General features: G+C 46.5%; 1 protein-coding gene, 1 long non-coding RNA gene and 1 pseudogene across 11 annotated transcripts; all 3 read right to left on the bottom strand.

Moving 5' to 3' along the window:
- Positions 1-37,387: 37,387 nt before the first annotated feature.
- PPP2R5C (protein phosphatase 2 regulatory subunit B'gamma) lies at positions 37,388-206,147 on the bottom strand. Of its 10 annotated transcripts, none has more exons than XM_010353637.2 (16): positions 205,932-206,147; positions 204,895-204,960; positions 181,347-181,512; positions 108,389-108,588; positions 82,249-82,359; positions 81,183-81,275; positions 80,970-81,100; positions 75,427-75,486; positions 72,607-72,715; positions 70,734-70,787; positions 62,717-62,887; positions 58,083-58,210; positions 54,949-55,050; positions 52,919-52,991; positions 47,655-47,771; positions 37,388-40,222 (listed from the first exon to the last, which is right to left on the bottom strand). In XM_010353637.2, exons 1-16 carry the CDS (start codon positions 205,956-205,958, stop codon positions 40,091-40,093), a joined length of 1,740 nt encoding a protein of 579 aa, XP_010351939.1. In that variant the 5' UTR covers positions 205,959-206,147; the 3' UTR covers positions 37,388-40,090. The 10 variants fall into 10 exon arrangements, with proteins under 10 accessions (XP_010351939.1, XP_010351940.1, XP_030787262.1 ...); XM_030931400.1 differs by lacking the exon at positions 37,388-40,222 and adding an exon at positions 43,307-43,378 and having other exon boundaries at positions 205,932-206,086; XM_010353638.2 differs by lacking the exon at positions 47,655-47,771.
- On the bottom strand, positions 163,860-163,960 carry LOC115897783 (annotated as a pseudogene).
- A 30,504-nt stretch (positions 206,148-236,651) lies between the features above and the next one.
- On the bottom strand, positions 236,652-239,036 carry LOC104654441. Its single transcript, XR_746832.2, has 4 exons — positions 238,985-239,036; positions 238,037-238,154; positions 237,524-237,712; positions 236,652-236,952 (listed from the first exon to the last, which is right to left on the bottom strand). It is a non-coding gene; the product is annotated as an uncharacterized LOC104654441 (long non-coding RNA).
- Between the last annotated feature and the right edge of the window lie 22,320 nt (positions 239,037-261,356).

The raw sequence follows: 261,356 nt of genomic DNA, 5'->3' as shown, positions 1-261,356 counted from the left end.
TGTGGACTCAGCGAATAGCACACAACCAGAGAAACTTTATAGTGAATGAGTGATGTTACTGGCGAGAGCTAACGTTTAGTGAGCGCTTAGCCTGTGCCCGGTGTTGTTCTAAGCCCTTAACCTCTCATTAATGTTCTCTCACTGAATGAATGAATGACTACATATCAGGTACCAAAATATAGGCACGACAGATGTATTCTTAGATATAGACAGGGAGATTGAGGATACTTTTCAGAGGGGGAGGAGATGAGGGGCGTGCACAGAGGGTCCCATTGCCAGGCTGGAAAGGGACAAGTGGGGAGGGGGCCTTCAGGGCAGTGTAAGGTTAAGCCAGTAATGACACCTTCACTGGAGGTAAAACCAAGCTGTGATGGGATCTGGTTCCTGATGACAAAAATCACTGTCCCCAAGGTCGCTATGAGGACCAAGAGGGAGACCTACTGAGAACAGCTACCTCCAGCTGTGGTGCTTCTCCAGCCACCTAGACCTGGCACTGTCATTGTGGGCCTCAGTATCTGAGTCCCTGCAAGGCAGGGGCTGGGTTGCCTGCTCGCCAAGTTTCCCCCTAGTTCTGGCCCACCACCACCTCCTCCCCTACACCATGACTACATAAGGGCCAGAATCCAGGCTGCCCAGCTGGGTGCGGTGGCTCACGCCTGTAAACCTAGCATTTTGGGAGGCTGAGATGGGAGGATTGCTTGAGGTCAGAAGTTCAAGACCAGCCTGCTCAACATAGTGAGACCCCCATGTCTGTATATATTTAAAAATTAAAAATTTTGTAAAATAATAAAAAAATAGAATCCATGCTGCCCATATTTGTAGTTTAGAGATGGCAGGTTCTTCTAAGGGGTAGTAATTGGCCTTTGAAAGTTCACATTCATAACTTCTTTCTTAAGTTGGGTGGAGAGAGGGAAGCAATGGCGTTTTTTTTGTTTTGTTTTGTTTTGTTTTTTAACAATAAAGTGCACTGTCAGAGTGCTGAGTCCTGATTGGTGGAATGATGATGGTATGATCTGATTCTCCCAAATCATCTTTGAAAAACTGTGAAACATACAATAAGCTTATTCCTTGCCTAATTACCGGTTGCTGGGTCCCAGGGGGTTGCTGGAACACGGAGACTAATCAGATGATTCTTGTCTTTAAGGAGCATGTGAAAGAGGGGACAGATTAATACCCCATCTTCCTGCTCTCCATCAGTCCACCTGGTGTAATGTGCCCAAGCAATTCTGAATAATCTTCCCGGAAAAAATAAATAGGCGACTGCAATGAATTTGTGCAATGATCCTAATGGTAATGAATAATAATAACACACCACTGACAGCGAACGCTGAGTGCTTGCTGCGTGCTAGGCACTATGCAGAGGGTTTCCCCTCACATGTACTTTAGGGGTAGAAACAGGGGCAAAGAGGAAACTCTATTAGGTGCAGGTCAGTGAACTCTGAATGGGCCATCCACCATCGGAGACTCAGAAACCCGCAGGGACCTAGCTGATGGGCAGGCTGCATGCCGGCTGCACCGTGAGTCAGCACCAGGCTGGCAGACGCAGCCACTCGGGGATCCAAAGGACTCAAACATCTGCAACCTGGCCCCAGGCCAAGAGAACAAACTGCAGGCTCTGGATTTGCCGCCCTGTAGAATAGGCTCAACATGAAACATGTTTGTTATTTCTAACTGGATGGGAACTGAAGGAACCTGAACAATCAGTGTACAAGGATTCATAAATGGACCAAACATGCTTGCTTTTTGTTCTTGAAAGATGTTTGTTGTATTTAATATATAATGAGAAGAGCGGTCAACACTGCCTGGGTGCTGAGCACTTTAAGTGCATTACCTGGGTGGCTGGCTGGGCTGTGCCATGGCTGAAGGGTGTGGGCAGCTTCTTTCGAGGTGCTCCTTCTGCCTCCTGGCGCAGGACTCTGGCTCCAGCACACCCCAAGCTGACCCTGGTGGGGGTAGGGCCCCTCACCCAAACCTGGCCTTTCCCATCTCTTGTTCTGCTGCCTCAGCTTTCTTCTGTCTGTGGTAGAGTCTGCTCGGACAGACTCTGGGCAGGGTAGGGGGCAGGGCGAGCTGGAGAGAGAATTCGTTCTAGGTTGATGTGGGATGATAGTGGCTGGTGGGGCACTTGTATGCTATTGGAAACCAGTGATGAACTGTCTGCATGGATGAGATCCCATCCATTCCCACCTTCTCTTCAAAATACCATACACAGCGTCTCCTCGAGTCCAAGTTTCAAGTCGGGTGCCCAGTTTCATACCATCCTTCCTCTCCCTCTCCCAACCCTCGGGCAGGACCAACGCCCTCAGAGGAACCACTGCTGCCCCAGCCCTTTTGGGCTCTATGCCCAGGATCTCCCCTCCACTCCCTGAAAATTCCACATTGGGCCAGGTGTGGTGGCACACACCCTTGGCCCCAGCTACTCAAAAGGCTGAGGTGGAGGTCAAGGCTGCAGTGAGCTGTGATCTCACTACTGCACTCCAGCCTGCAGGACAGAGTGAGACCCTGTCTCTAATAATAATAATAATAATAAATAATTTAAAGAAAAAGAATTTCCATCTTGGGCTCATTCGTTCATTCATTCATTCATCCCCACTTGTGACAGCAGGGAGGTCTAAGCTTCTAGGGCTTGTTAGCACCAGCAGGGCCTGGACCAAAGTGTGCACTTGGTTGGTGGGTGTGAACTAATGCCTTACCTTGAGGAAGGGGCGCTAGCGGTGGCCGTGAGGACACGGGGTGCACTGTGGATCAGGACCTTCCTGGCCACATCTCTGGGGCTGTCAGGGTGCTGCTGGAGGGCAAGGCTGGCACTTCACAGGGTTCGCAGGGCTACAGGACGCTTTCTGCGGAGGCTCATTCCAGGATCCACCCCCTTTCTGTCTTGATCCCTTGTCAAACGAGCTTCAGGGTGAGACTTGAGCCAGATCTGGTTCCTGGAGGCTTTGACCCCAGCCGGTTGGAGTTTGAAGCGTGTCATGAGAACAGAACGGTCTCTTGGCGCCGTCTAGTGGCAGAGGAAGACGTGTTGCATGGAATTTTCTTCTGCTTGTAGAGGGCCCACCTCCCCAGCCTGCTGCCCATCCATCCTGGTGACCCCAGCAGGCTCACCTTCCCAAGGTCACCTGGCTTGCTTGTCCAGGGTCACAGAACAAGTAAGGACGATGACCAGAAGGAAAATGCCAGCCTGCACCTCACTGCCCACGGGGAAGACGTTAGTGAATCTTGTCTCTACCTGGGCAGACAATTCCCACCTGGCTCTCCTGACCCCTGGATTAACCCAGGCTGCCTGCAGACGCTCAAAACCTCTGACACCGCCCTGAAGTTTCCCTCTGGTGGTGTGTGGCCCCTTCTCTTACCAAAAGCTGTCGGTGTCCCCAGCCAGGACCACTACTCCCTGGGTGTGCTGGGCTCCATCTCCTCTCAGGGTATCACCTCTAAAATTCTTCCCTTGCTCCCAGATGTTCTCTCTCCCCCCTAGATTTTTTCCACTGCTATCGGAGCTATTCTATCCCTTCTTTAAAATGAAAAAAAGGAAGCCCTACCGTAGCCCACTGCCAGCACCTTTCCACTGCCTCGCTGCCCTTTCTAGCAAAACTCCTTGAGAATAAGCATATGTGGGCATTGCCTTTCCCACCCCATCCCCACACTCATGGACAGGCACTCTTGGCAAGGTCGCCAGTGGCTTCCGTGTGGCCAAATCCAGCGACCAGTTCTCAGTCCTCATCTTGCTTGACCCGTGGACACAGTGATGCAGCCGGCACTCCCTCCTTCTCTGAATACCACCTTCACCTGGCTTTTGGTGGCCGCACTCTCCAGATCCTCCTCGTCACCAAGGTTCCTTCTCCAGTCTCCTCTGCTGGATCCCAGTCTTTGCGACCTCTAAAGGTCGGAGGGGCCCAAGCCCCCTGGCTGCTTTGTGTTCTATCAACGCCCTCTTCAGCGCCCCTCTAGCCTTGGATTTCTTTTTTCTCTTTTCTTTTCTTTTTTCTTTTCTTTTCTTTTCTTCTTCTCTCTCTCTCTCTCTCTCCTTCCTCCCTCCCTCCCTTCTCTTTCTTTCTTTCTTTCTTTTTTTTTAGATGGAGTTTCGCTCTTGTTGCTCAGGCTGGAGTGCAATGGCACGATCTCCACTCACCGCAACCTCTGCTTCCCGGGTTTAAGCGATTTTCCTGCCTCAGCCTCCCGAGTAGCTGGAATTATAAGCATGTGCAAAATTAGTACCCGGCTAATTTTGTATTTTTAGTAGAAATGAGGTTTCTCCGTGTTGGTCAGGCTGGTCTCGAACTCCCGACCTCAGGTGATCCATCCTCCTGGGCCTCCCAAAGTGCTGGGATTACAGGCGTGACCCACCGCACCCGGCCCTTTTCTTTTTTTTGAGACAGGATCTCACTCTTGTCAACCTAGCTAGAGTGCAGTGGCACAATCATGGCTCACTGCAACCTCAACCTCCCAGCCTCAAATGATCCTCCCACCCTGAAATGATCCTCCCACCTCAGCCTCCTGAGTAGCTGGGACTACAGGCACATGCCACCATGCCTAGGTAATTTTTGTTTGTTTGTTGTTGTTATTTTTAGTAGAGATGAGGTATTGCCAAGTTGCTCAGGCTGCTCTCAAATTCCTGGGCTCAAGGATCCTCCTGCCTCAGCCTCCCAGAGTGGTGGGATTACAGGCATGAGCCACTATACCCGCCCAAGTCTTCCTTGGATTTTCAATACAGCCATGCGTTGACTCCCAACCTTAGAAGGTGGTGTTCTACTGTTGTTGGGTGGAATGTTCTAAGAAATGTCAATTAGGCCATGTTGGTTGAAAGTGTTCAAGTCTTCAATATCCTTATGGGCTGGGCATGGTGGCTCACGCCGGTAGCCCTAGCACTTTGGGAGGCTGAGGCAGGAGGATTGCTTGAGACTAGGAATTTGAGGTTACAGTGAGTCATGATTGCACCACTACATTCCTGTCTGGGTGAGAGACCCTGTCTCTATTTTTTAAAAAATAGTAAAACAAATATTCATTTAGTACATTCTAACTTAAAACATTAGAAAGACTGATAATTTTTTTTTTTTTTTTTTTTGGACAGGACCTCACTCTGTCACCCAGGCTGAAGTGCACTGGCACAATCTTGGTTTACTGCAACCTCCACCTCCCAGGTTCAAACGATTCTCCTGCCTCAGCCCCCTGAGTAGCTGGGATTACAGAGGCATGCCGCCATGCCTGGCGAAATTTTTTTTTGTTGTTGTTATTTTTAGTAGAGACTGGGTTTTGCCGTGTTGGCCAAGCTGGTCTGGAACTCCTGACCTCAAGTGATCTGCCTGCCTCGGCCACCTAAAGTGCTGGGATTACAGGCATGAGCCACCACGCCGGCCAGGGCCAAGCATCTTCTCTGGGCCCTGGTGAGTTGCCACGCTCCTTTCTAGTTGGATCAGCTTCCCACATTTTATCCTTTGCACTTCCAGAGTTGCAAAATATCTCCCAGAGTTCCTTTTGTGTGAGGTTTTTTTTTTTTTTTTTTTTTTTTTTTTTTTTTTTTTTGCTGGCATCACACTCCCTAGGACATCATCATCCTTCTCATCTCAGCTGTTTCCTTATTTATGTGGACAGGCTGCCCTCACTCCACCCCTCTGGCTGCACTGCTGGAGTCCCCACTCAACCCCTTTGGCTGCACTGCTGGAGCCCCTGGCCGGTGGCAGCGTCCACCTTCACTCCCGCAGCTGTTTCCTCTTATGACCTCACTTATATTTGATTGGAATGTTCGCTCCAGGGCTATCACATTTTATTTCTTTATCACACATTCACCTCTGTGGGTCAGTGATGTAATTGACCATGGATCATAACGTCGTTTATGATGCAGTGATTTGTGGACTGAAGAGCTGGCAGCAAAGCTTGCATTTTATTCAATTACTCACAGGTAATTTACCATGGTAACTGGTACTTGAAGCCTGTTGCTGGGAAACTGGTGTTATTGAACTAAACCGTGATAAGGAAATCTTGTCCATATAGATTGGACCCATACAAAGCTGGGACTGCCTATATTTTTTTTAACTGATTTTCTCCCTCCATCTCATGTTCCTCCTGCCCGTTCACGAAGGAGCCTAGCTTGGTCTGTGGTTCTAGGACTGAAAGTACAAGGTGCCTGTTGGTCTTTCAGGCTTTTGTTTTTTTTTCCCCCCAAAAGTCCAAGCCCTTGAGAGTAAAAGGACAGATGGGGGAGAAAGGAGAAAGTTAGAATCCTCCATGTAGGCAAAGCGTGCTGGAGAAGCAGGAGGTGACAGAGCCACAAGACTCTCCAGGCTGGGGTGAGGAGAGGCAGGTGAGGGGGCCCTGCTGCCCACCGGCCCCTGGAGAGCAATGCTGGCGAAGTGGGAGCTGGCACCCAAGTGACAAGACGCCAGGCAGGCTGGCCAAAGAGGCCCTCCTACCCATTGAGGCCAGGAGCAGCAGGAGAAGTGTGGGACCAGGGGGCCAGGGTAACCGGTGTGAGACAAAGTAGCAAGTGTAAGAAGCCATGTGTGCTCAGTTCTGCTTGCCAACATAATTTCACAAAGCTCTGCCTCTTCAGATTCTCTGAGGACAAAACTGGACAGAGCACACAGCCCACGTGTCTTGCTGGAGTCAATCTATCCTTAAAAGATAAATGGCCCTAGCCTTGCCTTTTCCTGCACATAAGATAATGTGTGACGGGGTTAGTGCTGATTATAACCTGATGTGGTTATAAATCTACAATCTATAACCAGATGTACTCTCTCTCTTTTTTTTTTTTTTTTTTTTTGAGATGGAGTCTCACTTTGTCACTCAGACTGGAGTGCAGTAGCACAACCTCGGCTCACTGCAACTTCCACCTCCCGGGTTCAAGCGATCCTCCTGCCTCAGCCTCCCAAGTAGCTAGGACTATAGGCGTGTGCCACCACACCTGGAGAATTTTTGTATATAATTTTTTTTTTTTTTAGACAGAGTTTCGCTCTTTTGCCCAGGCTGGAGTGCAGGGGCGCAATCTTGGCTCACTGCAGCCTCCGCCTTCTGGGTTTCAAGTGATTCTCCTGCCTCAGCCTCCCAAGTAGCTGGGATTACAGGTACCCGCCACCACGCCCAGCTAATTTTTATATTTTTAGGGGAGATGGGGTTTCACTATGTTGGCCAGGCCGGTCTCGAACTCCTGACCTTGTGATCTGCCTACCTCGGCCTCCCAAAGCGCTGGGATTACAGGCATGAGCCACCGCGCCCAGCCTAATTTTTGTATGTTTAGTAGAGACAGGGTTTCACCATGTTGGCCAAGCTGATCTCAAACTCCTGACCTTGTGATCCGCCTGCCTCAACCTCTCAAAGTACTGGGATTATAGGCGTGAGCCGCTGTGCCCGGCCTATAAACAGATATACTCTTGTACCCAGACTTTGATGTGATTTTGCATGCACTGAACCTCCACTACCTAGATATAAGCTATGATCTGAAATGCTGTTCTGGAGCATTCTGACAGCACCTCTCTCAAAGACTTCTCCTGGCCTGTGCAGCCTCTAGGCTTCAGTAAGCGTTCTGAATAAATTACATTTCTTTAAACGCTTGGGCAGGGACCAGGCACGGTGGCTAATGCCTGTAATCCTAGCACTTAGGGAGGCTGAGGAGGGAAGGTCCCTTGAGACCAGGAGCTTGAGCCCAGCTAGGGCAACAAAGTGAAACCCCGTCTCTACAAAAAATTAGGTGGGCATGGAGGCATGGGCCTGCGGTCCCAGCCACTTGGGAGGCTGAGCTGGGAGGATTGCTTGGGCACTGGGAGGTCGAGGCTGTGGTGAACCCTGATCACACAACACCAGCCCAGGCGAGAGTGAGACGCTGTCTCAAAAAGAGAAAGACAAAAAAGGTTTTGATGCTTTTCTTGCGTCAATAGTGGTGTGACAAATGACAGATGACCTGGGCCAGCACGTTCTCCCCAAACAGAGCCTGTTCCTGCTGCGCTTTAGCTGACTCAGGAAAGGGCAGAACCCTGAAACTGAATCCTGGGATGTGCCGGCCGTGGAATCGCAGAGTCGTGGAACGGGAGCCTGGACAGACACTAGACTGTTGCATACACTGGAGAGGGCGGACTTGCGGGCACGCCCCGCTGCTGGAGGGAGAGGCCTCACCACGCGCCTGGGGCGTCTAACGGCTTCCTCCAGCATCGCCAGATCCACCAGATGGGTTAACTCCGCAATGCAAAGGGCAGGAATAGGTTTGGAAAGGGCAGTAGCTTGCTGAAGTCTCAGAGATAACAGGAGGTGGAGTAGGGGTTCGAACCCGGAGGCCGACCGTGTCTAGAGCCTTCGAGCCACCAAAGGGCATGGGCCGGGTCCTCTCCTTCCATTTACCCCATGCAGAAGAGCTGGGAATCCTCCAATGTTCCCTTCCTCTCCCCCAAATGTCGACGAGCAGCTCTTTGGGCGGCAGCGCCCAGTGCAGAAAGCCGGATGCCAACAGCCCGTCTGGGATGCCCGCGCAGCAGCAGCGGGACCAGCACATCACGACACCTGCAGGCCTCCACCAGCGCACAGCGCCCGCAGCTGCCCGCTGTCCTGGCACGTGGGGCTGGGCCCGGCACCAAGTGGGCGCCAGCAGATATTAATGTAGCCACTTCCCTTAATTCCATGAGACCTTTCCTCCCAGGACTGATGCAGAGGCAGCAGCAGAATCTCCTCCATCCGCCTCGTCAGCTGGTCACACAGGAAGGCCTGGAACCATCTAGAGCAAGCTTGTCTAACCCGTGGCCCGCATGCGGCCCAACACAAATTGTAAACTTTCTTAAAGCATTTTATTTTATTTTGTGTGATTTTGTGTTTCTCCGCTCTTAGCTGTCCTTAGTGTATTTTATATGCCCCAAGACAATTCTTATTCTTCCAGTGTGGCCCAGGGAGGCCAAAAGATTGGACACCCAAATGACCTAGGTCACTTGCCTAGAACAACCGTCACGCCCGGCCAAGTCTTGGTCTTGTTGCTTAGACTGGAGTGCAGTGGCACGATCTCGGCTCACTGCAACCGTTCACCGCCCCCCCCGGACTTCAAGCAATTCTTCAGCCTCAGCCTCCTGAGTAGCTGGGATTACAGGCGCCTGCCACCACACCCAGCTAATTTTTGTCTTTTTAGTAGAGACAGGGTTTCACTGTGTTGCTCAGGCTGATCTCGAACTCCTGACCTCAGGTAATCTGCCCGCCCCGGCCTCCCAAAGTGCTGGGATTACAGGCGTGAGCCACCGTGCCCAGCTTCACTTTGAAGAAATAACTCCCCACTTTACTCCAAAGGACGTGCATATTTCACAGGCAACCCGAAGTTCCCAGAGGCTTGCCTGTGTCTGCAAGACTGGGACTTTGCTCGGCCTCAGGACCGTGGTCGCTTCTCACCATGGCAGTGGGGGGACATGTTGACATTTTTATTCACAAAACAAAACCCTATCTCACCCTTAAAGGTGACAGAACATAAAAGGATTTATCAGAAAATAGCATTACTCTTTCCCTTATCACTGCAGAATCCCCTGGTGCTGCCAGACAGCCTTATTCTAACTGTTATTTCTTTCTCTCTGTCTCTCCTGCTTTTGAGACAAGGTCTCTTTCTGTTGTCCAGGATGGAGTGCAATGGCACTATCATAGCTCACTGCAGCCTTCACCTCCTGGGCTCAAGCGATCCTCCTGCCTCAGCCTCCCCAAATGCTGGCATTACACATGTGAGCCACTGTGCCCAGCCTGTAACTACCTTTTGTGTATATTAAAACTCTTTAGCATTTATTTTCTAAGCGGAGTGAGTAGGGGGCTGTGGATCAGCCACTGACCTCTCTACACTTGACTTCCATTCCTTGAGCATGAGAGGAAGACATAGCAAGACTGTGTTTAGGAGCACTGCTCAGGCTGGGTGCAGTGGCTTACGCCTATAATCCCAGCACTTTGGGAGGCCGAGGCCGGTAAATGGCTTGAGTCCAGGTGTTCAAGACCAGCCTGGGTAACTTGGCAAAATCCTGTCTCTACAAAAAATACGTAAAAAGCAGCTGGTCGTGGTGGCATATACCTGTGGTCCCAGATACTGGGTGGTGATGGGGGACTGAGGTGGGAGGATCGCTTGAGCCTGGGAGGTGGGGGTTGCAGTGAGCTGAGATTGTGCCACTGCACTGCAGGCTGGGTGACAGAATGAGACTCGTCTCAAAAAGAAAAAAACAAAACAAAACAAAACAAAAACTAGCACTGCTCAGACAGCCTGTGAATAGCAACTTGGAGGCCTGAGGCCTGTTGATGGATCTTGCAATGAAAATGGGCTGCTGGGGCCAAAGAGATTTGAGAATCACTGAGTTAGACGAAGCCGAAGGGGTGTCATCACTGCAGCTCCTTTCAAATCCTCTAGGAGGCCCTTCCCAAACTTACTTGGCTATGAGACTATTTTTCTTATTTATTTATTTAACAGGGTCTCACTCTTGCCACCTAGGCTAGAGTGCAGTGGTGTGATCACAGTTCACTGCAGCCTTGACTTCTCAGGCTCAGGTGATTCTCCCACCTTAGCCTCCCAAGTAACTGGGACTGCAGGTGCGCAGAACTGTGCCCAGCTATGAAACAACTTGTCAGTGGAGCATCTGTGGGGCTAGAGATCTATAGGTGACGTCAGCCTGGAGAACACTATCGTAGAACATAGTATGTGTCTAATAAACACCAGTCACTACTGTAATCTTTTTAAAGAAAGCAAACAGCCCTTCCTTTTGCTAGTCCTCATCTGGACCAGAGGACTTATTCCACAGGCAGCTGGCAGCCTCCCTCCTGGGCTTGGCCAAGGACACCTCTCTCCTGTTATTGAGGTGGCTTTGGAGGAGTTTGGGAGGCCTTGCTGGCACTGACATGGGTGGTGAGAAAGAGCTCTGGTTCTGGAAGGATCCTGGTGCTGCCACTCCCAGCTGCATGACCTTGGATGAGTCCCTCAACTACCCTATGCTATGTTCCCATGAGCGTACCTGCCCCAGGGCTGTGTGAAGAACAGATGGCACCACGTGGTAACAGCTGCTAGCACAATGATCGATCAATCACGGCCATTGTTGCTATCGCCATTGTCATTAGCAGTAGCAATGACAGTGGTGCTCTAGCCCCATTGGCACCAATCCCGGAACCCTGTTCTGGGGGTGAACCTTACTTGAGGAATGTAAAAGGCTTCCAAGCAACAGACTAAAAAAAAAATAGTTTCCTTTACTGAAAAGCAAAAAGCAGAAGCCTTAAGTTGCATCTTTATTTCTTGAGATTTTAATTTTAAGTTTTTGAGACGGAGTCTCGCTCTGTCACCCAGGCTGGAGTGCAACGGCACAACCTTGGCTCACTGCAAGCTCCACCTCCCAGGTTCACGCCATTCTCCTGCCTCAGCATCCCGAGTAGCTGGGACTACAGGTGCCTGCCACCATGCGCAGCTAATTTTTTTTTTTTTTTTTTTTTTTAGTAGAGATGGGTTTTCACCGTGTTAGCCAGGATGGTCTCGATCTCCTGACCTCATGATCCATCCACCTTGGCCTCCCAAAGTGCTAGGATTACAGGCGTAAGCCACTGTGCCCGGCCTATATCTTGAGGTTTTAAAAAAATTGTGATAAATGATGAATAAAATTTACCATTTCAATCATTTGAAGTGTATAATTCAGTGGCATTAAGTAAATCTGTAAAGTTGTACAAGCATCACCACCATCCATTTCCAGACATTTTGTCGTCCCAAAGAGAAATTATGTACACATTAAACAGTTAACTCCCCACCCCTCCCAACTCAACGGGCAGTGTGGGAAGGGACACTATGCAAGGTGAAGACCCTCCCCAGCGTCCTGCTAGTGCCTGCTCAGCTGTCACCCGTCAGGCAGAACGCTGAAACTCAGCCACAAGCTGCTGCTGCCATCTGCAGCATATAACGAAGGGAAAATTCAGCAAGTATGTGCTTCTTTAGCCTCCTCTCTTAATACTACACCTTCAGAATTAAAATTGTGGTGGACAACTAAATGCGATGTGGTATCCTGCATGGGATCCTGGAACAGAAAAGAAACATGAAGAAAATTTGAACACACTGGGCGTGGAGGCTCATGCCAGCAACTCCTGGGCCAAGGCAGGAGGATCGCTTGAGCCCAGGAGATCAAGGATGCAGTGAGCCGTGTTCATGCAACTGTACTCAAGCCTGGTGAGAGAACGAGACCCCATCACTTAAAAAAAATTATAGGTGGGCGGACCACTTGAGTACAGGAGTTCAAGACCAGCCTAGCCAACATAGCAAAACCCCATCTCTACTAAAAACACAAAAAATAGCTGAGTGTGGTGGCACATGCCTGTAATCCCAGCTACTTGGGAGGCTGAGGCACAAGAATCGCTTGAACCCAGGGGGTGGAGGTTGCAGTGAGCTGAGGTTGCGCCACTGCACTCCAGCCTGGGCAACAGAGGGAGATTGTGTCTCACAATAAATAAATAAATAAAATCATGACTATAGGCCGGGCGTGGTGGCTCACGCCTGTAATCCCAGTACTTTGGGATGCCGAGGCGGATGGCTCACCTGAGGTCAGGAGTTCGAGACCAGCCTTGCCAACATGGCGAAACCCCGTCTCTACTAAAAACACAAAAATTAGATGGGCCTGGTTGTACGTACCTGTAATCCCAGCTACTCGGGAGGCTGAGGCAGGAGAATTGCTTGAACCCGGGAGGTGGAGGTTGCAGTGAGCCGAGATCGTGCCACTGCACTCCAGTATGGGTGACAGAGTAAGACTCTGTCTCAAAAAAAAAAAAAAAAAAAAAAAAAAATATATATATATATATATAGTAATGTCTATTTAACAAAGAAAGTCAAAATTGTCACTGTTGAGCCTCTTGGGGCCCCCAGGTCATAGGTGCTGGGGTAGGGTACAACATTCCTTCCCTTTCAGAGGGACTTACCAGCAAAGAAAGGGGGTACTATTTTCTTTATGAACCAGTATAATTTCCCCTCCAAACCTCCCCTCATTCAGGCAGCTAGGCCAGAGCTTGCCATGGCTCTTAGCAGGGATTGTTACAACAGAACACAGAAGAGCAAGAGCCAATTCCTTGCTTTTGACCTTCCAGAGGTTTGTGAGCACACGAGGCCCATGGTGGCTCAGAGGTGCCTTTGTGGAAATGAGGAAAAGGCACCTCTCCACTTCTTTGTAGGCAGGTCCAAGCCAGGACAGGCAATGTGCTCACTAAACATCTGCATAACCTTGTGGGGCAGCCTCCGAGCTGAGAGCTGAGCCAAGGATGGTGTGGAGGGAAGTGGATACATCAGAGCCAGAGTTTCTCTGGCAATATCCCACAGGCCAGGGTGAGGTCAGAGATGGGAGAATCAGAGGACAGGCAGGAAGGTGAGGTGCTTGAACAGAGGCAGCTGCCCTGGCCTGGGCAAAGATGATAGAGACACTGAGGGTGGTTTGGGGTTCTGGGAGCAAAGGGCATAGCTTCTTCTTGCTCCTGAGAGGTGTGTAGCTCAGTGAGAACAGCAAGAAAGCTGCTGGGGGCTGCTTGGGAAGGAGGCCTGAGACCACCTGGCAGTTATAAAGCAGCAGGGTGTGGAGGCAGCTGAAGGGAAGCTAGATGTGGAGTAGGACACTCCATCCTGGAGTGAGATGGCCTCCACAGATGCCAGTGGAGATGGACAAGGTGACAGGGGACCAGACTCTCCACCCACACCACCCATGAGTTGGCTGCCACAACCCCCAGAACTGAAGGCTGGGATCCTGAGATTGAGTTTCTGTCCCCCTGTGGAATGGAAACTTGAAGCGAAAGTGAAGGGAAGGTGCCTTCATGAAGAGGAAAAGTTTCCAGGATAGTGGGCCTACGGTTGGTGATCTGGAATGGCATGCATCCAATTCTACCTTTGGAATACCTCCCAAACCCAACTCCTTTCTCCCTGTTTGCACTGATGCCACTGTGGTCCAAGCCACCCACATCTCTGGATTATCTCTGTAGCCCCCCCACCCTCCAAGGGCTCTCTGCCCCTACTCTGGTCTCAAAGGGTTAATTCTCAACAGACCAGCAGAGTGCACCCGCTACAATGCAGAGACCAGGTCAGTCCTTAAAATCCTGCAATGGCTTTATGCCACTGAGTCCTTTCGGTGGCCACGTATTACCTCTCTGACCACCACCTAGTACTCAAACCCACGCTCACACCACTGCGTGATCACTTCCACCCCAGGGCCCTTGCACACAATGAGCCCCTGGCCTGCAATGGCCTTCCTTCACTTCCTTCATAGTCACCTTCCCAGTAAAGCCTTCCCTGCCTCTTTTGTAAATTTCTCCCCAGCCTCTATACCCTTCCCACCTCTCTCCCCATCTTTAGCTTTTCCCTGTATCACTTACTTCAACACAGCGTAGATTCTGTTGAAGGCAGGGATTTCTGCCTCTTGTTTAACGCTAGCTGCCCAGTGCCTAGAAAAGTGCCTGGCATCCAGTAGGTGTTCGATAGATATTTATAGAGCTAAATGAACTAAGCTTAGGAGGGGGCAGTTGTTTTTCTTTGGGCCTTTGCCCATTTCACTCCCTCCTTCTCGTTCCAGCTTCTAGGTTTCTCATTCCCTCTGCTTCTCCTCCTTTGCTGGCTCTGGCCTGCAGCCCTCCTGCCTCTGGTGTAAAGGGCTCAAAACACCAGACAGCTCTGCCGCCGTGGGGAGGAGACCCTGACTGAGAAGCCAAGGCCCCGGCCTGCGGGGTCACCAGTATCTTGGGCAGGCCGGGGTGTCGCTGGGGCTTGGGTGACTCCACCAGGCATGCAGAGGGTGGGTACTCCCAGCTGGCTCGCCAACCCTCGCTTCTTGCCTCGCAAGAGCAAGCCGGCGGAGGGTCTGTGGGTCAAGCAGGGTCCAGCTCTGGTTTCACCACTTCCAGGCTGTGCGCCCTCAGCTAGGCCTCTCCTCGCTTATATGGCTTGCGGACACTTCTGACCCTCACTGAGGTCGTGAAGATGACAAAAGTCAGTGGTCCACAACTGGTGGCGTCGGGCCCGCCGCATACCCACTATGTACGACTGGCCGCTAAGTCAGCCGAGGCCTGGAGCTTGGCTCCACAACCCAGTCCACGGTCAGCTTTCCCGGACTGCTCCGGCCCGCGAGGCCATCGCCCCATTCATATTCGGCAGGGCATTTCCACGCGTCCCAACTCAGGCAAGCAAGCCCCAGAGAACCCTTTTTCGGGCCACACTGTGCCCACTTCACTAGAGAGGGAACCGAGATCCAAGTCACTGGGAGAGGAACACATGACGTATTGAGCTCTTTCCTTAGCAAGTGACCTAACCCGCCTTGCCCAAGGCCGCGAGCAGAGGGCCAGGCCGGAAGTGCGCTAGCTCTGCTGTTCCGAGGCCCGCCAGTCTCCGAACCCTGGTCTCAGAACGAGGTCTCTCTGGCCCTTGCCCGCCGCAGCCAAAGCCTTGTTCCAGGACTACACCAGAGGGCTCACACGACCTCGGTCGGCTCGGTCACGTGTCCCGCAGTCCGGTCATGTGCACCCTCGGACCAATCCCAGCAGCCAGGAAGGAGAGGCATTGTGATTGGTCCATGCCCCCCAGGGGGCGCGACTCTGGCTGAGGAGGGCCCTCCCCATTCTCACCGCTTTGTTCCGCGTGAATCTCACTCTCTCGCGAGATTGGGCGCATGACGGGTGCCGTCAGGTCCCACAATGCACCGGCCGGAGGCGGGGCGGTCCTGCATTGGCGTAGCCTGGCGCGCCGTTTGCGTCATCTCTGGGTGTCGCCCTTGACATTGGGGCACGTTTCGCTGAAATCCTGCACTCGTCTCTGGGTATCCTGGAGAAGAGAACGACTTTGTCCTGGGCCCAGGAGTTTAGGCTCGTCGTCGTCCCCTCCTTGCCTCTAAGGCCGTCTCCTCGCGACAGCCTCTGAAACCGTCGGCTCTTTCCTCGTTTTTGTCACGAGGAATGCAAGCCAGGCACTCATTTCATGTTTATTGTTCCAGATGGACTAGGGGTTCTTAAACCGTGGTCCATGGCTGGGCTTCTGGGGTCGTGACCCCCTTCAAATTATATGCAGTATGTAGGTTGTTGTGGGTGCTGCTTTTGGAGATGGTGCGTGGCTGTTATCACACTTAACTGCTGGATACCATCACAGGACTGGCAGGGCCCTACTGTGGCCGTCAGTGCGTTCTTTGTCAGCACAGAGCCTGACGCAGATGTCCAAAGGTGCTGATTAGACAGAAGCGAATATCCCAACTGTTACCCGCTGCACACACCTCGGTCTACTCTTTTGGGACTACTTGCTGTTACCTGCACACACCTTTTTTTTTTTTTTTTTCTTTTGAGACACGGTCTCGCTCTGTCGCCCAGGCTGGAGTGCAGTGGCGCGATCTCGCTTCTATAGCCTCGACCTCCCGGGCTCAAGCGACACTCCTGCCTCCGCCTACCAAATAGCTGGGACTACAGGCCTGCGTCACCACGCCCGCCTATTTTTTTTTTTTTTTGAGACGGAGTCTTGCTCTGTTGCCCAGACTGGAGTGCAGTGGCGTGATCTCGGCCCACTGCAACCTTTGCTTCCCGGGTTCAAGCGATTTTCCTGCCTCAGCCTCCCTAGTAGTTGGGGTTATAGACGCTCGCCACCACACTTGGCTAATTTTTGTATTTTTAATAGAGACGGGGTTTCACCGTGTTGGCCAGGCTGTTCTCGAACTCCTGACCGCCTCCGCCTCCCAAAAGTGCTGGGATTACAGGCGTGAGCCACTGCGCCCGGCCTAGTTTTTGTATTTTTTGTAGAGACGGTGTTTCGCCATGTTGCCCAGGCTGGTCTTGAACTCCTGAGCTGAAGCCATCTTCCCGCCTAGGCCTTCCAAAGTGCTGGGAATACGTGTGCCACCGCTCCTGGACCTGCACACAGCTTTTGATTGTATGCCTTCTCCTGTGATCATGCTGTTCTCTGACCGAACAAGTCTCTCTTCATCTTTCTATCAAACATGGATTGAGCTTGAGCGAGGGCATGGAGGGGTTGAGCACAGTACCAGATACTGGAGACACGTTGGTGAACAAGACAAGCCTGGGCAGTGTTCCCACAGAGCTCACCAGCTAGCGGGTGAGACAGGTTGGAGATGGGGGAGAGGCTGTGGGCGTCTCAGATCTGGCACTAGAGAGATAGACTCCAGGATAAGCAGTCAATAGCTAGGTCAGGGCCCGGCGCGGTGGCTCATGCCTGTAATCCCAGCACTTTGGGAGGCTGAAGCAGGTGGGTCACGAGGTCTAGAGTTCAAGACCAGCCTGGCCAACATGGTGAAACCCCGTCTCTACTAAAAATACAAAAATTACTCGGGCATCGTGTCCAGTGCCTGTAATCCCAGCTACTTGGGAGGCTGAGGGAGGAGAATCGCTTGAACCCAGGAGGCGGAGGTTGCAGTGAGCGGAGATGGAGCCACTGTACTCCAGCGTGGGCGACAGAGCAAGATCCAACTCAGTCTGGGGGGCGGGGAAGCCAAGTCAGGGCAAAATGTGAAATAGCAGGTTGGAAGGCTCCGGGGTAAGATTTGACCTGTCACAAGAGGAGAGAAGGTGGCTGGGGCAGCGATTTGCTTTCCGGAATGGTGATTGCTAGGTAGGGTTCTGAATGGATCAGATGGGTGTTTTTGGAAGATTACTCTGGCTGTTAATGTTAGGGGTGCAAGGGCAGGAGGGAGTTGGGCAGCCAGAGGCGGAAAGAGAACAGCCAGAACAGAGGCTGGATGTAGAATTCTGAACGTGTGGAACTTTTCTGGGCCTCAATTTGCCCATCTGTAAATTGGGAGGTGGACTCAATCTTTAAGGTCCTCCTGTAGCAGGAGGAGCCGCAGACAAAACTCCTCAGACACCGGATTAAAGAAGGAAGAGGTTTTTTATTCAGCCAGGAGTGTCGGCAGACTCGCATCTTAAGGGCCGAGCTCCCTGAAGAAGAAATACGTGGCCTTTTTAAAGGCTTACAACTTTAAGGGATCCATGTGAAAGGGTCATGATAAATCAAGCAAGCGTGGAAAACGTGACGGGGGGCTACATGCATCAGTTAACAGAACAAAAAGTTTTACAGTGCTTTCTCATACAATGCCTGGAATTTACAGATAACACTAGTCGTTTTGGTCAGGGGTTAATACTGTTATTATTATTTTAACCACCAGGACCAGGTGGTGGCGCCAAGGTCGTCTAGCTATTTATCTTACTTCTGTTTCTTTCCAGCTTTTTGCTTTCTCGCCTTTCTCCTGTCTTATAAACTAGGGAAAAGGGGAGGTGGGGAAAAGCTGGGAAGGACAACAGGAGAAGTGGTGGTCTCATTGTATGCTCCCACCTCTGATTAAAATTTAGCAACACTCAGCCGGGCGCGGTGGTTCACTGCTGTAATCCTGGCACATTGGGAGGCCGAGGTGGCCGGATTGCCTGAGCTCAGGACTTGGAGACCAGCCTGGGCAACACGGTGAAACCCCGTCTCTACTAAAATACAAAAAAATTAGCCAGGCGTGGTGGCATGCGCCTGTAGTCCCAGCTACTCGGGAGGCCGAAGCAGGAGAATTGCTTGAACCCAGGAGGTGAAGGCTGCAGTGAGCCGAGATCGTGCCACTGCACTTCAGCCTAAGTGACAGAGCGAAACTCTGTCTCAAAAAAAAAAAAAAAAAAAAAAAATAGAAAAGAAAATTTACCAACACTTCAGGTAGGTGAGAACTTACAAGTGGTTAAAACAGGGGAGAAAGATAATGGGAAGGAAAGGAGGCAGGAGGGAGGGAGGAAATAAGGAAAGGGGATACCTGCGAAAGAAGGGACTCCAGTGAAAAGTCACAAAAGGTTGGTCAATGTCATGTGATTAGGCCAGCTGTCAATTACAGAGCTTAGGGTTCTGTCTTCCCACAGAGACTGGGAAGTCTAGCCTTCCTCATGAGTACATTTCAGAAGGATGGCTCTCAGGTCCTTAGCAACACTCCAGAGCTGAGGAGATACTACACGTCTCACAGGGATAGAAGCAGGATTCCTATTTGCAAGCCATTTTTAGTAAATGCTCCAAGGGAGGTCCCAGGGGTCTGTCATTAGGTGCTGGCTAAAACATAGTAAATTCTGACGTCATTGAGCTTCTCTGGCAGGCATTGTAATGGGGGTGCTGGGGTCACCCTAGGACCTTGTGCTTCTAGAAGCATGCTACTGTTTTGTCATCTCTTAGTACAGAGGTTAGAATGGAGTTGTCATGTGCTGAGAAGTCTACAGCTCTCGGGGTGCACTTTTTTTTTTTTTTTCCTTTTTTGAGATGGAGTCTCACTCTGTCGCCCAGGCTGGAGTGCCATGGCATGATCTCGGCTCACTGCACCCTCTACCTCCCAGGTTCAACCAGTTCTCCTGCCTCAGCCTCCTGAGCAGCTGGGACTACAGAGTCACACCACCACTCCCGGCTAATTTTTGTATTTTTGTTTTTGGTAGAGATGGGGTTTCACCATGTTGGCCAAGCTGATCTTGAACTCTTGATGCCTGTCTCGGCCTCCCAAAGTGCCGTGATTACAGGTGTGAGCCACCACGCCTGACCAGAATGTACTTTTATTCATTTAGTAATTTCTTCACGGCTTTTTCAATATGGAGAATGATGCTGTTGTGAGCATTCTCGGGCTTGCAGCTGTCATTCTTTTGTGCAAGTGCTGGTTGCTAAATTCCTAGAAGCAGAATTGCAGAGTCAAAAGGTATGACATTTTAAACATTTTAAATGTTTAGCATTTTAAACATTTTAAACATTACCTGATTACCCTTCCAAAGAGTTGTGCAAATCTGCGTAGCCACCAAAATAAACTAAAATGCTGTTTCCTCCCATCTTCCCCACTACCATTGGAATCTCTTGTCCCACCAGGGCTGCTAATTTCTTTTTTTTGTCTTTTTTTTTTTCCCTTTTGTGGAGAACGGGGTCTTGCTATATTGCCCAGGCAGGTCTCGAACTCCTGGCTGGGCTCAAGCTATCCTCCTGCCTCTGCCTCCCTAAGAGCTGGGGTTATAGGTGTGAACCACCACACTCAGCCTCTTTTTTTTTGCTCTGGTTGCCCAGGCTGGAGTGCAATGGCGTGATCTTGGCTCACCACAACCTGCGCTTCCCGGGTTCAAGCAATTCTCCTGCCTCAGCCTCCCAAGTAGCTGGAATTACAGGCATGTGCCACCACACCTGGCTAATTTTTTGTTAGTTTTAGTAGAGACAGGGTTTCTCCATGTTGGTCAGGATGGTGTCGAATTCCTGACCTCAGGTGATCTGCCCTCCTCGGCCTCCCAAAGTGCTGGGATTAGAGGCATGAGCCACCACGCCTGGTCAGGGCTGCTAATTTCAGTGGACCCCTTTCCCTCTCAAAGCCTTTGTTTTCTCAGTGTGAAATGGGGACAATGATAATAATGACAGCAGGTGTCATCTGCTGAGCTTCCTCTGCTTGCTTTACATGATCCTCCCGAAGACATACAGGATAGGAATCATTCTCTCTTTTCCAGGGATGAGAGCACTGAGAGGCAAATGGAGCTGAAATTGCAATTCCACTCTGACATCAAGAAACTTCTTGGCTGGGTGCAGTGGCTCACGTCTGTAATCCCAGCACTTTGGGAGGCCAAGGAAGGCGGACTGCTTGAGCTCAGGAGTTTGAGACCAGCCTGGGCAACATGGCAAAGACCATGTTTCTACAACAAATACAAAAATTAGCTGCACCTGGTGGCGTCTGTCTGTAGTCCCTCAGGACTACCTCAGGGGCCACATACCCCCTTCATCATGTTTGCTCCCTTATCTCCTCTCTCTCTTTTTTTTTTAGATGGAGTCTCGCTCTGTCGCCCAGGCTGGAGTCAGTGGTGTGATCTGGGCTCATTGCAACCTCTGCCTCCTGGGTTCAAGGAATTGTCCTGCCTCAGCCTCCCGAGTAGCTGGGACTACAGGCACACACCACCATACCTGGCTAATTTTTGTATTTTTAGTAGAGATGGGGTTTCACCATATTGGCCAGGCTGGTCTCAAACTCCTGACCTCATGATCTGCCTGCCTTGACCTCCCAAAGTGTTGAGATTACAGGCATAAGCCACCTCGCCCAGCCCACCTTCTCTCTTATAGATGTATAGATATATTGTCTTTATCTGATCTGATGCCCCGGCACCCTTGATTCCCCGAGTATACCTCCACAAACAGGAATCCTCTCCTACTTGACTTTCTTATGGACCTTGTGTCAGGAAATCGACACTGTTAAAAACAATGTGAATTTGGCTGGGCACGGTGGCTCACGCCTGTAATCCCAGCACTTTGGGAGGCCGAAGTGGGCAGGTTGCCTGAGGTCAGGAGTTTCAGACCAGCCTGGCCAACATGGTGAAACCCTGTCTCTACTGAAAATACAAAAATTAGCCGGGCATGGTGGCATGCACCTGTAATCCCAGCTACTCAGGAGGCTGAGGTGGGAGGATCACTTGAACCCAGGAGGTGGAGGTTGCAATGAACTGAGATTGTGCCACTGCGCTCCAGCTTGGTGACAGAGTGAGATTCTGCCAGAGTGACAAAACAAAAGTGAATCAACATCAGACTCCATTCCATTTTACCAGATACCCACAAAGTCTTCTTTGCCTTCTGTCCCATTCTCTATCCAGAGAATTGCATGGTAATTCCTTGCCATGTCTCGTCAGCCTCCTGGCAGGAACAGCCCCTCAGCCTCACTTTGTCTCTTAGTGTCCTTGACAGGCTATCTTAGTCCGTTTGTGCTGCTATAACAAAATATCACAGACAGGGTCATTTATAAAGAAGAGACCTTTGGCCAGGTGTGCTGGCTCATGCCTGTAATCCCAGCACTTTGGGAGGCCGAGGTGGGCAGATCACGAGGTCAAGAGATCAAGACCATCCTGGCCAACGTGGTGAAACCCTATCTCTACTAAAAATGCAAAAATTGGCTGGGCATGGTGGTGCATGCCTGTAGTCCCAGCTACTTGGGAGGCTGAAGCAGGAGAATCATTTGAACCCGGGAGGCAGAGGTTATGGTTAGCACAGATCATACCACTGTAACTCCAGCCTGGGCAACAGAGCAAGTCCCTGTCTCCAAAAAAAAAAAAAAAAAAGAAAGAAAAGAGCAGACCTTTATTGCTCCCAGTTCTGGAGGCTGGAAGTGCAGCATCAGGCCATTGGCAGATTTCTTGTCTGGTGAGGGCCTGGCCCCTGCTTCCAAGATGGTGCCTTGACCGCTGTGCATTCCCACAGGGATGAACTCTGTCCTCACATGGCAAACGGGTGGAAAGGGTCAAACTCTCTCCATCAAGCCCCTTTATAAGGTCATCAAATCCCATTCCTGAGAGCAGAACCCTATGACTCAGTCACCTCCCAGAGGCCACACTTCCCAGTGCTGTTGCCCTAGGGATTATGTTTGTTTTTTTATTGTCCTTTGTTTTAAAAAATATTTTTTCTACTTTGGGAGGCTGAGGTGGGCAGATCACCTGAGGTCAGAAGTTCAAGATCAGCCTGGCCAACATGGTGAAACCCTGTCTCTACTAAAAATACAAAAAATTGGGCGAGCGTGGTGGCGGGTGCCTGTAGTCCCAGCTACTACTCGGGAGGCTGAGGTAGGAGAATGACTTGAGCTAGGGAGGCGGGGCTTACCGTGAGCTGAGATCGCGCCACTGCACCCCAGCCTGGGCAACAGAGCGAAACCCCGTCTCAAAAAAAAAAAAAAAAAAAAAGTCCTGGTGCGGTGGCTTACACCTGTAATCCCAGCACTTTGAGAGGCTGAGGCAGGCGGATCACCTGAGATTGGGAGTTTGAGACCAGCCTGACCAACATGGAGAAACCCTGTCTCTTCTAAAAATACAAAGTTAGCTGACTGTGGTGGCACATGCGTGCAATCCCAGCTACTCGAGAGGCTGAGGCAGAAGAGTTGCTTTAGCTTGGGAGGCAGAGGTTGCAGTGAGTTGAGATTGCGCCATTGCATTCCAGCCTGGGCAACAAGAGTGAAATTCCATCTCAAAAATAAATAAATAAATAAAATAAAATTGTTTTCTTTTAAAGACCAGTGGGATAGTAAGGGATTACATTTCAATATAAAATTTGGAAGGGGCAAAAACATTGAAAGCATGGCATTATCTTACAGAATACAAACCTTTCTTCTGTGGGCTGGCCCCCCACCTGGGTCCAGGCGATGTGTCCTCATGACCCCATTCTTGGCAGGACAACTGCAGATGTATGTTCCTGGTGGTGCAGTGCATTGCATCAGGGGGCTTATGTTCTCCTTGCCCACTGCTGCTGATGTTAGCCTCTGTCACCTGGCCAAGGTGGTGTCTGCCAGGTTTCTCCGATGTGAAGTCACCATTCCCCAATTAATTAAATTAATTTATTTACTGGGATCTCGCTCTGTCTCCCAGGCTGTAGTGCAGTGGTGCAGTCATAGCCCACTGCAGCCTTCAACTCCTGGGCTCAAGCAATCCTCAGCCTCCTGAGTAGCTAGGACTACAGGCACTGACCAGCTAATTTTTTTTAAAAAATTTTTTTGTAGTGATAGGGTCTCACTATGTTGTCCAGGCTGGTCTCAAACACCTGGGCTCAAACAATTTTCCCATCTTGGCCCCTCAAAATGCTGGGATTACAGGCATGAGCCGCCGTGCCTGGCCCCTGCTTTGTGTTTGATTGGCATGTTGCGGAGAGAGATTCCACTATTCCACTAATACCTTGTGCCTTATCAGACATCCACCCACCAGCCTTAGCATCTATCGATGAGTCTTGCCTTTATCAACCACCTATGTAGTGGTTGCTATACTATAATGATCTATTTTCATCCTTTTTTTTGATATTTATTAATTGGCATTCTACCATAAGGAAGACCTTTCCCTTCTCCCTCACATAGTTTTTTCATTCCTTTATTTACTAGCATGGACTCATGAATCCTATTTTGTTCAGTGGGTTGTAATCTGATAGTCTCATTATTTGTATTGAAACTCAAATTACCCTAGATTTGAAGAGTGGGAGAACCTGCAAATTGGGCCCCTGTGTCCTTTTAATATGTCTCCATCATTCTTTGAGTACTTCCTTAATTTCTGGTACCAAGAAAAGAAAAAAAAGTTTCAGGGTTAACTTGTAGACTCAGCCATCTCTCCAAGGCACTGTGCTGTGGTTTGAATATTTGTCACTCCAAAACTCGTGTTGCAATTTCATCCCCCATGTGGCAGTGTTGAGAGGTGACTGGGTCATGCAGGCTCTGCCCTCAAGAATGGAGAAATATATTCATGAATTCCTGGGTTATCCTGGGAGTGGGGCAGGGGGCTTTATAAGAAGAGGAAGAGAGAGCTGAGCTGGCATACCCAGCCACCTCGCCGTGTGATGCCCTGTGCCACCTCAGGGCTCTGCAGAGTCCACACTAGTAAGAAGGCCCTCACCAAATGTGGTCCCTTGACCGTGGACTTCTCAGCCCCCAGAGCTGTAGGAAATAAATTCTTTTTCTTTATAAATTACTCAGTTTCAGGTATTCTGCTATAAGCAACAGAAAGGACTAAAACGAACTATGTTTCCTTTTAGTGGAGTACAGAACGGAACAGAATTGAGAGGCGAAGTTCTTGGTGCTCAGTGTGCTCGGAGTTGCCAGGGATTGGTGCTTCTAGACCGTCTTAGAAGAGGGCTAGGAAACATACATATGTACCAACGCTTTACGTATATACACACAATGTATTATTCTTTTGTTATCTTTGTCTGTGTGTGTATGTACATGTCCTGAATTCAACTGATATTTCTGATTCAACATCTCCCCGGGATCTTCCTGGCTTCTTCCTGTGTTTGCAAACCCTGTGTCAGTGAAAGATCCAGCTTTTGTTTTTCTGATATATGTATTTATTTGCTCACTCAGCAGTGTATTAGAGTTTTCTAGAGAAGCAGAAGCAGTAGGTTATATATTGGTGAATATAAACCAACGGAGAGTTGTAACAGGAATTGACTGGTGTGATTATGGAAGCTAAGGAGTCCCACAGTATGGGCATCTGCAAGCTGGAAACCAGGAAAGCCCATGATGTCATTCAGTCTGAGTCTGAAGGCCTGGGAACTAGGTGAGTCAATGCTATAACTTCCAATTGGAAGCTGAAGGCCCGAGAGGTAAGGTGCGGTCACGGGGTGGAGAGAGCGGCCACAGGTATAAATCTCAGAGACTGAAGGTCCAAGAGCCGGGAGCTCCAGCGTCTGCGGGCAGAAGATGGGTGTCCCAGCACCTGGGCCCTCAACGGATTGGATGAGGCCCACCCACATTGCTGAGGGCAGATCTTTACTCAGTCCACTGATTCAAATGCTAATTTCCTCCAGCAATATCTTCACAGACACACCTGGAAACAATGTTTCCCCAACTATGTGGGCATCCCCTGGTCCAGTCAAGTCGACACATAAAAATGAACCATCACAATTAGTTTATAGTCACACTTAGTGCCTATGGGAGAATGAATCCAGGACCTCTGTGGATACCAAAATCACAGCCTACACTTTGTCCTGACCAATGTCTGAAAAAGTTTTCATGTATTTTTCTCTTTTTTTTTTGAGGCAGAATCTCACTCTGTCACCCAGGCTGGAGTACAGCGGCGCAATCTCTGCTCACTGCAACCTCTACCTCCCAGGTTCAATCTATTCTCACGCTTCAGCCTCCCAAGTAGCTGGATTACAGGTACCTGCCACCATGCCCAGCTAATTTTTACATGTTTAGTAGAGATGGGGTTTCCCCATGTTGGCCAGTCTGGTCTTGAACTCCTGGCCTCAAGCCATCTGCCCACCTCAGCCTCCCAAAGTGTGGGATTACAGGCGTGAGCCACTGCGCCCGGCCTTCATGTATTTTTCTAATTCTGTAGTTCTTTATGGTGGGAGGGTAATTCTGGACTCCCTATGGGCAAAAGCAGGATTCGGCCTTCACATTTTAAAGCATCCGTGCCAGTTGTCTTGTTGAATTTTGCACAGTCTGGATTTGTCTGATTGTTTGATCATGGTAAGGTTCAGATTGAACGTTTTTGTTAGGAATAATGTGTAGGCAGTGCTGGGACTCCCCAGTGCATTGCATGAGGAGGAGCTAATGTCAGCTTGTCTCCTTTTTGGCAATGACAAGCCTGCTCACTTGAGTAAGGATATGTTGTATTCCTTTTGTAATATACATTGGATTGTATTTGTTAATTTGCTAAGATTTTGCATCAGTATGCATAAATGAGATTGGTCTGTAGTTTCTTTTTGTGTGCAGTCTTTTTTGGAATTTGGTATCATCATTATATTTGCTTTATTAAAAAAGCAGTTTTCCTTCTTCTTCTATGCTTGGGATCAGTTTGAGGAAAATTCAGATTATCTGATCTTTAAAGGTTGGTTAAGGCTGGGTGCGGTGGCTCACACCAGTAATCTCAGCACTTTGGGAGGCCAAGGCAGGCGGATCACAAGGTCAGGAGATCCAGACCATCCTGGCTAACACAGTGAAACCCCGTCTCCACTAAAAATACAAAACAAATTAGCCAGGCGTGGTGGCGGGCGCCTGTAGCCCCAACTACTCAGGAGGCTGAGGCAAGAGAATGGTGTGATGGTGTGAACCGGGAGGCGGAGGTTGCAGTGAGCCCAGATCATGCCACTGGACTCCAGCCTGGGCGACGGAGGGAGACTCCATCTCTTAAAAAAAAAAAAAAAAAAAGGGGGGGGGTTGGAAAGATTTACCTGTGAAGCCTTTTGTATGTATGTAACTGTCATAAGTAGTTTTTCCTTATTTTGTTTTTCTTTGCCACTCTGTCAGCCAAACCCTGGCAAATCTTCCAGCCTCCTTCATCTTCAGGTCTTTGAATGCATTCTCTTGCTTGGGACATTCTCCACTTTTGTCAGGGGAAGCCCAGTGGGAAGCCTCCCTGCAGTGCCCTAGCCTCTCCCCACTGCGATGCCGGCTTCCTGCCATGGAGCCTGACTCACTGGACTGTTTCAGGACATGGAAACTGGGGCGTCTGCATTGGGTTCACCGCTGTCATTGCTTGGCACGCTCCATAGACATTGGGATAAGCGAATGTCCTCCCACGGTTCTGCCCCCTTCAGACACAGTCACTGCGGGGTGTGCATCCTGCTCTTCACGTCTCATTCACTTCACAAGCTGAGCAAGCTGTCCCGTCTGCACCAGGGATGGAGCTGGGCCCTGGGGCCACCTCCATGAAAAAGCAGAGGAGCTCCCTGCCTCATGGTGGAGGCACTCTACTAAGAAATAAATGAAATTACAAATTGTACCAGGGCTCTGATGAAAATGGGGTGCCCTGATAGAGAGTAAGGGGCTGGGGGATTCCCAATTTCAGGAGGGTGGTCAGAGAAAGCCCCTTTCGAGAGAAACCATTGCATTTTAGACCTGCAGTTGAAAACAGTCAGCCCCGTCACTTTGGGAGCTAGAAGTAGGAAGTGACAGTGACAGCGTGTGCGAAGGCCCTGGGGCAGGAAGGAGGTTGGTGGGTGAGAAGCAGAAATCAGCGATGGACCAGTGGGAGCACGGCTGGCCATGGCTGCAGAGGTCAGCATGGGGAGGGACTCAGGCTTTATCTAAGTGCCATGTGAAGCCACTCGAGGGTTTTAAGCAAGAGGGCGACGTGATCTCTATTTTAACATGTTCTGGAGAGAAAGCTGTCACTGCAGACTAGGGAAGGGGTGGGGCCGGGGCAGGAGAGAAAGGCTAGGCTAAGGCGCAGTCTCTAGGATCTAAGAATCCTAGGAAGGCCAGAATCGTGGCCGACCTCCGGGTTTCTGGCTGAGGAGTCTGCTGGGTGATGGTGTCAGTTCTTGAGGTGAAGATCACAGGGACTGGGCTGGGGCGGGGTGGGCAGGTGTGACCCCTGCTGCTAGCACTGACCCCTCTATGCTGTGGGTGTCCGCTCTGTCTACCAAGAGGGTGATACTGTCCAGGGCATACCGAGTCCCCAGTGCCCACATGTGCCACCCCACAGATACCTGTTGATTGAAATTCTTTTCACTGTCTTCATTTGGGTCAAATCCTCACCCAAGGGGGTTGGATTTGATTTTTTCTTTTTTTTTTTTTTTTTGAGACAAGTTCTCACTCTGTCGCCTAGGCTGGAGTGCAGTGGCGCAATCTTGGCTCGCTGCAGCCTTGATTTCCCAGGCTCAGGTGATCCTCCCACCTCAGCCTCCTGAGTAGCTAGGACTACAGGTATGTGCCACCATGCCTGGCTAATTTTTATATATTTTTTTGTAGACACAGGGTTTTACCATGTTGCCCGAGCTGGTCTCAAATTCCCGGGCTCAAGGGATCTGCCCATCTTGGCCTCCCAAAGTGCTGGGGTTACAGGCATGAACCACCATGTCCAGCTGGATTTGAGTTTTTACACCCTAGTTTTTCAAGGTCAACTGGTGGAAAACATGGGTACTTCTTATTTTTTAAAAAATTATGTATTTTTTTTATTTAAAGAGATAGGGTCTTGCCATGTTGGCCAGGTTGGTCTTGAACTCCTGGCCTCAAGCAATCGACCCACCTTGGCCTCCTTAGGTGTTAGGATTACTAGCTGTGAGCCACCAAGCCTGGCTACTTCTTATTTATTCTAGGGCACTTTTTTAAAAATAGAAAACTTATGACTATAAATGACGAGCATTTCTGGTACATCCTGTATGGCAGACTGAAGATGATTCCAAAGATCTTTTCTCAAGTATTCTGAGAAATTTAGTTTTCTTTTTTTTTTCTTGAGATGGAGTCTTGCTCTGTCGCCCACGCTGGAGTGCAGTGGTGCGATCTTGGCTCACTGAAACCTCCGACTCCCGGGTTCAAGTGATTCTCCTGCCTCAGCCTCCCGAGTAGCTGGGACTACAGGTGTATGCCACCACACCCAGCTAATTTTTGTATTTTTAGTAGAGACGGGGTTTCACCATGTTGGCCAGGATGGTCTCGATCTCTTGACCTTGTGATCTGTCCACCTTGGCCTCCCAAAGTGCTGGGATTATAGGCATGAGGTACCATGCCTGGCCAAAATTTAGCTTTTTAATACGGGAAATATTTTCTATGTAAGAAATATCTGAATTTTTACTTGGTAACATTTCTATATGAGGTCCATTGCCTGTCTCAAATAAATCTTTCAAATGTGCATTTTCCTAGAGACTTTCAAAAAATTCACAGCCTAGAAAGAAACCAAATGGTAGTCAAGATAAAGTACTACCCGCCAACATACAACTTTGTGAGTTTGTTTTTTTGGAGATGGTCTTACTCTGTCACCTAGGCTGCACAATCTCAGCTCACTGAAACCTCTGTCTCCAGTGACTGTCCTGCCTCAGCCTCCCGAGTAGCTGGGACTACCGGGGTGCACCACCATGCCCAGACAATTTTTTATATAGTAGAGACAGGGTTTCACCATGTTGGCCAGGGTGATTTCAAACTCCTGATCTCAAGTGATCCACCTGCCTTGGCCTCCCAAAATGTGGGGATTACAGGCGTAAGCCACCGCGCCCAGCTAACTCTGTGAGATCTTAGCAGATACACAACAGGGGCTGGCTCGACAGTTATGGGGCTTTCCTTTCTCTCTTTCATTTCCTGTAAAACCAGGGTTTGAACTAGACCAGGGGTTCCTAGAAATTGGGATTTCGTAGGTCTGGAGGCTGATGAGCATTATCGTACTATTTAAATTTTAAAATGGTATTGTCAGCTTTTTTCAAGTGGAGAATTATAAAAGAAACTAGTATTTACACTTGCCATTTCCAAAGGTATATTTCCATGCTAAAAGTGGAGAAAGAGCATGTCAGAAAAAGGATCCTTCTTTAAATTGAGTTTCCAGAGGAACCATTCCATTGCTTTTCTCTTGTTTTTGAGTCAGGGTCTTGCTCTGTCATCCAGGCTGAAGTGCGTGGCTCAGTGAAGCCTCAGTGTCCTGGACTCGTGATCCTCCCACCTCAAGCCTCTCATGTAGCTGGGACTACAGGCATGCGCCACCACACCCAGCTAATTTTTTTTTTTTGGTAGTGACAGGGTCAGTGTCACTATGTTGCCTAGGCTGGTCTCAAACCCCTAGGCTCCAGCTATCTTCCCACCTAAGCTTCCCAGAGTGCTGGGATTACAGGCGTGAGCCACCTTACCCAGCCATCTTTTCACTTGTTTTGGTGAGGACATGGACACACTGTTGTGCCCGGGGCAGGTGTGCGACTGGCTGTAGGGACCCTGGCAACCACCAGGTCCTCCTGGTCATCAGAGACCCAACACTGGCTCCAGGGTCAACTTCAGTGGAGCAGATTTAGGGTCTCACCACGGTACCATATTGACACAAGTGCGGGGCCAGGAGTTGAGAGATTGGGGTCTGCCTGACACTGTTGCTGTGCTAACTAGTGTTGAGGGTATTGGGGTTCAGTGGTCCTGGCTGTCCTCACTCGTAAAGCCACGGGTTGCCTAACACGGCCGTGAGGCCTCCTCCCACCCTGAGCTCCTCATGGCGAGATGGAGTCACACCGGTCTCTAGGCTGGAGAAAGAAGCTAGGGAGAGTGGCAGCCATGGTTGCTTTCCTCATCCTCAGCTGGGGCAGTGGGGGCCGTGGGTGTTCTGTTATGAATGAGTGAATGCAGTCACAGAAGTTTCTTCTGCTTGAGATTTTTGCCCTCCAGAGACTCTGCTGGGCTTTCACCTTGCTGGAGAGCTCATTCAGGAAGACTCTTGGGTTCCCTGAAAACTTCCCACTTCCTTACATTTTTTTTTTTTTTTTTTTTTTGAGATGAAGTCTCACTCTGTCACCCAGGCTGGAGTGAAATGGCGCGATCTCGGCTTGCTACAAACTCCACCTCCCGAGTTCAAGTGATTCTCCTGCCTCAGCCTCCCGAGTAGCTGGGATTACAGGCGTGCACCACCACACCTAGCTAAATTTTTATTTTTTGAGATGGACTCTTGCTCTGTCATCCAGGCTGGAGTGCAGTGGTGCGATCTCACCTCACTGCAACCTCTGCCTCCCAGGTTCAAGCAATTCTCCTGCCTCAGCCTCCCGAGTAACTGGGATTACAGGCTCCTGCCACCACACCTGGCTAATTCGTTTGTATTTTTAGTAGAGATGGGGTTTCACTGTGTTGGCCAGGATGGTCTCAAACTCTTAACCCAAAGTGATCCATCCACCTCGGCCTCCCAAAGTGCTGGGATTACAGGCGTGAGCCACGGCGCCTGGCCCCCACTCCCCTACTTATTGCCAATTAGACCATACCAGATGCTTATCCAGCGATGAACACGCTTACCACACATTCACACTCTAAGCTGAGGGAGAGAATAAAGCTAGGTATACCCATATGTATTTAATGTTGATATAAAAGAAAGCTCATCTCCAAGCCACTTCAAGGTATGGGATTGTTTTGTCTCTGAGTTACGGGGAGTGGTCCACATTCTGAAGGCAGGTTCTATTCCTTCTCCTCTGCAAGTTATTCTCATTCTGGAAGCCTCTCCTTTCTCAGATTCACTGGAAAGCAGGCATCGCCATTTAGCTGGGAAGTCCCTTCTTCTTGCTGTGTAGCGGGAAGAGCTTTGGGTTAGGGAGGTCGTGGGTTGACTGTAGGACCCCCACATTGCCCTTACCTACCTTGGCCCAGCTGATGAGGCCCTCTGTGCTCCGGTTCCTCTTGTGGGGAGGACAGCTGTTCAGGAAAGGTTCAACCTTGTCCAGAGAGAGGTCCGGCCTTTTCCCCAGCTTTGCAGCAGCTGAGAGGCCCTTGGCATGCTGTGCCTGGTGAGAGTGCCTTTGTTTAGCCGGGGGCCTTGGGCCCTGCTGGACAGTCTAGGCAAACAACATGATTTATGCTGGGGGTCTCGGGCCACACAGGATGGCTCCACCTCTGGAGGGGCTGGACACTGAGGCCACCATGTACACATGATAAACCCCAGCAAAACTGTGGACGCCAATGCTCAGGCGAGCTTCCCTGGTTGGCGATACTCCACGCGAGCTGGTGCACGCCGTCACCGGGAGAAGCCAGTGCGGCGCAGGGCTCCATGGGGAGAGGACGGCTGGCAGCTCTGACGTCTCCTGGACGGCCCTGCCTTCTGCATCTTGTCCTGTTCCTGATTTTCATCAGTGTCTGCTCACTGGCATAATTGTAGCCATGTGTCCCACAGCTCTACTCACCCCTGTGAGTCCTCAGAGGGAACTCGAGCCTGGGAGTGGTCGGAGACTCCGGGTGGGCCCCATGCCCCTCCTCTGCCCCTCATGCCAGTCTCACACCGACCTCTGGGCCTTTAATTATGATGTCAATTTTCTGTAGCAGGCTTCTTCTTCTAGTCTGTTTGAAACTCACAAAGAAGCAATCCCGAAGGAAGAAACCTCCAGGTTTTCTGGCAAAGCATTTACTAGAGAATCACCTGGGCTCTGACAGCACTGGAAACAAGGTGGCTTCTCACAAGTCGTCTGATAGCAACAGGTGATATAGGTGACTGTTTCCTTTAGCTCAAGCCCTGGGGTCAGCCTCGGTTTTGTGGGCTGTGGGGCCACGTGGGTCTAACGAGGCTCCAGCCTCAGCATGGATTCCTGTTTGAAAGGAGGAGGTGACCCTGCTCCGAGCCTCAGGCATGGCGCTCACTCTAGGTCGCTCCTTGACTGAGGACCCATTTTCTTTCTTTTTTTTTTTTTTTTGAGACAGAGTCTTGTTCTGTCGCCCAGGCTGGAGTGCAGTGGCGGGATCTCGGCTCACTGCAAGCTCGGCCTCCCGGGTTCACGCCATTCTCCTGCCTCAGCCTCCCGAGTAGCTGGGACTACAGGCGGCGGCCACTGCGCCCGGCTAATTTTTTGTATTTTTAGTAGAGACAGAGTTTCACCGTGTTAGCCAGGATGGTCTCGATCTTCTGACTTCGTGATGCACCCGCCTTGGCCTCCCAAAGTGCTGGGATTACAGGCGTGAGCCACCGCGCCCGGCTGATTGAGGACCCGTTTTCAACAGACACCTAAACACCCAAGAAGTACCCGGTGGACGGACTCACCTGCGTTGCATTAGACATGGAAGCTCCGGGTTAGGGCGGCGCACAGAGAGGAACCCAAGGGAGAGTCAGCAGGGGGCTCGCCAGCAGGAAGGGAGCCTTGTTTTGGAGGCAGAAATGAAGACAGATGAGGTCACCACACCTGAGAAAGGGAGGGAGGGAGGAGCCGGGGAGAACGTCAGCCTTTGATTTCTCCACGTTATGCCTCAGCGCCAGGATCCGGCCTAATCCTCCCCCTTGCTTGGCACCCTCTCTGATCCATATTTTGATTCGGGGGTGGCAGGTGTGTGTGAGTGCGTGCGCGACGCTTCTGGGAGGCAGAAGCACCTGAGCAGCGCTGTTGGCTGTAAAGTGCTCATTTAGCATCTCGGGGGCTCCCGGGCACTGGTTCTCCTCATTCCCTCCACTAGTCTTTTTCCATCACAGCTGTGCTGCATGTTCATTCACCAACAGTATCTGTTCCTGGTTGCTTTTATTACAGAAATTAAGAAGATAGGTCAAAAACTCTTGGATTGCCAGGTGTGGTGGCACCGGCCTGTGGTCCCACCTACTTCGGAGGCTGAGGCAGGAGGATCGCTTGAGCCCAGGAGTCTGAGTCCAGCCTGGGCAACAAGACCCCATCTCTAAAAAACACAAAAGGTCCCAAAACATAAAAACCCCTCTTGGATTGGCCAGTAATCAATTTGTTACGTATTATCCTATAAAAATACACAAATCAGCACACCTGGGCCAGCCCCAGCTTATGTTTATTTAGCCGTGTATTTCTAGAAGCCCCTCAAGAGCACCCACCCTACACCAGACACGATCAGGAAGACCTGTAAGTAGGAAAACAGGAATTCTAGAGATTATGGAGTTATGTGGCCCGCGCCCCCACCCCCAAGTTCTGTGGAATTTATATCATGCTTTTTTTTTTTTTTTGAGACGGAGTCTTGCTCTGTGCCCCAGGCTGGAGTGCAGTGGTGCGATCTGGGCTCACTGCAAGCTCCGCCCCCCCCGCCGCTTCCCCCCCCCCGCCGCTTCTCCCCCCCCCCCCCCCCCCCCCCCCCCCCCCCCCCCCGGGTTCACGCCATTCTCCTGCCTCAGCCTCCCAAGTAGCTGGGACTACTGCCACCACGCCCGGCTAATTTTCTTGTATTTTTAGTAGAGACGGGGTTTCACCGCGTTAGCCAGGATGGTCTCGATCTCCTGACCTCGTGATCCGCCCGCCTCAGCCTCCCGAAGTGCTGGGATTACAGGCTTGAGCCACCACGCCTGGCCCCAACATCATGCTTTTTATACGAAGCAGAAAGTCTTATGAGAGTAGGGGACACTTGGCTTCCAGTCAGTGTGGGCCCATCTCTGCACCTGTAGGTCTGTTCCCTTCTCTAAAAAAGGAGCTGAATTAAGCTTAGTACATTTCAAACTTTTTGACAGTGGAATCCATTTTTTTTTCCTCCATATGAAATCTTATATAAAACTACATACTAAATAAAAGCTGAACCTTTGATAATTTTATAGGTTCACATTAGTAATACAATGAGAACAGAGGCTAATGTGTTGGTGGTCTCCAAAGTGCTGAAATTTAGCATGTTTGTTTACAAAAATGCTGACGTTTTATAAAATCTAAACTTACATAAAAACAAAAGCCTCGGACTGGGCACGGTGGCTCATGCCTGTAATCCCAGCACTTTGGGAGGCTGAGGCAGGCGGATCACAAGGTCATGAGTTCGAGACCAGCCTGGCCAACATGGTGAAACCCTGTCTCTACTAAATGTACTAAAATTAGCTGGGTGTGGTGGCGCACATCTGTAATCTCAGCTACCTGGTGGGCTGAGACAGGAGAATTGCTTGAACTCAGGAGGCGGAGGTTGTGGTGAGTCAAGATTGCGCCACTGCACTCCAGCCCGGGTGACAGAGTGAGACTCCGTTTCAAAAAAAAAAAAAAAAAGTTTTATAAAATCTAAACTTACATAAAAACAAAAGCCTCAGGCTGGGCGCGGTGGTTCACACCTGTAATCCCAGCACTTTGGGAGGCCAAGGCGGGCAGATCACCTGAGGTCAGGAGTTCAAGACCAGCCTGGCCAACATGGTGAAACCCGTCTCTACTAAAAATATAAGATTAGCTGGGTGTGGTAGTGGGCGCCTGTAATCCCAGCTACTCTGGAGGCTGAGACAGGAGAATTGCTTAAACCCAGGAGGTGGAGGTTACAGTCAGCTGAGGTCGCGCCACTGCACTCCAGCCTGGGTGACACAGTGAGACTCTGTCTCAAAAACAAAACAAGACAAAACAAAACAAACAAACAAAAAATAGCCTCTGAGGAACGGGAGCCCCTGGACTGGAATCAAGCTCTTCTGGTTCTGGGGTCAAGTACACCGTCAGAGCCCACAGCCGCCACAGCAGTCCCTTACACTGTCTCCATAGGGGCTGCTTCCCCAGTGCAACGTCAGGGCCGAGCACGGGCTCTGGGTGGCCCTGGGTGTCTCCATGGGGCCATGGTTATGAAGGACAGACCCTGGGGTCCATGACCGTGGTCACCCCTCGACCTTGCAGGGCCTGGGGTTCTCCCCAGTGTCAAGTGGTGGTGAATGCAGATGCAAGGGTTTCACCTGGAGTTCAGGATGAGAAAGGAAACACTTTTTACCCGAGGAAGGTGAGCCCCCACGCCCCACTCCCCCTCCTGCCTTGGGAGATCATCTCCTGAAGCTCGCTGTGTGGGCTCCAGACTGGCACCAGTAGCTATGCACGTACCTAACAGTGCCACATGTTGGACACGGTATCTCGCGCCCTGTAGTTCAACAATGTACAGCCAATCACTCATCAAGTGTTTCTGTCAACCAGCGAGAACTCCTGAAAAACAACTTGAGTAACTGCCCCTTTCCTGATCTGTCCTTTCTCTTTTAAATGCTGAAGGCTCTTTTTCTCCCCCAGAGCATTTCTCAAGCAGCTTGCGTTTCCCAGGCTGCAGCTCTCAATCTTGGCCCAAATAAGCTCTCTCCCTGTACCTTCTTTCTGAGACAAGGTCTTGCTCTGTAGCCCAGGCTGGCATGCAGCAGTGAGATGATAACTCACTGCAGTCTCAACCTGTTGGGCTCAAGTGGTCCTCCCACCTCAGCCTCCTGAGTATCTGGGATGACAGACATGAACCGTGGGGCCTGGCCTCTCCCTATATTGTCTCAGTTTCTTCCTTTAGGTTAACAATACCGTAACTTCACACTGTTCACCTGGGGGTGTTCCGATGGGCTGACATGGCGCTGCGAGCATGTCCCGAGGCCCTCACCTGTGTTCACCATCACCCATGACGCTGCCCACCTAGAAGGTATTTCCACCATGTAATGTGATGGTCGGGGCTTGGACCCCAGGCCACACTGCTTGGGTAGCAGCCTGGCTCCACTCAGTATTTGCGTGACCTCGGGCAAGTGACTTCACCTTTGTGTGCCTCAGTTTCCTCATTTGTGAATGAGTATAAGAGTAGCAAATTATTGGGTGGGTCGTGAGAATTAAGTAAACTAACCCAGGGAAATGAGGCACCCACCACAGCTCCTGGCATAAAGGCAGCGGTAAGAAATACGAGTTCTCCTTGTCATTACTGCTGATGGCTGCTGCCAGCCCTCACAGGAGACACGAAGCCCGTAGCTTTGCCTTTATGCTTCTTGCTACCCCAAAATAGCAGCAGCGTGCAGCTGGGCTGAAATCGCAGCATGCCTCCGTGAGTGAGTCCTCTCGAACTCTTGTGCTGCAGGAAGTTACTAAACACCAGGTTTCCTCCAGTTTTAAGATGGGGGATAAGGACCGCAGCGGGCAAACATCCAGTCTGCGGAAACACTGATCTGAGTAGCGGCGCAGGATGTGAAGTCTTCTGGCTGGCGTGCCCACTTTTAGGTGGAAGTGGGGCATGTGTGGTTCCTCAAAACAGCCAGCAAAGTTACTGGACCCTTAGGCCGAAGACCACACTCTGCCTGGGTCTCAGCCTCGTCCATGTGCCCCAGCTGCAGAGAGTGTCGGCGTCTGCACCTCTGTCAGTGCGAAGGGAGCACAGACACCACTGGGTAGAGAAGGAAGCTAAGGACAAAAGCTTGCCCTCCTACGCCAGCCGGCGTGCCGGCCACACGCAGCCATGGAGAGGTGAGGTTATAACCACGACACGAGGAGGTAACACTTTAGTCCTGTTTCCATGGACTTCTCGCAAGAGCATCAGCGAGGATAATGATCTCTCCATTGAGGAGGTGGGTGAACTAGGATCCCAAATTCCTACTTCCAGCAATTCCCTATTTTCAAGACTTTCATTTCTATAAATTGTATTGATTCACCTTTTCCTACTCAAAAAAGCCCCCAAACCCAAACCAAACCAAGAGGTGGTCTATAAAAAGTCACACTGCCTTTTCCACTAAGTAAAAAATCAGCGGATAGACTTAGCTTTGAACAGCTGTGGCTAGCAGCTGGTGCAGTCTGCGCTCCAGGCCGGCTGGATGGAGATGGCCAGCCCCTCCGCAGTCAGTGTCCCTGTGTGTGGGCAGCCCTGACCTAACGGGAACCCGATCACGTCCGAGCCAGCTTGCCCAACACCATGGCTAAATTTAGTTTCATGATGAGCAATAAAATTCACATGTTCTTTATTTAGTCCATATGATACACCGTTTTTTAGTTTTTGAAAATTAGATAAAAGAGCATATTAAATGGCAGGTGTCTGAAGTTTCTCTTCATAAACAAGGTCAAAACAAAAAGTTCCGAATTACAAAATGTTAAAAAATATGTCGGTACTTAACATTTCACTAATGCATAAAGTTACAGGTATTTTCTAAAGAAAAATAATTGTGCCACTTACCTATATTTGCTGTTTCTATGAATTTTTTTATTCTGTACATAGGACATTTTGTACAAAATATGAAGTCTACATTTTTATTACTTATTACCATAAAACAAAGATACAATGTATGTACAATATTAAAAGGAAGCCATACTAAAGCCACACTAAAAAGACACTTGGAATAGTGACATTTCTGATGTACAGATACATTCTGGAAAGAGTGAGGATGCCAAACGCAGAACTTTATGAAGAAAAACAGTCACCAGTTTATTTTCAATGTAATACTTTTGAAATCAGTTTGGTACAGAATAAACAGTCTCTATACAATGATATGTAAGCTGACAATTAGCACAGGAGTCCAAGTACTAACTAGGGAACCTTTAGGAGGCTAAAATATTAAGTAATACTCTTGCCAAAGAAAATTGGTTTCTCTGAAAACTTTTATTTTTCTTTTTGGTGAGTGTTTGTCTTCAATAAAGAGCAGAAAGAAAACCTAGACAAAAAGATGTTCTTACACACTGAGCTTTACACAGTCAACCAAACATTGATATTTTGCTTTTTCCCTAGGGCGGAAAGAGAGTCTTCCCAGCAACCTCTCTCACAAACATACTGAACATCCAAAATCAAGGATATCTGAGAATCTATCAGCTAAAGACGGAAGTTCAAACAATGGTATATCAAAATACATAAGACGCTGCTTTATACAGTAAAAAGCACCCTTTTTCCCTCAAAAGGAGAAGGCATCTAAACTGTTTTTTTTTGAATGATAAGTTTTCAGAATGGTAAAATGGAGAGATACGTGTCAAGTTTCTCAGGAAGTGTTCATCTCACAAAGTGGACTTGTCCACTTTTCGCTGGGGCAGTCTTCGCATTTCATACCTGCACTTGCTCTTAACACAAGAAGTCCCCTCCCCCCAGGTGATTGTCCTCCAAGACACGAGGACAGAAGCATTGCCAGTGGCTTGAAATGACAGCAGTGGGCAGCAGGCACTAGGGCTGCACAAGGAGCAATGTCTGCTTCTCACAATCTTTAAAAGGATACCCGAGACCTCGATGAAAAACCAGATCCTAAAAACAGCCAGATTTTGTCTTTTATGCATCAAGACACTTAACATGAAGTTATATAATCTTATGCCAGAGATGAAAGAAACTAGAATCACATGTTTAGAAGAGCAGTACACATCTCAAGTAGCTTTCAAGCAGGATAAATAAGTCAAAATACTGGCCACCCTGAGAGAAATAAAGAATACACAAAGCACTAAGTTTAAAGGTTTTTCTCCTTGCGCTATTCCATCTAAAAAGCTCAGTACATGCAAGGAAGTCTGTGGAATACATAGCAGCATTTGAAGACCGATGACAACTCAGATACTGTATTTTCCTTACGAGGTGTTGACCATGTGAGCTCTTTTCAACAGAAAGAGCCCCACTGAACATCATCCTCGCTGGTGCCTCCTCCAAGCTCTCAGAACCGCGTTGCAGCCTTCGGGGAAGGCAGCGGCAGTGCCGGTCCCGTGCAACGCTGTTGTGTTACTCTACGCTCAAAGACAGCTGCAGTTTGCATGAGGCTAAGAACTGGCTTAACTCAAAATGATTTGGCTCCAACTTTCCATCAAATGTGGAATTCTTAGAGACTATAATTTTATGAATTCAAGAGCCTTGCTGAAGGGCAACAATGTTTAAGTTGATGGAAATGAAATCTGCAAATAGCAATATGAACACACAATTTTTAAACTCCAATTTCTGTCAAGGTAGACAGAGCAAGCTCTTTTAAGATAGATTTCAGAGCAATCTCTTTTAAAATAAATTTCTTCTACAAGCTTACTCCTGGAATCCTGGAGTACCACAGACTTGGAAATATGGCTTTAGGTACACACAAGAGAAGGAGACGCGGTATTCATGTCACTCATCAAAGTGAAGAGACCCCTTAGAAAATACCAGCGGTTGAGGATTGTCATTTTCCCAGTATGTTGTGTGAGAACTCGAAAGCAAAGAGCCATTTCACTGAGACTGAAAAACAAACAAACGAGAACTGTTGGCGTAACAATCGCGTGGAAACCATTTCAAAGGCTGTAAAGTCTTAAAAAATAGGTCATACTTCTTAAAGTGTTCCTTTGATTTGGAAAACATTGATGTTATCACAGAACCACCTATGTTAAAAGATCCTAAGTTGCATTTGGGAGAACATGAAGATGAAGGGCAGGGTGCTTTCCTATAGCTCTGACTTTGTGAAATAGTCTGACGTGGACTATGCTGGGGTGGCGACGACACTGTGAGGACACCGTCGTCAACCCGCGGCTCTGCCAGCGGGCTCTGGGAAGTCACCATTGTTTGAACTCCTAATCTCGCGCTGAGGCGGACGCACGTTATTGCCTACAGAACGGGGTCCAAGAAAGCTTTGAGTGTAACTGATTGGTATGGCACAGAAAGTATGTATTTTCTACAGAATCCAGAAAAGAACTGGCGGGCCCAGCCCCGATGCGGCACCCCGGAGGCTAGCGGCCGTCCTGGGAGGCCAGCTCATCAGCCCTGCAGTGAGCTTCCAAGGCTTTCTTGGTGTGGGGGTCCTGAGGCAGCTCGGACTTGCGGCGTGCAAGAGGACGGTCCTTCTTCGGATCTTTCTGTGCCTGGAATTAGAAATGCAATGGCGTTGGCTACAAACTAAGCTATCTGAAAAGCAAGCTTACTTCTGAGGTGGAAGTCAAATGATAACCGCGAGGCACGTGTGCCTCACCCACTCACTGTCGGCACCCTGGCCACAGGGAAACGGCCTTATGTCTTATCATGGAAATTCGCCAAAAATGTCTTGCCACTAAAAATCGTGACTTGTGTGAGGGTCTGTGTGTTCAATCCTGGCGTTTGGTCTTCCGAAATGTGCAGTGCTTGTACATAGGACTCAGTACCTCTAATTTGCAGAATTCATGCATTTTAGTAAATCTCATAAGTAACCTCCTATTTCATAAATGTCATTAAAGCCGTTTCATCAGCATGTCCCCTACAGAAGCATTTCAAGAAGTAGAAATTTCCGGCTGGGCGCGGTCACTCACGCCTGTAATCCCAAGCACTTTGGGAGGCCGAAGCGGGTGGACCACGAGGTCAAGAGTTCGAGACCAGCCTGACCAACATAGTGAAACCTCGTCTCTACCAAAAATACAAAAATTAGCTGGGTGTAGTGGTGCGTGCCTGTAATCCCAGCTACTTGAGAGGCTGGGGCAGGAGAACCGCTTGAACCCGGGAGGTGGAGGTTGTAGTGAGCCGAGATTGCACCACTGCGTTCCAGCCTGGGTGACAGGGCGAGACTCCACCTCAAAAAAAAAAAAAAAGAAAAAAAAGAAGTAGAAATTTCCTTGGAGGCAAAGAAAAAAAAATGAATGAAAAACATATTTAAATTGGATTTCAAACATCTATCAAATTGAAAAAAAAATACTCTCTTCTCCAATCCATTGTCTTCGTAAAGTCTAGGAAATTTTGGTTTCACTTAAAAAAAAATTAAGTGAATCCAATTTTTGCATGAGGATTTGGGCAACTGTATCTGCAATAAAAGGGAAACTTAATTTGGAGAGTTTACATATCAAAAGCATCCATTTCCACGAATAAACACATAATCCAGTTTAAAAGTAGAGACAGTGTGTTAATACCAATATTTTGAAACAAAACAATAAACCATCTAAATCACCCAAACATGATGTCTATGCCAGAAGACTTGACTGCCAATTAGTTAGAAACTTCTCAGGACAAAGTTTCTTAACCAGAATTAAGTCTTCCTTTTTGTTCAGTGTATTAAAAGAGACTAAGTTACTTTTGTGGTACATCTAGTAGACAAAATTTAAGTCAATCATTTGACAACAAAAAGAACACAAACCTCACAGATTCCAGATGTCTGATTTTGACATGGATGTAAAATAAGTTTTCCTTTGCTTTAATGAAAAATCCAAGGACCTGCAGAGGTTCTGAATGAAAAGTTCAAAGTTTTGCTGAGTGTTTCCCAGCAGGGTTCTTTGCAAATGTATCGATGAAAACAGCAATAATGTCAAGGTTTAAAAAGAATTTTGTGTCACATCACTTTAGGATGATTTCTAGAAATGTTATTTGAATATTCACATTCACTCATGGTAGGGGCAGGACTTTTGATTTTTTTCCCCCTGGAAACCAGCGTGAGGGCTTTGGGAGAATCTTTCACTTCTGGAGATGGTGAAGGTCACGGTCCCCTTGCCCATCACGGTACTTGTGAGAGCGTGTTCATGTGTGAGGATGCAGAGCATGTCTACCTTCAACCCATGAGAAACTCACAGGTGAAATCCTACCCTGAATTTTATGCCCATTCTATGTTGATCTCTCAAACAAAGTGAAGCAAACAAAACCAAGATTTTTATATACTTAAAATATGTAATTACAGCTGCAATAGGCACTCCAAAGAGAAGAAACATTTTCATAGAAAAAGGCAACAGTAAAAAGCTTGGAGCTGGAACCAGTGAATGCAAACTGAGAACACAAACATGACCCCAGAGCTTCTGAAAGGACAGAAAACCGGTGGACATATCTGGGCCTTTCTGCTTAGACATTTTAAATTGATGTGCAAAGCAGAGAATAATTTTACTATCCACAAGGCAAAACAATGAGGACAGGAGGCAGGGAGAAGACGACAGCATGCAGATGGTGGGCTGATGAAGGGCCCGGCGGAGGGGATGTGCAGGTGAACATGCTGGCAAGGGCGGAGCGGACTGCGGGAGACACAAGTCAGCGAGAGGTGTCCTCTCTTCTGCAGCCCACGGGCAGACCTGGAAGGCTCAGTGTAAACCGTAAGTGCTGAAAGAGCACCAGAGGTCAGGCATACACGGCTGTGCAAGTTTTCTTCCTCTTATAAAGGTGTACATTCAAACTTTACTACTTAATTTGGGATAGAAATAATCAACATCTCTTAAGGGACCAAATTTCTTTAAAAAAAATTTTTTTTTTTAAATTAGAGACAGGGTCTTTGTCACCCAGGCTAGAATGCAGTGGTGTGATTACAGCTCACTGTTGCCTTGAACTCCTGGGCTTAAAGGATCCCCCTGCCTCAGTCTCCTGAGTAGCTAGGACTACAGGCATACACCACATGGTTGGCTAAATTTTTTTTTTTTCTAGAGATGAGGTCTTGCTGTGTTGCCCAGGCTGGTCTCAAACTCCTGGCCTTGAGCAATTCTCCTGCCTCGGCCTTCCAAAGTGTTGGGATTACAGGTGTGAGCCATGGTGCCCAGCCACCAAATTTCTATTTTAAAATTATTTTATTTTTATTTTTGACACGGAGTCTCGCTCTGTCACCCAGGCTGGAGTGCAATGGTGCAACCTCGCCTCACTGCAACCTCTACCTCCCGGGTTCAAGTGATTCTCCTGCCTCAGCCTCCCAAATAGCTGGGATTACAGGTGCCCACCACCACGTCCGGTTAATTTTTTGTTATTTAGTAGAAGCAGGGTTTCACCATGTTGGTCAGGCTAGTCTCGAACTCCTGACCTCAGGTGATCCGCCCACCTCGGCCTCCCAAAGTGCTGGGATTACAGGCGTGAGCCATTGTGCTCGGCCTCCCAGTCGCCACATTTCTTTCTTTGTTTTGACCATCACAAGCTGGAATGACATGGACAAAAGGGAAAATACTTCATGTACATGTTAACTCGTCAGTTCTTTTCCTGGAGAACAGGCCTTCCATGTGCTCTACGCGTTGAATAATGAGTACCTGCACTGACCACCTTCCGTCTCTCTACACCTTCCTTACTTGCATGGTTGGTGATGCTTTTCTCCCGACCAACTGTTAAAAATGAGAATTGCAAACATTTTAAATGTCTGTGATATAAATGTCATTCACATGATATGTGCTAGTTTTCTTTGAATGTTCTGAATAGGGTTATACTAGTTTCTTGAAAGAAATGTAAATAAAGGATAGGTAAATACATGGTTGAATTTCTCCACAAAAATCCAGCCTACTCCATCGGCATCACAGCCTGCTTCCCGCTCTCCAGCTATTCCTTCAACCACCTCTCACACCTGTCCCAATCAACCCTCACATCATCTCAGAGAAATGTGAAATTATTTTGGAAAAATAAAGTTAGCTGAAAGTAAAATTAAAAGGGCATTGAATATCTTCAAATGACTATATATAAAAACCAAAAAAGCTTAATTTTTAGCTGTAATTTCTTATGTCAATTTGGTCACCAAATTGTGCACATCCATTTTTCCTGCATCCTGGTACCTTTTTTTTTTTTTTTTTTTTAAAGTTTTGGGAGTCTGAGTCTGGCTATGTCGCCCAGGCTGGCGGGCAGCGGTGCGATCGCAGCTCACTGCAGCCTTGAACTGGTGCCTTCTTACTTTAACAATAGTGCTTTTCAGAATTTTAGGAAAACCACTCCAAACATCTTTCAACTTAAGAAAAGTTTATTGGCTGGGTGTGGTGGGCTCACGCCTGTAATCCCAGCACTTTGGGAGGCCGAGGCAGGCAGATCACTTGAGACCAGGAGTTTGAGACCAGCCTGGCCAACATGGTAAAACTCTGTCTCTGCTAAAAATACAAAAAAATCAGCTGAATGTGGTGGTGCCGGTAGTCACCGCTACTTGGGAGGCTGAGGTGGGCGGATTGCTTGAGTCCAGGAGGCCGAGGCTGCAGTGAACCAAGACTGCCACTGTATTCCAGCCTGGGTGTCAGAGCAAGACCCTGTCTCTCAGGGGGAAAAAAAAAAAAAAAAAAAAAAAAAAAGAATTTATCATTTCAAATATGATACCTAGACACTGCACTCCATAAATACTTTCATCTGGATATGTTGAATTCAACCGATTCAACTGATCCACAGAAATCTACGAGGAGTCAGGCCAGGCACAGGGCCTCACACCTGTAATCTCAGCACTTCAGGAGGCTGAGGTAGGAGGATCGCTTGAGCCCGGGAGGTTGAGGCTGCAGTGTGCTGTGATCGCTGTGATCGTGCCACTGCACTCCAGCCTGGGTGACACAGTGAGAACCTGTCTCCAAAAACAAACAAACAAAAACTGTAAGAGGTCTTGGAATTGCATAGTGTTATTAGTCTTCCAGCCTCATTCTTTTTCACAGTTGTTCTGGCTATTCTAGATCCTTTGCATTTCCATGTGAATTTTAGAATTAGCTTTCTCAATTTCTTGAGGATAAAAAGCCTGCTGAGATTCGAATGGAGAGTACGTTAATTTGAGGAAAACTGACATCCCAGTGATACTGAGTCTTGACTCAGGAACGTAATTCACAGCGATCTAAGGATGAGGCGAGGGAATCACTGTTGTAAGAATGTCAGTCACACAGGAAACCCGGTGACAGAACACAATTGCAAGAACTGTGAAAACAAGGAAGCAGACGTGCTACAGGAGTTCTCCAAGAACTGTCCTGCCTGTGTGTGTATTTAGAACAAGTGGATGGCCAGCCACAGGACCTGTTCCTTCTTGTCACCGTATAAGGTAACCCTCCCAGGAGGGGACGTGCCCCTTTCCAAGGGCAGTGGACAGACCAAGCACCTGGAAGTTCTGGGGCCCCGGATATCACACAGATACTAGGGCTGACTTTCAAACGCAGTTTTACTCAGGGGAGAATGCTATTTTGGTTTGCATTCTTGATCAAGTTCTTGATCTACTACAGAGCAGGACCTAAATTGCAAATATGTACATACCTTTCAGGTACATTACATTTTGGACATAGTTTATTCTTTGTCTAGCTTTAATTCTGACCTAAGTCAAAGGCTATACCAAAAAGAAAAATTCCCCAACCCTAAGCTATTTAATGTGTAAGAATTTTTTTTTTTTTTTTTAAGATGGAGTTTTGCTTTTGTTGTCCAGGCTGGAGTGCAATGGCGCGATCTTGGCTCATTGCAACCTCCACCTCCCAGGTTCAAGTGATTCTCCTGCCTCAGCCTCCCAAGTAGTTGGGATTACAGGCACCTGCCACCATGCCTGGCTAATTTTTGTATTCTTAGTAGAGACAGGGTTTCACCATGTTGGCCAGGCTTGTTTCGAACTCCTGAGCACAGGTGATCCGCCTGCCTTGGCCTCCCAAAGTGCTGGGATTACAGGGATGAGCCACCGCACCAGGCCAAGAACTGGCTTTTTAACTGTGTATAGCCTCGTGTCTTAACACTAACTGTGATTTCCTTCTGTGTGCAGTAACAATATCAGCTTACAAGTCTTTAGCAAATTTGAAGCCACAAAATCAAAATGGTAAAAAGGCGACCTAAAATCCCTGAGTTAAAAAAAGTATCAAGAAGGGAGAACATTAGCACTCCCACGAAGAGAGAAATATACACAGATTTTCATATTTGTGATGAAACCTATTCCTTGCTAAGAACATTCATTGTGAGGAAACTATGGAATCCAACTGAATTAGAATACTAGTTACTGATGTTCAGAGTGTTCAGTGGGCTTTTCCACTGTATTTCTAGTACTTTCAGGCTTTGATGAGCTAAAAGCAGCATTCAGTCATCTATTCTGCTCTTAACCTGAGTTGAGGAATTAGGGGGGCAGAAGAGACCGATGACCGTGGCTACCATGGCGGCTTGGTGCCACGAGCCCCCTCCTGCGCAACTCCGAGAAAGCAGCCGGGACCAGTGCAGCCCCACTGGGATATGGCGCCAGCCATGTGCTAATTCCCAATCTTCTAGGAGTCACATTCAAAATGTAAAAAAAAAAATGGGGGGCATTCATTTAAATAATATATTTTATTTAATCTAGTAAAGAAGTAAAAGAATGGCCACTCCACAGGCAGGGTGCCTACTTTCACTTTTTACCTCAGAATTTTTTTTTTTTTTTGAGACGGAGTCTCGCTCTGTCGCCCAGGCTGGAGTGCAGTGGCCGGATCTCAGCTCACTGCAAGCTCCGCCTCCCGGGTTTACGCCATTCTCCTGCCTCAGCCTCCCGAGTAGCTGGGACTACAGGCACCCGCCACCTCGCTCGGCTAGTTTTTTGTACTTTTTAGTAGAGACGGGGTTTCACCGTGTTAGCCAGGATGGTCTCGATCTCCTGACCTCGTGATCCGCCCGCCTCGGCCTCCCAAAGTGCTGGGATTACAGGCTTGAGCCACCGCGCCCGGCCTTACCTCAGAATTTTAGAACAGGATGTCTTTAGGAATTATTTCGCTGGTCAAAAAGAGGTTAAAGTTCCTCAGCGAGAAAGGCTAATGTCTCCAGACTATTTGGGACTACTTTTTTAGTTTACAGGCATTTGAAACAGGGAGGGATGCTCAGGGCAACACAGCAGTTGAAAGGCTCCTTGAACTCAAGCAGGAACTGAGTAAGGTGTCCTAAGTGTCTCCAGGCCCAGTTGAGGAATAAGAGTGGTAGGAGGCTCTCTTTGAATCGGGGTGATCTACATGTTTATTCCACAACAAAGGAAAGAAAACCACTGGAGCAGGGCTGTTACCCAAGGTGGCCTGTGACATAAGTACTGAAAGACAGTGCCCAGGAAGGGGCGAGGGGGGCGAGGGGGGCAAGGGGGAGGGGGGCGAGAGGAGCAAGGGGGATGAGGGGGGTGAGGGGGAAGGGGGCAGGAAGGTAAGGGTGGTAAGGGGGCAAGGGGGTGAGGGGGATGAGGGGGGCAAGGGGGCAAGACGGCAAGGGTGGTGAGGGGGCAAACGGGGAGGGGGCAAGGGGCATGAGGGGGGTGAGGTGTCCTGGGGAAAGGGGTTGTTAGCACCTGCTGTGAAGAGCTAAAAGGGAGCATCTCTGGGCCAAAGCAGAAGCCAGAGCGCTGTGAAGAAAAAAGCGAGGGGTGGATATGGCTGTGAAGCTTTCGATTTTGCTGGAGTTAACATTTAAAGAATAGTTAAGAGTTGGGATTACTACTACTGTTAGTAAATGGAGATACACATCTCAGGCACATACTTAATCCTTAAAAACTGTTTCTAGTAATTTGATCACTAAGATCTATAGATACAATGTTTCCTATAAGGCTAGCAAAATTTAATTTTTAATTTCAGCTTAAACAGAAGGCACTGATGCAAATCACATCGCCTACCAAAAGTATGTGCATTTCTTAAGCAATTATCTGTCATGGGCGCCCAGCTGAGCTCAGTGCACTTTTACCTGATGAGCCTCGTCCTTCACTGTCTTTCTCAGCATCTGCACATCTTCAAATAAAGGCCCATCTGTCTCCATTGCAACCGGAATGCTCACGGTGCTGGCTTGACTATACACTGTGTACTGCAATGCAAAGTGTGGAGTCACTCTGTTAGGTGCCCAGGCTCTGAACTCCAGGCTTCTCATCCTGGCCAGGGACGCGTCTCCCCTGCCACCCCCCAGGGCCCTCTCCCGCACGAAGCCCACTCAGTGGGAGACTTGCCTACACTTGCAACACGACGTGCCTTGCTGACTTCTGAAACCAGAAAGCACTCAGTGGAGACAGCAAAGCAGCTGGTCCCCTCCTGGCCCGTCTGCACCTGATGGACAGTGACCCCCACCCTGGCCCACACCCCACAGCCCTCCGCAGTTCTGACTCCATGTGAGCAGCCAAGCGTGAGGGAGCGCCCTGGGCTCGGTGGCGGGAGCTGTCACACCGCTGGAACCCTCACCTCTGGCCATCTATTCTTGGCCAGCGACCTCCAACCTCATGATTCTCTTCCCTTTCCTTTCACGATCATGTCCTCTCATCAAGACAGCCGGCATGGTTCTGTCTCCCCTTTATCCCATCTTCCCGGCTTGCTTATGAAACCCTCTCATCACATCCTGGGCGACTCGCTCTCCACCGACACACACAGCCTGGGGGAGCCTGACGTTCCCTCCCCATTCCCTACGGGTGGCCCTGGGACTTTGTCACTCTCCCTGTGCTCTGGATTGGAATGCAGATGGCTCAGCCCGCAGTCACTGGGCCCGGCTGACTCCATTTCCATGAGTGTAGTGCAGGGGTAAGGTCACCCTGGAGGGCAGCTGTGAAGTTTCTATGAGACAGGGTGCATGGGACAGCATGACTGTGACGAGCGTCTGCTCGCTTTGAGGGCACAGGTGAAGGAAGCGGCACGTGTGTCTGCTGTGAGCGGGGCGCCTGTTTGTCCTGCATGGTCGTGTGTGTGTGCTGCCACCCTCACCTGGCTGATGGGGGAACTGGGACATGGAGGGGCTGGGTAGCTTGCTCAGGGTCTCTGAGCTCAGGAGAGGGGAGCTCAGAGGAGCTGCACCCTTCTGCTGACCTGCTTCACCCCTGCCCCTCACACTCTGCCAGCCCAGAACAGCTAGCTCTGTTCTCAGCCACCGTCCAGTGTTTGCCCTCACCTCTGATGGAGCCTCCTCTGGCATGAGGCCTATGGGTGCCCTCTGGCTGCTAAGCCCTTCCCGGCCTTGCCTCACTGGACCTCTCTGAGGAATGAAGACCGTGAACGCCATTATTCAGCCCTGAACCTGCACCCTCTCTCGGTCTCTGTGACCCCAGCCTCTCCTCCAGGCATCTTGGGCTCCTTCCTCTGTGGGCCTTCTTCAGCCTTTTCCCAACCCCCTGCCCCTCCTCATTCACCCCGGCTTCCATGCCTCCAGGCCCAGGCCCTGCGGCTCAACTCTGGGCCCACCTGGCTTCCCCTTCCTCCCAAAACAGCCGGGGCGCACACCTTCAGCTGGGTTCCTTCCTCTAATGCCAGTCAGACCAGGTCCTCAGCACCCTGTGCCTTCACTCCCACAGCTCCGCCCAGCACCACGATCTCCACACATCTCCACACCCGTCCCCTACCCCGATGGCCCCAGCACTCCGCCCATGCTGCGCCAGAAGAGCTTGCAAAAATGCAAGTCGGGCTGGGCCATGTTGCCCTTATGGCTCTTTAATATCTGCTCACGTTTTGAGGGAATTCTGCTCCCTCTCCACCCTCACCTCTCAGCACATCACACCAGCCCTCCCCATGACTGACACCCCACCAGGGCCAACACTTGCCACCCACCGTGTCCCTGCTTTTCTCTACCTCTGCCGCGGGCACCTTCCCTCAAGTCTGACTGGGTGACCCCCTCAGTCAAACCAAGAGGCCCCTGTACTGTGTGTGTGTTTCTTTGGAGACGGGAACGAACGAGCCGGTCCTGCCATCTCCCGCACACTCCCCCAGGCGTCTTATTAACACAATCTGATCATCTGAGCTGAATTCACCTGCCCCTCCTAATGGACTGTAAGCTCCCTGAGGCTGGGGGCTATGTCTTGTTCTCATCTTTGTATCCTTAGAACCACAATTCAGGACACAGCACCTTGTCCTCGAGGGGGCTCACAGTCAGGTGGGGAGATACAGAAACCGAAGTGGCTGCAAGACTCCTGGGACTTGCAGGGCCTGTTTCACACCAGCACTTCTGCTTCTGACTACTCCGGGCGACAAGCAGTGCTTTCCATGGGACCCACCAACAGCCCTTGCTTGGAGTTCGGTTCACTGGCCCTCGGGGCAAAGGACAGTGTTCCCACACGAGAATGCCACCAGATGTTCACAGCAAAATAAGCCTCACATATCAGGCAGCGGCAGGAGAGGGTTCTGACTAGGAATAAAAGCCTTCACTGAAGGCCGGGCATGATGTCTCACACCTGTAATCCCAGCACTTTGGGAGGCTGAGGTGGGTAGATCACAAGGCCAGGAGTTTGAGACCAGCCCGGTCAACATAGTGAAACCCTGTCTCTACTAAAAATACAAAAATTAGCCAGGCGTGGTGGCGGGCACCTGTAGTCCCAGAATACTTGGGAGGCTGAGGCAGGAGAATGGCTTGAACCCGGGAGGCGGAGGTTGTGGTGAGTTGAGATCACATCACTGCACTCCAGCCTGGGCGACAGAGCAAGACTCCGTCTCAAACAAAACAAAAGAAAAACCTTCACTGAGGTGCGTTCCTCACATGAGCTCCTCTCTCAAAGCAAAGGCAGGCATCCATCCCAACCCTGCCCCAGGCTGCTCACGGCAGTTTTGGTCATTGCAAACACTGAGCCACAGCTACTCTGAGTTCACAGAAGTACCTGACTTCATTTCATACGGTTCTGACAAAAGCTGGGGTGAGTAGTAAAACATTATATAGCCCCTTTTGATGGATTAGGAGAAACACATTTATGTTAAAAACTGCCAATATTTCATGATTTTAGAAAATTAAATCATGTGTGACATTAAAAACCCCAACAAAGCTGCCACAACTGCTCAAACAAGATGCAGTCTTGAGGGCACCGCAGCCTTCCCGGGTGCCCTGCGCCTGCTGGGTACGTGCTGTCACGCGTTTGAGTGGACGGAGTCTCAGTCTGCAAGGACGGGGCGTCGGGGAACCCACAGGGAGTCCCTGGAAACTAAAACAAAGCCCGCAAACCCGCTCTCCACAGGCAGGCCTGAGATGGAAAACCAAACTCTGAAACCCAACTGTTTCACTGCAGAAACAAACAGACTGTATTATCCACAAAATTGGCGACTTTTTGTTGCTGTTATAATGCGAAGCAGTGATCAGAATTTAGAGATGTTCTCCTGAGAATGAGAAGCAAGTACGAGGCCAGAGTTTCCAGCTCTGAGGTATTGACCCATGAAGTATTTTCTGTTTTGGAGACCATGTGCCATGCAACTAGAGCATGTGGATGAGACTCATGGGGACTTTTCACAGATGGTGTCAACACAGAGATGAGGACAAGGCAGGGCTAAGCTCCCAGCATCACAGTTCGTCAAAGCTCCTAGGCAAAACCACGGCATGCCTGCCATCACCACAGACGTTTGTAAAGAGAGCAACCAAAAAGAATACGTAAAGTTACTTGAGAACATTCAGGAAAAGCTGAGAAAAAGAAAAAAGAGAGCGATACGTATTTTGGAAGCAACACTGGTTACGTACAGTACGTACGGTAGTGAAACTGGGCCATGTTTGTCAGTACAAACCAGCTCTTGATTTGTAATGTAACGATTTTGTGCATTTTTTTCAATAAGCTATTTCTATATTCTAGGTACATAAAATCAGACCTTCTGATTCGCGCGCGTGTGTGTGTGTGTGTGTGTGTGTATTCATTTCTTACATGTTTTTGAGGCTACTGATTTCAACTGCGTGTGTGCTGAGGTCCTTGACAATCCTGAGGACTGTCAGCACCCACGTTGCCTGCGGCTCTTCAGAACAAAGCAAGAAGCACACTGTAGCGCCAGGCAGGGCTGGGCCTTACAAACTTGCCCAGGTTTATAGTGTTACCATGTTTTTAAACAAGTATCAGTATTTTAAGCACACTTTCAACATCAATTCATTAGAGTAGACACCTATAGCTATGTATCTCAATTAAGGACTACACAGTTTTAGACAGTAATCTTTAAAACAGCTTTTGTATGTCAGTATGAATAAATACTGCTAGAAAAATGTTGGCTACCTGTTTTAGGTGGACTCAAGGGCTTACGATTAGAAATATTTAGTTTTCCTAATCTGAGTTTCTTGATTGTAGTTTTATCAGAGTTTACAAACCAATATGTTGTTATATAGGTAAATATATACTTTTAACTTTATATTCATGTATAACTTTTTATTAAATGTCAGAGAAACTTAAAAACCAACTTAGATAACTACGCACATCTCTCGCTAAAAGAAACACATTGTCTGGTAAAATCTTTTCTGGAGAGTTGAAGGAAAGCTTGAGAATTCTTAGAGTGGCAAAGATTCAGACAAAAGATTTTCTGAAAAAGATTTTCTTTTTAAGAGGCACTGTTATAATGAGGCACACAGAACATGAAGAAACAACTGTCATAATGCTCTAAGCATTTAGACCAGTGTACATCAAACCCAAAGACCATGACACCAGGAAACCCCTCCCGGATCCCGGCAGCCCTAGCAGCTCCGGGACATCCAGCATCGACGCGGACTCACCAGAGCACACTGGCACCCACTGCTGGGGAGGGAAGGAGGGTTAGCTGCTAACGTGGCAGAATACAGCTAATTTTTAATGATAAAAGACTGGGCTTACAGAAACCTCATACAAAGAAGAAGACATCAAAACGTCATACTTACTCTATTTCCAGTCTAATTTCCTTTCTTTTAGAACTAATTTCATATGCAAAAGAAAGGGAAATGCTGTTTGAGCGAACAGCATCTATGACATTTGAGAGAGGAAGCATAGTCTTGGACTGTATTCGAGTTTTCTTTTTACCACAGTATATTCATCAGATTCAGATCTTATTTAAAAAGCAGAGAAAAAAAGTCAATTCTGTGGTAAAAACGATATGGGGCAAAATAAGTACTTGTACAAGAGGAGGGTTACAAAGTTTAAAAGTACTTTTTATTGCAGACATTTTCATATACAACGTTAGTGAAATCACGTCCCCCCCATGGTGAAGACATATATTCCTATCTTATAAAAACATTCAAGTAACCCTGGGCGTTTTCATGTTACTCTTTTTTAGTACCTGGGGATTGGCTTTGGCTAGATTTTCTATTTTAACCCATGCTTCTTCCCGTTCTTTCATTTTTAGCTTCTCTCTGAAAAACAGTAAAATGTCATCTGTGTTAGAGATGAATCAGACACAAGAACACACTGAAGGGGCGAAGGCACAGGCATGTTGGGCACAGCCAGCAGCTCCTCCCGCAGCCCCTCCGCTCCGTCTCCCCATACTGCACAGTGCTCAGCACAGCATGAAGAATGAACCGAGATGTAAACATGAGAAAATATCAGAACATTTAACATGACCAAGAATTGGAATTCTTAAAAGAAATCTAATCTAAGTAAGTCTTATGTCTCCATCCTTGCCCTTCCCCTGGTCGGTTGTTTCTTCATGGGGCCTATATAATTTGATGAGAAGCTCATATATCCATTGAAGAAACGAGACTGCAGGACAGTGTAAAGCGACCAGTGTCAAAGGAGCCAGCATTCCCATTCCTACAATATTAAAAAGGAAACATCTTAAGAGCCAGGAGACCTGGGTTGTTGACTGACTCCACTGTGAGAGGCACATGACTTTCAGTCAATCACTTAACTTGGATCCAAGTTTTTTCTTTCTTTTTTTTTTTTTTTTTGCGACAGGGCCTTAGTCTGTCGCCCAGACTGGAGTGTAGTAGCGCGATCTCGGCTCACTACAACCTCCACCTCCCAGGCCCAACTGATTCTTCTGCCTCAGCCTCCTGAGTAGCTGGGATTACAGGCGCATGCCACGACCGCCCGGCTATTTTTTGTAGTTTTAGTAGAGACAGGGTTTCACCATGTTGGCCAGGCTGGTCTCGAACTCCTGACCTCAAATGATCCACCTGCCATGACCTCCCAAAGTGCTGGGATTACAGGCGTGAGCCACTGCGCCCAGCCAGGATCCAAGCTTTTTAACCCAGAAAATGTACTACACAACCTTTAAGGTCCTGTTGGGAAAGCTGTGGGATTCCATGGGAGGAGGATCCGCCATCAGAAGGCCCTGCTGCTTGTGTGCTTCCTACCTGCAAACTGCACTGAGCGCTGAGATGAGGACGGACCACGCAGCTGGCAGCTCTAGAGGAATGGCTGGCCTGTCTCTCCGGCCCTTTCCTGAATGACCTGTCATCTCTCATGCTCTATGGTTCACTTTGGTGTATTCTGCATTTTTCTTCCCTCCACACTACCCAGAATATAAACCCCAAAAGGGCAAGGATTTTTGTGGGTTTTATTCATTGCTATATTGCCAGAATCTAAAACAGGGCCTGGTGTATACGTAAATATTCACATATTTGTCTAAGGAATGACTAAATGGCAATATATATACACATATACATGCACACATATATACACAGTGTATTTTGAATTACATTCGTGCAAAGCTTATCTACCTTAGCCAGTTTTAAGTGACAAGCAAAAAATAAAATCTGCCAATAGTCCATACTCAACTTGGAAGAAGACCTCCAACAACTATTTAATCACATTATTACTTGCACAGTCTAGGGACGAAGTACTCTGCCACTTAGATCATCCCTGGACACATGTGGGCTCAAAGACATGAGGGCAGGACCCTGATTTTGCAAAGGACAGACTAGATTCCAGAGAACGCCCACATTATTGAGTTAATTAAATCAGAATAAAGCTACATTGAAACGAAGATTCCTGCTCTCTTGTATAAACCTCACAGGATATAATTCAAATCCCTGCCTTATAAACATGAAAATGGACTACACATTATAGCCTTTAAGCCCAATATAGCCAAGAAAAGAAAAAATTCTGAATGTTAAATTCTTGCCTACATAAGCACTTATTGCAAAGATGATTAATCTGGCAATACAAGGAGGGAGAACTGGTAACTTTAAACACCTGTTCTTTCAAAATACGTTATCATAACACAGTTGTAATTTGCTCGCCAAGTATGAGAGGCCTGGTTTTGCTTTCGAGTGAAGAATAACGTTTTAGGACAAAACAGTGGACGAGGTTTACTTAGGATTAAGAAAAAAATCCTGGAAACAGTAATTTGTGAAAGGAACAACTCACTTTAGTTTCTCTGCTTTGAACTGTTGTGTACAGTCATCAAATAGCTTTTGGTTCATCTCCATGAAGAGCTTCAGGGCGTTGTATATCAAGCCATGTATTGTCCTATAAAGAAAACCGCACGGTGAGCCTGGGAGCACGTGTTCCCGCTGAGCCCTCGCCTCTCCACACTCAGGCTGCTCCATGTTCCAACAGTCCCACATTGCACAGGTTTCCCAAGCTCTAAAATGCAAGGCCTGCTCATTCCGAGTTATTCATTTTCTGACGGTTAGCCACACATCCGGAGACTTTCTTCAGAGCGGCTCTCACACAGCCACGGAGGCCACGCCACTTACTGTCTCCAGCTGACAGCAGCCAAAAACCACCGTGCTCAGAAACTGAATTAAAAACATTAAAACCTGAACAAATATAATGAAGACAAAATTATAAAAAGGACAGTAATGGCAATACTTTATTTCCTATAAATGTCAGTTTCTTTTCACCTTATTCCCTGAGGACAGAAAAATTAATTTTAATAATGCCAACACAGAGCTTTGAAAGAGAAAATAAAATTAGCATAAAACAGCTTAATCAATGCTTAGTTCTCAGGCTCTGACACACATGGAGAGGGAAAGAGGCCAAACTGTCCCAGCTGAGCCTCTAGGTGACTCGAGTCCTAGCTGCCATCGGACTGTAGCCACATAAGAGCCCCGATCCCCCAGCAGACACCAGTGAAAGCCTGCACAGCAGAGCCTGCTCGGCCCATAGGATTGTGAGCAACAATTGCCAGTAGCTAAAAAACAAATACCAAAAAACCTAACCCTCAAATCATAATTACTTCTTAATCCACTTTTTAATAAAACCCAAATCATACTTAGAAAACACTTAAAAGAACATTTTTTTCTTTGCAATGGGCAGGGACTGAAAGTCAGTTATGAATTGTGCTGACTTTCATACCATACTAAATCACACACAAGAAACGTGGTGACGCTCCAGGGGCTTTTGTTGTCATTGTTGCGCTCAATTAAAAAAAAAAAAAAAAATCAATGCAACCCAGGCGCGGTGGCTCATGCCTGTAGTCCCAGCACTGTGGGAGGCTGAGGCTGGTGGATCACTTGAGGTCAGGAGCTCAAGACCGGCCTGGCCAACATGGTGAAACCCCGTCTCGACTACAAATGCAAAAATTAGCCAGGAGTGGTGGCTCGTGTCTGTAGTCTCAGCTACTTGGGAGGCTGAGGCAGGAGAATCACTTGAACCTGGGAGGCAAAGGCTACAGTGAGCTGAGATAGTGCCACTGCACTCCAGCCTGGGCAGCGACGGAGCAAGACTCCATCTCAAAAATAAATAAATAAACAAATTAATGCTACAAAGAACAGGCTGTTGAGGGTGGATGTGCTGTACTAAAAACTACAACCACCACGCTATGGCCATGAGGGTCTTGGCTGCTGCTTCCACTGCTGTCTGCACGGCTGCTGGCCCTACAGCCACTAAGTGACAGCAAATGCTTCCTCAGTGCCTATCATAAGCCAGGTACTTTATGCATATTAACTGTATTGTAACCCTCACAACCAAATGAAGATTGTTGCAAGGCAAAGCACTTTACTTTCTCAGTTTTTCTGGCTGAGAAAGATCTGGTGAGAGCTAACTTCCCTGGGTAGCTGGTCAGGAGGAAGGCAGGAATGTGAACCAAAGTCATCCTCACTCTGATCTGCCTGTCCTTCTTTGTTCAATTCCTGGGCGGCAACCCTCAGAGGACTTGATGCAAGTGGACTGGCTGGATCCTTGCTTGGGGGTCTGGCTCAGAGCTCCAGGGCTAACACCTGTCTGGCTGCTGCCCTGCAGAATTCTGGGAAGGAGGCAGTGCTACCAGCAGCCTCGAGCGGACAAGGAGAGAGGGTACATGGGAGAGGGCTAGTCCGCTGGCAGTAGGGTGACTGTGCAGCACAGCAGGAGGGCTGCCCCAACAGACACTGGGAGTTAGGAGATCGCACGGGGCCACAGTGCGGCTCACCAGCTTTGTGACCGCAGACTGGGCTTTAAATGCCCTCCAAGTCTCACCTTCCTCACCCATAAACTAAGGGAGGAGGGCTGCTCTTCTTTAAGTTCTGAGTTATAATTACAATGTACAATGGAAAGAGATGAAAGAAGGTGGGAAAGAAAAACTCAGATACTCATATTTCTTTAAATAACAGGAGTATTAGATGATACCACATTAATAAATAAGATGGCCTGGGTGCAGGTGGCTCACGTCATCCCAGCACTTTGGGAGGCTGAGGTGGGTGGATCACTTGAGCCCAGGAGTTCGAGACCAGCCTGGGTAACATGGCAAAACCCCATCTCTACAAAAAATACAAAAATTAGCCAGGGGTGGCGGTGGGTGCCTGTAGTCCCAGCTACTCGGGACCCTGAGGTAGGAGGTTTGCTTGAGCCCAGGAGGTCCAGGCTGAAGTGAGCCATGATTGTGACACTACACTCCAGCTGGGGGGACAGAGCAAGACCCTGTCTAAAAAGAAATAAAATACAAAATTTAAAAAAGAAAAATATATAAATAATGTGGCACCCATATCAACAGTTTCCTTTTAAAGTCTCAGAAGACTATTGCTCAGTAAACAGATTTATTCATCCTCTTTAAGTCAAAAGATGAAGGAGCGGAGTAGGAGGAAATGCTTTTTGCTCCTGGGGCAATGCGGCTGTGTTCAGATCACCTGGCTTCCCTCTTCTTCTCCAGGGAGTGACCACTGTGGGGTGGTTCCTGGGTCTCACACAGGGGCTCCTCCAGGATGCACGTCCGCAGAGCTCAGAGACACCCCGAGAGTTCGGCGGCCACTGTGCCCCTACTGGGGCTGAGCTCCATAAGCTCTGCAGAGACCTTCAGCTTCTCTGCAGGGTGCTCAGGAAGAGGCCTAGAAGCTGCTGTCACTGGGAGGTGGCTGCAAACCAATGTGCCTCTATACTGGCTAGGAACAAAGGTAAGCTGGTAAAATCAAAGGCCATAGAAACTACCCACACTGCTACTTAATTTATAAGTCCACAAAACAATTGACATTCTTGTTTCTTAACTGATATTTAAAATTCTGGTATTTATTCTAACTGAAGTAGCAGTAAAACGTGCCACATTTTAAAATGACCGAAGAAGATGGCCGCCAGTTCTTTCTTACTTGTTCCAATGGGTCTTTGAGTTGCGGTACAAGGAAGGAAACATGATGGGCAGAATCTTCGCTGCGTTGTCACTGATTAAACTCATGATGTATTCATTATTCCAGTAATAGAGAGCTCGCTCTGCCACCTGAAAGACACAAGTGGATGGCTTGCTGGAGGTTGTGCCTGAGACATCGGGCAGCTGTCCTTGCTATTAAACCCGTGAGTCGGGTAATGAACTACCTTGGACCAGAAAATTATGATTATTTCTATAAATTCAAAATATTCTAGATTGTGACCTGTAACCCTGAAGAGCCTTCAACAAAGAGGCAGATAATTTCTGTACATCAAGCAATCAAGAACATTGTCACATATTTCTCTACTTATTCAGTAAACATTTATGCTAGATGTTGGTTAGATGCTGAGGAGACAACTCAAAGTAGGCTGCTCCACCTATCCGTCTGCCTCCCCCATCTGTCAGATCCAGCGGGTGCGCTATGTTCTGCTGAGCGTTCAGCACTGAACGCAGCAAGGTAGAAATCCTTGCCTCCATGGAGCTTACATGCTAGAGGGGAGGAGACAGGTGATGGATGATTATTAATTTACTAGAAACGGTAAGTCACACACAAAGGGCAGCAGGGCAGGGGGACAGACAGCGGCGGTGTGTGTGGGGTGGGGTGGCTTCAATGGCGAGGAGGGGACATCTGAGCAAGGACCAGAGGGAGGAGAGGTCCTGAGTTGTCAGCACGGGGCTGGCTGAGGGCCACTGCAGAGGGCAGTGGGGGCATGAACGAGAGGAGGGCAGGGGAACAGGGCCTGAGGGCACTTGTCCTTACTCATGGGAAGCCACTGGAGGGTGGTTCCCCCATTTTTCTTTTCTTTTCTTTTTTGAGACGGATTTTTGCTCTTGTCGCCCAGGCTGGAGTGCAATGGCATGATCTCGGCTCACTGCAACCTCTGCCTCCCGGGTTCAAGCGATTCTCCTGCCTCAGCCTCCCAAGTGGCTGGGATTACAGGCGCCCGCCACCATGCTCGGCTAATTTTTTTGTATTTTTAGTGGAGACGGGGTTTTGCCATGTTGGTCAGGTTGGTCTCGAACTCCTGAGCTCAGGTGATCCACCTGCCTTGGCCTTCCAAAGTGCTGGGATTACAGGCACGAGCTACCTTACCTGGCCCATCCATTTCTGATTTTTAATTTTTTTTTTGTTGAGATGTAGTTTCATTTTGTCGCCCAGGCTGGAGTGCAGTGGGGCCATCTCGACTCACTGCAACCTCTGCCTCCTGGGTTCAAGTGATTCTCCTACCTCAGCCTCCTGAGTGGCTGGGACTACAGGCATGCGCCATCACGCCCGGCTAATTTTTGTATTTTTAGTAGAGACATAGTTTCACCATGTTGGCCAGGCTGGTCTCGAACTTCTGACCTCAGGCGATCCGCCTGCCTTAGCCTCCCAAAGTGCTGGGACTACAAGCATGAGTCACTGCACTCGGCCCCCCATTTTTATTACTAAAACTTTCAAAAACAGACAAAGCTGCAAGACTAATACAATGAGTGCCCCCCACCTCCCTCCACCCAGATTCAACAACTGTTCACACCCTGCCCTATTTGCTTTTTCTCTCCATAGTCAACCAGCACACATGTGCATGTTCCACAGAACTATCTGGGAGTTCGCGGCAGTCACCAGGACACTTGGCCTGTCCCCACCACAGCATGTGTGCCTCTGGGAAGAGGAGCTTCTCCTGTCTTACTACTGTCACCACCTCCATCTGCACACAACTCACAGTAGCATTTGGAGGCTCTGAACAGCGTGGGGCTGATGTTTCTCCTGCCAGAAGCCTACAGCTTAGAGATCCTGAGGTTGCGGTGCAGTGTGTATGGGTGGGATGCTGAGAGAATGGCGGGTGAGCCTGTGCCAGGCTCAGGAATCCTGGGCTGATTCCTCAGAGGCAGTGAGCTGGGATGAACTTTGCAGAACAGCAGGGAGGCAGGTAATGGGGGAGGGGAGGGCACGCATGAGAGTGAGGTGTGGATTCAAAACAAGGCACAATCGTAGCACAGCTCCTGGGCTAGTTCTTACTTAAGAGTTCAATACCTTGTACTTTAAAAAGCATCCATCTAGGCCGGGTGCGGTGGCTCACGCCTGTAATCCTAGCACTTTGGGAGGCCAAGGCAGGTGGATCACTAGAGGTCAGGAGTTCAAAGCCAGCCTGGCCAACATGGTGAAACCCCGTCTCCACTAAAAATACAAAAATCAGCCAGGTGTGGTGGTAGGCACCTGTAGTCCCAGTTACTTGGGAGGCTGAAACAGAAGAATAACTTCAACCTAGGAGGTGGAGGTTGCAGTGAGCTGAGATAATGCCATTGCACTCTAGCTTGGGCAACAAGAGCAAAACTTTGTCTCAAAAGAAAACAAACAAAAAATAAAACCATCCATCCATCCATTCATCCACCCACCCACCCACCACCCACCAATATATGTGGGGGTAATATTTTAAGCCTGATTTAGAAAACAGAAGCTTAAGATGCTTGATGGTTTAAACTTTAACATTTTCCAGTTTTTAAAACGAGTACTTTTTTTGGGTGGGAAAATAACATCTATAAGTTAAGAATGAGCTGGTGTGGTAGCTCACGCCTGTAATCTCAGCACTTTGGGAGGCCGAGGCGGGTGGAGCACGAGGTTGGGAGTTCAAGATCGGCCTGGCCAATGTTGTGAAACCCCGTCTCTACTAAAAATACAAAAATTAGCTGGGTGTGGTGGCGGGCACCTGCAATCCCAGCTACTTGGGAGGCGGAGAATCACTTGAACCTGGGAGGCGGAGCTTGCATGAGCCGAGATGGTGCCACTGCACTCCAGCCTGGGCAACAGAGTGAGACTCCATCTAAAAAACAAAAAATTAAGAATGAGTTGGCCTTATGTATATGTGTCTGGAAAAGATTCTGGGATGCACTCTGTGCTGATCAGGTCCTCTAGGAAGCAGAAGCCAAGATGGGCGCAAGCGTGCATGGGGGACACAGATGAGGGCGAGTGGGGGCGACGGGCCTGCAGCTGAAGGTCCGAGGGGGTCCTGGCGCTCAACTCCCTCATCAGAGGCATGGCAGGCCACCCTGGCAGCCCTCATGCTCTGTTCTTGGCAGGGACATGAAGGCTTCTGTGATATGTGGAGTGGCACCCAAGCCCCTGGCAGCTGCACGGCCACCTTGGCTCTGCTTTCCCCACCTGGACTTCCCTTCCTCCTTGCCCTGTCACATGCTTTTATGCAAAACAGCACATTGTGAGTTCGCTCGTCCCTGTCTTCTCTCGGAAGTCTGACGTTACCTATATGAGTAGCTAATTTTGCATCTAGGGAAGGAGTTCACATTTTCAGGACACTTCCCACGACTGCCAGTCTCTCCTGTACTTCGACCAGGGCTCTGTGGCGCTGGTCTCTCCAGTTTCTAGGAAACCATGCTCCTTTGTGCAAAGTGCTCACACAAGTCTTGAAAAACATTTTCTCTGTAGGCCAGGATTGATGGAAAACAAACAAAACAAACAAAAAACCCAAAACATCATTTTCCTTTCTTAGTTCCTAATGTGAAAACTCACTGAAATTTATAAAATGAAAATAACCTGAATATTTGTAATGGAAGAGACCACGGCAGTTCCCTCCTTTAACCCAGCTTAGCCTGACCTCACTTTACTACGGCTGCCCACGCTCCAGATCTTCTTACTCCTCTATCACTTGCCTTCTTGTCTTAGTTTTGCTGGTTTCAATGACCTCTTTTCAAAACCATCTTGAAAGGCTCAGTTTGGAGGACCCCTCACTCTTGTGGACTTTTTCTAACCGCTTAGACTTATGCTAAGGTAACTGCCCGTGTGTTTCCGAGAGCCTGCTGCACACGCCACCTGGCCTTTCACGTTTGGCTGTAAGGTGGTGGTGTGACATGGTCACCGTCTTCCACTGTGTGGCCTGCTCCCTGGACACCAGGAGGTCGTGCTCATTTTGTGCCTATTTTCACCTTGTTCATGATGAGTGCACAATAAATACCCGCTCAATGATGCAAAAGGACAGGTGGCTAGCACGTCCAACAGAGGCAGGCAGGCCGGGAAGGCGGGTGGGGGTGGCCTTCCAAAGAGGTGATGAGCTGAGGCTGCTTGAAGGGTTAAGGGCATTGGGAAAAGAAAGTAGAAAGTAGCTCTGACCAAGGTCGTCCTCTCGCACAGGAATCTGGCAGTGACAAAAGTCAGAGCTGTCAGCCGTTGTGAAAGGTAAAGGGAGACACATTTACACAATGTCAGGAATGAAGTGCCTCAGCAGCAAGGGCATCTCAGAGCCGAGGCTCTGACCACCTGCTGTCTATCAACATTGATGCTCAGGTGTAGAAAGGAAGGTTTCATGGACGTGGAAGCACACTGAACATGAAGACAAAGACAGCTTTACAGAGAAGCCAGATGATCGCTCTTACTGAGAAAAAGTGCTGCGGCAGAGGGGCAAGACGCTCAAGGGGATTCTATAGAATTCATAGTTGCAGCATCGTATTTGAAGTATAGTATAATTCCAGGAAAAACTTGGATTTTACCTTTAAATTGCATGAGAGGCAAACGATGGCCAGCTACACATGGAACTTTTCCTTTCCCAAATGAACACTGGAACAATGTAATCAGGTCTCCCCACATACCTGGAAGTGTGGGCTGGAGACACATTTGGCCAACTGCCGGAAGAGGGGCTCCATGATCTTCACAAATTCTGATGGTTCAATGACATCTAAAATCTCTTCTAATTCATTTAAGAACATTACTTCTTTTGGACTGTGAGTCTTTGGCCAGTATTTGAGAAGTGCCATCACCACCTACAAAAGAAATGACACATGGGAGTGACGGATGCCCATGAGGCCCCAACACCTGCAGGGGAAGAAGTCTGCAAGGCAACACAGGAAGATGCTGCTATCCTCCTTACAGAGGGGACAGTGACTCAGTCACTGTACGTGAGCTTCTGCATTTGAGAAATCAGTCTGTCTGGTTATCTAACTATCTGATCAATCAATTTATTCAGAGACGGGTCACACCATGTTGTCCAGGCTGGATTCGAACTCCCGGGCTCCAGTGATCCTCCTGCTTCAGCCTCTGAGTAGCTGGGACCACAGGCACGTACCACCTGCCTGGCTTCATTTTATATACTTCAGAAATTACACAATTTTAATTTATATAACCCACTTTCTCTGATCAAACACCATTTAAGAGTCCATTCATTTAAAAGAAGAAAACAAAATAGCAGTTGGGGCAATTTAGAAAGAATAAGATCAACGGAGAAAACACAGAGCATTATCAATTCATATGTTCATTTTAGTGTGGAAGCAGCCGGTACTGAAACTGCTGGCCACGTGTACACAACCCATTTCTTTCTCAAATTTATCAACCATCTATATGTATTTATACACAAACATACATACTTTTGTATGCACAGACAGTGTTTTCAACTGTGTTACAATATGTCAAAAATAGTGATGTGAACTAAGCTGACCTTTTTAACTTGCATCCGCAGGTGCTGTGATGGGACCCCGGGCAGGGCGCACTGTGCTCTCTGTGCTCACACCTGTGGGCGTCAGATGCCAACAGCTTGAGCAGTGCTGGGCCTGCAGTGAGCAGGCTGCAGTGGCAGCTGTAGCTAGGACTGTCACCACCCAGAGGGTCTGTGCCACCAGCTCTCTGCTAGACATAGCCCGTCGGACTGCAGTGGTTTCCCAGGTTGTGGATAGTGGCTGTTTTATGTTCCTTGGCCAAGTCAGACAGCTAGAAAGGATTTCCACTGGACAACCTTTCTTTCTTTATATGTTCCTATAGTCTCCAAATGTCTTACCACAATCATACCAGTACAAAATACTGAATTTGAATCCATGCAGATTTCATATTTTTACAGTGTAGCTATCTTAGTTCTAAAAAAGTACTACAATCCAAAACAGGCATTTATATATGAAGTGGCATGTATGCGCTTACACACATAAATCGTACAAGTGCAGTCCAGCACGTTAGAGCAGCTGTTTGGCTCAGTCACAGCAACATCGTGGGGCTTCTACGGCTCTTGTGCTGTGCAACTGCCACAAATGCTGGCCCCTGGGACCGCCTGGTCATTTTCACTCACTAGTCATTTCCAGCTCAGTAGGTCACACCAACTCATGGCTTAGCAGGCCAGCCTTTTAATCATTACAGTGATTTTTTAAAAAGGTGGACATTTAACATCCATTTAGAAAAATTTTGTTTTGATGCTTTGGCATTTTGGCTCCCAGATAATCTTTTATGATATTACACTTTATAAAACTCCAAAATCCATGAAACAAAGGAAGTGAGGCTAGGGGTGGTGGCTCATGCATGCAATCTCAGGACTTTGGGAGGTGGAGGTGGGAGGAATGCTTGAGCCTAGGAGTCTAACACTGGCCTGGGCACTGTGGTGAGGTCCTGTCTCTACACAAAATTTAAAAATTAGCCTGATGTGATGGGCACCTGTGGTCCTAGTTACTCGAGAGGCTAAGGTGGGAGGATTGCTTGAGCCCAGCAGGTTGAGGCTGCAGTGAGCCATGACTGTGCCACTGTACTCCAAGACTCTAACAAACAAAAACCCCAAAAAAGCCAAATGAAAATAAAAAAGGAAGTGCTGCTAGTTTTGAAGTCTGACATAAAAATCTACCATACAAGTGTCTTTAAAAGGACTTATTTCGGCTGGACACGGTGGCTCACGTCAGTCATCCCAGCACTTTCGGAGGCCGAGGCAGGCGGATCACGAGGTCAAGAGATCAAGACCATCTTGGCTAACACGGTGAAACCCCATCTCTACTAAACAAAAAATGCAAAATATTAGCTGGGCGTAGGTGGTGGGCGCCTGTAGTCCCAGAATGGTGTGAACCCGGGAGGTGGAGCTTGCAGTGAGCTGAGATCGCGCCACTGCACTCCAGCCTGGGTGACAGAGCGAGACTCTGTCTCAAAAAAAAAAAAAACAAAAAAAAAGGGAATTATTTCTAAAAATGCATCATCTAATGGGTCTCCTACCTCAAAACTATTGAATAAATATTTGTTGTCCTCCTACCACACCCGTGTGTACTGGAATCACTCTGAAGGATATAGCAGATGCAAATCACTTCCTACATCTATTTCTCTTCATCTGTCAAATGGAGTTTTATTAGAAGAAATATGTTAATTTGTGAACTATACAACACAACCGATTTAGCTATTCTATTTCTCTGGAAAAGGTATCATTTCTGGGACGGGATTCATACACGGGCCTTCCTGTTCACGCTGTTGGGAACGAGCTGTGATTGGTACCAGCTATTTTGTGGCGTCAGCGCGGCGTGCTCTGTGGAGGAGGGTGTCTGCTCAGGGAAAGCGAATCCGAGGCAACAATGGCTGTGTGCTGCTGGGTGCAGCACGAGGCCCCGAGTTTTCCTTTGGAAGACCAAAGACTGCCCGCTCCCTGCAGAGGGCAGGTGAGCCAGTGGCCCCAGCCTTGAGTCTTGGGGAGCCCCCTTCCTGTCCTGGTAGACTAAGGAGAAAGGAGAGCTGCTACGATGCCATGGAGTAAAACGTGATGAGACTGAAGAGGACAGGTGGGTGAAAATGGAACACAGATTTACTTCTGTAAAATCTCTGATGAGCTTCTGTTCTTCCAACAGAGAAAGTGCTTCATGTGCCCAGAAAGCTTTTCAGCATTGCACACAATCAGCAAATGAAAAACACTAATTACAGTATTTACTACAAATGGGGCAACACATGTCCTTCATATCTCAGTCTTCTAAGTGGATCTGACTTTAAACATTCCTGAGCCTGGACATCTGATGGCTTCAGGAGTCCCTTTGGTGCAGGCCTGTGAGATGGATGTGGACACCAGGTGTCCTTAGTGCTACCAAGAGATGCACACCTGCACAAAAGCCTATACTTTGATCTTATCATTAATAAGCTTTCAATGCTGAAGTAAGACAAAATGGCCTTTGTGTTTTCATAAAATAGGCATTTCAAAAGAGAGAATTTACTGACATGCGGGTCTGAAGGTTCTTAATATGTAGGAAATTAAATCTGCTTTTCTAAAGCCGGGACAGTACTATTACATTATCTGTACAGCAGGAAACTAAGCAGTGAAATGTCCCTGGGTGGGAACATTGGGGCCTGGGTTTGTGGGGTTTGTACCTTCTTTGTGCTGGTGCCAAGTCAGAGTCCTGCATGTAACATTTACGCTGGAAGGACCCAACTGAAGCCGGCACCGGGTCTCTTGCCCTCTTTTAGACGTGACTGCAATTAACAGCTCTCACTCTTGCAAAATGATATTCACTTTATTTACTATATTCATGGGAATTAAAAACATTTACAAACGTTCTCTGCTTTTGTGTTACTTTTCGGTGAAAGAGAGAATAGGGTGGGGATCATTCACTGAGCCCTTGTTGGAGATGGATTAGGGTCAGGCTGACAGACAGTAGATGGGGGAATAGAGATGCTGGGACAGCAGCTTAGGTGGGAGCAGCCTCTGTCTGTGGTAAACGCAATGTGGCATTTGGTGAATTCTTCAGCCACTACAGGAGTATGAGAAATACGCACAAAGAAAATTCATGAAAGAAAACTGCAGACTTTCAAAAAATCTTTCCTTCCATATCTTTCTTTTCCTTCTATTTGTATTTACTTATTTATTTGAAACAGGGTCTTACTCTGTCACTCAGGATGGAGTGCAGTTTGTGCATTCATAGCTCACAGCAGCCTTGACCTCCTGTCCTGGGCTCAAGCCACTATTCCACCTCGGCCTCTCGAGTAGCTGGGACCACAGGTACGTGTCACCATGCCCAGCTAATTATTGTTATTATTTTTTCGGTAGAGAGGAGGTCTCACTATGTTGCCCAGGCTGGTCTCAAACTCCTGGCCTCAAGGGCTCCTCCTGCCTTGGCCTCCCAAAGTGCTGGGATTAGAGGCATGAGCCACTGTGCCCAGCTCTCTTTTTTGAATAGGAAAACGTGGGAGAGGAGGGGAGAGAGAAATTTTTTTTTTTTTTTTTTTACATATTACTTTCTCCAGTAAAATCTCTGTGATAGTTAATACTCAGTGTCAACTTGATTGGATTGAAGGATGCACTGGGTATGTCTGTGAGGGTGATGCAAAAGGAGATTAACATTTGAGTCAGTGGGCTGGGAAAGGCAGACCCACCCTTAATGTGGGTGGGCACCATCTAAGCTGCCAGAGAGGCCAGAATATAAAGCAGGCAGAAGAATGGGAAAAGACTAGACTGGCCTAGCCTCCCAGCCTCCATCTTTCTGCTGTGCTGGATGCTTCCTGCCCTCGAACATCAGACTCCAAGTTCCTCAGCTTTGGAACAGGCCTGGCTTCCCTGCTCCTCAGCTTGCAGATGGCCTGTCGTAGGACCTTGTAATCATGTGAGTTAATACTCCTTAATAAACTCTCCTTTATATGTAATCTATCCTATTAGTTCTGTCCCTCTAGAAAACTCTGAATAATACCACCTCTTGGCCAGGTGCAGTGGCTCATGCCTGCAATCCTAGCACTTTGGGAGGCTGAGGTGCGTGGATCACCTGAGGTCAGGAGTTCGAGACCAGCTTCGCCAGCATGGTGAAACCCCATCTCTACTAAACCTACGAAAATTAGCCAGGCCTGGTGGTGCGCGCCTGTAGTCCCAGCTACTTGGGAGGCTGAGGCAGGAGAATCTCTTGAACCCGGGAGGTGGAGGTTGCAGTGAGCCAAGATCACGCCACTGTACTCCAGCCTGGGTGACAGAGCAAGATCCTGTCTCAAAATAATAATAATAATAATAATAATAATAATAATAATAATAATAATAATAGTAATACAACCTCTCACCCTTCAGTCTGGAGAAGACCTCAAATATAGGCAGAAGAGTTAAGGCATGTAACCACTGGAGAAAATACAGTTAAAAAAAAAATCCCCAATGAGTTTTATTAACACTGTTCATTTTTCTTTTTCCTACCTAAACATGTCTTCAGTTAGTTAAGGAGGATAAAAATAACACCTCCTCACCCTAAGCCTTGACTATGCTTGATGCTGAAGTGTGATGAGATTTGGTACATTTCCTTGGGAGGTCCCCAAAATCTGGGGTGGAGGCATTTAGGGGCGGAGGGAGAGCGTGCAGGGATGTGACCTTCCACGAGGGCCTGGCAGGGCACAGCGGGCCCAGCTCGCGGCTCTGTGGCCCCTGCTACCTCTGCAGTCATAGGACAAGAGCTCTTCTTGAATTTTGTCGGTGAAATGGAGGGAATCTACACATAGAATTTAAAAGCTTAGAAGAAAGCAGAGCCCAAAAGCCAGTTTTGCTCAGAAATTCAATGTTAAGAATTTCTCATGCAATTGCACTATAAAAATTACAATGTCACAAGAGAAATGGGAAAGAGAGAAAGGGCCCAGGAGTGACAAGATCTACCTTTTCTAGTCTAACAGTGACTTTTAAAAGAGCACTCAAATGTCTGAATTGGCTCCTAACATTCCTTACTTTGACAAATAATTAAAAAAAAAAAAACAAAACTCAATTTAAAAAATGGGCAATGGATTTAAATAGACATTTCTGCAAAGAAGATAAACAATTTTTTTTTTTTTTGTTTTTGGAGACAGGGTTTCACTCTGTTGCCCAGGCAAACACCATCATGCCTGGCTAATTTTTGTATTTTTTGTAGAGATGGGGTTTTGCCATATTGCCCAGGCTGGTCTCCAACTCTTGGGCTCAAGTGATTCACCCGCTTCAGCCTCCCAAAGTGTTGGGACTATAGGAGTGAGCCACCGCACCCAGGCCAAGAAGGTACACAGATTTTGGTCAATAAGCACTGAAAAGATGCTTAACATCATCAGTCATTAGGGAACTGCAAATCAAAACCACAACAAGATACTATTTCACACCACTAGGCTGGCTATAATTAAAACAACAGGTCGGGTGCAGTGGCTCATGTCTGTTATCCCAGCACTTTGGGAGGCTGATGTGGGCAGATCACTTGAGGTCAGGAGTTTGAGATCAGCCTGACCAACATGGTGAAACCCTGTCTCTATTAAAAATGCAAAAATTAGCTGGGCGTGGGGGCAGGCACCTGTAATCCCAGCTACTCGGGAGACTGAGATAGGAGAATCGCTTGAACCCAGGAGGCAGAGGTTGCAGTGAGCCAAGATTGCACCATTGCACTCCAGCCTGGGTGACAGAGTGAGACTTTCTCTCCCCCCAAAATAAATAGATAGATAGATAGATAGATAGATAGATAGATAGATAGATAGATAGAAAGAAAGAAAAACAACAGCAGCAGTAGCAGCAGCAGCAGCAGCAAGTATTGGTGAGGATGCGGGGAGACGGGAGCCTTTGTGCATTGCTGCGGGGAATGTAAAACGGGGCAGTCGCTGTGGAAAACAGTATGGTGGTTTGTGCCACAGCTAAACATACAATTACCATATGATTCAGCAATTCCACTTCTGGATATATATCCAAAGGAATTGAAAATGGGGACTAGAGCAAATATCTGTACACCAGTATACAAACAGCAGCATTATTCGCAATAGCTGAAAGGTGGGAATAACCCAAGTGTACACTGAGAAAACAATAAATAAACCCAATGTGTTCTATCCATACAGTGGAACAGCATTCAACCACGATGAGGAATGAAGTTCTGACATGTAACACAAGGATGAACCCTGGAAGACATTACGCTGAGTGAAATAAGCCAGGTGTGAACGGACAAGCATTCTATGATTCTCCTTATATAAAGTACCTAGAACAGTCAAATTCAGAGATAAAGCAGATTACAGGTCAGCAGGGGCCAGAGGGAGGGGAACGGGGAGTTATTGTGTAATGGGTAGAATTTCTGTTTGGGACGATGACAAAGCTTTGGAAATAGTGGTGATGGTTGCGCAACATTACGAATGTAATTAACGCTGGTGAATTGTACATTTAACACAGTTAAAATGACAAATTCTATGTTTTATGTATTTTACCATTATTTAAACAAATTCAAAATGTAACATATCAAAAATTTTTGAATTATACTCTTTAAATGGGTGAATTGTATGGTATGTGAATTATATCTCAATAAAGTTGCGTCAAAAATGTATTTAAATGTTTAAACTGGCACCTGACATGTCTGTTAACCCTGGCTATGACAGCCTTTTACTTTTAATAAACAAGATTACAAATCCTCTGACAAACTGATGGAGGCTGAAAAAAAATTCAAATCCACACACAGAACAGCAGTAATCTAACGTTCACTTGTGATTCAACGATCATAAAACAGTTACAGTGTAACCTGGGAAGTATTTTCAAGACGGTGAAGCCTCTTCAGTACAAGAATTTCAAACCCTAATTATAATTCCTCTCATCATAATCAGTTCAATATGTTGTCAAACCAAGCAGATGTGAAACTACCGAACTGCACACTAAAATTCAGTGGCCACGACCGCTCAGGTGTTTTACGTGCGAAAGAGTAAAGTGCGATGAGGGATAAGGCGGCAATCTCATCACATAAAATAATCGCTGTAATAAAGGAACCTGCAATTAAAATGACTATACTTTGAAAACCTATAACCTATGAACGAAATGAGCCTGTTTATTAGTACTGCCATTTAAGATGAAAAAGTCTCAACGGCAATTTGGTGAAGCAGATGTCATAATATTTGCATTTAGTGAAACACACACATCTTACAAGATGCGCCAGCGACAGTACTTACCGGTTCCGTGAGGGTGCTGTCCTTTTCCAAAAACTGCACTACACAGTACGCCAGCTACAACGTAAAAGGAGCAAGAGTGTTACCATTTCAACATAGAAATGCTGCCGTGCTTCTAGAATTGTCGTTCAACAACTTCCCACAGCAAGACAAGGACCCACAGGATAGACAAAGCCCTCGTGTCATCATGATGCTGCCCCCAGGGTGTGCCACCCCCCGGCAGGCCCCACGGGAGGCTCTGAGTGGGACTTTCAGGGAGGGACCCCAGGAGCAATGCTCAACATTCATGTTAAAGGGCATTACCACTAATGCCCATGAATTGGTGATAGATCAGAAAGCTGACAAATAAAAATAAGAAAAATAAATCAGGAAACAGTCTTCTTAGTCTAACTACCACTAAGTCAATCCAGTATGACGAGATTTTCTTGTGGTCCTTGTGGAGATTAAAATCAACAAGTCACCTAACAGTGGGAAGAACAAATTAAAATCTGGTTCCATCTTAAATCTCTGAACTATTTCTTTTGTACAACAATTAATATGATAATCTGGCTGGATGCAAAGATATTACCAGTTAAGAGCAGTCAGAGAAAATAAATATTTCCTAGGAAGAATCAATTAAAGAATATGCCTTTTGTCATTTAGCTCCTACCACAAGCTCTGAAAGTAGTGTGCACCCTGCACCTGTGCACCCTGTGCACCCTGCGCCTGTGCTGGGGCACGCCTGCTCAGTGCCTGGCCCTGGGACCGCCAAAAGTGAACAAAGACGCTGACGGCAGCCAAAGAGTGAAAGAAAATCAAATCCAGGTAAATGCAGCCCACTAACCACTTACTGACCAATTTTTCAGTACAGCTGTACTTACACTGCTACAATTTTAAAAATTCACAGTTTTGTTTATTAATTTATTTATTTTTGAGACGGAGTTTCACTCTTGTTGCCCAGGCTGGAGTACAATGGCATGATCTCAGCTCACTGCAACCTCCCCTGCCCGGGTTCAAGCGATTCTCCTGCCTCAGCCTCCCGAGTAGCTGGGATTACAGGCACGCGTCACGATGCCCGGCTAGTTTTGTATTTGAAGTAGAGATGGGTTTCTCCATGTTGGTCAGGCTGGTCTTGAACTTCCAACCTTAGGTGATCTGCCCGCCTCAGCCTCCCAAAGTGCTGGGATTACGGGCAGCTTTATTTTTTTAAAAAACGTTTTCGCTGGGCGCGGTGGCTCATGCCTGTAATCCCAGCACTTTGGGAGGCCGAGACGGGCGGATCACGAGGTCAGGAGATCGAGACCATCCTGGCTAACACGGTGAAACCCCGTCTCTACTAAAAATACAAAAAACTAGCCAGGCGTGGTGACAGGCGCCTGTAGTCCCAGCTACTCGGGAGGCTGAGGCAGGAGAATGGCGGGAACCCGGGAGGCGGAGCTTGCAGTGAGCCGAGATTGCGACACTGCACTCCAGCCTGGGTGACAGAGCGAGACTCTGTCTCAAAAAAAAAAAAAAAAAAAAAACAAAAAACGTTTTCACAGGCCATTCATTGGCCATGGACCTATATAGGCTTTTCTCTTAAAGGTGCCGAATTTTAGATTACACTACAAAAAAACTCCACTCGGAAGTCTTCTAGACTCCTTTCAGAGAGTTACTCCTTTCTCTATGCTTAAAACTAATTGAAAAATTCTGTATTACAGAGATTTTTCTGAATTTCTTCAAAGGAATCTCTCTTTATCCCCTTATTCTTTCAATTCTCACCAGAAGTTTGTTACCAAAGTCAGTAGTGTCGCATAAAGAAGAAAGCACTCTCAGTCAAGGCTGGATTCACTATCTTGTATTCAATCCTGATCAAATGCCAACAGCTGTGTTCCTAGAGTTCCCCACTGCCCCTTACCTGGGGATGGTAGACACTCAGAGATTTCACTTTGTGCAAAGGTAGTAACACCTTCAATAAGAAAATCTTGTGCTCTTCTTTGAGTGGTAAGGCAAATCCATTAATTATACTGTAAAAAGAACATTTATTCCGTTTGAACATTTACAAATTCCAGGTTTTAAACAAACATCTTGCTGTTTTTCTTTCAATTTTTGTTGTTTTCACCATCAAAACTCAGCAGGCAAAATATACGTAGCCAAGCATGTTGCCATGCACCTGTGCCCCAGCTAATTTGGGAGGCTGAGGCGGGAGGATCATCTGAGCCCGGAGTTCAAGGCTGTAGTGTGCCATAATCACACCTGTGAAGAGCCACTGTTCCCTAGCCTGGGTAGTATAGTGAGCTCCTATACAGGGGTCTGTGGAACCCTTTATATAGTGCTCCGGTCCCCTCAACAGCCTACGAGGGAAATCCGAGGATTCTTCCTATATATACATATATGTGTGTGTGTATATGTGTATGTATCAGAAAAAAGAGGATATCAGCAAAAAGTTTAAAAATATTAAACGCCTATGAGGAAGCATAGTTATTTTTATCCTTGTAACTACATAATTTAAACACTCTGGGTTTACAGGTGTTACCCAGAACAGCACGAGGCTGGCTCAACAGCAGGAGCCCCTGGTGGCAAAATCTTCCTCTCTAAACAGACCAGGAAGACGGGACAGTTCACGCGGGACCTCCCACCCAGCACCTTCCCTCAGCCTTATCCATCTGTAGGAATTCTTGCTGCCTGGAGTAATTCAGGTACGTTATTCTAATGCTGGTTAACACAGACCCAGCGGATACTGGATGAGGGCTGGTTAAAAACCAGGGCCAGGCGCGCTGGCTCACACCTGTAATCCCAGCATTTTGGGAATCTGAGGTGGGCAGATCACCTGAGGTCAGGAATTCAAGACCAGCCTGGCCAAGATGGTGAAAGCCCGTCTCTACTAAAAACACAAAGCATTAGCCAGGTGTGGTGGCAGGCTCCTGTAATGCCAGCTACTCGGGAGGCTGAGGCAGAGAATTGCTTGAACCTGGGAGGCGGAGTTTGCGGAGAGCTGAGATCCAGCCACTGCACTCCAGCCTGGGCAACAGAGCTAGACTCTGTCTCACACACAAAAAGAAAAACAAAACAACAACAACAAAAACAAAAATCAGTTAGAAAGCTGTTCCCTTGTGCATGAAAAGGGGGTCCTACTTAGAGCCTCCAAAGCAAAGTTTTTGTCTCAAACAACTAGTTTATTGTCTTGGTTTTGTAATTAGGCAAACAGAAGTTACTGTCACTGAGCTGCAGAAGTAGACAGAGCTGTCTCTAACTTGGTCTTCCATTATTCACTCTGCTCAGCATAGCGGGCAATGCGGGAAGGGCGAGCCTGGAGCGGCCCATCAGGGAGGGTGTGCTCACTCACAGGGTCACTCGCAGGCTCAACCTCTTCTGGAAGAAGGATAAAACTAATCAGTCTCTCGGCGGGAGCTGCACGGGGGCCCTACGCACACAGGGGCCCTATGCACGCAGCGTGGCGGGCTGTGTAACACACGTCATACAGCGCTCTGGTCCCTGCAACAACCTAGGAGGGAAATGTGACGATTCTCCCATCTTATAGAAGTACCTGCCCACAGTCACACATCTTGCAAGAGGCATCCTCTTCACCACTCACTGCACTGCACTGAGGAGAAACCCCACCCAAGTTTGTCTAAACTAAAAGTAGAATTGTCAACGGGGACATTTTTTCAAATTACATCTAAAATGGCAAGAATAGCTTTTCTCAGAACTACTGGGCAGGACCTGATCCACTGTGAGAAGAGAGTCTTGTGCTCACGAGCTGCAGGGAGTCACTAGATCCACCCAGAGTGCTAGGCTTCTCCATCACAGACTGCTGAGAACCCTGAACTGCCCATCTACACTACTTCCCTAAAAAGGTGCAGGAAAAAGCACTTGCACACTTACTAGCCATGGGACCCTGAGGAACTCTGGCAAACAGTGGGTTAGAAGGTCTAATAAAAAATCTATGGGTTATCAATTAAATAAAAGTGGCCGGGCCTGGTGGCTCATGCCTGTAATCCCAGCACTTTGGGAGGTGAGGCGGGCAGATCACCTGAGGCCAGGAGTTCGAGACCAGCCTGGGTAACAAGGGAAAACCCCATCTCCACTAAAAATACAAAAATTAGCCAGGCATGGTGGCGGGCACCTGTAGTCCCAGCTACTCGGGAGGCTGAGGCAGCAGAATCGTTTGAACCAGGGAAGCAGAGACTGCAGTGAGCTGAGATTGCACCACTGCACTCGAGCCTGGGTGCCAGAGCAAGAGTCTCAAAAAGAAAAAGAAAAAAAAAAGGCGAGTAAAAACTTTACTTGGATAAAGATGATAAAAGTTTTGAAATGTTAATTATTTTATAAATATACATATAAAAACCCAAAGTAATTGAAAATATTAGCATTTACATGATACCCCAAATGCACAATCTATTCTTCTTCCAAGCTTCTAATATAAACCTTCTTAGGTAACTATTTTTAACATTGCTCTTGAGGAAATAACCGGAACTGTGTTTCCAGAGTAATGATACTGAGGTATACGAAGCACAATCTATGTACAGAACCCATAAAAATGGGAGAGATTTGTCATTTGGCATGTTCTAATCTAAGAGCTCACCAACTCCTGCTTTAAGTGAAATTTTACTTGAATTCTTTTAGAGAATGGTTTAAACTGCCTTGCTTTAAAGGGGGCAGCCGAACTCAATGAAATGGATCACTCTGGTATAAATTCCATCTACAGTCGTCTGCTGCCCATAACACAGAGGCTTACCTTCCCAATATTTCCAGTAGCTCTGCTATGCCATTATGGTGCTCTGTTTCATAAATAAACCTAGAAAAAACAATTTTCCAATTAGAATTGGACACTGAACGTGAATAAGAAAACAATGCCCTAGGGGGAGCCACGGAGCCAGGCAACAAGAAGCGCGTCTATTTGTGCAAACACACAGCCCGTCAGGAACCAAAGAAACTCCTCAAGGCCTGCAGCTGTAAATGCCTCAAGGGCAGGTCTTGCACAAATTTTTTTCTCAATATTTTATTTTGAAAAATTTCAAGCATCTAGGAAAACTGAAAGAGTTCTACAGTGAACACCCATTTCAACACCCAGATTGGACCACGAGCAATGTGCTCCATCTGCTTGATCACATACACAACTGTTCATCCATCTTTTACTCATTCATTAATCCATCTTACGTTTTTGCCGTATTTCAACATAAGCCAATGTCTTAATTTTCAAGCCTGCAATATTTAGCACAGTTCCTGCAAAGGGTAGAAGTGATTCCTGAACACCTCTTATTCTACCTGCCCAGTTTCCCACTGACACCCACGCACATCCTCCGTGCTGCCTCAGGTGCGATCTTTCTGAAGCACTCATCTGCGATAGACCCAGCTCCCTTCCTCTGAGATGTCTCTGTCCACTGCGCCTGCCTCTAGGGGACCCCCGGGACATGCACCCCACCCTCTGTGCCAGCCCGTCTCCCTTCAGATGGGGCCACCGCGAACACAGGGCCAAGGACTTCTCGTGACTATGTTCCCGGGACTAGGAGCAAGTCTGGCATCCGTTTGATGATGAAAACACGTCTGCTGAATAAACTGGGGACAAGGAGAGGGAACAGGGACATGTCAGGAAACAGGAAAATGTCCTCTCCGAAAAGGGGTCCTACAGAAACAAAGAAATCTCTCCCGTCCCAAGCCCTGTGCACCTGGGGTTGGTCTAGAGCAGCCCACTGGGGGTATCCTGCATGAAGTGAGAGGGTCTGAAAGATCCTGCCCATCAGATGAAAACCATTTGATTAGAGACAGCTCTAAGTCAAAAATAAGTTTGAGAAGATTAAAAAATTCAACTCTGAAATTTCCTTCACTTTGTTTGAAACAAATGAAATGTGTGACCGTGATCTTAACATCCACAGGCGTGAAATATTTTTGAAGAATGGGTCTTAACATTTCTATGTTCCCAAACAATCAGAATGCACTGAGAGGTGGTGCTTGAATTGGATCCTGAAGGAGGATTTTAACAGATTTTTTAAAAAAATGGCACTGTGGAGAGGGAGAAGAACTCTGGCTGGAACAAAGGTTTGTGACGTGGAGTGGGGTGGGCAAGATGCGTGGAGAGGGTGGAAGGCCAGCTTAGAAAAACTGAAATCTGGCTGGGCACAGTGGCTCATGCCTATAATCCCAGCACTTTGGGAGGCCGAGGCAGGCAGAACACCTGAGGTCAGGAGTTCGAGACCAGCCTGGCCAACATGGCAAAACTCCATCTCTACTAAATATATAAAAATTAGCCGGGCATAGTGGCATATGCCTGTAATCCCACATATTCGGGAGGCTGAGGTGGGAGGATCACTTGAACCTGGAAGATGGAGGTTGCAGTGAGCTGAGGTGGCACCACTGCACTCCAGCCTGGGCAACAGAGACCCTGTTTCAAAACAAAACAAAACAAAACAAAAAAACCTGAGATCTGCTCTTGCAGGCGCCAGAAAGCAGAACCTTTAGCAGCGAGACGCAGCAGCACAGCAACGCATGTGACCAAAGCCTGAGAGTGAGGGAGAAACGTCACGAGGGCAAACCTTGGTGCCGTGGGTGACAGGAACGACAGTGGTGCCATGACAAGAAACAGAAAATGCTCTCCCCTGGTGTCCCTGAGCCTGCACCTACCCTGAGGTTTGGAAGCTGCGCCCAAGCAGAAGTCAGTGTGTGTGTCTACACTGAGAGGCGCTTTAATTTACCAAACTCACCCTGCAGGCTCCCTTTGCACACACTGCAGCCGTGTGGCTTCAGTTTACTATTCCTCTCGCATGGGCCTTGGAGAGCTGTGCTCTGGGCCCCTCCGAGGCAAAGAGCCCTGAACCCCTTCTGGTCTAGCTCCATCAGCTTTAACATTTACATAAGGGTGGCTTGCTGTTATAAGCCATTTTGTTTTCCTAAATCAACGTTACTACATTCTTACTGATACATTCTTAATTTCTAATTTTTTAAACCTGCTTTGAAGCAGGCAGAAGAAAGAGAAAATAAGGACAGTTCTTTTCCTTCTTCCTTTTCCAGCAGAAGACAAACAGGGACACCATGGGAGGGAAACAGAGATCCCTGGGAGCCAGCAAGAGCGTTTCTCACTCTTTCAGCAGAAAGGGAATCAGACCCCCCAGACACTAAGCTGGGAACCTGCTGGCTATAGAAGTCTCCAGAAGGGATTCTAAATGCCTTTCCTGCCTGTATGATGTGTTCTGGCCTCATGGGAAGAGGTGAGGCCAGAACAAAGGGTAGAAGTGACTCCTGAACACCTCTTATTCTACTTCTTTCTTATTTACTTATTATTCTACTTATTTCTCTGAAGCTGGGCTGTCCTTGTGCCCTGCTTTGACCAATACAAAGGGCAGAAGTCACTCTGCACCAGTTCCAAGCCAAGCTCTTAGGAGGACTGGGGGTCCTGCTTCTCCCCTCTTGGATGTGGCCATGGCTGTAGAAACTCCCACAACCTGGAGGAGCTCAAGGCATCACAGAGGCAGCGTGGGGACCTGCTCAGCAGCCCCTGGGAACCCTCCGGCCCCAGCACACGCCACGGAGCAGAACCGTCTGGATGAGCCCAGCGCAGATGACAGCATCACGAGGAGTGATGGGCCAAGCTGACGGAAGCCACTGAGCTGGGGGCGGGTCCTGACTCCAGGATGGTGTGAGATAGTGACACATCCTGGCGATGACAGGGACAGTTTGATGGCATCTCTCTGCGAGATAAGAGCATGAGCAGGTGCTGCACAGCCTCGCTGCAGGGCCCGGGTGAGGACGGTGCATGACCCATGGCTGGTTATGCAGCAAGAGAAGGAACGGCACACTGCCCTGCCCACCCAGCCTCCAGGTCCCACTGTGTGCCAAAGCAGGTACCACGGGTTATGGACAGCACCGTTTAACTCACACTTAAGCTGACGATAATGAGAAACTATAGAAATAAACAGCAACCTGATATTTACATTTTCAGTTAAGTTGAACCAAATATGTTCAAAATGTTTTTTTCTTAGAAGACACAGCTGTACTATATTGAACTTACATGAGCTGGCTGGGTGTGACGGCTCACACCTGCAATCTCAGTGCTTTGGGAGGCTCAGGCAGGAGGATCACTTGAGGCCAGGAGTTTGAAACCAGCCTGGGCAACACAGTGAGATCCCCATCTCTACAAAAATTAAAAAAATTAGCCAGATGTGGTGGCACACATCTGTAGTCCCAGCTACTTGGGAAGCTGAGGTAGAAGGATCCCTTAAACTCAGGAGTTTAAGGCTGCAGTGAGCTATGGAGTATAGCATCACTGTACTCCAGCCTGGGTGACAGAGTGAGACCCTGCCTTAAAAAAAGAGAAAAGAAAAGGAAAAAAAAAAAAAAAAACTTAGACGAGCTGAATGCATCTCTCAAGATCTTTCTTATTTTTTTCTCACATGAAATGAGGAGGTAGTGGTACTGACAATGAGGACCCAAATCAATGATGGAATCTAGATAGTATGCTTGCTTTTGATTGCATATATCAGGACAATTACAGAAAAGATTATTAAACGCATGCACAAAGACACAAATGCCATACTCTAGCACCAAACCTTTAGTGAGAACTGAACTAAATCATGTGTAATAACTTTTGAATACTAATCTATTTAAGTATTTCGTAAGGTTAAGGTATGACACATTTTCTACTTCTTAAATGCAGGTGTACAGTAGATTTGTGATTCTGCTATCTGAACAAAACCTACTAGGATTAAGAAAACAGAAATAGGTAGAGCTTTAATTTTAGGTCAAGACGACTGAAATTTAAATTATACCTGTTGTATGTTAATTAAATCATGCATATTATGTTTTCATAGATAAGCATACCAGGCAAGTAATGATCTTGTTGAAAAGGAATCATGATACCAAGAAACATAAACTAGAAACATAACATTTTGGAAAGTGACGCCATTCTCTGTTCCAGTTAATGTGTCAGGTCTGGGCTATGCCCAGCACCGGGCTCCATTTTATAAATGAGATGTGGGGAACTTGGAAGGAGTTCAAAGGAAAGTCACACACAGAGTCAAAGGCTCTCATGCCAAAATGCCCTATCAGGTGTGGAGGCCGGGAGGGAATGCGACCCTAATGACCGCAGAGGGGAAGGGCGGGGTGCTCCCGACATGGGATCCCAGCAAGGGACAGGAAGGGCCGGGGCGGTGGGTCTCGGCAGGGGGGTCTCATCTGCGATCTGTCTCAGATGCCCCTGTTCTTTTCCCATGCTTGGTCACGGTGACTAAGAAAGGACCCTGAGGTCTGCGTTGGCCGTGGCTGACACCTGGCCCCTTCTCCAGGCCATGGCCCATGCTCTGTCCACACCCTGGCCCTGCAGTGAGGCTGCGTAGGACCTGCTCATGCTCTTATCTCACAGAAAGACACCGTCATACCGTCCCCATCATCACCAGGATGTGTCACTACCTCGCACTACCTTGCACCATCCTGGAGTCAGGTGCCTTAGAGGCAGACATGAGTGTCAACTTGACTGGATTGAAGGATGCAAAGTATTGTCCCTGGGTATGTCTGTGAGGGTGCTGCCAAAGGAGATTAACATTTGAGTCAGTGGACCCATCCTTAATCTAGGTGGGCACCATCTAATCAGCTGCCAGTGCAGCCAGAATAAAGCAGGCAGAGGAACGTGGAAGGGCTAGACTGGCTGAGTCTTCAGGCCTCCATCTTTCTCCTGTGCTGGACGCTTCCTGCCCTTGAACACTGGACTCTAAGTTCTTCTTGCTTCTGGACTCTTGGACCTATACCAGTTGTTTGCCAGGGACTCCTGTGCTTTCGGTCACAGACTGAAGGTTGCACTGCCCGCCTCCCTACTTTTGAGGTTTTGGGACTCAGCTTGCAGATGGCCTATTGTGGGTCTTCACCTTGTGATCGTGTGAGTCAATTCTCCTAATAACTCCCCTTCATATATTCATCTATCCTATGAGTACTGCCCCTCTCGAGAACCTTCACTAACACAGTTGGGTTGGATGGAACCAATTTATCCCCACTTCTGGGAAACTAGACCTTTCAGTAGAAACAGGAACGATGGAGGGACCCAGGGTGAGGCGCTGGGGAACCTGGTGGCTCAGGAGGGAGCTGTGGGGAGAGGGGAGGGAGGCAGGGAGGATGAGCCCAGCTGGCCCACCGCACAGAGTGCACGAGGGGGTCCACCTGCACGTGACAGACAGGCTTTGAGAAACCCCCTCCACGTGCTGAGTCCTGTCAGAGGAGACGATGGGGTGGGGGAGCACTGAGTGGGGAAGTGAGCATCACCACATCCGAGGACAACGCCATCCACATGTGACTTACCTATAAAATATATTATTTATCTGTTTTCTGATGTAAGCTCTCAAGCCTAGGAATTTCCCATAGATTCTGTGAAGGGTGGTTTTAAGAAAATCTCTCTCCCGAGGATCTTCACTGTCAAAGAGCTCTAAAAGCTTTGAGAAGAAAAAGACACTTAGTGGCTGGCTGTCACCACTCCGTCAGGGCTTTCAGAGTGTCAGCTAATTTGTACCTTACCTGCAATACAAACTTCTGATCAATATATTTCTTCGCTATATTAGGTTGGAAATCTGGAGACTCTAAAAATCTTAAGAAAAATTCATAAACAAGCTAGGAGAAAAAAACAACAACAACGCGTCAAATAACATGAGATTTTATTGAATGGAGATTAAAATATACCAGGAATTGAATCTTTACTGATCTGCAAATATTAGCCTCTTAAAGCCACATATCTACAGAATTAATGCTAAATTACATGGCTTAATTTAATGATAAATGGCGATGTAACTATTTTATTTGGTGAGACCCACAGATGCTTAAACGGCATTTAAACAAAATGATCTCCATGGTTGATGTACACTGTTCAGAGACTACAGGGCACAGATGCCACAAACCAGGCCATGACCCAACTCTGTGGGGGGAGGAGGGGATTTGCAGCCTGTCGCCCAGGAGTGTCCCAAAATGCCAAGGCACAGAGCCAACCAAATGCACAGGAACTCTGGGGCTGGCAGGTAAGAGGGCCCTAAGATGTGGACCCTGAACCGTGACTTCCTGGAGCTGGGACAATTCTTTCCCAGTGCAGACATACTGGGTAGGACAGCGTGGGAGGCCTGTCACGGGTGGATGGCCCTCCCACTCGCATGCCTGGCTCCTGCTCTGCTCTCGCTGACCCTGGTGCCTCCTTGCCAGCCACCCTTCTGCCTTACAAATGCCCTGGGGAAAGGCAGTGGCCAGTGCGGGGCCTGGGGGCCCAGCAGGCACACATTAAATATGAGTACCAAAAACTGGGAGACTGTCGGCTTAGGACCTCTGAGCCTGAATTCAACGGCCATCAACAAAGTGGCCATTTTCACTGAGAGCACACTGACAATTCCACATCTTCACTGGCTGTGTAAAGTGGTCAAACACACATATTAACTTTATTCTGCTGAAATATTCTTCTTGTATGTATGGGTTTGCGAGGACCATCCTACTGAGGAGGAGGGGTCCATCTGCCCAGACCTGTGCGCCTGCTCTGTGGACCCCAGGCTACTCCCATGCATCACTGGTGCCCTCTGATTCTGGTCACCCCAGAGCCCAATACCTGTAGATGAGGCCAGGCTGCTTCTAACGTTGGTTCGTCTTCCTCTGGGTCAAATTCTGCTCCCGTAGGATTGGAGGAAGGTGGTAATGTTCGAAACATGTTAACTGCAAACTAAAATCCACATATTCTATAATTACAACCAGGGCATTTAAAATATTGACAGAGAACATTTTAAAAAGTCTTAGGTAATTCTAACAGTAGCCGCTTCCCATGGTAACTTAGCTCCTCCATATCCTCAAAATGCAGAAGCCCTGTGGGTCCTCAAAGACAGCCTGGATCAAAACTGTAGCAGGAAACGTCACTTTGGACAGGTGAGCATGAAAGTTGACCACCAAAGTCATTTGAACTCTTGACTGTCAAACTTTAAATGACAACCAACACCAACAAAGGCTGATGGCACAGTGATGACTTCTGAGGTCTTATACTATCCAGTGGGTGCAAGAGCAAGGAGAATGTTCAAAATGAGAGTAAGAAAGGGACGAGATGAAGAAGGACACAGCAGAGATTCACAGCTGAAAATGCTGGAAACAGCAAGGGCTGCATGACGCAGGGAGGAACCGTGTGACAATGGCACCAACACCCTCCGCAATCCGCAACGACGAGGAAAGCAACAGGCAGGGTGGGACGACCTCTGAGTCAAAAGCTAGGATCATTTCCAGAGAAAGGACTGCTCGGGGCACAGAGGATTGTTGGGGGCGGCACGGCTGTGCGTCCAGGCATGGGCTGTTCGATTTCTCTCAGTCTGTTTGGACTTGTATAACACAGACTGACAGATCAGTGACAAACAGAAAAGAGTAGTGTTTCCATGTCATACATTTATAACCTATTTTTATTCTGTACTAAGTCTATTTATTTATTTATTTATTTTATTTATTTATTTTTTGAGGCAATGTCTCCCTCTGCGGCCCAGGCTGGAGTGTAGTGGTGCGAACTCAGCTCACTGCAACCTCTGCCTCCTGCGTTCAAGCAATTCTTGTGCCTCACCCTCCTGAGTAGCTAGGATTACAGGTGTGCACCACCATGCATGGTAAATTTTTGTATTTTTAGTAGAAACGGGATTTCACCACTGTTTCACCACGCTGGCCAGGCCAGTTTCGAACTCCTGACCTCAAGTGATCCGCCCCCCCCTCAGCCTCCCAAAGTGCTGGGATTACAGGTGTGAGTCACCGTGCCCAGTCCTCTTTTGTACTAAGCCTAAATATGATTGGTTACCTTATTGAATCTCTGAACGGATCATATGCCAGTTATATAACTGGGCTCTGGTGAATGGCTCTTACAGGTGATCACAAAAAGCCCCAGTTCCACCACTCTCAGAAGCACAAAATTAAAACCTTTGACATAAAAGATTAAAATCTGACTCTACGACAACAATGAGAAGATGTTTCTAGAGAGTCCAGGGCAAACTTGGCTGGCTTTAGATACCCAGTCTTGTAAAGACCAAGTTAATACTCAATGTTACCACTGTTGTTTCTTCCCTTCTTTTTCTTTTTTCCTCTTAAAGACAGGGCGTCGCTCTGCTGCCCAGGCTGGAGTACAGTGGCCATCATTGCTCACTGCAGCCTCCAACTTCTGGGCTCACACGATCCTCCTGCCCCAGCCTCCCAAGTAGTTGGGACTACCAGCATGCACCACCATGCTCTGCTAATTTTATTTATTTTTTGCAGAGACAAGAACTCACTATGTTGCCCATGCTGGTCTCGAACTCCTGGGCTTAAGCAATCCTCCTGCCTTGGCCACCCAAAGTACTGGAATTAGAGGCATGAGCTACCGCACCTGCCTGTTTCTTCCCTTCTTTACTGGTATTGATACTGAACTCCAAACTTTAATATCATTTTTCAGAAAGTCATCAGCGATAAAAGCTCTGAGCATCAAGCATCTGAGCTTGTTCTCTGTGTCATCTCAGAGGGGAGCTGACGTAAAGACCACCTGTAATGGCCTTCACAGATAGTGTAGAAACGCAGGGATGAAAAAAGGGGCTGAAAAGCCAGAAACAACTAATTAAAAAAACTTTTATTAGTAAAAGTATGAGTAATGTTCCTGAGACACAGGTACAAGGAAAAAAGTCTGCAATCTAAAGCCAAGAGTTAGCCTGACTCTCACTGGTGTATGATTTCTGGCAATTTCTACTCTCCAGGGACTGTCCCCTCCTCTGTGAAGCTGATGTGCGTACAGGTCACTGCAAGGAGCCTCCCAAAGAACAGTGATTGCCAGGTGGACGGTCCTGCCTCAGTTGCTGGCCCACAGGAACTCGGTGCAGACAGGGGACTAGTCTGCCGCTCCTGGCACCCTGACCCCAAAGCCCACAGATATGAACAAGGAGATGCTAAGAGCTCAACTACTAAGGAAAGGCCACACACACACTTTGGGTGGGCCGTTGCCTCCTCCCAGGGTGTGTGGAGACGTAACAGAACTGGTCCTGTCAGCAGCAGCCACTGCCGAAGCTCTCCGTATCTTCTAGGGCCATGAAGGGTAGAGAGAGGAAAGTCTGAATTGAGTCTTTAGCCCCTACAGGGAGTGTAGCATTTGTGAACTGGGGTTTTCTATCCTCTCTCTCAAAGCCAAAAGATTGAGGTCAGGGTCCAGCCACCCACAGGACAGGGTCACCTTCAGGAACGGGAGATGGCACTTTGTTATTCGGTGGGTTAGAGCTGTGAGCCCTGCCTGGTGCCGACAGGAGTGGAGCACAGTGTGGGGAGGGCAGAGCCTGGGCATGAACTCTGTGGGTGGCAGAGGAATCTGTGAACAGGACTATGCCTGGCAGGAGACTCTGGGAACAGCCTGTGACATCAGGGCCTGAGGAACCATGGCGCCTGGAAGGAAAGCAGGGCCGCCACTTCCGAGGTTTCTGGGATACAGAGGCCAGAGCAGGAGCTGTAGGGCCACACCACCCAGGAAGCTGCCAAGGGAGAGGGAAGTCAGCTCACCCAGAGAGGAGGCTGTAGGTCTCGGGGGAGAGGAAACAGCTGTCCCTCTGGAAGAGGCCTGCTGCCGCAGAGTCACAGATATGCCACAGAGGAAGAGACCACCATTCTGGCCAAGGCCCCAGGGAGCAAGTGAGCAGAAGAACAGGCAGCTGCCCTTCCCCTCTTCCAGGTTCTGCTCAAAGCCCTGGGGAAGGGCGGGCAAGAAGGGCTCGGAGCCAACCCTGCTTCGTCTCCTCTCCCATGGCACGTCCCTCCCTGGCCAGGCTGCCTGGGGTGCGGTTTAGATGCCATTTGGAGAGGGTCTGAGATGAAAGCTTTAACCTAGATTGGATTTCTGTAACCAGGGATTACTAAAAAGTTAACCAACTTGCCCAAGATGTATTTAGGGTCAGGAAAGTGTGATTGCACCCATCATGGTTAAAGGCGATAACTGAAAAAAAGTAAAATGTCCCCTACTGTGCCAGCTGGCCGTATGTGTCAACCTGGCTAGGTCACAGTGCCCAGCTGTCCAAACACTGCTGTGGGTGTTGCTGTAAAGGCATTTTACAGATGTGGTTAACACCAAGAATCAATGGACTTCAAGTAGCGATCACCCTTGAGAATGTGGGGGCTTCAACTAGTCAGCTGAGAAGCCCGTGAGACCCAAACTGTGGCTTCTTTGAGGAGAGTCCACCTGTGGCCTGCAGTGTCCGCCACGGCCAAGTCTCCTGCCCGCTGCCCGTCCGTGGAGTCCAGACCTGCCCGCTGGACTCACCCACTGCAGAAGGCAAGTCCTTGAGATCTCAATCTGTCTCTCCTGCTGTTTCTCTGGACAGCCCTGACTAAGGCACCCAGTCAGCTGAGACTCCTAAGTAAACTGGTGGTTTCTACGAGCAGGAAAGCTAGTGATTAGGGTTTCCAGTTGAAGCTCTCCCGCACAGTGACAGTCAGCCCAGCAGTCAGGCCCCGTCTCAAACACCTGCACACTCACTGAATGCTTGATGCTGAGCTGAGGGCTCGTAAGGTGGCTCACATAGCTTGCTCTTAACACAATGTCCTCTCTTCAGTATCTGTCACGGACTCAATGGTTGTGGCCTCCCTTCCTCAAATTCATGTTAAAGACCTAAACCCTGGTGTGGCTGGATTTGGAGATGGGTCCTCAAAGAAAACAACGAACGGTGAATGAAGTCATAAGGGGGGGCCCTGGCCCTCCAGGATTAGTGTCTTTGTAAGGAGGGATAGTAGAAGGCTCGCATTCGCCTCCTCTGCACTTGCTCAGAGCAAAGGCCACGGGAGGGCACAGTGGCCGTCTGCAAGCCAGGAAGAGGCCCTCAGCAGGGAACAAACCCTGCTACACCCTGGAGTTTAGACTTTCCAGCCTCCAGAATGGAGAGAAGATACATTTCTGTGGTTTAAGCCACTGAGTCTGTGGCGTTTTCTTATGGCAGCCTGAGCAGACTGATACGACGTCCTTGACTGATGACCAAGCTAGGTCCAGGAAGGCTCATTCCAGCCAATTCTGATCGATTGAAAGTCATTTCTCATGTGTAAGGAAAAAAATCTTGCACTTCTAACTTCTACACACTTTTCTTACCACATTACATTGCATTAATTTAGTACACATCTCTAGAAAAGATTAAATAAAAAGTAGTATTTTGGGGGGAAAAGGAACAGAAAGCATACAGTGTATCACCTCAAATTATTCTCGGGTTTCTAACCTAGCAACATTTCTTAGCACAAAAGCTTCAGGGGCAAATCAGGGGCAGAAGCCTCAGGTACAGAAACCCGGGGTGCTGATGTCCGTGTGCAAATGTCACTGCCATGCTACCTGGATGCATGGATCTGGTCTGAGGAAACAGGGAAGACATCAACGTCATGCAGCGAACACCAAAGAAACTCTGAGGTCTAAGGAGCACTGGGTCTTCTGTGCAGCACACAGGTTCACTGTGACCTCTCAAATGAGACCTACGGATCCAGAGCGCACCCAGAGGTAAGGACGCAGAATCACGCTGCCCAAGAAAGGCAGCACAGCCTCATGCAAACAGTCTCTCTACATCCTCTTCCCACCTAGAAGAAGAACCTCAGAACAAACAGCCTGCCTGAGCCTCAATTTTCTCCTCTGTTGGAAAGGGTAAAGGCCAGGCGTGGTGACTCATGCCTGTAATTCCAGCCTTTGGGAGGCCAAGGTGGGTGGATCACTTGAGGTCAGGAGTTCAAAAGCAGCCTAGCCAACATGGTGAAACCCCATCTTCACTAAAAACAAAAAACTTAGCTGGGTGTGGTGGTGGGTGCCGGGAGTCCCAGCTACTCGGGAGGCTGAGGCAAGGGAATCACTTGAACCCTGGAGGTGGAAGTTGCAGTGAGCCGAGACTGCACCACTGCACTCCAGCCTGGGCAACAGAGTGAGACTCCATCTCAAAAAAAAAAAAAAAAAAAAAAAAAAAAAAGGTAAATCCTTTTTTTTATTTTTTGCATTGGGCTGTAGTGAGAATCACAGAAAACGCATGCAACAGCACTTACTAACTGGGAAAACATTACGCCCGAACAGTTAGCATTACACAGCACTTCCCAAACGTTTGACTGACCCGCACACAAAAATAAAGGCACGCACGTGAGCGCACACGTATGTCTGCATGTGAGTCACACAGCCCCATCTGTGCCAGGACCGACTCTGGTTAATCTCAGGAAGCACCTGCTTCTGCTGCCTCCCTGACACTTCCACTTTCAGTGCTTACATCAGCCCCGCAGATGTTCTCCAAATTGCTAAATTTATTAAATTAGATGTAAACTAGAATGGCCCAAGAAGCAACTTTACGAAAAATTCTTACAATTCAGCAATATCATGCAGCCTTTCTGTATGTGTTATCATTCATTACCAATGAGTGAAGTAATAAAATATTTATGCCATAACATAACTGCAGCAGTGTAACATATAAAAATTTTAAGACATGAAGGGATACATTTCAAAAGAAACAAAACACTGACAGTCTAACTTTAGAGGCAACAGGAAAGAAAGGTTTGATTATTTACAGTTCTCTGTTCAAAACCACAAGGGTTATTGTGTTATTTATTCTCTGTTTTATTCATTTCAACAGGATTTATAACAAATGAATTCATCAAAGATCAAATTACAGTTACTGCAGAACACTTCCTCCCGTGATAGAACTGTTAGGTTCTACAAGTCATATTGCTAAGAGATACATTTCTGGGACGGGCAGAATGTGTAAGCCCCTTCACAATACATGTATTTTTAAACACAAAATTGTCATTTGTTTGCAAATGATATAGCTGGAAAACGGAGGCAACAGACAGACCGTCACAACAAGACTACCACATGCAAATATCAAAAATACGAAACCAACAGCAACCACCTCTCCACTAACAATTAAACAATTACAAAAAAGAAACAGAGACGAAGCCTCCAGCTACCCAGACACCAAAACTATGAAGTGCCTGGGAATTACTGGCCTAGCTATAAGGCCTTGATGGAGAGAGCAGAAAACTCTAATAAAAAGCACTGAAGAATGCCCAAATAAAAGGAGGAACCTTTGATGTGGGATGACATCGTATTATAAAGATGGAACTTCACAAAGCAATGTAAAAAGTAGACACAATCTTAAACTGAACTTTCGATGAACTCAATGAACTTAACTTAAAATTTACGTAGAGGAGTAAAAATTGTGGTAGCATTCTTAAAAGGGAGAAACTACCCCTTTCCCCATTTGTAAAGTGAGTTTGAATCTGCTTTCATGGCGCCAGAACTCAGCTGTCATCTAGAGAACATAAATGTACAGCAATCCCAGCACCTACCACCGTGCCTGGCACCTAGGAGGTCCTCAAACACTTGCTGAGAGTAAATGGATCCTGGGAAAAGCACACATCAGTCACCTTATTAACTGCAACACCAATTAATTACCTGGAAACTGTGAAAAATGTCTCATTAAACCTTTACATCTCAGCTGCAAAGTAATTACAGTCCTAATTGGGCCCCTAATTTTAAGCTCTTCCACGATGCTGTACATTTTCTTTGGAATATTTATCTCAAGTATGACTGGGTGGCTGGGAAGCCCTTGGTTTAAGGTCTCCCTGGCGCACAATGAGTACTCGGCAGCGACGCGAGGCTAAGGGAAAGCCAAGGCCTCTTCCCCCAAATCCACCTCGCGCTTCCTCCACAGCAAGAGCTGCTTTCAGAGAATCGATTTCACCTCCAAATAGATGCCATGATGTGACAGTCAAGAACCACACTGAAAATTCTTACTTTGAATAACTTGCTATTTTTACAATCTATTCAAACATGTTCCTAAATAGCAGTTAAAGATATGGAAATAAAAATTTATGGGCGAGGAGCAGTGGCTCACCCCTGTAATCCCAGCCAGCACTTTGGGAGGCTGAGGTGGGCAGGTCACCTGAGGTTAGGAGCTCAAGACCAGCCTGGCCAACATGATAAAACCCCGTCTCTACTAAAAATACAAAAATTAGCCAAGTAGGGTGGCGCAGGCCTGTAATCCCAGCTACTCTGGAGGCTGGGGCAAGAGAATTGCTTGAACTTGGCAGGCGGAGGTTGCAGTGAGCTGAGATCGTGCCACTGCACTCCAGCCTGGGTGACAGAGCAAGACTCTATCTCAAATTAAAAAAACAAACAAACAAAACGAAACAAAACAAAACACTTACAAACCTTTGTAGAACACTTAATGAAGGAAATTTAGTCTAAACTTTTCAAACAATGAATATTTTAATTTTCTACAATTTCATAACAATATACAGTATCATCTTACTTCAGATAAGCAAGAAAACAAATCATTTATAGTTATGAGCCTGAGTTTAAATTTTTTTGAGTTTAGAATATTTATATGTAAGAAATGACTCATAATATTTATAATTCAATTCAACTAGTATCATTTAAAGATGACAATGGATTTGGAAGTGCTCTTATTTACTCTGGGCCACAGATTAGTTTTGCAGAGATTCTGAATGATGTATTCCCAATGTTTTTATGATGAAAAATTTCAGTGCAATAAAGGTGAAATAATTTTATAGTGAATAGCTGTCATTTAGATTTCACCATTAACATTCAAATATATTTGCTTTATCATGTATTCTGATTTCTTTTTGCAGTAAGGTATGAGAAAGTTTAGTAATGCTTTAGAATAGCAGAACAACATCCTCTGTATCCAACGTGATATAAATCAACTGAGAAGGGAAGTTTCAGAGATAAACTCCTTACACTTCCCAGTCATGTATGCACAGCCATGCCCCTAACCGCCAAATGATGTATGAAATTATGGCATTATAAACTATGCAAACAGTCTTTCATTTTGATAATACTTGCTAGATCCCCTGGGTGGATGGAGTTAAGTGTTTATTGAGTATTTATTATAAATGAAGCCGACTTATGCTTCCAGATGAGATGGAGTAACAAGGATGAGGTTTATGCTACTGCCTGAAACAACCAAATACGTGGGCAAAAAAATATAAAATTATGGTTTTCAAGATACTGGATTTCAAGACAATGAAGGATAAGGACAGTGATCCCTGAGAGATGGGAATAAGTGAGGTGCGTCCCACACTGCCCCAGGCTCCTGCTTTGATAGATTTTTAGGTTGTAGTACAGGGAGAAAGAACCCAGGTGGGATCCAGCAGTCGAATGGGATTCGAATTTGCAAGGCAGAGTTCCACAAAGGAGACAGTTGCACAGAGAGAACTACAGCGATTTGTGGAGGTCGCTGAACTGTTCAGCAGAGTACAGATCAGCATATGTGTGCGAGGAAACTACTACAGGCTGGGAAAAGAAGCACCTGAAAGGATTAGTGAGAACCCAGTAGTTGCTCAGGGCTGGGAACAGTGTCTGTTCCCACCAATCAGATGGGAAAAATTCATGCTTCATGGGGCACTGGCTTCCTAATCAGAAAGGTCTCAGTGGTGGAGAATAATTAGTTCTGGTTTTAATATAACTGTTCCTGCCTAAAACATCTTAAAAGCAAGAACTGAAAGGATCAAACTGTTTCCAAGTAACTTAATTGCATCCCCAAACAAATCTCAAGAACATCAATAGAGCTATGTAAGCATACAGCACTCAACAAACCAAAATTCACAACGTCAGACATCCCATTAAAAATTACCAGACATGCTAAGACGCAGGAAAAGGATTTATAATGAGAAGAAAAACCAATCAATGGAATTAAATGGACACAAATGTTAGAATTAGCAGACAAGGATATTAACACAGCATTCTGTGTCCAAAAAGTTAGGAGGACATGAAAGATATTTTAAAAAGACGCAAATCAAACCACTAGAGATGACAACAACAATATGTACCCATAGATCTCTAGTTGCTTAAGTAAACTTGGTCACTTAATTAAAAAAATAATGTGTGACATGAAAAATTTACTGTAATAAGAATTAACAGGCTGAGCGCGGTGGCTCAAGCCTGTAATCCCAGCACTTTGGGAGGCCGAGACGGGCGGATCACGAGGTCAGGAGATCGAGACCATCCTGGCTAACACGGTGAAACCCCGTCTCTACTAAAAAATACAAAAAAAAAAACTAGCCGGGCGAGGTGGCGGCGCCTGTAGTCCCAGCTACTCGGGAGGCTGAGGCAGGAGAATGGCGTCAACCCGGGAGGCGGAGCTTGCAGTGAGCTGAGATCCGGCCACTGCACTCCAGCCTGGGCGACAGAGCGAGACTCCGTCTCAAAAAAAAAAAAAAAAAAAAAAAAAAAAAGAATTAACAGAAAAGACACGGTGGAAAAGGTTAAAGAACTTGAAGACAGCAAAGGAAACTATCCAAATGTAACATAGAAAAAAAAAAAAGAATTAAGAGAAAGAGAGCATCAGCATCAACTCTACGAAGCCTAATACACGTTATTGGGGTCTCTAAAGGAGAGGAAGGGTCATGGGACAGAAAAAAATATCTGAAGACACGATGGTTAAACAATTTCCCAAACTGATGAAAATTATAAACAAGTTCGAAACACAGGAAACATGAAGTAAACCGTGCCAAGGCCCATCATAATCAAATGGCTTAAAAAGAGCATTAGAAGAGACAATTTTGAAAGCTCCCAGAGCGGGAAAGGGTACATTATGTCCAAAGGAACAAAGAAAAGAATGGCAGGAGACTTCTCGTCAGAAATAATGCAAGCAAGACAAAAGGCGAGCAAAAGTTTTTCAAGGATAAAATGGTTGACATGCAATTCTATACCAGCAAGCAGATCTTTCAAAACTGAAGGCAAGACCAGGCTCATGCCTGTCATCTCAGTACTTTGCGGGGCCAAGATGAAAGGAGTGCTTGAGCCCAGGAGTTTGAGACCAGCTTAGGCAACCTAGTGAGACCCTGTCTCTACAAAATGTAAAAAAATTAGCTGGACATGGTGGCATGTGCCTGTCATCCCAGCTACTGGGGCAGAGTTGGGGGTGGGGGGTGAGGTGGGAGGACTGACTGAAGACGGAAGTCAAGGCTGCAGTGAGCCATGATTGCACCACTACACTCTGGCCTGGGCAACAGAGCAAGACCCTGTCTCAAAAAAAAAAAAAAAAAAAAAAAGGCAAAAGAAAAGACAGGCTTTTTCAGATACACAAAAGCTAAAAGAATTCATCATCAGTAGACCTGTGCTATAAGAAATATTAAGAGAGTCCTTCAAGCAGAAGGTAATTGATATCAGATGGATATCTGAATCTACACAATGGAATGATGAGCACTGAAAATTGTAACTATCTGGGTAAATATAAAAGATTTAAAAAAAATCACTTAAATTTCTTTACAACAAAAACAAGATTGTGAGGTTTATAACATACTAACTAAAATGTATGATAATAGCGGAAAGGCTGGAAGAGGAGCAACAGAAGTATACTGTTGTAAATTTCTTCTATTCTATATGAAATAGTACATTATCGCTTGAAGGCAGAGTGTGATAAGTTAAAGGTGTATTCTAGAAAAGAGTAACAATTAAAATCAAACAATATGGAGTTATCATAAAAAAGCCAACAAATGAGATAGAATGGAATCATAAAAAGTACTCAATTGATCCAAAAAAATGCAGACAAAGAGGAAAGAGAAATGATAAACAGGTGGGACAAATAGAAAAAAAAAAAGGAACATGGTACATTTAAACCCAAGTACATTCATAATCACGTGAAAAATCAATGGTTTGAACACCCCGAAAGACAGGGATTGTCTGATTGAATAAAAAAGCAAGACTCAGCCGGGCATGATGGTTCACGCCTGTAATCCCAGCACTTTGGGAAGTCAACGCGGGCGGATCACAAGGTCAGGAGATTGAGAACATCCTGGCTAACATGGTGAAACCCTGTCTGTACTGAAAATACAAAATTAGCTGGGCATGGTGGCGGGTGCCTGTAGTCCCAGCTACTCGGGGGAGGCTGAGGCAGGAGAATGGCGTGAACCCGGGAGGCGGAGCTTGCAGTGAGTCGAGATTGCACCACTGCACTCCAGCCTGGGCAAGAGAGTGAGAATCCATCTCAAAAAAAAAAAAAAAAAGCAAGACTCAACGATATGCTATCTATCATAAGCCCACTTGATGTATAAAGATACAAACTGATCAAAAGTAAAAGGGAAGAAAAAGACATACCATGCCAACACTAGTCAAAAGAATGCTGGAATGGCTATATTAAGGTCAGAGTAGATTTCAGAGCAAATAATATTACCAGGAATACAGTCATATCTATTGTGGTAAAAGAGTTAATTTACCAAGTGGATATACGCTAAATATTTATATGAATATATAGAACATGAAGCAAAACCTGATAGAATTACAAGAAAAAAGACAATAAACAATTACAAATGGAAAACAAACAGATCTATTTACAACGACAACTAAAAACCAAAATACTAATTGATGAGTCTAAGAAGATATTTATAGCATCTGTTTGCTGACAACTACAAAACAAAAAGACCAAAATGGGGAGACATGCTGTGTACACAGGTTGCAAAGCTCACACTGCTAAGAGGTCAATGGTCTCCAAGTCTACATGTTCACTGCATGTGCGGTAAACCCCTGGAGAATATTTTGTAGATAACAAGCTGATTTTAAAATTTATATGGAAAGGTAAAAGAACTAGAATAGTCAAAACAATTTTGAAAGAGAAGAAAGAGGTTATAGCAGAGTCACACAACCTGATCTCAAAATTTACTGTCAAGTACCATGCTGAAGACAGTGTGAGACTGGCAAAGAGAGACACACAAACATGCAACAGGACAGAGTCCAGAAGACTCACAACATGCTCAACTGATTTTTAACAAAGGCACACAAGCAGTTCAGTGGATGTTCATCAGTCTTTTCAACAAACAGAACAATTGGAAATCCATACGCCAAAGAACGAACTACAGACAAACTAGACCACACAGACCCAAATGTAAAACGTGAAGCCATGAAGAAAATACAGGAGAAAGATCTTTGTGAGCTTAGGTTTGGCAGACTTCTTAGATATGATACCAAAAGCACTACTGATAAAGGACAAATCCTAAGTTGGACTTTATCTAAATTAAACATTTTTGCTCTGTACAAGACACTTAAGAAAAAAAAAGACAAGCTACAGACTGAGAGAAAATACTTGCAAATCATTTATCTCGCAAAAAAATCTGTACCCAGATATATAAAGAAGTCTCAAAACTCAAAAAAAAAAAAAAAAAAAAAAAAAAAAGAAAAAAAAAAGAAAGAAAGCCCAGTTAAAACACAGGCAAACGATTTGAACAGACACTTCATCAACTGAAAACAGACAAATGACAAAAAGCACAGGGAAAAAATGCTTGGGCCAGGTGTGGTGGCTCACACCTGGAATCCCAGCACTTTCATAAGCTGAGGCATGGGGATCACTTGAACTCAGGAATTCGAAACCAGCTTGGACAACACAGGGAGAACTTGTCTCTACTAAAAATACAAAAATGAGGTGGGTGTGGTGGTGGGCGCCTATAGTCCCAGCTACTCAGGAGGCTGAGGTGAGAGGATCACCTGAGCCTGGGAGGTAGAGGCTGAAGTGAGCCATGATCGAGCCACCGCACTCCAGTCTGGCTGACAGAGCGAGATCCTGTCTCCAAAACACAAAGAGACAAACAAAAAAGCTTGGCATCATTAGTCATTAGGGAAATGCAAATTAAAATCAAAATGAGATAAAAGGACCGCTGACACCAAATACTGACAAAGATACAGCAGGCACGAGAACTCCTGCACTGCTGGGGGAATCACGTGGCAGCCACTTTGGAAAACGGTTTGGCACTTCCTTAGAAAGCTCAACACACACTTATCATTCACCTAGCAATTGCATCCCTATGTTTACCCAAGTTAAATAAAAGCTTAAGTCTAAAATCTGTATATAAATATTTATAACAGTTTTATTGCCCCAAACTGGAAACACCTCAAATATCCCTCAACTAGGACATGGATAAACAAACGGTGTTATTTCTATATAATGAGACAACACTGAGAAGGAAAAGGAACAAACTGTGTGACAACATGGATGAATGTCCAATGCATCATGCTAAGCGAAAGAAGCTAGACCCAAAGGCTACACACTGAATCCATTTCCATGGAGTTTCCATTCTGGAAAAGACAAAATGATGTGATGGAGAACAGACTAGTGAGGGGCAGAGATAAAGGACGGGGAAAGCTCTGACTACAAAGTGGGCAGAAAGCCATGTTTCTGGAGGTTAAAGAAACTGTTCTACTCAGGAGGCGGAGGCAGAAGAATCACTTGAACCCGGGAGGCGGAGCTTGCAGTGAGCCGATATTGTGCCACTGCACTCCAGCCTGGGCGACAGAGACTCCGTCTCAAAACAAACAAGCAAAAACAAGAAACTGTTCTATATCCTGACTGTGGTGGGGAAGAAGTGACTATACACATTTACCAAAGTTCTGAGAACTGGCCACAAAAAAGCGTGAATTTCACTATATGTAAATTAAAAATTAATTAAAAAAAAGTTAAGGAAAGATATTCACTAGGTCCTAAGTTCCCAAAACGTCTTGGTTCACAATGCCCTTGGTGTGTTAGTAATTTCTTCACTGCACCCCTAGACCAAAAGAAATACCTAACAACTTTGGACATCTGAAAACACCCAGCTTTATTGAGATATAATTTATATATGATTAACTGTGCATATTTAAAGTGTACAATTTGATATTTAACATATGCATATACCTGTGAAACAATCATATAAATCAGATAATGAACATGCTCATCATCCCAAAAGTTTCTCAGTAGCCTTCTGAAAATACAATAAACATGAATTGGTTGACTGGAGGCAGAGATGGCTAGAACTGGGGAGGGGTGGAGTAAGAAAAAGATTAACTTTTTAAAATGTTTTCGTATTTGTTTCATTTGTTATCACATAAGCATGTATTTCTTTTATAATTTAAAAACGTCAAAGGAAAATCTCAAAATCAAAAGAACAAACAAACCTCTAAAAAACGGCTTACTTTGGGAGGCTGAGGCGGGAGAATCACGAGGTCAGGAGATCGAGACCATCCTGGCTAACATGGTGAAAACCCATCTCTACTAAAAATACAAAAAATTAGCAGGTGTGGTGGCGGGCGCCTGTAGTCCCAGCTACTCGGGAGGCTGAGGCAGGAGAATGGTGTGAACCCGGGAGGTGCAGCTTGCAGAGAGCCGAGATCACGCCACTGCACTCCAGCCTGGGCGACAGAGCGAGATTCCGTCTCAAAAAAGAACAAAAAACAAAACAAAAAACCAAACAAAACAAAAAACAAAAACAGCTTACTGATATTTAAAGTGGAAAAATCATTCTCTGGATTTCAAAAAGTACTTGGGAATGCATGATTTAAAACCTCACTTGAAATAAATTTGTTGACTGAAACTCCATTGGTCAATATACTATCCCTTTTAATTCAACACATTCTTTCCTCTCCCAAACTATCATCACCCTTACAGCAAGTAAAACTTTCCAGAACACACTGTAAATATCAGCTATAAAAATAGAAGAAGGAACGTGCTCTACATCAGTCCCTAAGTGAAGCACAGGACACCCATCTCGGGGTGCAGGGTGTGAGACCTCCCCCAGGACCCGGCCAAGAGATTCTAAGAACACTCTCATGCTCATAAAACGTGTAAGTCAACATCAAATCACTTACAGACAGTGCGGATTAAAATAATATGATGAACTAGTTTTCCCTGGAAACTCACAAGAGTCCTGATAAAAACAGTACTATGATTACATACAGATAGCTTGTTTTTATTTTATGTTTTTAATTAATTAATTATTTTTTTTTGACAGAGTTTCGCTCTGTTGCCCAGGCTGGAGTGCAGTGGTGTGATCTCGGCTCACTGCAACCTCCACCTCCCAGGTTCAAGCAATCCTCCTGCCTCAGCCTCCTGAGTAGCTGGGACTACAGGTGCCCGCCACCATGCCTGGCTGATTTTCATATTTTTAGTAGAGATGAGAGTTCACCATATTGGTCAGGCTGGTCTTGAACTCCTGACCTCAGGCGATCCACCTGCCTTGGCTTCCCAAAGTGCTGGGATTACAGGCGTGAGCCACTGTGCCTGGCCGCTTGTTTTTAAGAAAGAAAAATATCTTTACTGGTTTTTGATGACAAATGTGGTACATAACTCTTAATTTTTTTTTTTTTTTTGAGGCAGAGTCTTGCTCTGTTGTCCAGGTAGGAGTGCAGTGGCACCATCACACCTCATTGCAGCCTTAAGCTCCTGGACTCAAACAAGCCTCCCACCTCAGCCCTGAGTAGCTAGGCATACAGGCGCAGGTATGCCCCACACCCAGCTATTAACAACTTTTCTTTTTTTTTTTTTCAGACAGTCTTGCTCTGTCGGCCAGGCTGGAGTGCAGTGGCATGATCTCAGCTCACTGCAACCTCTGCCTGCCGGGTTCAAGCGATTCTCCTGCCTCAGCCTCCTGAGTAGCTGAGATTACAGGCGTGTGCCACCACGCCTGGCTAATTTTTGTATTTTTAGTAGAGACATAGTTTCACCGTGTTGGCCAGGCTGGTCTCGAACTCCTAACCTCAGATGATCTGTCCGTTTCGGCCTCCCAAAGTGCTGGGATTACAGGTGTGAGACACTGTGCCTGGCCTAAAAATTTTGTTTTGTAGACACAAGATCTTGCTACATTGCCCAGGCTGGTCTCCAACTCCTGACCTCAAGTGATCCTTCTGCCCTGGCCTTCCAAAGTGCTGGGATTATAGGCATGGGCCACTGTGCCTGGCCCATTGAGGATTTTTTTTAAATTGCAAAAGCGTATAGTAAAAGGGAAAAGTTCACATACCACCCAAAGGCACCTACTGTTAACAGTTTGTACTGTATTCCTTCAGCTTTATTATTTATTTATTTTAGATGGAGTCTTGCTCTGTCATCGGGCTGTAGCGTGATCTTGGCTCATTGTGACCTCTGCCTCCAGGGTTCAAGCGATTCTCCTGCCTCAGTCTCCTGAGTAGCTGGGACTACTCGGGTAGTCCCGAGTAGCTGGGCATGGGGTGCACGACCCCATGCCCAGCTAATTTTTGTATTTTAGTAGAGACGGGGTTTCACCATGTTGGCCAGGCCTTCAGCTTTACTTTACAAATCTATTGATAAAATGGAACCAAATTGATCTGCGGTGTGGACGGTGTTGCAGGGCTGGGTCACTGTACTCTGTAGAGTATTTCACAAGTTACTTTCTCTCCCTAAGTTTGATTTTATTTTCATGAATTTATTTATATGTTACAAACATGAAATCATACTTCAGACCATGTATTTTTAATCTTCCAATCACCATTTAAACTAATCTCTCTCTCTTTTTTTTTTTTTTTTTTTGTGAGGTGGAGTCTCGCTCTGTCGCCCAGGCTGGAGAGCAGTGGCCGGATCTCAGCTCACTGCAAGCTCCGCCTCCCGGGCCCACGCCATTCTCCTGCCTCAGCCTCCAGAGTAGCTGGGACCACAGGCGCCCGCCACCGCGCCCGGCTAATTTTTTTGTATTTTTAGTAGAGACGGGGTTTCACCATGTTAGCCAGGATGGTCTCGATCTCCTGACCTTGTGATCCGCCCGCCTCAGCCTCCCAAAGTGCTGGGATTACAGGCGTGAGCCACTGCGCCCGGCTAAACTAATCTAACCTCTCTATGAAGTAGTTCTACAGCATGATAACCTTCTAAATAAGAAAACAGAGGCAAGGCCCAGTGGCTCATGTCTGGAATCCCAGCACGCTGGGAGGCCGAGGTGGGTGGATCACCTGAGATCAGGAGTTTGAGACCATCATAGCCAATGTGGTGAAACCCTGTCTCTACTAAAAATACAAAAATTAGTTGGGTGTGGTGGTGCGTGCCTGTAATCTCAGCTACTTGGGAGGCTGAGGCAGGAGAATTACTTGAACCTGGGAGGTTGCAGTGACCCGAGATTACACCACTGCACTCTAGCCTGGCGGCAGAGCGAGACTCAGTCTCAAAAAAAAAAAAAAAAAAAAAAGGAAAAGTTAAGTAACCTCAAGGTATCAGAGTCTGGAGCAAGAATTAGAAGTAAGTCTCGTACTAATACGAAGAAAGAAGGCTGCATTGAGGCGTCCCCCTGGTAAGCGTTCTGAGAAATCTTGGAGGCTTGTCCCTTTCTGGCCCACTTCCAAAGACACTGCCAACTTTGTCACGGGGGCTACCCAGCTTTCCATGTTGTTTTCCCTTTCATCCTAGCTGCTCTGAAAGGCAGAAGCATTACAGCTATTTGCAGCACTAACTGAAGCTTACAGAACCAAGCCGCTCACCTAAAGTAACACAGTTAGTGGATGAAAGTTGAGTAGACCCGACCGTCTAATCCGCCCAGAGAAGCACACAACTCCCTCCCTTCTGGGGAATTCTTGCTCCTTGACTCTGTCGAGTGGTTTGGTGGGCACATGACGCAGTCTGAGTCACAACCATAGCACCCCACCTCCCTAGCTACAGCAATGGGATCAAGGGCAGGCAGGGGACAGGAGGCATCAGGCCTCTTCTGACAAGCTAGCAAGGGCCATGCTTTCCTCTGTCGTCATAGAGGGATGCCCCAAAGAAGGAAGGTTGCATACAGAGAGCAGGGGACATGGGACATGGAAGGAAAAGCTGTCCCTTAGTCTGTGGACTAAGTGTGAGTGACCCAGTGTCTGCCTGGTAAACTCCCTTGTGAGGGTAAACCACAGTAAATTGGGTGTTGGCCCCTGTTAACCCAAAGAGCTCTAAATAATGTTAACAGATAAGACCCATCTCAGGCCTTTCCTACACCAGGGCCCATGCTCTTTCCTGGAACCAGCATTCCACTTGCTCAAGTCAGAAACCTGCATGTTGGTTCCTCTCTCCAAGTATCTCAACCAAATCCACCCTGAATTGTGTTTCTACCTTCTCAACATCTCTGCATTTGCCCATTTCTCTCCGCCATCAAAGCTGCTTGGCTCATTCCACCACCTCTCCCCTGAAATGCTACAGATGTTGAGCTGGTCCCTTCATGCATTATTTTGACACCCATTCCCATCTATTCTTCACACTGCAGCCAGAGCACACGGGGTGGTCCCAGCTCTCCCAATGACCTCAAGTCCTCAGTTTCCGTCAAGCTCCCCTGGATCTAGACTCCAGCCCCACCCAATCGGGAGCTCCAGGCTTGGCTCAAACCCAAACATGTCTTACTTTCTCTAGTCTTTGGGCCTTGGAGGAGCTGTTTCTTCTGCTGGGAACACACCCCTTCCCTTCCCTCCTCTATATAGCTTTCACTGAGCCAGCTAGTCCTGAATGGTGGGTGGGCCGCTGGTGTACATGCCACTTCTCTGGGGCGCCCTGACAAGGTATTAGGCCTCCTAGGCCTGTGCTCTTACCAGACCTTACACTGACCGCCACTGCAGTCCTTGGCCCTCATATCATAACGTCTGCTGCCTCTTCTTGTCTCCCAGACCAGTAAGGGTGGATATCATACAGGTAGAGACTATATTATTTTTTTCCTTGGGGTAGCCCCAAGTGGTAGCATGGTGCCTGCAATACACATTTCTTGCATGACTGAGTGAGTACAACAGGCTGCCTTCTCAGTGGTCCAGCACAATAGATTTGGGTAATTCTAGAGAGGTCCACCCTAATGCGAAGTACTTCTGAGTCATCCGACTCATTCAACCACCAATCCAAGCAATTCCTTTTCTGATCTTCAGGTTATTTTCATTGATGACTATGAAGACTAGTCTTAATGCCCAAGTCTACGCAGAAAACCTCATATCGAATGAATATTTATTGAGTCTATAAAAGGCAGTGTGCTGAATTCAGTGGAAGAAATGCAAGAGTATAATACGTTGTTCTCTGAGGGAACTGACAATCCAAAGATGGGACCATGCAGGACGTTATTCAAAACAGTTTTTAAAGTTGTGGCTTGCCTGAGGATGACCTGGAGAACAGTGGAAACACACAGCACAGCGACACACCCCCAGAGAGTCCACACGTCTAGGGTGGACCTGAAGAATCTGCATTTCTTTTTTTTTTCTTCAGACGGAGTCTCACTCTGCCGCACCCAGGCTGGAGTGCAGTGGTGCGATCTTGGTTCACTGCAACCTCCCACTGCCGGGTTCAGGTGATTCTTCCACCTCAATCTCCCAAGTAGCTGGGATTACAGGCCCCTGCCACCACACCCGGCTACTTTTTTGTATTTTTAGTAGAAATGGGGTTTCACCATGTTGACCAGGCTGGTTTAGAACTCCCAACCTCAGGTGATCCGCCAGCCTTGGCCTCCCAAAGTGCTGGGATTACAGGTGTGAGCCACCACACCCAGCCAAGAATCTGCATTTCTAACAAGCTTAAAGGCTGTTGAAGCTGCAGCCTTTGAGTAGTACTGTTTTAGAAAAATAGCTCTCAAACTTTTTGGTCTCAGACCCCTACTAAACTCCTCAAAACAGTTACAAATCCTAAAGAACTTTTGTTTACAAGAATTGTATCTATTGATATTGGCCATATTAGAAATTAAACCAGAGAAATTAAAAAGAAAATTCCCAACTTGGGAGGCTGAGGCAGGATGATTACTAGAGGCCAGGAGTTCAAGACCAACTCAGGAAATGTAACCAGACTCCATCTCTTTTTTTTTTGAGACAGAGTCTCACTCTGTTGCCCAGGCTGGAGTGCAGTGGCTCAATCTCAGCTCACTGCAACCTCCGCTTTCCAAGTTCAAGCGATTCTCCTGCCACAGCCCCCCAAGTAGCTGGGATTACAAGTGTGCGCTACCAAACCCAGCTAATTTTTGTATTTTTAGTAGAGACGGGGTTTCACCATGTTGGCCAGGTTGGTCCTGAACTCCTGATCTCAGGTGATCCGCCTGCCTTGGCCTCCCGTGCTGGGATGACAGGCGTGAGCTACTGCGCCTGGCCCAGACTCCATCTCTTAAAAAAAAAATCAGCTAGGTGTAGTGGCACACACTTGTAGTGTAGACTCAGCTACTTGTGAGGCTGAGGCAGGGGGAGGGGGAGGATTGCTTGAGCCCAGGAGTTTGAGTCTGCGGTGAGTAATGACCATGCTGCTGCACTCTAGTCTGGGCAACAGAGCAAGACCTCATCTAAAAAAAAAAAAAAAAAGAAAAAATATCATGTCTTAGTATAAATGACATATATTTATGCATGATAACTGTATTTTCCAAAACAAATAAGTGAGCAAAGTGGCATTGTTTTACATTTCTGTAAATCTCTTTAACATCTGGTTTAATAGAAAAATGCTGGATTATCATATCTGCTTCTGTGTTCAGAATGCTTAGGTTGAAATACAGGATGAAAGTCTGGTCCCACACAGATAATGTAGTTGACAAGGAAGGAGTATCTGTCTAATAGTGTTTTCATCGTCTACATCAAAATTCAACCAGTAGTAGTTTACTAGGGTGAGCTCCTGAAACCCATCAATGAGGGTCTGTACTCTCACATTCAAATCCAGTGCTGGATTGTGCACTCTGAATGGCTCTCTTGCCACAAATGACTCTGTAACCTCTACCAGTCATTTGGAAAATACTTGTTCACTGAGTTATGTGGCTCTTCCAAGTGGTGACTCACTTCATCATATCTGTTAAAAATCCTGCTCATTCCCATCACCACTGAGCTCAGCAGGAGTGTCTGCCGCTTTGGGAGGCTGAAGCTCACCCTGCTGCATATAAATTTTCCAAAATTCAAAATTTCTGGCTGGGTGTGATAGTTCATGCCTATAATCCCAGCACTTTGGGAGGCCGAGGCAGGTGGATTGCTTGAGCACAGGAGATCGAGGCCAGCCTGGTCAATAGAGTGGAGACCCTGTGTCTACAAAAAATAAAAAAAATCAGCTGGGTATGGTGGTGCATGCCTGTGGTTCCAGCTACTTAGGAGGCTGAGGTGGCAGCATCACTTGAGTTCGAGGCTGCAGCGAGCTACGACTATGCCAGTGTACTCCGCTGGGGCGACAGAGCAAGACTGCATCTCTAAAAACAAAATGAAACCAAACTTCCCTAGAAAGCTCAAATTTTATCACTGACGACAAATGCTGTCAGTTATTTTCCTTAAAGTGATTTTCTCATTTTGCTTATTTTTTCAGAAGATGCCCGCCAAATATTCAAAGTCTGAATAACTGGTTTGTCGGTCAGTTTTCAGGTAAAAATGGTGTTCCATGAAAACAGCAGCAAGTTCGGCCGACAGCTCCATTGCACAAGCGCTTTCCCTCCTGACTACTGCACCAGCAGCAGATGAGTTTTATGAAAACTTCACATTTCATCATAGAGTCCTAAGACCATGTGTGCACAAGGGTCATGAAATAATAAAATTAATCTATTCTATTGCTTCATTTAGGCCACTAAGTGAAACTGGCAGTTTTTGTTTCTACCGGGTGTGTGGTTGTCAGCTTGGTGCCACCACTGTGCTTCTTGCTAAGGTGCAAGATGTTGTACCTACTACTGCCTCTGCACCATCGGTGCAAATTTCAACACAGTGAAAAAATCAATGGAAGTCTTAGCAGTATGATGGAAATAGTTCTAACACCACAGACCCTCTGAAAGGCTCTCGAGGAGACCAGGCATCTCTGATTCCCTGACGTGGATGAGAACCCTGATTTAGAAGATAAGAGACTCTACATTTCCTAATCTGGGGTCTACTGTAGGCTCTAGGAGGCTTGCACCCTCTGAAATCATGTAAAAACTGCTAGATATGTCAATTTTTCAGATTTTGAAAGGGTGCAACCCCTAACCTTAACTCTTTAGTTACTGTTAACAAAGCAGCTTTACTTTTACGACACTGAGTTTTTTAAAAGCTACAATTAGTTTTGCTACTGGTGTTTTGACTATCAGAAGAAGGTCCATGCCTGAGAAACAGATTAACTGGATAATTTAATTGAAAAAAACAGGTGGCTGATTATATTTAAACACGGCTGAAATTAATGACAGAGCTGGTGTAACTTAGACCTGGGAAACTGCATGCCAGGAGCTGGCTCCCCTGGGAATTGCTCCCCCCCCCCCCCCCCCCCCGCCCCCGCATCTCTCTGAACCCAATAAGCTTTTTTATCTGGAAAAGAAAAGGGTCAAGCTAGATGATCAGTATGTTTCCATTAATTTCTAGGTCTAAAGTCTATGATGTATAAAAATACACAACACACAAGGAGCTGCTCAGCATAACTGGCTGTCGGGAAACGCACATCAAAACCACAATGAGGTGCACTTCATACCCACTAGGACGGCTGCAATAAAACAGATCATAGCAAGTGTTGAGGAGATGGAGAAACTGGAACCCCCGTACACTGCTGATACGAACATAAAACGGTGCAGCCATTGTGAAAATGGTCTGGTAGTTCTTCAAAATGTTCAAGTTACCACATGACCCAGCGACTCGACTCCTAGGTATATGCCCAAGAGATATGAACACACACGTTCATACAAAAGCTTGTGTATCAGTGTTCAGAGCAGTCATTCCTGACAGCCCCCAAAGAGAAATAATATGGTGTCCATCAACAGATACATGGATAAATAAATGTAGTATATCTGTACAATGGAATATTACGGGGCAATAAAAAGGACGAGGTACTGGCATGTGGATGGACCTTGAAAACATTATGCTAAGTGAAGGAAGGCCGACACCAAAGGGTACATATTCTGTAATTCCACTTACATGAAATGTCCACAACAGGCAAATCCATAGGGACAAAAAGTCAATCAGTGGTTGCTCAGGGCTAGAGGCGGGTGAGGGAGGAGGGAACAATGCAGTGACTATTAATGAGTATAGGATTTCTTTCTGAGGGGATGAAACAGTTCTAAAACCAGATGTGAAAATGGCTGTACAATCCCATACTCATATTAAAAAATCACTGACTCACACACTTTAAATGGGTGAATTCTAAGCTATGTGAATAATATATCAGTAGATCTGTTAAAAAATAAAAAATCTAGCAGTCCAGTCTAGTAAGCAGGATACTTAAAAGTAGCAGCATTAGGAGTACAACTATAAAGCTTTGGATTTTTCAAAAAAAGTGGAAATTAATGTCTCTAAAAATATTATGACCAAAATATACACACTCCCCCCCCCAACAAGAAACAAACAGAACAACAGGCATGGCTAAAGGCTGCTTAAGCGTTGAGCACACAGGGCCTCTAAGCTGCAGAGCTTCTCACCAGACGTGAACCACAAAGAGGCCCAGGCTTTTGCCACCTGCCACACCAGGCCTAGGCACTGTACAAGTCCTCTGTCCTTGTACAGGCTGCTTAAATTCTTGACAAGAGGGTCACGAACCACGGCCAGGCACCACCCCACCGCCTGTGTTCTTCCTTCTTTCACTATACTTCTCATCAACTCTTCTGAACTCAGAGCAGAAAGGAAAGGAAATGAACTGTCCCTTGGTCTCACAGTGACCACAGACAAGCATCTCACGTGCCTCCATCTTCACGGGACGGTCTAATTCATCACCAAGTTTCCACTCCGTGCCTTCTTCCCGCCCACGTGGGCAGAAGGCAGAAATCACATTCCCAGTGTTGCAACTCTGTTTCACCTGGATGACTTTTACTCATGGCATTACCGTAATCTAAAATGATGTATTATTGGTTGGCTTATTTTATGGTTGTCTCCCACACGAAAATGAAAGCTTTAGGAGGGCAGAAGTCTTGTTCGCCATTCTGTTTCCTCACCCCAAAACGTATCTGGCCCACGGTGGATGCTCAGTCTGTGTCTGCTTACTGCTTAGGGAGCCCAGGGGCTGACAACACTCTGGAGCCTGGCATGAGGTTCGGGTGGGAAACAAGTTAAGACAGCAGGAGGAGAATCAAGTTAGGAAACAATTATAAACAGGGAGAGGAGAGGCAATGACGACTTAATCTATAAAAATAGCCTCAAGGGCTTTTAAGTATCCTAAATGGTGCCAGTAACCCACACTGCTACTGTGAAATACAAAGCAGAGGCGGTGGGGAGCACACCTGATTCAAGGGCAGGCATTCGACCTGAACCAGGCCAGCAGGAGTCTTGTCATTCTTTGTAGACTCTTTCCTCTTAGGTTAAAGAGTGGGAATCAGAGACTTTCTCAAACACAGGAAAATCTTCCACACACGTAAACTTAATATAGAATTTATATACTTATAAATCGAACATATAATACAATAAAATGAATACATAATAGGGAAGCATTAAGCAACAGGGGAAATGAAATATTCAATACATGATGTAGGCAGAAATAATTTTTCAATAATTGTAGAAGAAAATAAATTTAAAAGAAAATGAAGTTCTATCCCTAACCCACGTCATAAAAAAAAGACAAAACAAAACCGGAATGTCCTAACACAAAGAAATGATAAACGCTTGAGGTGATGGAAACCCCAATTACCCTGATTGGACCATTACAGATTCTATGCTTCCAACTAAATACCACACACTCCATCAATATGTACAACCATTACATATCCATACTTAAAGAAAAATGATTATAACATGTAATGTGCACAACAAAATTATGAAAGTAATAGGAGAAAATATTAGAGATTTTTATGATTCTGGGGCTAGAGTTGGCTTCCAAAGTAATTGAGAGTTAAAATTAATGAAAGAAAAAGAAAGAAAAAAAGCTATTCCCCAAGTGTCATTAGTCTGAACAGGTAAGGTTTTAGGGTACATATTCTCTGCTCAGTTTATGCCTATAACTATTCTTCAGGCACAAGTCTGGGACAGGAACCCACATGGCTTTTGTAGTCCTTAGGCTGACTACACAGTAGCCATGCCAGTGAATTCTGAACGTTAAGAGTTAACAACAATAAGTTAAAACAATCAAGTTGATCTCAACCTCTGACACAGTAGACTGAACTACGACAAAGAACATTACTTTCATCTTTTTCCAAAGCAAACACACTAAAGAAGGAAATAAAAGTATTTTAGGTCAAGAAGTCTAGTCAATTCTGAAATATATAGCTTTGGAAAAAAAAAAATCAGTAACTTAACAAAGAGCTCAATGAAAATTGGATTTAACATTTTACACTAAGCCACACTGACTCCCCAGTAAGTGTGTGTGGGGGGCACTAGTTTCAAAGGCAGATAAAATATCAACACTTCAAGAAAACTCAACGGAAAACTGGATTTCAGTGTCAAACAATAAATTGTGGTAATGGCACTGAATGAGGTGTTTCCAGGTGGTACTGACTGAGGAATGGGCTGTAAAGTATGACACTTCAGAAGACTGAGATCTGGGGGCTGAAAAAAACCAATAGGGAACTAACTGCAGGATGATAAGACTATCTCAGCCAGTCAGGACACACTGTCATTGATAGAGGAATGACAGAGGAAGCACTGATAGAGGAAGGCCTTCCTAGCCAATCAGCACGGGCTGTCCTGATCCCAGCACCGACAGGCGGAGGCCTTCTTAGCCAATAAGCAAGAACTATTCCGACACCAGTTTGGTTCTGTCAATATTTCAACTCCATCCCACCATGAGAATTTTCCTGCACATGGATGGACAAAATTTTTACTTCTGAACTATAAAAAGGCACTAGTATATTAATGTTAAATACGTTTTTAAAAAATTTAAAGAGGATAAAATAATAAATAGAAATACAAATTCTAACATTTCTACCCCATAGGGTAGTTGTGAGGATTAAATGAGTTAATAAATGCAAAGCAGTTAGACTGGTCCCTAGAAGGCAACTGACTTCCCTTACTATTATTATCATTATAATCCAGGATACAAAGAAAATTTTCATTCTTCAAGTACAACTACAAATTCTGGAACAGGAGGATGCTTCTCCTGGGTAGCACTGTGTTAGGCTCAGATGTCTTGGCCTGTCCTGTTTCTAAATCAGACCCGGGACACACTAGTTAACCTGCAATCACTTACCATATGGACTACTTCTGGGTAAATAGGTTCTGTGATCACATTCCGATTATGGGTGATATATTCCACCATTTCACTTAAAGCAGCTCGTTTTACCTCCTTCCACTTTAGGTCACTTAGTGGATCAGAAACAAAGTCAAAGAGGACGCAACACTGACGTAACTTCTGGATAAAAAGCTTCTCTTGATCAGCAGGAGGAACATCTGAAAAGTAGAAAGCAAAGTATATCGATCACAAAAGTGCTTAACCCAAAGTTATTGTGAAACACATTTAAGCTTTCTTCTATTTTTATTTTGAGTAGAGGTTCAAGAAAAGAGGAGATGGGGTGGGGTATACAAAGGTTAAATATTCCTTAAAGAAAATAAAAAGAAAAAAACCAGCTAGTTGCTGGTCATACTATATGTTTGGTATGATGAAGTTTTTATGCTTTTTAAGTCTTTCAAACCATGTTGAGGGCACTGTTCGAAATAAACTCCATCTACATGTGTTCATTCAACAAATACTATCTGAGCAGCAATCACCACAGGCACCGTGTTGGGCAACGGCATGAGAGGCAACCAGTAAGGTCCATGTCTGGGGAAAGGGCGTGGACACATTCACACCAGGTGATAGCTGCAGGATTTAGGTTCAGGCAGGGTAAAAAAGACCAGAGGGGGAAGGGTGCCTCCTTATGTCTGTCTACAGGCTCTCAGCTTACAACATGGGAAGGGCAGGTGGTTGTCCACGCTTGCTAGATGACAAACAGAGCAACTGGCATCAGTCCGAAGATGTAACAGTCCAAACTGATGTTCCTTCCAAACATTCAAAGAGTTAGCACCTTAGGGCCCCACCAAGCACACTGCATTTCCCTCACCCTTGTCTACAGTCAAGGCTTATCCCACACGATGACTGACGTTAATGATGACGGCAATTTAGAAACAGCAGTAACGATAACGATTACTCAGTGAGTGCTTACCTGGGCCAGATATCATCCTAAAAACTTTACACAGATTGACACTTTCTTGTCATTTAATCTTTATGACTGCACAACAGAGATAAAGAAAGAGGTTTAGAAAAATCACTGCAGGGCTGGCAAGTGGATGAAGCTAAATTCAAACCAAGCTCTGAATGACTGTCCAGTATTCTGGGAAGTCTGGAAAACTATCTGCCACTGGGAGTGTGACAGCTTCCCTGGGCTGAAGAGGAGATCAGTGGTGATATTAATAAATGGGACTGACTGATACACATACTGAAATGTGTCAAAGATTTGCAAAATGATTTAGGAGATTTGCATAACTCGGTGAACAAGTATTTTCCAAATGATGAATAAATAGTGTTAACACCATTCCAGAGCAAAAGAGCCATTCAAAGTACAAAGAGACCACTTGATTTAAAGGAATAAAATTTACAGACAGCTTTCACTGATGTGGTTTCAGATTCCACATTACAGATTCCTTTAAGAAACTACCCATGCTAAGTTCTGGTGTAATATCAAAGCAAATGTCCACAGCTATCTGAAAAGGCTACTCAAATACTCCTCCCTTCCCAACCATGTTTTCCCACACTTCCACCACAGCAATATATGGCAACAGACTGAATGCAGAAGCAGACAGGGGAATCCTTGTCTTAATGTCTCCTATTAAGCCAGACATTACAGAGATTTGCAAAAGTATAAAACTATGCTACTCTTACCACTAAATTAGGTTTTGTTTTGGAAAACATGGGTATTTTCTTTCTTTCTTTTTGAGACAGAGTGTCGCTGTTGCCCAGGCTGGAATGCAGTGGTGTGATCTTGGCTCACTTCAACCTCCGCCTTCTGGGTTCAAATGATTCTTGTGCCTCAGCCTCCCCAGTAATTGTGACTAAAGATGTGTGCCACCACACCCAGCTAATTTTCGTATTTTTAGTAGAGACGGGGTTTCACCATGTTGGCCAGGCTGGTCTTGAACTCCTGGCCTCAAGTGATCCACTGCTCACCAGTGTTAGCCACTGGTCAACGTGGCTAAATCACTAAAAATGTGCTATTTCTGTTAAAATGTAATAGGTTTATTATATTTTAATAAATTAATAAATACATGTTTAAAAATTTTTCCAGTTTAATTTCAAATTGGTCAATAGCAATAGCTAAATTCACATAAAGAGTGCTCTTTCAGGTCCTGCATAGTTTTTTTAGGAGCACTGGGGCCCTGAGACCCACTGCCTCACGCCAGCCTCGCTCCAGGGAGTGTCCTGGGGGTGGCGGGGTTTTCCTGCTTTCCTGCAGCTCCTGCGCTTCCTCTGGTGCCAAGCATTTCCACACTCCTCTTTCCCTTCCCTGCCCCTACTGTCAACTTCCTGTTGAGGTTTCTTCTACAAGGCCTTTCCTTACTGCCTAGGTAAGATGTATGACTCTGAGCAAGTCATTTGGCACTTGTTAGAGCTTTAAACAGTTAGCTCTCTGCTTAGTACCTCTTACTCCCAACTAGATGCTTTTTGAGGGTAGGTGCCATGTGATTACGTCTTCTAGTTCTCTATATGCCCAAATGCCCAACATTGAGCCTTGCAAATAACAGGCACACACACAGACTCTCCTGTCTGAGCAGACCCATTCTGTAGGAAGCTACCGCTTCCGTTTCCTACACTGCATTCAGAGATCAGAAGCACACACGCGAGACCACAGGAGTGGAGTGTACTGCCTGTAGGATCCTAAAACACCATGAGAACAAAAACTTGATTCCTAAACACTCTAAGAACTCAGTGGCTGCGCAACTATTTGAAACGAGTAACCGTCATTATAATGTTTAGGACTCTTCACATTCAGATACCCAGCCTTTTTCGATGAAAAAGGTTCATTTTTGGAATTACCTCTTTGCTTGCCTTCAATTCCCATCAATTCTACACCTTTGTACCCTAATTTGCCAGGATTACCTGAAATGAGCTCACGTGTGTTGTCGCAGCCTGTGTATTTGGAGCTGTTTGGCATTCTCACATTCTTGGCACTACGGAGAGCTGAGAATCCACTGTTCCCCCTAAGAGCCATGCTATGCACAGCTTGGCTCCTAAGGAGTGGTCAATTAAGTTCTTCAAGAACATGTCCTCGCCGAATCCTCCTAACAGCAGTCCAAGCCAGTACCGTTACCCCCATCTGGAGGCAAGGACACTGGTACGAGCGCCAGCATAGCTTGCCTAAGGCCGCGCTGCGATGAAGTGGCAGATACAGACACGAGGGCCAAATGTACCCTTTTCAGGGAACTGAAACTCAAAAGGATGTTGGGATCATTCAGAGTGGAGTTAAATAACTCATATGCCTCAAAATGCCCTAAAAGCATCCTTCGCTTTATAAACACTGCACGGGAACTGATACTCAGAATAAAGACTAAGTTGTCATCCAAACACAAAAGCAAATTTACTACAATTAAGAAGGAAGAGCAGAGTTACACTGTTTTTAATAAAATTTCTATCCAAAATGTTCTACAAGGCAAGTGAATTTCAATTATCCCAGGCTTCCAGACAGGGTGTTTCTGTACTATTTTTGCTTATAGACTATAAGCAGATACGCTTGTGATAATCATCTCATGAGCTCTTTTTTTCATTTAAAAAACCTCATTACTTTTTTTTTTTTTAAGAATTTTAGTTTTTTTTTTTTTTTTTTTTTTTTTTTTTTTTAAAACCTGTAACAATGAGTTGGGTACAAAAGTAAAAAACTGAATCCTTGGGCCTTATCAAATATTTCCATATTTTTTTTTGAATGCAAGTTAATTTAACAACTTATCAACATATTTTAAAAATCTTATTTTCTGCTGTGTTAACAGGACTGTAGCACTGGGAAATAAAAATGGGTGGAGGTGGTGGAAGAATATACTTTATACCATTATGCATTCTGATTTTTAACAGTAAAGTGTTATTACAAACGCCTTATACTTGTATAGATCATTTTAGCTTTTCCCATTATTTTAATTAACATGTTATTGTGAATTTGAGACAATTTCCAAATAGTTCAAGATAAATCCTCAATCATACCCAGGAGTAATATACATGGACATACTCATGCAAAACCTGTAGGGGGAGAGGAGAAAAGACCCAGGGCATCCAAAAACGACAGAAAGAAGGTGGAGATAAGAATGTGCTACTCTGGCTGGGCGTGGTGGCTCACGCCTGTAATCCCAGCACTTTGGGAGGCTGAGGTGGACGGATCATCTGAGGTCAGGAGTTCGAGACTAGCCTAGCCAACATGATGAAACCCCACCGCTACTAAAAATACAAAATAATTAGCTGGGTGTGGTGGCAGGTGCCTGTAATCCCAGCTACTTAGGAGGCTGAGGCAGGAGAATCGCTTGAACCCAGGAGGCAGAGGTTGCAGTGAGCTGAGATCACACCACTGTATTCCCACCTTGGTGACAGAGCGAGACTCTGCCTCAAAAAAAAAAAAAAAAAAAAAGAAAAAAAAAAAAAAAATGTGCTATTCTTTAAAAAACGTATTTACTAAAAGGAAGCCTGTTATTAATCAGTGATAAATAGAGATGCTTAACAAAGGTGTCCTTTAAAGTAGGATGGGAGCACTCCTGTCTAGCTTTCTACATGCCCCTGGCCCCAACAGTCAGGGAGGCACAGGAATTGAATGCATTTCACTGGCCACTGGTCTCCAGAGTGCAGGGTGAGCCTGGGGGTTACTCAAGATTGGGATGTAGGCCGGGCGCGGTGGCTCAAGCCTGTAATCCCAGCACTTTGGGAGGCCGAGACGGGCGGATCACAAGGTCAGGAGATCGAGACCATCCTGGCTAACACGGTGAAACCCCGTCTCTACTAAAAAATACAAAAAACTAGCCGGGCGAGGTGGCGGGCGCCTGTAGTCCCAGCTACTCGGGAGGCTGAGGCAGGAGAATGGCGTGAACCCGGGAGGCAGAGCTTGCAGTGAGCTGAGATCTGGCCAGTGCACTCCAGCTTGGGTGACAGAGCAAGACTCCGTCTCAAAAAAAAAAAAAAAAAAGATTGGGATGTAGAAAGAAAACAGCAGAGTGTCTATTTATACTTTTTTCTTCTACAAAGAACAAGAAATTATGACATACTATACTCAATAGATGAATTTAGACGCAGTGGAGGTGTGTGCTGGAGGTTGTTTTTGCTTCCAGGCAAGCGTGGACAGAAGAGTTTGGAGACCACTACTGGGCAGTGAAGGCTTTTGTAAATGAGTCTTAAATGATGAATACCACAGCCAGCTTCACTGATGTTGCTAGCAACATGTACCTCAATTACAGAAGGGAGTGAGAGCTGTGACATACATGCTTAGCCACCAAATCACAGAATATGAGGAAGTAAGGCTGAATCACTAAATTGTCACTATGCACCAAGAGGCACCATGTAAACTGCTTGTGGATAGGAAACTGAAAAAAAGAAGCCAAGCTCACATTTACATGACAAGTCTTGGTGGTCAAAAGAAATGCTCCAAGAAACCATAAAGGACCAACTTTCAGCACGGCAGCTGCAGGCAGACAGCAGAACCAGGACTTTCTGCTGCACAGATGTTGGGGTCTTCCAAATAAACATTACCCGGATGGAGCAAGGAGACACAGCTGTAAAAACCACCAGCCTAGACAGTGACAACTCAAAAGATACCCCAGGAGGTGCAGGCTCATAAGGGTGGGAAGTACTTCCTGGTCACTCAGGTAGTATTCACTAAGCAGCTGATGCAACCAAGTTTCAAACACAGAGACCACAGTGTGACCAGGTCAAGCACCACCCTCAGCTTCCATGTACATTTTTACTTTTTTAACTAGAGACAGGGTCTCACTACGTTGCCCAGGCTGGAGTACAGTGGTATAATCCTGGCTCACTGCAACCTCGACCTTCCAGGCTCAAGCCATCCTCCTGCCCTCCCTTTGAGTAGCTGGGACTACAGGCATGCACCTCCACACCCAGCTAAATTTTAAATTGTTTATAGAGACACAATCGCACTATGTTGGCTAAGGTTGGTACTGAACTCCTGGGCTCAAGCGATTCTCCTGCCTCAGCCTCCCATAAATGTTGGGATGACAGGTGTGAGCCACCACGCCAGCCGCACACGCATTCTTCCATGCACGGTGCTCCCAGGGTCCTGGGGAGGTCTATGCAAGTGGCGAGTCCACAGACAAGAGATCTCATGCAAAACAGAAAGAAGCGCTCAAGCTCTCAGAAAGGCAGGAGCCAACCTTTAGCGACAGTGCCATCTTGTCTTTCAAATATATTTATTCTTAGTACAAAGCGAGTAGGAACAAAGCTGAACTAACAACTTGAGGCAAATTTGGGATTCGTCATTAATATGTATTAAATTTCATTCCCCTCTATGTCCCAGATGAGGAAACTTAGCAGAGGATGAGTTTCCCCCACCAAGTAAACAAAAGCTCAGCAGTACTATTTTGTTTTTAAAGATAATATTTACATGCCATTTTTTGAAATGACCATTTCTCCATGACTTCTAGTGTCTCCTCTGTCCTAGAGCACGGTCTGTGCAGGCAGGGTTCTCTCTCTTCTTGGCCACTGCCTCATCCTGCACCACCTGGAGTCTGAGTTTCTAGAGCCCTAAAGGACTTGATGTCTGGTTGACTCCTGCGCCTGGTCCTTCCTCATGTTTTCACTGCTTGTGGCCCTTTGTATTTCCCATACAGATCTGGGGAGAACTTAAGAATTTGGCAGGATTGAGTCTTCCAGTGCATGAACATGGACTATTTCACCAATTACTCAAGTTCTCTTTAAATGTCTCCCAATAAAGTCTTCTAATTTTCTTTCAAAAATGTGTGAAACATTAATTTTCAGATTTTATTCTTAGGTATTTGCTATGTTTTGATGTCATCATCAGTGGTATCTTTAAAAACATTTAATGTTCTAACTGCTGTTGCAATAGAGAAAAAATGGTTTTTGAGTATCACTTCTATATGCAGCTATCTTGCTCAACTCTTAGGCGTTCTGATAACATATCTGTAAATCCCTCTGGTTTTCCCTTCATCTGCAAGTCCCCACACTGTTCATCTCTTTCTTATCTACTGGGCTGACCAGAACCTCTGAGCAACGCTGACAGGAGCAGTGAGAACGGCCACGTGCACCCATCTCCGACTCAGAGGGCAGCTTTTACTAGCTAACCACTGATTTGACGCTGCTCTAGCAGCCCGTGGATAACAGTTACCCGAGTAAGAAACTGAACTATGGATTCAATGCTATCCCAATCCATATCCCAATACACACTTCTGTGGAACTGAATACATGGATTCTAAAACATATGTGGAAATGCAAGGCATTAAGACTAACCAAGACACCCCCGAGAAGAACAAAGCTGGAGGACTTGCTGTTCTAGAAATCAAGACTTCCTGTAAAGCTTCATGAATGAAAACAGCCAGGCTCTGTGCTGTCACACAGGCTTGTGCATAAATCGACACCTGACTTGTGACAGCAGCAGGTTGCAGAAGAGTGAGGAAAAGTTGGCCTTTCAACATGTTGTGTTGGGACAACTAGGTACACAGTGACAAAAAAGAAAGGAAAGAAAAGAACAAAGAAAGAAAGGAAGAAACTGGATCAAATTATATACATATATATTAAAAAAACAAACTCCTGGTGGGTTATAGACTTAAATCTGAAAGGCAAAACTCTAATGCTTTTAAAAAATAATAGAGAAGAATGTCTTACATAGGGAAAGAAGTAGAGAAGGACTTCCTTAGACACAAAGCCAGTAATCATTAAAAGACTGGTTGATCTATATTAAAACTAAACATTTTTCTTCACCAAGACACCCACAAGGATGAAAAGGCAAGTCACAGGATAGAACTATCTGAATACATATAACCCACAGACTCATTCCCAGAACACACAAACATGTCCAATAACTCAGTAAGAAAGCTTCAGAGTACAAGCAGAAAAACAGGCAAAAGTCTTAACCAGGTTCTTCACAAAATACATCCAAATGGCTAATCACTATGAAGGGATCGTCACTCTAATCAATAATAACTAGAGAAATGCAAATTAAAACCACTACTGCCAACACCAAATAGTGCCTCAAGGAGCTGCTTTGTGGCTGGAGCCCGAACAGCACCATGGGCGGGGCAGTGCATTATCAGTGGTGTTGAGGATACACGCAGCTGACAGCTAGGACGGCACTCCTGGCATACCACCTCACGACACTCACACATACATGCATCACAACTGAGGTAAAGGAATGTCCACAGCACACCGTCCCAACAGCTCAGAGTAGAAACAACCAAATGCCCATTAGTGGTGGATTAGGTACATGTAAATGCAGTCTATATAACATTCCAAAGCGATAGAGATGAATGAAATACAGCTATACACAATATGGATACGCCTTACCGAATACTGTTGCATCAAAGGGGCCGATAAGGATTTATTCAGTATAACTTCATTTATAGGTAGAAACAAGCATCCCCAAAACTATAAAAGACTTATGGGGGCTTTTTGGGTGCCCAGCCTGAATGGTGGTTATGTGGGAATTTGCTTTATAATTATTCACTACACTTTTGTTTCATATGCTTCTGTATGTAAGTTATATTTCAAATAAAAAAAGGCTAAAGATACATGCATATGGCTAAAAAATGAAAATGGAAAGAACCTAGTGAGATGTGAGTCTCTTTGCCCACACCCACCCTCTGGCCTCCCTCTCTTTTCCCAACTCCCACTGTTGCCAATCGGGGCATCCCTGGGCTGCTCCAGCGGCGCACTCAGGTGCACGATTGTCAGCCGTTTTCTGCGTGGTTTTAGATGTGTTCACACCGACGACCTCTAAACTCACCTGGATCTACCTGAGACTGGAAGCCACACTTGCACATGCGAAATCCCAACAGTTTCTCTCTCTCTCTCTCTTTTTTTTTTTTTTTTGAGACTGAGTCTCGCTCTGTTGCTCAGGCAGGAGAGTAGGGGCATGATCTTGGCCCACTGCAACCTCTGCCTCTTGGGTTCAAGCGATTCTCCTGCCTCAGCCTCCTGATTAGTTGGAACTACAGGGGCCCGCCACCACACCTGGCTAATTTTTGTATTTTTAGTAGAGACGGGGTTTCACCATATTGGTCAAGCTGGTCTCGAACTCCTGACTTTGTGATCCGTCTGCCTCGGCCTCCCAAAGTGCTGGGATTACAGGCAGGAGCCACCACGCCCAGCCCCCCAACACAGTTTCTAACGTTCCTCTACATAGTGTTTCATGTTGAAGAATTAAAGCTTCGAATTTTTTTTTTAATTGAAAAACTTTCCCAATTAAGATAAGGATCTAGGTGATCTCTATTTTTTTCCTATTTATATGAAGATTCTCTCTTAAAAGAAAGATCAGTAATTATGCTTGCAAATGGATAAAATAAAAACTGTGGTATGACATGTTTATCAGATCTAAAGCATGGGTGGGGAACAATTGGGATATAAGAACTAAAGTCTCAAGACCAGGCACGGTGGCTCACGCCTGTAATCCCAGCACTCTGGGAGGCCGAGGCGGGTGGATCACGAGGTCAAGAGATTGAGACCATCCTGGCCAACATGGTGAAACTCCGTCTCTACTAAAAACACAAAAATTAGCTGGGCATGGTGGCGGGCGCCTGTAATCCCAGCTACTCGGGAGGCTAAGGCAGGAGAATCGCTTGAACCCAGGAGGTGGAGGTTGCAGTGAGCTGAGATCACGCCACTGTACTTCACTTCAGATTGGAGACAGAGTGAGACTCTGTCTCAAAATAAAAACAAAAAAAGAAAACTACAGTCTCAGAGCAGCCCCAACCATGAGGACGCAGCCTGCATCACTAGGAAGTCTTTCGCAAATGCATCCCATACATACACGCCAGGCACGGTGCTAGGCACTGACGATACAGAGATACATTAAAACACAGTATCTGACCTAAAACTACCAGAATATGGGAGGTGATGAATTCTGCTGGGAGACATGGAGATGAAGGCTCAGGGAAAACAGGAACCGCAGCTGAGGAGAGGCTGAAGTTGCTGGGAAGGCACTGAAGGCCGCATTACACAGGGGGACTGTCCAGAGGCACTCACTTGTCAATCACGGGGGGCCTGAAGTTACAGGAGAGATTAATCAGGCTGCATTCTCCTGGAAAATCAATTTTCCTCAAAAGACAGCACCTTAAAAACGAGGACAACTGATTATATTTTGCATACCCCACATTAATCACACTGGGTGCTTAATTATACATTTTCTCAGAGGAGGGTCTTTTGTCTTTTCACCGTTTTTATCCTCGGTATCTAAAACTGGCCAGCACGCAGTGGGCCACAGATGTTTGCGGAATGAACAGATCCATCTGAGGAAAACAAATTCAGGTAATTTAAAGGAGAGGTACTGTAATTTGAAATATATTTACATCAAAAGAACACCACCTGTATCAGAGTAGAATGCAACATCTGCATAAACTTTTAAGATAGAACTCAGGTCTTCCGAGAAACTGCTCTCACGCATTTCTCCTCTGTGGAATCTCTGCAGTCAGAGGTGCCCTGATCGAAACGTCTAACAAGTACGGTGGGAAGAGAGATTCGAATCAGAGGATTTTGAAGCAGATGAGTGATCCAACTTGATCTCTGTTCAGGAGAGACACAGGGGAACTGAAACCAAGAAGCCAGAGGCAGGCAGTTCTCCTTCAGAAGAGAGGAGCCTTAGCTACAGCCCACGAACCCAGCCCTCAGCCCTCTTCTAGGCAATCCCGACGTGCTTTCCTGGGTACAGGCCTGCCAGTCCTCATTTTTAGTAACAAGGATCTCTCACTCTATAAATCCAAGCTTCCACCAGTTGAAAGCTCGATAAACACAGCAATGAAATGCGCACTTCTATATATCTACGAAATGTCAAGACTAACTTCTACCCTGACCCTTAGCACCTAAATAACTTCAAAATTGGGTTAATCTTCTCACAGTTTGTAACTCAGTTGATGACTTCTGAAATTTACAATACATCTTTCTTAATTTCAAAGTGCAAGTGTCTTATTTTATCCATTCTAATATATACATTTTCCATATTAATGTTTCTAAAATCAAGTTGCATCTTTCACTTTTTCTTTTTTGGTAATTCTTTAAAAACGGTTTGGGCTACAATTAACAGCGCCTTAGGTGGGATGAGATATGGTATCTTAGCATCCCTACACATGTGACTCTGCTCAGGTTTCTAAACGGATATAATTTCATTCAAATGAAGCCAATGTCCCCGCCTCCCTCCGGGTCTGTCTGTCTGTACCACGCAATGTGAAGGAGTTGAAGCAAACTGGCTGTAGACAGCAGAAGGGATTTTAGAAGAGGCCGTGCCCACCCTAAGTGTTCCCCGTTCTAGCGTGTGGCTGCCTGCAGCTAGGTCTGTTTGGCGGGGCTCCATGAGAAACCAGGAGAGCCAGTGCACAGCCCTTCCTGTCACCAGGGATGCTGAAACCATCTTTCCACTCTGTGTGGGTAGATTTCGGGCAAAAGGAACAGTACCGCCAGGTACACTTCATTTGGGTACAAATTTGGTAACGTGGGGCTGGTCTGCAGTTTCTGCACTGACACTCTTATTTACATGTTTGGATAGAGACAACCTGTGGCTCACAATCCACCATGAACGTTCCAATGCTGTGGTTTATCCAGCTTTGTTGTACACATTTACCAAGGTTACATCATTTTTCCTGGAGAGAAAGATCTGCTGACCACAGGACCAAGCTGGGGTTCCCACAGGACCAAGCTGGGGTTCCCACAGGACCAAGCTGGGGTTCCCGCACAAACCTGAGGGGCTCCTACCTTAAGCCCTTGGGGTTTTTACTTGCATACGAAGAAAGGGGTAATATTCACTTTCCCCACAACTTTCTACCACCAACCCCATCTTTCCTTTCTCACGAAATTAACAGTATAATCTAATAAGGCAGAGATTTTTCATTTCAAAAAGCAGTGGTTGAAGCCAAATTCTAGTTCATTCATGCTTTCTGCCCATGAAGACTGGCAGCCTCTACCAGAGAATAGGTGGGGAAGGGTGGGGTAGGGTGGGGTGGGGTGGGGTGGAGGGGCACCCGGATGGAGAGAGGTCAGGCTGAAACGGGCGAAGGCCAGGAGAGGCTGCTTTCCTCAGAAAAGCTCTTCGGTGAATTTTTCGGTAAAGGGAGTCATGCGGAAGAGCAAACGGACTCCCGGTTCAGACTCCACTAGATCAGAACACGGCAAAGTCATGAAATTATTCTCAGCCTCAGGCTCCTCGTCTGTAAAATCTCCTGTGGACACACGCACATTCAGAATGAACTTTCACCCCAGCTGCGGACAAGAGGAATTCAACGGCGTTAGCTGAACTGGAAGATTCAGCTTTTCTTTTAAACAGGGAAAAGTTAAGACAGGTCAGACAAACTCTTGGGAATAAAGATATAAATCCAGCACAGCATTATGTCCTGATACAGGCCATATTTCCCACTTAGGACTCTAGTTCTAGCAAGCCTTGTGGAGAACAGACACTCAGGGCACTGATTAGTAAATGCTCAACACGCTCTGTGGAGCCCGTATCGCTTCACCTTCCACTCCCACCAGCACGCCTGGTGAAACGCTGAATATTAATACTATTACTGCACCTGGTGACCAGAAGCTCCAGCAATGCAGTAGCTCATTCACCCAAAGAACAACGGCAGGTACCATCTCAGGAAAAGTAACAGCTCTTAACATTTGACAAGAAGATGTAATAGTATCTTTTCAATTCCATCTTGAAATTGATTCCAGAACCTTCAATGTGTTTACCAGCAGACAAAGCAGTGTAGGGTGTGAAAAAGATACACTGAAAATACACATACATTTTTTTCAGTCCCTTTTTATGTTCTCTACTTCCTTTCTCCATGTCTCCAACAGAGGAGGTTCAAGTGCTTCCTTCTAGACAAGAACTCTTGCTGAAGCTTGGCTCTTCCTGCAAATGACGTCCAGCACAGGGATGGCAGCAGGGAGGATCGGTGCAGGACACAACCAAATGAGCATGTGGCCTGTGTGCCAGGACCTACGGGGCCCTGGGCTGCTCCCGGAGCTCCAGTCTCGCAGAGCTGGAGGGATCTGGGCCACAGAGCAACACAGGTACCATGTCACATGCCAGAAACCACGATATCAGGACTGTGTGCATGTACACGTGTGTCCAATCTCTGGGGAGGTGAGACAGAGAGAAACCAGTGCCAGAGCGCTCCGGCCCCTCCCGCAAGCTACCAGCCTCCTCGAACTTGTCACATACCCACCACTCCACTCTCTAAGATTCAAATTAGTTACCTGGTATTGGTATTAACCTGCTTTGTGTTCCAGCCTCCACCTCACCTGCCCATCAACTCAAAAAAAAAAAAAAATATATATATATGATGACCACTTTAAGATGGATGATGATGAAAATGAGTACCAGCTGTCTTTAAGAACAGTCTTTAAGAACAGTAGGGTCTGGCGCAAAGGATGAATTGTGCTTTGTTGAAGCAGAGGCAATGAACGATGAAGGTAGTTGGATTAAGGTAACACGGCTTTGAAAACATCAGTACAGCCAAGGGCTTCCCTTGGGCTCTGAAATACCACCACCTGTGGCCTTGTGGGTGAAGTGTGGTTCAGGGCCCAGGCATATCAATGGATGGCACTTAGTAGCTGGGGAGGAAGATGCAGAGTCAGAGAGACAGGAGGATGTTAAACTCTTCAGAATATCTGGAAAGCGATCTCCCCCTGGAGGTGGTAGCAAGGTTCCGCAGAAAAAAGTAAAGTTTGCTGCTGCTGAAGATGATGATGATGAAGATGAGAAGGAAACTGAGGACAAATCTCCAGTGAAGAAATCTATACGAGATACTCTAGTCAATCATGCACAAAAATCAAACCAGAATGGAAAAGACCCCAAGTCACCAATGTCAAGAAAAGGTCAAGAACCCTTCAAAAAACAGGAAAATACTCCTAAAACACCAGAAGAACCTAGTTCTGCAGAAGACATTAAAGCAAAAATGCAGCCAAGTATAGTAAAAGGTGGTTCTCTTTCAAAGTGGAAGCCAAGATAATCAATTATGTGAATGGCTTCTGGATGACTGACTGGGGGCTACTGAAGATCTCTGGCAGGGCAGGAAGTCTCTTTAAGAAAATAAACAGTTAAAAATGTTCCATCTTATTTCCTATCTCTGACAGTTGATATGTGGCAGTCCTTTTTATAATGCAGAATGAGAACTTCCCCTACCGTGTTTGATAAATGCTGTCCAGGTTCCATTATCAAGAATATATTGTCCAAAATGCCCATTTGTTTTAGACAGGGTCTTGCTCTGTCACCCAGACGGGAGTGCAGTGGTGTGATCACAGCTCACTGTAGCCTCAACTTCCTGGGCTCAAGTGATCCTCCCACCCCAGCCTTCCAAGTAGTTAGAACCACAGGCACATGCCACCACTCCCAGCTAATCTTTTTATTTGTTCTCGTAGAAGACAGAGTCTTGCTATGTTGCCCAGGTTGGTCTTGAACTCCTGGGCTCAATCGATCTTTCCATTCTGGCCTACCAAAGTGCGGGGATTACAGGGGTGAGCCACCACGCCCAGCCCAAAATGCCTGTTTAGTTATTAAAGACAGAACTCCACTCTCTGCTTGGTTTTAAGTACGTATGGAATGTTATGACAGGACATAGTAGTAGCAGTGATCAGACATGGAAACAGTGGGGAGATTAAAAAAAATATGCGAAATAAAACTCAGTATTTTAATAAACAAAAAAGAAAAAAGACACATCACTCCCACCCATGCCCTCCCGAGCTAAGGCTGGTCTATCCATGCCAGGTGTGAGCAGGCACCACAGCCACGCTGCCATCAGGGGACGGACTGCACCTGGGGAGGGCTGGACACAGATCTGTGATCTGGAGGATGATTCGGGGATAGAAGATAAGCAGGCACCCCTCGGGTGGTGACTGTCGGTGACACGCAGCTCCGCAGGACAGTACCCTCATGCCTGTCACCAGCACACATGGGCGGGGACCCTGATGAGTGCACGCAGAGCACCCCGGTCGGGGCCGAACCCCAGCTTGCTCCTCACTCCCCTTTCCCCAGGATGCTCAGTGGCCGCTCACCAGCGGGAAAGCAAACCAACAAGCAAAGTAGCCACTGAGAGCCCACGGGCGCTCCCGCCCTCTCCTCCTGTTTCCATGGGGACTCGAGGGGGCAGGCTGCACCTGGAAACCTTGGCTTTCGACCGCTTTCTCAAAGGGTCCATCGAGTCACACTCCCTAAGTAACACGACTGTAATACAGCTGGCAGGTTATTCAAGACGTTCACCAGCTAAAAGGTTCGTTTTTCCACTGGAAGAATATGTCACCTAAAGATTTGATACGTTTATTATTCATGGAAACGAGGAACATTCTAGTGTTCGGGTAAGTGTTGAAAGACAGTGGACCCTTTTCTACCCATGTCTGTGCTGCCACTGAATTTGTTTTCTTGACACAGCAGGGTTTGGTGTGGGGAACCTGCAGGTATAAGGGGGCCTCTGGGGGACCTCCACGAGCTGGACTCTTCACAGCAGCCGCAAGAGGCGGCACTAGAAATCAGGTGCCAAGAAGCTCCATGGGGAGCTGAGAGCTCAGTGGTCTCTGAAGGAGGAGGTGCTCCTGCCTCCCAGACTAAGCCTGGGTGGCCTGTGAGGGACTGCATGACTCCAGCCTCCTGGCTGTCCACCTGGCTCTGGAGCCCTGCTCCCTGACCTGGTCCCACTGCCCCAGTTGGCCTCAAAGGGCCCCCTTTGACAGGTGCTTCCCTCCCCTGCCTCCCAGAAGCATGGGCGATCCTCTGCCTTACTCTCTACGGCTTTTCGTGTCTGTGGCTGGAAGGTTTCATTTCAAAAAGAACACCACAGTGACCGTGGGCAACCCCCTTCCTCGCCCCACCACAGTGACCGTGGGCACCCCCTTCCCTCGCCCCACCTCAGTGACCGTGGGCAACCCCCTTCCTCGCCCCACCTCCCCAGGTGAGGACTGACCACTCAGCAGGGAGCCTGGTGTCCGGAGGCAGAGGGAAAGTGTCTGTCTGGATACGGAACGAGCCGGCCCCATGTCTTTCAATGTGGAAGCCCAGTTTGGTGACCTGAGAGGTGGTGGCATTTGGGGAAACCTCCACAGGCCGTCCTCTAGATTCTACTTTTCTACATACAGTACTTCCTAAGATTTGCTCTTTATGGTCCAAGTTTTATAGCTAAACTAAAAACTTAACATTCATGGCCATTACTAGGCACAGTTGCCCCTTTCATTTCTAACTTTGAATCCTTCATTTAGCAAGTATCTGTAAAGCCTCGAAGACAGGAAGCAGCATTAAAACAAAGGTGTTAAGAACTTGGGGAGAAAGACGAAACCCGTGGGTTGGAATCCCAGCTCCACCTCTGACTACCTCAGTGACCCTGGGCAGAAAATGATCTCTTTGGGCCTCAGTTTTCTCAACTAGAAAATGGGAATAATTGTCTTTACTGGGGTTGATGTGAATTAAGAGATGTACAGTGCTTAGAAAAATCCCTGAAATATAGCGTGTCCTCAATAAATGTTGTTTTTTGGCTGGGCGCGGTGGCTCAAGCCTGTAATCCCAGCACTTTGGGAGGCCGAGACGGGCGGATCACGAGGTCAGGAGTTCGAGACTATCCTGGCTAACACGGTGAAACCCCGTCTCTACTAAAAAATACAAAAAAAAGCTAGCCGGGCGAGGTGGCTGGCGCCTGTAGTCCCAGCTACTCGGGAGGCTGAGGCAGGAGAATGGCGTGAACCCGGGAGGCAGAGCTTGCAGTGAGCTGAGATCCGGCCACTGCAGTCCAGCCGGGCGACAGAGCGAGACTCCGTCTCAAAAAAAAAAAAAAAAAAAAATGTTGTTTTTGTTTTTTGTTAATCATGTATCAAGTGACTAACTAGCATCTATAACTCAATCTTGTTACCGTCCCGATGGTAACGGAAGCAGCTAACGGAAGCAACATTGTCCCCCTCTCCAGGCATGTCCGAGCAGGCCTCTAATGCACTGCACTCAGCAACTAAATTTGTACCAAATGAAAGGCGGAATCTCAATTTGACAATGTCTGGTTCTGCATAACACAATTATGCATATGCCCTGATAAACAGCACAGCAATAGTGCTTTGCTGTTCTTGATCTTGTAACGGGCAGTGCAATAGGAACTACTTAAATGTTGGTCGAAAGAGGCTGAATGAACCCCAGATCCGATTATTACAGATGTACCCACTAGGTCACAGGGGAGCCAGTCTGTTTGGTGAGTTCACAGACATCTTAGTGAGGCACAGCAGGTGTTGCTGGAAGCTCACATGGGTAAGGGGATAAAAACCAGAAAGTAGCAAGCAGACGAAAAAGGCAAGAGACACGGCTATTAACCAGCTGCGACCAGTTGCTTGACCTTTTTGGGCCTCAGTTTCCACATCTGAAAAACGAGGTTCTTTCTGGTTCTTTTGAGACTATGAATAGAGAAAGCTTCTTTCAGGAACTCGAGTGCCAGCAGCAAATCCCAGAGAGGGGAAAAAATGAAAATACAACAGGGTCTCTAAACAGGAAAAGAGAAGAGAATAATGTGATATATATATTTTTTTAATCCAGGAAAATAATGTACAAGGTGGGCACTACAAGAAGGACCATATAAAAACCTATAAATGAAATCTTTCGCTCTGTGTATAGGTGACCATTGGTCTTTACAGGAAACAACTGAGTATTTGATGGCTAATGTGATATGTAAACATGTGTAACTTATTTTGAAGAATTTTCTTTTCAGAAAAATAATACATGCTCACTGTAAAATAGAAGAAAAAAAAAATCCAAACAACACAGGGAAGGCCAACCCAGAGAGAACACTGCGGACGTCTCCGGGTGTATGCCGACGAGTGCGCCACTGGGAGCCAGGCTTCATGGGCTCCTCTGTTCACTACCCACACCCCCCGGGTCCAGGATGTCTCACACGCCAACAAACAGGTAATGTCATCGTCAACTGTTTGAAATTTCACTTGACCTGTGTGCCACGATTCAATAAATCAAGTCGGGCTTCTCATGGTGTTCTTTAAAAAATATTACATCACAAATAACGCTTTGCTTTATGATTACAGATGGAGGATGGAATACATTTATCTGAGTCTACTCTCTTCTAAAACCGCACTAAAAAGACAAGGAATTTTGTAAAGCGTTTACACTTTCCAGGATGTGGGATCATGGGGCCGGAGGACACGCGGGGAGGCAGCCAGGCGCGCACTGGTGAAGCCTTACAGGCTCGGGTCAGGGTGTCCACAGCTGCCCGGGGAGTAGGGACACAGATGGGCAAGAAGAGGACTGGCAGGAAGTTCTTGCAGGCTGTTCTCACAGGCCCTGTGCCACCTGTGATCACATAACTTGACTCTGGAAATGTGTGTTCTTTTTTTTTTTTGGAGACAGAGTCTTGCTCTGTCGCCCAGGCTGGAGTGCAGAGGGGCGATCTTGGCTTACTGCAACGTCCGCCTTCCGAGTTCAAGCAATTCTCCTGACTCAATCTCCTGAGTAGCTGGATCACAGGTACATGCCACCATGCCCAGTTAATTTTTTGTATTTTTTCAGTAGAGACGGGGTTTCAGCATGTTGGCCAGGCTAGTCTCGAACTCCTGAACTCAGGTAATCCGCCTGTCGTGGCCTCCCAAAGTGCTGGGATTACAGGCATGAGCCACCATGCCCGGCCCTGGAAATGAGTGTTCTGTACTACCAGGGAATCTGCTTTGGTAACGGCTGGATAGGTTACAGTCAACACACACAGTGGGCAACAAGAAAGGCTTGAGAAAATATATTTTAAAAAATCTGTTTAGAGGTATCAACAAGCTCGTCAAACAGTGAAGATTTTTTTCCTTTTTTTTTTTTTTTTGAGATGGAGTTCTGCTCTTGTTGCCTAGGCTGGAGTGCAATGGCGTGATCTTGGCTCACTGCAACCTCCGCCTCCTGGGTTCAAGTGATTCTCCTGCCTCAGCCTCCCAAGGAGCTGCGATTATAGGCATGCGCCACCATGCCCAGCTAATTCTGTACTTTTAGCAGAGATGGGGTTTCACCATGTTGGCCAGGCTGGTCTCGAACTCCTGACCTCAGATGATCCACCTGCCTCAGCCTCCCAAAGTGCTGGGATTTACAGGCATGAGCCACTGAGCCCAGCCAAAATAGTGAAGATTTATACAACCAAGAAGAAAGGACAATGCGACCCTCAAGGGATAGGCTGTGCCAGGGGCTGCCTCCTCCTTCCCTGCGGCTCCTCCTTTCTCAGAAGATCATGTGCCTGGGAGGCGCAGCGCTTTGCTTTTCACAGCCGCCTGGGGCAAGGGGGACAAGAGGTGAGTCCAGGGCCCTGAAGGTAGAGGAGAGGCTGGTAAGACCGCCTGCTCGTTACAACATATAGAATATATGACAGAAGTGTGCAGCAAATGTGGCAAAATATTGACAAATGGGTGAAATTCGGATTAAATTCTTTACATCATTCTTCCAACTTTTCCATGCTTTTGAAATTATTTCAAAAAGTTAACAAATACGCAAACAAACTACAAATCAGGAATGGAAAGTGCATTTTACCAAATGCCATCTTCAGATTCACGAGACGCTTGCATTTACCTTCCTTCGACGATTACTACTTCCTGCACGCTATGATTTCTCACCTTTTTCCACCCCACTGGCTCCAGGTCTACTTGTCTCCACTCTCCCCACTTCAGGGGCTGTCTACCCCCTTCCAAAACCTGCTCTTTGGTTTCATTCTCTCTTTTCCTTAGTTGAATCATTTCTGCTTTTGTCTTTAAAGAACACAGTAATTCTTCAACTTACTTTGGTTCTTTTCTACCTCTTTAGTGTTTAAATCATTTCTTTTCATTCTTATTTAATAACAATCTTTACAGGTTAACTCTGTAAGCCATTATCTTATCTCATTTTTTCATGCATTTGGAGGCAACAGTGGTTCTGCACATGAGAACACAGCCAAGTCTGACAGCCTGGCCTGAATCTCAGTCTCCCACTTGCCAGCTGTCAATTCTGGGGCAAGTGATTGAGCCCACCCTTCCCATTCCCCCACCTGTGAAATGGGGATGAGGACAGCACCTTCTTCAAACAGGGACTGTGAGGAATGAGTGACATAATAAATGTACAATGCTTAGAACAGTGCTTTCAACATATTTATTAGGATTATTAGCTCTTATTCATTTAACAAGATTTGTTGAGTCTACTGAGCGCTAGTGTTCTAGAGGTTGAAGATAAAGCTTCCACGAAGCCTATGGTCCTTGGCTCCATGGACGTTCTGCCCGAGCGACGAAGCTCTTCTCGCCCCAAGGGACTCACAGGGATGCCTGGTTTCTGCCTGTGTGTTTATTTCTATTTTTATTGCATTATAATGTGAGAATATGGTTTCTAATTATTTCAAATTTTTGGAAATCACGTCTATTTCCTCTGTAAACTATTATATATTAAGTTTAAAAACTTATACCATGAGCATTTGTTTTCCAGCCATCACACCTGAAAGTCTCTACCGGCTCACAGTAGTAACAACTCACGTCTACCACACGACCTGTAAAGGGCCAAGAAGTCCAGGCGCGTCTCCCACCCGCACCGCACTCACCAATTTTGTCTTTAACTCCCTACACTTCTTGCTTTATATGTTTCAATGTTCAATCATTTAGGTCACACAAATCCATGGTAGTTACATCATCCCATGCACTGTATGCTTCAGCGTGATGAGTAACCCTGTTTCATTGATTATTGCTTTGTCTTCACAATTTAGCTTTGCCCAGCATTAATGTCACGACCCTTGCTTTTCTTCTGCATCTGCCCGACATATACCTTTACTCTCTATTTCTTTTTAATACTCTTTTATATAGTACCTATCTCTTCTTAGGATTTAAAGCCCAAGTTAGAAGATCCATGTTTGTTTCATTTGTTACTTAGAGTAACGCATATGTAAAGGTAAATATAACTGAAATTATAGAAATCATCTTTAAGCATTGCTAGCCTAGAAAAATGCATGCAACACCCCAGGCATTTAAAGTAGGGATATTATATTTAAAGAAATTTATTTTGTCTAAACAGTATTTTGAAAAAGAACTATCTGCAGATCCTGGCATGAGACGTAAGTTTCCAAAATAACAGAATGACTCATTTACAATACAAAACCAGTTACAACGGTGTGTGTGATTCTAGTAGCTCTGATTTTAGGCTAAGGGTGGCAGGTCGGGAGTAGAGAAAGAAGGGCAAGGGAGAGAAGGCTGGCAGCTCTGTCCATGCTTTGGGGGCTGCTGGGGTCTCGCTTGAGCTTGGGTTTGCTCTCCCTGCTGCTCCGCAGGCGGCCACAGTTGAAGGTCAGGGACTTCCAACCTCAGCTCAGCTGAAACCCTGCCCAGCTTTAGAGCCTCAACTGCAAAAAACCTTTCAGCTGCTAGGAAATCTTTGTTTTGTTTTTTTTTTTTGAGACAGACTCTCGCTCTGTCGCCCAGGCTGGAGTGCAGTGGCCGGATCTCAGCTCACTGCAAGCTCCGCCTCCCGGGTTCACGCCATTCTCCTGCCTCAGCCTCCCGAGTAGCTGGGACTACAGGCGCCGCCACCTCGCCCGGCTAGTTTTTTGTTTTTTTTTTAGTAGAGACGGGGTTTCACCGTGTTAGCCAGGATGGTCTTGATCTCCTGACCTCATGATCCACCCATCTCGGCCTCCCAAAGTGCTGGGATTACAGGCTTGAGCCACTGCGCCCAGCAGAAATCTAACTTTCTTCTTGTTGCTTGTGGATTGAAGAATTTCCTTAAGTAATTAAAAAAAATTAATTTCCCGTTGTATTTTATCTTACTAATGTTTCTTACTATTTTCACTTTTAATTCTTTTAAGGAATACTAATAGTTCATCGTTATTGGGTATTCTCTACATGCTGGTAATATATTACCATGACTTTTCTCAGTCCAGTAATCCTAGTAAGAACACAGAGAGGGGCTACCATCATGCCCATTAGACAGACAAGGACAGAGGTCTACCGAGAGGTTAAGGCGACAGCTCAGATGGGACAGTGCTGATGCCTGAGCCCAGGCAGGGCGGCTAGAGCACCTGGTGACCTGTGTGGGCAAGAGGCACCCCGTGAGGGGACACCTGTGCAGGCAGGGTGGTCCCACACATGCTACTGGTCCCTTACGGGGAGAAGATGGTCTCATCATTCCTGGTCAAGATGAAGACTGTGGCTGTCCCGGGAGACCTCAGATGCCTTAATGAGAATATTACTTCTAAGGCCTTTAAATTCCTCAATGGAAAAAGCCTGTGAATTGAAATCAATGGTTCCTAATACAAATCTGACATGGGCCAGGTTTCCCATTAGCCAGTATTACAGGTGAGAAGTGGGAAGGAGCCCTCTGAACAAACGTCTGGGACGCCACCTTAACTGCAAATCTGACTTGATAACATGATCACCAACCAAATACCTAAATCATCAACATTCCCCTCTACTGAGTTCTCCTGAGCACTTGCTGACTGTAAACTGCGTTCCCAGGTGGAAGTCACTGTGGAGTTTAGGCCACATCAGTTCCTGGGTGTAACTCACCTCCCAGCTCTGGGCCAACACCCTGCCCTGGGCTTCCCTTATCCCAATTCATCCCGCTCCCCCAGCCACAGGACAGCACCACATCTTTGCTTCCTTAGATGGCCCCAGCTGAGCAGCCCATGCTCCCACCACCGTGAGGAGCAGGCCAGTGTCAGGCTACCAGTTCTAGGGTTGCTGGGCAGTTGGCTGTGCTGGAATCAGAGACTCCCAGTCCCTGAAGACACAGGCTGCATTTTTTTTCCTTACTGTGAATATGCTTTGAATACACTCCTAAAAAGTAAACAAAACAAAACACTTCTCCAAGCCCCTGGCAAGTAGGCTTGGCACTGCCAAGCAGGCGGAGCAAAGCAGAACTCTGGCCAGACCTTCTAACCTTCCTCTGAGGCTCTGTAGCCACAGGCCCACCAGCGAGCTGGGTATAATCAAGTACCAAGTCAATCTCTGAGATTTGAGGACTTTTTCTCACAGCTTTTTGGCAAAGTCATCTTGAGAGAGGAAAGAGTAGCAGCAATGAGAGAGCTGATTTCTGATTTTCCCAGCATGTAATAAAGATCCCCTCCTCTCATCCCCATCCAGACTCCTGATAACCAAATTAATATCTTAATAAATCCTCAGTATGAATATCTCCAAGCAACCTGACAGGCCTGGGGCTTTAAGCATGCATTCTATGACCTCATAAATTACAGAGATTTGGAGGACAGGGCTGGCAATAAGCCAGTGAAATTTCACCCCCTAGACACTGAGTCTGGGAGGAGAATTTCTCCTTGAGCCATTTCTGCTGAACAGCCTCCTGATTGCAAGAGGAAAATTCCTCCTCAGATTAACTTGTTGGTGGCCTTGTGAGATACCTCAGCAGCTGTACTGAGACGCCACATCAAGGGACCATCTTTAGTTCCATTTTTTTAGAAGACTTTTTGTTTGGCTTGAAGAGCATCCCCCTGAAGCTGACCCTCAGTGCTGCCGTCACTGCTGCAGCCTCAGCACCTCAATGGCCTGTGTGTGCAGACAGGAGAACCGGACCAGGTCAAGGTCCCACCAGTTCTACAGACAAGGGTCTGGAGTCCAAGTAACCACACAGCATGCCCTGCTCAGATTCTCAGGGTGACTCTTCACATGGGATATAATCTGTCCTGACTGGATCACGTTTGCCACCCAGAGGAAGAGACAATGTTAAAACTTTGATTCAGGCTGGGTGTGGTGGCTGACGCTTATAATCCCAGCACTTTGGGAGGCTGAGTCAGGTGGATCACTTGAGGTCAGGAGTTTTGAGACCAGCCTGACCAACATGGTGAAACCCTGTCTCTACAAAAATACAAAAGTTAGCCGAGCGTGGTGGCGGGTGCCTGTAATCCCAGCTACATGGGAGGCTGTGGCAGGAGAATCACTTGAATCCGGGAGGCGGAGGTTACAGTGAGCTGAGATCCCACCACTACATTCCAGCCTGGACGACAGAGTGAGACTCCGTCTCAAAAACAAAAAATGCCAAAAAAACTCTTTGATTCAATAAAGCTGGGAAGTGAAAACCCCTAGTCATGTTAGGGAATTTCACAGGGCCTGACTGTTACCACAATGCCTTGAAAAAACAGTTTTGGAACAGTGAACTGACTCGGCAATTCACCTGGCTGGGGGTGGTGGAACTGAAGTTTAGGTCCATGTGCTCCCTCAAACTGTGTCCTCTCAAAATGGAACCCAACGAAATGTATCCTTCACAAAATCGCAAGGGGGCGTGTCTTTGGGGCCAGACAACAAGAGCAAAAAATGAAGGGAAAATTAAGAACAATGGTTCACCCAAGGTGGTGGTTTCTGAAGAATGATCAAACCATATAATTAATCCAATCATTTTAGGTAACTGTGTGATCCTCTACCAACTTCTGCCAAACTTGGAGAGTCTAGGAATCTTTGGCAACCCTATCTTCTTCAAACATCTGACCAATCAGAGCTGGCCAAGACATATCAGGCAAGACTCCTCATTACCAGAATGGCCGGGAAGCTCCACCTTGAATTAAAAACCTGACACCGGCCATGTGAACAGCAGCACCGGTGGCCTCTGGCCACGGCTGGCCAGGGGCGGACCTAGGCGCCCATGTTTTTCCTGGACCACACTCCAGGGCAGCTTGGAGCAAGAGTAAACAATTTGATCAAGGACAATGTTTTGACCAAGTCAACGTTTTTCTCCTGAAAACTGAAGCTATCAATGACTTTTCACTAGATGGAACATGGGAAGAATCAGGCAGCTCTAATCACTGCCAGTGTGGACATGACTGATTCCAGCACGTTTCAGATGCTGTGCCAAGTGTTCACACCCCAACCTCCCTGACCATCCACAACTGTCCTGTGAGAGAGAAACTGTTATCACTCCCATTTTACAAATGAAGAACAGCCATTCAACAGTTCAGTACTTGCTGGAGGTCCCACACTGCTAACTGTATTATGTTCCTGAGTAAAAGCAAAAGAGCATGCAGAGAAATTACACGGTAAAGTGTGGGGAAGAAGGGGCATGACACGCAGAGACTGGGAGTGGTGGGGTGGACGAGGACACAGAGGGGTCCCTCACGCTGCTGGAGTCTGGACCCTTCTGGCTCCATAGTCCAGCTCCACCCTGCTCCTCTGTGTGGAGTCCCTCCATGACTGTGCCTTAAAAACACGTGTGTTCATCTAAGCAAGCCCAAGTGCGTCTCCACTGCTTGTAACCCAAGAAAGAGATAGGAAGGTGTGTTCAGAACAGACTCCTCAGGTAGAGCCCAGAGTCGCCCACCCTGAGGTTTCTCGTACTTCAGTCCTGCATGAACACCTTCAAAATCGTCACAAATCTGTGTACAGTCATGCTTTTATTTACTTGGTATTTTGCTTTAAATGGATACACTTTTTTACTAAGACCTGTCCTAAGTAATAGTAATTCAAGAAACCATGGATTTGATGTGCTAATTTTATAGTTTCACATTCATCGATATATAATTATTAAAGTAAAATAATACTCAACTCTGAATCACTTAAAATAACTGGCATAAGTAGTGGTGTGCACTTGCTGCACTTGGAGGAATCCTGGGCTCTCCCACAGCATCAAGAAAGAAGGTAACAAGAAATCCTCTATTTGGCCTAAGCTGTAGATTTCTATGTTGACTATTATTGCTCAACAAATCTCCAATGATTACCTGAATGAGAAGCAAGAGAATCACTTTACCTCTCTTCTGTTCTGCTCCTTTTCATTATGAGGACAGACGGACCACTTGCTCTCAGCCTTTGCTAATCCCCTGCTAGTCTTTGGTTCTATACATGCAATACTATTTAGAAGCTCAGGATTAGAATATTTCCATGGATCCAAGGCTATCTATGCGTTCTTGTAAGTTTTGCCTTCAAAGCTGTATCATAATATTGCTGCTTAAATAAGAATGCCTTTGGACAAGTTAAACTCAACTTTAAAGCCAATGTAAGTTAACAGACCACAGCGGTCCATGTAGGGGATTGGTTCTAGGACCACCACGCTTACCCAAATCCACGCATATTCAAGTCCCACAGTCGGCCCGCAGAACCCGTGCGTATGAAAAGTTGGCCCTCTGTATACACAGGTCTCGAATCTTGTGCATTTGCAATCTGCATTTGGTTGAAAAAAATCCACATATAAGTGGACCTGTGCAGTTCAAACTTGTGACGTTCAGGGGTCAACTGTAATTCTTGTACTTATTTAAGGAATGTACTACGATAAGGAGTAGTACCCCATCTTACAACTAGACAGGATGATAAGCATCTTCCTTTATGCATCTGCAATGGTTTTAGTACCACCAACTGGAAGGAAGCTTAAAAAGATGCTATGCCCACTGGCCCATTAGTAGTGTAAAAAAAATTTCTGAAACTGTTGAATAGCCCCATTCAAAAGTTGAACTGGTCCTCCTAACTGGCTTCTAGTTATTTTGTTTCCTTTAACACACTGTTGCACATGTTTCAATAGTTTAAGCCTTATCAAATTCTTTTCTGGATGTAGCCAAAAATAAACATAATGTCATACATAAATATAAGCATGTTTTATACATTAAGATATCTATGCCAACATATCACAGATAACATATTAAGAAGGCTCATATTTCATTTATGGTAAAACAAGCACGAATAAACAAACAAAACTCAGCACTTTTCTCCCCAGGTGTGGAGTGAGGTGCCCTTCTGCTGGGCTCTGTTAATGTCCCTGCGTAGCTGCCAGCCCTGCACATGACACACGATGTTGTCATTTGCACATGGGTTGTTAGTCTGTAATTTTCCACCAGCTATAACAGGATCAGACACAAAAGTGCTCGGAAGCGTTTGCTGAATGAAGAAACTTACAATAAAGCCCCAATACCTGCAAATGCTGCTGTGATGGTAATGTACTTATCACTCTAACTGAAGACAATCTTTGCATCCTCTTGCCCCCTTAATGACACTTCCATTTTACTTTAAATTATACATATTTATGTTCTCTTAGACTGCAAGCTCCCTGAGGGCAGGCAGGTTCTATTGCTGCTTCTCTGTATTCCTTGCTGGATGAAACTGAATTTTTTCTTCTTTTTTCTGAGACGGAGTCTCACTCTGTCGCCCAGGCTGGAGTGCAGTGGCGCGATCTCCGCTCACTGCAAGCTCTGCCGCCTCCTGGGTTCATGCCATTCTCCTGCCTCAGTCTCCCCAGAAGCTGGGACTACAGGTGCCCACCACCACGCCTGGCTAATTTTTTTGTATTTTTAGTAGAGACAGGGTTTCACTGTGTTAGCCAGGATGGTCTCGATCTCCTGACCTCGTGATCTGCCCGCCTCGGCCTCCCAAAGTGCTAGGATTATAGGCGTGAGCCACCACACCCGGCCGAAACTGAATTTTTAATTCACATCTTTAAACCCCAGTATCTTATATTTGACCCAACTTAACAGAAGCTGCAGGTTTCTTTTAATAGAATGACATGTTTATATTAATTATAACTAAGTACCACTGCTAGAATGGTACTTAAAATGGTCCAGATACACTTCAGGATGAGTGTTTGGAGCAGAGACAGAAGCCTGCCTCAGGATTCATTCAGGTGCAGGCTGTGGACTTGTTGTCCAAAGCACGTCCAATCCGGGGCCCCACCTCGGGTGGATTTTCTGTTGCTCTGATTTATGCTGATTTGGGCCAACACTTGGCTGCCTCAAAGCAGGACTGAATCGGGTCACAACTACCAAGGGTACAATGTAGCATTTGTTTGCAATTCTGAATGGATCATCCTTTGTTAATGTAAGCGAAACCCTGTGTCTTGTCTGGAGACAGCAGTGTAGAGTTCCCAAGTTCTACTTGTGATAACTAAAGGTTTCACTGAAATAAAACTTTACATGGGCTGCAAAATATGAGTTGGTAACAGGAACCCGAATTAATGAACTTGGAAACTCTCATTCTCCTATGGATTAGAACATATTTAAGTCTTGAAAAATGAATGGGAGAACATAATTTTAGGAATTATTTAGATCTATCTTGAATATAGATGCTTTTCTTTACAAAATGGTATTGTACACACTCTGAAGGTTCAGAAAATACCATTCACGTCCTAATCTCGTTTCTGGCTCTTACCAGGAAAGAAAGCTAAGCAACAACTTGTGTCACAGAGGACCAAACAGAAACAAGTTTTGAAAAAAAATTTTTTTTTGTGTTTGTTTTGCCACTATGGACACTAAAACCAGTGTTCGGTCCCTACGAGTAACATTTCAATACTGCAAAAAAGAAAAATACGACAGTAACAGAACAACCAAACTGAGACTAAGCAGCACCTTTGAAGACACTCAATTTGAAGGCACTGCGTAAGGATGACCTGCGGGCAGGAAGGCCACCATGTGGAGCTGGGTGTCTGATGAGGGGCATCTTGCGTTGCCTGCTCTCGTTGTGATCAGGGTCCGTGCATGAAAAACTGTCTAAACACTGACCAAACACACACACACACAGAGGCAAGGTTAAGAGGAAAAATCGTCTTCCTCAAAAAAATATCCAGCCTTATGGAACATTATAAGAGGTCTTCATGCTCAGTTAAAATTAAGCACAATCAGTATTTTAACTGAAATTAAGGCAACACGCTCATTTACTTCAGGAAACTAAGAAATCTGTGTTCAGGCTGCCCAGAACCCCAAGTCCAGGTGGGGCCCCTGGCCCGGCACCTCCCTGATGTAGGTTCCTTCTGCTTGGCCTTCTTGCCTGGCAAGAGCTATAAATGAAATCAGGAAATGAATGGTAGCTGGAGATTGAAGAAGGAAGCAGGAGAGGGAGAGAAAACAGTTAAAAAGATGTTGTACTTGGAACTCATAGTAAGGATTCTTACAAACTTAAAAATAATACAGGGTTGCTTTTTATTTTCCCTTCCTTTCCTTTCTCTTTCTTGGAGGAATGGAGAAGCGGAAGGCAAGTCTCATGCTCCTATTTCAAGGTTAGAACTCCACAGAGAGAACCCCACTGACTAACTTCAGCCTGTGTTGACCTGAGTTCCACTAAATACCAGGAACACATCGACCAGACTCAGCAATAAAAGAAACACAATTCAGATTTATCCTGAAGATATTTTCACAACTTCAACTTTCCAGTGTGAAAGGCTGGAAAACATAGCTTCTGAGGTAAGATAAAGAGTATCTTTTGAGGCCACAGTGGCTCGCGCCTGTACTCCCAGCACTTTGAGAAGCTGAGGTGGGTGGATCACTTGAGGCCAGAATTCGAGAACAGCCTGGCTAGCATAGTGAAACCCCATCTCTACTAAAAATACAAAAAATTAGCCAGGGGTGGTGGCATACGCCTGTAGTCTCAGCTGCTTGGGAGGCTGAGGCAAGAGAATCGCTTGAACCCAGGATGCGGAGGTTGCAGTGAGCCGAGATCGTGTCACTGCACTTCAGCCTGGGAGGCAGAGTGAGACACTGTCTAAAAAAACAACAACAAAAAAATCTGTGAATTTCATTTAAGTGTTAAATCTTTCTGCTTGTCCCAAAGCAGAAAGTTTATTTACCTAATCAGCTTCTAATGATCATACTTAGAAACATAAATTAATAATAGGTGTGCTCTTTGTGTATATGTATTTGTGTGTGTGTACAAGCATACAGAGTATCCTTGCCTTGATGTATATCCTCTGAATACAACACTCCCCCTACACCTTCCAGTCTTCTTATATATCATTATACCACTGAATAAAATGGGCTTTTCAAAAAAATTGAAAATTTAAATAACATATAATGAACCATTTCAAGTACACTTCAGGGGCATTTAGTGTGTTTACAACGTTGTGCGATCAGCCCTTTGTCGAGTTTCAAAACTTTTTCACGATCCCAGAAGAACTCCCCATCCCTGTAGGTAATTACTCCCCCTTCCTCCCTCTCTGCAGCCCCTGGCAACCTCTGATCTGCTTTCTGTTTCTATGGATTTGCCTATTCTGGACATTTCATATGAAAAGAATAAAAAAATGGGCTTTTAGGTTACACAAATCATTTGAAATATGATGTGGTAACTACAAATGTAAATGAGGTACAAATCTGGGATTTGCGGTCTAAACTGAAATTCTAGAGTTAGAATTTCACAGACGGGGAAGATTTCATAAAGAATCCTGAGGACTGATGCTGGGTTGTCATCCTAACCACAACTAAGATCAGTTAAAAAAAAAAAATCCTACAGAAAGGACATTTTAATACCGAAAAAGATAGTATCTTACTTCCAAGGTTATGGGGAACAAGACGACAATTTCAGAATAAAAGATAGTCCTGTACATTGAATACATTTAGCTTAATGGAAAACTCACATGACATCACCCTTACTTTTGCCTTTGACAGGTAAGTCCTGTCACAGAGCACCACAGGTGTCTGGGGTGCCCTCCTCAGTGCACCTGAGCCTGCACTTATGGCCGAGAACTGATTTCCCAAGACAAGGTAATTTAGGAAAATAATGGATTTAATCCTGCAAAAGTTCAATCTTTTTGATGGCCAAAATGGACAAGATCCAACTCTGTTTTAAGAATCAGCAGAAAAAGATAGTGGCTTTGAGAGAGAAAGCAACAGCTGTGAGTCAGGTGAGGCCATCTTGCCCAGTGCAGATGGCAGCAGATCAGTGTTGTCTCTACCCTTTAGTTTGGCTCTGCTCGCTATGGTCTGGAGAGGTCAGAAGGCAGACAGTTAAGGAAACAACTTCTATAAATCCAAGAACTCCAGCAGGCAGGTTTCTCCCTAACTTGGCCTTTTATGCTGGGGTATGCATTCTGGAGGGTGCATAAAGCCACAGGATAAACTCAATATACATCTTAGAATATCAGTTTTCCATGCAGTTGAAAAATGTTAAATAAGGCTGGGTGTGGTGGCTCAAGCCTGTAATCCCAGCACTTTGGGAGGTCAAGGCGGGCAGGTTACTTCAGGTCAGGAGTTCGAGACCAGCCTGGCCAACATGGCAGAACCCTGTGTCTACTAAAAATACAAAAATTAGCAGGGTGTGGTGGCACACACCTGTAATCCTAGATACTAGGGAGGTTGAGACACAAGAATCGCTTGAACCCGGGAGGCAGAGGCTGCAGTGAGCCGAGATCACTCCACTGCACTCCAGCCTGGGTGACAGACCAAGACTCCCTCTCAAACAAACAAACAAAAAACAAAAAGAAAAAAAAAAGTTAAACATTTTTACACTTAACTCTAATAATCATGAAACAGAATACTAAATTCAAATAGCTTTTTACAATAAAACCAGGGATTTCAGAAACTTAAACATTTTAGGGGTTCTTCATGGACCATTTCAGATTAAGTGCCCAGATGGCCCACGGGTTCTCCACTCACAGTCAGAGCAGCTACTGAAAAGTTGGAGAGTTCACACTTCCTGATTTAAACCTTACAACAGAGCTATAGTAATCAAGACAGTGTGGTACAGACATAAGGATAGACATACAGACCAATGGAATAGAGAATCCACAAATAAATCCTATTTATGGTCCACTGATTTTCAACAAGTATGCCAAACCCATTCAATAGGGGAAATAATAGTTTTTTCAACAAACGGTGCTGGGAAAACTGGATATTCACATGCAAATAAATGAAGTTGGACCCTTACCTCACACCCTACATAAAGACTAACATGAAATGGAACAAAGACCAAAATGTGAGAGAGCTAATATTAAAAAACTCTTAGAAGAATGTATAAGAGTAAATCTGGATTCAACAATGGTTTCATAGCTATGACACTGTAAGCACAGGAGACAGAAGACAAACCAAGATAAACTGGTCTTCCTCTAAATTAAAAACGTGTGCTGCAAATGATACCACCAAGACAGTGAAAAAGACAACCCACAGTATGAGAAAAATATCTGCAAAACATATATATGATAAAGACTTGGTTCTCGGAGTAAAGACTTTGCTGTGATAGCCGTGATAGCCACCTCTGACCACACCCTCTGGGGCACCTCCTACTCTCACTGATCCTTGGTCAGTTCCCTCTTCATTCTTCATGCTTGTCACTTATTGTTCCCCCTCAATTCTCCAGAAGCTTCCTCCCTTGGACCACCAGAAAAACCAAAGCCATGAGGCCCTACCTTCCCCAACTTCCTTCTTAAATTTCCCTTCCCGCCCCAGAAGTTTCTGATAATCCCCTCTGCCAAAGATGACACTGAACATTTTGGTTTTTCAGCAGATCTGGTTTTGACAGCTTTACCGTTCACCTATAAAAACTGAACAAGTCTGACCACACAGTGAGAATACCTGAAATACAACAAAACTGGTTCATTCAACTAAATGAAATGCCAACATGAAAGTTCAGTGAAACCTGAATGATGGAATCGGAGTGAGGCCCTGGCTGGGAGGTGGAGTGGTGACTGACCTGCACAGTTCCACCTGCATGCTGTGTTCTGTTGCTCTCACTGATGAGTGTGTGCACCCCAAACAGGGTGGGCAAAAGCTGGGAGCGTGCACTCTACGATAAGGACTAGGAAAGTTACCTCTTGGTCAAGTCTCAAATCTTAAACCCATGATCTTGGCCTTTCAAAACTGTTCTAGCCAGTTAAGTGGCTAAAATCATAGTAGTAACTTCTAAGACACAGAAAGATAGTAATGCCCAGATTCTACTATCAGTATGTGTCTCCCACTTTTAATGCTGTGACTTCTTTATATTTTTTAAATAAGTAATACATTCATCAAGACACACACACACACACACACACACACACACACACACACGGTGAAAACCCTCTTATCCTATTTCTCTGCCAAAAGTATCACTTTCAGTTTCTTCTGTATCTCTTGAGTTTCATCCTGGAACCAAAACAAATTTATTCTTACCCCAACTTCCCCTTGTGTAGTGACGAAGATGGTGGCACGAGACACCGCTGCTGTGTCCTGCCTTCCACTTAACTGCTCTCTGCTGCTCTCCTTTCATCAGTCATAAAGGGATGCTACTTATTTGATAGGCACCCTTTTCCAGGATTTCTCTCACCACAGTGAGACAACCACCCCCTAACACATACCCCAGCAGGCTAAATCATCCCATCTTCCCAACTGCATCCCAGTACCACCAATTAGTAACTTCAGTTAATGCATTGCTTCTCCTGGGAGGCCTTGCTGGGCCCCACAGGGCCTGCTCTCTCCTGAAGCCAGCGCAGACATGCACCCACAGCACCTATAACACGACCAGTTTGTAGCACTAAGCACAGAGCCAACCTGCCAAGTGGGTGATTTCTACATATTAGTGAGTGAATGAAATACAGCTTTAGGTGGACACAGGGCAGAAAGTCAAAACTAAATTTTGTTCTCTTCTGTGTTAGGTATCATGTTGTCCTTCCATTTGAAATGAACTCAGAAATTTTTTTAGGCTTAATTTTAACCTTGTTTGGCACAACAAAGGACACAGGGTCACCAACACTTAAATTAGCAACAGGACATACGCAGAGTCAAAAGCAAAGAATGAGGAAGGAAATCTCTGCAGAGCTTTATTAAAATCAGGAACATGCATGCGGAGGTTTTCTTTTCACTACAATGTAAACATCACTTCAATTGTATACATCAAGAAATATTTCTCGATGCTTTCCTACTGTTTCCCCGTAGACAAATGTTTACACTAAAACACAGCCAGTTTTCAGATGAATGCCTCTCTCCCCCACTCCGCAAGAACTCCACGCTCTATCATTACCAATAAAAAGGATTTATCTAATTTTGTACTGAATCCTAAGAATTACTCATTAAGAATCTTTACCAATAGTAAGTTTATGTTTAGCATGAAAATACCCTTGCCAGCTAGGTCTAAAATGCAGCTTGAACATGAATCTCTCGGGATGTGTGAGCTCCTAAAACCAAGTGGAAAGTCAGTCCTGGAGTCTGTTTCTTCAACAGGAGTTCTGGGGCTGTGCCATGGAACAGGTGGGCACTGTGCCTAGTGAGGCAGTGTAAGGCTCAGGTAAGTTAATTTCACCCATAACCACAAACCCTCAAAGTACAGTCTTACCTTCGTGACCCAGAATCTGCATCTCTTGTTTTTCTAGATGACACCATAAGATCAACTAACCTGGTTTCAGCTGCACTGCACTCTACACCACTGTAAAAAGCTGAGAGCAGAGAGTACCGTGTCGATAGATCCCTGCGATAACGAAACCTGCAAGAGCAGGATCAGTGCATGCTCCGAGAGGGGTGAGCCCAGAACCGTGAGTCAGAAAACCCAAATGCTGGTTCGGTATCTGGTCTCTGTCACCAGCTCCTTCTCGGACCTCAGGCAAGTTGGAGAACCTCTCTGCTTTGGTTTCCACCACTGTCAAAGTAGGACTAATCATACGTGTTTACTGTCTCATAGGAAAGAAGGCGACGGCTAATGAACCCTTTTGCGAGGAGCTTTGAAGATGAAAAAGGTTCCAGGGTGCTAATGACAAACAATAACAGCCTCTCTATTCTCATTTGGGTATCTATCACGCTGTGGGGGAGGGGGTACCGAATTACTCCGAGTAAACTGGTCTTCTAGGATTATTTTTCTTATGGCTAAACTATTTTGAAAAACCCTAGAAGAGATGAATGATGTTGTAACGCTTGGAATACCGGATAATACAAAAGAAATCAAACAGTTGATGGCTGATGCTTTAATTTCACTGGCCTGAACTGCTCTGCCTGGGTTCTGCGGCACTGCTCGCTGGCATAAATCTTGACAATAAATATTTACATCGGCAGCATGTGTTAGTTACTATGGATGCCATAGCTAAGGCTATTAGCTTGGCTGATAAGTCCCCATTTCCTGCCAAAGAACTCTTTACCGAACATGCTTCTTAAACTTTGCTTTATTTTTAAAAAAACATTTAAATGTGAAGTAGTGTTCAAAATTATTTTAGGGGTTCCAAGTTTAGTCTACATTTCACTTAAGGGCTCTCCTCCTTTTTACAAATAAAGGGTGAAAAGGCTCAAATAAGCAAATGTCTCAGCCCGTATGTTACACTAAACAAGACTATAAGACTCAACTGGGCCGAGACGGGCGGATCACGAGGTCAGGAGATCGAGACCATCCTGGCTAACATGGTGAAACCCCGTCTCTACTAAAAAATACAAAAAACTAGCCGGGCGAGGTGGCGGGCGCCTGTAGTCCCAGCTACTCCGGAGGCTGAGGCAGGAGAATGGCGTAAACCTGGGAGGCGGAGCTTGCCGTGAGCTGAGATCCAGCCACTGCACTCCAGCCTGGGCGACAGAGCAAGACTCCGTCTCAAAAAAAAAAAAGACTCAACTGGTTTTTGTAAGTTGATATTTGGTTTTACATAAACACGTGTGCATATACACAGCCCACCAAAAGATATTTTTCCAATCTATGTAGGCAATATAATTTATGTTCATTTAATTGGCTAATGCCAACTCACACAAAAATGTGACAATTCAAGATTAGTATTTTGAAAGTTAACATTTAAATGATGCATAAGATTTAAAAGTAAAAACATGCAGAGTTCATATCCACTGATATTAGACTATTTGAATGAGAACAGTCAGTCCCCAAAAAGTTTACATGTCTTCAAAAGGTCGGTTTCAATATCTGACAGCCGCATCCAGGATGTAAATGAGAAAATAAGAATGGGGTTCTTAAGGGAAGGAAGTAGGGAAGAGAGGAAGGATAAGTAAAAAATTTCCCAAAATCACAACTTTAACGTTGGCTTAAATTTAAATGTTGTTTAAGATAAGTCATAAAAACACTTATCAACATAACGTCATTTGTGACTTTGTGTAAAAAGAAAAAGTATCTGAATTTATTAGATTCTTTAAAACACCCTACCCATTGGACAGTCATTTAAGGTTTCTCCTGGCAGAGCATTTCTCTTAACTAAGAATAACATAAAAGGAGAAATATGTTCATTTTTGTTCGTGTTTTCATCTTCGGGAGATTAGATCGGAACACCAATCACAGTCCCTTTCTTCCAATTCCCTTGAAAATAAGTAATTTAATCAAATGCATTTTTAATGTAATTTATTTGGAGATTCAGGAAAGTATGGTGACTTAATCAAGAACCTCAGTAACTAGTGACACTATTAGGTCTTAACCCTGGCTCTGATAGCGCCAGATTCCTGCATGATTTGATGTAATCATTTAGGAAGGGATGTGGGGGGGGGGGGGCTGGGGGTGGTGGTGGTGGGGTCATTAAATTAATAAGACCTCCATGTTTTCAACATCTAGTAAAATACTTTTAACAGCATCAATGATGTTCTCTAAAGGGAAACATCTCCTCAGGACCAGGTCCAAGAATTGAGAAACAAAATTCCACACTTCCAGCAGCTTGGTGAAGCATAAGTGACCTCTGTTCTAAAATCAGACAACATGGTTTCACTCTGGCCTGGTCATTACACCTGTAAAATTAGCCTAGAGCACCCATGCACAGGCTGTGGGGGCTGAGTGTCTGTGACAGCTCCACGTTCCACTTGCCGCCGCCTCCTAGATGCCTAGCTAGTCTGAAAGTTTAAGCCAAATTCACAGAAAAACATGCAAGACCACATTAAGCATTCATGCAACGTATGTATACACAGTACAATACAGTACACGACATAACACCAGCTCAGAGCATTATGAACCGAGAGGGCTAACAAGACACTAAAAACGTATAAAAGGTTTTTGTTACTCTCATGTAAATTTTTTAAAGAGATGAAACAAAAAATGCTATACACTCTGTGAATAAATATATATTTATATTATTTATGTGGATACACACACACACACACACCCCACCCCACAGGGAGAAAATGGTCTGGAATGACATACAGCAAACCCCAAGTAGCAGTCACTTTGAGATGTGGGGGATGGTAGACCCATCTCAGGGGACAAGGTTAGGGAAAATTTCAGTTTTATTTGCAATGAAGAAAAAATGTAAAGGTGGTTGTATTCACATATTAACTGATGACTTGAAAATGGCTTTAAAAAAAAGATTTGAAGAACACAGAAGGAAACTGACCAAGGCAAGAGGAAGGACCAGGGTTAGGTGGGCTCCGGATGCTCTCGGCTCTCATGGTCCCAGAGAACAATTTAGATGATTCTGCTGACTACTTATTATTTTTTTTGTTTTTCTAGAGAAAAGAGGGAAAAAACCAAGGAGGCTTGGTAAAAACAGGGTAAGGGTCACATCCAGCCCATTCTAGAAAAATTTCCTAGGCCAAGAATTTTCCATTTTTTTGGTGTCAAGACCTATTTACGTTCTTAGAAAGTATGGCGAACCCTAAAGAGCTTTGATTATGGGGGTTATATCCATTGATACTGACCATATTTGAAAATTTTAAAAATATTTACTTATTCATTTAAATTAGCAATAGGTTCACTTCATGTTAAGTAACATTTTATGAAAATAACCTTATTTTCAAAAAGAAACCAGCGAGAAAATGGCCCTGTTGTACATTTTTGCATGGATCTTCAATACTCAACAGAAGACAGGCGGATCTGCCGATGTGCTTCTGTGTTCAATTTGCTGTGATATGCTATTTTGGTTCAAGTGTATGTAAAGAAACACCCCAGGCTCAGACAGACATGTCTGGTGGGAAAAGGGAGGTTTCAATAGCTTCTCAAAAAATTGCCGATGTTCTTCTTTGCCTATGCTAAAATTCAACAAGTGATAGTTCCTTAAAGATTAGTTGCAAAGAGGAATCTGAAACTGTATTGATGAAACCGTCAGTTACATTAACACCCGGCAGTATCTCTTACATTTGGGCAGCTCTTCACCCACGCTTGTTTGTAGCATCGTTTGTTGGTCACTGAGAGCACACTGCTGCACGTATTGTACGGCCTCCCACCGTATACATCAAGAAACTCCACTTGCTAATGTCGCCACCCCTCTCAGCAGAAGAGTCTGTGGCACTGGGAGCTGCCACACTTACACTGGCAGATAAAAGTTCTCCAAAGTTCAAATTTTTCTTGAAAGCTCACATTTTAACATGGGCCAAAAACAGTGGTGCAGTTGTTTTCCCCTGCATTGGTAAGCTCACTTCATAGATTTTCTAGAAAATATCAGCCAAATATTAAGTCTTAATATCTACCGTTTGTCTGCTTTTTGTTCTGCCAAGTAAAAATGATTTTACATCACTGTTCTCATAATTTATAAGTTCCTGGAAAAAGTGGCTATTTTGGCTCATAACTCACACATCAGCACGGGCGCTTTTCTTCGAGACGGCCATCACACTCCAGCAGGCTATAAGGGCTTTATGTGAACTCTGCATTTCATCACGCAAAATCAAAAAGGAGGCTGGCTGCAGTGGCTCACGCCTCTAATCCCAGCACTGTGGGAGGCCAAAGCAGGAGGATCATTTGAGCCCAGGAGTTTGAGACTAGCCTGAGCAACATAGTGAGACCCCAGCTCTACCAAAAAATAAAAAAAAAAATAAAAAAAAAAAGTTGGGTGTGGTGGTGCTTCTTTGTAGTAGCCCTAGTTACTCAGGAGGCTGAGGCAGGAGAAGTGCTTGAGCTGGGGAGGTTGAGGCTGCAGTGAGCTGTGACTGTACCACCGCATTCCAGCCTGGGCAACAAAAAAACCTAACCAAAACAAACCCAAACAAAAACAAAAGTAAAAAGGTATACAAAAGAGTTGAGACTTAAAAAACTAGTAACTTCATGCTTCATCAAGGACATCTTTGGGTCAGACTGGCGTGCTGCTAGCTGAACACCGCTGTCCTGCTTGATGAAAGAAAGGCGCCATGCTACTCGCCATTGCCTTTGCACCACCAGGGCAAACGTCCACACAGCAAAAGAGGTAAATCAGATCTTGGTAATCTTACGAGACAGTTATGGCCTTGCAAACCCCCTGGAAAGCAGCTCTGTGACCCCAGGGGCCACGGGCTGCCTAGGGTGAACACTGCTCCATGCAAAGGCTTCAGAGTTCCAAGAGAATGATTAACCAATGCTACCCGCCTTTGAGAAGTCTGACCAACTACATAAAGCTGGGGAAAAAAAAAAAAACCCAACAACCCACTCCTAATTATACATGGGCAGAAACTGTCTACAAATGTGAACACACATATACAGACACCCTCACCGCCCACCTCCTCCTTGAAGCCCACAAAGAATAAAGAACCAGCAACTTAGGACGAAGTGGAGGTGGTTCTCTAGGGCTTCAGGGTTCTTCGGGACTTGTTCCCTCGCGTGAAACATTACTGTTTTCACAAGTTATACGTTAAACTACCATAATTAGAACACATTGCTCGTGAGCAACACAACCAGCAGACAAAAATCCATGTGTACTATAACGAGGTCACAAACGTCGATGACAAAGAAACTGATAAAACCTAATCAAACACAGTTAACAGTTCGAATTCTACTGAAAACACCAAAATATCAACATTTAAAAACAGTAAGATACAAGGTTATAGTTGGGATCCCACTTATTTCAACTATTACTTAATTAAAGCAACACCTGCACTTAAAAACAACTAAAGGGAAATGACATGTAAAGTCACCCTATTTGAGATTAACCACAGATATCTGTAACTTTTTTTTTTTTTTTTTTTTGAGACAGAGTCTCACTCTGTCACCCAGGCTGGTGTGCAGTGGTGTGATCTCGGCTCAGTGCAATCTCCGCCTCCCAGGTTTAAGTGATTCTCCTGCCTCAACCTCCCGAGTAGCTGGGATTACAGGCACTTGCCACCACGCTGGCTAATTTTTATATTTTTAGTAGAAATGGGGTTTCACCACGTTGGCCAGGCTGGTCTTGAACTCCTTACCTCAGGTGATCTGCCCACCTTGGCCTCCCAAAGTGCAGGTATTACAGGTGTGAGGCACTGCGACTGCAACACTAACTTTTAAATATGAAATTTCTTATGAATGTGATCCTGAAACTCTTTTCTTCTAAAGATGAGGAGGGGAGATGTATATAAATGCCAATTTCTTATTTTACTCTAGACTTCACGGACTGGAGCACAAGAACAGAAAGACTGAATAGGGAGCACTAAGTATACTCTGAGCCGAGGCTGTGGACATGTGCTTAGGACCATCTTAGTAGGTAACTATACACAATCTATAAGCAGAACATAGTGCAAACTCCAGAGGTACTGATGACACTAATTTCTTCCAAATGGTGAAATGCCAAGCAAACTGCAAGAGATGAAAAGGCTGGGTAAAAGCGAGAGCGAGAGAGAGACAGATGAGCTTTGAGATGAACAAATACAGATAATACAGCTGGAGAAAAAGAAAACAGATCGTGGCTAAGTGGCGGGGCTCTGGAGTACCACATACGACCTGCGAAAGAGGTAACCACAGACACCACAAACACTGAGGCTCACGACACTCCAGGCGCCATTTTAAGCTCTTTACGTGCATTCACTTAACTTTCAAAAAACCCCAAAGAGGTAGCTTGTATTATTATTCCCATTTCACGTTCCATTTCTAGAAACAGAGAGTGAGTCACATGCCCTGGACAGCTGAGCTTGCCTGGGGTGGGCGGGGTGGGGGGTGGTGGTGATCTGACCCTGGTATGTGGCTCCAGGTCCTACCCTTAACCACCAAACACCCTGCCTGTTAAAGTGTGGAGGAAACTTTGGTTTTATCTTATCTTCCGGTGTGCCTTAAAGGCAGTTACACTCCAAAAGACCAATAAAAATGGCAATAAACATCAAAAATGGTGATGCGCCCCAAAAACGCTGTTTGGTAAGATGATGTGGTGGTCTGTGCAGCTACCGTGAGTTATAACCAGAGGACCAACACTGGCTGGCAAAGACTCAAACATAAACGGCCACTGCTCACGGCTTAGGAAACAGTAGCTAAGTTATTACATTTCCTTTGTACATTGTTTCCAAAGCAAAATCTTTTTAAAGATGTTTCCTTCACCAGTGAATATTGAAATGATAAGAGAGTGAAACAGCCTTATTTTTAAAAAATATATTTCTCGTCCTGGGGCAGTGGCTCACGCCTGTAAACCCAGCACTTTGGGAGGCCGAGGTGGGTGGAACACGAGGTCAGGAGATCGAGACCATCCTGGCCAACATGGTGAAACCCTGTCTCTATTAAAATACAAAATACTAGCCAGGCATGGTGGTGCACGCCTGTAGTCCTAGCTACTTGGGAGACTGAGGCAGTGGAATCGCTTGAACCCAGGAGGCGGAGGTTGCAGTGAGCTGAGATTGCACCACTACACTCCAGCCTGGCGACAGAGCAAGACTCCATCTCAAAAAATATCTGTATATAATATATATATTTTTATATATAAATTATATATAATATATACTTATATATAATTTATATATAACATATACTTATATATGATTTATATATAAAATATATTTATATACACAATTTATATATTCTTTTTTTTTTTTTTTTTTTTGAGACGGAGTCTTGCTTTGCCGCCCAGGCTGGAGTGCAGTGGCCGGCTCTCAGCTCGCTGCAAGCTCCGCCTCCCGGGTTCACGCCATTCTCCTGTCTCAGCCTCCTGAGTAGCTGGGACTACAGGCGCCCGCCTCGTCGCCCGGCTAGTTTTTTGTATTTTTTTAGTAGAGACGGGGTTTCACCGTATTAGCCAGGATGGTCTCGATCTCCTGACCTCGTGATCCGCCCGTCTCGGCCTCCCAAAGTGCTGGGATTACAGGCTTGAGCCACCGCGCCCGGCCACAATTTATATATTCTATATGAAATATACATTTATATATGTATATATATAAATATATATTTCTATATATTATATATAATTTATATTTATATATTTCTATATATAAAATATATATTTATCTCGAACATTATGAAAAAGTTAAAATCTCCATAGAATTTCAATGAATACTTGTATATTATATATCCACTCGCCTAGATTCAACAACTGTTCATGCTTTGACATATTTGCTTTTTACCCACTTTTCTCTTTATCATTTCAAGTTGCAGAGATCATGATCCTTCACTTATTACTACTTCATTCTGCATTCCCTAAGAATAAAAAAAGTCCCTTACAAAATTCGGACACCTTTTTACACCAAGAAAGTTTGCAGTAATTCCACACATCCAACATCATTCTGTACTCCATTTTCTCCAGCTGCCTTCAAAATGTCTCTAATAGGTTTGATTTTACACTTTTTAGAACAAGGATCTAATCCAGATTCACTCACTGTACCAAACTGTTGTATCTCTTCAGTCTTTTTTTCTTTTTTAAACGAGAAGAGTTTTTTTTTTTTTTGAGATGGAGTTTCGCTCTGCCGCCCAGGCTGGAGTGCAGTGGCCGGATCTCAGCTCACTGCAAGCTCCGCCTCCCGGGGTTCACGCCATTCTCCTGCCTCAGCCTCCCGAGTAGCTGGGACTACAGGCGCCCGCCACCTCGCCCGGCTAGTTTTTTGTATTTTTTAGTAGAGACGGGGTTTCACCGTGTTAGCCAGGATGGTCTCGATCTCCTGACCTCGTGATCCGCCCGTCTCGGCCTCCCAAAGTGCTGGGATTACAGGCTTGAGCCACCGCGCCCGGCCTAGAGAAGAGTTTTTGATTTATGTGTAATTTAAGGGCCTAAAATAAAGCCAGACTTCTACCTGCTGTAGAAGTATTGGTTTGTCCCCATGCATTTTAGCCAGTGTCTTTTTTCCAAGAAGTCAGTGAGAGAAATGATTTACCCCACGTTTAGAAGTTCTCCACTTGGCGGTCCTATTTCCAGTGTGACAGGGAGAGGAAACAGCGCCTGAGCAAGGCCCAGAGTGGAGTGGGCACCTGTGTCTGCTCTTTCAACCAGCCACCTTGTGTAAAGTCTGGCACCTTTTCGGTAGTCAGTCTTACTCTTGAACTTGGGTATAACGTCTGCTCAGCAGGTTTCTGCCTTGCAGCAAAAGCCATCTCCTATACGTTTTTCATTGAAATACATCAACTGTATAGAGGATTGAGAGAAAAATAAAGTACAGCTTTTTATGAGCTTTTCATTCCACTGATCAGGTATTTAGCTAAGAAATATACTAGATAGGCCAGGTGCAGTGGCTCATGCCTGTAATCCCAGAACTTTGGAAGGCCGAGGCGGGCGGATCACCTGAGCTCAGGAGTTCAAGAGCAGCCTGGCCATCATGGTGAAACCCTGTCTCTATTAAAAATACAAAAAATAGCCAGGCGTGGTGGCGGGCACCTGTAACCCCAGTTACTTGGGAGGCTGATGCAGGAGAATGGCTTGAACCTGGGAGGTAGAGGTTGCAGTGAGCCAAGATCACGCCACTGCACCCCAGCCTGGGTGACAAAGCGAGACTCCATGTCAAAAAAGAAATAATAGTAGATAGCTATTTCCTGAGTGATCACTCAGAAATAACTTTTAATTTTCAATCCACTGACACTAACTGATGCTTCCACTCTAGGAATAGTGCTCAGTGTCACCAGAGAACAAGTTCAACAGGACTGTCCTGAGGATACTCCTGATTTTGTGGAGGACATAAGTCAACAATTACTAGCTGGCAGATTTGGTAAGTGAACTGGGACAGCAGGTAAGAAGATTATCAACTTTCTCCCTGCACACCAAGAACATGCGCATGTAAACCTTTAACAAACTCCTATTCAACCCTGAAATGAGTTTTGAACTCCAGACACTCAAATATATTACCACTGTATAGAAAACAGTAAAAATCAAAAAGTACCTAGGAGGTGAGAGCGTCCACCAGCATCTCTCAACACTCTGATGTCTGCAGAGCAAAGAACATGAGCTTTGCTATCACACTGACTGAGGCTCAAATCTTGTTTCACTACATTCTCGGTGGCCCTGGGCAAGAGGCTCCCTTTTTTTCTCCCAGGGGGGGAAAAAAAAACGCAGGGGTGGCAGTGAGTGGGGTAGGATTATAATGCCTCACAGTGCTGGGCAGATTCAGAGAGAGAACAGAGGTACAGGGTTTCAGCCATGACCCAGCACACTGAAGGCACTCAATGCACGCAGCTTCTCTTCTGGGACAGCCACCAGCAGCAGCTTCGGGACTTCATACTTGGTGCTGCCAACAGCCCTGGACTGGGCCATCTAGGCTGGGTGACCTTGGGGAGGAGAAATACTAGGATTGTCCTGCTCACCTGCCAGGCAGGAGTGCTGGGAGGAAGAAGTACATGAGAGTTCATAACAGCTTGTCATAATTGGCAAAGTGCTGTAGGATCCAAAAAGAACCACCTTGCCAATTTTATTTGACATGTGGAACCAAAAGTTAGGATGTATCCCAAACCACTTTGTCTTTGTGTTTCTGTCTATTCTTTTCCTGGGTTTAAAAACACACATCCTATTCTTGACTAATAACCTTAACTTTATTTTTCTTTCATTTCTCTACACAACATACTTTAATGAAAAAATGTTAGAAGATAGCTTTTGCTGCAAGGCAAAACCTCCTGAGCAGACATCAGACCCAAGTTGAATGGTAAGTTTTTGTTTTTGCCTCTGAGATTGAGAGCGTATGGATAAGGGAGGTGGATGAGAGTGTGTTTGAGCATAAATGTGCGTGTGTGTTTAACGAACAAAAAGGTGTACAGACTTTACACAAACATACCCACCCGTTTCCTCAGACAGTTATGTTACTTTGGTTACCTTCCATACCACCAGGAATACAGAAGAAACAACTCTACATATAGGAAACAGGATTGGACACAGGATAAGATATACAGGTTTAAGGTTAAGGCTGTATTTCTATAAGGTCACTTTGCAGAGAGCTACAGTTACATAGTACATAGACGTTTATGAAGCAAAAATCTTGAGCTGAGGCACTGTTCAGAGAACCACCGGTTTAATCATTTGAAGAATCTGTTTAGTCATCATTCAAACATTTTTCCTTCCTAATTTTAGGGAATAAAGATAACGGGGGCACCCATTCTCACTAGGACTTACCGACTTCACACCATGCAGGTGTGTTACTAATTTAGTAACCCATGTGCATTATGTATAATAGCTATTGTTATTATTATTAATGTAGGTTAAGTCACCAGATTTAGTGCAGCAGGAAATGAAAGCCACGGGGGTTTGAGTTCTATGCTTGCTTCTTGCATGTTTTTTAATGAATTTTTATTGGAAAGGTGAAGACCTTCAACAAACTGGTGACTCAGGAAGTACTTGTGAGAAAATAAACTTTTCCATTAGACCTCCACTTCCCAAGAAAAAATGGGTTTCCATCAAAAGAATGATTTATTCTCCAACATCCCACCAGGCTGGAGCTACTCCTGGGTCTTTCAAACACAGACTCATCCACTGGATAAGTTTGCTAACGACTAGAACAAGATGAGAGCAGTTAATAACATTCTTGAAGCCCAGAATAAAGGCCAGCTAGAAAAGGCTCAAAACTGTGTGATTCCTCTCTGGCCATTACCATCTTTCTGGCTTGGCTGTCACCGCCTTAAACCTGGCTCCTGAAGTGAGCATGCGCTGCAGGGTGGGAAGCGGGCCCGCCCACCACGCCTCATAGCATCACAGCTGGCCCAGCTTCCCAGCATAGGGAGGAGGCACTAGACCGAAGGCCTGCAGGAAACATGCTTTCCTATCCTTAACAGGCAATTCCAAAAGTCAAAGAGCAGTCTAGAACAGGGTGGGTGAACTATGGCCCACGGGCCAAATCCTGCCTGTCACCTGTTTGTCAATAAAGCTTTATTGGACCACAGTTATGCCTATTCGTTTACTGTCTATGGCTACTTTCACCCACAAAGTCAAAACTATTTACAATCTGGCCCTTTTCCAAAAAAAGTTGAACAGTTTCAGTCTAGGACTGTGCTGTCCAGTATCGCAGCCACTAGATATGTGTGTCCACTTACATTTACAATAACTACAGTTAAAAATTCACTTTCTCAGCTGTACATGTTAAGTGCTCAGCAGTCGCAGGTGACCAGGGGCTGCTGCAGAGGACAACACAGAACATTTCCACCACAGCAGGCAGGTCTCCTGGACACAGCTGAGAGTAAGGACTGATGTCACCAAGCCACATTCACAGTCATCAAGTTCTAGGTGACTCTCCTTCTACAGACAGAAGGCCTTACACTCACCCTCAAAAATATGTCCCTTTTACACTTGAACTTATTAGGATATGCAAATTTGCCATTTTAATCGCAAACTCCAGACTACTTGGTAGACAGTAACAGTCACAGCCATCGTGACAACAAATCAGGTGATCACTTTACTTGCTTACTTAGTCCCCACTCTGGCGGATGGTAAACTGGGAAAGCTGGGCCATAGTCCCTGCTCATATCCACATTAGAACCCTGACTGGCATGTGGTATGGATCAATCAATATTTGTAAAATGATTAAGAAATGAGCCCAAGGTACAAAACTGTTACACAAAAAGAGGCCACTGAGCCAAGTAAATGATCAGGCACTGGGGAAAATACCACTATTGTATACCACTATTGTAATCCTGTAGCAAAATGTTCTTCAAGCAGCCAACATTCCTATTTTAAAATGATTTTTTAAAAAAGATTCAAAACAAAACAACACAACAATCTGGATTTGGATTCCGGCTCCACCACTTCTAGGCTGTGTAACCTTGGGTAAGTTATTTCTCCTTCAGTGGGAAAGACCCTCCTCCCTAAATAAACGGGAAGGACGGTGCATCCCTACCCCATCTGCGTGAGCAGGGTAGCCCAGGGCACAGCCCTCCTCGGTTCCTTCTGCTCCCGGCATCACGACACCAGCCCCTGCTCTCCCGGGCACCCTGCCGGTGCGTTCTTGCTCTAGCCCTCTCGTGGCAGAGCTCCTAGGCTGGGCCTCTCCATGTAACCATTCGCTCCTTTGGGACAGGGGCTGCGACTTAATCACTTCAATGATCCTCAGCACTTGGCACACAGGAGCTGCTCAATGGATGTTAAGCTAAGACTCTAAGGCCCAATAAATAAATCAAATTTTGCTAACTCTCACATTAACATGCTTGCTCCACAAAGTCTTTATGAGTAAGTCAAGCGCTCTTCAAATTTTGAAGTTAGAAATCACCCCCACTGTTTGAGTCAGAAGTTAGTCTTAAGTCTCCAAAGGTTATCAAAAACGCAAGTCTCTTTCAGGCTAATACATTTCACTACTTTTTCCCTCCACAATTATACAGCAAGCAACAAACCACCCAACCAACAGCACCAAATCCAAACTGGCCATAATAAGGTCTTGGAATTCAAAAAAAAAAAAAAAAAAAGAAAAATCAATGTGGTTCAAGATACAACATGACATGATTCTATTTCAGAATAAGTTCATAATTCAAAAACTGAGTAGTACATTAGGCATCAAATGAAAACCAGAAAACAGAAACCAAAAAGATTTATGTTATTTATAAGTGGATACCTTAAAAGTATAAAAATTTACCTTTTATATGCAGTCAATTTATCTTACTGCTAACTAGTTCGTTTTTAAGAACTAACTTGGCCGGGTACAGTGGCTCTTACCTGTAATCCCAGCACTTTGGGAGGCTGAGGTGGGAGGATCGCTTGAGCCCAGGAATTCAAGACCAACCTGGGCAACATGGCGAAACCCCATCTCTACAAAAAATGTTAAAAAATTAGCTGGGCATGGTGGTGTGTGCCTGAAGTCTCAGCTACTCAGGAAACTGAGGTGGGGGAAATCAGCTGAGCTCAGGAGGTGGAGGCTGCAGTGAGCTGTGATCATACCACTGTACTCCAGCCTGGGTGAGAGTGGGACCCTGTCTCCCAAAAAACAAACAAAAACTATTTAACTTAAATCCAAACAATTACATTTTATTCTTGCCCATTTGGTTCTTGCAGCTAAAATACCTGAATGTTACCTATAGGCAACCTTTGCTTTTTACTGGGTGCACTACAAAAACAATAAATTCACAGCCTGTCCTACAATGTGGTCATTGAATGCTGGTCTCCACCTTCATGAAAGATGGTGTGGAGAGAAAAGCACCACCCATTTTATTCCAGTAGATTGGGTATGCATGTGCCTGGGTACACCCTGCGATCTGAAAAGTCTGGTCTGGCATTTTAGTCACAGAGATTATTAGTCACCTAGAAATCTTGCTCCCACCCTTCCTTAAACATGTCCTTAAAAGAGATTCTGAGAAACAGTTTTGTTGGGGCACAGCTCTGATACTATAAATTCTAAAGTGATCTGATGAAACTTAAAATCATTTTTCTATTTCACCCAATTATGACCAAAAAAAATTCATAGATCTTAAAATACCAAGAATAAGTAGGCTACTATCCTGATGCCTGTGGTTCAGTATAACCACTATTAATTACTAGAATAGCTGTGCTTTTAGGCTCAGTTATGAAACCAAAATATGCATAAAAAGAGGCAAACTATAATTATTAATAGTGATCTCCATATACCTTGAAAACTTGTTGCCATTTGACATTTTAAAAGTCAAATGGCAATACAGAGCCTATTTAAATGCAAAATATTTCCTAATATTCCACAAAAACGCTAACATTTCAAAAATGATGACCCAGGACAGATTTCAGTATTTCCAAGTGGAGCGTATTTCTCTCTCAGGCTCCACGGCAAGAATGAAAACAATCCTTTTAAAGGAAGTTCTTTTCCAATCAATTGTGCATATTTTCTGACTGCAATTCATCTTTAATTCTGAGATGTGTCCTCGACAACACCTTTGCAGCATTAAGCAACACAGATGTAACAGAAACTCTGCGCACGGACAACTTGGCCAGGCGCGACGGGCCCGCCTCTCCTTCCTACCCCCACCCAATACCTTCCCTGGGCAGTGACTTCACATCCTTTGACATCAGCACAGCTTTGAAAGGGGGATGGGAGAGCGAGCAGAAAGCAGAAAAACCAGCTTTGAACTATGCATGCAAGGCCTCTTTCAAGCCTCAAATTCTGTAAGTAGTTCGTAAAATGCCAAACTGCAGTGACACACCCAACCTCCTCTGCTTCAGTCTGCAGCGAAATGGGGTGAATTCTGCTAGAAAGGACTTCCTGCTTTTCTTATCTGAAGCACAATAGCCATTTATTAACTACCCACGGAAGGTTCCGATTCAGTGAAACACACAAGTAACTTACCTCGAATATGGAGAAGGGCCACGGGCTGGAAAGGCCCATTGGAGTTGGCCGCATCCACCACCATCCTGCTGCCCGCTTTATTACATGTCAACATCTAGACTTCAGCGGGAAAGGCAATGGGCTCCTTAAGGCAAGAAACCAGCCTCCATTTTAGTTTAAAAAAAAAAAGGCAAACTGAAGCTCTCTGCAGCTGGAGGGAACTGGCTGGTTCGTGATGTCAGCAGGCATGAAGCGCGCTGATTGGCCGGAAGCTGCAACTTAAAATGACACTAAAAAAAAACTGCAAACGGAAAGAGCGTTCTGTTTGGCTGTCAGTGTGCATTAAAAGCTTGGACATTTTCCGGCTTTTTGCAGCCTTCGTTTCTCAGTAACTTTTAGGCAAAGATCCCATCTCTTAGGGGAAGTACTGGAGGCCACAACCCTGGCCAGACTGTAAACAAATGATTCCGAGGGAGCTACCAAAAAAAAAAAAAAAAAAAAAAAAAAGTGTGTGTATACGTCTGCGTGAACTTCAGCATTTCCCAGTTAGGGATCCCAAATTCATTTTATACCCACCTGTGCAACTTCGACTTGCTAGTTCTAATTAATATCTGCATCTTACGTAGGATTCTGGCAACTCAGCGTTTGTTTTGTTTCGTTTTGTTTTTTAACATGGCTAATCAAATATTACACAATTCTATCCATTAGTTTGGACTCTTATTCAACTTCCTTTACCAATAGGACAAGTTATTAACTTATGATCCCAAACACTTTTGAGATCTATTTTTTCCTGAAAAAATTAAGCTTAAAAACTTACATAGAAAATGAAAGCTGTTTTATAAATTCGATGGCTAGAAAGTGACACAAATTGAAATATTTGTATCACCTGGCCTTGGGAGTAAAAAGGCATAAAACGAAATTCAGTGTGTTTATTTTTGTATTGCAAAGATGCTGACATATTAAATACTTTTTAAGTTTTAGATATTGTTCAAATTTACAATTAAAGATATTTCACTTATTTTTATGGGGCTATTAAAAGCTACTATTCGGATCTTAGTTTTCTATCTTCAAATAAGCTTAATGTAAAAAGCTATTCCAAGGAGAAAAACATTATTTCTGAATTGGAGTATTGCAGGATCCCATGAGGGGGTGAGGTGAGATGATTCCCTACAAAAATCAGTGTTGTTAGTAGTTCCAAATGAAAACAAACTATAAGAAAAGCCTGTTTGGCAGGTAGAACTGAAAAAAATTCCTCCTTTCTTCACACCAACAATAAAGTTTGTCCGAACTATGGCTCCTCATTTTTAATAGTCTCTCACACCACAACTCTGCTCTGTTCCCCCACTTGTGAACGATACAAAAGCCCTTTAGTTCCTAAACATAATTCATAGTAGAGTAAGAAACACCTGAAACACAGCTAGGCTCGCAGTTCCAGCTGAGGGTTTAGCGCCAGGTACATCCAATGAGTAAGGGAACTACCACCACCCTTCAGGGCTGCTAATCAAGTCCTCCCTCACAAGAATGTAGCTTTTATTATGTGTATCAATAGCAATTAAAATAAATAAATAGATAAAAGCAAACCAAATCCCTCTCTTTCCCCTCTTTCCCCAGAGCTGACAAGACACTGCTGGATTCCATAGCTGGCCAGGAGATGATGTGATTTCTGACACATGTGGGCAGTGGGCACGCACCACCTGAGCAGCCTGCTGGCCTCACACCTGCCCTGGCTTCCCTGCTATCTGAACAGCAGAATTAATTTTTTTTTTTAAAGAGCATGTGCTTTCAGTTGGGTAACAGGAATTTAGATCTTAGCTGCTCTTCTGCCTCTGGGCCTTCACTGCTGACCTGTGGGTTGTCTGTCTGGAGGGGACAGCCACCGATCACCAACGACCACTATGAAGCAGTGTTGATGGCTCTCACTGCCACACACCCCAGCCTCCTCCTCCTCCTCCTCCGAGTGATGCCAGATGAACTCAGACACAATTAGGAACGAGGTGTTCAGTGGCTCAGGAAGGAGCCCAGGAGCAGATGCTTATTGAAGATCTGGGCTTTAAAGACACAGAGACCTGCTCTCCAATGATTTAATATTTCATATGAGATAAGATGAAAAAATGTGCCTAGCCTATGACTGCTGATGAGTGGGAATACAGAAATAAGGGGGAAAGGCTCCTAAGAGCTTTATATATAATATACGGAATAGCAGTCAAAGAAACAGCGAAGACACTTTTTGATGTATTTTTCCTAATGATCTCAGATCAAAGGATCTCGCTTTTATTTGTGATTTACCCCATGCTCTTTTGAAACCCTATGCATGTAAGTAGTTCTTTAAAGAACTCCAAGGCTAATCTGGCCATCACTGATAAAACAGACTCTAAGATAGAAATAAATAAACAAATAATATGAGGGAAGAAAAGAAGACTTGAATAAAGGTAAGGTATACTTCTGAATTGGAAATACAAAAATATAAATACTGCAGCTATGCTGATAATTTTCCCCCAAACTGATCTACAGGTTTAAAGTATTTCCAATTAAAATTCTGGTGGGCCTCTATTTTTCCAGGTACTTAGCAAAAGTATTCGAAAGTTCACCTGCAAAAAATAAAAGAACAAGAAGAATGAGAACACTACTAATGAGAAAGGCCAGTCCTACCAACTATAAAGTTGTATGAATTAATGACAGTGTGATGGGGCAAAAGAGGCAGATTAATGGAACAGAAGCCACAGCCCCAAACTGAGAAATATGTTGACACAAATGTAATATAATAAAGAGTGTATCTCAAATCAGTGGAAGGGGAAGAATTAGATAATTGCTTGGCAATCTTGGGGCAGACAACTGATTAACTATATGCAGAAAAAAGTCAATTTAAGTGTTTTCACATCACACCAAAATAAAATTTGAGATGGCTTAAACAGTTAAATAAAAATCAATCAAAACCACCACCCCCAAATCCCTGTAACTTTTAGAAGAAAGGGAAAGTGAATAATCAATTCTCAAGCAAAAAAAGAACATTTAAATACTTCTGAACAAACCCCTCAGGAATAGTGCTCGTATTAAAAATGACAAATTTCTGTGGTTTGTTTTTCTGGAGGCAGGGTCCTGCTCTGTCACCCAGGCTGGAGTGAAGGGGGTATGATCTCTGCTCACTGCAGCCTCGACCTCGTGGGCCCAAGTGATCCTCCTGCCTCAGCCTCCTGCAGAGTTGGGACCACAGGCTTGTGTCACCACACCTGCTCATTTTTTTCATTTTCAATAGAGATGAGGTCTCTACTATGTTGCCCAGAATAGTCTTTAACTCCTGGGCTCAAGTGATCCTCCGGCCTCAGCCTCCCAAAGTGCTGAGATTGCAGGTGTGAGCCACCATGCCCGGCCTTAAAATCACAAATTTCTGTATGTTCTCTCCAAAAGCAAGCAAAAGGAAATAAAATGCTATAAATACAAGGAGTTAATAATATTATAATGGATTAAAAAACAATCATCTAAAAATTGTGCCACTATTTACAACAGCAAAGACTTGGAACCAAGGCAAATGCCCATCAATGATAGACTGGATAAAGAAAATGTGGCACATATACACCATGGAATACTATGCAGCCATAAAAAAGAACGAGTTCATGTCTTTTGTAGAGACATGGATGAAACTGGAAGCCATCATTCTTAGCAAACTAACACAGGAACAGAAAACCAAACACTGCATGTTCTCACTCGTAAGTGGGAGCTGAACAAGGAGAACACATGGACACAGGGAGGGGAACACTACACACCAGGGCCTGTCGGGGGGTGGGGGGCAAGGGATGGGAGAGCATTTGGACAAATATTTAATGCATGCGGGGCTTAAAACCTAGATGACAGATTGATAGGTGCAGCAAACCACCATGGCACATGTATACCTGTGTAACAAACCTACACGTTCTGCACATGTACTCCAGGACTTAAAGTAAAATAAAAACAAAAAAATAAAAAAATTGTGCTAAAATACACATCAACGCAGAATTTACCATCTGAACTGTTTTCAGCATACAGTTCAGTGGCATTAAGCACATTCACAGCGTCTTGCAACCCTCACTACCATGCATCCACATAACTCTTCATCTTGCAAAACGGACACTCTGTCCCCATTAAACAGGAACTTTCCATTCCCCCTCCTTCCAGTGCTGGCAACCATCACTCTATTTTCAGTCTCTATGAACTTGTCTACTCTTGGTACTTCACATAAGGGGATCTCATAGCGTTTGTCCTTTTGGGACTGGCTTACTTCACTTAGCATAATGCCCGCAAGGTTCATCCATGTTGTAGCAAGTGCTAGAATTTCTTTCCCTTACAGGGCTGAGTGACATTCCACTGGCATACACTGAAGTTGTTCATTCACTCTTCTGTTTACGGACATTTAGGTTGCTTCTACCTTTTGTCAACTGTGAATAATGCTGCCATGAACGTGGGGCTACAAGTATCTGCTCATGCCTCTGTTTTCAGTTATTTTGGGTGTATACCCAAGAAGTGAAATTGCTGGATCATATGGCAGTTCTAGTTTTATTTTTTTCCATTCTATTTTTTATTTATTTTTAATTGATGCATAATAGCCATACATAGTTGCAAGGTATATGTGTACTATTTGGAAGAACTGCCATACTGTTTTCCACAGTGGCTGCACCATTTCACATTCCCACTGACAGTGCACAGGGCCGGGCGTGGTGGTTCACACCTGTAATCCCAGCACTTTCTTTGGGAGGCTGAGGCAGGCAGATCGCTTGAGGTCAAGAGTTCGAGACCAGCCTGGCCAACATGGCAAAACCCCATCTCTACTAAAAGTACAAAAATTAGCCGGGCCTGGTGGTGCATGCCTGTAGTCCCAGCTACTCAGGAGGCTGAGGCAGGAGAATGGCGTGAACCCGGGAGGCAGAGCTTGCAGTGAGCCAAGATCATATCACTGCACTCCGGCCTGGGTGACAGAGCCAGACTCTGTCTCAAACAAACAAACAAACCCTAAAAAACAAAAACAGTACACAGCAACAGTTCCAATTTCTCCACGAGGACATTAACACTTACTTTTTAAAACTTATTTTTAATTTCTGTGGGTACATAGTAGGTGTATACATTTAAGAGACACATGAGATGTTTTGATACAGGCATCCAATGTGAAATAAGCACATCATGGAGAATGGGAATGGGATATTCATCCCCTCAAGCATTTATCCTTTGAGTTACAAACAATCCAATTACATTCTTAATATTATTTTAAAATGTACAATTTAAGTTATCGTTGACTATAATCACCCTGTTGTGCTATCAAGTGGGTCTTATTTATTCTAACTTTTTTTGTAACCGTTGACCATCCCCCGCCCCCACTACCCCCCCAGTCTCTGGTAACCATTCTTCTACTGTCTATGTCCGTGAGTTCAATTGTTTTGATGTTTAGATCCCATGAATATGTGAGAACATGTGATGTTTGTCTTTCTGTACTTGGCTTATTTCACTTAACAAAAAGATCTCCAGTTCCATCCATGTTGTTGCAAATGATTGGATCTCATTCTTTTTCATGGCTGAATAGTACTCCATTGTGTATATATACCATATTTTTTTAATTCATTCATCTGTTGATGGACACTTAGGTTGCTTCCAAACCTTAGCTATTGTCAACAGTGGTGTGACAAACATAGGAGTCCAGATATCTCTTTGATATACTGATTTTCTTTCTTTGGGGTATGTGCCCAGCAGTGGGACTGCTGAATATATGATAGCTCAATTTTACTTGTTTAAGCAACATCCAAACTGTTCTTTATAGTGGTTGTACTAATTTACATTCCTAACAACAGTGTACGAGGGTTCCCCTTTCCCCCACATCCTCTCCAGCATTTGTTATTGCTTGTCTTTTGGATAAGCCATTTTAACTGGTATGAGATAGTATCTCATTGTGGTTTTCATTTGCATTTCTCTCATGATCAATGATGTTGAGCACCTTTTCATATGCCTGTTTGCCATTTGTCTGTCTTCTGAGAAATGTCTACTCAAATCTTTTGCCCATCTTTTGATCAGATTATTAATTCTTTTCCTATAGAGTTGTTTGAGCTCCTTATATATTCTAGTTATTAATCCCTTGTCAGATGGGTAGTTTGCAAATATTTTCTCCCATTCTGTAGGTCATCTCTTCACTCTATTGATTGCATCCTTTGCTGTACAGAAGCTTTTTTAGCCTGATGTGATCCCATTTGTCCCTGTTTGCTTTGGTTGCCTGTGCTTGTGGGGTATTGCTCAAGGAATTTTTGGCTAGACCAACGTCCTGCAGATTTTCCCCAATGTTTTCTTGTCGCAGTGTCACAGTCTGAGGTCTCAGATTTTTTTTTTTTTTTTTTTTTTTTTGAGATAGAGTCTTGCTCTTGTCGCCCAGGCTGGAGTGCAATGGTGTGATCTCCGCTCACCTGCAACCTCCACCTCCCAGGTTCAAGCAGTTCTCCTGCCTCAGCCTCCCGAGTAGCTGGGACTACAGGTGCCCGCCACAATGCCCGGCTAATTTTTTTAATTTTTAGTAGGGACGGGGTTTCACCATGTTAGCCAGGATGATCTCAATCTCCTGACCTCATGATCCGCCTGCCTCAGCCTCCCAAAGTGCTGGGATTACAGGTGTGAGCCACCGCACCCGGCCGAGGTCTTAGATTTCTTTAATCCATTTTGATTTGATTTTTGTATACAGTGAGAGAGGGGTCTAGTTTCATTCTGCATATGAATATCCAGTTTTCCCAACACCACTTATTAAAAATATGCAACTGCTTCACGAATTTGCATGTCATCCTTGCGCAGGGGCCATGCTCATCTCTGTATCGTTCCAATTTTAGTTTATACGCTGCTGAAGCGAGCACTAGTTTTATTTTTAGAGACAGGGAGGGTCTTGCTCTGTCACCCAGGCTGGAGTGTAGTGGCATGATCTTGGCTCACTGCAGCCTTGACCCTCTGGGCTCAAGCAATCCTCTCACCTCAGCCTCCCGAGTAGCTGGGACCACAGGCACATGCTACCACACCCGGCTAGTTTTTGTATTTTTAGTAGAGATGGGGTTTCACCATGTTGCCCAGGCTGGTCTCAAACTCTTGAGCTTTTGAGCTGCCTTGGGTCTTTTTTTTTTTTTTTTAAATTAGTAGCCATCCTAGTGGGTGTGAAGTATCTCACTGTAATTTTGATTTTCATTTTCCTAACGACAGAGATGTTGAGGATCTTTTCATGTGCTTATTGGTCATTTGCAGATGTTATATTCTTTGGAGAAATGTCTATTTAAGTATTTCACACATTTAAAAAATCAAGCTGTTTTGCTGAGTTGTAGGAGTTCTTTAGATATTCTGGATATGAACTTCTTATCAGTTATATGATTTTTCGAGTATCTCCCCCATTCTGTGGCCTGCCTGTTCCTGCTGACTGGCCCCTTTAATGCAGAGGCGGTTTACATTTTTATGTAGTCCAATTTATCTATTTTTATTTTTGTCGCCTGAGCCTTTGGTGTCATAGCCAAGAAATCATTCAAGTCCAATGTCATGGAATCTTTCCCTTTGTTTTCTTCTCAAACATTATAGTTTTAACTCTTAGGTTTAGGTGTTTGATCCATTTTGAGCTAATCTTTGTATGTGTTGTGAAGGTAAGGGTCCCACCTCATTCTTTATTTTTATTTTTATTTTTGAGAGGGAGTCTCGCTCTGTCGCCAAGCTGGTGTGCAGTGGCACAATCTCGGCTCACTGCAATCTCCGCCTCCCGGGTTCAAGCGATTCTCCTGCCTCAGCCTCCCAAGTAGCTGGGACTACAGGCGCCCACCACCATGGCCGGCTAGTTTTTGTATTTTTAATACAGACGGGGTTTCACCATGTTGGTCAGCATGGTCTCTATCTCCTGACCTCGTGATCCGCCCACCTCAGCCTCCCAAAGTGCTGGGACTGCAGGCGGGGGCCACCGCGCCCAGCCAGGTCCCACTTCATTCTTTTGCATGTGAGTACCCAGTTTTCCCAATACCATTTGTTGAAAAGACTGTGTTTTCCCCATTGAATGGTCTAGGCAACCTTGTCAAAACTCATTTGACCACTATGTGAGGGTTTGTTTCTAGGCTCATCTTTATGCCAGTACTACACAGTCTTGATTACTGTAGCTTTGCTGTAAGTTTTAAAATCAGGATGTGAGTCCTCCAACTTTGGTCTTCTTTTTCAAGATTGTTTTGGCTATGCTTATCTCTTTGACATTCCCTATGAATCTTAGGATGGACTTTTCTATTTCTGGAAAAGAATGTTGTAAAAGTTTTAATAGGGATTGCACTGAATCTGTAGATTGCTTGGGGTAGTATTGACATCTTAACAACATTAAGTCTTCCAATCTATAAACAAGAGATGTTTTTCCATTGATTGGTGTATTCTTTTGTTTCTTTCAGCAACATTTCATAGTTTGCAGTGTGCACGTCTTTTCTCTCCTTGATAACTTCATTTCTACTATCTGACTGTTTTTGAGGGCATGTTTTATTTATGGTTCTAAAATATTGGAAACTACTTTAATGCCAAAGGGATTGTCCCACGTACCTAGTGAAATATTACACATCCATCAGAAATACTTATAAATGTATAAAATGAAAATATAAGTGAAAGAGGCAGTGTATAATCAGAAATAGTATGATCATAGGAAGAATCACTCCCCAAATATCCACAGTGTCATCGCTGGCTGGTATGGGTACGAGTTTTTCTTTTTTAAAATTGATATATAATAGTTGTGCATATTTGGAGGGAACATGTGATATTTTGATACCTGTTAACAATGTGTAATGACCAGGTCAGGGGAACTGGGATACCTATCGCCTCCAGCATGTATATTTTCTTTGTGTTGGAAACATTACAGTTCTTCTCTTCCAGATACTTTGAAATATATAATAAATTATTGTTAACTACAAATCAACTACTGTACTCTTGAATTCTAGAACTTATTCCTTCTGACTGTATTTTTGTAGCCCTTAACCACCTTCTCTCCCTACCTTCCCTTCCCAGCCTCTGATAACCACCATTCTCCTCTCTACCTCCATGAGATCCACTTTTTTTTCCCACCTCCCACATGAGTAAGATCACATGGTATTTGTCTCTCTGTGCCTGGCTTAGTTCACGTAACACAATCACCTCCAGTTCCATCCATGTTGCTGCAAATGACAGGTTTCTATTCTTTTTTATAGCTGAATACTATTCCATTGTGTATATGTCCTACATTTTGTTTAGTCAATTCATCCACTGATTGACACTTAGGTTGATTCCATTTCTTGGCTATTGCGAGTGGTGCTGCAACAAGCATGGCAGTGCGGTGCCCCCGTGATATACTCATTTTCTTTCTTTTGGATATATACCCACAGCAGTGAGGCTGTAGGATCATATGGATGTTTTTTATTTCTAAAACTTCCCTGTTTTTTTTTTCTTTTTTTCAGTATTGCTAAAACAAGCACATATTACTTTCAGAGTAATTAAAAGTAACAATTTTATTTTATATATTTTTAAAATTTTTATTTCATTTTGAGACACAGTCTTGCTCTGTTGCCCAGGCTGGAGTGCAATGGCACGATCTTGACTCACTGCAACCTCCGCCTCCTAGGTTCAAGTAATTCTTGTGCTTCAGCCTCCTGAGTAGCTGAGATTACAGGCAAGCGTCATCACACGTGGCTAACTTTTTGTACTTTTAGTAGAGACAGGGTTTTGCCATGTTGCCCAGGCTGGTCTCAAACTCCTGAGCTCAGGTGATTCCCCTGTCTCGGCCTCCCAAAGTTCTAGGATTACAGGCATGAGCCACCATGCCTGGCCAAAAGTAACAATTTAAAAAAATACATATATTTTTTGAGACAGGGTCTCACTCTACCACCCTGGAACCTAGTGGCACGATCACAGCTCACTGAAACCTCGACATCCTGAGTTCAAGTGATCCTCCCACCTCAGCCTCCCAAGTAGCTGGGACTACAGGTATATACCAGCATGGCTGGCTAATTTTTAAATTTTTTGTAGGGCCAAGGTTGTCCAGGCTGGTCTCAAACTCCTAGACTCGAGGGATCCACCCGTCTTGGTCTCCCAAATTGCTGGGATTATAGGCGTGAGCCACCACACCTGGCCTAAAAATAATTTTTAAAAACAGATATAGATTAAGTCACTGCAGGGAGAATCCCTTAATGAATACTGTCTCTTAGGCACAGGCTAGGAACAAAGAAAGGGCTGTGATGGGAACCAAGAAAATCCGAACCAAGGAAATCTGGATAAATGAGATCAGGCACGTAAAAAACACAAACAAAAATTAGCTGAAATGAGGCATGAAAAATGGAACCAACATAGATTAGAGGAGGTTGACTCCCTGTCTCAAATCAGTTTTGAACTGCCTGGACCTTCTCCTGTAAGCCTGCCACCTTTGCACTGAGACTGTACACTCACTGAAGCTATCAGGGTTCAACTGGGTCTCCAGAGTACTTTCCTCACTGATGAAACAAACTCTCAATAAATGCAACCCAGAGGAGGCTCATAATGCAACCATGTCACTCGCACTGGGCCATGTTTTTATCACCTGCTGAGGGAGGAGCCAGACAGAGGGAGCTCAGCATGGGGAGCAAGGCTGCCTTCACTAAACCTTTCCTCACCTGTAAACGGGCATATATGTGATCTCCCTACCCCCTCATGTTTAGATAAGCCAGCGTCAGATACGGAGTGCGCTCTCCATGCTGAGTTGAGGTGGACAGCTTGGGAGGGACTGAGGCAGGACACACCTAAATGCAGCTCCGGCCATCAGAGCAAAGTGCAGGAAGCAGTGGGCATTGTCCCACTAGAAAAACACAGGCCATCGGCCAACAGAAAGATCCCTTCAGCTGCCGCAGGGGGATGCAGCAGAGCCACCTGAGGACAATCTCTGCTTAGATGACCCTCATCCAGGCAGGCTTCCTCTTCCCTCCGGGTCTGTGGCTCGGTCCACAAGCTCTTCCTTGGTCCATCTCCTAGAGAATGGCTGGCATGGAGATGTTCCGTCAAATGTACTGAATGAATGAATGAATCAAGCAGTTGCACCCAATTCTGATCTTACAAAACCACCTTGCTACCCTTTATACCTCTTCCAGGTAGCATATAATTAAGAGGGATATGCCGTCAAATCATCTCAAGAACAGCATTTCCCTCTCCCCTGAACATAGACCCCATTCCAGGCTTCCCATGATGCACTTGCTAAGGAGTGGATACCTTCCACTCACCACCTGTGACATGCCTCCCTGCCTTCTATGCTGGCCTCACAGCCATGTTCTGAACCTTTCCTGAAGCTGCAGCTGCCTGTGAAGGGCTTGAGCGAGGACCAAGGAAAGGCGCTTTGCTGGGCCCAGCCCACCTAGCATGCCTTCCATAGCTCAATGGGCCAACAAGCCCACAGTGCTCAATATGGTCTCCCATCAAATGCCGTAACTACAATAATCTATGTACTAGACAATAATGAAGAAATAATTCTTTATTTCATTTTTTTTTTTTTTTGGACACAAGGTCTCCCTATTTTGCCCAGGTTGGGCTTGAACTCATGATTCCCCCCCTCCTCAGCCTAGTCAGTAGCTGAGAAATCAGGCGCACGCCACTGTGCCTGGCTTGAAAAGGAATTATTCTTTATTCTTTGATCCCTCTGTCACTGTTTTATTCTTTACGTAGAAACAAACTGCCTGTAAATACATCCCACTGATTTTATTTCTAGGTAGTATTTCTGAATAAAACTTTCACATTTTCCTTTCTACATCATTCAGCTGAAGGTTTTAGTTTTTAAGTCTCTCCAAGCAATTTTGTAGGCAAATTAAATATGCTTCTATTTTAGTGAAGACGTTTTATCGTAATTAACAGAAGGCTGGTGTTCTGAACCTAGAGAACTGTGGCATCATGAGCACAGTGCACTGACAGTGCGCTGGCCAGCACTATTTTTTTTTTTTAAACTGGAAACTATATGAGCATGGATGATGTATGCTTTGTTGGGTAAGAATCTGACCTAAAAAAATTGGCTTCACTTCACAGTTTAAAATAGACTTTTTCCTTAGACAGATCAAAGATACCTAACATTCAGCTATGTTCAAAGGCTGCCAGGGAACTTCTGCTTGCCAACAGCAAGGACACAGGCACAGGCACTTGTTGCTGTGTGAGCGAGGCCTGGGAGTGATTAAAGAGGACGGACGAGCTTGTCCACAGGGAAGCTCAGCGTAGGTGAGTGGAGTAGATGAAGTGAAATCTACCCAGAGTGCTGGGGCTGTGTGTGAGACCTTGGTTACTTTCATACTTCCTACAGCTAGTCTGGAAAACCTTTCAATCCAAAGCAAGTACTCACACTCCCTCCTTGTTCTAAGAATGTACGGAACCAACGCGAAGTAAAAGTATGCATACATCGGAGTGCTTTCATGCTAATTGTTTTTTTTTTTTTTTTAATTTGCTGACACCCTTAGGAGCCTACACAGTAGGTCAAGTGAGTCAGAAGCCTCATTTTCCAAGAGGAAATCTGAGGCGGAGGGAGGTGAAGGGAGTGGTGGGCCTGGTTGAGGTTTTGGCCACCCTCTGTGAAAATGGAGGGGGCAGAGAAAGAGGGCAGAAGGGTTAGGAGAGCTTTTCATTCCTTCGGGGGACACACTGTGTTTCCTGGGTCCTTGGCAGATGCCCGAATGGACGACACAGGCAGACCAGCGCACAACTATTAACACGTATACTGAGTGAATGTGTGTGGTGTGCTCTGCACCCACGCATCCATCCACTGATGAGGGGATATGCGGAATGGGTCCAACCACACAGTGGGATGGCATCAGCCTTCAACGGGAGCGAGGGTCTGGCACATGCTACAACGTGGGGGAACCTGGAAGATACTATGTTTAGGGAAATAAGCCAGGTACAGAAGGACAGATACGGTACGATTCCACTTATAAGAGGCTGCTACCCTGGGCAAAATCATAGAGACAGAAAGCAGAATGGGGAGGCAACAACTTACTGTTTAATGGAGTTTTTGTTGGGATGATGAAAAGGTTTTGGGTATGGATAGTGGTGGTGATGTACAGCATTTTGAATGTATTTAATACCACCAAGCTGTACACTTATGAATGGTTAAAATAATAAACAGTATGTTTTAACGTGTATTTTACCTCAGGTTTTTAGTTTTTTTTTTTTTTTTAGATAAGGACAGTTTGAGCCAGGACAGTTCAGGAAACACTTGAGGAGCAGAGGCAGCAGGGTTCTGGACCAGACAGAGGATGGGAATGTCCAAGGAGTGGTCTCTGTGTGTGGTAATGAGCTGAGATTACAGCTGGCACCTGGAAACCAAACTCCGTGGGTGCCACCCAGAGAGAGCTGAGACTGACCATGGAGTAACGGTCAAGGTCATGTGGGTGGCCCCTGGGCCATGGAGAATGGGTACCCTGGAGGAGCTGGGCTGGCTGGCTGGGCTCAGGCTGTCTGACAGGCAACGGGCTCCCCAGTGTTCCAAAGAGGGAGTGGCCCTGGTGGTGCCTCTCTGTGGCTTAGAGAGGCTGAAGCTAGAATACCACTGTGACTCTGGGCCCACTGGTTCCCTGAGGGCAAGGGCCACCTTGGGTCATTGCTGTGAACACCTCCCCTTGTTTTGAGCAGCACAGATGGCCTGTGTGCTGCCTCACCAATCCAGGGACTGTGTCCTCTCATCAAGATATTAGGGGTAATCACGAGAAGAAACAAAAATCAAAATATGTGAGAGAAGAAAAGACTAACGAAAGCAGAGGTTCCCTGCTTGGCTCTTTCTAAGCCAACTGGAAGAGCAACAGGCACTCGACAGCTTCCGCACAGTCCATTTTTATTATTCTTCAACTAACAGGCCAGAAGCCAAAGTTCCTGTAAATATATGCATAATCCATTTGTAAGCAGTTAAACCTCTACTTTTATGGTAAAGCTTTCAATTGTATCAGAAAATAGGCAGGGTGCAGTGGCTCACGCCTGTAATCCTAGCACTTTGGAAGGCAGAGGTGGGTGGATCGCTTGAGCCCAGGAGTTCGAGACCAGCCTGGGCAACATGGTGAAACCCCGTCTCTACTAAAAATACAAAAATTAGCTGTGCATGGTGGTGCACACCTGTGGTCCCAGCTACTCGGAAGGCTGAGCTGGGAGGATTGCTTAAGTCTGGGAGGTCCAGGCTGCAGTGAGCTGACATCATGCCATTGCACTCCAGCCTGGGAGACAGAGTGTCTTAAAAAAAAAAAAAAAAAACCAGAAAAGAAAAGAAAATAAACTGCTTTGAATGAGGATGAAGTATTGTATTTGCACAAGAGGAAGGCAAGAGATATAAAATATTTAACTGGTATTCAAAAGCCAATTTTAAACAATTCAAGTAAATTCTAACAGTAATGCAATGACTTCTTTCACAAAAGGCCAAATACTCAGCAACTCTTTTACCCCAGGGTCTCTAATTAGCCAATAATAAGTCTTACATTATTCTGCTATAACTTTGACTTCTCCCAGTCTTGTCTTTTCTAAAAATGGCCTCAAAAAACAAGTCCCTGATTAACTTACTCCTCCTATAAGTATCTTTAAAAAAAGGGTCTCTTTATTTAACATTTAACCCTTCTACCTTCTGGTCCAAAAATGTTAAATGAAGGCATTAATTCAGAATAATATTTCAATGAACAGGTCTGAGTGCTATATTCAACCTCATTGTTAAAAAAAAAATAAAAAAATGAAATACCTTTTTCTACTTATCAAATAACTACAACTTTTACATCATCTCAGCGTTGGAGAGATATGATGGACAGGCAGCTCACACACACTGGGGCAGTGCCACTCTCTGCAAAGTGTGTAGACAATATCTATTAAGGGTTTTTGAAAATCCCTGCTCTTTGATCCAGTACTTCCTTCATCAAGTTTAAGGAAAGGTTCAAAGATGTGAACAACAATGGTAACAAAAGATTAACAGAACAGGATCATTTATAATGGCTGAAAAACGGGGGTATCCACAGAATGAAATAATAAACGGTTGCTAAAAATAATGCCTTACATTCCCACTAAGGTCAGAAACAAGACAAGTATGCCCACTCTCACCACCACTATGTAACATTTTACTGGAATTGTTTTACTGAATTTATTAGTAAATTCAACTGCAGAGAAAGACATATGAGTTTACAATTATAAACAGAGGTGAAATTATCTGCAGATGCTCTAACTAATACCTGAATATTCAAAAGAATCAACTGAAAAACTGATGAAAACAATCAGGTAATTCAGTAAGGAAGCAGGTTATGAAAGCAAGACCCCCAAATTCAATAGCCTTCATATAAACAACTAATAACTAGAAGACACAATGGAAGAAAAGACCTCATTTACAACAGCGATGATAATTGATTATCTAGGCTTTAGCTTAGTAGGAGACATGCAAAACCTACAAGGGAAACTTAAAAACAGCCATAAAGGACATGAAAGTGGCCTTGGAAAATAGTCACAGCAAACTCTTAGAGGAGGCAAACATCACAAGAGGCCAGCCCTGCCTCAGATAGTTGCAAAATGTAACAGGATCTCAACAAAAATGCCAACAGTAGCCAGGCATGGTGGTGCATGCCTGTAATCCCAGGTACTTGGGAGGCTGAGGCAGGAGGATCATTTAAGCCCAGGAGTTCAAGACCAGCTTGGGCCACATCGCATGGCCCTGTCTCTAAAATAAATAAATAAATAAATAAATAAATAAATAAAGTCAACAGCCATTTCTTTCTGCAATGACTATGGGTCAATTCAAAGTTCCAACTGTTTGCAGTAATATCAATATTGTTTTGGGGAACTGTTTAAGAGAATATACCCATAATTATATTAATGATGCTAGAAATCAACATTTTCAGTGTAAGACAGAGATAAAACTATGAAAAGCCAAGAAATGAGTGAAAATGATAAGAACAGGAGGCAGGGAAGTTCTGGGCAGAAGAGGCAGGTCCTCAGTGAGGGCCCCAGCTTCAAGCTGAAAAGCCTGGAACCTTGGCCCAAAGTGAGAACATGCATCCCTGTTTTCTCACTCGAATGTTGCCTTTTCCAAAACCACCAATGGCTTGCCCCGTACCTCCATCCCATGCCCATAAAAACCCCAGGCTCAGCTGGCAGAGAGAAGAGAAGCAACTGGACATTGCAGACTACAGTTGGATGTTGGAAAGAAGTGGCTTGACTTCAGAGGGACAGCTTAATGACGTAACTTCAGAGATGAATCTGGATGGAGACAGCTAGACTTCAGGGGAAGATTACCTTCCCACTCTGTCTCCTTTCTAGCTTCCCTTCCCACTGAGAGCTACTTTCGCTGGCAATAAAATCTCCTTCATTTACTATCTTCAATTCGTTCGTGCAACTTCATTCCTCCTAGATGCTGGACAACAACTCGGGTGCCATGAGTGCGGGTGTAAAAGGTTGTCACACTGACCCTCCACTGAGCTGTTAACACTTAAGTCGTCCACGGATGGCAGAGCTAAAAGAGTATTGCAATACTTTCTCTGGGGCTTCAGGGATCACAGGGACCGAAGATGCTGCCATGCGGCTGGTATGGGGTTTGCTCCTGCTGGTGCCCAAAAGTGCTCACCCTGGCTCCCGCACCAGCTCACCTGCCCTCCCCATCCCATAAGGGATGGAGCAGCGAGTAAGTGGAGTTCGCCCCTGCTGGTGCTGAAGAGGGCAGCTAGTTCCCACACCCATGCACTCCAGTTTCCGCCCGTGAAGTGCTCAGGGAAATAACCTGCTTCAAAAACACTATAATGTTAAAATTAAATTTAAAATATCAATATGAATGTACAATTCAGAAAATTTATATTCTAGCTCCCTCCACTGAAAGCATTTAAAAGTAAGGTCAGACCAGTAGCAATAAACATCCCTCTGACCCAGATTTTGGTTGCTAATATATTTACCACTGAAAGGAACCTGGGCTCTTTGAAAAATGTCTGATTTGGCCAGGTATGGTGGCTCATGCCTGTAGTCTCAGCACTTTGGGAAGCTGAGGTGGGTGAATCACTTGAGGTCAGGAGTTTGAGACCGGCCTGGCCAACATGGTGAAACCCCATATTTATGAAAAATACAAAAATTAGCTGGGCTTGGTGGCACACACCTGTAATTCCAGCGACTTGGGAGGCTGAGGCAGGAGAATCACTTGAACGTGGCAGGTGGAGGCTGCAGTGAGCCAAGATCGCACCACTGTACTCCAGCCTGGATGAGACAGTGAGATTGTCTCAAAAAAAAAAAAAAAAAAAAAAAAGACAAAAAGAAAAAAGAAAAAGAGAAATGGCTGATTTTAAGTCTGGGGAAGAGAAGCTACTAAATGAGCCCAAGGGATATCTCACTGTGTCAGAAATCAAGGAATCAAAAATAAACGAGGCTATGTAAAAAAAACCACAGCAGCACTGTGGCACTCAGTGATTGAAATTATGCCATCTGAACGCCAGAAAGACTAATGATTTTAGCACACAAAAACACACTGAAATCAACAATAATACATTAGTCCACAATGATATTAAAACAAAGAGAAAGCTAGAAAAAAGCTTCAGCTGTCACCATTAGAGGGAACTGGTAATAAAAGACAAAGAATTAAGCTTATCCTCCTTTTTCAGTAGGAGTTCCATTTCAAGATAACCAAGTATCTCTGGTTGATAAGAAAAATCACTGCTTTCAGAAGAATGTTAGAATAAATGTTGAATTCTCTAGTGAAACTACTGACTCAGGAAAGGATTATCAACTGTTGTTCAAGACATTAGTATATGGTTGACAGGGAATACACATTGGCAGGACGCCAAAATATACACTGCAGATTATTACTAGACTTTTTGAGTTGTAATGGGAAATACGTAATTGTTCAATAGAGATATCAATCTATCATCAACTGAATTCACTAGTAAAACTGAAAATTTAGCATCACTTCTGATGATAGGCAACCAGAGGCTATGCATCCCTCACAATAATGACACTATCTCCTAAGTTATAAAGCATTGCCTTTGATGTACTTCAGCCAAAAAAAGATTTCCATTTACAGGAACCACAGGGGGGTAAGTGGGATATATTGCAGAACAACTGGATCAGTTGATTTAACAAACCAATGTTGTGGTTTTAGGCACTCCCAGATTGGCAGTGCCTCCAGGTGTCTGGCAGAGCAAAAACAAATCCCTATTGAACAAGACACTTTGATTCTAGGTTTCAATTTATTTCAAATATCTGAATACAATGACCAATATACAATAAAAAAAAAATCAGGTACACAAGGAAATAAGACATCATGAACAAAATGTGACAAACACCTCAGATACTAGTATGACCTGACACAGGCTATAAAACAGCTGTGTTTACTATTCTTATGACAAGTTTTGATTGTGTGTTCAAGAGAATAGGAAAATATTTTAAAATGACACTGCAGACTGAAAAAAGAACCAAACAGAACTTTCACCAATGAAAAAAAAAAAAAAAACCCTGAAATTAAAAGCTCAAAGGAAGGGTTTAACACATATAGACACATCTGAAGATTTACAATGAGTAACAAAAATTGAGAAGTATGCGTTTCAAAACTCTCATATCAACTTAACAGGGCAATCTTATGTCTACTGACTATAATAATAAAAACATTGTGGGTGTATTTTGTAGTTCACTTCTGTAATAATTTATTTTTATTGTATTTTATTTTCTGATAAAATAAAGGACTCATAGCTGGGATAACATACTGTTACAATTCAACAACAAGAAGACAACCAACTTTTTTTTTTTTTTTTTTTTTTTTTTTTTTTTTGAGACGGAGTCTCGCTCTGTCACCCAGGCTGGAGTGCAGTGGCCGGATCTCAGCTCACTGCAAGCTCCGCCTCCCGGGTATACGCCATTCTCCTGCCTCAGCCTCCTGAGTAGCTGGGACCACAGGCGCCCGCCACCACACCCGGCTCGTTTTTTTTTTTGTATTTTTTAGCAGAGACGGGGTTTCACCGTGTTAGCCAGGATGGTCTCGATCTCCTGACCTCGTGATCCGCCCGTCTCGGCCTCCCAAAGTGCTGGGATTACAGGCTTGAGCCACTGCGCCCGGCCGACACCCAACTTAAAAACAGACAAAAGATACAAGTAGACATCTCATCAAAGAAGGCAGACAAATGACTAACAGGCATATGAAAAGATCCTTAATATTTCCAGTCACTGGGGAAATGCAAATTGAAACCACAGTGAGACACCATTACACACCCACAAGAATTAAGCTATAAGCAAAAAGGCAATAATAATACTGGCAAGAATGTGGACACATCCTCATACATTGCTGGTGGGAATGTAAAATAGCGCAACCACTTTGGAAAACAGTTTGGCAGTTTCTTTTTCTTTTCCTTTTTCTTTTGAGACACAGTCTTGCTCTGTCGCCCTGGCTGGAGCGCAGTGGTGTGATCTCAGCTCACTGCAAGGTGTGATCTCAGCTCACTGCAACTTCTACCTCCCAGGTTCAAGCGATTCTCCTGCCTCAGCCTCCCGAGTAGCTGGGGCTACAGGCGCCCGCCGCCACACTTGGCTAATTTTTTTGTATTTTTAGTAGAGATGGGGTTTCACCAGTGTTAGCCAGGATGGCCTTGATCTCCTGACCTTGTGATCTGCCTGCCTCAGCCTCCCAAAGTGCTGGGATTACAGGCGTGAGCCACGGTGCCCAGCCAGCAGTTCCTTAAAAAGCTAAACATAAACTTGCCATATAAGCCAGGAATTCCACTCCTAGGTATCTACTTAAGAGAAATGAAATATATGCTCACACAGGCCTCTATGCAAATGTTCACAGCAGCAGTTACTCATAGCAGCTAAGAAACAGCCCAAATGTCCATTAACTGGTGAATGGATAAACAAAACGTGGTATATTCATCTGACTGAATATGATGCAGCATTAAAAAGAAACAAACTACTCAACACAGAGGAACCTCAAAAACATGACAGCAGATGTAAAAGACTACCTATGGTATGATTTCGCTTATATGAAGTGTCCGGAAGAAAGTAAGTCTAGAGACAGAAAGCAGATCAGTGGGTGCCTGCATCTGGGGTTGGGCGTGGAAATTAATGGTGAATGGGCACGAGGTAACTTTTGGAGGAAGATGGAAACATTCTAAAATAGAACTGTGGTGATGGTTACACAACTCTATGTATTTGCTAAAATAACTAAATTTTCCAGTTACAATGGGTAAATTTTAGGATATGTAAATTATGCCTCAATTAACTCTAAAAAAGAAAAGCCTATGACTTGAAAAGTTAGGAAAAGAAAATCTAGGGATAGGGCTGAAAGTTCCACTCAGAGTGAATACATGGCTTTAAATTCTTTTATTCTTAAAAAGCAAACTAAACATAAGTGAACTCTCTACTCAACTTAATAAATGACGAAAAGGTTAAAATAAAAGACACAGGATAATTAAAGATAAACGTGCAGATGAATAATATTGAACACAAACAGAGCAGTCAAAAGAAAAATGAACTTACAAGGAGACATAACCACCACAGATGGGGAAGAGATGAAAAGGGTCGTTAAACAATGACCATGTACTAGTGAACAGACCCTCCTTTCTAAATGAACCCACTATGGAAAGAAGCTACAGATGTTTCATAGAGGAAAGCAACAGGCCCACTGAGTTCCAAGTCAACCTTTCAACCCTATTTCATGGACACATTCCACATTGTGTTGTTTCTGAAATCCAGGTCCATCTCATCATCCCTGTCATGAGTTGGCAGTGTGAGGGAGCTGCGGGAAAAGCTTCTGCAGGCCACCCCAGGAACCATCACGAAGTGCTGGTGACAACGAATCTTAGACGGGGCAAAACACAGGTTTATGAAAAAGAAGTAAACCACAGACCAGCTCCATGTAGTAAATATGGAAGCAAACACTCTAAAGAAAATTAGTTCCAAACACTATGAAAACACAGTGACAACACTGACAAAATGCAAAGACACTTCAAAACCAGAAAAAGCTGTCAACACAGCAATTATAATAGTAACATCTTAAGGAGAAAAATCATATGGCATTTGACCAAATTCAGCAGCGGTACCCACCTAGCATGCACTGGCATGGCGCCAACCAGCCTGCATGGGTCCAGGAAGAGTCCTGTGAGCGTGGACTCTGGAGCACCAGCAGCCTTGCAAAGACTGCTTACCAGAAACCAAGAGCCACTGTCCCATCAAATTAGGAAACGCCGAGCCATTTACTGAAACGGGAGAAAACAGGAGTGCCTGCTATCACCTCTGCTCTAGGGTTTGTTGGTCCTTCTTAGTGGCAGAATGAAATTTAAATCGCTGGTGTATGTTGGCACAAATAGTGGAAGAGAGATAAAAGAATCCATTGCAAATAACAGGACTATATATGCAGACTGTAGTGGAAACATTAAGACTAATACGAAAATGTGGTAAGGTGATGGCAAAATATTTAAAAACCAGTAGCTCTAGATGAGATTAGCAAAAACCAATCAGAAGTGGAAATGGGAAAAAATATAACCCAGTCACAAGAGTGACAAGCAAAAGCTATAGAGTATTTAGAAATAAATTTACTGGAAAGTTAGAGATTTACAAGAAAACCATAAAATTTTATAAGTCAGAAAACAAGACCCAGAAAAATGGGGGATATATACCATCCTCCTAGATGGAAAAAAGATATCAATTTTCACCAAATTAATATGTAACTTTAATTCCAATCAATTATTGTTTTTCTGAACTAGATGAAATTATTTTAGTATATATACAGAAACATTAATGTTTTAGAACAGCCAAGAAATAATTATCAAACAAGACCAGTGAGGGGAACTGGCTTGATCCATGTGAAATCCTCCTGGATATGTGGATTTACTATGGAGAATTTACTCTTTTCGGGAACAGTGAAAATGTAAGTGTCAGTGGAAGAACATTGCATGCCATTCTTACTAGGTATAATAAAAAACGAAGGAAATGGAGATTGAGAATAGAAAACAGATGTAGAACAGATGTAGAACAGATGTAGAACAGATGTAGAAAGGGGCTTGTGCAGAGACTCCTCAGAAGAGGTAAAGGAAGTACGCTGGAGGCCGGCATACACCGGTACTTGCATGGGCTGTGCCCCGCACATGGAATAATATACGACGACAAAACTGACAAATGCAAAGCTGGTTCAAAACAGGAAAAACCTATCAACACAGGAATTATAATCTTAACATCTTAAGGAGAAAAATCATATGGCATTTGACCAAACTCAGCAGCAGTACACACCCAGCATGCACTGGCTGAGGTAGGGCATGCATGGAAAGGTGCGGCACATGGCCAACCTTCTGTATCATGGCAGATCCAAGCCCCAGCTGTGATGGGCATTAGGGACAGGGCTTGGGATACGAAGGCCCAACGATGGCTACACAAAGCCTTTTCCCTCCGACTCTCGGCCTCCAGAGGGTACTGGAAGGAGGAGTTGGTACCTATCCCTTTCCTTGCTATCTCACCAACGGGTTGCTCACTCCAGGAGAAGAGGGGCTTGGTTTTGTTTAATTCTGTACCCCTAGTACCTAGAATAGCTTACACAGGCGCTCAACACATATTTGCTGAATGAATGAACAGCATGAGAAACGTATATTCTATTTGGGAAGAGGAAGACTAATCAAAAATGACTTAGCATGCATATTATCTACCACAAAGGTAAACCAATTATAAGCCAAATACAATACAAGCTCTAGAAAATGCAAGCGAGAACCTGGATTTCTTTTTTTGTTTGTTTGAGACGGAGTCTCGCTGTCACCCAGGCTGGAGTGCAGTGGCCAGATCTCGGCTCACTTCAAGCTCCGCCTCCCGGGTTCACGCCATTCTCCCGCCTCAGCCTCCCAAGTAGCTGGTCTACAGGCGCCCGCCACCACGCGCAGCTAATTTTGTTTTTGTATTTTTAGTAGAGATGGGGTTTCACCTTGTTAGTCAGGATGGTCTAGATCTCCTGACCTCATGATCTGCCCTCTTCGGCCTCCCAAAGTGCTGGGATTACAGGCATGAGCCACTGTGCCTGGCCGAGAACCTGAATTTCTAGCAAGTGGGGTACAAGAAAATTCATCAATCCATAAATCCACCCACCCATCCACTCACCCATAAATCTACCATCTACCCACCCTCCCTCCCTCCCTCCTTCCACCTGGCAAATCTGATATCTGCTTCACAGTGTGGAAGGCTTGGGAATACAGCTATAAACATGACAGACTGCTGCTCTCACTGAGTTCATATTTACTTTTTTTTTTCCTAAGACAGGATCTCACTCTGTCATCCAGGTTGAAGTGCAGTGGCACGATCATGGCTCACTGTAGCCTTGGCCTCCCAGGCTCAAGCAATCCTCCCACTTCAGCCTCTCGAGTAGCCGGGACCACAGGTGTGTGCCACCATGCCCAGCAAATTTTATTTTTTTGTAGAGACAGTCTCCCTATGTTGCCTAGGCTGGTCTCGAACTCCTGGGCTCAAGTGGTCCTTCTGCCTCAGTCTCCCAAAGTAATGGGATTATAAGCGAGAGTCACTGGACTGGTTGCTGAATTAATATTCAGTGGAAATTAATTATAAAAGATCCATTATTATAAATTTAAGGTATGAAAAATGATATTTTATTTAGTATATCTGTCTTATATTTTAGTAATTATAAAGGCTTTAAGAAGTTCACATTTGACTTTAGGGTCCTTACTCTGTTTTCCTTGATAAGGTTTTAAGCACCTCAATCTCAAAATCTAAAGGAAGACTTTTAGGGATTAAACAACCTGAGATTGAAAGGGATGGCTGTGTCATTTGGGGAGAAATTCAAAGTAAAGAGTACTTTTTCCTAATTTCATATAAGGAATGCTTGAGGTAATCCCTAATGACTCATAACAAAGCAAGTCCATAATGTACTATCGTCCTCACTTTAGAAACGTAGAGAACTTCAACGATAATTTTGACAATTATTCTACTTGGAGTAATTCCTTTCAGAATTGCTACAGCTCTAAGACAAACAAATGAGAAGTAATTTAAAAGAAAAACTGGCTAGCTTAATACCATAAATAAAAAGATGTTCAGCTTTTCCTGTTTTCTTAGTGTATTATGCCTATACTATGTTGTTAAACTTTTATCTTAAATAGCTCTGGAACTTAAAATGTTAATTGGGTAAACAAGTTAATGACATTCAACCTAACAAAACAAACAAAACAAAAAACACCTCAATAAAGAAAAGACGACCCTGCAAAATACAAACACAGCAAAGGAATAAGTTAGCACACTATCAAAACATCGCTCCTTCACTCCAATAGCCACAATTTAACTTTTAAAAGACAAATAAAAATTACCTTTTAAGGATGGTAGTTTTTGAAGTTCTCTATTATTGCTTGCGCTAAACCTTGAAGAATTTTGCCGTTTGTCTTTCTTCACTATAGGCTGAGAGACTGGTACTTTTATTTTAGCAGATACTGTAGACGGGACAGCAACAAGGCTGTTTTTCCTGATGGAAATTTGCTTCCAAAACAAAAACAAAAACAAATGAATATGTACAATGGTTGTATTTTTTAGCACTATTAAAATATAGAAAAGCATATACACGAGTCTTACTCTGGGGCATTCCCCTTCACTCCATGGAAGACATCATTCCTTAGAATGGCTGGAGTATGGGGCTTATGTCCCACCTTCAGCAATGCTAGACTGAGAGATTCAAAGATACACCTAATTTCTCGTATCTTCCTTCAAACTTTTGATTGCTAAATATTTACCACATAGGGTGATGTGGCAGACTAAATAATGACCCCTAAAGATGTCCACATCCTAATTCCTGGAACCAGTGAATATGGGACCTTGCTTGGCAACAGGGACTCTGCAGATGGGATTCAGTTAAAAATCTTGAAATGGGAAGATGATCCTGGATCATCCAGGTGGGCCCAAGGGAATCACATAGGTCATTACAAGAGGGAGGCAGGAGGGAGACAAGAGAAGGCAATGGGATGACACAAGTAGGGGTCAGAGAGAGATCTGAAGATGCTACATGGCTGGGTTGGAAGATGCAGGGAAGTGGCCACGAGCCAAGGCAGGCAGGCGGCCTCTAGAAGGTGGGAAAAGCTGGAAATAGATTCTCCTCTAGAACCTCCAGAGCCATCACCACCCCGCTGACACCTTCATTTTGGCCTCATTTCAGACCTGCATGCCAGAATTGTAACATAGTAAGTTTATGCTCTTTGGAGCCGCTGCATGTGTAACTTGTACAGTGGTGCAAGGAGATGAATACAGCTGAGTATCTCACAAAATGCTAGATGTTCCCTGCTGGCTCACCACTCAGCCTTGAACATGCGTCTGAGTGCTTTCCCTTGAGCCCCAGGAAAAGGCTCTGCTGGAGCGGTTCTGCTGCCATTGTCCCAGGCTCCCGGTGTGTGTGCCCATTCCCAGGCTGCACCATAGCTCCAGGGCTGGTCAACACCCCTGTGGCCAACCTGCAACGCTGCCATCTGAACTACTCAGTAGAGGCGGAGAGAGTCTGAGGATGCACGAAGCAGAGGAACCAGGGGTCCCTGTCATCCACACAGGCCAAAGGAGCTCACCAAGGGGGTCTGTGGAGCTCAGCTGTCCTCTGGGCCCCCCAGCTGAAGGGGTCTCTGGGTAGCAAGCAGTGATCTGGCCCACAGCTGTTTGCTGCCACCACTGTTCAGCAGTGACAGCCAACAGCTGCTGTGTCGACCGTCAAGATGATTTATACAATGTGCTTAATGCCCACCCTTCTTGTCTGCCCAAAGAAAGGGAGTCTGTGTCTGCCTATGTGCGCTTTAAAAAGGCTGTCCCGCTCCGAGACAGTTTGCTTCTGTGTCCCCACCCAAATCTCATCTCAAATGGTAATCCTCACGAGCTGAGGGAGGGACTTGGTGGGAGGTGACTGGATTGTGGGGGCAGTTTCCCCCATGTTGATCTTGTGATAGTGAGTTCTCATGAGATCTGATGGCTTAAAAGTGTTTGGCAGCTCCCCCCTCCCTTTCTCTCTCTCTCTCTCTCCTGCCACTGTGTAAGAAGTGCCTTGCTTCCCCTTTGCCTTCTGCCATGATGGTAAGTTTCCTGAGGCCTCCCCAGCTATGTGAAACTGTTAGTCAATTACACATCTTTTGTTTATAAATTACCCAATCTCAAGTAGTTTTTTATAGTGAAAATGAACTAATATAGACTCCATCCTGGAGACACAAACCCATCCAGTTTAGGGTCAAGGAGAGTAGTAGACACACCAACTGCAGCCCCAAACATTAATTTGTTCTCATCCTTGAATGAAATTTTCGTAAGCAATAAGAGCTGCTTTACTTTCTACTAAGGTGCTTAGGAATGCCTGCTAAGAGCTGTCTGATGTGACATACTGCCGGAACAGCAGGCAGACTCTGACCTGGGAGGCAGGGGCCTCGGTTCCCTTCCCTTCTCTCCCTTGGTCTGTGGCTTTTTTTCGCAAAAGGTACTTTCTTGGGCTCTGAGCTTGACATCTGTCAATCTTTTATCATGAAAGCCTGGGTCTTTCTTCCCTAAAAGCCCCTCCATAACCAGCTCCTCCGCAGATCCCCCAGTTAGACAGTTTCTACTCCGCCTTCTCTGGGCGCCCCTGGCATTGATTCCACAGTTTGGAGGAGCTGCTCCTAGGAGCTGTCCCGGCTTTAGATGTTCAGTCACATATGTGCGTGTTCCAGTAGATAACCCTCTCCATCTCCTTTTCATTTCACTATAGTGCCAGCCCAGCACTCACAGCGAGGACCTTGGGTAGAGGCCAATGCCAGGGCTCCCCCGTGGCTTCTGACCCCAGCTGGAAGGTCAGCTGCATGGAAGGTGGCCCAGCCTGGGGAGCTCAGAGGCAAGCCCATGGGTCCTGACTGCCATGGGGACACACTGAGGATAGGCTTCTGCCCCTGAGACAATAAGAAGTCAGCCCTCAGGCACAGTCCTGAAGGGGCCCTTGGCCCTTTGGCCACCACGCCCCACTCCTCTCTCTTGTCAGGGCCAAGGCCAGAGAGACGAGCCACTCTGCCGGCCCTGCCCAGACCAGCCACCCGCTGCCTGCCCCACAACACTGTGACCTGATGCTCCCACCAACTCTGAGGGGACATCTTCCTCCCTGATGGGACATCAGCTCAGGAGGGCAGGGTCTGTCTGCATGAGACACTGCCTGTCCCTGGGAAGGTGAGGTGACTTCCCTGAGGAAGGAGCTGCAGAGCTGCCCAAAGCAGATGCCACCAAGAACTTGGGCTCAAAGAGGGGAAGAAGGAGAGAGAGAGGGGGAAAGAGAGCGAGGGGGAGGGGGAGAGAGAGGGGAAGAAAGGGGGGGGAAGGAGAGAAAGAGAGAGGAGGGGAGAGAGGGAGGAGGAGGGAGAGAAAGGAGAGGGGGAGAGAGGGAGGGGACAAAGAGAGAAAAAGGGGGAGAGAGAGGGGGGGACAGGGGAGAAAGGGTGGGGGAGGGGCAGAAAGAGGAGGAGAGAGGAAGGGGGAGGGGGAAAAAGAGAAGGGATAGAGAGGAAAGGGGGAGGGGGAGGGGGAGAAAGAGAGAGGAGGAGAGAGGGAGGGGGAGAGGGAGAAAAGAGAGGGGCAAAGGGGGAGGGGAGAGGGTGAGAAAGACAGAGAGGGGGAGAGAGGGAGGGGAGAAAGAGAGAGGGGGAGGGGGACAGAAGGGGGAGGAGGAAAAAGACAGAGGGAGGGGAAGCCAGGAGGGGGAGAAAGAGAGGGAGGAGAGAGGGAGGGGAAGGGGGAGAAAGAAGAGACGGGGGAGAGAGAGGGAGGTGGAGAAAGAAAAAGCAAGAAAGAGAGGGAGGGGGAGAAAGAGAGAGATGGGGAGAGAGGGGGGAAGGGGGAGAAAGACGGGGGGAGGGAGGAAGGGGGAGAAAGAGGGAGGGGAAAGGGGGGAGGGGGAGAAACAGAGAGGGAGGAGAGAGGGGGGAGGGGAGAAAGGGAGAGAAAGGGGAAAGAGAGGGAGGGGGAGAAAGAGAGGGGAGACGAGGGAGGGGGAGAAAGAGAAAGGGGGAGAGGGGAGAGGGGAGAAAGGGGGAGAGAGGGACGGGGATGGGGAGAAAGAGAAGAGAGGAGAGAGAGGGAGGGGGAGGGGGAGAGAAACGGGGAGAGATGGGGGTAAGAAAGGGCGGGGAGAGAGGGAGTGGCGAGAGGGAGAAAGAAGGGGGAGAGAGGGAGGGAGGGAAGGAGAGAGAGAGGGAAGGAGGAACACAGGGAAGGAGGGAAGGAGAGTGAGCGAGCGAGGGGCTCCCTTGGGAGCAGCTGCCCCGGGCGGGTGGGCGCAGACGAGAGTGGGAGCGGGAGCGGGCGCTGGGGCGGGATCCTGGGTGCCGCTCCGGGACGCCTGGCCACGGCCACGGCGAGAGGACGAAGCCCCCGAGACGGGACCGAAAGGAAATGGGAGAGCGCGGTTTGCGCGAGGCCAAGCAGAGGGTTGGAGGCGCAGCGCAGGAGGCCAGATGCGCATCCTCCGCTTCTTCCCCGGGGGGCCGGCTCCCCTCCTCCGGGCTCTGGGGCGAGGCCAGACCGCGGCCTGGGGCCCATGCCCGAGGCTCTGGAGGCGGCCGGCGGGAGCTGAGGGTCTCCTTGGAAAGCCGCGACAGACGACACTCTTGAGAAAACGTGGTTGGGGCAGAGGGGTGCGTCAGGCGCCCAGGAAGGCGCAGGCTAGCTAGGACAGGGGCGGGGAGGCTGGGGGGCGGCAGGAGGGCCCGGCGGGAGCCCACGCGGGGCCGTGGCGACAACAGAAGTGAGGTCGAGCCTGGCCCCACATGTACAGCGCCCCCGGCAGCCTAGCGGCTCAGGGGCCAAAGTCGCCAAGGTCGCTGTGCCACCGGGAGACGCAGGGCGGGTTGAGGCTTGGGAGGGTGGGGAAGGTCTGAAGGGGTCCCCGGGCAGAGGACACAAGCCAGGGTCCCGGGAAACACGGCGGCTGTAAATAAGCCCTCCTCCTGGGCGCCAGACACCACCAACACCGCTGGTTCGTGGACAGCCCGGAGGGGACCCTGCCGCAGCCCGACACCCGGCTCCCTCCCTGCTCCTCGGATGTCCCGTAAAACTGCAAAGACTCCTCCGGTGGCGGCACTGCAAGGCACCTGTAGCTTGAGGGAGACAGCTAGGGAGGAAGGCTGGGGAGCGGCTGCCCCATGTTACATTCCATGGTTCAGGCCGAGCTGGTGCATCCTTAGCTTACAGAGAGGAAAGCAGGGCTCAGGCTGTGGGGTGAGCGCCTGAAATCACCCAGTCAGTGCTGCAGCCAAGTCCGAGCCTCAGTCCCTGGACTCTGGGTCTGGGGTTGAGCCAAATGCTGGGCCCCAATTCCCCCCTTACACCCCATACCCGAGCAATTCCATGCTCCAGTGCCTCTCAAAATCCTCCCTTTCTGCAATTTTATCATAAACGGAACAAACTGCCACCACTTATGTGCTAAGGACTAAGTGATATGCCACTTAAGAAGTATTTTGAACGCCGGAAAGTCCAGCCTGAATCTGATCAAGCCCTGAGGTCTAACCACCAGTTCTTAGGAAAATACGAGAGAGAGGGGAGTGTGTTAACCAACAGGGATGCGATCTGCACGCAGGGAACGTGGGGGAATGGCAGGAGGTGTCCTCCCCGCAGCACCCGGCAGTCGCGCCACCACACTTTAGCCCAGGTGAGCCTCCGCTGTGGGCCCTGACCGTTACATGCAAGCAGCCCCTCCCCCAAGTGGTGACAACTAAGAACGTCTCCAAACATTGCCAAATGTCGGGGGGGGGGGGGGTACAAAATCACCCTTGGTTGACTATCATATCCCTCAAATGTATGGGAACAGCCTGATTTAACAATTAAATTTCAGGGAGAAGGCCGGGCGCGGTGGCTCAAGCCTGTAATCCCAGCACTTTGGGAGGCCGAGACGGGCGGATCACGAGGTCAGGAGATCGAGACCATCCTGGCTAACATGGTGAAACCCCGTCTCTACTAAAAATACAAAAAACTAGCCGGGCGACCTGGCGGGTGCCTGTAGTCCCAGCTACTCGGGAGGCTGAGGCAGGAGAATGGCGGGAACCCGGGAGGCGGAGCTTGCAGTGAGCTGAGATCCGGCCACTACACTCCAGCCTGGGCGGCAGAGCGAGACTCCGTCTCAAAAAAAAAAAAAAAAAAAAAAAAAAAAAAAAAAAAAAAAAAAAAAATTTCAGGGAGAAAAAGGAGAGGCGGAACCAGCACATATCACAACCTAGTGTAGTGTATGTACCTGATTTGGATCTCAGGACTCAATTCCATTCAGGACCCAAACCAACCAACTGAAAAAGGGAGGAGGGGAGGGGAGATTTAATGCTTACTCCTGAGAGTAAGCAATTGCAGTTAATATTCTTAGGTGTGACAATCACGTTCTGGTTCTTAAGAGTCCTTGCTGTAGGATACCACAGGTGGGACTTACAAATAAAATATGATGACTGAGATTTGCTTCAAAATAATGTAGTGTGGGAAGAGGGCCGTGCCCGTGGAGGAGGAGGCCTGGATAAGACAAGACTGCATGTGGATGACGGCCAAGGCTGGGCAACAGGGACCTGGGGCTTCCCTATACGATTCCCTCGACTACTGTGTATGTGAGAGTAGTCCAAATGAACACGTTATTCCTCCCTGCATTAACCCCAGCTCCTATAGACCAGACAATCAGAACACCTTCCCTCATCTTTCTCCCAATCATATTTTCAGTGTTGGTGGTACAGTGGTGACCACAGCTGCCTCCAATCATATTTTCATACGCTTACCGGACTGACTTTTCCAAAGGTCCATCAGACCACTGCCCTGCTCACAAGATGCCAGTGGCTCCCCACTTGCCTGCAGGAGAAAGTTCAAACTCCATAGCATGGGGTCTGAGCTCAGCCGCTGTCTCCCCTACACTTATTTTTCCAGGACTCACCTCTCCATGTATGGGAGAGATGAGTCTCTCCTTTATATCAGGAATGCTGGGCCACTCTCAGATGCTCAAATGTTTTCTGACCCTGCCCTGTTTCAATGCCTGTTTCTTCAGCGTGAAATGCCCTCTCCCGTTTCCAAACTCTCACCCCCACACAAAGCTTTTGATCTACTCAGCCTTCAGTTCTAGCTCAAACGCCATTCTCTTTAACGTGTTCCCCACTCCTCACACGTGCAGTCAGGCCCCACCATCTCCTCAGTGTTCTTAGGAGGGTTCCCTTACACTTACGTCAGGCTTGGAATCCCATGTCTGCTTCTACAAAGAGATTCTGAGCTTGTTGAGAGCACGGACACATCTCATGTCCCCAGTATCTGGCAACACTCAGGCAGGCTCCAGAGCTTGCTGCATCTCCTTCACACAATCACTGTCTCTCAAGTCCTTAATTCCAGCCTTCACACAACCACTTCCATGCACACTTGATGTTCCAGCAATATACCAAACTACTTGTCCTCCCAGACAAAACCTAGTTTTGCATGTCTTTTCAGATATTTTATTTATGTTTAATTTATTTTTTTTTGAGACAGGGTCTGTCTGTCACTCAGGTTGGGGTGCAGTGGCACAACCATGGCTCACTGCAGCTTCAACCTGCTGGGCTCAAGTGATTCTCCTCCTTCAGCCTCCTGAGTAGCTTAGTCTACAGGCACTCGCCACCACGTCTGGCTAATTTTTGTGTTTTTTGTAGAGACAAGGTCTCACTATGTTGTTCAGGCTGGTCTTGAACTCCTGAGCTCAATCTTCCCACTGTGGCCTTCCAAAGAGCTAGGATTACAGGTGTGGTGAGCCACTGCACCCAGCCTCAGATCTTTTAAAAGTGCATTTGGCTCAAGGTAGTATGATACTGGCATAAGGACAGACATACAGACTGATGGAATACAATTGAGAGCCAAGCCCATTCACTGGGAAAAGAACAGTCTCTTTAACACATGATGCTGGGACAAGTGGAGAGCCACATGGACAAGAATGAAGTTGGATGCCCCCTCACACCACAGGAAAAAATCTAATTCAACATGGATCACAAACCTAAACAGAAGAGCTGAAACCACGCAACTCTTAGAAGAATACAAAGGTAGAGCTTCATGGCCCTGGATTTGACCATGGTTCCTTAGCTATGACACCAAAAGCACGAGCAACTAAAAAGAAAACAGATAAACCAGACTTCATAAAAATTAAACATTTTTGTGCAAAGGACACTATTAAGAAAGTGAAAAGACAACCCACAGAATGGGAGAGCATATTTGCAAATTACGTAAGGGTCTAGTATCCAGAATATGAAAAGAACTCTAACAACTCAATAACAAAAAGAAAACCCGATTAAAAAATAGGCAAAGGACTTGAACAGACATTTCACCAAAAAAGATACACAAATGGCCAAACAAGCATATGAAAAGATGCCCACCACCTTTAGATGTCAGGGAAATGTAAATGAAAATTACAATGACATACCACTTCACACCCGCTGGGATACCTATTCTTTTTCAAATTGAAAAATAACATGTTAGCATGGCCAGGCACTGTGGCTCATGCCTCTAACCCCAGCACTTTGTGAGCATTGCTTGAGCCCACAAGTTCAAGACTAGCCTGGGCAATATAGTGAAACCCCTTTTCTCCATTAAAAAAAAAAAATAGCCAGTTGTGGTGGCATGCACCTGTAGTCCCAGCTACTCAGGAAGCTGAGGCGAGAGGATAGCTTGAGCCCAGGAGTTCAAGGCTGCAGTGAGCTATCATCGTACCATCGCACTCCAGTCTAGGTGACAGAATGAGACCCTGTCTCAACGAAAAGACAAGTGTCATAAAGGACATGGACAACAATTGGAACCCCTGTCTATTGTGGTGAGAATGTAAAATGGGGCAGCTGATATGGAAAACAGTTTGGTGGTTCTTCAGCAAGTTAAACTTAAAATTACCATCCAAAGCCAGGTACGGTGGCTCACGCTTGTAATCCCAACACTTTGGGAGGCCGAGACGGGCGGATCACCTGAGGTCGGAAGTTCAAGACCAGCCTGGCCAACATGGTGAAACCCCATCTCTACTAAGAATACAAAAATTAGCCGGGCGTGTGGTGTTTGCTTGTAATCCCAGCTGCTTGGGAGGCTGAGGCAGGAGAATCGCTTGAACCCAGGAGTCAGTCAGAGGTTGCAGTGAGCTGAGATAGCGCCACTGCACTCCAGCCTGGGCGACAGAGCAAGACTCTATCTCAAACACACACACTAAAATGACCATCCATATGACCCAGCAATCTCACTCCTAGGCATATACCCAAAAGAACTGAAAACAAAGTGTTCAAACAAAAATCTGTACACAATGTTCACAGCAGCATTATTCACAATAGCCAAAAGGTAGAAACAACTCAAATTTCCATCAACTGATGAAACAAAATGTGCTATATTCAAACAATAGAATATTAGCTATAAAAAGAAATGAGGGTTTGGGAGGCCAAGGCACGCGGGTCACGAGGTCAGGAGATGGAGACCATCCTGGTCAACATGGTGAAACCCCTTCTCTACTAAAAACACAAAAATTAGCTGGGCGTGGTGGTGTGCACCTGTAGTCCCAGCTACTCGGGAGGCTGAGGCGGGAGAATCGCTTGAACCTGGGAGGCGGAGGTTGCAGTGAGCTGAGATCACGTCATTGCACTCCAGCCTGACAATAGAGCGAGACTCCATCTCAAAAAAAAAAAAAAAAGGGAATGAGGTATGACACTTGCTACAACACGGATGGACCTTGAAAGCATTCTGCGAAGTAAAAGAAGCCAGACACAGAAGGACAAATATTGCATGATTCCATTTCTATGAACTATTCAGAATCAGCAAATCCATAAGAGAGCAGACTGGTGGTTGCCAGAGGCTGGGGGAAGGGGAGTGAGGAGTGACTGCTAGTGGGAATGGGGTTTCCTTTTGGGGTGAGGAGGGCTTTCTGGAATAGGTGGTGGAGAGGGCTGCACTACCCTCAGCATCCTTGAGTCTTCTGGGCTTATGGTGACAACAGCAAGGGCCCCAGGACGCCAGGGAGACACACACCCTTTGGGAGGATCAGCTGTTCTCGGCACAGAGAAGGCATTAGTGTTGGCTGAACGGGAAGTGAGAAACAACAGGTGTGCTTCTTCAGTTTAAGTGCTTACTCCTGAAATAAAAACTGGATATCTATCTTAAAGCGGTAAGAAATCGCTGTAAAGAAGTATGATACTGTTTAGCGATCCGGCTTGGGCAACATCTAAAAAAAAAGGACTTGATTCTTCCCCGTTCGCCCTCTTCTGGAATGCTGGTTACGGGGAGTTTTATTTTATTCTACCCACTCAGTGAGGGGAGAGATGACCTAGAATTTACTTTAGCCTCTTGACGTCTGGCTTAATGATGGGAAATTATTTTTCGAACTCAGATTATCTGTCAAACCCAAATCAAAATAGCTGGCCTTTCCCTTCAGTAGAAGCCACTGAAAGTCGGTGGTCTCGGGGGGTTCCAAGAGAGCACTGCGGCCCCCACCTGTCTGAACAGTGGCTGCACCCGAGCAGCAGCTGCATTTTCTAGGAGGAAGGCGGGGGTGGAGTGGATGGGGGGGCACAATCTGAAACGCTATTTGAAACACTTGTCGGCCACTCAAATGGAAGCTACGGGAATAAAGAGGAAGTTGTTCCCTCCCCTTCCCAGAGCCTCTCCACTGAAAAGACACGGGGTCCCTGGGGGAGGATGTGTCTATTGCTGTGAGGATCTGGGATTCTGGAGTCTGTGGCTGGGGGGAAGGATGTGGGGAGAGTGTCTGGAGAGGAGGGAAGGTGAGGTGGCCAGTCCACATGGCAAGGCCAGGTGCTGCCCAGATGGGCCTTGAAATGATGCAGGAGCTCAGGTTCCCAGCCAGGGTAGATGAGCTGCTGACCCTGAGCCCAGCCCCGCTGCCAGGCCCAGGGAGGTACGAAGGCAAAGGGCGTTGCCTGCCTCAGTGGTACATGGCCCTCTCCCAAGTCTTCCCAACAAGCATGGCTGCACTTCCTCAGGTAGACGAAACAAGATGCCAGAGGTGTCCCTCACGCTCAGGGACAACGCCCCATTAGTTTCTAACAGAGACACAGCAAGTCCAAGTGTCCAAGTGCCCTCACAGCGCACAACCTTCCATGCAGCCAGGCAACAGCAACCCAATATATTTGGAGTAAAAAGGCAATCTGTGCAGCAGATACATGGATGTCTATTAGTCTCTCTACTTTGAAATATTTCATGGAAACAGCAAAATGGGCAACTGGATTTGTGACAAAGCCTCTCTCCTAGATGTTTTATCATGTAAGGGTTTAACAAATGAAACAAGCTGCTCTTTCCCTTCATTTAAACACTGCAATTCTAAAAATTCACAACTAGATATAAGATATTTATTGTTCAGGTGGGCAGGGCCAAATCACTGATCTCTCAGTATCTCTTAGATGGTGAATAGAGTTAAACACAAAAGATACCTCTTCCACAGACCATAACTAGTACTGGTTTCAGATACAGGCCCAGGGACCCATAGCAGCAGCTTATCCAAGTGCTAAACCTGATTTGGATTCCAGTAGGCCGGGGCTGGGGAAGCCACAGTCCATGAGCCACATCTGGCCTCCTGGTTATTTTTGTAAATAAAGTTTTATTGGCATACAGTCATGTCTATTTATCCACCTACTGTCTACGACTTCTCTCGTGCTGCAACAGCAAGAGTTAAGTAGTTGCAGTAGAGACCACGCGCCCCCTAAAGCCTTGAATATTTACTGTATGGCCCTTTACAGAAAAAGGTTTACTGATTCTTGTGCCAGGACAACAGTATCTGGATGAGAGGAAGAAATAATGGAAAACAGGAGAGATTTCCCTGATCAAGTTCGATGATGCACTCACAAACAGCAAACCTCCTGAGCCTGCCTTACAAGTGAGAGTGAAGGAAGAGGCAAGTTACGGCCTCCAGTAATAAAAAGATCTGCGGAGGCAGTCACTGGTGCATCTCAGCATAGGAATATTCAACAGATGCAACTTCCATCTGGCAACCACAAAGCAGGGTGGGGCTGCAGGGAGAAAGCAGGTGCTCTGTCCCTACAGAACCCCCCTCAGGCCACGCACTCGGAGACTGGGTATAGCAGAGGATAGGAGTGAGATATGCAGCTGAAAAGGAGATTGATGTTAGGTCTGAATACTCATCTGTCCATAGCCACCTTATCCCCACACACCTTCTCTGCAGAACATCAGTAAACTGAGTGGCTGTGACAAGAAAAAGGGATTCTCCAAAGAAACCAGTCTGTCTAGGAAAAACTAAGGCTGCTAATGCAGGAGCCGGCACCTCAAAGCAAATTCTCTGCAGTTTAGTCTCTAGGGGCCAAAAGTCACAAGAGCCAGCTCCCAGCCAAGGCCTCTAAAGGAAGTGGTCAGCTGACAAGCCTGCCCGCGGCCAGCTGTGCCAGTGCCTCATCCTTGCCTGTGTGAACAAAGAAACCCTTCATCTGAGAAGCAGAGTCTTCCAGTTGGTCTCCTTGTTCAGCTCTTGCCCCTTGTTCCCACACAGCAAATAGGAAGATCCTCTTACTTCCCTACTCAAAACACCCCAGTGGCTTCCCTCAGAATAAAAACTCAAAGCCCAACCAGACTCAGTGGTTCATGCCTGTAATCCCCGCACTTTGGAAGGCCGAGGTAGGAGGATCGCTTGAGGCCAGGAGTTTCAGACTAGCCTGGGAGACACAGTGAGATCCCTTCTCTACAAAAAAAATACAAAAATCAGTTGGGCATGGTGGTGCACACCTGTAGTCTCAGCCATTTGGGAGGCTGAGGCGGGAGGATTGCTCGAGCCCAGTAGTTCAAGGCTGCAGTGAGCTATGACTGCACTATGGCACTCCAGCCTGGGCAACAGAGTGAGACCCTGTCTCTAAAAACAAAACAGCAAAACAACTCCCCCTCCTCGCCAAAATCCCAAAACCCTGCGTAGGCAGGCTGTTTATAAGACCCTACCCCACCTTGTCTGTGCCCGGCTCCCTACCTCCATCCCTCCCGCTCTGCCTACCCTCACTTCTCCTTAGCCAACTGAACACCTGGCAGTGGACACGACAAACTCACTTCCTCCATGGGGCCTTTGCACTACCTGCTGCCTCTGGCTGAATGAATATCTTGCACTAGATCTTTGCACTGTGGCCTCCTTCTTGACATTTACATTTCACTTTTCATGTCATCTGCTTGATGAGACCATCCCTGACCACCTGAAGCAGCCTCCCAATCTCCAGCAGAGGAGCCAGAGGGTCCTGTCCACCAGCAGTGTATGGAGCCATGTGAGTGGTTTTGGTTGTCACCATGGTGTTGGGATCCCCAGGGCCATTGCTCTGCAAAGGTGAGATGCTCTCACGCCCAATGTCACTAGTGCCCTGCGGAAAACACCTGCAGCACCGCACTCCGCTTTTGTGCCCTCACTAGAGGCACAGTCCACGAGTGCAGGAACTCTGCACTCTCCATGGTGCTCAGCACATGCCGGATCTCAGAATGAACCCGCTGGATGACTGAGAATGAAGGAATCCCCTGGAGGGAAGCTGCAATGTCAGAGAAAACGGCCAAGATAAACAGGAACACGATACAGAGAGAGGGTATGATCCCTCCAGGGGACAGAAGGGGGACCTGACTCCAGAGCCCAGCCTCTGCCACACTGCACGGCCTCCCTGATCTGGACAGTGGCCCCATTCATAATCAGCAGGACAGTCACAGTGGCTGTGCTCTATGAAGCAGGTCTGAGAATGGGAGGAAGATGAAGGGAGAACCTTGATTTCTGTATTATTTATTTATTTATTTATTTTTTGAGACGGAGTTGCACTCTGTTACCCAGGCTGGAATGCAGTGGTGCAACATCGGCTCACTGCAACCTTTGCCTCCTGGGTTCAAGGGATTCTCCTGCCTCAGCCTGCTGAATAGCTGGGACAGCAGGCACATGCCACCATGCTTGGCTAATTTTATTTTTTATTTTTTTAATAAAATTTTTAGTAGAGACGGGGTTTCACCATGTTGGCCAGGCTGGTGTTGAACTCCTGACCTTAGGTGATCCGCCCGACTCGGCCTCCCAAAGTGCTAGGATTACAGGCGTGAGCCACTGCACCCAGCCGTATTACTTTATTTTTTAACCATGTGTGTTTTGGCCCCAAAATAAATAAATAAATAAATAAATAAGAGAAAATGTCTATAAAGAAAGACTAGGAGGACAAAGGGTCTTGACCGCTCTTGGGTCTGTCCAGGTCCCACTCCTATGGGCAATGGAGTCTTTCTCATATGGGTATCAGGTGTAGGCCAACCACAGACCAAGCAGCAGACAGGGCCTCCCTCCCGTCTCCCCATGCACTCCCTCTTTTTCTTGCTCTTCTCTTTTGCCAATATATGCCTTCTCTTCCTTTAAATTTAACCTTAAATTTGATATTTCATATTAAGAAGAGTGATAGGTAACAAAATAAGTTCAACTAAATTAAATACACTCACATACGAACTATTTTGGAAAATCCTGTTAGGGTCTGAAGTAGCTCTGTCCAATAGAACTTTCTGTGAAGCCGCAAATGTTCCACATCTGCTGGTCCACAGAGTAGCTGCTGGCCACATGTGGTTACTGAGCCTCTGAAATGTGGCCTGTGCAACTGAGGGACTGAATTATTTACATAATTTTAACTTTCATTAATTTAAATTTAAATTTAAAATAGCCATATGCAGCAAACAATGAACATCTTGGCCAGGGTAGGTCTAACCCCTTCAGAGCCCCTTAGTACTTTGATTTTACCACTGGACGATGCCAGCCCTAGGTCAGAGCTAACACCTGCAGGCTGCAGGGTATCTGAAATTAATCTCTTGAGGGCCATTTCTGTTGTTGTTGTTGAGGCGGAGTCTCACTCTGTCACCCAGGCTGGAGTACAGTGGTGCGATCTCAGCTCACTGCAACCTCTGCCTCCCAGGTTCAAGCAATTCTCATGCCTCAGCCTCCCGAGTAGCTGGGATTACAGGTGCCTGCCACTGCACCCGGCTAATTTTTGTAGTTTTAGTAGAGATGGGGTTTCACCATCTTGGCCAGGCTGGTCTTGAACTCCTGACCTCGTGACCCACCCACCTGGGCCTCCCAAATTGCTGGGATTATAGGCATGAGCCACCGCGCCCGGCCGCTCAATCTTATATTAAAAAAATATACACCAGATAGTGTGGTGGCACGCACCTGTAATCCCAGCTACTTGGGAGGCTGGGGCAGGAGAACAGCTTGAATCCAGGAGGCAGACGTTGTAGTGAGCCAAGATCGCACCTCTGCACTCCAGCCTGGGTGACAGTGTGAGACTCCGTCTCAAACACACACACACACACACACACACACAAGATGAAGAAAAAGCCAAATGTCCTTAATAAAGCAATTTTTTCCCCTTCTGGAGAGCTTAATTTCCAGGCTTGTTCTCTCACTCCCCCAGGTGGAGAACATGAAGATGACAATGTTGTCTGGGTTTGGGAAGCAGCACTTGTTTCACTGCAGGAGCACTGGAGAGTCTCTGCTTCACACAACACACTGATAGGAACGTGCGAGATGCTTACATAGGACGTTGTGCTAAACCAGACACCACTGTGCCCTGCCCTTTGGCAGGTAACCAGTGTTTAAGGAAACACTGGACACCTGTCTTCAAATTGAAATATTCCAGATGAATCTTCCCTGTGATTTAGGAAAACATCACCGCATTTCATGTTGGTGGCAGACGGACTCACTCAGCTCCGCTAAGGATGCAGGTGGAAACCCTTCCACCATCATATGGCAGGGCCATAAGTTGCCGTTCATCCTGCTGTTGCTTTAATGTAGGAACTTTGAGCATCTTTCTTGAACTGGAAAACTTCAGATTTCATATCATTTGCTTGATGAGCTCTTTCCAGAATTGCATATACTGTAGTGAAGCTTTTACTGAAGAGGGAGAGGAATGCTGATCTTATCTACCGGCCTTAACCATAATACACACCCTAGGGTCCAATAGCTTTCTGGAGCTCCATAATTTAATGGTGAGCCAGTGTCTGCTTAGATGCTTTAAAGCATCTGATTTTCTCACCCAAAACTCCAGGTGGCTCTTTACATGAAATGGCTTCTATCTTGTCCCATCCACTCAAGGACAACAAGATCTAACTGAACGGGGGCCAAGTTACTCCTAAGTATACTGGCTGTCCAGAAGCAACAGGTGCTACACTTTCAAAAATGATGGGAAGAGCCAATACTTCCGTTCCTAACAGGTCAATACTTCCTTATTCTTTTTCATCTCCTCAATCCTCAACACAGTGCTCGCACAGAACAAGACGTGCTCAAAACAAAACCTATCTTACAAAACATATTAAATAGATATGTAACTATGCTCTACTGAGAAACATTCCAAAATACATTTAAATTAAGATATACAGGCCAGGCGCGGTGGCTCAAGCCTGTAATCCCAGCACTTTGGGAGGCCGAGACGGGCGGATCACGAGGTCAGGAGATCAAGACCATCCTGGCTAACACTGGTGAAACCCCGTCTCTACTAAAAAATACAAAAAAAAAAACTAGCCGGGCGAGGTGGCGGGCGCCTGTAGTCCCAGCTACTCGGGAGGCTGAGGCAGGAGAATGGTGTGAACCCGGGAGGTGGAGCTTGCAGTGAGCCGAGATCCGCCCACTGCACTCCAGCCTGGGCAACAGAGCGAGACTCCGTCCCCCCCCCCAAAAAAAAAAGATATACAAAGCACAAAAGATCACAGGGAAACCTTTACAGTCACTGCCACATACCAACATTTAACAACAGACTGCACAAATGATGCTGGTGCCTTAGATTATAACACCATATTTTTATGGTATCTTTTCTATGTTTAGATACACAAATGCTTGCCATTGTGTTACAGGTGCCTACAGGGTTCAGTACGATGACATGTTGTACAGGTGTGTAGCCTGGAGTGACAGGCTATTTCCTAGGCCCTAGGTGTGTAGCAGACTGTACCACCTGTTTGTGTTAAGCACATGCCATCATGTTTACAAAATGACAACATCGCCTAACAACGCAGCTCTCAGAATGTACCTCCCTCATTAAGCGATGCGTAACTGTATTTAAATGGAAATCCTATTTTGAAATACTTTCATTAAAATAAGATCTTATGAGGTTATACTTTTTACCACTGACCTTTTAACCAAGATCTTATGAGACTACACTTTTTTCCACTAAGTATGTAAAAGAAAACTAAGAAAAAACCAAAATACTCTACTTTTTAAAATTTTCACAAGACATCAGAAAAAGACCTAAATACCATAATCTTCTGCTTTAGAATAATGTTATTTATTTAAAATGAATTACACTGAATAAAAATTCTACATTAAAATTCCCTTATTGGATCAAAAAAGTGATATATAAGCCTCTTAATAAACAAGTTGTTTTATTGTTGTTGCTAATTTACAGTATCAGAAAAATCAGCAACCTAACTGATTTGAAGCTCTCCTTTTCAGTACTTTTAGAACCCACCAACTCAATACTTCTTGACTCTAGGTCCTAATATATACGGCAAGATCAAAGAAGAATCGAACTCAACTGATGCCTTCAAGGACTGAATCTAGCTAGGAAGGCAAGTCACGGGAACAAAGGTCATCTAACACAGTATATGTGGCAGAGAACTACGTACAGCTGGCCACTGGTCTAGTACGTAATTGCTATAAGCATTTAAAAGATGGAAAATGCACAGTCCAAGATGGTGAGAAACAGCTTCACTGACGTTTCTGGATAGATGAGCTTAAGTTGGAGCTACAAAGATGACAGGGGCCAGGCCCGGTGGCTCACGCCTGTAATCCCAGCACTTTGGGAGGCTGAGGAGGGCAGATCACGAGGTCAGGCGATCCAGACCATCCTGGCTAACATGGTGAAACCCCATCTCTACTAAAAATACAAAAAAATGAGCTGGGCGTGGTGGCAGGTGCCTGTAGTCCCAGCTACTCGGGAGGCTGAGGCAGGAGAATGGCATGAACCTGGGAGGCAGAGCTTGCAGTGAGCCCAGAGTGCGCCACTGCACTCCAGCCTGGGCGACACAGCGAGACTCCATCTCCCAAAAAAAAGAAAAAACACACAAAAAAAACGATGAAAGGATTCAGATGGCCAGCAGAGAATGGGGGAAGAGTATTCTAAAACAGTGGTTCTCAAAGTGTGGTCTGGGGACCGGGGGGTGTCCCTTGACCCTTTCAGGGGTCCACAAGGTCAAAACTGCTTTTATGATAACATGAAGACGTGATTTGCCCTTTAAAGCGTCATTATGGGGAGTTTTTCACAGGCTACACATACAAAATCAGAACAGTTTGCGTGCAGGGGCAGACAGCTACCTTCGATAGAGCCAGATGTTAAAGAGATTTGCAAAAACAGAGCCATGCCACTTTTCTCAGCAAATTAAAAAATTCTTTCCACATAAATGTTTTTTATGCTGATATGTGATGGGTGTTATTGTTATTATTAGCTGAACTATTTAAAAACTTTCAGCTTTAATTTCTAAGGAAAAATATCAGTATATATACATAACCCACTAAATAAAAGCTCTTTGGGGTGCTTGATAATTTTGAGGAGTATAAAGGAGTGATCCCCCTTCTGTGTAGGCACTCACTGCTGTTTGAAAGGAACTATAATGCTCAGATGTATATGTGCCAGGCATGGTTTGTAAGCAAATGTACATATTTTGGAAAGGTGTCTCCATAGTGCAGTGGCTCAACAGGGGGCGATTTGATCCTCCAGGAGACGTTAGGCAATGTCTGGAGGCATTTTGGTTGTCACACTTGGTGGGGGCCGTGGGCCACTGGCATCGAGGGGTAAGGCCAGGGACGCTGGTGAATGTCCTACAAAGTACAGGGCCATTGGGCAGCCCCGCAACAAAACATCTGGCCCCACAGTCAAGTATTCCGATTGGAACTCTTGGTCTAGAGCGGTGGAGGTCACAAAGGAGGTACCTGGGGTCTACCGACCTTGCAGCTTGTGATGTAGGACGGGAATGGGGGCTAGAGAAGGGAGCCACTTAAGGAAGAACCCCCCACTCTCTCATGCCCCAAGGGCAGCAAGCTCAGGACAGCTGCCTGCTAACAACCCCAAAGCCCGGGAGCTGCGGCTGCGGCTGCAGCGGTTGCAGGGGATGGATCCGCCCTGCGGCACCTCTTTCCCATGCCCCTGGGCTCTAAGGAAAGACCATGGGGAGGCGCTGGGAAGAGTGAGTCAAGATGTGGCAATTAAAAGCAAATGATTCCATTTGCTCCATAATCATTACATATGAATTTCAAAAAGATTTTTAAAGTATTATTTCTCTTGGTCTTCTCTGGGTTTCACTGAAGTTCAGCTTAGGGTTATATGGAAAAAGTTGGGAAAAGACTGATGGAAGCGAAGGCATGGGAGATTCTAGCGAAAGCCCCAAGCTCAGAAGTGAGCCTACGGGGTGTCAGGAGCCCTCCTTGGAGGGGTCATACCGAACAAAAGGACTGTCCTTGTCTTCCTCCCACTAACAGGTGAAAACTTGCTACAGAGACTGTGAAAAGAAGGAGTATTTCTTGCAAAGATATTTTTCATAAAAATGCTATTTGTTAACATTTAATGGGTGTATTATTAGATAAATATTTTTTAAATTTCAGTTTTAATTTCTAAAAAAATTACTCCTCCGCCTAACGCCTATGCGACCCGAGGCGACTGTCAGTCTCCCTAGGTCTAGACCATCAGGGAGTGGTGGCACTGGAATGTAAAGGGAGAGATTATAACAGGAAAAAAGTTGTTACTAAAGGTAGAAGGTGGCAAAGCTAGCTAACGAGTTGGAGAGAGGATTGTTCTTTCTCTTCAGCAACAGATATTATGTAAGAGTTGCTGTAGAGACTTTCAAACAAAACTCAGCTGAAGCAGGTGTAAAATACATGACAATACTCAAACAACCTTTAATGTGTTTAAAACAAATCACTTTACAAAAAGCACGAACACTTTTAAAAATGTAACATTGGACACAGTACACAAACTTAAAAGACACAACACCCACCTATGGTCTGATCTTACAAAATGGATTTGAGGAATCTCAGAGCAATTTATTAACATTCTAAATAATCAGAAAATATGCCTAGTTATGTTTCCACGGATTTGAATGTTACACTGAGAAGAGAGGCTCAAAAGTGAGTCTCCTTTGTTAATCTCCACAGAATTTTCCAACTTCAGGTGACCCATGAGCCCATTTGTTGCCTCGTTCCTTAGACTTCCTATGAAATAAATCAGCAATAAGGAGTGGGAAGAAACTTTTATTTCCAGGACACATGTACATAAGCAACAAGTCAAAATGAACCATTCTATCTGAAAGAGAAGAAATATGTACCAACACATGTCATTCAAGGAGAAGTTTCTAGAATAAGGCAAAAGTTACAGGGCAGCAGTTATGACCTTTAACAGAATTTTGCTACACTGAAAGATACAGCCTGCCATACTTGCAGGGAAAATGTCTTTCAAGAAGGATAGCACCCGATCTGTCCCACACATTTAAAAAGAGCCTAATCTGAAACTCATCCAATCATTTTAGGGATGAGAAAACAGGGTCACACAAGTTAGGTGACATCATTTATGGCAAAGCAAGAATCGGCAGGTTTATTTTCTAACCCCCAGGCTGAAATATTTTCCACTCTACCACTCTATCCTATACTCCAGGACTTTATCTTTCTTACTGAAAAACCCAAACCATCAAATATCCCCTTGTTCTACCCAAGAATTGTTCTGCAACATATGCCACCTGCTTTCTTGCTTTCTACGAGGCTGAAGAATAGCCAGGCAGGATTTTATTATACGGACCTGCCATATACTTCAAGTAGTGTGTTATGTCAACCAGAGGCCAGGTTCTTGAATGCTTTCTCTGTTGGGATTATTTCCATGTCGTCTGGCTGCTCTGCCCTGGGCAGGTCCCTGCTTTGCACATCTCTTAAGGCTGTGAAGCCCCAAGTAGGGTAACCGTCCCATCAGAAGGTGAGTTCACTGGGTAATGGGAGCAACTGCTCATTGTGAAGGTGACATGACGTTAAAAGGCTTGAAAGGGGCTGGGCGTGGTGACTCACGTCTGTAATCCCAGCACTTCGAGATGCTGAGGTGGGCGGATCACCTGAGGTCACGAGTTTGAGACTAGCCTGGCCAACATGGTAAAACCCCGTTTCTACTAAAAATACACACACACACACACACACACACACACACACACAAATTAGCTGGGCATGGTGGCAGGAGCCTGTAATCCCAGCTACTTGGGAGGCTGAGGCAGGAGGATCACCTGAACCCGGGAGGTGGAGGCTGCAGTGAGCCGAGATCACGCCATTGCACTCCAGCATGGGAACAAGAGCAAAACTCTGTCTCAAAAATAGAATAAAATAAAATAAAATAAAAGGGCTTGAAAGCAGCATGGGAATGTCAAGCCTATTTAAACCGTTCAGGTTAAAATATTTAAGTTAAGAGTAATACTGAAAGAGAGGAGAGGGAAAAAGTGTGCAATAATGGTTTAATTCACCTGCATGAATCAATCATATTTGGTAAGTGGGTGGAACTAGAAGTGAAGCAGTCAGCTGAAGACTGAGGGGAAAAAAAACAATAATAAAAAAGTTAAGGGTTAACTCAAAGGTCAAATGAACAGAAGTGTCCCAGTTTGTATTCCTGAAAAACAATTTACACAGTGATCTGCCAAGTGTCAAGCTTAATATGCCTCTGGTATCCTTATGAGGAAGCCGTGAAGGGCCCAACATTTCAGTATTTTTCAGTGGTAATTTCAAGCTCTGTAGTTCCAGCTCTTAAGACAGTAGCACTAGAAAAAATACAAAAAGACAAGTGGGGCATCATACTCAGGCACTGCAGGCTACACCGCAGGTCTTACATGGCTGGCAAACTGCTTTCAAAACACACATTTCACATAGCAGTGGTTTTGGTATCTTTGAGTTACTGACAGACTTTTCAGGTTTAAACTTAACATTATTCATCCTTACAGCCAGGATCTTCCCACTAAAAATAGGAATAAATGAAATATACATATTGATGCTCCTTTGTATAAGGAATATCCCTAAAGTAAGAGGATATAGGTACGTTAGCAAGAAAGTTCTGGGGAGAAGAAATCTTAGTAGTTTTAATGAAAGATCAAAAGACCAAAAAAAAAAAAAAAAGGCATATAGCATACACCTCCATAAAGTGCCTACGTTTCGTCTTCATCTAAATGAATTTAGTCAAAAGGGTGACAGGGAAGAAATAAGCCTTAAGTCAAATCCAAGCATGGCATAGTAAACCTTGGTTGTCTGCTATAAAGACAGGGAGGGACAGACTGGCACAAATGATCCTAACTATTGACATTTAAGGAACCTTTTGGATTTCTGCTTTTTGCTTTGGGGAGGGCAACAGATTTGCTGGAATAAACCACCTGCCGAAGAGGAGGGAGGTTCAGAATACACCAAATGATAGAAAAGAGAGAACGCAGAGCTAAAAAAAAGTCCACTGCAGATCATCGCCAGTTCACTGTGCTTCCCAGACAGAACTGAACTCATTCTAATTTGGCTTAAAGGAGGAAGTCTGACACTGGCAAATAAATGTCGTTTGTGATAAGACTGGGACCTCAATGATCCAGCTCTGGAGAAATGACACTCTATTAAGCCAATTATCTGCTACCCATGGATTCAAAGGCGGAGCTCCTGAACCCTTGCCCCAGGTGCTCCAGTTCAACAGTAAGTCACAAGGAAGAAAAGGCAAAGGAAAGTGGTGACTCTGCAAATCCTCTGAAGGCACTTCACGGTGTGAAGGAACAGTATCCACCTTGTTCAAGTAGATGCAGTCCTCACTTGGCATTCCAGCTGTTCCTCAAGGAGGCCAAAGCCAAGAAGCAAAGAAATTCACAAGTGGCCAATGCACGCACGCGCACCCACGCAGGCGCGCACACACACACACAGAATGTGAACAACAATAACATATCAAAATTAGGTAAATTTTTCAAATACCAATATTACGGGGGAAAGAGGCCAAGGAATCATCAACAGAAATAGGGAGCTAGCCCAGGATGTCAGCAGCAGAGATAGTATGAAGGAAAACAAAGGTGATGGAAGAAAAAGAACCAACCACTGAGTCGCCTGGCAGCTTGCAAACAAGTGGCGGTGGGAGGGGGATGACCCTAAAGCTAAAAGCAACATAGTAACACCCACCATAGACCCCATAACACCAACAGGAGGGCTGCTGGGTTTGAGGTGTGGGAAATGAACTTAAAAATACCAGTTCCAGGCTGGGCACAGTGGTTCAGGCCTATAACTCCAGCACTTTGGGAGGCTGAGGCGGGCGGGTCACGAGGTCAGGAGTTCAAGACCAGCCTGACCAACATGGTGAAACCCCATCTCTAATAAAAATACAAAATTAGCAGGGCATGGTGGCAGGCACCAGTAATTCCAGCTACTCAGGAGGCTGAGGCAGGAGAATCGCTTGAACTCAGGAGGCAGAAGTTGCAGTGAGCCGAGATCGAGCCACTGCACTCTAGCCTGGGTGGCAGAGTGAGACTCCATTAAAAAAAAAAAAAAATTAGCTGCATGTGGTGGCACATGCCTGTGGTCTCAGCTACTTGGGAGGCTGAGGTAAGAGGATCACTTGAGCCTGGGAGGCGAGGGGTAGCAGTGAGCAGAGATTGAGCCACTGCACTCCAGCCTGGGTGACAAAGTGAGACCCCGTCTCAAAAACAAACAAACAAAATACCCCCCAAAAGACCCACAAACCAACTCCATAGGCAAGCACAATTTTCATAAAATCATTAATAGTTTTCCAAAGCAAAACAGTAAATACCTAAACAACTAAAATTGAGGGTTATGAAAGACACCACAAAAAAAAAAAAAAAACAACCTCACAGAGAGAAGCATTTAGAAGATTCTAGGCTTTATCACTCTCAGTTTTTCTACCTTAAGTTAAAAGCTGTGTATGAAATACAAAGTCAATATGTGATGACAGTTACCTCTGATTCTACTGTGTCTTGTCCTTCTTTTGAACTTTTTCCACTCTTCCCTGCTTTTGGTGATTCCTGGTAAACATCAAGCAAAGGCAATTAGTCTTCTCACTTTTTAGACAGGTAAACATCAGATAAGCCAAATGCAATTTTAAAATTGATTTATACAACTTAACTAGAGCTTCTGATATTTTTAATTCATCCCATCAGAAAATTCTATATCACACTGTTTAGGATTCCAACAGTGCTATGCCCCCTACCCCCCATTCAGATTCCTTTCGTTTTATCTGCATTTGAGGTTGAAAACTTCAAGCAGAAAACAGATATATCCAATTTTACACAGTGCTTCTGGCATTTTGAGATCCATACCACATCTCTTTCTTCCTTCCCACCCTAAACCCTATGAGTGAGGATTTCTGGGATGATAATGAAACGCTACAGAGCTCCACCTGAAGCAGAAACATACCCGCCCCCCTCGAATGCAAACGCAGCACCCTTGCTCGCAGCCCTCACCGCCGCCGCCACCCAGGATAATAATAGTGTTTGAGAGCCTCAGAGCGTCCCTCCGGGGCGGCACAGAATTCCTTACCAGCTTTCAGCGGGGTCCCTTCCCACTCCCTTTCCCCCGTCCAGGGGTTCCTCCCCAGGAGTCTACAGCCCCCACCCCTGAAGCTCCTTTCCGGGAGACTGCGAGGCTGCGAAACCCCTTGGCGGCCGCACCTGCCCGCCCAGGCCCATGGCGCGCTGTCGGGGACAGGCGCCCTTCCGACCCTCTCCCCGGGCCGCGCCCTCCCTCCACGCTCAACCCCAGCCCGTCACGAAGGTCCCCGCGGCTCCGGCGCGATCCCCGGGCTCCCCGCCCCCACCAGGCTTGAGGGCGAGAGAAGCCAGGGGATGCCTGGCCCCGCCACCCTCGGGGACCGGGAGCCCGCGGTGTCGGGCGGGGAGGCTGAGCCCGGGCCCGGGCGCAGGACCCCGGTGCCGTCGCGCCCTCCCGCGGCAGTCCCTCCCCGCTACCTCCGTCCCGCGGCCGGGCCCGGACTCACTTTCTCCTTCTTGTTTTTATTCGGCATGGCTGGAGCGGGCCACCTCCGCCGCCGCCGCCCCTGCCGCCGCCTGCCCCCGCAGCAGCAGCGCCCCCACCCCGGCCGTCGCGCCCCCGCGGCCGCCGCCGCCGCCGCCGCCGCCGCCGCCCGGGGACTGAGTCGTTCGCTCGCTCTCGCTTCCCCTTTTCCAGGCTCCCAAAGGCTGCGGCAGCCGCGGCGGCGGCGGCGGCGGCGGCAGCGGCGGCGGCGTCTCTCCGCCCCTCCCCCGGCCGGCCCGCCCCGCCCCTCCCCACCCCCGCCGGCCGCCCCGCCCCGCCCGCTCGCCTCTCGCCCCGCCCCCGCGCCCGGGCCCGCCCCGCTGCCCTCAACAGCGCCCTGCCATTGGTCGACGCGCCCCCACGTGCCCTAACGCTCCCCGCTACTCCCACCCTCTCCGCGCGACCGGTTGACACCCGCGCTCTCAGTCGCGAGTCGCTGCGAGTCGGCCTAAGGCAGGCCGCGGCCTCAGGGCACGGGGCTGGCCGCAGAGCAGAGCCGAGTGAAGTCAAGTCAGGGGAGGGAGCGTGTGGCTGCGATTGCGGTGATAGGGCCGTGGCCCGCTGTGGAGGCGCAAGACAGAGCCTGAGACGTAGGAAATGCATATTTGAAATGTATGGCAACAACTTCTGCAGCCGGCGAGGCGTGAACCGTGGCCTCCTGGCTTCGCCCCCTCACCGCCGCACGTCTCGCTGCAGTCAAGAGTGTCCCGCACGCTTTGCACTGAGGCGCACAGAGAGGCCCGGCAACCGAGCGAGCGGCTGTTTCGCGGGACCCCGCTAAGCCCCGCCTCCCCTCCCCTCCCTCTCCTTTCCCCTCCCCTCCCCTCGCCTCCCCTCTCCTCCCTTCCCCTCGCCTCCCCTCTCCTCCCCTCAACCTCTCCCCTCAACTAGCCCCCAACCTCTCCCCTCCCCTCGACCAGCCCTTCCCCTCCCCTCGACCAGTCCTTCGCCTCGACCGGCCCCTCCCCTCGACCGGCCCCTCCTCTCGACCGGCTCCTCCCCTCGGCCAACCCCTCCCCTCGGCCAACCCCTCCCCTCGACCAGCCCCTCCCCTCGATCCGCTCCTCCTCTTGACCAGCCCATCCCCTCACCAGCTCCACCTTCCGTAGATCCTCCCTCGAGGTCCCGCCCATCCGACAGGCCCGCCCCTCCCTAGTTGGTCCCGCCCTCCGCAGTTTCTCTCGTAAGGTCCCGCCTACCCGACAGCCCCGCCCTTTCCTGGTTGGTCCCGCCCTCCGCAGCTCTTCCGGCGAGGTCCCACCCACCCGACAGCCCCGCCGCTCCCCGTTGGCCCCGCCCTCCGCAGCTCCTTCCGCGAGGTTACGCCCACTCGTGCAGCCCCCTCTCCTCCGGCCTCGGCCCCGCCCACCGAGGCCAGGCCTCGAAGACTTGGTGGCCGCTGCGCCAATAGGATTTTGTTTTTATTGTTTAATTTGACTGGATCGTAAATGGTGAGGAAACCTCTGCATGATGACTGGGAGTCACCTGATTTCTGTCACCTCGTTAATAGCTGTGAGGAGAGGGTGTCCCAGGGAAAAACGTTAACTTTTTAATACAGTACTTCCGCAGTCCACCTCGTGCCCAGAACTAGTGGAGACGCTAATGATAGGCGTCCCGGATTGCGGAAATGCATTAGGTAGTAAGACTCTAGGAGTGTACGGATTTCACGTGCGAGAGGCATTGGTGCTTCACCTGTGATGATGAAGGAGCTGCATCTTAACTGGCAGCTTAAAAATCATCGCGTTCTCTTTGTCCCTGGGGTTTTGTTCTTGGAAGTTGCCAGGCAGAGCATTTTCGATTATTCTGAACAGTTCTGCAATGGGAAAGCTGAAAGACAGGGGATAAGACAAAAAAGATCTAAAGTGAGGAATGTTGTGGGAGGTCCAGAAAGTAAGTTGTGTTTGCGGGTGTCTGACTGTCTGTGGGCTCTTAGGTAAGCAGGACAGCCTCAAACAGCTATTTGTGCGGAATAAATGGCTTTTTAATTAATAATTTAGGTGGGTTAATGGTGTCTCCAAAACAATTTTGAGGATGGAGCGATGCCCCTAGTTAATTTAATAACATTTTAAAAATAAAATATATGCTTTCAATTTAATAAGCCCAAGATATATCCATATCAAAAAAGGGTAGCTCTGAAACTATTGGTTTATGGCCATGAACTCTTAGGGAGGATTAGAGGCTTCTCTGAGACAAGCCTATGCCACCAAAATACTTGGATCATAGCTCCTGATCCGGTGTTGCATACAATTCATTCATTCGACCCACATTTGTTGGATAACTATTATGTGCAAAGCATGATGCCAGAAATTTCATGATGAACAAGGCACTACCCTTGTCCTCAAGCAATTCACATGCTTGCATGGAAACAGAAGAAAACCAGCAGTCAGAAGGACATGACATGTGACAAGTCTGCAGGACTGGGATGAGGGGGGTCAGGCTTGGAAGCATGACAGAGCACTGCACAGGACGTTTTGTTATGGCCAGAGATGAGACTGAAGGAACGACGACGCTGAATTAAGACTGGTAGACCTTGCCAAGATATTGTACTTCTTTTTGAATGCATTTCAGGGTCACTGACAGATACTGACGTGGGGAGTGAGGTACTCACATTTGCATTTTAGAAGACATCGGTGGTAGGAGTGTGGAGAAGGAGGTGAGGGTGGGAGTAAAAGCAGGAGGCAGAAAGAGCAATCAGCATCCAGCTATGGTTCAGGTATGTGCCGGGGAAGCATCTCCACAGCAACGGGGAAGGATCGCCGACGCGACAGAGAGCCAGAATGGAGGATAAAAGGCAAATGCTCATGCTTGTAGTTTGGGCAGCACAGTGAATGATGAGGAAGGGATGCAAGTGGAGGGCATGTTTGCAAGGGAACAAGACTGCAGTTTGGGACACATCGCTGTGTCTGCAAAATGTAGGTAGAGGTGTCCAAGATGGCAACTGGAAATATAGCATAGAGGACTAGTTGCATGTCAGGTTAGGGGTTTCTCAGGTCAGTTTAGAGTTTGAGGGAAAGCACAGGGACAAGGTACCGGCAAAGCTGCCTAGTTACCATCCAGTGACCTTGAAACCATAGCAACCAGAGAAATCTGACTCAACACCATTACCTGTACACCTGCATGTGTACCTTGCCGGCCACTGGACTGGCTTCCTCTGCCCACATTAGGGAAGACCATCTTTAATGACAGTTACCAACTGCTCTAGAAGACACTGGGTTTCATGCAGTGTCCTGAGTGCTGTGGTATTTACAGGAACGCTAAAGATAGATATAGCTCCTGCTTCCAAAAGAAGGGATTCAGGACAGGCTATTGAGATGGGATGTAAAGCCATCATGTGGCTGTGCATGTGTGTGCACACGCACTTGGGTGTGTTCTTGTGTGTGTGGCTGAGGGTTACCTATTCCAGGATGGCCCCACATTCCATGTTCATGAAGGCACTGCTCACATTCACACAAAACTCCTTTTCTTCCAACCCCTGCTCTTCTGGGACACTTTTTTGAGATGGTCCCTGATATAGTTGGGATATTTATCCCCACCCAGATCCCATGTTGAAATGTAATCCCTGATGTGGGAGGTGGGACTGCTGGGAGGTGTTTGGATCACGGAGGCAGATGCCTCATGAACGGCTTGGGCCATCCCTTTGGTGATAAGTGAGCTCTCGCTTGGAGTTCACATGAAATCTAGTTGTTGAAAAGTATGTGGCACCTCCCCCCACCTTGAGCCTGCTTTCACCATGTGAAGTGCCTGCTCCCCCTTTGCCTTCCACCTTGAGTGAAAGCTCCCTGAGGCTTCACCAGAAGCCGAGCAGATGCCAGCACCATGCTTCCTGTGCAGCTTGCAGAACCATGAGCCAATTAAACCTCTTTTCTTTATAAATTACCCAATCTCAGGTATTTGTGTATAGTGATGCAAGAATGGACTAATACAGTCTCTAAAAACCCAAACATACTTTTTCCATGTCTGTCTTCCCTGTACGTTGGATTGCTTTATTTGTGCCCCTGAGGTCTCTGGAGGATCAGAGAGGTTTCCACAGGACTGAGGTCTTTGGCCTCACTGCAGCCACCAGCCACAGCCCTACACTGTTCACTGCTTCGCTCTGGATAACATAAGTGGTACATATGAGCAGGGCAGAGAGAAGGTGGCCCTTGACTCAGAATCAGCCCTGCACCCTTCCCTGCGTCTGCCCTCAGAAACCCTTCCTGTGTCTTCTCTATGAAGATGCCTGCAGCACAGCTGGCCCTGCCTGCTCCTCTGAGGCTGGTGTGGATCTGCCCTGCTTGCCAGGCGACAACTTTGGTCACCCTGCCCAGAAAGCCTTCTCTCTTGGCTCTCACAGACTCCGGCCTATGGGCTTAGGTTCTTGATGTCCTTCCTAGGCCTTCTGGGCATCCAGGCAGTCTTGCATACTTGGATTTTCAGCTGAGTTTCCTAGGGGCAATGATCATGTCTCAGGCATTCTGTGTTACTCAGTGCCTAGCGTTTAAAGAAACTAATTCTAGCTGGGTGTGGTGGCTGACACCTATAATCCCAGCACTTTGGGAGGCCAAGGTGGGAGGATTCCTTGAGCCCAGAAGTTCAAGAGCAGCCCGGGCGTTGTGGCACGCATCTGTGGTCCCAGCCACTCAGGAAGCTGAGGCAGGAGGATTGCTTGAGCCATCACTGCAGATAGAGGCTGCAGTGAGCCATGATCATGCCGCTGAACTCCAGCCTGGGTGACAGAGCAAGACACTATTGCATCTCAGACTTGTTTCTGACTTTATGCCACTTTTCTTTAACTGCTGTCTTTCTCCAGCTTTGTGGTGTGCTTATGGGCCCTCCTCTGTCTGTGTCACTAGCTCCCCAGCCCCTCCTCCTCACCTCTCCTGGACCAGGGCTACCTGGATTGGGTAGTGACTTCCTTTCGGGCATCCCTGAGGCCTCCCCAAAAACTGGATATTCATCACATCTGCTCCTCCCAACTTTCCTCACTTCCTTTCCACGAAAATGTCATGAAACACATATTTCATACTGAATTTGTATCTATTTATTCATGCACCAGACTCCTTCCACTACAAATTTGTCTGCAGAGTTGGAGTACAGAGTATGTTAAGTCAGATTACATTTGAATTAATTATCCACATATCGAGTGCGGATCACACTCTGGGCATGTATCAAGCACTCAGTAAGTTTAACAAGTGGACCACGATTTGAAGTGAGGTGCCATTTGGTTCTGAGGAGTCCAAGAAGATACCCGAAAGTTAGTACTTTCAGGCACAAGGGCACCCAGAGAGCTTATTAGACTAAGCCAAGCATCTTGTTTGGCCCCTGTAGAGCTTTGAAAACATGCCGCGAGCCAGTTAGTCCCCAACAGATGGGACTAAATGCTGCAGGTGCCTGGAGTACTTCCCCAATGAGATCCAAAAGGTAGAAAGAAATCTGTGAAAGTTTCAAAAACTGAAAATTTCATAGATTATTCTAAAAACTGTGGAAGTTCAAAATAATTCTAAAAATATCTTAATACAATTTTGTATCCAAGTATTGAAGAAAAATGGAAAACAACACAAAATAATTCATTTTCATATACATGGAGTGAAATACAATCCCTTTCTTGTTTCCTCCCAAATCCCCAAGTCCAGTGGAGGAGATAAGACGGGACAGAAATAACTTAACCCAAGGTGGCGGGAGAAGCACACCATAAGAGCATTAGTGAGCAGGATTGGGGGCTTTCAGAGAGAGGAGACGTATTCAACAGAGCAGCAGAGAGCTTGCTGGAAGGGAGGGTGTGGATAATCAGCGTGTTCACCTGCTGACTTTCAGTTCTGGTCCTAAGTTTGGGTGATGGTTTTAACAGGCTGGAACAGATGACCCAGTCAGAGGATTTAATTGGAAATAAATGAATCAAAGGTCCATGCATAGAGGCATGCAAGGGCCATGCCAGGGACGAGGGAGTGGGAAGCAGACAGGGGCAGTGGCTGTGGGAGCTGTCCTTGTTTCCAGGCCTCACTGGGCAGAGGGAGGCAGAGGTCATGCCAGAACCTGGTGTAGCCAACTCATTGTCATAGTCCCCATCGGTGTGCAGGGATGGAGGCCAGGACAGGTGAAGACACACCCCACCCTCTCACTTCTCCCCTCCTCTCTCTCACCAGTGGCTCCCATTTTGCTGACCCACTTGAGCCAGAGAGCCAGGAAGCCCAGTGAGGCATCCCTTGATGTCCTGCTCTAGGGAGGAGAAGGGTGGGGAGTGGCTGTCAAGGGGGCCTTAGGTGGAGAATAACTTGGTGTCATGGCCGAATGGGAGATCTGGAATTAGAAGACTTGGGTTTGTGCAGACTCTGTGTGCGTCTCAAAACCTTTAACCTAATGGTTCTGAAACATGAGTGATTCTGCCCCCCAGGGGACATTGGTGATGTCGGGAGACATTTTTGATGGTCACAACTGGGTGGGTGGGGAGGGCTACCAGCATCTAGTGGGTAGAAACCAGGGATGCCGCTATACATCCAACAATGCACAGGACAGCCACACACAACAGAATCCTCTGCCCCAAAAGACAATAGTGCCGAGGTGGAGAACCCCTGATCTAAACTCACGAGAAGCAGATGTGACACAACATGCCCTGCCCTCTCTGCTGGTTACCAAGAGCATCACAGAAGACAGTGGATATGAAAGCCAGAACTGTGCCACAGACTTCATTTAAGGAGAATTTCTTGGTCTGGATGGAACTCCACAGTTTGCTGAATGCACTTCACTGCCTACCCCCCACCCCCTGCCATTGTCATCTTTCCTGCCTTTCATGTGGAGAAAGAGAAAACCTCCACTGCATCTTCAAAAGAGAGCAGCCCCCTGCTCCAGTGAACAGGATTCTCTTCCAGGTCACCACTCCATCCCGGGAGATCTGAAGCGATTGCCTTTCTCTTCCAGGTCACCACTCCATCCCGGGAGACCTGAAGAGATTGCCCTTTCTGCATGAACTGGCATCCAAGTTATAACAGAGAACTAATGAAACTGCCTTTAATTTTGTAGAATTATGACAAAATACATACAGCATAAAATTTACCATCTTAACATTTTTAAGTGTATAGTTCTAAGACATTAAGTACATTCACATTGTTGTGCAAACATCACCACCATCCACTTACAGAACTTTCATCTTCCCAAACTGATATCTGTTCTAACCAAACCACTCCTCATTGCCCCTCTCCAGCCCCTGGCAACCACCATTCTACTTTCTGTCTCAATGACTGACTACTCCAGGTGCCTCAAATGTGGAATTATGCAGTATTTGTCATTTTGCGATTGACCTATTTCACTTAGCATAATATCCTCAAGTTTCATCCAGATTGTAGTATGTGTCAGAATTTGCCTTCCTTTTTAAGGCTGATATTCCATTGTATGAATATTCATGTATTGTATTCTTTATTCATTCATCTGTAGGTGGACACTTTGGATGCTTCCACCTCTTGGCTATTGTGAACAATGCTGCTATTGTAGCAGGACGAGTCACAGACAAAACTCATCAGACACCGGATTAAAGAAGGAAGAGGTTTATTTGACTGGGAGCTTCGGCAGACTTGTGTCTTAAGAGCCAAGCTCCCTGAGAAAGAAATTCCTGGCCCTTTTAAGGGCTTACGACTCTACGGGGTCCACGTGAAAGGGTCATGATAGATTGAGCAAGCATGGGGAATGTGACTGGGGGCCACATGCATCAGTTAACAGAACCAAAAGTTTTACAGTGATTTCTCATAAAATGTCTGTAATTTACAGATAACACAAGTAGTTTTGGTCATGGGTTAATATTATTATTATTATTTTAACCACCAGGGCCAGGTGATAGTGCCCAGGTCATCCTGCTATTTATCTTATTTCTGTTTCTTTCCAACTTTTCGCCTTCTCCTTTTTCTCCTGTCTTATAAACTAGGGAAACAGGGAGGGGGTGGTGGAGAAGAAGGGAAGGTCAGCAGGAGAAGCAGTGGTCTCACTCCATGCTAGTAATATGGGTGTGCAAATACCTCTTCGAGATCCTGCTTTCAATTCTTTTGCATATATACCCTGGATTAGTTCATTCTCACACTGCTACAAATAACTACCGGAGACTGGGTAATTTATAAAGAAAATAGATTTAATTGACTCACAGTTCTGCAGGCTGTACAGAAGGCATGGCTGGGGGGCCTCATGAAACTTATAATCATGGCAGAAGGGTGAAGGGGAAGCAAGCATGTCTTCATATGGTGGCAAGAGCGAGAGAGAGAAGGGGGAGGTGCTACACAGTTTTAAACAACCAGATCTCGTGAGAACTCACTATCACAAGAACAACAAGGGGGAAATACAACCCCATGATTCAGTCACCTCCCACCAGGCCCATCCTCCAACATGTGGGGATTACAATTTTACATGAGATTTGGGTAGGGACATAAAGCCAAACCGTATTATACCTAGAAGTGGAATTCCTGGATCATACGGTAATTCTATTTTAAATTTTTTGAGGAGCCTCCATACTATTTTCTATAGAGCTTGCACCATTTTATATTGCTACCAATCACATACAAGGTTGAAGGGGTGGCCTGCCCCTCCACACCTGTGGGTATATCTCGTCAGGTGAGATGAGAGACTGAGAAAAGAAATAAGACACAGAGACAAAGTATAGAGAAACAACAGCGGGCCCAGGAGACCGGTGCTCAGCATACCAAGAACCTGAACCAGCACCGGTCTCTGAGTTCCCTCAGTTTTTATTGATGATTATTTCACTATCTCAGCAAGAGGAATGCCGCAGAAGAGCAGGGTAATAGTGGGGAGAAGGCGGCAAGAAAACATGTGAGCAAAAGAATCTGTGTCATAATTAAGTTCAAGGGGAGGTACTATGCCTGGATGTGCACGTAGGCCAGATTTATGTTTTTCTCCGCCCAAACATCTCAGTGGAGTAAAGAATAACAAAGCAGCATTGCTGCCAACATGTCTCGCCTCCCACCATAAGGCAGTTTTTCTCCTATCTCAGAACTGAACAAATGTACAATCGGGTTTTATACTAAGACATTTAGTTCCCAAGGGCAGGCAGGAGACAGTGACCTTCCTCTATCTCAACTGCAAGAGGCCTTCCTCTTTCACTAACCCACCTCGGCACAGACCCTTTATGGGTGTTGGGCTGGGGGACGGTCAGGTCTTTCTCATCCCACGAAGTCATATTTCAGACTATCACATGGGGAGAAACCTTGGACAATATCCGGCTTTCCAAGGCAGAGGTCCCTGCGGCTTTTCACAGTACATTGTGCCCCTGGTTTATTGAGACTAGAGAATGGCGATGACTTTTACCAAGCATACTGCTTGTAAACATTTTGTTAACAAGGCACGTCCTGCACAGCCCTAGATCCCGTAAACCTTGATTCCATACAACACATGTTTCTGTGAGCACAGGGTTGGGGCAAAATAGCTGGGGCAAAGTTACAAATTAACAGCATCTCAGCAAAGCAGTTTTTCAAAGTACAGGTCAAAACGGGATTTCTTATGTCTTCCCTTTCTACATAGACACAGTAACAGTCTGATCTTTCTTTCTTTTCCCTACACAAGGTTCCGCTTTCTCCACATCCTCACCAACACTTGTTATGTTTTGTTTTTTTAATAGTAGCCATCCTAATAGATGTGAGATGATATCTCATGATGGTTTTGATTTGTATTTCCATAATGATTCGTGATGTTGAGCATCTTTTCGTATGCTTTTTGGCCACTTTTACATCCTCTTTGGAGGAATGTCTATTCACGTCCTTTGCCTATTTTTAAATTGGGTTATTCGTTTTTTCTTCCTTCTGTTGTTGTATTGTAGTACTTCTTTATATATTCTGGATATTAATCCCTTATCAGATACATGATCTACAAATATTTTCTCTCCTGTAGGTTGCCTTTCACTCTGTTAATTATGTCCTTTGATTCACAGAAATTTTAAATTTTGATGTCGTCCAATATATCTATTTTTACTTTTGTTACCTGTGCTTTTGGTGTCAAATCCAAGAAATCATTGCCAAATCCAGTGTCATGAGGTTTTTCCCCTATGTTTTCTTCTAAGCGTTTCGCAGTTTTACTCCCCATATTTAGGTCTTCGGTTTATTTTGAGTTGATTTTTGTGTATGGTATAGGGTAAGGGTCCAACTTCATTCTTTTGCATCGCATATCCAATTTTCACAGCACCATTTGTTGAAGAGACTGTCCTTTCCCCATTGATTGGTCTTGGCACCTTTTTCAAAAATAATTTGACATTTTACTTCTGGGCTCTCTATTCTATTACACTGGTCTATATATCTGTCTTTATCCCAGCACCACACTGTTTTGCTTTCTGTAGCATGTTTTGAAATCAGGAAATCAGGAAGTGTGAGTATTCCAACTTTGGTCTTCTTTTCCAAGACTGTTGTGACTATTCAGCATTCCTTTAGATTCCATATGAGTTTTTTTTTTTTTTTGAGACGGAGTCTTGCTCTGTCGCCCAGGCTGGAGTGCAGTGGCCGGATCTCAGCTCACTGCAAGCTCTGTCTCCCGGGTTTATGCCATTCTCCTGCCTCAGCCTCCCGAGTAGCTGGGACTACAGGCGCCCGCCACCTAGCCCGGCTAGTTTTTTGTATTTTTTAGTAGAGATGGGGTTTCACCATGTTAGCCAGGATGGTCTCGATCTCCTGACCTCGTGATCCGCCCGTCTCGGCCTCCCAAAGTGCTGGGATTACAGGCTTGAGCCACTGCGCCCGGCCGGAACTGATTTCCAATGTACAAAAAGTTGCAAAAATAAAAATAGTATAGAGAATGCCACACACCTTTTACTCAGATTCACCTACTGACATTTCACCCTATTTGATCACTTTCTGTCTCTGTCTGCTTGTATCTGTCTGTCTGTCTATCTATCTACAATTTGTTTCTGAGCCATTTGAGAGTAGTTGCTTATATTATGGCCTTTTCTCCCTAAATACTTGAATTTGTATTTTGTAAGAAAAAGGCTCTTCTTTTACATAAGCGCATAAATGTGCATTGATACAAGACTTTAACTGATTGCCCATGTTCCAGTTTCATCAGTTGACCTAATACTAGGTTTTACAATATTTTCTTTTTTTTGCCCTCCAGTACAAGATCCAACCTAAGGCCAGGCATTGCATTAAATTTACATCTCTTTAGCGGCCTTCAATCTGAAACATTTCTACAGCCTTTCTTCGTCTTCTATGATATTGATATTTTAAAAGAGAACTCCCCCGCCCACCACCACTTTTGAATACAACATTGCTCATTTTTGTTGTCTAATTTTTTAAAATCAGCTCAAGGTGATGCATTCTTATGCCTTTCTCAGGGTAACTTTGGAGGCACACAATGCCCTCCTCAGCTTTTTAAATGGTGCCTCCAGATGCTGGCCCAAGTCAAAGTTACGAAGGAAGAGTTTGGATGAGCCTCATCTGTCTTGGTATGTTTCTTTCCTACCTAAGTGACCCTAATGCAACCCTGGTAGATAAGGAGAATTTGTAACCCATGCATCCTAATACAGAAATAGGACAGTTGAAAACGTGATGTCTGTCTCCATCCTTTGCCTCTTTCCTTCTAAGGAAACTCTGTCCCGAGCATGCACATAATATTGCTTAGGGTTCTTTGCTTCTAAGTAACGAGAATCACTCTATCCCCACTTGAATAAAAAATGCAGACTTGTTGAAAGGGTGCCGGGAGTGAAAACAACCAGGCTTTGCAAAAGACAGAAGTGAGGGGGTCAGGATCTCCACAGGAGGGGTCCAGTGCGGTGTTCCGAGCCCACGGCTCTCTGAAGGACTTGACTCCAGTAGCTCCACCCTAGGTGTTCTGGCTTGGGATTCAGACTCCCTAGAGAGCTGGGGAAGAGAGGGGAATGGGAGCCATGTTTGACACCCCCCCGCTCCTGAATTACCACGGAATTAGGGAACGACAGTTTCCTAAACGAAGAGGAGCAAGACAAACACAATAATCACAGATACCAGGCCCTGTACTTCACCACTCTCTCGGCCTTTGGGATCCGGGATACGCAGGCACTGGCACATCGTTTGCTCTGCTGCTCACGACTGTGGGGCATGTCCACCATGAGGCTTGCCTTATTCTCAGGGACATTTGGTTCTATATCGTCCTGCAGCCATAGCTCATTGGCTCAGAGCTAGGAACCTGAATTTAAGAGGAGCCAATCTGTGGTCTGGGCAGCAATTTAGGATGGGTCCCGGTGTGAGAAGTTGTGTCAACCCATCACAACCAAGAAATTTGGAGAGAATGTGGCAGACAGCCAAAGGACCTAGACCAGAAGAATCCGGAAGTACCTGGGAGCTGGATAGGCCACATCAGCTACATTCAAGCCCAAGTTAGGAGGAGCAGAAGGTAAGAGGGAAGGTATGGAGATGAGAGGGTAGAGAAGCCAGTTGGAAGAGAGACTGGGAAACCCCCAGACATATTGGAAAGAGTTCTAATTGCAGAGGTTCCCAGAACTGTCTAAGCCTGACACCTGCTCTCTAGTCCCTGGGGTTTCCAGCCCAGCCCCTGTCCTCGGCTTCTCCTGAGATTCCCTCCTTCACACATCTTTACAATGATCTATCATTTTCTTGAGCTAGTCAGACTGAGTTTCCATTCCAGTCACTAAAAAGCCAAATGGTAGATTGCATGAAGGCCCCCAGTTCCTCTTTCCTGCCTGTGCCCACACCAGTTATCATGTGATTTTGCAGGGCCCTGTGCCTTTGGGCTCAGCTTTAGACTCGCATGGGCTAGTAGAATGAGGCAGAAGTGGTGGCATTTCAGTTCCAAGCCTAAGCTTTGAGAGGCCTTGAGGGTTCTGTCTGCCTCTTATATTTCTGCCATTGCCCTGGGGACATCACGCCCAGGCCTGCTCCTGGTCTTTGGAGCAGGGCCAGTCCCGCCAAACCTCATTAGCCACCCCCAGGCAGCTGCACATGTGCAAGTGGTCACAGCTGAGCTAGCCTGGGGGGTCTGCTGGCCATCAGGTAACCCTAAAGTAACCCAGACATCTATAAGATTAAAAGATGTTTCTTTGAAGTTATTGAGTTCTGGGTTGTTTTTGTTACACAGTGTATTTGGCAATAGCTGTATGATACAAGATCTAACCAAACTACGAAAGTAAAGATAATAGCCTACAAAGTCTGTCATTTCTCCTACTATTCATTTATCATTTATTGCCTCCTACTGTGTGTTTTGGAGCTAGAATTATAGCAGTGAAAAAACAAGCCCCTTCCCCTGTAGAACCTACATTCTTTTTTTTTTTTTTTTTTTGAGATGGAGTCTCGCTGTCGCCCAGGCTAGAGTGCAGTGGTGCAATCTCAGCTCACCGCAACCTCTAACTCCCATGTTCAAGTGATTCTCCTGCATCAGCCTCCTGAGTAGTTGGGATTACAGGTGTGCACCACTACGCCCAGCTAATTTTTTTATATTTTTAGTAGAGACGGGGTTTTACCATGTTGGCCAGGTTGGTCTTGAACTCCTGTCCTCAGGTGATCTGCCTGCCTTGGCCTCCCAAAGTGTTGGGATTACAGGTGTGAGACACCATGCCCAGTCCCAGAACCTACATTCTAATGGGGGAAGACAAACTGTAAATTTGTAAACAGTTGAGAAAGATAATTTCAGACAGTGATATGCTATGAAAACAGAAACAAATGGGTAATGGTTTGGCCTATGCTGTCTATTATGCTAGCCACTTGCCACGTGGACATTTACTTTTAAATTAATGAAAATGAGAGATTCCGTTCCAAGATGGTTGAATAGGGACAGCTCCGGTCTGCAGCTCCCAGTGTGATTGACGCAGAAGATGGTGATTTCTGCATTTCCAGCTGAGGTACCTGGTCCATCTAATTGGGACTGGTTGGACAGTGGGTGCAGCCCATGGAGGGCGAGCCAAAGCAGGGGGGGCATCACCTCACTGGGGAAGCACAAGGGGTCAGGGGATTTCTCTTTCCTAGCCAAGGGAAGCTGTGACAGACTGTACCTGGAAAATCAGGACACTCCCACCCAAATACTGCGCTTTTCCAATGGTCTTAGCAAACGGCACACCAGGAGATTATATCCCGCACCTGGCTTGGCAGGTCCCAAGCCCATGGAGCCTTGCTCACTGCTAGCACAGCAGTCTGAGATCAACCTGTGATGCAGCAGCCTGGTAGGGGGAGGGGTGTCTGCCATTGCTGAGGCTTGAGTAGGTAAAGTGGCCAGGGAAGCTCGAACTGGGAGGAGTCACCACAGCTCTGCAAGGCCTGCTGCCTCTGTAGACCCCAACTCTGGGGGCAGGGCATAGCTGAACAAAAGGCAGCAGAAACTTCTGCAGACTTAAACATCCCTGTCTGGCAGCTCTGAAGAGAGCAGTGGTTCTCCCAGCATGGCATTTGAGCTCTGAGAAAGGACAGAAGACTGCCTCCTCAAGTGGGTCCCTGACCCCCATGTAGCCTAACTGGGAGACACCTCCCAATAGGGACCGACTGACACCTCATACAGGAGGGTGCCCCTCTGGGACGAAGCTTCCAGAGGAAGAATCAGGCAGCAACATTTGCTGTTCTGCAATATTTGCTGTTCTGCAGCCTATGCTGGTGATACCCAGGCAAACAGCATCTGGAGTGAACCTCCAGCAAACTCCAACAGACCTGCAGCTGAGGGACCTGACTCTTAGAAGGAAAACTAACAAACAGAAAGGAATAGCAGCAACATCAACAAAAAGGACATTCCACACCAAAACCCCATCTGTAGGTCACCAGCATCAAAGACCAAAGGTAGATAAAACCACAAAGATGGGGAGAAACCAGAGCAGAAAAGCTGAAAATTCTAAAAACCAGAGGACCTCTTCTCCTCCAAAGGATTGGAGCTCCTCGCCAGCAATGGAACAAAGCTGGACGGAGAATGACTTTGACGAGCTGACAGAAGTAGGCTCCAGAAGGTCGGTAATAACAAAATTCTCTGAGCTAAAGGAGGAAGTTCGAATCCATTGCAAGGAAGCTAAAAACCTTGAAAAAAGATTAGACGAATGGCTAACAAGAATAAGCAGTGTAGAGAAGACCTTAAATAACCTGACAGAACTGAAAACCATGACACAAGAACTACGTGACACATGCATAAGCTTCAATAGCCAATTAGATCAAGTGGAAGAACGGGTATCAGTGATTGAAGATCAAATTAATGAAATAAAGTGAGAGGAGAAGTTTAGAGAAAAAACAGTAAAAAGAAATGAACAAAGCCTCCAAGAAATTTGGTACTATGTGAAAAGACCAAATCTACATTTGATTGGTGTACCTGAAAATGACAGGGAGAATGGAACCAAGTTGGAAAACACTCTTCAAGATATTATCCAGAAGAACTTCCCCAACCTAGCAAGGCAGGCCAACATTCAAATTCAGGAAATACAGAGAACACCACAAAGATACTTCTCGAGAAGAGCAACCCCAAGACACATAAATGCCAGTTTCACCAAGGTTGAAATGAAGGAAAAAATGTTAAGGGCATCTAGAGAGAAAGGTCAGGTTTCCTGCAAAGGGAAGCCTGTCAGACTAACAGTGGATCTCTTGGCAGAAACTCTGCAAGCCAGAAGACAGTGGGGGCCAATATTCAACATTCTTAAAGAAAAGAATTTTCAACTCAGAATTTCATATCCAGCCAAACTAAGTTACATAAGTGAAGGGGAAATACAATCCTTTACAGACAAGCAAATGCTGAGAGATTTTGTCACCACCAGGCCTGCCCTACAAGAGCTCCTGAAGGAAGCGCTAAACACGGAAAGGAACAACTGGTCCTAGCCACTGTAAAAACATGCCAAATTCTAAAGATCATCAATACTAGCAAGAAACTGCATCAACTAATGGGCAAAATAACCAGCTAACATCATAATGACAGGATCAAATTCACACATAACAATACTAACCTTAAATGTAAATGGGCTAAATGCCCCAATTAAAAGACACGGACTGGCAAATTAGATAAAGAGTCAAGACCCATCAGTGTGCTGTATTCAGGAGACCCATCTCACATGCAGAGATGCACTTAGGCTCGAAATAAAGCGATGGAGGAAGATCTACCAAGCAAATGGAAAGAAAAAAAAAAAAAAAAGCAGGGGTTGCAATCCTAGTCTCTGATAAAACAGACTTTAAACCAACAAAGATCAAAAGAGACAAAGAAGGCCATTACGTAATGGTCAAGGGATCAATTCAATTCAACAAGAAGAGCTTACTATCCTAAATATATATTCATCCAATACAGTAGCAACCAGATTCATAAAGCAAGTCCTTAGAGACCTACAAAGAGACTTAGACTCCCACACAATAATAATGGGAGACTTTAACACCCCACTGTCAATATTAGACAGATCAATGAGACAGAAGGTTGACAAGGACTTGAGCTCAGCTCTGCATCAAGCAGACCTAATAGACATCTACAGAACTCTCCACCCCAAATGAATGGAATATACATTCTTCTCAGCACCACATCGTACTTATTCCAAAATTGACCACACTTTTGGAAGTAAAGCACTCCTCAGCAAATGTAAAAGCAGAAATCACAACAAACCGTCTCTCAGACCACAGTGTAATCAAATTAGAACTCAGGATTAAATTCACTCAAAACCACACAACTACATGGAAACAAAACAACCTGCTCCTGAATGATTACTGGGTAAATAACGAAATGAAGGCAGAAATTAAGATGTTCTTTGAAACCAATGAGAACAAAGACACAATGTAGCAGAATCTCTGGGACACATTTAAAACAGTGTGTAGAGGGAAATTTGTAGCAGTAAATTCCCACAAGAGAGAAAGCAGGAAAGATCTAAAATCGACACCCTAATATCTCAATTAAAAGGACCAGAGAAGCAAGAGCAAACAAATTCAAAAGCTAGCAGAAGGCAGGAAATAACTAAGATCAGAACAGAACTGAAGGAGATAGAGACACAAAAAACCCTTCAAAAAATCAATGAATCCAGGAGCTGGTTTTTTTGAAAAGATCAGCAAAATTGATAGACCACTAGCAAGACTAATAAAGAAGAAAAGAGAAGAATCAAATAGATGCAATAAAAAATGATAAAGGAGATGTCACCATTGACCCCACAGAAATACAAACCACCATCAGAGAATACTATAAACACCTCTACACAAATAAACTAGAAAATCTAGAAGAAATGGATAAATTCCTGAAGATATACACCCTCCCAAGACTAAACCAGGAAGAAGTTGAATCTCTAAATAGACCAATAACGGGCTCTGAAATTGAGACAATAATTAATAGCCTCCTAACCAAAAAAAAGTCCAGGACCAGACAGATTCACAGCTGAATTCTACCAGAGGTACAAAGAGGAGCTGGTACCATTCCTTCTGAAACGATTCCAATCAATAGAAAAAGAGGGACTCCTTCCTAACTCATTTTATGAGGCCAACATCATTCTGATACCAAAGCCTGGCAAAGACACACACACAAAAAAGAGAATTTTAGACCAATATCCCTGATGAACATTGATATGAAGATTCTCAATAAAATACTGGCAAACTGAATCCAGCAGCACATCAAAAAGCTTATCCACGACGATCAAGTCGGCTTCATCCCTGGGATGCAAGGCTGGTTTAACATATGCAAATCAATAAATGTAATCCATCATGTAAACAGAACCAACGACAAAGACCACATAATTATCTTAATAGATGCAGAAAAGGCCTTTGACAATATCCAACAACCATTCATGCTAAAAACTCTCAATAAACTAGGTATTGATGGAACGTATCTCAAAATAATAAGAGCTATTTATCACAGCCAATATCATACTGAATGGGCAAAAACTGGAAGCATTCCCTTTGAAAGGTGACACAAGACAGGGATGCCCTCTCTCACCACTCCCATTCAACACAGTGTTGGAAGTTCTGGCCAGAGTAATCAGGCAAGAGAAAGAAATAAAGGGTATTCAATTAGAAAAAGAGGAAGTCAAATTGTCCCTGTTTGCAGATGACATGATTGTATATTTAGAAAACCCCATCGTCTCAGCCCAAAATCTCCTTAAGCTGATAAGCAACTTCGGCAAAGTCTCAGCATACAAAATCAATGTGCAAAAATCACAAGCATTCCTATATACCAATAACAGACAAACAGAGAGCCAAATCATGAGTGAACTCCCATTCACAATCACTACAACGAGAATGAAATACCTAGGAATCCAACTTACAAGGGATATGAAGGACCTCTTCAAGGAAAACTACAAACCACTGCTCAACAAAATAAAAGAGAATACAAACAAATGGAAGAACATTCTATGCTCATGGATAGGAAGAATCAATATTATTAAAATGGCCATACTGCCCAAGGTAATTTATAGATTCAATGCCATCTCCATTAAGCTACCAATGACTTTCTTCACAGAACTGGAAAAAACTACTTTAAAGTTCATATGGAACCAAAAAAGAGCCCACATTGCCAAGACAATCCTAAGCAAAAAGAACTAATCTGGAGGCATCATGCTACCTGACTTCAAACTATACTATAAGGCTACAATAACCAAAACAGCATGGTACTGGGGCACTAAAACAGAGAGACAGATCAATGGAACAGAACAGAGGCCTTAGCAATAACACCACACATCTACAACCATCTGATCTTTGACAAACCTGAAAAAACAAGAAATGGGGAAAGGATTCCCTATTTAATAAATGGTGCTGGGAAAACTGGCTAGCCATATGTAAAAAGTTGAAACTGGATCCCTTCCTTACACATTATACAAAAATTAATTCAAGATGGATTAAAGACTTAAATGTTAGACTTAAAACCACAAAAACCCTAGAAGCAAACCTAGGCAACACCATTCAGGACATAGGCATGTGCAATTTCATGACTAAAACACCAAAAGCAATGGCAACAAAAGCCAAAATAGACAAATGGGATCTAATTAAACTAAAGAGCTTCTGCACAGCAAAAGAAACTACCATCAGAATGAACAGGCAACCTACAGAATGGGAGAAAATTTTTGCCATCTACCCATCTGACAAAGGCTTATATCCAGAATCTACAAAGAACTTAAACAAACTTACAAGGAAAAAAAACAACCCCATCAAAAAGTGGGCAAAGGATATGAACAGACACTTCTAAAAAGAAGACATTTATGCAGCCAACAGACACATGAAAAAATGCTCATCATCACTGGTCATCAGATAAATGCAAATCAAAACCACAATGAGATACCATCTCACACCAGTTAGAATGGTGATCATTAAAAAGTCAGGAAACAACAGATGCTGGAGAGGATGTGGAGAAATAGGAACACATTTTACACTGTTGGTGGGAATGTAAACTAGTTCAACCATTGTGGAAGACGGTGTGGTGATTCCTCAAGGATCTAGAACTAGAAACACCATTTGACCCAGCCATCCCATTACTGGATATATACCCAAAGGATTATAAATCATCCTACTGTAAAGACACATGCACATGTATGTTTACTGCGGTACTATTCACAATAACAAAAACTTGGAACACCCCAAGTGTCCATCAATGATAGACTGGATTAAGAAAATGTGGCACATATACACCATGGAATACTATGCAGCCATGAAAAAGGATGAGTTCATGTCCTTTGCAGGGACATGGATGAAGCTGGAAACCATCATTCTGAGTAAACTATCACAAGGACAGAAAACCAAACACTGCATGTTCTCACTCATAGGTGAGAACTGAACAATGAGAACACTTGGACACAAGGTGGAGAACATCACAAACCAGGGCCTGTTGTGGGGTGGGGGGCAGGAGGAGGGATAGCATTACGAGAAGTACTTAATGTAAATGAAGAGTTAATGAGTGCAGCAAACCAACATGGCACATGTATACCTACATAACAAACCTGTACGTTGTGCACATGTACCCTAGAACTTAAAGTATAATAAAAAAAGAAATAAAATGTAAAATTCCATGTTTAGTTAACACTAGCCATATTTTGAGTGCCTATAGCCACATGTGGCAAGTGGACAGCAAAGACACAGAAGAGTCTCACTGTCACCGAAAGTTCTATGGACAAGACTGGATTAGACTCTATGAGGTATCTGCTAGGAGGTGTTGGCTATGTTAGCTACGATGGTCAGGGAAGGTTGCTCTGAGTAGGTAAATTTGAACTGGGCCCTGACAAGGGATTCAGCCATGTGAGACACTGGGAGAGAGCACTGGCACCTGAGGACCAGCTGGTGCAAAGGCCCTGGGGCATAGACAACATCTAACTTAGGCCATCAAAGGAATGCTCTGGCTAATGGGTGGAGGCGGATGTATATGAAGGTGGGATGGGATAGGGTGGGCAAAGGAGGCAGGGATGCTAGTTTTCAGCTTTCATGGTGGTCTTGGCTGGACATAAATTTGACTTGGGCTATTTTCTCTGCTACATATTGCCACTCCTATTGCCCTGGATGATTTTTTGTTCTCATTCTGCTACCGAGACGATACCAACCAGCATGATACTACTGTGTTCAAAAACTGCTGTTTGAATCAGCTTTGCTATGGAGAGGAAGAACCTCTTACAGTTGTGGACTTTTTCTGCTTTTTTCAAAACTTAACTGACTCCAAAAGTAAAATATTTACTGCACAAACCTTAGCAAGTGCAGGTGAACAAGAGAAAGGAAAGTTAAAAAATTTATAATCCCATCTCCTAAAGGCAATTATTGTTCTCATTTTTTGTATATGTTTCCACTTTTTTCTATGCATTTTTAAATTTGTTTTTTGTTTTGTTCTGTTTTGTTTTTGAGACAGAGTCTCGCTCTGTCGCCCATGTTGGAGTGGAGTGGCACGATCTTGGCTCATTGCAATGGCTCCTGGGTTCAAGCAATTTTCATGTCTCAGCCTCCTGAGTAGCTGGAATTACAGGCGTGTGCCACCACGCCCGGCTAATTTTTTGTATTTTTAGTAGAGATGGGGTTTCATCATGTTGGCCAGGCTAGTAGGCTGGTCTTGAACTCCTGACCTCAAGTGATCTACCCACTTCAGCCTCCCAAAGTGCTGGGATTACAAGTGTGAGCCACTGTGCCCAGCCTCTATGCATTTTTGTCATCGACACATATATAATTATACTAAATGTAGTTTTGCATCTGAGTTTCACTCAACATACTCTGAGAAAGTGGTGGCACCCTTAACTCACTGCCATGGACCTTATGGATGCTTCCACTGGGGAAACTGCTTTTTTGTTTCATCTTCCTCCCTCATAGCATTGTCCTAGTTACCCTTTCGGGGTACCCAGTTGGAGGATCAATGGTTTTTTCGAATGATCCCATATCTCTGATGATTTCTTACCTGATTCCCTTCTCTAATGAATTCTGCCTGTGGTTACCAGTTACTGTCCTCTACACGGGCTGGATCATGTCACATCCCTCCTCAGGAACCTTTGATAGCACCTGATATGGTTTGGCTCTGTTACCGCACCCAAATCTCATCTGGAATTGTAATCCCCACATGTTGAGGGCGGGACCTGGTGGGAGGTGATTGGATTGTGGGGAAAGCTTCGCCCATGCTGTTCTCGTGATACTGAGGGAGTTCTCATGAGATCTCATGGTTTTAAAGTGGCAGTTTTTCCTGCACTCTCTCTTTCTTCTGCTTTGCTGTGGCAAGACATGCTTTGCTTCCCTTTTGCCTTCTGTCACGATTGTAAGTTTCCTAAGGCCTTCCCAACCATGTGGAACTGTGAGTCAATTAAACCTCTTTTGTTTATAAATTACCCAGTCTCAGGTAGTGTCTTTATAGCAGTGTGAAAATGGACTAGTACACAGAATTGGTACTGGGAATGGGGCATTGCTAAAAAGATAATCTGAGGCTGGGTGCGGTGGCTCACGCCTGTAATCCTAGCACTTTGGGAGGGCAAGGTGGATGGATTCCCTAAGTTCAGGAGTTTGAGACCAGCCTGGGCAACATGGTGAGACCCCATCTCTACTAAAAATACAATAACAACAACAACAAATTAGCTGGGGTGGTGGCCCATGCCTGTAACCCCAGCTACTTGGGAGGCTGAGGCATGAGAATTGCTTGAACCTGGGAGGTGGAGGTTACAGTGAGTCAAGATTGCACCACTGCACTCCAGCCTGGGTGACAGAATAAGACTCTGTTTCGGAAAAAAAAAAAAAAAAAAAAAAAAAAAAAGGATAGCCTAAAAATGTGTAAGTGCCTTTGGAATTGAGCAATGGGCAGAGGTTGGAACAATTTGAGGGTTCAGAAAAAGATAGGAAAATGTAGGAAAGTTTGGAACTTCCTAGAGACTTGTTGAACGGTTTTGACCAAAATGTTGATAGTGATATGGACAGTGAAGTCCAGGCTGAGGTGGTCTCAGATGAAGAAGAGGAACCTGTTGGGAACTGGAGTAAAGGTCACTCATGCTATACTTTAGCAAAGAGACTGGTGGCATTTTGCCCCTGCCTTAAAGATCTGTGGAACTTTGAACTTGAGAGAGATGATTTAGGATATCTGGTGGAAGAAATTTCTAAGCAGCAAAGTAGTCAAGATGTGACCTGGCTTATTCTGAAAGTGTTCAGTTATATGCATTCAGAAATAGATGGTTTGAAATGGGAACTTATGTTTAAAAGGGAAGCAGAGCATAAAGGTTTGGAAAATTTGCAGCCTGACCATGTAGAAAAGAAAAACCCATTTTCTGAGGAGGAATTCAAGCCAGCTTCAGAAATTTGCATAAGCAATGAGAAGCTGAATGTTAATAGCTGAGAAAATGGGGAAGATGTCTCCAGGGCTTGTCAGAGACCTTCATGGCATCCCCTCCCATCAAAGCCTGGAGACCTAGGATGGAAAAATGGTTTCCTGGGCTGGGCCCAGGGCCCTGCTGCTCTGTGCATCCTCAGGAGTTGGTGTCCTATGTCCCAACAACCGCTCCAGCTCCGGCCATGGCTAGAAGAGACCAAAGTGCAGCTCGGGCCATGGCCTCAGAGGTTGCGAGCCCAAGCCTTGGCAGCTTCCACATGGTGTTAGGCCTTTGGGTGTGCAGAAGACAAGAGATGAGCTTTGGGAACCTCTGCCTAAATTTCAGAGGATTTGAAATGTCTGGATGTCCAGGCAGAAGTCTGCTGGAGGGGTGGAGCCCTCATTGAGAACCTCTATTAGGACAATGCAGAGGGGAAATGTGAGGTTGGAGCCCCCACACAGATTCCCCACTGGGGCACTGCCTCGTGGAGCTATTAGAAGACAGCCACTGTCCTCCAGGCTCCAGAATGGTAGATTCACTGACAGCTTGCACTATGTGCCTGGAAAAGCTGCAGGCACTCAATGCCAGCCTGTGAAAGCAGTCATAGGGGCTGTACCCTGTACAACCACAGGGGTGGAGCTGCCCAAGGCCTTGGGAACCCCCCCCTTGCATGAGCATGCCATGGATGTGAGACATGGAGTTAAAGAAGGTCATTCTGGAGCTTTAAGATTTAATACGTGCTCTGACTGGTTTTGGACTTGCAAGGGGCCTGTGGTCCCTTTGTTTTGGTGAATTTCTCCTATTTGGAATGGGAACATTTACCCAATGCCTGTACCCCCATTGAATCTTGGAAGCAACTAAATTGTTTTCTATTTTACAGGCTCATGAAGGCAAGGCAGAAGGGACTTGCCTTATCTCAGATGAGACTTTGGACTTGGACTTTTGAGTTAATGCTGGAAAGAGTTAATACTTTCGGGGAACTGTTGGGAAGACATGATTGGTTTTGAAATGTGAAAAGGACATGAGATTTGGGAGGGGCCAGGGTGGAATGACATGGTTTGGCTCTGTGTCCCCACCCAAATCTCATCTCAAATTGTAATCTCCATGTGTTGAGGGAGGGACCTGGTGGGAGGTGGTTGGATCATGGGGACACTTTCTCCCATGGTGGTCTCATGACAGTGAGGGAGTTCTCATGAGATCTGATGGTTTAAAAGTCGTAGTTTTTCCTGCATGCGCTCTCTCTCCTGCTTCACACGGTAAGATATGCCTTGCTTCCCCTCCACCTTCTGCCTTGATTGTAAGTTTCCTGAGGCCTCCCCAACCATGTGGAACTGCGAGTCAATTAAACCTCTTTTGTTTATAAATTACCCAGTCTCAGGTAGTGTCTTCATAGCAGTGTGAAACTGAGTAAGACAGCACAAATAAGATGTATCCAGCTCCTCAGCAGGCCAGCAGGGCCCTCTGAGTTCCAACTTTGCTTCCACTCCCTCTGCATCCCGCAAGGCCCCTCGTCCTCCCTGGCATCCCCAGCCCACATGGGCCTGCCTCTGCTCTTGCCTGCCTCTGCACTGGCCTTTCCCAACTTCCTCACCTACTGAAGTTCCACGCCATTCCAGATGCCTCTGCCAGTCTTCCTGTTGGAGTCACTCCCTCCTCTGTGTTCCACGGACAGCATCTCTGCACCTCTGGGAAGTATTTTCTGTGTCCTCTCCTGAATCCTTGCAGGCTGCTTGCCTGCATACACCCCTCACCTCCTGTTCCATTGTGCTGAGACGACTATGCCAGCCCAGTGTGCACAGCCAGGCTATGTTCACACCCACCTCCTCCACTTCCTAGTCCCCTTTGCAAGGAAGTGACTGAAACTGCATGCCACAGTTGCTGCATCTGCAAGGTGGGTGAATGATTGCGCCGCCTTTGTAGACTGCAATGAGAATGAAAGGACAAGACGTGATTTGTTATGAATCTCCCTTTTCATGAATCTATAATCCCTTTTGGGGCAGGAATTGATGGAATATTCACTTTGGTGCCTCCATCTACACCCCCACCCTCGCACAGCCCCTGGTGTACAGTAGTCACTCAATGAACGATTGTGGCGCTGGGCTGTCTGTTAAGGTTGTACGCTCCTTGTGTGATGAGCCTTTCCTGTATTTCCACAGGACTTGGGATATTTTAGGTACTCAGTAAATATGTTTTGAATCAAACACGGACGTATGCTTCCCTGGAAATGGAAAACATGCCCTCATTTTTTTTCTCACAGGTCAGGATACTGTGGCCAGGTGCTAATTCATGCTGGCTTCTTTGCCCTGGAGGAGCAAAGAAAAGTGGCGTGAAGACAAAAAGGGGCCATATGCCCAGCAGATTTCACTGAGACACTTGGCATCTATAATTATTCACTGTTTGCAGGGAAAAGACGACATTATAATTTATGCACTTGGCATTCTCATTCTTGTCGTGCTGAAAACCTTCTGCCCAGCAGCACACAATGTCCACATACTGCAGGGACTGATTTCGCCCCAAATATGCTGTCCTTCTCTCTCTCCTCCTTCCTTCCTTTTCTCCCTTTCCCCTCTCTGTTCTCTCCTTTCCCCACTTCCCCCTTTTCACTTTCCCCCCCTTTCCACTTCCCCCTTCTCCTCTCCCTTTCTTTCTAATAATGCAGAACTCTCAAAAGGCCAGTTTAAAATGACTTTCAAATGAGCTCCTAGAATTATTAAGATCCTGCATGATGCATTACAGAAAATATCTTTTATCTGAAGTTGGTTATGCCCAGAAAATGTAGCCTCACCTCAAAAATTATCTAAAGCCACGATCTATATCCATGCAAGAGGGGAGGAGGTCATGAAAGCAAACGAGATGCCATCCCTTTGGGCTCAATATTCTACACCCTATAGAACACGACAAGCCTGTCGTGGTACTAAATAAATGAGGTTATTTTGGACTCAAACTACGATTAGTTCTTCTGGATGTTGCTAAAGACTAGAAAATATTCAGCATGCCCACATTCAGACTTGTACACTGAATAATTTGTAGCCATTACGAATCTGTAGTAAATCAATTATTTAGGCATTTATTAAGCACCTACAATGTGCTTAATGATTAGCTAGGAGCTGTGAAGACTGTAGCAGTCTGAGATGATTCCACTTGCATGGTGGCTAGGAGAATAACTTATGTAAAGGAAGCAAGTAAGTGACTTTATCTAAGTTGGTGGTGCAGACCCCTAGCGCTCATGTGTGGTCCCTGGCACACTGTCGGTGCTCAATGATTACTCATGGCCTGAATGAATCCGCAGCATTTGCCCTTTACGCAGCACTGCCGTGTGGCTCTCTCATTTCAGGAAGTCAACAGGGCAGGTGGGTTTGTTGCTAGGGCTGCCTTAAGAAAGTCCCATGGATGGGGGCTGAAACAGCAGACGTTTATTGTCTGACAGCTCTGGAGGCTGGAAGTCCAAGATCGAGGCGTTGGCAGGGCTGGCTCCTTCTGAGGGCAGTGAGGGAGGGTCTGCTCTGGGCCTCTCTCTGTGGCTTGTAGATGACATCTTCTCCCTGTGTCTCTTCACATCATCTTCCCTCAATGCCTGTCTATTTCCGTGTCCAAATTTCCCCTTTTTGTAGGGACGCCAATCATATCACACTAGGGCCCATCCTAATGACCTCACTTTACCTTGATGACCTCTGTAAAGACCCTATGCCCAAATATGGTCACATTTTCAGGTCCTGGGGGTTAGGACTGCAACAGATCTTTTTTGGAGGAACACAACTCAACCCATAACAGCAGGGGAGGTTACTTGTGCTGTGGGGTGCAGGCAAGTTAAAAGCTTGTCTAGGGTCACATGACTAGGCTGAGCCCACATTGGAGTTTGTGGGGAACCTGTGCTTTCCCCACTGTCTCCTGAGGCCCCTCCATGAGGACTAGCCAAAGGGACCTCAGTGCAGAGTGGAGGTGCAGAGCAAAGGCCAGCCGTGCCGGGAGGGAACAGGAGACACTGGGAGGAGACCCTCAGTGGGACCCCCAGTGGGACCCACGTAGTGCTCAAGATCCTTTCCAGACTCATGTCAAAATTGAGATTGCTGGACCAGTTTCTTTCAAGGATGAAGTCCTTTGTGATCAGGTTCCAAAATTAGGGTTAGCATTTGGGGGTGAGGAATTCCAGGATCCCAGATACCCAGTGTGGGCTCCCGGTGGGCTTGCGCCCTTGGCCCTCCCAGCTAAGTGGCTCTGCTGGAGGTGGTGGACCAGAGTGGAGCTCTCCGTGGGGCTGATGTGATCCGGGGGTTGAGGGAGAAGAATTGAGCAGTTTAGGTTTTTTACAGGGGCAAACGGGGGGAGGGAGATTGACTGGGAGTCCAGAGTGGGGTTGGGGGAATAGGATATTGAGAAAGTTGGTCAGTCCTGAGTCTCTGGTCCTGGAAGTCTTGGAAAAGTTCAAAGTCAAGCATTCGGGCTGCGGAGAGAGGTTTCCTGGAGGAGAGAAAATAGAAGGCAGAAGGGACTTCTCATGCACAATGAAAGCCCTGGGGAGAAATGAATCCTGAGCTGTCTTTCTAGGAAGGTAGGTCAGGCTAGGGAGAGCTGGGTGTGTCCCCAGCATCCAGGTTGGCATAAGGGCCTCTTGGGAGAGGTCCCACCCAGCGGTCCAGGAGCACCTCCTGCCCATCAAAGTGTGGGTGCCCCAGGTGGGAGCCTCAGAGTTCCTGCTTCCCCCTGCTCTGTCCTCTCTCCCACCCACAGATGTGAGGGGGGATGCAAGCAGAAGGGGATGATGGATTGCAGCTTCTTGCAAAGTGCTTGTGACCTATTAGGAAAGCAGCAGTTTGGAGGCAGGCAGTGTTCCGAGTAGCCTTTGGCAAAGCGCTCACCTGGAGAACAGCATCAGCTTCCCAGCTGGGTCCCAGCCAGGCCCCTGCATCCGTTAGGCTCAGGACCAAGCATCTCATGGGTCTCCACAAAAGTCAGGGGCCAAAAACAAAACAAAACGACAGCAACAACAAAAACCACACATACGGGGTTAGCTGATTTTATGTTGGTTTCTCGAATTGGTTAAATTGAGTATTAACATAAAGCTATCTTGAAAACAATCACTGGGTTAAATTTTCCTACTTTGCAAGGATTCCCAAGGATAAAGTATCACTTTTAAACTTGAGCATTTGGGGGTCTCGGCCCAGGGCTCTGTGCCTTTGAGGGTCCCACTCTGGTCCGCCTCCTCCAGCAGAGCCACTTAGCTGGGAGGGCCAAGGGCACGAGCCCACCTGAAGCCCACACCAGGTGTCTGGGATCCTGGGATTCCTCACCCTCAAACCCTAAGCCTTTTTCTAAGGACTGTGCAAGTGTCTTCCCTGGGTCTCCCCTGTGGGCAGACCACACTGCTGGAATGTTCACCCTGGACCTGAGGTGGGGTGGGGTTGGGAGAGTTGTTTAAGGGGTAGGGGAGCTCGGACATGAGGGTGGAGACGCTCATCGCCATGCATGTGAGGCCTTTACAGATGTGGGACAAGCCTCCGTGGGTACCCTTGTCCCAGCCTCACGAAGGTGAGGTGTGAGTCTGCAGGTGTGCACAGTCATTGTCCACAGATCACAGCCAAGAGTTGAAGAAATGTATTACAGCTAAGGAACTTCAGAAAAAAATTAAAATAATTTTTTTCCAAATACATATTCTAGCACTGGAAGAATGACATTTCAAATACAGATTGTGGTGTTGACCAACAGAAAGAAACGGAAGCAAAATTAACACACGTGGAGAGTTTATTTGGGCCACAGTTGAGGAGTGCAGTCCAGGAAGCACTCTCAAGTTACCTTGGAAAGTGCTCCAGAGAAGAGAGGCTTGAGCTTTTAAATAAAAGAAGACAAATCGGGAAAGGGGCGATTGCGAAACTGTTTTTCAGGAATTCTCATCGGTTTACAGAAATAACATTGATGAGTGATTGTCTATATGTTGTTGAACTACAGGGCACGAGTTATGGTGTCCAGCGTGTGGCATTGTTAGGTTGATGCATAGCTACTGGTACCAGTCAACCTAGAGCCCACACAGCAAGTGGCTTCAGGAGATTTATTTTCTCAGGTGGGGCAGTGAGATGTGACAGCTGTCACATCTGTGCCTCTCTAGGCCTGATCATTTAAAGGGGGCTTGCCTTCCTCAGATAAAAAGTTTCTTTTCTTTGTAGTGGATACATTTGAACGTGCTGGCTCTGGCGCACACTGAGGCTTCTCAAACTCTGAATCCTGCAGCTTCTGAAGTGGCCACCATGCCCTCCCTAGAATCCACTTCTATCTCCTTCAATTCCACTGTGCCCAGCAACCAGGACCACCCCATGAAAACCCAAATCCTAGCTGAGTGTGGTATTGCACGTCTGTAATCCCAGCACTTTGAGAGGCCGAGGCAGGCAGATTGCCTGAGGTCAGGAGTTCAAGACCAGCTTTGCTGACATGGCAAAACCCCGTCTCTACTTAAAAATACAAAAATTAGGTGGTGGGCGCCTGTAGTCCCAGCTACACAAGAGGCTGACGCAGGAGGATCGCTTTAACCCGGGAGGTAGAGGTTGCAGTGAGCCAAGATTGCATCACTGCCCTCCACCCTGGGTGACAGAGCGAGGCTCCATGTCAGAACAAAACCCCGAAACCAAAACCAAAACAAAAACAAAAAACAAAAAACGAAAACTCCAAAATCTTATTGTATTACTGCCCTCCTGAAATCCCTTTAGTAGCTGGCCACGGCCCTCAGGATGAAGCTCCACCTCTGGCTTGGCTCCCCAGGTCCTTGGCCTTCTGGTTTCCACTGACTTCAGCCTCATCTCTTCCCCTCCCTCCCCAGCCTTAGTTACACTGCTTGCAGTGCTTCTTGGGTTTCCACAAGCTGCACCCCTGCTAGAGGCCTCATGTCACCCCACGTCCCCTTGCGTCCCCCTCATCCCCCCGCCTCAGCCCGCTCCAGCTGCTTCCTTCTCTAACACCTGACTCGGGCTTTTCCTGGGTTCCCTTAGCCCTGTTCTTCCCTTTTCCCTGTTACCACCTGTCCCTGTGGGCAGGGATGACTCTTCTCCACCCACCTGTGACCTGTGGAGGGCACAGCTGTGTCTGAATCATCTCCCTACCCTGCGCACAGCTTGGAGCACACTCAGAAGTGGGTCTTTAGTGCTGAGGATGGGAGTCTAAAAAATGAATGAATTCTAACCCAGCGCATTTGCTAGAAGACTAGAAACTAGCCTAAAAAATGATCTTGCATGAGTTTCCTTTGGGAGGGAATGGCCTCTGCATAGAGCCCTATAGAGCTGGTTACGGGAGGAGCCGTCACTGTCACGCTGGGCCACACCGTGTGGAGCCTGTCCCCCAGGTAGAGCCTTTGCTGTCTTCTGTGTCTGGTGCGGCTCTGAGGAGCGCTGAGGGACCTGAAAGTCCTGAGCATGCTGTGCACTCGCCTTCTTTCCTTTCATGCCACATCTCTGCCGATTTGACTCTCAAAGAAATAGCCCAAGGCTGCTGCATGTGAAGTTGAACTGCCAGGGCAGTCAGATCACCTGAAGTCAGGAGTTCAAGACCGGCCAACGCATGGTGAAACCCCACCTCTACTAAAAGCACAAAAATTAGCTGGGCGTGGTGGTACATGCCTGTAATCCCAGCTACTTGGGAGGCTGAGGCACGAGAACTGCTTGAACCTGAGAGGCGGAGGTTGCAGTGAGCCAATATTGTGCTGCTGCACTCCAGCCTGCCAGCCTGGGCAACACAGTGAGACTCTGTTACAAAAAAAAAAAGAAGTAACTGAAATAAAATGAAATGGTGCTTGTAGGACGTGAGCTAAGCAGATACCCGCAGTTGACTTTGTACAGTTGTTTACACAATGCACGCTTCTACGTGCACGTGTACCTTGCATATTAGACGCATAATTACATCTGCCCCACTTAATTTTCAGACACTCTCCGAGATGGGTGGGGGGTGCGATGGCACAGAAATGCATTACATCATCAGAGTCAAGGCTCCACTGGCAATGCGGTGCTCATTAGTTAAGCAGATATTATTAGGCATGTTTACCTGAGAGGAGAGGAACATTCTGTGAAATAATAAATCTGCTGGTTTCTATTCTTCTCCCTTTGCAGACTGAGTTTTTATTATTTATTTATTATTTTGATCCCAGTACCCATTAGAAACACAGTGTCTAAATATTGAAATGCTTTGCTTCAAAAGCTGCTAAGATTCAGTGGCAAAAGTAGCCTTGCAACGACATTTTATCTCCAGAGTCCCAAGTTTTGGAGACAAATCCAATGACGCAGGTCTTGTGGTCAAGGGTGATGCAATGGCGCTCTGGGAACAATATCAGGCTCTGTGACTTGGGTGCCTTCTGGGTGTGTGGTGTGTTCTCAGTCTGGCAATTCCTAGAACAACCCTACAAGGTGGTAATTATTATTCTCATGCTGCAGGGGATATCTCCCACCTCCTAGGTGGACTCAGGTCTCGTGGGGCTTAATGCTTAAAAATTCAAGCTGCCGGCCGGGCGCCGTGGCTCAAGCCTGTAATCCCAGCACTTTGGGAGGCCGAGGCGGGCGGATCACAAGGTCAGGAGATCGAGACCATCCTGGCTAACACGGTGAAACCCCGTCTCTACTGAAAAATACAAAAAGCTAGCCGGGCTAGGTGGCAGGCGCCTGTAGTCCCATCTACTCGGGAGACTGAGGCAGGAGAATGGCGTGAACCCGGGAGGCGGAGCTTACAGTGAGCTGAGATCCGGCCACTGCACTCCAGCCTGGGCGACAGAGCAGACTCCGTCTCAAAAAAAAAAAAAAAAGAAAATTCCAGCTGCCTTTTAAAGGGAAAAGACTACAAAATTATGAATACGAAATGAGGTTAAGGTCTTGGGAGGGGCCCTGCAAGCTGGGGGCTCTGCAGGTAAGCTTGTTTAGCTTCCCAGCAAATCCACCTCTGAGCTTGCAAATTATAAAGCTGGAATTTGAACTCACACCTGCTGGATGCAAAGTCCGAGGTCTTCCCATAGCATTACTGTCTTCCTGTGTGTCGAGAAACATCAGGCTGCCGAGGCCAAACAGTGGGTGCGTCACTTTCCAATGAGGCAGGTGTGCGGGACAGGAAGTGGGAGGGGCTCCTTGCAGGGGAGCGGCTGCTGCCAACATCTCAGCTGGTGCCTGTTCCTGAGAATGGTTTGGCAGGTGGGGGCCATTTGGAGTCTCTGCTCCTACACCCTCTCACCCCTCCCGGGCTGCTTTCAGAGGAGGGCAAAGGGTATTCGTTCCAGCCTCCAATTTCTTCCTCCCACTCCTCGAAAGCATTTACGTGAGGAAGGGAAGGAAAACGTAGATAATTCTGCTATTGAGAGGAGGCCTTTTTTTTTCCCCCTGCTGGAAGTAAAAGGATGCATTCTAGCTGGGCAGCCGGCCCCACTCTCCAGGGCTCCATCTGGCCTGGCTGAGGCTGGCCAGCCCCTGCTGTGCACGGAGGGGTGCTGGGAAGCCTACCTTGCTTCACACTTGCCTCTTCCACACCCAGCCTGTGACTCATGCCTGAAACGCCTCCGCCTCCGTTCAAGCAATTCTTCCTTTTATTGTGAAGCGCTGCTCTCTTCAGGCTCCTCCCCTAAGTCACCACGTAGGGGCGATTTAAGAGAAAGGTTATTTCTCCACCGTGTTCAGGGACAAACCTGTGATCATGGTTTTGGTCACACAGCTTTCAAGTGAGTGTTGTGCAGACGTTTGCTAGGATCTCTCAGGGAGCATGTTAGAAAAGAAACTCCTGAGCCTGCTCCAGAGCTTCTGTTCAGCAGCCTGAGGTGGGACCAGACTGCTGTCTTTTCAGCAAGCCTCCCCCACCTTTGAGGATGCACTCCAAAGCCAGAGAATTCCTGCTCTGAGCCATCACTGAAAGCACCAAGAGCCAGGTTTGGGGTTTGTTTTTTGGAATTACACCCAGGTACCTGAACAATTGCTGTCTCTGGAATCAGTGCAAAGTTACCAGGAGCTGCAGAAACCCAGACAGACCAGAAGGAGGGGAGAGCTTGGCTGTAACACATGCAGCCTCCCCATTGCCCACGTCCACCCCCAGACCACCTCGCTGCAACCAACCACGAGCTTTGCAGAGGGCAGGCATGCCCCAGGGGCTCTCAGCATCACCCCCCTGCTCCTACCTGTGACCAGAGTCTCCCTGAATTCTCAGCTCTGTCTTCCCAATTCGAGGAGCCTGCCAGGCCCCACCTGGGTAACCCTGTCCATGCTGTGGCCTGGACACCCTCTCAAGAAAGGAAGCTGGGTTAATTGCAGGCTCACGTTATTTTCCACATTCTCAGAAATCATTGTGCCTAGTTGCCTGATATCCAGTGTATTAGTCTGTTCTCATGCTGCTGATAAAGACATATGTGAGACTGGGTAAATTATAAAGAAAAAGAGATGTAATAGGTTTAATGGACTCACAGTTCCACAGGTCTGGGGAAGCCTTACAGTCACAGCAGAAGGGGAAAGGCACATCTTATATGGTGGTGGACAAGAGAGAATGGAACCAAGTGAAGAGGGAAACCCCTTATAAAACCATCAGATCTCGTGAGACTTATTCACCTCCACGAGAACAGTATGGGGGAACCACCCCCGTGATTCAAATATCTCCCACCAGGTTCCTCCCACAACACATGGGAATTATGGGAACTACAGTTCAAGATGAGATTTGGGTGGGGACACAGCCGAACCATATTATCCAGTGTCCTGAGAACTCTTGTTTTATACATTTGGTTCAGTTTATTTTGATTTTTTCAGGCAGGAGAGGAAATCCGTTCTCTATGATTCCATCTTGTTTGGGAGTGAAAGTGTTCATTTTCTTTTAAAACAGGCAATATCCTTCCAAACCTATAGTTACTTCACTCATCCATCACTCATCCATAACCACTGTTAATATTTTGGTCTACATTCTAAGATTTTGTTTTTCTGTGCATATGTGTGCATGTGGCAGGGTCACAAAATCACTCACAGTACATCAGATGTGCAAAGATAATAGAGTGTCTTCATTTTCCTACTTAATTAATCCGCTCTTTCTTGAAAGGTATTCTCTTCTGGGTAATACAATGCGGAAAAACATCCATTCTAGTGACCTTAGTCTAATACAAACATTTACCCCATTCCTCGAGCAACTCACCATGCTGAGGCTGAAGTGTTTGGCCAGTGGGGCTTCTGATGGCTGCCACTGTCTACTCCTCTACTCCAGATTGTGTCTGGGCACATAGCGGGTGGGTTGCAGGATTTGGGGGTTCTTTTGGTAGCCAGGAGGAAGGAATCCTCTGGTCCACACATGTTCTCCAAGTTTCCCTGACTTTGGCTGCAGAGTAGTTGGCCTGGGCTACTTCATGGAATGGAGTGGTGGCTGCCGAGGAGGAATGGATCATGGGAGATCAGGTCACATAGGGTCTTGTGGCCACTGCGAAGACTTTGGCCTTTTTTTGTTGTTTTTTGAGACAGGATCTCGCTCTGTCACCCAGGCTAGAGTGCAGTGGCATGATCTTGGCTCACTGCAGCCTCAACCTCCCAAGTTCAAGCAATCCTCCTGCCTCAGCACCTCAAGTAGTTGGGATTACAGGCATGCACCCTGCACATGGCTAATTTTTGTAGTTTTTTTAGAGATGGGGTTTCACCATGTTGCCCAGGCTGGTCTTGAACTTCTGAGCTCAAGTGATCTGCCCACCTTGGCCTCCCAAAGTGTTGGGATTACAGGTGTGAGCCACTGCACCTGGTCAAGACTTTGGATTTTATCCCAGATGAAATAGGGAAGCCACTGGAGGGCTTCAGTGTGGTGGTAGGAGGCAAATATTGATTGAAAAGCGTTCAAGAGAAAATGGGAGGAGAGAAATTGAAGATAGTAATAGATACTTCCGGCTGGGTGCAGGGGCTCACACCTGTAAGCTCAGCACTTTGGGAGGCTGAGGTAGGGATTGCTTGAGGTCAAGAGTTCCAGAGCTGCCTGGGCAACATAGCAAGACTCTATAAATTTTTTTTTTAATGGAAATCTCGCTTTGTCGCCCAGGGTGGAGTGCAGTGGTGCAATCTCAGCTCACTGCAACCTCCGCCACCCAGGTTCAAGTGATTCTCCTAACTCAGCTGCCTGAGTAACTGGGATTACAGGTGCCACCACCACACCTGGCTAATTTTTTGTATTTTAGTAGATACGGGGTTTTACCATGTTGGCCAGGCTGGTCTCCAACTCCTGACCTCAGGTGATCCGCCCACCTTGGCCTCCCAAAGTGCTGAGATTACAGGCATGAGCCATTGCCCTCAGCCTACAAAAAATTTTTACAAGTTAGCTGCGCATGGTGGTGCGCACCTGCAGTTACAGCTACTAAGAGGCTGAGGTGCGAGAATTGCTTGGGCTCAGGAGATCGAGGCTGCAGTGAGCTGTGAATGTGCCACTGCACTCTGGCCCAGATGGATACTTCCAAAGAGTCTTGCTATAAAGGAGAGCAGAAAGGGAGAGAGAGATTTTATTAGTCCGTTCTCACGTTGCCAGTAAAGACATACCAGAGGCTGGGTAATTTATAAAGGAAAGAGGTTTAATTGACTCACGGTTCAGCATGGCTGGGGAGATCTCAGGAAACTTACAGTCATGGCGGAAGGGGAAGAAAACATGTCCTTCACATGGCGGCAGCAAGGAGAAGTGCTGAGCAAAAAGGGGGAAAAGCCCCTTATTAAACTGTCAGACCTCGTGGTAACTCACTATCATGAGAACAGTAGCATGGGGGTAACCACCCCCATGATTCAATTGCCTCTTCCATGACAAGTGGGAATTATGGTAACTACAATTCTAGGTGAGATTTGGTTGGGGACACAGTCAAACCATATCAGAGATCAAGTTTTAATTTTTTTAATGAATTAATTATTATAATGGGAGATGATGGAATGCTCCAATAGGGAGGTCAAATCAACAATTGGTGGTGGTGGTGGAGCGCTGCAGAAATGGGGGAAGCCAGCGCCTGAGTGGAGGGTCAGAATTTTTGCGTGTTTTCCTTCAACCTTGTTCTGCTTAACAGGTGCTAGCACAGTGTTGTAATTGACCAGGTTGGAAGTTTTTCCAGGTGAGTATAAGAAATTAGAGAAAGGTGAGGGGGCTGAAGGTGCACAGGAGAGAGGGGCGGCACAATGGACCATGGAGTCCACATGGAAAGAAGGGGAATGAGGACATGAGGTAGAGAAGGGACCATTATATTCTATTTAACCCAAATGCATCCCAAATGTCACCTCAACATGTCATCAACATTCAGAATTATTAGTGAAGTATTTTACATTTTTCCCACACTACGGCTTTAAAACCTTGCATGTAGTTTACACGGACAGTGCCTCTCGTTTTGGACCAGGCTCATTTTGAGGGGTTTGTGGCTACTCTGTTGGACGGCACACAGGGATCTAGAGAAGGAGCGTGGGAGAGGTGGCCGAGCACGAGTAGACGGCAAGATCATTGGAGGAACAAAGGTCAGGAAAGGAGGAGGATCATCTCTGTGGAGATTTAAATTGCCAAGAATTAGGACAGGGATTTAGTGAGAGTGACAATGAGCTGGGAGTGGGAATCTTCCAGGAACAAGACGGAGGGGACTAGGGTCTGCAGAGAACTAGACAGGAAAGGTGGCACAGAGCATAGTGTGATGGCACCAGCTTCAAGGCTGGCGAGTTTGGGGAAGGTGGGGGTTGATCTGGAAGTAACCACAATGGAGGATGCTCCAGGGGCCCGGGTTCCAGTCAGAGCAAGCACGTGGAGAGAAGCTGTGGGAAGGAGGAGCTTTTGCTTACAGCATGTCTCAAGCTCCAGAGGAAATAGTGAGGGTTTTTGAGAGTAAGGAGGCCTGGAGGTGGGGTTGGATTAGGAGGTGAGCACGGCCTTACTGGGATTAGGGCACAGTGTGAAGTGACAACCTGGGCCTCCTGGGTCTTTGGTGAATGAGGAGAACAGGATTTGCAGCTGTGCACTGAGGCTGAGTTAGAGTGCACTCTTTGGCTTGACGTGTAGGCTTTGCCACTTTCCACGGTGTAAATACTCCCACCACGGCTCATTTCAAGCTACCAGTGGTTTAACAGCAGGCTCGTGGAATATTTAAACATTTAACAATGGGCTCTTGCAAGCTGGCACAAGCCAGTTCCTGTAGCAGATAGTTGGGTATAGGGCACCATGGGATAGGTCCTGGAAGTCTCCACAGCAGATGGGGTAGGGATGTGAGGGGGGGGTGTGAGTTGGGGGAGGGAGGCATGGAGATCTTGTCAGAATTACTCAGAGCTCTAACACCCTTTATTTTTTTTGAGACAGTGTCTCGCTTTGTTGCCCAGGCTGGAGTGCCATGGCACAATCACGGCTCACTGCAGCCTTGACCTCCCTGGCTCCAGTGATTCTCCTGCCTCAGCTTCCCAAATATCTGGGATCACAGGTGCACACCATCATACCTGGCTAATTTTAAAAATGTTTTTGTGAGTTAGGGTCTCGCTATGTTACCCAGGCTGATCTCAAACTCTTGAGCTCAATCAATCCTCCTGCCTGAGCCTCCCAAAGTGCTGGGATTACAGGCATGAGCCACTGTGTACAGCCTTTTAACCCCCATTTGACCCCTGTCAGGGAGTCTGCAGAAATGGACTGCACATCACAATGGCTGCTTTTTTTCAATTTTTTGTTGTGGTAAAATATGCATAACAAAACGTTTACCATCGTAACCCTTTTTAAGCCTATAGTTTGTAATGTGCAAACATCACCAGCTATCTCCATAACTCTTTTCATCTTGCAAAGTGGAAATTCCATACCCATTAAACACTAACTCCCCATTGCCCCTCCTCAGCCCCTGGCCCCCACCATTCTCCCTTCTGTCTCTATGTTTTTGACTACTCTACTGCCTCATATAAGGGGAATCATCTAGTATTTCTTTTTGTGACTGGATTACTTCATGTGACATAGAGTCCTCAAGGTTCGCCCATGTTGTAGCAGATTGCTTAATGTTCTTCTTCTTTTTTTTTTTTTTGAGATGGAATCTCGCTCTGTTGCTGGAGAGCTGGAGTGCAGTGGCGCAATCACTGCAACCTCCACCTCCCGGGTTCAAGTGATTCTTCTGCCTCAGCCTCCCAAGTAGCTGGGATTACAGGTGCCTGCCACCAGGCCCAGCTAACTTTGTATTTTTTTTTTTTTTTTTTTTTTTTTAGTAGAGATGGAGTTTCACCATGTTGGCCAGGCTGGTCTCAAACTGCTGACCTCGTGATCTGCCTGCCTTGGCCTCCCAAAGTGCTGGGATTACAGGCATGAGCCACATGTCCTTCTTTTTTAAGGCTGAGTGATATTCCCTTGTCTGGATGGGCTACTTTTCACTTATTCACTCATCCATCCACAGACACTTTGGACTGCTTCCATGTTTTAGCTATTGTGAATACTGTTGTTATGAACATGGGTGTGCAAATATCTCTTTCCATTTCTGGGGTATGTACCCAGAAATGGAATTGCTGGATCTTGTAGAAATTCTATTTTTAATTTTTTGAGGGATACCTATTATATTAGTCAGGGTTCTCTAGAGGGACAGAACTAACAGGATATATATACACACACACACATATACACATATATATACACACATATATATACATACACACACACACACATATATACAAAGGAGAGTTTATTAAGGAGTATTAACTCACACAATCACAAAGTCCCACAATAGGCTGTCTTCAGGCTGAGGAGCAAGGAAGCCAGTCTGAGTCCCAAAGCTGAGGAACTTGGAGTCCGATGTTCAAGGGCAGAAAGCATCCAGCACAGGAGAAAGATGTAGGCTGGGAGGCTAGGCCTGTCTAGTCTTTTCACGTTCCTCTGTCTGCTTTATATTCTGGCTGCACTGGCAGCTGATTAGATGGTGCCCACCCAGGTTAAGGGTGGGTCTGCCGTTACCCAACCCCTCAAATATGAATCTCCTTTGGCAACACCCTCACAGACACACCCAGGAATGATACTTTGCATCCTTCAATCCAATCAGGCTGACACTCGGTATTAATCCTCACACCCATGTTGTTTCCACAGGAGCTGCACCACTGTGATTCCCGCCAACAGTGTACAAGGGGTCCAATTTCTCCACATCCTCCCCAACACTTATTTTGTGTGTTTTTTTTTGTTAGTACATCTTAGTGGATGTGAGCTGGTATCTCATTGTAGTTTTGATTTGCATTTCTCTAATGTCAATGACTTTTAATTTTAATTTTGATTGTTTTATTTTGAAGTTTTGTCTTTTGTAGAGACAGGCTTTCATCGTGTTGCCCATTCTGGTCTAGAACTCCTGGGTTCAATTGATCCTCCTTCCTTGGCCTCCCAAAGTGCTGGGAAAACAGGCATGAGCCACCGTGCGTCTGGCTTTTAATACACATTTTTGTATATCTTCACTGTGATGAGCCAACTAGATCCCCCTTCTGGGAAGGACTTGTTACTCCCAGCTGCTTGGGTGCCTTCAACTCTCAGTCCCTTCAGAGACTGTTCAGCTGCAAAGAGCCACCCTGTCCAAAGCCGGGACTCTTCCTGGCAACTGCATTCAACGACACCTCAGTGTGGGGGTCATCTCTGCCCGAGTCAGGAAGGGCTCCCGGGGCCACTCTACTCAGAGGCTCCTGTGGGATCTTTGGGGCTATCACTGGGTGTGCGTGGAAGTTTGCCTTCTCCCTCGTCCGATCCTGCTTCTCTCTCCTCCTTCCACCAATGCCCAGGCAAGCCCCTCGTAAACATCCTGTGGTGCCTCCCTAGGAACCCAACATGCCAGGCTCGCTTTACGTAGACTGGCATCTGAGTCAGCTTGATGGGGTGGGAAGATGTCCGTTTTAATTTGCATCTCTTTGTTAACTGTTGAGGTTGAACTTTTTTTTTTTTTTTTTTTTACAAGCATTGACTGAATGACTTCCTTTGTGGATTGCCTTTGCGAATGACTTCCTTTGCCTGTTTTTCTACTGAGATGTTTGTTTTTTTCTTATTGGTAAGAGTGCACATATATATTACCGTCATAAAGATATAATCTTTGCTTTTCGGATATGGTTCACAAAATGTTCTCACGTTCCCCACTCGGCCGTGTGCCTGTTACTTTTGTGGTTCGTGGCACAGGCGCAGCCACACTGCCCCGCCACTTCCTAACTCTGTTGCTTTGGGTGCATTGCTTTACCTACCAGAGCCTTTGTAGTACCTTGCAGGTTTGTCGTGCGAATTAAATGGGTTAATAAAGTACTTATAACAGGGCCTGGAATACAGCGAGTATGAGATAATTCTTTGCTATTTTTATTAGTGTCTATATTATTTTTCTTATTGGCCATATATACAGTATTGTATTTTATGCAGTTAAAGCTATCTTTTTTGTTTTTTTGTCTTTGGAGTGATATGTAGAAATAACTTCTTTATTTTTATTTTATTTTATTTTATTTTTGTAGAGACAGGGTCTCATTATGTTGCCCAGGCTGGTCTCAAACCCCCGGGTTCCAGTGATCCTTCTGCTTCAGCCTCCTGAAGTGTTGGGATTATAGGTGTGAGCCACCACGCCCAGCCAGCTTCTTTATTTTAAGATTATATATGTATTTACCTCCATTTTCTTTTTAGTACCTTTATTACCGGTAGAAGGTGTCCAGGTTCTTGGCGTCTTGAACAAAGAAGTGGACAAAATGCACAAACAAAGCACAGAAGGAAGGAAGGGATTTATTGACAATGGAAGTGCTCCCCACAGTGTGCTCAAGGGCCCCATTACAGAATTTTTGGGACTTTACCCCCTAGAGTTACTGGTTACTTTGGGTATACCTGATGTAAATGGAGCACTGGATACTCAAGAAGTATAGATCTATTAAACCTCACATCAAAAATATGTTCTGAATTCCAGATGGATGTAAGATCCAAACATATATATTTTTAGGCCAGGCGCAGTGGCTGGGTAGAGCACTGGTTACTTTGGGTATACCTGATGTAAATGGAGAGAATGAAGTAAAGTTACAAAGTCATTTAGGGCGTATGCCCTATGGAGAGGATATATCCTGTTATAGCTGAAGTGTGAATCAGCCTTCTGTTCCCTGCCTCCAAAACCCTATTTTCCTGCCATGAAACCCTCATGGTTTCATTAAAAAAAAAAAAAAAAAAAAAAAAAAAATATATATATATATATATATAGAGAGAGAGAGAGAGAGAGAGAGAGCTATATATAAATATATAATATATATTATTTTCATATATCTCTGTATATATGTGTGTATGTCTATATCTATATCTATATATATATATGGAGAGAGAGAGAAAGAAGAGACAGAAAGAAAGAGACAGGGTCAGGGTCTCACTCTGTCACCCAGGCTGGAGGGCAGTGGTGTGATCTCGGCTCACTGCACCCTCCACCTCCTGGTCTCAAGTGATCCTCCCACCTCAGCCTCCCAGGTAGCTGGGACAACAGTCATCTCCCAGGTAGCTGGGACAACAGTCACATACCACCATGCCTGGCTAATCATTAGTATTATTTTTTATTTTTTGGTAGAGACAGAATTTTATCATGTGCCTAGGCTGGTCTCGAATTCCTGGGCTCAAGCCCATCCACCTGCCTCAGCCTCCCAAGGTGCTGGGATTATAAGCGAGAGCCACTGCGCCTGGCCTAAAAATATATATGTTTGGATCTTACATCCATCTGGAATTCAGAACATATTTTTGATGTGAGGTTTAATAGATCTATACTTCTTGAGTATCCAACATTCCTTTTCGGCCCCAACTTGGCCCCCTCTTTTTAAATAAACCTTTTCTTTGAGGACGGCTTTAGAGGCACAGAATCATTGTGAAGCTAGTACAGAGCGTTTCGTACCTCTCACATGATCTCCCTTATTACGAACACCTCACAGCATATGGTACATCTGTCACCATTACCACACCGTTATTGACACCTTAAGTTCACACTTTATTCGGATTCCCTTAGTTTTTCCCTAATGTCCTCTTTCTGTTCCACGATTCCACTCAGGACCCCACGTGACATTCAGGTGACATGCCTCCTTAGGTTCCTCTCGACGGTGACAGTTTCAACGTGACAGTTTTGAGGATATGTGGCCGAGGGCTTTGTAAGATGTCCCTCAGTTGGGATGTGTCTGAAGTTCTCATGGTTAGACTGGGGTTATAGGAGGCCATTTCATCACATCGAGGTCAAGGGTCTGTGCCATCAACGCCACTTATCCCTGTTGATGCTGGCCTTGACCACCTGGCAGAGATCATGTTTATGGGATTTCAATAAAAACGGAGCACAGGAAGGGGAACATCACACACCGGTGCCCGTTGTGGGGTAGGGGGAGGGGAGAGGGATAGCATTAGGAGATATACCTAATGTAAATGACGAGTTGATGGGTGCAGCACACCAACATGGCACATGGATACATATGTAACAAACCTGCACGTTGTGCACATGTACCCTAGAACTTAAAGTTTAATAAAAAAGAAAACAAAAAACAGAGCTCCTCCCCCTGGCCCGCCCCCGTGCTGTCCTCTTGCGATGCGTCTCTTAGTCTCTTAGTGCAGCCCACGCTCAGGAGCCAGGAGTTCTGCCTCTCCTTGAGGGAGGTGTTTCTGCATACATTCGGTGGAATTCTGCGAGAGATTCACCTCCTCTCCCCTCTCCAGTGTGTATCCAGTCACTCCTCTGGATCCCCGCAGACTCAAGGACGTTTGCTTTCTGCTTTGGTCATAACCCAGTACTGTTTTATTTTGTGGCCCCAAGTCCCAGCCTAGGCCATTGAGAGCTCCTTCAGGGGCCTCCTGGGTCCTTCATCATCACTGTGGGCTCCTTCTAAGCTCCCTGTTTCATGTCTGGCCCCTGTGATCCGCTGTGTCCTGTGTCCCGTCATCCCTGTGTCCTGTGCCTTGTTGCCACTGTGTCCTGTCGTCACTGTGTCCTGTCGTCACTGTGTCCTGTGTCTCATTGTCACTATGTCCTATTGTCACTGTGTCCTGTGTAAGCTGCTGCTTGGCCTCCGTGAGTCTCTCAACACCTTAGCCCTGAGCTTCTGGAGGGAGTGCTTCCTGTCTGTGGAAGCTGCTGAGGGGACAGGCGCACACCTGGAGAGTCACTCCAGGACAGAACCCAGGGAGGAGAGGGCCGCTGGGAGAGGCATTTGTGGAAACAGAGAGAGATGGGGCCCGAAGAGCCCTGGAGACTGCTGCGCCCAGATCTATGCTTGGCCTATTCAGTTATTGAGCTAAGAATCCTTCCTACTTCCCTCCCCTCCCCTCACAGCATCTGGTACATTTGTCATCATTATAGCACCGTTATTGACACCTTAAGTCCACTTTTTATTCAGATTCCCTTAGTTTTTCCCTAATGTCCTCTTCCTGTTCCACGATTCTACTCAGGACTCCACGTGACATTCAGGTGACATGCCTCCTTAGGCCTCTCCCCTCCCCTCCTTTCCCCTCCCTGCCCCTCCCCACTCCTGTCTTCCCCTCCCCTTCCCTCACCCTCCTCCCCTCCCTTCTCCTTCCCTCCCCTCCCCTTTCCTCCCCTCTCCTCTCCTTTCCTTTTTATTGACACAGGGTCTCACTCTGCCACGATCTTGGCTCCAGCCTCACCCTCCAAGGCTCAAGCAATCCTCTCACCTCAGCCTTCCAAGTAGCTGAGACTATAGGCATGTGCCAGCACACCAAGCCATTTTTTGGTATTTTTTGAACAGACAGGGGTTTCACCATGTTGCCAAGGCTGGTCTCGAACACCTGAGCTCAAGGGATCTGCCCACCTCGGCCTCCCAGAGTGCTGGGATTACAGATGTGAGCCACTAAGCCCAGCTAGAAATTTTCCTTTGGTTAAAGTGGTTTAAGTTTCTGTCATTTGCAACCAAACGATTTAATAGATAAGGCTCTGGGTGGCATTTTCCTCTGCTCGGGCTGCCATAAGAAGTGCCACAGACTGGGCGGCTTAAACAGCAGAAACTTGTTTCTCACAGTTCTGGAGGCTGGAAGTCCACACCAGGGCGCCCGTGAGGTTGGTTTCTGGGAAGGCCTCTCTTCCTGGCCTGTGGGTGTCATCTTCTCACGGCATCCTCCTGTGGCCTCTTCCCTGTGCACGCTTAGAGAGGGGATGGTCTGTGGTGTCTTTCCTCTCCATATAAGGACACCAACCCTATTGGCTTGAGGCCCCACCCTTGCGGCCTCATAACCTTAGTTACCTCCCTGATGGCCCTATCTTCGAATGCAATCGCATTGGAGGCCAGGGCTTCAGCACTGGAATTTCTCAGAGAAATTCAGTCTGTGACAGGTTGAATTGTGTCTGCCAAACTCCATGTGTTGGAGTCGTAACTCCTAGCATCTCAGAATGTGAACTTATTTGGATTCAGGGTCATTGCAGATGTACTGAAGTGAAGATGTGGTCATTAGGGTGGGTCCTGGTCCACCTGACTGGTGTCTTTATCCAGAAGGGGAAATGTGGACACAGGTACGCACACAGGGAGAGTGCTACGTGCGGACTGGAGTTCTGCTTCCCCAAGCCAAGGAACCAGCAGAAGCTCTGAGGGAGGCCAGGAACAGGCCCTCCTAGCGCCCTCAGAGGGAGCACAGCCCTGCCTGCACCGTGGTCTCAGACTTCTGACCTCCACAACTGTGAAGGGGTCATGTCTAGTCCAAGCCACGATATTAGCCAGCCACGGCTGCTCTAACAAATCCCACAGACGCGGGGCTTCAGCCACAGAAATGTGTCCTCTCACGGTTCTGGAGGTCAGAAGTCTGAGACGAAGGTGCTGGCAGAGCTGATTTCTCTGGAGGCCTCTCTCCTTGGTTTGCAGGCGGCCACCTGCTCGCTGCGCCCTCACATGCTCTATTTTTATGCACTCACACATCCCTGTTGTCTCTTTGTGTGTCTGAATCACCTCTTTTTTTTTTTTTTTAAGGACATCAGCCAGGTTGGATTAGGGCCAACCTAAGTCCTCCTTTTAACTCAATCACCTCTTTAAAGGCCCAGTCTCCAAATGCAGCCACATTCTGAGGTACTGGGGGTGAGGGCTTCAACACAGGAATTGGGGGATGAGGGGTGGCTGGGGGACACAGCCTGTGAGCTTTGTTATGGCAGCTCAAGGAAACTCTACAGCCTCTAGAGGATTTGTCTTTAAGGGGCTGGTCCCTCAAGCCGGCTCTGTGCAGTCCCAGGGCGGTCTCCTCTGGTCCTGCCCTCTATGCTGACCCTCAAAGCCACAGCCTGGCCTGTGACTCCCAGTGCCACGATCCCTCCCTTCCTTCCTAGCTCCTCTCCACTCCCTGCCCACATTAGTATCTCCCCGGCTGCCCATTCACAGGCACCTCCTGCATCCCCACTTCCACTGTGCTCACTGGATAACTGTACCTGTCCATTCTAAATAAAGATGCATTTATTGAGTGTCTAGGGATCTGACCTGGCAGTGCATGGTCTAAAAAGGAAGTCAGACAAGTAAAGACTGCGGGTTGTGAGATCGTTACAACTGGGCACTATCTGGCGCAGACACGTCCCTCCACAGCCCATGTCCTGCGGCCAGCAGGGGCGCCTTTTCCTTGTTGGCACAGAGACTTCTTGCAGGCCAGCCAAAGAGGGGGCACAGGGTGGCATTCTGGGAGCTGAGGGTGGCTCTGCTGAGGAGTGGACACGGAGCTGGGTGTTGGTGAAACTCTCCTGTTGAGAGGCTGCCCGGGTGGCCGCGGGCAGCAGGGGGCTCCAAGTGGGGAATGTGGGCAGGTGCTGCGGCGGGAGAGCTGAGGGGTGCGGCGGTGGGAGAGCTGAGGGGTGCCGCGGCGGGAGAGCTGAGAGGTGCAGAGCTGGGTCAGGGGCCCGGGAGAGTACAAGGGAGAAACACACGAAGGCATGAGCCGAGGCAGCCACTGTGGGAACGAGAGGTTGACACAGGAGCCAGAGGAATGGAGAGCTGGTGTCCTGCAGGGGTGACTGGGGCAGGAAGTTACCCCCGGCAGGCCTGTTGAGGGGCTGGGATGGGTACGGTTAGTGTCGGGTCAGCGGTTCCACTGCAGTCTGCATCAGTTTGAAATTCTATGCCTGCGGAAGACGCAGAGCTTCCAAATCTTCAACACTGCAGCCAGCAGGGGAGGGGATGCAGCCCCTGGTTGACGTCTTGGGGTGGGGTAGGCAGGTCAGGGGGTGTTGCTCAGACCCAGTGGGCAGGCCTCGATGAGTTCTCACCAGTGTGACTGTTCACACTGCCTCCCACCGGCCCTCACTGACCACGTCCTGTTCCATACTCAGGTTTCTGACCCATGATATGGTTTGGATCTGTGTCTCCGCCCAAATCTCATGTGGAATTGTAATCCCCAATATGGAGATAGGGCCTGGTGGGAGGCAGCTTTGCCAGGCCTGGAGGTCACCACCTGGTCAGCCATGGGATTTATTCATCCCAAAGGGGGTTCTTGGCTTAGTGCGGGGTGAATGTACACAGGTCCCACAGGACCCAAGAGTGGAGGCTGGAAGTGGAGCTGCCCCTGGAGAGAGGCCGGCACTGGAGTGCTGTAGTCCGTTCTTGCACTGCTGTAAAGAACGACCTGAGACTGGGTAATTTATAAAGGAAGGAGGTGCCATTGGCTCATGGTTCCACAAGCTGTACAGGAAGCATGGCAGCATCTGCCTCTGGGGAGGCCTCAGGGAGCTTTGACTTATGGCGGAGGCCAAGCAGGAGCACCAAGGGGGATGGTGTTAAACCATGAGAAACCGCCCCATGATCCAGTTACCTCCCACCAGGCCCCACCTCCAGCATTGGGGTTTGCAATTGCAGTATTTCCACCTCTGCCTGGGCTTTCCCGGACAAACACTTGAAGATCTGCAAGACAGAGAAGCAGACGCCCCCAAAGCTTCCACTCACAGCCCTGCAATACCTGGGTTGCCTGCCTCCCTCCGTAGTATGACACCCATTTAACTCCTCAAGAGTGAGATCAAGTTCCTTTTCATTGCTTGTGCACGCATGAGGGGAGGGCGCCTACAACTCAGATGATCCAAGCACTGGCACCAAAGGCTCAGAATCCTCTGGACCAGCTCTGCCCAATAAGAATGTCATGTGAGCCACAAGTGTGAACCGCATAGGTGATTTAAAAACTCTTAGTGCTCACATTTAAAAAGTAAGAAGAAAAAGGTGACATTGATTTTAGTAATATATTTAATGTAGTCCAAAATATGCTTAAAACATTATCACTGCAACATGCCATCAAAATAAAACTTATGAATGAGATATTTAGCCTTCATCCTTTTTTCCTACTAAATTTTATTTTTAATTGAGAACAGAGGCTCACTCTGAAACTCAGGCTGGAGTGCAGTGGCATAATCATAGCTTACTGAAGCCTTGACCTCCCAGGCTCAAGGTATCCTTCCACCTCAGCCTCCTGAGTAACTGGGACTACAGGTGCTTGCACCATGCCTGGATAATTTTAAAAAATTTCTACAGAGACAGGGTCTCGCTATGTTGCCCAGACTGGGAATTTTTTCTAGAAATGGGGTCTTCCTATGTTGCCCAGGCTGGTCTCAAGGGATCTTCCCACCTCAGCCTCCCAAATTGTTGGGATTATAGGCGTGAGCCACTGTACCCGGCCTTTATACAGAATCATTACATTCCAGTGTATATTTTGCATTTTATAGCCTAGCCCAATTCATACTGGCTCAGTAGTCACATATGGCTTGTGGCTGTGTCTTGGTCATTATAGGTGTTACGGACTACATGTTTGTCTCCTCCAAACTCATGTGTTGAATTCCTAACCTTCAATACAAGGATATTCAGAGGTGGGGCTTTTGGGATGTAATTAGGTCATGAGGGTGCAGCCCTCATGAATGGGATTAGTGCCCTTATACAAAGAGACAACGGAGTTTGCTCCTCCTCTCTCTGCTGTCCACCATGTGAGGACACAATGAGAAGGTGGCTATCTGCAAACCTGGAAGTGAGCTCGTATCAGACAGCGGATCTACCAGCACCTTGATCTTGGACTCCCCAGTCCCTAGAACTCTAAGAAATAAATCTGTTATTTAAGTCACCCACTTAATGGTAGTTTGTTACCACAGCCTGTCTTAGTCCATTTACTGTGGCTTATAACAGAATACCTGAAACTGGGTAAGTAAAGAAACAAGACTTATTTCTTACAGTCCTGAAGGCTGGGAAGTCCAAGGTTGAGAGGCTGCATCCAGTGAGGGCCCTCATGCTGGCAGGGACTTTCTGCAAAGTCCCAAGGCAGCCCACGGCATCACAAGATGAGGAGCCGAGTGTGTGAGCTCAGTTCTCTCTTCTTGTTATAGAGCCACAACTCCTACTCCCAAGAACATCCAGTAGCCCATTACTGCCTGAAAGGAGTAATCTACTCATGAGGGAAGGGGACATATGACATAATCACCTCTAAAGGCCCCACCTCCCAATACTGCCACATTAGCGATTAAATTTCAACGTGAGGACGGAGACAAATATTTAAACCATAGCATAGTGCAAGCCAGGGAAGACAGTAAGTCTAGTACAGCCCGGGATAAGAAGGGAACTGCTAAAATCATGCATGAGCAGAAGACAGCCAGTAAGACACTAGAACCAGCCTTTATAGCCACAGCAATGGACCAAGAATACCCAGCATCTTCTTATATACTTGTCAAGACATTAGAAAGAAAAGTGGTGCTGCAAGATTATAGTTGAGTGGGGAGAGATCCCAGTGGGTGGGGTGAGATGATAGTGGGTGGGGTGAGATCTCAGTGGGTGGGGAGAGATCTCGGTGGGTGGGGTGAGATCTCGTTGGGTGGGGTGAGACGACAGTGGGTGGGGTGAGATGACAGTGGGTGGGGTGACATGACAGAAGGTCGGGTGAGATGACAGTGGGTAGGCTGAGATCTCGGTGGGTGGGATGAGATGACGGTGGGTGGGGTGAGATCTCAGTGGGTGGGGAGAGATCTCAGTGGGTGGGGTGAGATCTCATTGGGTGGGGTGAGATGACAGTGGGTGGGGTGAGATGACAGTGGGTGGGGTGACATGACAGAGGGTCGGGTGAGATGACAATGGGTAGGCTGAGATCTCAGTGGGTGGGATGAGATGACGGTGGGTGGGGTGAGATGACGGTGGGTGGGGAGAGATCTCGGTGGATGGGGAGAGATCTCAGTGGGTGGGCAGAGATCTCAGTGGGTGGGTGGGGAGAAATCTCAATGGGTGGGCTGAGATGACAGTGGGTGGGGTGAGATGACAATGTGTGGGGTGAGATCTCGGTGGGTGGGATGAGATGACAGTGGGTGGGGTGAGATGACAGTGGGTGGGGTGAGATGACAGTGGGTGGGGTGAGATGACAGTAGGTGGGGTGAGATAACAGTGGGTGGGGTGAGATCTCAGTGGGTAGGGTGAGATCTTGGTGGGTGGGGTGAGATCTCGGTGGGTGGGATGAGATGACAGTGAATGGGGTGAGATGACAGTGGGGAGAGATCTCAGTGAGTTGGGAGAGATCTCAGTGGGTGGGGAGAGATATCAGGGGGTGGGGAGAGATCTCAGTGGGTGGGGTGAGAACTTAGTGGGTAGGGTGAGATCTCGGTGAGTGGGGTGAGATCTCGGTGGGTGGGGTGAGATGACAGTGGGTGGGATGAGATGACAATGGGTGGGGTGAGATCTCAGTGGGTGGAGTGAGATCTCGGTGGGTGGGGTCAGATCTCGGTGGGTGGGATGTGATCTCAGTGGGTGGGGTGAGATCTCAGTGGGTGGGGTGAGATGACAGTGGGTGGGGTGAGATCTCGGTGGGTGGGGTGAGATGATGGTGGGGTGAGATCTCGGTGGGTGGGGTCAGATCTCGGTGGGTGGGATGAGATGACAGTGAGTGGGATGTGATCTCAGTGCATAGGGTGAGATGACAGTGGGTGGGGTGAGATCTCAGTGGGTGGGGTGAGATGACAGTGGGTGGGGTGAGAAGACAGTGGGTGGGGTGAGATTGCAATTAGGAAGTGCTGAGTTCTGTCCTCTGTGTTTCCCCTGAGGACTTGGCCTGTGAGGGGAAAAGGCAGGAGTGGCTGTTCCTTAGCCACAGCGAAAGCTTCCAGTCAACCTCTGCTGAGTGTCTGGACCCAGCCCCAGCTGCTGCTCCCCTGCGGCACTCCTTTGGCCGCCACCCCTCCCCACACAGGCTGCCTTCCTTCTCTGGCCCTGCAGCTGGGGCAGCAGGCTCTGTGCAGCGGCGGTCCTCATGCCACCTCTCTGCCTGCCTCCCTCCCTTCGGGGAATGAGTGTGGGTCAGTGGCAAGGGGTTCAGGGAACACAGTGCTGGAAAGAGCCTGCCTGGTGTTTATGTTGTCGTGGAGGGTGGAGGCAACGGGGTAAAGGAGGAATGTTTTTTTCTGTGTCCTGGTGCTACATGAAGCCGGGAAGGGAGGTGACGCCTGGGAGGGGTGAGATTCTCAGTGGAGTGGCTGGGCTGTCCTCTGGGACATTCAAACATAGAGCTCCTTGCACTTCGTCATGGGTGAGAGCAGATGACGAGATAGGGCCTCCATAGGCAGGCAGGGGCCCGGCTGTTTCCTCATCCCCAGCACTGGATGCCCCGGTGCCTGAGTCAGGGGGGTGGACAGGCAGCCCCAGGGGATGTGGTCTGCAGGGTTCCAAGCCTCTTGTCTTTCTGAGCCCTCCCCAGAACCGCCCTTAATGGTTCATTCATAGCAGTATAGGGGTTTCCTGGCAGGTACCCCAAACTCTTACAGTTCCAAAGCTGTTTCCACATTTTTAAGTATTTGTTACAGTAACACCCCCCATCTTGGCACCAATTTCCTCTTAATACCATCGCCTGGGAGTTAGGATTTCAACACATAAATGTTGGGGGAACCATTCAGACCACAGCACCCCTTCCTTTGAGTTACTGGCATTTTTTTGGGTGAGCCATTGAGATGGATCAGGGGGTGCTGATCCATCGGGTGCCCGTCCTGGCCTCATGCCTGGTGTCTGTAACCGGGCAGTCACCGGAGGGGGACAAGCCCAGTGAAGGAGGCCAATGAGGCTGCTACCCAACAGCTGTGTGCCATTGGCTGTACAGTGGGCCTCTCTGAACCTCAGTCTCTTCTGTACAAGAGGCTAGTGATTCTGGCCTCACAGTGTGGTCTGAAGGAGTGAGTGGGCTCCCAGCATTCTCACCGGCAGTGGGCCCCCGCTCCTAGTGAGGTGAAGACTAAGGGGGCTCGAGGCTCTTCCTTTGGGCAGGGCAGCTCTGCTCCTGCCTCTTGGTGTTTGGGTTCCCCCGAGATGTTTGTTGGAGAGGAATCTGCTGGACCCCAGGTCATCTCTACTCCCTCTCCAAACACCTCCCATGGGGGAACAGATGCTGATGGGATTGGTAGAAGCTGAGTCCCTGATTGTTCTGTGTTGAGTAGTGGGCGTGGCCAGCAGCGGTGGTCGGTGGGCAGGGTCACCGCATAAAAGGCCCCGCCTCCCCACTTCTGGCTTCCTGGATCCCTGTGCTGACCGACAGGAAGAGGGACAGGTCCCGTGTGCTGGTCTGGGCTATAGGTAGGGCCTAGGATATATCTGGAGCTGATGTATCCTTCATTTCCTTCTCGCTGAAGCACGGACCTCTCTCCTGCAGCCTCAGCTGGTCTAGCAAAGGTTCTGGAATGGTCGTGGTAGCTGTTGTTGACCAGTTGGGGCCGATGTGAGGTTATGGGGTCAGGGAGACCTCATTCCGATAAAGGCAGAACTCAGCTGTGAGCTGTGTGTTGGTCAGTAGACCGTTTGGTGACAGAGGTTTTTTTTTTTTGTTTTTTTTGTTTAACCTCCACACCCTTTATGTTCGAGGACTGTGGCCTATGGTGCCTGAGAACCTGAGACACCAAGCATTTGGAACCTAAGTTCAGGGCACTGCTAGGTGGCACTAGCTTGGTCCCTCCAATGGAGTCCTCCTCCTTCTGTTGGCACAGCATCTCCAGTCAGGGAGTGAGCTGTTTTGGGGGGCCCTTTGCCTCCACCGATGCCCCCACCACATGTTCTCAGCTCCCCTCCAACCTCAGTTCTTCTCTTTACCTACACTGGCCCCCTGGAGATCCTACCTGCGTGCCAGCAATGCCCAAATACCTCTCCCACCCACCTCTGGCTGTCTACTCAATGTGGCTGATGATGTCGAAAATGCCCCAAAACTTCAGTCCTCGCCTTCTGTCCCTCCCCCATCCCCCACCCCTGCCCTGTTTCCCTGCATCCTCCTCATCTGAGAATGAAGGCAACGGAGGCAGCGTGGGGCTGGTGTCCAACAGAGCTGCCCGGGCCTGCCCTGCTGCATCTGGGCGGTGAAAGGAGGCGCTGGCAGACAGGACTCCTCCCCAAACGTGTGCAGTGGCAGGGTGGCAGAAGCAGCAGATACCCTGGGGCAGGCTGGGATTCAGGGTGGCAGGACTGTGTCCTGGTGGGGATTATTTGCCCGTGTGTTTAAAAGTTGAACCAGCCATCCAGACCGTGCTCCGTGGCCCTGAAGGAGAGGGCCTGATTCGGGTGGCTTGCTTTCTGCCGTCTGGACGTCAGCCAGTGGCTCCTCTAAGGTACTTGGGCTTTCAAACGTGTCCTGGTCCAGGTCACTAAACTGCATGATGCTGTGATTCTTCACTCCTTTACTTGAATGCCTCTTGGTTCCCCTGTCCTCAAGACCTTTTAAAAGTGCAGTCCGACCATGCTGCCCCTTATGGGCAGTGGTGCACGTCTGTGTAAATGTTTAACGACTGCTCTGGATAAAAAGCCCTGATTGGCAGTGTTTGCCAGTTTCCGTGGTGTAAATCTGCCTGTCACGGCCAATTTCAAACTACCAATCTGGTCACTGACTATGCCGTGGGGAAGAGATCAGTAGCACATCGTCACACAGGCTGTACTATACAGACGCACCACCCAGAAATAACCTCAACGGCAGAGAAAATAATAAAGTATAGTAAAATGTTAGAAAGTGTTGGGTATGTATTACCTGTTTCTGAATATCTTGTAATCTTTAATAATGGCTGTGCTTAACAGCGATCTGCAGAATTCCTGAAAACATTTAATAGTCTGCTTGTGAGCTGGCACAAGCGCACGCGGCTACAGGGTCAGACCCAGACTCCCGGGACAAAGCCTAAACGGGTGGCCCACTGCGGTCCAGACTCACCCTCCTCCACAAGCCGCGCCTCATGCCAGCTCCCTGGATCCGCTTGTGGGGCCCAGATGGACTCTGCTGGTCTTTGCCCCTTCCACCCTCTGTCTGAGCCTCCCTCCCTTCATCCTTCCCTTTCTCTTTCTCACCTTCTCTTTACCTCTGAGTATTTACAGAGCCCACTGCTATGTGGCAGGACTTTGCAGAGCCTGAGGATGCAAATGTGGCCTCCGCCGTCTGGCGCTGGGGTCTTCTCAGAGCTGGGTCTCCAGAACCACATGAAGCTTCCAGGTTTGGGTGAATAGGAAAGACTCCTTGGCTGGAGCCGTGAGGCCGTTTCTCAGCTGCTAACCCTACAGCAGCCCCCATATCGGGCCCAGGACCCCTCAGTCACCTGGACAATACCCTGTGTGTTTCCCTGCTCTCCGAGCCCACCCTGGGGATGCAATTCCAACAGCTCAGAGGCAGAACGCCTGGGCATATTCCCTTCCCAGATGGCCTGCGTGATGGCTTGGGGAGGTCCAGGATGGCTGTCCTTGGCGATCAGGAGCATGTGAGCACTGGTGGGGATGAGGGAGCCCAGAGGGTCCTACTACGCACCCCGCACTGTAATGGTCTGCTTGTGAGCTGGCACAAGCACACCCTGCTACAGGGTCAGACCCAAACTTCTGGGGCAAAACAGAGGACTTTCCTGTCTGCTGCACTGTGTGCACCCTTAACATTTCAAATTAAAGTTTGGCACCTTATACAGGGAGATATTTTGCTAGAACATGAACTTAAATGCATGCAGTATCATACAGGTCGAACAGGAAGCAGTATGGGGGTGCACAGTGCAGCCTCTGGAGACAAGACCTGGGCTTGGTCCCACCTCTAAGAGTTACTGCTGTGTGACCTGTGTGACCTCAGGCAAGTTACTCAAATACTCTGAACCTCAGATTCTCGGCTGTGTAAGGGCAACAACAAATACTTCATGGTTGGTTGTGAGAATTGAGCTGACGCAAGAAACACGCAACAGTGGCTTGCATGTGCTGAATGGGCACGAAGTTTTCTGCTGCGTAATTTGAGACACTAAAAGCAAAGATGATGATTGAGCGCCTTCTGGTGGCCAAATGGTACAATTACACCTTAGATTGCGCCCAACTCAATTTTTTACGTGGGGCTCAAGGACTCACAGGCCCTGCTGGTGGTGAATTGCCTGGGGCCCCTTCTTGCTGCGTTTCAGTTCCTTGGCCCCTGGGGTAGGCAGCCTCCTCATTAAAGGGGAGGATTTCACTGGACAGGCATCTTCACTACACCTGTCCCGGACTCTTCAGAACTAGCTCCTGACTCTGATGCCTAGAGGGGGATCATCGTTCAGCTAAGGAAGCTGGTCCCTGCTGCAGCTGGGCTGAGGACTGCCAGGGATTCGGGGCCTTGAAACGGAGAAGAGAGACCCTGTTTTGTGTGCGTGTGTGTGTGTGTGGCGCCAGACCCAACCCTCATGCCTCCAGGTGAACCGCAGGGTCTCATTCTGGATTTTAAAAACCTAGTTGTTACCGGGCCTGCAGGTCGACTGTATCCCTGCGGTTCTCTGCAGCCCCTGCCTCTGTGGGCAGTCATTCTGTGTGCCAGACACTGTGCTGGGTGCTGGGGATACGGCACAGCACCTGGGGCTTAGGTTAGAGGGGGAGCTGGAGGGGAATTTGGGCGGGGATTTCTGGAGTCCTGTCCCAGGGTGTGCAGGCAGTGGGTGGAGAGGTCTCCTTCCCTTCCCCCAGCGCTTCCTCCTGCACAAGGCCTGTGCTGACACCTGGGCCACTCTGCCATGTTCCCTGCGGCCTTGAACTCAGTGACAGCCAATATTTACCAGCTCTGTCCAAGGCCATGCGTGGTAGGCGTTTCCTTGAGCCCTCGAGATGGCCTTGAGGTCGGTACAACCTCCTGCCAGCACCATGCCCTCCGTTCTGCGGAGGAGGAATCTGACCTGGAGACGTCGTGTCCACGGGCCAAGGGAAGTCAGGGTCAGGCTCTCAGAGCCCACAAGCTCTCACCCCTCGGGCCGTGGTTCCTGCTGCCGCTGCCCAGTCCTTCCCTTTTTGCCGGGGACCCTCCTCTCTTGGCCTGGGCCTCCTGAATTTCTTCCTGAAGGGAGTTTGGGGCAGGAATCCGGCGCCAGCAGCTTTTCACCCCACCCAGGGCTGCATGTCAAGCTGGGGCGGAAGAGGAGGCCCTAGGCGCACGTGCCTCCAGCGCTGTCTGCGGCGGCCTCGCCCAGGAAGTGCGGCTCAGCCGGAGCTCGCCCCGTCCCTGCCCCCCGGGGCGGTGCCGCCACGGCCTGGGGAGGAGCCCGAACCCCTGCTTCCGCGACCCCTGCATGGGCGGGGGAGGCCCCAGGCCCTAGCTGAAACCGGGCTCCCGAGTTTTCAACAACTGCCGCGCCCGGCCCTTCACCCACGTGCTTTCCGTGCGGCGGCTCAGCCTGCAGCAGGCGGCAGGGTGTGCGTCTGGTCCTGGCTCCTCCTGCGCTGGGGACAAGCGGCCCCGCGCCCCCCGTCACCCCACGGAGCGTCACCCCACGGAGCGTCACCCCACGGAGCGTCACCCCACGGAGGCCTTCACCTCCCTGTGCCCGGCCGCGCCGGACCGGGGGAACTGGGGGCGGGCCGCAGAGAAGGCTCGGGGCACGGCGTGGGCCCAGGGCCGGGCTCCAGGGAGGGCGCGGAAGACGGCTACCCCCGCCGGCTGCGGTCCCGGCTCCTTGTCCAGGTTCAGGCCTCGGCTGCTCCC

This window comes from Rhinopithecus roxellana, chromosome 5 (genome assembly GCF_007565055.1).
Source record: "Rhinopithecus roxellana isolate Shanxi Qingling chromosome 5, ASM756505v1, whole genome shotgun sequence".
Taxonomy (NCBI): Eukaryota; Metazoa; Chordata; class Mammalia; order Primates; family Cercopithecidae; genus Rhinopithecus; species Rhinopithecus roxellana.
Note: the sequence above shows the minus strand (reverse complement) of the source record. Positions and strands in the feature narration are given on the sequence as shown.

Excerpts from the sequence above, each read along its gene's own strand:
- PPP2R5C (XM_010353637.2), bottom strand. The coding sequence starts at position 205,958 with ATGCCGAATAAAAACAAGAAGGAGAAA. Across the intron at positions 70,788-72,606 it reads TGAGTGTCTACCATCCCCAG|CTGGCGTACTGTGTAGTGCA; the intron begins GTAAGGGGCAGT and ends TTTACGTTGTAG. Across the intron at positions 47,772-52,918 it reads TAGCCAAAGCCAATCCCCAG|TACACAGTGTATAGTCAAGC; the intron begins GTACTAAAAAAG and ends TTTGCATTGCAG.